Source organism: Coregonus lavaretus, assembly GCF_964263955.1.
Source record: "Coregonus lavaretus genome assembly, chromosome: 32".
In the NCBI taxonomy this organism is placed as follows: Eukaryota; Metazoa; Chordata; class Actinopteri; order Salmoniformes; family Salmonidae; genus Coregonus; species Coregonus lavaretus.
The window spans coordinates 13,621,615-13,859,931 of NC_140019.1; the positions used below are offsets into that span (position 1 = coordinate 13,621,615).

The window sequence follows — 238,317 nt, forward strand, 5'->3', positions numbered from 1 at the left end:
TCTTGCTGCCAACATTCCCTCCAGCATTCCCACCACATCCACAGACCCCTGTCCCCGAATACTGTTCTTTCGGGTCTTCCATATGGCTAATTTTGCTGCCCCTAACACAAAATTAAGCAACACAACTACAGCTTTCTGACTAAACCTGTACTTTGGCCCAAATATATACAGTTGGGAAGAGAAAACCTCTCCCAGAGCTGAGAACCAATTAGTGATCAGGTCAATCATCCCGACCAACCTGGGACACTGTAAAAACAGATGTGCCAGTGTTTCAGACTGAGCACAGAATGGACACCCCTCCCCAACAGTAGGATCCAGGTGTACCAGATACATGTTGGTGGCTATGGCTCCATGTATTATCCTCCATTGGAGGTCAGCTGTCCTCTTATCAATAGGCAGTTTGTATAATGTTCGCCAACAGCCTTTTGGGGAGGCACCTGGACCAAGCACACCCGCCCACCTCGTCGATTTTACCCCTTCCAGGGAAGAGGCATGGGACACCTTTACACATATTCTGTACATGGCCTTCTTTCCCACCTCCTTGAACTCCCCCAGCTCCGGGGTATCGAAGGAAAGCAGCATCCCCACGTCCTCCTCCTCGAATGCCCCCGCCGCAGCACTAACAATCAGTGCAGGGAACACATAATCCAGACCCTCCTTCCACCGATCAGAATTGGAAGTGTCAGTCACATACTGCAGATGAAGTACTGGCAAGGAATCACAGACCTCAGCGACGACCTTCCTCAGTAGGCGAGACGATCGGATCCCCGCTCTTTCTCCCAGCTCCTCCAACGACCTATTCCTGTTCCACATCAGATGACCCAGCTTAGTACACCCCACGCCTAACAGGCATGAACGTAGGCTAGCTGAACCCAGAACACGGGACTGGATGGCAGTGTTGTGAAAAAGAGGCTCTTCAAAAAGCCACATCCCTGGTGGCGTGCAGGCCTTACGGGACTTGACCAGAACTCTCCAAGCCTGCATAACAGACTCATAAAATGGAGTCAGGCCAGGCAACTCACCCCCCTCCAGCTTTAAGAGGAAAAGGTGCTTGTCTAAGCCCAAACAGCCCGCTCTCCTCATCAATGCGTAGGCTGTGTCAACCCAGCTAGAACCGTCACTGTACAACAGTCTCTGGGCTGCTTGAAGCCGGAAAGCCATGATCCTGGAAGAAATGTCCACCAGGCCTTGCCCACCCTCGTGCAGTGGCAGGTACAGGGCTGAAGCTTTAATCCAATGTTGTCCAGACCAGAAGAAATTGACAAGGGTCCTCTGAAGCTCTTGTATCAGACCCTTTGGTGGCTGTAAAATCATTAGTCTGTGCCACAGGGTAGAGGCAGCTAGGTTATTAGCTACCAGTACCCTTCCCCTATAAGACAGCTGGGGCAGCACCCATTTCCATCTTGACAGTCTGGCACACACTTTCTCCACTACACCCTCCCAGTTCTTTTTCTGAAAGACATCGGAGCCTAGAAAAACCCCCAAAGTCTTCATCCCATCTCTGCCCCACTGAAGCCCCCCTGGTAACCGTGGAGCGGACCCCATCTGAAGCTGGCCTGCCCACAGCGCTTCACTCTTTCCCCAATTGACTCTAGCTGAGGAGGCCCCCTCATACACCTTTAAGGCGTCTGAGAGAACCTTAACATCCTCACCCCCTGTAATAAAAACTGTCACGTCATCTGCATACGCAGACAGTGCTATCGTGGGACCCTTCATTACACCTGGCACAGAGAAACCAGTAAGCTTTGCTCTTAAAAAACAAAGCATTGGTTCAATCGCCAGACTGTATAACTGCCCTGAAATTGGGCATCCCTGCCTGATGCCCCTTTGGACAGGGATGGGACAACTCAAACCACCCCCCACCTTCACCATACACGAGGCCCCAGCATACAGTAACTTCATCCAAGACAAAAAAACATCCCCAAACCCAAAGGCTTTCATTGTTTTAAACAAGTACTGGTGGTCCACACGATCAAAAGCCTTCTCCTGATCCAAAGAAAGTAAACCCACATTTACTTCAGACAGTTTACAAATGTCCAAAACATCTCTTATTAGAAACAAGTTGTCAACAATAGAGCGATCAGGTACACAGTAGGACTGGTCCTTGTGGACCAACAATCCCAGATACTCTTTCAACCTGTTTGAGAGACATTTAGAAACAATTTTATATTCTGCACACAGCAAAGCAACAGGTCTCCAATTTTTTATGAGAGCCAAATCCCCCTTTTTTGGCAACAGTGAAAGTACCGCACGTTGACAAGATACAGGAAGAGAGCCCTCATGAAAAGATTCACACACCACTTCATAAAAATCCTCCCCAATAGACCCCCAAAAGTGCTTGTAAAACTCAGATGGTAAACCATCAATGCCAGGGGCTCGGCCTGTTGAGAGCTGCATAACTGCTGTGGACAGCTCTTGCAGTGTAATGTCAGAGTCCAATGCGCCTCTTTGCTCAGGTCCCAATTGAGGAAGACCGTGTAACAACTGTTCAGTACACAGAGAGTCACATTCCTCCGCCTTATAGAGGGCAGAATAGAAATCCACGGCATGTTGACGCATTTCACTGTCATCCGTGGTCACCTTCCCATCAGGGAGACGAAGGCAGACCATCTGTTTACGTTGCAATGTCGACTGTCCTAGGTAAAAAAAAAAAGCACTAGGAGCATCCATATCCTTGAGGGAAGCGAAACGAGACCTAATCAAGGCACCCTTCACTCTTTCATGCAGAAACGACCTCAATTCATGTTTCTTGTCCTGTAAGTTCATGACTAGTCCGGGGTCATTCTGAGTGAGCAACTTCAATTCAATAGATTTAATGTTCTGCTCAAGGGCCCTGATAGTCTCTTTAACTTCAATTCGAGACAGAGCAGTATACTGTTGACAAAATAATCGTATTTGGGCCTTCCCAACCTCCCACCATTGTCTCAAGGACTCAAAATTCCCTTTTGTAACCCTCCATTTTTCCCAAAACAACAAAAACCTTTCACAAAACATGACATCATGTAACAATTTAACATTAAAATACCAATAAGATGATGACCTTCGTGGACAGGACAAGTGAATATCAACAGTGACAATATGGTGATCAGAGAAACCCACAGGAGTAATGTCACACCTTCCAACCCTACTACAGTATTGCTCAGATACATACAACCTGTCTAACCTTGCTGCACTGACATGACCTTCATTAACTTTTAGCCATGTGTACTGCCTAACTTTTGCATTCCTTACTCTCCACACATCAGAAAGCTCAAACTCAGTTAATAGACCAGACAGACAAATTGCTGACCGCAGGTGAGGTTCTTCAGCGGTGCGATCAACAGTAAAATCCACTGTACAGTTCCAGTCCCCCCCTAAAACCATACACCCCTCTTGGTCACACTGTCTTAAGGTTTCCTTTATTTTATCAAAACCAACAATACGCTCTGTACCCTCATTAGGAGCATAAACATTCAAAAAAACAAACAAAAACCCCATAACATCCACCTTGACCAATAAAACCCGACCCTTGACAATCTCTGTTGTAGATACCACAGTCACCCCTAAGCCTGAAGAAAACAAGATTGCCACCCCAGCACTGAAATTAGTACCATGACTGAGTATATGCTGCCCCTCCCACCACATACCCCAGTCAGTCGCATTTTCCTCATCACTATGTGTCTCCTGTAGGAAAACTACATTAAGCCTTTTCTGTTTTATTACTTCTAATACCCAAGCCCTCTTATTCCTGTCCCTTCCTCCATTAATGTTGAGAGAGCCTACCCTTAGTACCTCCATATAGAAAAGAAAAAGGAAAAGCAGAAGATACCACAGAGAAACCAGACAAAGAGAATAGAACACCCTATGAGGCATAATCATCATCATTATTTAAATTTTCTCTTAACCTGACCACGTTTCCCACCACCCTTTGCTGCTGCAACAGCAGTAACAAATTTCCTCAAGCGAAACCGCTTCTTCTCACTCAACTGGTCTAACCCCACCGTCTTCTGTAACATCACAGCTGACCTCACAAACTTATCAACATCAAAATAATCTGCCAATTTGACAGATTTCCCAAAAGTCTGATCCAGAAACCCTTTTACCTCCTCTAGATCGTAAATTGAGTCCTCACCAGCTGATACCGTATCAAGAGAGATATCCATATCCATATCCTTCTCCTGATCCTCCTCAACTGAGGCCATAGACCACTGACTCCCCTCTACCACATCCCTTTCAACACCCCATCACTCGTACCAGGCATCTCCTCCACTACCTGGGAGACTAGCCCCACCTGAACCCCATTACTCGTAGTGGGCATCTCCTCCACTACCTGGGAGACTAGCCCCACCTGAACCCCATTACTCGTAGTGGGCATCTCCCCCACTACCTGGGAGACTAGCCCCACCTGAACCCCATTACTCGTAGTGGGCATCTCCTCCACTACCTGGGAGACTAGCCCCCCCTGTAACCCAGCACTCATAGTGGGCATCTCCTCCACTACCTGGGAGACTAGCCCCCCCTGTACCCCAGCACTCATAGTGGGCATCTTCTCCACTACCTGGGAGATGAGCTCCACATGAACCCTCTCCTGTAACCCATTACTTGTAGTGGGCATCTCCTCCACTACCTGGGAGATTAGCTCCACATGTACCCCCTCCTGTACCACAGCACTCGTACTGGGCACCTCCTCACCAGTCTGAGGAAATGGCCCTTCAGATCCATCCTTACCTTCTACAACAAAAAAATCCCCCTGCATAACATTTCCCTCTGGTACAAGTTGCACCTCTGTGCCCTCAACACGGACAACTTGTTCCTCAGCAACAGATGCGTGCGGCTGCTCTACCACTGTCATCCCACCTCTTCCTACATCAGTGGGCCCAGGCGTTACGAGGACCACCTGCGCCCCTCCCTCTGCCTTCTCCCTTTTCGGGCAAGCATGTCGCTTATGACCAACATCCCCACACTCAAAACACAGTTGACTACCTGTACTAGCATAAGCCATATACAATCTATTGTCATACTTGACTTTAAACGATAACTCCAAAGTCTGTTCCGGTGAGTCCAAAAACATAAACACCTGTCGCCGAAACGACATTACCTGTTTCAACGCCGGGTGTTTGCAACCCAATGGGACAACCTTAATTGAACTTGCAAACTTCCCAAAGCGCAATAACTCGCGCTCCAATAGCTCATTTGGAATGAACGGCGGTACATTTGAAATCGTTACCCTTGTTGACGGAGAAAAAAGCGGCGTAACTTGAATAAACATTCCTTTAAGAAGTATGCCATGCTCAACCATACGATCAACAAGGCGCTCTTCTTTAAGAAATACCACCACCGCTTTATTCATCCGTGACGCATAAGCAACATTCTCATATCCTACCTTCTCTCCTACGGCGACCAAAACCTCTTCCACCGTGACAGTAGCTTCAGTAACACACCTAAAGCCGTGCCGAAGTGACAGGGACGGCGTCCCGATTCGGGCCGCCATCCCCACCAAAATCAGGGTAATTTCGACACGAAAAACAATATACTTAATTCTACCGCAACAAAAAAATAGAAATAATAACCTTAATCATGCATAGAAGAAAAAAAGGATATCACCAAGAAAAGGAAAACCCAGGATATCTAACTCTACACAACACTCGCACTTAGCACTCACTCAAACAATTCCCAGCACGCACCAAACACTCCCAGCATGCAGAGAGAGAGAGAGAGAGAGAGAGAGAGAGAGAGAGAGAGAGAGAGAGAGAGAGAGAGAGAGAGAGAGAGAGAGAGAGAGAGAGAGAGAGAGAGAGAGAGAGAGAGAGAGAGAGAGAGAGCAATATTTCTTGGAAGCTGTACTGCACTAAATTCACAGTACCTCAAATTCTGTGAAAAGTGCAAAGGTGGAAAAATCACAAGAAGTTGTTCATAATTACAGTAATTTCATGCACTGATGTCTTGACTGGCAGGTGGGAAAATGTTTTGTGTAAAACACCCTGGGGAGAGGGAGTCAACCTTGTACTGTAAGGGAAACAGGAAACAACATTTGTAATCATCTGCCTTGGATTGACTATGCCACCTCTTTGCTGAATTAATTGTGGAAAAAACATGAAATATTAAGCCCTATGAAATATTAAGCCCAATTATTAAAAATGGATGAAGGAGCAGGAAATGGGGCAAGATGACGGCATCATACTACTGTACATAACTTGAGCATAATGCAAAACCCACACGTTGCAGAATGAAAACATGATGTTATGTAATTATTATGTATACTGCATATGTATTTTGCAGTGGGAAAAGGAGTCAGCTGATTGCTGGAGAATCATTCTCATCATGACACCTTTTAATTCCACAATATGCGTCCCACTGGGCACAGACGTCAATTCCGCGTTGGTTCAATGTAATTTCGTTGAAATGACATGGAAACAACGTTGATTCAACCAGTGTACCCAGTACATCACTAGGGCCAAGCTCCCTGCTATCCAGGACCTCTATACCAGCCGGTGTCAGAGGAAGGCCCTAAAAATGTTCAAAGACTCCAGCCACCCAAGTCATAGACTATTCTCTCTGCTACCACAGGGCAAGCGGTACCAATGCACCAAGTCTGGAACCAACAGGACCCTGAACAGTTTCTACCCCCAAGCCATAAGACTGCTAAATAGTTAACCAAATAGCTACCCGGACTATCTGCATTGATCCTCTTTTGCACTAACTCTTTTGACTCACCACATACACTGCTGCTACTGTTTATTATTATCTATCCTGTTGCCTAGTCACTTTATCCCTAGCTATATGTACATTACAGGAGGTTGTTGGCAGCTTAATTGGGGAGAACTGGCTCGTGGTAATGACTGGAGCGAAATTAGTGAAACGGTGTCAAATACATCAAACACATTTTTTCCAGGCGTTTGATGCCATTCCATTCGCTCCGTTCCGGCCATTATTATGAGCCGTCCTTCCCTCAGCAGTCTCCTGTGGTGTACATTTCTACCTCAATTACCTCGTACCCCTGCACATCGACTCGGTACTGGTACACCGTGTATATAGCCAAGTTATCGTTACTCATTGTGTATTTATTCCTCGTGTTATTATCTTTCTATTTGTTTTTCTATTTTTCTCTCTGCATTGTTGTAAAGGCCCCGTAAGAATTTTACTGTTAGTCTACACCTGTTGTTAACGAAGGACATGACAAATAACATGTAATTTTATTTGATATGATCAACAAACAAAAAAAATATTCCTTCTTTATTCATAAGGATGATCCTACTGAGATTAAAATCTGTTTTACGAGGGAAATCTGTCCCAAGATGGCAGCAATCAAACGTTAGGTGAATTCCTTCATTCAATTCTACTATTTCCCAGTAATCCTAGCTATGCTTTTATGTATTCATCCTGTGCATTTCCATATGACTTACTACTTGACACCAGTCAACTCCTTGCATGCTCAGTTGGTGACACCCAGGCCAGTGATCGTATACAAGACCTCTTGTAAGTGAGTTGACTACGTTCTGAGATGCTGGAGGGAGGGCGAGGTCAAGGAGAGGTGGGCCTCATTAGTCCTGTCATGTACTGTGTCATCGTCTCACCATCCTCCTGCTCTGTGCGTCGTCTGTCCTGGCAGAGGGTTAGCCTTCAAATTAGCATTAGCGCTGCATTACGTTCCACAGACAGGCATGGATGGAAAGAGTATTGCATAACTGGAGTGTTCCACCAGGCCAGACGTTTCCCCATCCAATGGGAGTGGATCCTTTGTAGGGGCTAATTACATCAAGAGGCGTGTGTGCGTGCTCTGCCTGTAAGGTTCCTCGTTTACAGGGGATTCTGCTGTCTTGTGCTATGAGTTCTGAGTAGACATTGTCCCTTAGGGATCATGGACTACAGGAAAGGGGGGGGGGGCGGGGGGGGCGAGCAGGCCCCCAGCAATATCAACATGGCAGTGGAGCAGGTAAACAGCTTCAAGTACCTCGGTGTCCACTAAAGACTTAAAACACACACGCACAGTCGTGAAGAAGGCGCGACAGTGCCTCTTCTCCCTCAGGAGGTTGAAAAGGTTTGGCATGGCCACTTCTAACCTCAAAAGGTTCTACTGCTGTACCATTGAGAGCATCTTGACTGGCTGCATCACTGCTTGGTATGGCACTGCCCTCGATCGCATGGCGCTACAGAAGGCAGAGCTCCCTGCCGTCCAGGACCTCTATATCAGGCGGTGAAAAAAGGCCCGGAAAATCGTTAAAGACTCCAACCACCCAGGCCATAGACTCTGCTGCCGCAAGGCAAAGGGTACCGGTGCATCAAGTCTGACACCAACAGGCTCTTCAACAGCTTCTATCCCCAAGCAATACAACTGATAAATAACTAACAAAATACCTACAAGGACTATTTGAGTTAACCTTTTATTACAGTTTTTGCACTGTCTCTATGCACACTCACAGGGCCCTACACACACCCACTCACATACAGGCTACTGCTACTCTGTTTATCATATATCCTGTTGCCTAGTCACCTTACCCCTATACATATCTACCTCTATCCCTCCAGTATCCCTGCACATGTAAATATGGTATTGGAACTGACTTTTTAAATATTTCCTGTATATAGTATGCTGACTTACTTATTTTATTGTGTATTTCATATTTCTTATTCTTATTTCTTGTGTGTTTGTTTCTAGTAATACATTGTTATTGATTATTGCATTGTTGGGTTTTGAGTTTGCAAGAAAGGCATTTCACTGTACTCGTGCATGTGACATTAAAACTTGAAACTAATCTAGGATCAGTTTACCCCTCCCATATCCTAACCTTAACCATTTGGGGTCTAAAATGCAAACTGACCCTGGATCCGTGTCTGGGGCTCTATCACACTCTGCACAAGGACAGATATGTAATTATGCTCTAGGGTAAAGATGGGTACGGTTATTTTAATATTTGAACATCCGAACGGACCTTAGAATTCGATTACTTGCGAGAGTTTGAAGAAAAAATAGGCCTATTTTAACAATGAAAAGGCTTTGTCTAAATTGAATAAAATGATCCATGTGACATTGCTACAAACAAGGATATCATGTTGCTTTAATTTAATAAAGCAAGAAGCATTTGAATGTCATTTTAATGACGTGCGCCCCATAAAAAGACATACCGTAGCTTACACATGTTTCATTTACATTAACATTTACGTCATTTAGCAGATGCTCTTATCCAGAGCGACTTACAAATTGGTGCATTCAACTTATGATAGTCAGTGGGACAACCACCTTTTTTTTATGGGGGGTGGGGGAAGAAGGATTACTTTATACTATTCCAGGTATTCCTTAAAGAGGTAGGGTTTCAAGTGTCTCCGGAAGGTGGTCAGTGACTCCGCTGTCCTGGCGTCGTGGGGGAGCTTGTTCCACCATTGGGGTGCCAGAGCAGCGAATAGCTTTGACTGGGCTGAGCGGGAACTGTGCTTCCGTAGAGGTAGGGGAGCTAGCAGGCCAGAGGTGGATGAACGTAGTGCCCTCGTTTGGGTGTAGGGTCTGATCAGAGCCTGAAGGTAAGGAGGTGCCCTTCCCCTCACAGCTCCGTAGGCAAGCACTATGGTCTTGTAGTAGATGCAAGCCTCATCTGGAAGCCAGTGGAGTGTGCGGAGGAGCGGGGTGACATGAGAGAACTTGGGAAGGTTGAACACGTACACGCACACGCGTTCTGGATAAGTTGAAGGGGTTTAATGGCACAGGCAGGGAGCCCAGCCAACAGCGAGTTGCAGTAATCCAGACGGGAGATGACAAGTGCCTGGATTAGGACCTGTGCCGCTTTCTGTGTAAGGTAGGGTCGTACTCTGCGAATGTTGTAGAGCATGAACCTGCAGGATCGGGTCACCGCTTTGATGTTAGCGGAGAATGACAGGGTATTGTCCAGGGTCACGACAAGGTTCTTTGCACTCTGGGAGGAGGACACAATGGAGTTGTCAACCGTGATGGCGAGATCATGGAGCGGGCAGTCCTTCCCCGGGAGGAAGAGCAGCTCCGTCTTGCCGAGGTTCAGCTTGAGGTGGTGATCCGACATCCACACTGATATGTCTGCCAGACATGCAGAGATGTGATTCGCCACCTGGTTATCAGAAGGGGGAAAGGAGAAAATTAATTGTGTGTCGTCTGCGTAGCAATGATAGGAGAGACCATGTGAGGATATGACAGAGCCAAGTGACTTGGTGTATAGAGAGAATAGGAGAGGGCCTAGAACTGAGCCCTATGGGACACCAGTGGTGAGAGCACGTGGTGCGGAGACAGATTCTCGCCACGCCACCTGGTAGGAGCGACCTGTCAGGTAGGACACAATTCAAGAGTGAGCAGCGCCGGAGATGCCCAACTCGGAGAGGGTGGAGAGGAGGATCTGATGGTTCACAGTATCAAAGGCAGCAGATAGGTCTAGAAGGAAAAGAGCAGAGGAGAGAGAGTTAGCTTTAGCAGTGCGGAGAGCCTCCGTGACACAGAGAAGAGCCGTCTCAGTTGAATGACCAGTCTTGAAACCTGACTGGTTTGGATCAAGAAGGTCATTCTGAGAGAGATAGCAGGAGAGTTGGCTAGAGACGGCATGCTCAAGAGTTTTAGAGAGAAAAGAAAGAAGGGATACTGGTCTGTAGTTGTTGACATCGGAGGGATCGAATGTAGGTTTTTTGAGGAGGGGTGCAACTCTCGCTCTCTTGAAGATGGAAGGGACATGGCCAGCGGTCAAGGATGAGTTGATGAGCGAGGTGAGGTAAGGGAGAAGGTCTCCGGAAATGGTCTGGAGAAGAGAGGAGGGGATAGGGTCAAGCAGGCAGGTTGTTGGGCGGCCGGCCGTCACAATTCGCAAGATTTCATATGGAGAGAATGAAGTCAAAGCATAGGGTAGGGCAGTGTGAGCAGGACCAGCGGTGTCATTTGACTTAATAAATGAGGATCGGTTGTCGTCAACCATTTTGAAAAGAAGGTCATCCACAGAGAGGGAGGAGGGAGGGGGAGGAGGAGGGGGATTCAGCAGGGAGGAGAAGGTGGCAAAGAGCTTCCTAGGGTTAGAGGCAGAGGCTTGAAATTTAGAGTGGTAGAAAGTGGCTTTAGCAGCGTAAACAGAGGAAGAGAATGTAGAGAGGAGGGAGTGAAAAGATGACAGGTCTGCAGGGAGTCTAGTTTTCCTCCATTTCCGCTCGGCTGCCCGCAGCCCTCTTCTGTGAGCTCGCAATGAGTCGTCAAGCCACGGAGCAGGAGGGGAGGACCGAGCCGGCCAGGAGGATAGGGGACATAGAGAGTCAAAAGATGCAGAAAGGGAGGAGAGGAGGGTTGAGGAGGCAGAATCAGGAGATCGGAGAGAGAAGGATTTAGCAGAGGGAAGAGATGATAGGATGGAAGAGGAGAGAGTAGCGGGAGAGAGAGAGCGAAGGTTGCGACGGCACATTACCATCGGAGTAGGGGCAGAGTGAGTAGTGTTGGAGGAGAGCGAGAGAGAAAAGGATACAAAGTAGTGGTCGGAGACTTGGAGGGGAGTTGCAGTGAGGTTAGTAGAAGAACAGCATTTAGTAAAGATGAGGTCAAGCGTATTGCCTGCCTTGTGAGTAGGGGGGGACGGTGAGAGGGTGAGGTCAAAAGAGGAGAGGAGTGGAAAGAAGGAGGCAGAGAGAAATGAGTCAAAGGCAGACGTAGGGAGGTTAAAGTCACCCAGAACTGTGAGGGGTGAGCCATCCTCAGGAAAGGAACTTATCAAGGCATCAAGCTCATTGATAAATGACAAGGATGTTAAGCTTGAATGGGCTAGTGACTGTGACAGCATGGAATTCAAATGAGGAGATAGACAGATGGGTCAGGGGAAAAAGAGAGAATGTCCACTTGGGAGAGATGAGGATTCCTGTGCCACTGCCGCGCTGACCAGATGCTCTCGGGGGATGCGAGAACACATGGTCAGACGAGGAAAGAGCAGTAGGAGTAGCAGTGTTTTCTGTGGTAATCCATGTTTCCGTCAGCGCCAAGAAGTCGAGGGACTGGAGGGTAGCATAGGCTGAGATGAACTCTGCCTTGTTGGCCGCAGAATGGCAGTTCCAGAGGCTGCCGGAGACCTGGAACTCCACATGGGTTGTGCGCGCAGGGACCACCAGATTAGAGTGGCAGCAGCCACGTGGTGTGAAGCGTTTGTATGGCCTGTGCAGAGAGGAGAGAACAGGGATAGACAGACACATAGTTGACAGGCTACAGAGAAAGGCTACAATAATGCAAAGGAGATCGGAATGAAATTAACTAAACATCTGGGAAAGCGATAGAGCGGGGCCTCCCTCACTTACATTTCACTGAAACACTCAAATATAACTCTCCCAACATCCACTTTAGAAATGATAATTGTTGTAAACTACAGCGGTTCAATGTTTTCTAGGAATAGACTCTAACTTAGTTTATTCAACTAGTCAGTATGGCTACTTTCTCTCTCTCGCTCACTCTCTCTCTCTCCCTCCAGTGTCACACGAACCAGCCCTAGAGCTCCAGCGGAGATATTGATTCATTACATAGAATGGGCCCTGGGCTGTGGGCTGGTGTGGTGAGGGCTATTCAGTATACTCTGAGTGTACAAAACATTAGAAACACCTGCTCTTTCCATGACATAGACTGACCAGGTGAATCCAGGTGAAAGCTATGATCCCTTATTGATGTCACTTGTTGAATTCACTTCAATCAGTGTAGATGAAGGGGAGGAGACAGGTTAAAGAAGGATTTTTAAACCTTGAGAAAATTGACACATGGATTGTGTATGTGTGCCAGCCAAAATATTTTAGTGCCTTTGAACGGGGTATGGTAGTAGGTGCCAGGCGCACCAGTTTGAATGTGTCAAGAACGGCAACGCTGCTAGGTTTTTCACGCTCAACAGTTTCCCTTGTGTGTCAAGAATGGTCCACCACCCAAAGGACATCCAGCCAACTTGACACAACTGTGGGAAGCATTGGAGTCAACATGGGCCAGCATCCCTGTGGAACGCTTTCGACACCCCAACAAATGCAGGCTGTTCTGAGGGCAAATAGGGATGCAATTAGGAAGGTACTGGAGCCTCGACTCTGCAGGCATTTAAAGCCCAATCCTGGCTGTTTGTGTGTCTCTGGGTGATTCATCTGTGTCCAGAGGCCAAGAAGATAGGAGGAGGATAAGGCCTGGCTTTCTTCTGCTCAGCTCATAAACTCCTCAGTGCCAGCAGGGTTAGGGTACCGTACTCCAGCCCTGCCTAGCTACATATCAGCCATAGCTACCACATTATAATGCCTGGCTGCATCATTATGTACACTGCAGAGTTTTTGTCTTATTTTTCATTGTACCGGTATGCATTGGATCTGTTGTGAGCAGAATGCAGAAAATAGTGTGGAGTACGTTAGCACTAAATGGAAGAAATGCCAGAAAGAAAGGAAAGGAGAAGACACGTTTTAAAAGTATATCTTAATATAAACATTTTATTCAGTGCATTTTGTGTATACAACAAATAATAAACAACTTGGAAGGTAGCAGGCCGAGCGACAGTCGTCTGCCTGTACAGGTTGTTTTTCAGTTTTGTCTTGGTAGTTAGGAACACATGATCCAACATGGGTTAATACACATAGCCTACATCATGCACCATAGCTCTATAGTCCAGAATCCCCTGCTGTCTCCCATGCAATAGATATGTTCACTTCAAAACCCCCAAAAGAAACGAAAGACAAACCAAGCCTCCCAGTAGCATGTTCCATATGAACAAGGTATGTAGCTGAAGGGAAGGGGTACTTAGCCCACAAAAAGGGTCCTTTTTGTACACAACCGTGTGTTTGTACATGCCCTGTGCAAGAAAGGGAAGAGTTTGATGTTTCTTTCTTCTTCATTCTTCACTTTTACAAATAATGACATATCCTATAAAATGTTTAAGCCACCTAAAATTCCACAGTAGTTTTTTTTTATATATATATAGAAAATTGTCAACACGATAAGTTACTCAAACACGAAACAAGTCCTTGGTGGGGGCCATCACCATATCCAAAGGGGAATGGGGCAAGGCATGACACAAGCACTGGATTGGAGAACAGACCACAGGGACAGAAGACAATGTGACACAATAGAAACAGAAGGCGGGGCCACTGAACAGTCAATTCATACCAAACTCAACCAGATAGCTCACCAGTAATAATAGTCTCCTTCCCTTTAGCTTTCTACAACTTTCTACACCACTGAGTCCCCTTCTAACTCTTTTTTTCTCTTTCCCTGTCTTACGCAGTCTCTTTCTTCACTTTCTTTCTTTCTCTCATCAAAAATGTACAATAAGAAAAATAATTAAACAACTTCCAGCTGCACCTCTATACTGGCTTGGTTTGACTGTTTAAAGGGACACTCTTTCACCTCTGTCTTTGGTGTGCTGGAACCCCTTTCACTGTGGAGACAGCTGCAAAAACACAAATACTGAGGAGGGGGAGGAGGAGAGAGAACAACAACAAAAATAACAAAAAAGCTCTCCGCTAATTCCGAAAATTAGCAAAGCAAAGGTGCAGCTATGGCGTTGTCGCTCAAACAGCGAGTGCCACACGCTTTTCCCTTCTTTTCCAGGTCAGCTGAATGTAGGCTTTTTTTATGCTAGAGAGCTCAAGTCTCTTCTGAGCGTGTGCACTATAATGCAGGAGAGCTACCGTTACAGCTTCGCTAGAGCTGCACCCCCGGGGGATTGGCTTCGTATACATAGAAGCATCATGGATGACACACGGAAACAGGGCACTTCTCCATCCACTGCAGCCCCAGCAGACCAGAAACCAGACCCTCATCAGCTGCCCTGACCGCCTACTTGCCTGCCTCTCTACCTGCCTGCCTGCCAGATATTACTGGGTAGGTGTCTATATGATCAGGACCTATAAGTAAAAGTAGTTGTTATCTGCAGGAAGTAAACAAAAAACCTTAAAAGATGAGCTAACTGGTACACAGTTCATACCACCAGAGAGTGACCAACAGAAAATGGCTCACGGTGTAATTTGGTTGGCTGTTGACGGTATGGTGAGAGATATGGAACCTAATCAAGTGTGGTGATTGGTTGGTGGTAATGGTGGTGTTTAGTAGTCGTAATGTTGTCCTGAACCGCCGATGGTTTTGGAGAGAGAAATCTGCTTGGAAGCCACGCTCTTCTGAAGGTGAGGTGTCTTCTTACGTCCGCCCCGGCCCACCGCGCCGCCGCCCGGCTACGTGGACTCATTCTGGCTCACCGCCTTGCCTCCGTTGAGCACGGCCGAGGCACTCCGGGACTTGGTTGGTGTGCCGCTGCCAGAGCGCGAGAACTCTGTCAGGTCGTGGAGGGAGGGTTCCCTGTACATGGCCACTGTGGGACAGACAGACATACAGGACAATGGTCAGACACATGGATAAGGCTGCTATTGTAGATGGAGCGGAGCTGAGCAGTAGAATAGAATAGAATCGAACAGAATAGAATTGCATTGTCCCTCTGAAGATGCATATTTTCCTCTCTGGCCGGACCAAGTTCTATTCTATTCTATTCTATTGCTCAATTCCCTCTGATCATGTCACTTTATATCTTAACATAATGTACAACCCTGAAATATGCAGTAGGGAGTAAAAAATGCCAGGACAAGGCATTTATTTAGGACAGAAATAACTTATAGCCACTGCCTTACATTAGCTATTCAGGAGCTTGTACCCTTCTCCTTGATGTGTACTGCAGCACACCGAGCTAAAGCAACTTTGTTTGCATCTCTTAAACTTTTCAGAAGAAACACCAGTCATCTTAGAGGTTCTGATCTCTTTAGTCTTTAGGAGCCACTCCTCAAACAGCCTCTGGACAGAATGTGCTTTGATGAGTGGTTCTCTGGGGCTTTGGCCCAAGCAGCAAACTAAACTCTCCAAAGATACTTCATTCCCTTAGCCTTGGCTTTCTGGTGACAGCAGCACGCTTCACACAAAGAATCCCTGCGCACACGAGTCAATCAATAGTGGACTTCAGTGGGAAGCTGTGTGGGATCGATACTGGGCTTATTAGCCATGGCATTATGCAACTATAATGCTGGAGGATGACCTGGAGGTCAGTCCATCTCACCGCTGGGGCCGTTCATCCTTAGTTCATTTACGCTTCTCCTCTACCAATCATCCCTCCATTTCTTTCTCTACTGTATCTCTCCCTCTTCGACCTAGCAGCTTAAGCAGCCTCTCTCTCTCTCTCTCTCTCTCTCTCTCTCTCTCTCTCTCTCTCTCTCTCTCTCTCTCTCTCTCTCTCTCTCTCTCTCTCTCTCTCTCTCTCTCTCTCTCTCTCTCTCTCTCTCTCTCTCTCTCTCTCTCTCTCTCTCTCAGTCCTGAGTGCGGGGCGATCATTCTCTGGCTATTGCTCTTAAGTGTGTTTGGGCCCCCTGGTCGTGCTGTTAAATGTAACCCAAAAGCAATTACAGTGAGCAGTGACTTAGATTTTTAATGAGCTACTGGTCGGTCGGTCAGAGGATAAGAGCAGAGCAGGCAAGCCAACCGCAACCCAGTAAGAGAAAGCATCATCATCACAGCTGTCTGTTTGCTGTACCTTTCTGCCCTTGTGAAAAAGGTGTTGAAAGGGATTCAAAGCCCAGTGCGTCACTCTCCAATGCCCTCCTGCCCTCATTTAGGGATTACAACTTCATGGCATCTTTTAACCATGATTTTCAGACTGTACACAAACAGGGTAACAGTGTATTTGTGGCACACACTCTTTATTCTGTGCTCACCTCTGTAAATCATGTAACCACAAAAGAAGCTTGCAACTTGACGGATCCAAATGACGAAACGACTGAACGTCTGATCAGATTTTTCTAAATAAATTGCTACCCGCTTGGTGCTCTCATCGGTTGAGTAATTTGCGTCACTAGCAGTTCCTTTCTTTAATGGGGATTTTTTGTCTAAAAGCTCATCCTTTCATCTCGTGGAAGTGGAGTACAGACGCTCTCAGTTTTTTCTTGTTCTCTCTGTTGACAGGTAAGCCTGTATCTTGTTCTAGATGAAAGAGCTGTGGCCTTTTCAACATCATGAACAGATCCATCTATCCAGCACACAATCATCCCCCCTCCTTCCCCTTCCTCCCATGAGGCACCTGGCCTGGTTGGGTGGAGGTGGGGCGCCATGACATTAGTGTTAAAAAGCCTAGCTGTCTCTATTCAAACAGGCAGAACTTTAGCATTCCCGCAGCTTTTCAGCATGGACACTGCCCCTGCCTTTTCCACTGTCTGGCTCCAATGAAGTATGAATAGCTTTTGGGAAGTTCTCAATAGCCCTGTCCACACACCACTGCCTCAGAGCAGAAAGCCCGATGGCAGGGGGGCTAAGAGCAGCCTATCCCAGGCTGTAGTGAGAGACTACCCGCAGAGAGAGAGAAAAAGTTAATCAAAGAGAAGCTTGGTGTTTTTTCTGTAAAGTCCCCCATTTATACAAATAACCGCTGCCAAAGCTCAGTGCTCCAGGCCATAGTGAATCACCAATAAACTTTCAATTGCAATGTAATGGGCTTGGGAGAATAATGAAGAAACTTTAGAAAAAGTAAAGTTTCCTAAGAAACATTTCCCTTATTATCCTCTATTGTCTCCAATATAGAGCCAAGCACCATATAGGAAGAAAGATGGACAGACTCACCTTTCAAAGGCTTGGGGAGGAAGTGGGCTGCTGGCTTGTTCTTCTTCACGTGGTTTCCCTTCATTATCTCCCCCTCTTTATTCAGACCGAGGTACCAGCCCCTACCAGACTGCTGCTGTCTGTAGATCATGGAGGAGTAGGTCACGTAGTAGTTCTCAAACACTGACTCCTTGAACTTGCACTCCGGGGTGAAGTGTTCCTGAGGAGACAGAAAGAGAGGGAGTTAGGAGGGAGGAGAGGAGAATAAATGGATGAGCTATGGCTGAAAGAGGAGGGTGGACACTGATCAGAGAGGTTTTAAGAGTACTTCTCATTTCTCGCTTTTTAGCAAATGAGAGGCACTGAGATATGAAGCGTCATTACTTAAGAAACAAGAGATGACGGCACAACTCAAACACACACACTTGCTTAAAGTACACACACATACACACACTCAAGGGTTGAAAGATCCTTCCAAACCATCTGATTCAAGACATCCACCTCTCAATGCGTACCACATTACCACAGTATTTTCAAAGGCTCTTATGTTCATTATAGTAAATAATTCATAGCTTTATGCCATAGATACAACGCACCATTAATTAAACATATATACGATTAAACATTCACTCTCATTTTACTCCGCGGTATTAATAATATATGGGACAATTAATAATAACATTTGTTGGAGGACGCGCACTCTATTTATATATAGCTTCTATTTATTAGTCAATCCTTCACCAGAATATCTAGCAGCAGGATCAGATGGTCTGTGTGTGTGTCCATGCGTGCGTGCATCCATCCGCGCAAGTACAGTGGGGAAAAAAAGTATTTAGTCAGCCACCAATTGTGCAAGTTCTCCCACTTAAAAAGATGAGAGAGGCCTGTAATTTTCATCATAGGTACACGTCAACTATGACAGACAAAATGAGAAAATAAAATCCAGAAAATCACATTGTAGGATTTTTAATGAATTTATTTGCAAATTATTATATTTGCAAAAAATATATATTTTATGGACACAGTCAATTTTAAAATAATTCTATTTTGTTTGTTTTTACTCCAGAACTTCCTCTACCCTCAACCTCTCCGATCATTTTCATGATGTCCATCCGGTTTGCTTCTATATGCCATATCTTTCTAACTGTGCTCTTTCACAAAAGCTCTCAACCTATAACCTACAGTGAGGGAAAAAAGTATTTGATCCCCTGCTGATTTTGTACGTTTGCCCAATGACAAATAAATGATCAGTCTATAATTTTAATGGTAGGTTTATTTGAACAGTGAGAGACAGAATAACAACAAAAAAATCCAAAAAAACGCATGTTATAAATTGATTTGCATTTGAATGAGGGAAATAAATATTTGACCCCCTCTCAATCAGAAAGATTTCTGGCTCCCAGGTGTCTTTTATACAGGTAACGAGCTGAGATTAGGAGCACACTCTTAAAGGGAGTGCTCCTAATCTCAGCTTGTTACCTGTATAAAAGACACCTGTCCACAGAAGCAATCAATCAATCAGATTCCAAACTCCCCACCATGGCCAAGACCAAAGAGCTCTCCAAGGATGTCAGGGACAAGATTGTAGACATACACAAGGCTGGAATGGGCTACAAGACCATCACCAAGCAGCTTGGTGAGAAGGTGACAACCATTGGTGCGATTATTCGCAAATGGAAGAAACACAAAAGACCTATCAATCTCCCTCGGCCTGGGGCTCCATGCAAGATCTCACCTCGTGGAGTTGCAATGATCATGAGAATGGTGAGGAATCAGCCCAGAACTACACGGGAGGATCTTGTCAATGATCTCAAGGCAGCTGGGACCATAGTCACCAAGAAAACAATTGGTAACACACTACGCCGTGACAGACTGAAATCCTGCAGCGCCCGCAAGGTCCCCCTGCTCAAGAAAGCACATATACAGGCCTGTCTGAAGTTTGCCAATGAACATCTGAAAGATTCACAGGAGAACTGGGTGAAAGTGTTGTGGTCAGATGAGACCAAAATCGAGCTCTTTGGCATCAACTCAACTCGCCGTGTTTGGAGGAGGAGGAATGCTGCGTATGACCCCAAGAACACCATCCCCACCGTCAAACATGGAGGTGGAAACATTATGCTTTGGGGGTGTTTTTCTGCTAAGGGGACAGGACAACTTCACCGCATCAAAGGGACGATGGACGGGGCCATGTACCGTCAAATCTCGGGTGAGAACCTCCTTCCCTCAGGCAGGGCATTGAAAATGGGTTGTGGATGGGTATTCCAGCATGACAATGACCCAAAACACACGGCCAAGGCAACAAAGGAGTGGCTCAAGAAGAAGCACATTAAGGTCCTGGAGTGGCCTAGCCAGTCTCCAGACCTTAATCCCATAGAAAATCTGTGGAGGGAGCTGAAGGTTCTAGTTGCCAAACGTCAGCCTCGAAACCTTGGAGAAGATCTGCAAAGAGGAGTGGGACAAAATCCCTCCTGAGATGTGTGCAAACCTGGTGGCCAACTACAAGAAACTTCTGACCTCTGTAATTGCCAACAAGGGTTTTGCCACCAAGTACTAAGTCATGTTTTGCAGAGGGGTCAAATTCTTATTTCCCTCATTAAAATGCAAATCAATTTATAACATTTTTGACATGCGTTTTTCTGGATTTTCTTGTTGTTATTCTGTCTCTCACTGTTCAAATAAACCTACCATTAAAATTATAGACTGATCATGTCTTTGTCAGTGGGCAAACATACAAAATCAGCAGGGGATCAAATACTTTTTTCCCTCACTGTATATACTTATTATGGACACAGTATGCTTTACATTAGTTATCTTGTTGTTATTAGTTGTTGTTCGTTGCTATTAGTCCCATCCTTCAACTCCATTCAACACCTCCCATCTATCTCTTAACACCATCCATATTGGATTTCTATTTGCCATATATTTTTCAACTGTACTGTGATGTTTTACAAAAGTTCTGAACCCTTCTATTCTCATTGTTTATACAGATTGTAAATTGAAAAGAAAATGTTTTGCTAAAAGTATTATTATATTATTGATCGATTGACTATGACTTTTCAGATCACCCAGTAGTGCTATCTGCAGGGTTAGCTCCAGGTAAATATTGCAATCCTTTAGCCATTCCTGGACCTGTGTCCAAAAACAAGCTACAAATGGACAGTACCAAAACAAAAATCTAATGATTCTGCCTCTTCGCAGCAAAATCTGCAGAGCTGGGAAGATTGTATCCCCCATATAAATAACATTCTATTGGTAGCAAGAATTTTGTATAATAATCTAAATTGAAAAATTCTAAGTTTTGAATCCGGCGTCGTTTTGCGTATCGGTTCATAAACACTATGCCATGGAATCAGTACGTCAAAAATCTCTTCCCAACAATTTTGCAATCTATATGGGACGGCTGTCAATCCTTTGGTCCTTAAATGAAACTGGTATACTTTTTTATTTATCACAATTTTCTTTAACCAATTATGTTCTTTACTGCAGGGCAGACAGACAAGTTCCTTACTTTTTCCCCCTTCCACTTTCCTCTTCCATTTTTGTGGTAATCCTGCAATTATTTGGTTGTAATTTTGGGTAGAGCAGACATTTCCATATGTTTTTGTTAGCTGCATAACTCCACCAGTCCTACCTATGATATCATTTACGAAGATTATACAGTTTTTAAACATTTCTTCAAAAAATAAAGTTTTTTTATCAGTTAGTATATTTGAGTTTAACCACAATATTTGTTGCATTATTTGTTCTGTCATTTCTGGAGGATTAAATTGAAATTGCAACCAACTTTCTATGGCTTGTTTTAGAAATAGTGATATTTGGGAGATTATTTCCTTTTCAAATAACTGAAAGTGAGAGGTTGTAATCTGAACAAAGGGAAAAAGGCCATTTTGAACATTGGGTGAGACAATCTTTCTAATTTGCTAGAGAACCAGTTTGGATTTAAGTATAACTTTTGTATGACTGAAGCTTTTAGTGATAGGTCTAATGCTTTAATATTTAATCATTTCTGTCCTCCGAATTCATATTCATTATATAAATAGACCCGTTTAATTTTGTCTGGCTTGCCGTTCCAAATAAAATGGAATATTGTTTTCTCATATAATTTTAAAAACTTCGCTAGGCGTAGGCAAGACCATAAGCAAATAGGTAAACTGGGATAATACTAAATAGTTAATCAGGGTGATTTATCCACAAATTGACAGGTATTTACCTTTCCATGGTAGCAAGATCTTATCTATTTTTGCTAACTTTCTATTAAAATGTATTGGAGTGAGATCATTTATTTCATTTGGGATATGTATTCCGATTATATCCACATCACCATCAGACCATTTTATTGGTAAACTACATGGTAAAGTAAAAATTGTATTTTGTAGTGATCCAATACGTAATATAGTACATTTATCATAATTTGGTTGTAATCCAGAGAGGTTAGAAAATGTATCTAGATCCTCTATGAGGCTGTGGAGGGATTCAAGTTGTGGATTTAAAAGAAAACATGAATCATCAGCGTACAATGACATCTTTGTTTTTAAGCCCTGGATTTCTAATCCCTTGATATTATTGTTGGATCTGATTTTAATAGCTAACATTTCGATGGCCATAATAAATAGATATGCCGATAGTGGACAACCTTGTTTCACTCCTCTTGACAGTTTAAAACTTTGAGAGAAATAGCCATTATTTACTATTTTACACCTAGGGTTACTATACATTATTTTAACCCATTTTATAAGAGATTCTCCATCATTGAAATGCTCCAGGCATTTATATATAAACCCCAGTCGTACTTTATCAAATGCCTTTTCAAAGTCTGCTATGAATAGCAGGCCTTGTTTCCCAGATTTGTCATAGTGTTCTATTGTTTCCAGTACTTGCCATATATTTTCTCCAATGTATCGTCCATGTAAAAAACCTGTCTGATTAGAATGAATAATGTCAGACAATACCTTTTTAATTCTATGCGCTATACATTTTGCTAGAATTTTTGCATCACAACACTGAAGTGTAAGGGTCCTCCAATCTTTTAAATGGACTGGATCTTTATATTTTCCACTTGTATCCTGTTTCAGTAATAATGAAATCAGACCTTATTCTTGAGTGTCTGATAATCTACCATTTACATAGGAGTGGTTAGAACATGCTAATAATGGTCCTCTGAGTATATAAAAAAAGGTTTGGTATACCTCGACTGGTATGCCATCCAACCCTGGAGTTTTCCCGGACTTAAAGTCTTTAATTGCATCCAGAAGTTCCTTCTCTGTAATTTCACCTTCACATGAGTCTTTCTGTATGGCTGTTAATTTTACATTATCAATTAGAGGAGAAGGAGGCGACTGAAACGAAAACATATGCTTAAAGTACTTTGCTTCCTCCTTCAAAATATAATTAGGTGAATCATGGATTACTCCGTCATTTGTAACCAGTTTCAGTAAATTCTTTTTGGTAGCATTTCTATGTTGAAGATTAAAAAATAATTTGGTGAATTTTTCCCCATATTCCATCCAGTTTGCTTTATTTTTATAATATATTACACTTGATCTTTCTTGAATAAGTTTCTCAATTTATTTTTGTTTTTCCTCTAATTTATTCCGAGGCTCTATGTTACAGTTTTTATTGCTATCTATCTGTTCTGTTAGACCTTCTATTTCCTTTGTTAGTATGGACTCTTTTGACCTAAATTGCTTTTGTTTTCGAGATGAGTATTGAATTGCATGGCCTCTGAAGGCACATTTAAAAGTGTCCCATACAATAAGGGGATTTGCTGTACCTATGTTATGTCGGAAAAAAACAGTTATAAATTCCTCTGTCCTAGATAAAAACAAGTTATCATCCAATAGGCTTTGATTAAATTTCCAATATCCTCGCCCACGTGGAAATTCAGTAAGAGTAATGTATATGCCAATTATATGATGGTCCGACCGCATTCTGTCCCCTATCAACACTTTTTAAACTTTTGGTGCCAACAAGAATGACATAAGAAAGAAGTCAAGACGACTAGCTTGATTGAGTCTCTGCCATGTATATCTCACTAGATCAGGATATTTAAGCCTCCATATATCTACTAGTTCTAATGTATCCATGACATTCACGATTTCCTTAAGAGCATGAGGGTGATAGTTTGTAGTGTGATTTCCTTTACGGTCCATTGAGCTATTTAAAACAGTATTATAATCTCCCACCATAATAATAGAGTCTTGTATTGCTTGCAGGGTTGATACTTTCTTATATATATTGTCAAAGAAGTGTGGATCATCATTATTTGGTCCGTAAAGGTTAATGAGCCATATCTGTTTATGGTCCAATAACATTTAAAATAATCCATCTACCTTGCGGATCTGTTTGGACAATTTGCACATTCGGATCAAAATTACTGTTAATTAATATCATCACCCATTTTGAGTTTCTTTGCCCATGGGAGAAGTATATTCCCCCCCCCCCATTCCTTTTTCCACTCAACTTCATCTAGAATTGTTGAATGAGTTTCCTGTAAACATTTTTACATTTTAGTCATTTAGCAGATGCTCTTATCCAGAGCGACTTACAGTTATTGCATACATTTTTCATACTGGCCCCCCGTGGGAATCGAACCCACAACCCTGGCGTTGCAAGCGCCATGCTCTACCAACTGAGCTACAGGTGGGCTACTGAGCTACAGGATATTACCGTATATTATATTCCTTCTCTTTGAGCCATGTAAATATTGTTCTTCTTTTGTTATTATCTGCTATCCCATTGCAATTATAACTGGCTATACTTATTTCACCACATACCATAATGAGTTACAAGTTTCAAATCTATTTATCATTATATATGTTTGTAAATTTACCAATAAAATACACCATAGTGATTGAGTGTCCATATAGCTGTACCATGATATTTGCATTGCTACTAAGTAACCCTCCAATTGTTCTCCAATATTCCCCCCGCTAAAGCCCCTCCCCATCCCAAGTTGGGCCGTCATCTCAGTGATCAGCATACCACCCCCGTCCCCCCGGATCCCTAGGCCCCCGAGAGGCCAGGACCCATCCTTTGAAAACAGCACACAGTGCCACCCACAAAACAGAAGCAGGTCAACCGCCAAAAGCATTTCCAATGCTCTCACCTCAATATATATATATAGCTATTTAAAAATATCTATCTATTCAAATATCTTGCATATCTTAATTTCCATCATTATCAATTAATATGTGTAATAATGTCGGCAGTTCATGTGAAGGATTGTTACCTATGACCTGGATTGCCATTGTATTACATTACATTTTTGTCAAGCAATTATTATTTTTGCAAACAATTATTGTGGTTCATCCTAAATTCTCCCTAACATCCTAACCCCCTTGCAACAGATGTGGGATAAACACACACACACACGCACATACTCTAACACACTCAGATGTTCAACAGATCAGAAGCTCAACGGTTGTTACATCCCAGAGCCCAACTCAAGAAAGGACTTGATTTACGAATGCATATACAGTTACAGCTGTTTGAGAAAGCATGCAAGATTGAGCAAAAATTGACAACAATGTGAGATTTCATTAATCTATGTCAAGTCCTAGGTGATGGAGATCAGATCCACCCTCTTCCCCTGTGACACAAACACTCTGGTCCCCCGTTGTAACCATTTTTCCCAAGCATCTCCGTGCAGTCAGACCTTTGATTATTTTGTGCCACCAGGGCCTTTATTGGCATGGGAAACTTATGTTAACATTGCCAAAGCAAGTGAAGTAGATAATAAACAAAAGTGAAATAAACAATACAAATTAACAGTAAACATTACACTCACAAAAGTTCCAAAAGAATAAAGACATTTCAAATGTTATATTATGTGCAAATAGTTAAAGTACAAAAGGGAAAATAAATAAACATAAATATGGGTTGTATTTACAATGGTGTTTGTTCTTCACTGGTTGCCCTTTTCTTGTGGCAACAGGTCACAACTCTTGCTGCTGTGATGGGACACCCAATAGATATGGGAGTATATCAACATTGGGTTTGTTTTGAAATTCTTTGTGGGTCTGTGTAATCTGAGGGAAATATGTGTCTCTAATATGGTCATACATTTGGCAGGAGGTTAGGAAGTACAGCTCAGTTTCAGCCAAGCATTTGTCATATTTATCACATTCCCTTATTATAGTTTATGTACATTAAAACAATCTGAAAGCAATTATGCACAACAACTCTTATTTTCCCCACACATTCTCTCTCTCTCTCTCTCTCTCTCTCTCTCTCTCTCTCTCTCTCTCTCTCTCTCTCTCTCTCTCTCTCTCTCTCTCTCTCTCTCTCTCTCTCTCTCTCTCTCTCTCTCTCTCTCTCTCTCTCTCTCTCTCTCTCTCTCAACCACTTCATTTTGTCACTCTAGTCTACACTGTGCCATATCTCATGCTCTCTTTTTCCCTCACCTTTCCATATTTTGTCATCTCTGATTTAGTAATTACCTACGTTCTAAAACATGAAGCTCTCCCCAGGACACTCTGGTGGTTCGAAGCTATGCAGATTGGGTATGTATTACTCAGAAGGCAGTATTACTCAGAGTTTCATCACAGTGGATGACAGTCACAAGATAGATGACATGTCCCCTAGCATGGACCCAGATCTGTTGTGTGATCATGACAAACTACAGCATGTGTCACTGTCAGTCATCAATAATGCCTTCAGGCTTTCCCACCACAATACAACTCCAAAGAGGGAGCTCTTCACTAGATTGAATGCACATTTGTGTCTTTGTCTAGCTATGCATTCACTCCCACTCTGGGCTGGAGTCTCTACACAAGTACAGTGCACTCCACTTACTGTATCAAAATCACAGACCTCTTATAGTGATCGAAAACTGTTTTTTAAGAAGCAACTGGTGAAATGAAACACTGTCTCTCTCTCTTTTTCTCCCCCTCTCTCTATACAGTTGAAGTCGGACGTTTACATACACCTTAGCAAAATACATTTAAACTCAGTTTTCACAATTCCTGACATTTAATTCTAGTAAAAATGTCCTGTCTTAGGTCAGTTTGGATCACCACTTTATTTTAAGAATGTGAAATGTCAGAATAATAGTAGAGAGAATGATTTATTTCAGCTTTTATTTCTTTCATCACATTCCCAGTGGGTCAGAAGTTTACATACACTCAATTAGTATTTGGTAGCATTGCCTTTAAATTGTTTAACTTAGGTCAAACATTTTGGGTAGCCTTCCACAAGCTTCCCACAATAAGTTGGGTGAATTTTGGCCCATTCTTCCTCCTGACAGAGCTGGTGTAACTGAGTCAGGTTTGTAGGCCTCCTTCCTCGCACATGCATTTTCAGTTCTGCCCACACATTTTCTATAGGATTGAGGTCAGGTCTTTGTGATGGCCACTCCAATACTTTGACTTTGTTGTCCTTAAGCCATTTTGCCACAGCTTTGGAAGTATGCTTGGGGTCATTGTCCATTTGGAAGACTCATTTGCGACCAAGCTTTAACTTCCTGACTGATGTCTTGAGATGTTGCTTCAATATATCCACATAATTGTCCTTCCTCATGATGCCATCTATTTTGTGAAGTGCATCAGTCCCTCCTGCAGCAAAGCACCCCCACAGCATGATGCTGCCACCCCCATGCTTCACGGTTGGGATGGTGTTCTTCGGATTGCAAGCATTCCCCTTTTTCCTCCAAACATAACGATGGTCATTATGTCCAAATAGTTATATTTTTGATTCATCAGACCAGAGGACATTTCTCCAAAAAGTACGATCTTTGTCCCCATGTGCAGTTGCAAACTGTAGTCTGGCTTTTTTATGGCGGTTTTGGAGCAGTGGCTTCTTCCTTGCTGAGCGGCCTTTCAGGTTACGTCAATATAGGACTCGTTTTACTGTGGATATAGATACTTTTGTACCTGTTTCCTCCAGCATCTTCACAAGGACCTTTGCTGTTGTTCTGGGATTAATTTGCACTTTTCGCACCAAAGTACGTTAATCTCTAGGAGACAGAATGCGTCTCCTTCCTGAGCGGTATGACGGCTGTGTGGTCCCATGGTGTTTATACTTGCATACTATTGTTTGTACAGATGAACGTGGTACCTTCAGGCATTTGGAAATTGCTCACAAGGATGAACCAGACTTGTGGAGGTCCCCCCAAAAAATGTGGAGGTCTTGGCTGATTTCTTTTGATTTTCCCATGATGTCAAGCAAAGAGACACTGAGTTTGAAGGTAGGCCTTGAAATACATCCAAAGGTACACCTCCAATTGACTAAAATTATGTCGATTAGCCTATCAGAAGCTTCTAAAGCCATGACATCATTTTCTGGAATTTTCCAAGCTGTTTAAAGGCACAGTCAACTTAGTGTATATAAACTCCTGACCCACTGGAATTGTGATACAGTGAATTATAAGTGAAATAATCTGTCTGTAAACAATTGTTGGAAAAATTACTTATGTCATGCACAAAGTAGATGTCCTAACCGACTTGCCAAAACTATAGTTTGTTAACAAGAAATGTGTGGAGTGGTTGAAAAACGAGTGTTTATGACTCCAACCTAAGTGTATGTAAACTTCCGACTTCAACTGTATATCTCTCTCCTTCTCTCTCTATATATCTCTCTCGCTTTTCCCTTTACTTCTTTCTCTCTCTCTCTCTCAAACTCTCTCTTTCTCCCTTTCTCTCTCTCTCTCTCTCTCTCTCTCTCTCTCTCTCTCTCTCTCTCTCTCTCTCTCTCTCTCTCTCTCAGAGTAGGGCACTGTATAAGGCTCTACTCTGAACCAATGGCCCCAATGCAGTACAAGTGGCCCCTACAGTCCCTAATCTCCCATCCAGCATCACACCAACCCAGACACAGTGAGTCTGTCCCAGGCACGGAGAATCAGCCTTGCTAACTGGCTCTTAGCCAAACTCAGTATAGATAAGTATTCTCATCTCATCTCTCATCCTCCCTCGTCTCTGTCACTCCCAGAGACAGCCCGGGCCCAGACCGTGGTGACAGGAACACTGCTGATGTCACACCGCGCCGGTGACATGGCACCTCCATGGGGACTTCCTGTCAGCTCAGCCCCAGCTCACCGCTAAGCCGCCATGACATCGAAGGGGACCAGTGGGGGCCGCAATCTATTTGTCTAAATGTTAGGAGCACCAGAAGGGCTTAAAGAACAGACTAGGGTCAATGAGGTGAGGAAAGTCTACAGTAGCATCGCTTTCTACGATGTCCGTTAGGGTAGAGGCCACGTCTGCTGCAGTCAGTTCTGCCTTTGACCACTGACTGAGCCATAGCCAGCCTCCAAGGTGTCTGTACTGTCTGTGTCTTTCCAGGTCTGAACTAGAAGACAGGTATATGTGTTTGTCTGTTGTGACTTCTGAGAAGCAGGGTGCACAGTGTAACTGAAACTCTTCCCCTCTGTTAGGAGTACAGTCCTCAACCATCCTCCCAGAAAATTCTGGAGTCTCTTCACAGTTAAAAAATAAATTCAGAAATGTGGTTTTCCAGTTATATAACTGTTCTGCTAGTGCACGACCACAGCTAATGATTCGGTTTGAAGGTCAGATTCATTAAACCAATTGAACCCTCGTACCCAAATGCAAATCTGCTTTCGGAGAGGGGGATCGGATTAAACTCATTTTAGTTCTATCTGGTGAAAGGTAATTAATTATAATTATGTTAATAACATCACCAAAAACAATGCAGGGGAGGTGGCAAATGAGGATGATGTTGAAATTGACAGTTATTTTCCCCAAACACTAAACGGCGTTGAATGTTTGCAGGCAACAAATCTTGAAAACAAGTATCAGCAGCCTAAAGAGCCATTAATGGTAGTGTCTTTCTCCTGCATGCTTTTTTCCCCTGTTCTTTGGCCATGCATCAACCTGCCTCTCTCTGACTGCCAAGCCTGGGCATTTGTCTAGCTGTTTGGAGGCTGAGAGCAGTTAGTTAAAAGGCAGTACGTTTTTCTCTCTCCCTCACTGCTCTTCAACTCTTTCCCTCAAGTCCCCCCACCCCCATTACTCACTTCCCCAATGTATCTTCCCGATATCCTGCTCTCCCTTCCTCGTCTCCCTCTCTCTGTGATCACCATGGCGAGCAAACAGTGTAGCTAGCATGGATAGGCAGTTTTAATCCCTGTGCCGTGCCAGCTTGGTGGGAAAACTATGAGCTGCTCAGCTTTTGAGCCAGGAGTCCTACCCCCATTAATGAGCTTTTGTGGATTTGGCTTGCTGCAGCGCTCTGGAGTGAAGTGAAAGTCTATGGACGACAGACACGTACAGATGGACACATTGAGAGCCAAGATGGAGGGGATCGCAAGCCAGCCTTGACCAATTGTACTGGAGTGGGTCTATAGAGTACAGTGACATTCAGATACAGATAGGCACAGACACTTTTAGAGCCAAGATGGAAGGAATTGCCAGCCAGCCTTGTTCCATTCTAAAGAAGACAGAAGGAACTGACACAAGGAGGAGCCAAGATGGAGGGAAACCCTAGTCCTATGTATTGGAGTGGCTCTATGATTGACAGAGGCAGCCAGATCCACTTGACTGTGCTCCAGCGGCTCCAGCAGTTTTTCCCTCAGTCAATAGTAATGGCTAGTGTTCAGTGAAACCCATGGTGCGGTGAAAAAAGGTCCACACCACTTTAATCCCAACTCCCCAGAGGTAGACGGCGTGAGACACATCTCGGCAAATTGGAGCGAGGGAACATAATTTTAGAGAGAAAGAATAGAACAAGAGAGGAGAGAAAAAGCTATCTGCATGGAAATGATCTCAATCATGTGCTCTCCTCTCCTCCTCCTCCTCATCCTCCTCTCCTCCCCCAAGCCTGGCTGACTATGAGTGGAGTGGTTTGGGTAAATGGACTTTAAATGATCCCATTAAAATACATGCCTTTCCTTGAATCACGGGACAATGTAGAGAGGGACAGCAGTGAGCTGATGAGTCCCCTTGTCGAAATGCTGCACAGCTGGAAGGCTTCACACACATCAAGGGACTGGGAGCTGAGAGATGTGCTTTTAGTGTAGGCAGCAATTATTACAGAGTGTCCTGTACTGTGCCGACAGTAACAACATCATTCTGTAACGGCCTACATTATTAAAGCCCTATCACATGGAAAACCTAATGCGGCTAAATGTGAACATTGAGATTAAAGATAAAAGAGATACAGTTATTTTGTGTAGTGTAATGTAGTGCAGCCACAGTGGAAACAGTGGAGTTTGAGAGAGAAAACACTGCGTACCCCTCTCACGTCCTATCTCGGTAGCTATGTGGGGTTATGTTGTGTACAGCAGTCAGTCAGTCAGTCACGTTTCTGGGAGATTTATGATGCATATCTCGTTTGCTTTTATTGTGACTGCAACATGAGGAATCCCCACAGTCTCTCCCCTCTCCTCTCCGCCCAGTCACCATCCCCATCCCCGCCCCACTGTATCTCTCCACCCCCAAAGGGTATCACCTGTCTCCGAGGTGACTGAGTGGTGTGGGTGTAAATGTGTGAGACGGCGCGAGAGAGTGATTGAGAGAGAAAGAGGAAGGGAGGTGGTGGGGTAATGACGTATGTGTGGGTGTATGTGTGCAAGAGACTGTCGTTTGTGTAATGTTGAGTTATTGTGTGTGTGTGTGTGTGTGTGTGTGTGTGTGTCTGTTTATGTGTGTGAGAGAGATAAATGGGTGGCTAAGGTGTGTTTATGTGGGTGTGTGTCTGAGCAGAGCGAAGTGTGTGTGTGTGTGTGTTTGTGTGATAATTCTGCCCCTTAAGGTCCTGCTCCATCTCTTTTCCATCCCTCTCGGCTCATCTCTTTTTCTCTAAACGTCAAGCCTTGTCACTGTCCATCTTTCTATGAGCCTCTCTCTCTCTTTCTCCATACACTGCCCAACACATATTTCACTCTCTCTTCCCCTATTTTCCTATCTATCCCTCTGTCCCCATCTCTCGCTCTCTCTCTCTACCTCATAATTTGTTCAGGCACTCTGTCAGACTCCTTTAATCGTACCTATCACTCTCTCTCCCCTGCACACTCTGTTTCCCCATCCCTTCATTTTAAAGGGGACTGACATATCTCATTATTTTAAGAGGTGTCTTCTATGCTCACTGAATCAGCGGCTGTCAATATAACCCTCTCTCCACATACATGTATACAGCACACATGCACATTGTTTCACAGTGTCTTTCACCATAAACCCTGACTCTGATTACATCCATACACACATAAACATACATAATCTCCTTTATCAGGCATCCCAGGCATTTCTCTAGAGGCTGGAGGGAGGGGGTCATATTTACAGCAGTGGAGGGATACCCCAGTCCATGTTAGCGATAGCACCTTAGCGCTTTACGACCCAATAGCTTCAGCAAAGGGGGAGACATTTACAGGCTGACGCAAGCACTGAGTGTGACATACTGCAAGAGGTTTCCCCAGCCCATCTGTAATATCACTACACACACAATGAGATAGTCATAAATCACTACAGATGTAGGATCTTAATTTGACACACACAATGACAGGCATTGGAGTCTCATGTTGCCGGAGAAGATGGCTGCCGTTTTACAGCCCTATAACCAATTGTACTATTATGTGTTTTTTTTCACGTTATTTGTAATTTATTATGTAGATAATGTTTCTGCCATCGTCTCTTATAACCAAAAAGAGCTTCTGGATATCAGGACAGTGATTACTCACCTCGTATTGGACTAAGATTGTTTCTTCAACGAGGCGGCCGCAAAGGATATCCTACAGACACCCGACAAGGCCCAAATCCCCGTCATTCGCAGGAGAAAGAGACGGAGATATCGTGGACGTAGGTCGGGGTGCCTCGTAAGGATCCGACGGCGAGCGAGTAAACTGCCTCTTCCATCAATCCTATTAGCCAATCTTCAATCATTGGAAAATAAATTAGATGACCTACGATTACGCTTATCCTACCAACGGGACATTAAAAACTGTAATATCTTATGTTTCATCGAGTCGTGGCTATACGCTACATCAGCAGGATAGAACGGCTGACTCCGGTAAGACAAGGGGTGGCGGTCTGTGTATATTTGTAAACAACAGCTCGTGCACAAAATCAAATACTAAGGAAGTATTGAGGTTTTGCTCGCCTGAGGTAGAGTACCTTATGATAAGCTGTAGACCACACTATTTACCAAGAGAGTTTTCATCTATATTTTTCATCGCTGTCTATTTACCACCACAAACCAATGCTGGCATTAAGATTGCACTCAATGAGCTGTATAAGGCCATAACTAAACAGGAAAACGCTCATCCAGAGGCAGCGCTCCTAGTGGCCGGGGACTTTAATGAAGGGAAACTTAAATCCGTTCTACCTAATTTCTACCAGCATGTTAAATGTGCAACCAGAGGAAAAAAAAACTCTAGACCACCTTTAATCCACACACAGAGACGCATACAAAGCTCTCCCTCGCCCTCAATTTGGCAAATCTGACCATAACTCTATCCTCCTGATTCCTGCTTATAAGCAAAAACTAAAGCAGGAAGCACCAGTGACTTGGTTAATAAAAAAGTGGTCAGATGACACAGATGCTAAACTACAGGACTGTTTTGCTAGCACAGACTGGAACATGTTCCGGGATTCTTCAGATAGCATTGAGGCGTACACCACATCAGTCACTGGCTTCATCAATAAGTGCATCGATGACGTCGTCCCCACAGAGACCGTACGTACATACCCCAACCAGAAGCCATGGATTACAGGCAACATCCGCACTGAGCTAAAGGGTAGAGCTGCCGCTTTCAAGGAGCGGGACTCTAACCCGGACGCTTATAAGAAATCCCGCTATTGCCCTTCGACGAACCATCAAACAGGCAAAGAATCAATACAGGACTAAGATTGAATCGTACTACACCGGCTCTGACGCTCGTCGGATGTGGCAGGGCTTGAAAACTAGTACAGACTACAAAGGGAAGCACAGCCGCGAGCTGCCCAGTGACACAAGCCTACCAGACGAGCTAAACCACTTCTATGCTCGCTTCGAGGCAAGCAACACTGAAGCATGCATAAGAGCACCAGCTGTTCCGGATGTCTATGTGATCACGCTCTCCGTAGCAGATGTGAGTAAGACTTTTATGCAGGTCAACTTTCACAAGGCCGCAGGGCCAGACGGATTACCAGGACGTGTACTCCGAGCTTGTGCTGACCAACTGGCAAGTGTCTTCACCGACATTTTCAACATGTCCCTGACTGAGTCTGTAATACCAACATGTTTCAAGCAGACCACCATAGTCCCCGTGCCCAAGGACACTAAGATAACCTGCCTAAATGACTACCGACCCGTAGCACTGACGTCTGTAGCCATGAAGTGCTTTGAAAGGCTGGTCATGGCTCACATCAACACTACATTATCCCAGAAACCCTAGACCCACTCCAATTTGCATACCGCCCCAACAGATCCACAGATGATGCAATCTCTATTGCACTCCACACTGCCCTTTCCCACCTGGACAAGAGGAACACCTACGTGAGAATGCTATTCATTGACTACAGCTCAGCGTTCAACACCATAGTGCCCTCAAAGCTCATCACTAAGCTAACGATCATGGGACTAAACACTACCCTCTGCAACTGGATCCTGGACTTCCTGACGGGCCGCCCCCAGGTGGTAAGGATAGGTAACAACACATCTGCCACGCTGATCCTCAACACGGGGGCCCCTCAGGGGTGCGTGCTCAGTCCCCTCCTGTACTCCCTGTTCACCCATGACTGCATGGCCAGGCACGACTCCAACACCATCGTTAAGTTTGCCGACGACACAACAGTGGTAGGCCTGATCACCGACAACGATGAGACAGCCTATAGGGAGGAGATCAGAGACCTGGCCGTGTGGTGCCAGGATAACAACCTCTCCCTCAATGTGATCAAGACAAAGGAGATGATTGTGGACTACAGGAAAAAAAAGAGGACTGAGCACGCCCCCATTCTCATCGACGGGGCTGTAGTGGAACAGGTTGAGAGCTTCAAGTTCCTTGGTGTCCACATCACCAACAAACTATCATGGTCCAAACACACCAAGACAGTCGTGAAGAGGGCACGACAAAGCCTATTCCCCCTCAGGAGACTGAAAAGATTTGGCATGGGTCCTCAGATCCTCAAAAAGTTATACAGCTGCACCATCGAGAGCATCCTGACTGGGTACATCACCGCCTGGTATGGCAACTGCTCAGCCTCCAACCGCAAGGCACTACAGAGGGTAGTGTGTACGGCCTAGTACATCACTGGAGCCAAGCTTCCTGCCATCCAGGACCTCTATACCAGGCGGTGTCAGAGGAAGGCCCTCAAAATTGTCAAAGACTCCAGCCACCCTAGTCATAGACTGTTCTCTCTGCTACCGCACGGCAAGCGGTACCGGAGCGCCAAGTCTAGGTCCAAAAGGCTTCTCAACAGCTTCTACCCCCAAGCCGTTAGCCCCATCTGGAGCATGAGCTCACAGCTTTTATCTCCTATTGTGGCCTGTGGCTAAACAGCACTGCGTGACACACGCAAGGAGTCCATTTGATACAAACACTACACAACCATCAAACGCTCGTCCACTATCCGAGGAGGAGGATTTTACGACTGCTCATGCCTGGCCTCCCAGCAGTGCACTGTTCTGTCTTAAGAAGTATGCCTTTTTTCAGGTGGCACAGACTGGTTATGGCATTCCATGGAGAGTGGCCATGTGGAGTGAGTTTACTGAGGATGATTCCACTCGGCATGTGTTGGACAGGAAAGCTGATGCACAGGCAGGCCGTTTAGGAAACCAGACGTCCATTCAGTGTGAAGTGTGTGGGAGAAAGACTGTGCTCCTGAGTGGCGCAGTGGTCTAAGGCACTGCATCGCAGTGCTAACTGTGCCACTAGAGATCCTGGTTCGAATCCAGGCTCTGTCGCAGCTGGCCGCGACCGGGAGACTCATGGGCGGTGCACAAGTCGTCCAGGGTAGGGGAGGGTATGGCCGGCAGGGATGTAGCTCAGTTGATAGAGCATGGCGTTTGCAACGCCAGGGTTGTGGGTTCGATTCCCATGGGGGGCCAGTATAAAAAAATAATAATGTTTTCACTAACTGTAAGTCGCTCTGGATAAGAGCGTCTGCTAAATGACTAAAATGTAATGTAAATGTAAGACTCCTGAACAGCTAATCATGGCTACCCAGACTATTTGCAACCTCACCCCATCTTTTTAGGATGCTGCTACTCTGTTAATTATTTATGCATAGTCACTTTAACTCTACCCACATGTACATATTACCTCAACTACCTCAACTAGCCGGTGCCCCCGCACATTGACTCTGCACCGGTACCCCCCTGTATATAGCCTCCCTACTGTTATTTTATTTGACTTCTGCTCTTTTTTTCTTAACACTTTTTTTGTTGTTGTTGTTTTATTTTACTTTTTTATTAAGAAATAAATGCATTGTTGGTTAAGGGCTGTAAGTATGCATTTCACAGTAATGTCTACACCTGTTGTATTCGGCGCATGTGGCAAATAAAATTTGATTTGATTTGATTTGATAAATCAATACAGATGTAGGATCTTAATTTGACACACACAATGACATAGGCATAAATCAATACAGATGTAGGATCTTAATTTGAGACAGTTTGCTACGGCAGGACAATAATCTTGCAGCAACAGGAAATGTGAATTATTATGTGGATTATAATTCATGGGCATTTTTGTAGGGGTTTATACATTTTTCGAAAGGGAAAATCAAGTCTGAAATGTCAAAGTGGAAATTACAAACTTCATTAAACCTCAAATGCAATATAAGTTTTTAAGTTTCTACATTGCAGGAAAGTTCTCCTGCAACAGGGTGATCAAATTAATATCCTACATCTGTAGCACTAGAACTACAAAATCACAGCCCTATGAGTCTTATAGAGGGTCATGCATATTCAATGCCTTGCTGTATCTGTGCCATGAAAGAAAACACAATCAATGACCATTTACTCTGAAATTGCAATCAAATGAATGTACGGTAGTAATTAAAACCCAATAATGTTGCCCGCCGCAAGCTGGCGGAATGAGAAATACTACCATAAGGGATCTGATCTTTCCCGTAAGAATATTGGCGCCATTCTTCACAACCGAGCACAAATCGATGGTGCCAGTTCTGTATGTGAACCCAGTGCCCATATCCTACTAATTGAAATGACACCAATTATGCCAATAGAATCAAGGCTGAGCCGTGTGCTGGTGTCTTTAGAGCAGTGTCAAACCTGGGAGACTCACAAAGCTAATGGCGCCACCGCCTCTCACTATCCACTCTCCCAAACAAATCCGTCTAAATTCCTTCCCTTTTCAATGGCCCCAGTCTTTTAGTGGCAGTGGATTAAAAAACACCTTTCTCTCTATCCCCAGATAAAAAGAACATTTACAATGTTCATTCGTTCAGAATAGATTTGGAGGATCTAAGCTGGTGGAAAAGACCACTGCAAATACAAAATGCAAACACACACACACACACACACACACACACACACACACACACACACACACACACACACACACACACACACACACACACACACACACACACACACACACACACACACACACACACACACACACACACACCCACTGTGGCTGGTTAATGAGAGGATCCCTGTGATAGGGAAGGCTATTTTGCAGAGGTAGTGTGCTTATGGGTGGAAAAACAGGGGTGGGAGCCAACTGCATATCTCATGGCTGCTTACCACCATGCAAACATTAACATGCTCAAACATACACACGCAGGCATACCCACAGGGACAGAAGAAGAGTATTAACAGTATAACACCTTCATTCTTTCATTTTTGTCAGTATAACCAAATTATTTTCAGAAACTCTCCGTATATTATGTAAGATCTGCAAAATTAAGCTAATTCTGAAACCAAAACTCAAATTCCATTCCTTTCATATGTCTTAGTGTCTCCATATCCCCTAGTTTCCCCGTCTGCTACAAGTAGGGATCTTCCTGCCAACTTCGCTTTGAAGGAGAAAGAACCTCCATGGCCCTTCAGACAAGACTGGAGCCCCAGTCACACACAGGAAAATGAATGACCAAACTTCAAAGGCACCTCTGGAATAACACCACAGAAATTATTTAGACTAGTTAGCTCGTCCTTTTAAAGAGGACAGTGATCTCCAAATGAACACTCCAATGATCACCATGTATCACAGGGACACACTATTAAGGAATCAAGGAAATCTACAGTAATATACTCTGAGTGTACAAAACATTATGAACATTATGCTCTTTCCATGACAATAGACTGACCAGGTGAATCCAGGTGAAAGCTATGATCCCTCATTGATGTCATTTGTTAAATCCACTTCAATCAGTGTAAATGAAGGGGAGGAGACAGGTTAAAGAAGGATTGTTAAGCCTTGAGACAATTGAGACATGGACTGTGTGTGTGTGCCATTCAGAGGGTGAATGGGCAAGACAAAATATTTAAGCGCCTTTGAACAGGGTATAGTAGTAGGTGCCAGGTGCACCGGTTTGAGTGTGTCAAGAACTGCAACGCTGTTGGCCAACTTGACACAACTGTGGGAAGCATTGGAGTCAACATGGGCCAGCATCGTTGTGGAATGCTTTCGACACCTTGTAGAGTCCATGACCTGACGAATTGAGGCTGTTCTGATGGCAAAAGGAGATGCAACTCAAATCAGGAAGGTGATCCTAATGTTTTGTACAATCAGTGTAGCTAATTGTCAATAGCCTACCTGATTATGAAACATACCATACAGAATATCTACAAACAATGCAAAACCATTCACCACATCTTACTGGAGATATTTTCCCTTCGACAACATGAAAAGCATGTTTTATGATATCTGTATTTTTCAGCAAAGGGGAGAAGACAGTTGTGACAAACTGTGAGGAGCTGAATAGTACATAGTAGTACATATGTACATATATCATATGAATAGTACATATGAAGCAGAATGAAAAATAACTAGAAAGGGGCGGGGAGGAGAGCAGAGAGGATGGAAGATAATACATGTTTAATTGATTCCCTCTATTCCCACACTGTGCCTCTGCTGGATGAATACATTTCACTGGTGCATTCTGGCTCACCCACACACTCTTCCTCTCACTCCTTCTTTTCACTCATTCTCTCTCTCACGTGGACAGAACATGGACAAGCACATGACAAAAGCAAACACATATTAGACATATTGAGAGTTTGGGACTATAAGATTTTATCTGCAAAAAGATGATTCTGAGATAATTGGCTTTAAAGTTCCGAACCTTCATTGGTCTCAGCAATTTTTATCTTGTATTCGTTTGAACTTAACATTAATTGGGGTATTTAGAGTACTATATTTAAATGATAATGCCAGAGAAGCTAGTGTTTGGAGGATATATTGGCACGGGTGTTGCCAATATATCCTCCAAACACCGGCTTCGAGGGCATTATAACTTTTATACAACGGGTTACCAACATATTCAAATAACTGACATATTTTCATTAAAAATGTTATTTTTATGAATTTATTCATACTATTTCATCCTTCCACAAGATATAGTCCCAACACAAATCTAGGGTTGCTACCTAAGCCGGTTGGTCGTTCGTTCTATCGGTTCGGTTGCCAGAGACGTGACCCAGTCATTCAGTCTTTTAGTTCTGTATCTATGGACACGATCCAGTCGTTCGTTCTAAATGTTCCATAGCCATACTGGCTGGCAACGTTCTTATCCCTTGCTTGCTAGCTAGCCAACTACGGCTAACTTACAGTCACGTCAGGTAGCTTAGTGGTTAAGAGCGTAGTGCCAGTAACCGCAAGGTTGCTGGTTCTAATCCCCGAGCTGACTAGGTGAAAAATCTGTCGATGTGCCCTTGAGCAAGGCACTTAACCCTAATTGCTCCTGTAAGTCGCTCTGGATAAGAGCGTCTGCTAAATGACGTAAATGTAAAAAGTGCAGCCAGAATAACAGCAAAGTAGCTGCATTTGTTTAAGTTGTTTTCTAGTGACATTTATTTGGATACATCCATAACATTGAGCTAATGAGGCGTGATTTCGCCTGGCATAGAACATTTACTCACTCGTCAGGACACTGTTGTTCATAGGAACTAGCCAACAACACAGCTAACACAATCACTTCAAACTGAAGCTGGAAAGAATGCAAACTGGTTGCACTTTATTTTGTTTGACCTTTTTTCAATTGACATTTCTTTGTATATATCCATAAAAATGATGCCAGTTGATTCATGATTTAGACTGGCTGAGAAACACTGTCTGCCGGCCTGTCTCGTCCCGACACGTTCATTACTATGGCACAGCTGGAGATCTAATTTGAATATTAAAACAATGTTGCAAATGTCGGAGAGGCAGACAGCAAGGTTTATACAAATCTCCGCTGTTGTTAGTCTAAAAGAAATGTGAGATAATTTATAGATGCTTTTTATAGCATCAAGTTTATAAACTGCTTGGCTGGGCTGATGACACATTGGATTGCGCAGTCAGATGGAACAGAGTAAATAGGCATTTTAACGTCATAGATTTAGCCGGTGGTAACTTGTGGAATAGACACGGTTTTAACCAATCAGCATTCAGGGTTAGACCCACCCGCTGTATAAAGGTAGAGAACATTGAACAGAACAAGGTTATGTCAACAACTACATTTTGACAAAAGAGTAGATAGAACCTTGTAGTCCCAATCTTTCGATATATGTAATAAAAAAAATGCATAGAAGGTATTCAAACACACTTTCACACACTCACAACAGCTAGAGCTCTGCTACCTGACCCGAGCCCGATGGGCCCCGACATTATACATTGGGTAAGGGCTGGGTTAGGGCTGGGTTTTCATCAATAACTAGGGTACGGGCATGGCCTGGGTATCACTAAACTGATCACTAACATTTTTAAGCTGACCGATTTGCATGTGCTCTGCTGCGCAGTACAGTCATATCTGACTAAGATCATAACATGGTGTCAGAAGTGCTTCAACCTCGTCAAATATAAGACAGGATAGATTATTTCACAGAACATAATAATGTTCCTTGTCGGAGTTTAGAGTAACGAAAAGTAGCTAACAGGTAACTGCTCTCTCAGCAGCCCAAGCGGAGCCGTTGCTATGATTACTCACAGACTCAGAGCCCCAATGAGCAGCGTGCGTGCAGAGCGAGCTGCACGTAGGGAGCGAGTGACAGACAGAGAGGAGCAGCTAATGGATTTACTAACGGAGGAAGATATTTCTGATTTTGGGTTTCGGGCCGAAGGAATCGGGCCTGGGTAGGGGGGGGGGGGGGGGTGTAGAAGGATTACTGTTAGACTATTCCAGGTATTCCTTAAAGAGGTAGGGTTTCAAGTGTCTCCAGAAGGTGGTCGTGACTCCACAACCACTATCATCCAATTTCCAAGGCTAAAAGCTATGTTGCTGCCAGAGGGTTGCGCATTCTCAGTCCGTAGGTGGCTGTATAAGTGTGTATGCGAAATTCAAGACTATAAGCACCAGCAGTGTGCTAAATAAAGATTACCTAAAATACAGTAGGCTATATTTTGTTATCATGGTAAGTAATCACTGCTTTTGACATTACTACAGGTTGGGATCAAAGATAAACACACATATGAATACAATCTCAACAAACCATCAAAGAAATTAGAGCAAATTAATATAACCTTGAAGTTTGTTTTTAAAAACTATTTTTATGTGGTAATGAATGAGAGGAGCAGAGGAGCAGAGGATCAGAGGAGCAGGGGAGCAGAGGAGCAGGGGAGCAGGGGAGCAGAGGAGCAGGGGAGCAGAGGAGCAGAGGAGTAGAGGAGCAGAGGAGCAGGGGAGCAGAGGAGCAGAGGAGTAGAGGAGCAGGGGAGCAGGGGAGCAGAGGAGTAGGGGAGCAGAGGAGCAGAGGAGCAGAGGAGCAGAGGATCAGAGGAGCAGAGGAGCAGAGGAGTAGAGGAGCAGGGGAGCAGGGGAGCAGGGGAGCAGAGGAGCAGAGGAGTAGAGGAGCAGAGGAGCAGAGGATCAGGGGAGCAGGGGAGCAGAGGAGCAGAGGAGTAGAGGAGCAGGGGAGCAGAGGAGCAGAGGAGCAGGGGAGCAGGGGAGCAGAGGAGTAGAGGAGCAGAGGAGCAGGGGAGCAGAGGAGCAGAGGAGCAGAGGAGTAGAGAAGCAGAGGATAAGAGGAGCAGGGGAGCAGAGGAGCAGAGGAGCAGAGGAGTAGAGGAGCAGAGGAGCAGAGGAGTAGAGGAGCAGAGGAGCAGGGGAGCAGAGGAGCAGAGGAGCAGAGGAGCAGGAGAGCAGGGGAGCAGGGGAGCAGAGGAGCAGAGGAGTAGAGGAGCAGAGGAGCAGGGGAGCAGAGGAGCAGAGGAGTAGAGGAGCAGGGGAGCAGGGGAGCAGAGGAGTAGGGGAGCAGAGGAGCAGAGGATCAGAGGAGCAGAGGAGCAGAGGAGTAGAGGAGCAGGGGAGCAGGGGAGCAGGGGAGCAGAGGAGCAGAGGAGTAGAGGAGCAGAGGATCAGGGGAGCAGGGGAGCAGAGGAGTAGAGGAGCAGGGGAGCAGAGGAGCAGAGGAGCAGGGGAGCAGGGGAGCAGAGGAGTAGAGGAGCAGAGGAGCAGGGGAGCAGAGGAGCAGAGGAGCAGAGGAGTAGAGAAGCAGAGGATAAGAGGAGCAGGGGAGCAGAGGAGCAGAGGAGCAGAGGAGTAGAGGAGTAGAGGAGCAGAGGAGCAGAGGAGTAGAGGAGCAGAGGAGCAGGGGAGCAGAGGAGCAGAGGAGCAGAGGAGCAGGAGAGCAGGGGAGCAGGGGAGCAGGGGAGCAGAGGATCAGAGGAGCAGGGGAGCAGAGGAGCAGGGGAGTAGGGGAGCAGAGGAGTAGAGGATCAGAGGAGCAGAGGAGCAGGGGAGCAGGGGAGCAGAGGAGCAGGGGAGCAGAGGATCAGAGGAGCAGAGGATCAGATGATCAGAGGAGCTGGGGAGCAGGGGAGCAGGGGAGCAGAGGATCAGAGGAGCAGGGGAGCAGAGGAGCAGGGGAGCAGAGGATCAGAGGAGCAGGGGAGCAGAGGATCAGAGGATCAGAGGAGCAGGGGAGCAGAGGATCAGAGGATCAGAGGAGCTGGGGAGCAGAGGAGCAGGGGAGCAGAGGAGCAGAGGATCAGAGGAGCTGGGGAGCAGAGGAGCAGGGGAGCAGAGGAGCAGAGGATCAGAGGAGCAGGGGAGCAGGGGAGCAGGGGAGCAGAGGAGCAGGGGAGCAGGGGAGCAGAGGAACAGGGGAGCAGAGAAGCAGAGGATCAGAGTACAACCACACAACAACACAGACATTCACCTGAGGGGAGCGCTTTAGCTTATTCTATGATTCACCACCACAGGTGAGATAAATATCTCTCACACACACACGCACACACACACACACACACACACACACACACACACACACACACACACACACACACACACACACACACAGCCTGTGGAGTCCAGGCAAGATCCATCTTTATTAAATTAAATTATATTAAAGCAGCAGCTCAGTGCATATGTTTTAATTACAGGGGAAGGAGGGAAGGTGTAGGGGGGAGTTTTATTTGTATTATTTCTCTGTTTTTCGCCTCAGGCCTACTCAGCTTTGTCGATCCCAGTGGATATGTTTCTACTCTGTGATAATATTCATTGGGATGTAATTAGTAATTACACTCAGGCTTTAAGGTTCCTTCTACTGTACTATGGCCCATGACTACAGTCAGATCAGGCTTAGTGAGACAAGGGCCAGGATTCAATCGCATCGTGATTTGTGGACAACGCAGCTTTTAAAGGCAATGTTCCCACGTTCACGAAGACCGCATTCACGGTAAATGCTGCATTTGTAGGCTGAATCGGATATTAACTTTAAATGGTGAATTGGTGTTAATGCGCGATCGGATTGAATCCCTGCCAAGGGCTGTTTATGGCCAAGAAACCCTGGACCATTGAGAATGGATTCTAAAGTTGTAGTTGATCAAATGAAATCTACTATTTGGAGAGTTTTCATGTTTTGAACACTGAGTATTGAGTTGCACCCCTTTCGCCCTCAGAACAGCCTCAATTTGTCTGGGCATGGACTCTACAAGGTTGTTTCAAGTTGGCTGGATGTCCTTTGGGAGTTGGACCTTTCTTGATACACATGGGAAACTGTTGAGTGTGAAAAACCCCAGCAGCGTTGCAGTTCTTGACACAGTCTAACCGGTGCGCCTGGCACCTACTACCATACCCCGTTCAAAGGCACTCAAATATTTTGTCTTGCCGATTCACCCTCTGAATGCCACACACACAATCCATGTCTCAATTATCTCCAGGCTTACAAAATCCTCCTTTAACCTGTCTCCTCCCCTTCATCTACACTGATTGAAGTGGGTTTAACAAGTGACATCAATAAAGGATCATAGCTTTCACCTGCATTCACCTGGTCAGTCTACACTGAGTGCACAAAACATTAAGAACACCTGCTCTTTCCATGACATAGACTCTCTCTCTCTACAGGATGGATGGAGTGTGCCATGGCTTCATGCAGCCCACATACTGCATCTGTTCCTTCCAGCTGTTCATGTCACCATAGTAACCCGGCATTTCAGCTCCATACAGCCGGTCCGGAAGGTCAGCCGAAGGGAGGGGGGTACTCTGGTGACATAAGCACCCCAACGCACACACATAAACAAACACACACACACACACACACACACACACACACACACACACACACACACACACACACACACACACACACACACACACACATAAACATAACAAACACACTCTACTCCTCTTATGCCCTCATCATTACCAGTGCACACACATCATCTGTATGCCTATAAACCTACACAAACACACTCACATAAGTAGGCACACACACATTCATCACCTCCGCCACAAGAAATCATGCTGCCAGCTGGGCCCCCTGCTTGCACACCCACTCTAGCCACCTGGTGAGAGAGGCATGGCTGGGGCACAGATGGTAAACAACTGGGGACACCTGTTTGGAAACATGTCATTACGGTGGGAGCTCAGTATTCTGCATGCACTGTGATGATGTAGCATTGACTATGCACTGCAAATGGGTTTGTGCCAGAAAGTAGCAGGGAGAAATGAAGGAACCAATATTTCTTGGAGGTAGTTCTTAATGATTGTGAGGTTAGGAAAGGGGTTGATACATTTGTTGCAAGCTGACCATATGGAGCCCTGTGTTATACCAGGGAGAGCAGGAGAGGTTAGCACTTCTGTGCTCTGTGTGTGTTTGAGAGACTTACTGATGTGTACAGGAAGCCCTCGCTGTTCATGGCCAGGTAGAGCTTGGTCTGAACTCCCTGGATCGCCACCACTCGAAGCCCCACTGGAATGAGGTTGAATATGGCTGGGGAGGAGAATCAAGCTTTATTTATACAGCACATTTCAGACATGGAATGCTAATATAAAAAAATATATATAAAAAATAAAAATAAAAATAAAAAACAATGAAAAAAATTACTGAAATATTTACTTCACAACAAACACAAAAGGATAAAAAAACGAATGAATAACACTTAAAAAAATGAAAGAATAAAAAAGCATAAGGAAAAGCAAAGCTAAAAATGTGTGTTTTAAGATCTCTTTTTAATATGTCCACAGTTTCGGCCCCCCTCAGGTTCTCTGGCAGGCTATTCCAGAGGCTGGGGGCATAATAACTAAATGCTGCCTCTCCATGCCTCTTGGTCCTAGGCTTTGGGATAGTTAAAAGGCCAGTACCAGAGGACCTGGGGGACCTACTGGGAAAAAGAGAGAGTTACTCACAATCCTGTCAACAAATAGAGGGAAAAAGTCTAATAACTTGTGAAGAATATGGTAGGCACATGCTTTATCCACCAATAAATAGTATTTAGTGAAACCATGTCTCAGTCTCAGTATTCCATCTAAATATATGACTATGTTGTAAACTGCAGCAGGTAGCACAGTGTCGCCATCATAGGAGCGGACCTAATCCAAGTAGAAAACAACATAAAGCTAAGACTCCTGCCCCCACTATTCCTGCCAACCATATCCATTCACTCTACCCCAGTCTACTCAATGGAGTTAGCTACAGTAGTGCTTAGCTTAGCAGGCTAAAGAGAGACCTCCCTCAGCCTGGCTCTGCCCTCTTATGCCAAACCCGCTCACACCTTTGTCCTACTGTCACCGTGCTAGCCAGGAACCTGACAATCTCCCCTGGCCACACTGCATTCGTATGCCAAGGGATAGAGAGGCAGCCCGCCACCACAGAGGACTACACTAGAATTCCGGAAGAGAGAGGAAGTTTTCATAGCGTGAGCAGTGTTGGAGAGAGGCAAAAGATGTAGTCTTAAAAAGGTTACATAATGCTTTAAAAAATATATATAAACTCTCACCCTCGCTGAAAAAAGGCTAACAGGGACGATGGTTGGTTTGTGCTCTTTTTCTCAAAGTGAAGCTGTTATTGTAGCTATTGCTGTTAAGCCATATTGTAACTGTTTTCTCAGACTTACGGCAGGCAACATCAGGGCCAAACAGTAGCTTTGCTGCTGTGTCCTGCCCAGTCCTCTTCTGTCCTGCCTGGCATTAATTGTGCACAGTGCTGCCATGCTGCCACATCCATGCCCTCTAGTAACAGAGCGCAGGGTCGGGCACATCTCTGTGTGAGGGGATTTACACTAGGGATGGGAACGGTTTTTCAAATTTTGGAATATCCGAAAGGACGTTAGTATTCAAATACTTGCGAGAATATTCATTTTTTATTACGTGCGCCTCAGAAAAAGACCGTATAGCCTACACAGGTTTCACACGAGTAGCTTATTATTGTTGGCACTACAGTCAGAAGCTCCATGAGTAGCAACGTGAAGTCGGAGATCTCTAATCAATGCAAAATGGAATTTCAAAAATATGTACTTGAGAAATACTGCACCAAACACCTTAGTTAGATGTAAAATTGCACAACTAAAACATAATCGGCAAAAATTTCCAAATTCATTAAAGATTTATTGAGTTATCTTAGATTCATTCTGGGGATTTTGAGGAAGTGAAATAGGCTTCCTCGACTACAGTGTCACACGGGGGACAAACATCATTAACCAAACGCGGAATCGGTCAGGAAACACACCTCCAAGACTGAAATCACATTTTTCTAATAAGCAACAGAAAAACACACGTGTCAATCGGCGTGTTCAGTGGCTCTTTAAACCCCCCTCTTTTTGTGTTCTAGGTGGCCGCCCACAGGAAGTTATGCAGTATGGTGGATCCTTTTGCAGAGAGCTTGTAGCTGACACGTTTGGTGAGAGCACAATGTTAACGGAGTTGTGCTGTTGTGACTAAGTTCTGAGAAAATAATATGGATGCCTGCCTGCTGGATTGTGTTGCTTCCTATACCCTTTTGTTTTATTTTGTTTGGTTTGCATGTTTGTTCTGTGATTTTAATTAGCATGGTTTTTAAAGTCAAATAATGAAAATAGAAGAACTGAGAAGTGAAAGCAAAGTATGGATAACTTGACAACGAATATGGATTGATGTTATAAACTCATTTGAAATGTTTTATGGAGAAAGTAATGCCTTGTTTGAAAACTGTTCCTATGTCTGCCTCTATTTCACACTGCCTGCTCAACCCAGATCCTAAGAACCTGGTTAGTTTTCCACCGCGTGACATAAACACTGTAGAGGTGGTCCTTTAGGATGATGCCATGAATACACCTTGATCTCTCCTCCTCTATTTCCTCCATATCGCCTCTCCTCCCGTCATCTCTCCTCTCCTCCCTTTATTTCTCCACCTTCCTCTCTTCCCTTCATCCTCCATTAATGCCACATCAAGGCCCTGCCAGCTTCCCTCCCTGCCTTCCGGAGCCCCAGCAGACCTGGGCTAATCCCAGTCCCACCAGAGCCCTCCACCCTGAGCCACATCTTCTGCCTTCTACACAGAGATAACTGATCTGGGATCAGCTAACTATGTTACTTACTGCTATTTTCAGAGGCTCTGTGTGGTGTAACTGGCTTTCAGGTAGGTGGGCCTACACTTACATAAGTGTGGTAGGAAGTACTTTGTGGATTGTGTATGTATGTTAGTTTAGTTGATGTAGCTAAAGTGTTTTTTTTGTTGAAAGTATCAGTAGGGGCATAGACAGGATTCCATTTCCATCATAGTCAATGTTCCCTCTAAGCTGCTCGCGTGCGCAGGTGCGCAGTAGCCCGAGACTGCCGTGCTGCCCCCCTGGGACTGCGGCACAGAGCTCAGAAGAAATATCAGCCCACTGAGAGAAGCACGAGATTGAACTTCACTCAACTTTCTAGAGTTTTCCCTGTTAGTTAGATAACACTATCAATGTTTCCCTTTACTGTGGCAATTGTGATCGAATCAACGCAATATTAGCCCCTTTCAATGCAACATACCAAAACAAAACAAACTATGCAAGAGATTTTGTTGTAGGCAGAACACATCGGAGTAGGATTCTATTGTGCATGACTCAGCCTGTACTCTACACAGACAGGTGCGGCATTACCGATCAGAGCTGCAGTAGGCCTATATGGAAATAGACCATTGCCATATATGGATCTGTGCCATTTACTTTGAACTGGACTGTGTTTACAGCTGTGGTGTTAATAATGGGCTTGTTTTGAGATCGAAGCAAGAGCTGCATGTAGCCATGTGTGCACATTTTGTTCATATCCTTTGCTAGTTAGTGAGTTATTAGCTCAGTTATAGATAATTTGTAGTCAGCAATAGGGGAGTGATTGCTTCCTACAAGAGCACAAAACGTGTACATTTCTAGACATCTTTGAAAAGCAAGTCAGTTAAAGAGCTTTTTTTGTCTTAAAAGGACAGTGTTGTATTTTGAGACAGGCTTGAATAAGCTAAGTAGCCAATAGGCAGATTTGTCTGATTCTCTGTAATAATGGTATGGGAATAATAATGCATTTTATTTTGTAAAGTGGTTTCTTGCATCAAACAACACAACAACATTTTCAGTCACCTTCTTGTCTGAAGGACAATTGGATAAACAGGTTAATGTCAAGTCCCATGGAATGTAGGCCTACATTGAGCACCACACATTTGCTGCCACTGTAGACTGAATGATAGAACAACTATTTCCATGTTAAGATGTTATGGGATGAATTTTCTCCATTGTTTTTGATGGTAGGCCACTCTGGTAGGCCTACATTATGATCAAATAGCCACAGTAGCCTACTTGGCCACTGTTAAAACTGTAACTTAAAGTGGGTGTTCAGCGTTCACAGAAAAAGCGCTCTGGAAGTTGCACAGAATTTTCACAACGTTCAAGTTTGCACTCAGCAGACCTGAAATTTGCTCAGTGCCTAATTGTTTTTGAGGGAACATTGATCATGGTATAGGTGACCCCATTCCCGCTACAGCTCATCTCCCTGTAGCACGAGGGGATCCCTCCACTTAATAATACTCCCTCTCTCCCTCTTCCAGTCCCCATCTCTCTCTCCCCATTTCTCTCCGCCTCTCTCTCTCTCTCTCTATTTATCTCCTTCACTCTTGATCTATTTCTGCTGCTGCTCATCTGACTACATGAATCTATCCACTTAATGTGTGTCTCTCTCTCCTCTCTCTCCTTTTCTCTCTCTTCGCTGCGTGTTGAGACCCGTACCCACGACACAGACACAGCTGCGGTAAACTTCATTTCAGGGGGATTACCAGACAATCGGCCCCTGGGGAAACTCAATTACTTCTACCTCACAAAACACCTGAGGTGCTGGAGGAGAGACCGGGCCAGGGCTGAGGCTCCCGCACCACACACACACACCAGACACACACACATACAAATAAACACGCACGCACACACACACGCACAGACTCACGACTCATTACCTCATCATGACCTCTAGCCTGTTCTCTGTCTCATCGTAACCACTGACGGACATGACCATCACTATGACTCTTTTTGCTCTGTCAATGGTCGGCAGTGGCTGATACAGTGACAAACTTTCAGATTCCCACTGACCTTTAGGTTTACAATAACACACTAACCTGAGCATAAAGTACATGTTTCTAAGTCAGTGGGTTGTGACTACTGTCAACATGAACATAAGAGAAAGAGACATGCTTAGTCCTCATAAGAGACTAACTACTTTCTACACGTGACTACATTTTATTGTATTGTTCTACTTCAAACCCACTGTTTCTGTTTCTGTACTGCATGTCGGAAATCCCGAGTGGCACAGTGGTCTAAGGCACTGCATCGCAGTGCTAGCTGTGCCACTAGAGATCCTGGTTCGAATCCAGGCTCTGTCGTAGCCGGCCGCGACCGGGAGACCCATGGGGCGGCGCACAATTGGCCCAGCGTCGTCCAGGGTAGGGGAGGGAATGGCTGGCAGGGATGTAGAGCATGGCGTTTGCAACGCCAGGGTTGTGGGTTCGATTCCCACAGGGGGCCAGTATGAAAAAAAATAATGTATGCACTCACTAACTGTAAGTCGCTCTGGATAAGAGCGTCTGCTAAATGACTAAAATGTAAATGTAAAATGTCTGAGAACCATTCTCCATAGGAGATGATTAGGAAGGAACAAAGCAGTGCTGCTGCACCCAGGCTTAACGAGCAGAGCTCAGATCATCAGCATTAACATTACTGTTCAGGTCTCAACATACAGAGAAAGGGACAAACAGATTCAAATCTACCCGACGACAAACGCTTCGCCTCCCAACCCCTGGCCATTGATTAGCCAATTAGATCAATGTGTGTGAATCTTGGCTGAAGGGTATAACCCGATTGATTGAGCAGTGTTCTTTGGCTGTTATTATACAACATTAGGGTCTGTCTCTTTAACTCATTGTTGTGACAGTGAGGAGAAAGGGGTGGGTGAATCCCCTTTAAGAATGTCTTTAATCAGTGTTCCTTCTTTGGAAACAAATTAGTATGCATGGACAGTATTTAGCATAATCTTTCAGATCATAAACAACCAAAAACTGTGCTACAATGTATAAAAACATTGTTTTAATGTAGGAAGGATTTGTTGATTCAACACTTGATATTCATTTGCCTCTAATGAGGGCTGCCTGATTAGTAATATTATTTTGATAGGTCAACTAATTTCATGGCTCAAAAACGGCCTGCTCAGCTAGAGCAAAAATTGGACTGCTCTGAATTTGGTAAACATCAACAAACACTGCTGTATATTCATGAGAGTGCTACCGCAGCAATGTTAGAAGGCTTGTGTGTGTGTGTGTGTGTGTGTGTGTGTGTGTGTGTGTGTGTGTGTGTGTCTGTGTGTGTGTGTGTGTGTGCGTGTGTGAGCTTGTATTTGAGTAGGTCCTCCCCACCATCACAAGACACCAGTAGCGCCAACACCACTGTACTGCCATCACCATGGAGACAAGAGCACCCAGCGCCTAACAACTCTATTTTTGGACGGGTGCAAACAGCTTCACATTTCTCCCCTTCTTATTCAACCAGGCTGTATAATGTTTTTCTTCCAAATGGAAATGTTTTGGTTGGGAAAAGCATGCCAATTGTTACATAACTTATCTCAATAGGTAACTGTTAATGCATCTATCTAACCAGCACTACGAGAAAAGGGAGTGGTTATGTGTTGTGCCTTCTGTGAGTATGTTGTGTTCGGACTCTCTTCTCTAAGTACGCTACCTCCCTTCTATTTTATTCATATCTCCTTCATCCCTCCTCCCGCTCTCCTCTAGAGAAGGCAACATAGTAAAACCAGATGATTACCGAGTCATTTATTGCCGCGGCTGACACGCAGGCTGCACAGAAGGGTTGTCAATTTGTGTGATAGAAGTGTCATCTGGTTTAAGTGACTAATTGAATATAGTCGGGGCTAATTTACAGTCTCCCAGAATGCCACAGTAATTTAGCGTCAGGGTGATGGTGATGCAGGCAGCGGCAGGTATGACATTAGTGCCTTGATGACAAACCACATGGCGCCATCTGAGGCACGGGTGCCGAGCGGGCACCTCCGAGTCGCGCCAACGCTGGGAGGGCATGGCGCTCTGGGACAGGTAATAGTCTACTTAACACTCTGCCAAGGCAACTCTGGTAGAGCACTTATCAGGACAGGGTAGGACTGTGTTCATATAACAACAGCAGTCAATAGACAGGTTTCCATTGACCCAGGTTTACTCGACAAATGCAATGTCACCCCAAAAAATCATTGCACCATGTGTAATGGAAACGGCAGATATAGGAGACATTTTCTAAAGATTGACAACATTTTTTATCCATTTGACAGGGATGAATTTTTATTTAGTCAAACTTTCTTTATTGCGCCAAAATAGATGAAAACTGTGTTTTTCGAATAAAAGATGATTGTCGAATAATTTTGAAGATACATGGAGCACGTGATGTCAACACGTAACTATAAAGCTCCACTATTCTAAATCTATTTTTAAACTACAAAAATAATGTTTATTTTCAGGATCCTTGTCCTGACTTTCAAGAATGGCTGAATTATTTCGCCTTGCTTTTCTGGTTGGCTGGATGCAAGTTTCACCATTCAATTATTTCAGGTCTACAGGAGTGCAAGTTTCACCATGGCACAGACCGAGACGATACGTTCAGGCACATGAGAATTATTAGAATATGGAAAATATTAGTAAATTCTTGCATTCTATCCATGCTGGCTTTTGCGAGCTACCTGAGACATTAAACAGATAGGCGGGAGGGCATACAGGCTGTCGCCAATTTATTAATGCGCAATTTGGCTAAATGGGTAATGGAAACACTTCAACCACTATATTTCTATTCGACACTTTAGTTTTTTGCGATTTATATTTTAGGTGTGATGTCATAATGTCCAGCTGTTTTTATCGATACAAGATTGTTAAATGGAAACACACTGTAGCAGGAAATTGTCAAATATATTTTTTTCTATGCAAGTTAATGAAAACATAGCTAGTGATCTTCTTTTTATTGAGAAGTGTCATAATAACCAAGTTTCCATCCAACCTTTCTATGCCAGTAAAGTACATGTCGGATAAAATATGTCACAGCAGGTCTGATGGAAACAGCAAATTTGTCGGTAAACTTTCCAAATGTCGACAACAACAAAAAATACGCAAGACAACGTGGGATCTTTTTGTGTCTGTAAAACGAATTATGCAAGAAATGGCGGTGGAAATTACTTTACGCGCAAATATTAATATAATAACCATCATATCGAAGTAAACTTGGAGTGATGCAATGATATGTTGTGTGGTTAACCGCAAAAGTTATTTTTATGTCCACTACGACATCACACACAGCCATTTATCTGCAACAAGTTAATTTGATGGAAACACATCTCTTGTTTACTGTGCGGATGTATTGTTTTTATGCAGATTTTATTGTTTTTATGCAGATTTCATAGTTTTTATGCAGATTTCATAGTTTTTATGCAGATTTGAGTATATTCACTTGAAAATCTGTCGCCAATTGGATGGAGACCTAGCTAATGACATAAAATTATTTGACATCCAATACAGTTGCCAGCAATAACAGTCCTGGTTTAACAGAGCAGGTAGCAGCTGTCAATAGTCACTGTGTGGCAATCAGGATGAGTGCATCTCTAACAGCCTGCATAGAAAACACTGGGACTTCATGTGCAGAGCCCTCAAACATCCATCAGTCTGTACATCTATCTAATTTATATATATCCACTTGTATTGGATTGTGTTTGGGCCTGTTGAATGTATGCTGTTTTTTAACTATCGATCTCTAATTTAATCTGTCCATAGAAAAACATAGCATCCTGAGAAGTGGGAGTAATGATAGTGAATTATCAATACTGTGTGGATTACAGAAAGCCTGCTGTTACTAAAGGAGGTATGTAAGAGATTAAAAAAGCCAATCAGCCACTGTACTGAGGCCATTATACTATCAGTCTGCCTAAGCACAATCTAATGCTCCAAATCATTGCCATAGACCACTTTCTTTTCTATTGTTCAGTTGAGACACATCTTGAAGGCTTTGGAAAATCTAAGGAAGGGATAATATGGGATACAAATAGACTGAACTAAATAAGTCTATCTGTATGAGCAAGCGAGGAGATACGCAGTAAATATCTGTAGCAGTGGAGAGAGCTCAAATGTGATCCGAGCTAGAAAGAATGTCAGCAACAACTTAGTAGAGTATGCAGAATGTACAGATCAAAGCTGTGCTTCTTCTTTGAAAGTGAATCAGCCAGGAAGTGTCTCCATGGTGTACTGTGTCGTAACACTGTTTACTGTGTGTTGATGCACAGTAACTTCCTGTTGACAGTGTTTATATGTACAGAGAAACAGAATGGTGAGAAGATGGGCTAGGTAGATGGATTAATTTGACACCCAAAAAAAGAAAAAAAAGAAAGGGACTACCTGAACTTGTCCAATAAGAAATGCTTGTTTTCTCAGTTTGTGTTGCAAAGTGTTATGCTAAGGTGTGCCCTAATAAATACACAGAGGAGAGGAGACTTACTGTAGCCATTGTCCTCCTCCTTCGTCCCGTCGATGGTGCCATCTGCTTGCAGCTGTAGGTGGAAGCCCTGTCGACTGTACAGCTTCGTCACGATCCCCTTCAACTGGGGTTCTGAGGCGAGAAGGAGAGAGGGAGGGGAGGGGAGGGAGGGGAGGGAGGGGAGGGGAGGGAGGGAAGGAAAGAGGGAGGGGAGGAGAGAGGGAGTGGAGGATAGGGGCAGTGTGAGATTCTGATTCTGCATCAAGGCTTGTCTCATTCCTGGAGAAAGATGAAGTTGCATCAATATGCTGGTGTAAGTTCTGTTATCAAGATGCTGATGTAAGTTCTGTTATCAAGATGCTGATGTAAGTTCTGTTATCAAGATGCTGATGTAAGTTCTGTTATCAAGATGCAAATGTAAGTTCTGTTATCAAGACGCTGATGTAAGTTCTGTTATCAAGATGCTGATCTATGTTCTGTTATCAAGATGCTGATCTATGTTCTGTGATCAAGATGCTGATGTAAGTTCTGTTATCAAGATGCTGATCTATGTTCTGTTATCAAGATGCTGATCTATGTTCTGTTATCAAGATGCTGATGTAAGTTATGTTATCAAGATGCTGATCTAAGTTCAGTTGTGTGCCCACACAAGAGCCTTATTTACCCATCCACCAGCCATGTATCGTTTAACAAGAGATCCTATCCTATAGAAGCCTGGCACGCTAAGCTATAGACTACAGTAACTAACCAGTCCCCCAGTCCTGCTCCCAATAGACCCAGCATAGCCACATTCTCAGCTCTCCAAAGGCTCAAGAGACCAGTGCAAACACATCCCTGCTGACATCTATAAACTCAAGCCATGGATACTGGTGTATGAGCAAACAGTTCCTGACTAGGGAGACTACAAAGGAAGTCTGGGTTTATTCCAAAGAGGCCTGTGGCTACACCGGAGAGGATTAAAAGGAGAATATGTGCTTAAGAGTAAGAGCAAATATTTATCTAGGATAAGCACTGCCTCGATATTTTAAAATGTCAACTGTCTATATGATGTTTGTGTATTCCCTAGCAAAAATGCCACGTTTTAAGATATGGGGTATACATCTTTCTTTTCTGGTGTAATTGATAATAATTTCTGTCCATCTATGCCATTGAAATAAATGTTCCTGGACAACTTAGAGCACACTCTTAAAAAGTACAAATTCTGCTAGCCAATTGGATTACCTAAGTCATTAGTTAAGAAAACTGGAACTGGCAGTGTCAATGTTTATACAATCTTGACATTTTGTTGTGTCATGTTTCAATAAGAGCTGTCCTTTATCCATGTCCCTGTCCCTAGAGGAGTGTCCTTTACTGCGGTTTACCACACCTTTCATCTTCTCTTTCACCTGCCTTACCTTTCAATCCTGCCACTTCTACCCTCACAAAGGTTACCGCCTGGCCGATACACATGCTTTGGCAATTTTTTTGCACCACTGGCTCCCTATTATCTGAACCTTTCAAGACCAATACAGAAGGAGGATGACGTCCGTTTCAAAAGCAGGGTGTTTCGCCAAAATGTCAGTCCATTTTTCCCAAGTCATCTGAGTGGGATGCTGTGTACTGTAGCCATCTGGGTTCATATAATAAGGCATAAAGAGCATGTTATTCAATGTTTGCATTGAATGGATATATAGGGATTGGAAGAGGAGAATGCTTGGAAGACTTCTTTATTTGAAAACTCCCATGCTACCTCCAAAACACACATTCACAAAGGTACAGTATGTATCGGAGACAGGGAATGGCACCATAAGGTGAAATCAGTAGGCTGCTTTTTCTACCATGAGACATGCTCAGGGATCTTCTCTCTCACCCAAACACATGCACACACACAAACACACTCTGAGCCACAGCAGAAACTTCTCTGCTGCCGCTGAGGCTCCACATGTGTTACGTAAGCCACACACTGCCTGTCCTCGTCCCTTCCCGACTCCCCATCCCACCTCAGGGTGGGGCTGAGGAGTGATGATAGAGGGTATTGGCTAGTATCATGGTGTGTATCCAGTTCTGATCAAATCAATTCAAATCAATTTTTATTTGTCACATACACGTGTTTAGCAGATGTTATAGCGGGTGTAGCGAAATGCTTGTGCTTCTAGCTCTGACAGTGCAGTAATATCTAACAATTTCACAACATATACCCAATACACACAAAACTAGTAAGGAATGGGATTTAAGAATATATACATATATGGACAAGCAATGACAGAGCGGCATGGACTAAGATACAGTAGAATATTATAGAATAGAATGCAGTATATTCATATGAGATGAGTAGTGCAAGATATTAACATTTACATTTGAGTCATTTAGCAGACGCTCTTATCCAGAACGACTTACAGTTAGTGAGTGCATAAATGTTTTCATACTGGCCCCCCATGTGAATCGAACCCACAACCCTGGCGTTGCAAGCCCCATGCTCTACCAACTGAGCTACACGTAATGTAAACATTATTAAAGTGACTAGAGTACCATTTCTTAAAGTGGCCAGTGATTTCAATAGGCAGCAGCAGCCTCTAATGCGCTAGTGATGGCTATTTAACAGTCTGATGACCTTGAGATAGAAGCTGTTTTTCATTCTCTCGGTCCCAGCTTTGATGCACCTGTACTGACCTCGCCTTCTGGATGATAGCGGGGTGAACAGGCAGTGGCTCGGGTGGTTGATGTCCTTGATGATCTTTTTGGCCTTCCTGTGACATCGGGTGTTATATGTGTCTTGGAGGGCAGGTAGTTTACCCCCGGTAATGCGTTCGGCAGACAGCACCACCCTCTGGAGAGCCCTGCAGTTGTGGGCAGTGCAGTTGCCATACCAGGCGGGGATACAGCCTGACAGGATGCTCTCAATTGTGCATCTGAGGGTTTTAGGTGCTATGCCGAATTTCTTCAGCCTCCTGAGGTTGAAGAGGCTCTGTTGCGCCTTCTTCACCACACTGTCTGCGTGGGTGGACCATTTCAGTTTGTCGGTGATGTGTAAGCCAAGGAACTTGAAGCTTTTCACCTTCTCCACTGCTGTCCCGTCGATGTGGATAGGGGGGTGCACCCTCCGCTGTTTCCTGAAGTCCACGATCATCTCCTTTGTTTTGTTGATGTTGAGTGAGAGGTTATTTTCCTGGCACCACATTCCCAGAGCCCTCTCCTCCTCCCTGTAGGCGGTCTCGTCATTGTTGGTAATCAAGCCTACTACTGTTGTGTCGTCTGCAAACTAATGATTGAGTTGGAGGCGTGCTTGGCCACGCAGTCATGGGTGAACAGGGAGTACAGGAGGGGGCTGAGCACGCACCCTTGTGGGGCCCCAGTGTTGAGGATCAGCGAAGTGGAGATGTTGTTTCCTACCTTCACCACCTGGGGGCGGCCCGTCAGGAAGTCCAGGACCCAGTTGCACAGGGCGGGGTTCAGACCCAGGGCCTCGAGCTTAATGATGAGCTTGGAGGGTACTATGGTGTTGAATGCTGAGCTATAGTCAATGAACAGCATTCTTACATAGGTATTCCTCTTGTCCAGATGGGATAGGGCAGTGTGCAGTGTGATGGTGATTGCATCGTCTGTGGATCTATTGGGGCGGTAAGCAAATTGAAGTGGGTCTAGGGTGACAGGTAAGGAAGAGGTGATATGATCCTTGACTAGTCTCTCAAAGCACTTCATGATGACAGAGGTGAGTGCTACAGGGCGATAGTCATTTAGTTCAGTTACCTTTGCTTTCTTGGGTACAGGAACAATGGTGGCCATCTTGAAGCATGTGGGAACAGCAGACTGGGAAAGGGAGAGATTGAATATGTCCATAAACACACCAGCCAGCTGGTCTGCGCATGCTCTGAGGACACGGCTAGGGATGCCGTCTGGGCCGGCAGCCTTGCGGGGGTTAACATGCTTAAATGTCTTAATCACGTCGGCCATGGAGAAGGAGAGGCCACAGTCCTTGGTAGTGGGCCTCGTCAGTGGCACTGTGTTATCCTCAAAGCGGGCGAAGAAGGTGTTTAGCTTGTCTGGAAGCGAGACGTCGGTGTCGGCGACGTGGCTGGTTTTCTTTTTATAGTCCGTGATTGTCTGTAGACCCTGGCACATACGTCTCGTGTCTGAGCCGTTGAATTGCGACTCCACTTTGTCTCTATACTGATGTTCTGCCAGTTTAATTGCCTTGCGGAGTGAGTAGCTACACTGTTTGTATTCTGCCATATTCCCAGTCACCTTGCCATGGTTGAATGCGGTGGTTCGCGCTTTTAGATTTGCGCGAATGCTGCCGTCTATCCACGGTTTCTGGTTTTAATAGTCACAGTGGGCACAACATCACCTATACACTTCCTGATAAACTCAGTCACTGTTTCAGTGTATTCGTCTAAATTCTTTTCGGAAGCTACCCGGAACATATCCCAGTCCGCGTGATCAAAACAATCTTGAAGCGTGGATTCCGATTGGTCAGACCAGTGTTGAATAGTCCTTAGCACGGGTACTTCCTGTTTGAGTTTCTGCCTATAGGAAGGGAGAAGCAAAATGGAGTCGTGATCAGATTTGCTGAAAGGAGGGCCTTATAACCATCCCGGAAGTTTGAATAGCAAAGGTCAAGGATTTTAGCAGCGCGAGTACAACAGTCGATATGTTGATAGTCCTTAAATTTGCTTTGTTAAAATCCCTGGCTACAATAAATGCAGCCTCAGGATATGTGGTTTCCAGTTTGCATAAAGTCCAGTGAAGTTCTTTGAGGGCCGTCGTGGTATCGGCGTGAGGGGAGATATACACGGTCGTGACTATAACCAAAGTAATTCTCTTGGGAGATAATACGGTCGGCATTTGATTGTGAGATATTCTAGGTCGGGTGAACAGAAGGACTCGAGTTCCTGTATGTTACTACAATTACACCATGAGTCGTTAATCATGAAACACACACTTCCGCCCTTCTGCTTCCCGGAGAGATATTTATTCCTGTCTGCGCGATGAACTGAGAACCCATCTGGCTGGACCGATTTCGACAGAATATCCCAAGAGAGCCATGTTTTCGTGAAACAGAGTATGTTACAGGCCTTGATGTCTCTCTGGAAAGAAATCATTGCCCGTAGTTCGTCGACTTTGTTAACCAAAGATTGAACATTAGCGAGTAGGATACTTGGACGTGGTGGGTGGTGTGCGCGCCTCCTAAGTCGAACCAGCAGGCCGCTCCGAGTGCCTCTCCTCCACCGGCGATGTTTTGGGTCGGCCGCTGGAATCAGTTCAGTTGCCCTGGGGAGAGCAAACAAAGGATATGCTTCGGGAAAGTCGTATTCCTGGTCGTAATGCTGGTGAGTTACCGCCGCTCTGATATCCAATAATTTTTCCCGGCTGTATGTAATGATGCAAAACACTTTCTGAGCTAATAATGTAAAAAATAATACATAAAAAACTAAATACTGCAAAGTTTCCTAAGAGCTAGTCGCGAGGCCGCCATCTTCGTCGGCGCCAGGAGTAGATGAATTCCAGGAGTGACTGTGAAGAATGAAACATTGCAGGGTAGCTTAGCCCCAGCTCCGGAGCAACGCACCCTCAATCTCCTCCACTCCCACCTTCATAATGCACTTACAAAACAGCCTGTGAACTTGATGGGAGAGGAATTAACTGGAGCTCATTTAGGTCTGAAAGCGCAGGGCTGAGTCACGCTCAGCAAACGCTCAGCAAACCTCAGCAGTGCTCATTAAACAGGGGCCATGTAAACATCACAGAGAACCAGCCATAAGGTAGTGTTGGGATCTAGCACGGCTAATGTTAGGAGACGTTAGGAGCCCCTGGTCAAAAGCAGACTGAGGTGTTTGTCTGAATATAGCGTGGCTCTCTGGCTGTGGTTAGGTGCTGTCAGCTGCAGTGGGGGCTAAGCCTTCATTACTATATTAATTGGACCTCGGAGAAATAGACTGCATGGGCCACCCAGGGACTCTTAGAGCTCTCTTGGAATTCCTTATCAGTTTTCTGTTAGAGCACTGCTCTGAAGTATGTCCACTATACTGCATTGTCTGTACAGGAAAAGTCCCTGGATTTTTTTGCCACTTGTTTTGAAATCCCAAACTAGAACGTGTAATACACAGGGAAATGTGTTAAACTTGCAAATGCTGGGTGCTTACTGTACACCCTGTGTCCCATTATAGTACTTCAAAGCAATATATCTGCATAGCCTTTTAGAGGCCTTTTGAAGCTTGCTCATTGTGGATTCAGACAATAGACAGAAGCATGGTAATGCTATTTAAAGACAACAAACCCAGTGGCCTTTTGTTATGCAATAAACCTGCTTAGCTGGCTCCATTGTACTGGTCCACCTAGGATTACATGAGCAAACATTGAGGTATGAATCACCAATATAATATATCCCTTAGGTCAGGGATCATCAGCTAGATTCAGCCGCAGGCCGTTATTTTCTTGAGCGGATGGTCAGGAGGCCGGAACATAATTACAAAGAATTTGTAGACAGCAAATTGAGTGCAAGAAGCCCAAACAGATATAATATTTGACTAAAACATAATAATTTCAAACTTTGCTTACATTTGTATATGATCACATATCTCTCTATTATGTGTGGGAATACTTTTGAACAGATTTCCAAAATTAAAATCACTTGGAGCTGATTTGCTGGTGTTTTTACATTATTTTATGTCGAACAATTACAAAATGTAAAATATCAGAAAACCTGGGGGGGCCAAATAAAATCACTGGCAGCAAGCCGCCAGTTCGATAATCCTCCCTTAGGTCGTTAAGTATAGTCTGAAATGTCATAAGTCGAACTAAATGAACTAAAACACATATCCATAGGAGACTTACTCACTGTCTTTGCTGGGCTCTACATTTTTATTTATAGATTATGATTAACATTCTATTATTGATTAAATAGCCTAATATATATATATATATATATATATATATATATATCAGATCGAATAATTGTACTATTTATCCTATATAGCCACTTTGGTAGCCCAGTTCCCCTAATATTTGTTGCACAGAGCAGAGTTGGTGAAAGTGATGATGAAACAAAAGAAATGGCAACAGTAATCAAACATATGGATTTTGATTGTGATGGTCTAACGACAGTATATCCAAACCAGACCTGGTCGCCTCCGTCTCCTCTTCTTGGAGCCAAAGAGTTTGACCCGAGAGAACATAGACAACCGACTTGGTTTGTTCTCGCATTGCTTCGTCTTGTTCGGGCTGCCAACGCAGCGGCAGGCATTAGATTTCTCCCGCTCCCTTGCCTGCCTTTTCTGCCGAATAAGGGAGCTGGCTATCGCTGCAGCCATGGCCAGTTTGACGGTTTTCCTGAGAAAACTTCCAGACTATAAAAAAAATTCGCCTCTACCTCTTCCACCAGAGCGTAGGACTTCTACTTGAAAATCTTACTCAAGGCGCAGCGGTCATCCAAATAGCCCTTAAAAAGCGCAGTCGTTGTTCGTTAATTGTTCCTCCACTCTTCTTCAAAAAGATGCTAATTATATGTTCTGTAAATTGATAATTCTTCTGGTGGTTTTGTTGGAGGTAGCTTGGTAATGGTGCATCTTATCTCCGGAAAGAAGAAGTCGTCCTCAGAAAAATAAAAATATGAGAAATGTTCCACTCTCATGCAGCACAACTAGTTTACCAGAGCGCGATGTATTGATCCTCCAACTGTGTCATTTCCTCAGCATCATAACTAAATACGCGCAGCACTGTTCCCCTAAAAGCCGGGTTGAACCATCCCACAAAAGCATGGACCGTGCACATCAAGAGTGGAGCAGAGGCAGGTGGTCTTGAACGGCGCTTAATGCACACAGGAAAACACCTGTTAGAGAACACTGAGAGAAAAATTCCAATGCTGATGTTTTTCCCCTTCTCTTTTTGGTAGGTTAATCTCCCTCGTCACGGGCAAAGCGCTGCTGGTAAAGCGCATGGACTAAACCTGTTTAATATATAGCGACGGGTGAGGAGAGATATAGACTAGTTATTGTGGAGATTCCCTTAGTTTTTCCTCTCTTGTTCAAGCGTGGCGACATAAGTTAATGAAATAAAGCTCTTCATTCAAATGTAGTATCAGACCCTAGTGCATGGCACAGTCTCAGCTATACTGCTGTGCTCTGAGGGAACATCCCACCTAGGCGCGCGCGCGTGTGTGTGTGTGTGTGAGTATGCCAATTACGCATATTTTTTTCCATTAAATGATATAACGCAGTAGATCACATGGTCTACCCTAATTAATGTGGTTGTGGTCAGTAGCTGTGTGGTTTTGGTCAGTAGTTGTAGTCAGTAGTTGTGTGGTTGTGGTCAGTAGTTGTGTGGTTCAGTAGTTGTGTGGTCAGTAGTTGTGTGCTTGTGGTCAGTAGCTGTGGTCCGTAGTTGTGGTCAGTAGTTGTGTAGTTGTGGTCAGTAGCTGTGGTCCGTAGTTGTGGTCAGTAGTTGTGTAGTTGTGGTCAGTAGCTGTGGTCCGTAGTTGTGGTCAGTAGTTGTGTGGTTGTGGTCAGTAGGTATGTGGTCAGTTGTTGTGGTCAGTAGTTGTGTGATCAGTAGTTTTTTGTTTGTGGTCAGTAGCTGTGGTCCGTAGTTGTGGTCAGTAGTTGTGTAGTTGTGGTCAGTAGCTGTGGTCCGTAGTTGTTGTCAGTAGTTGTGTGGTTGTGGTTAGTAGCTGTGGTCAGTATTTGTGGTCAGTAGTTGTGTGATCAGTAGTTTTTTGTTTGTGGTCAGTAGTTTTGTGGTTGTGGTCTGTAGTTGTGGTCAGTAGCTGTGTGGTTGTGGTTCAGTAGCAAGCGCAAGCTCCACTGCAGTACCTTGGACAGCGACACTGCCCTTAGTGCCTTGAGAATTTGCCTACCACCACCGCTCCACTAGCCAGGCAGGACTGTGTGGAAGAGACCCAAACAAATGTGACCATGGTGCTCAAATGCGAGCCATAGTGACCAATGACTCGGAGTGTGGGCAACGCCCTGACAAAGTCAGAGATGGATTGGGCTATAACTCTGCCTCCTACACACTTGATCAGGTGAAGAAAAACCTGAATGCAGCCACTGGCAGAGAACAACAACAGCCACTGGGCGATGGAATAAATGAGGCTCGAGCAGAGACTGAGCCATCATCAATATGCCACATCCTGCCTGTCTGTCTGTCCCTAGAGCAGGGTGAGGAGATGAGCATGTGGCAACAACAGGAAGCTCGCGCCCACATTTTTCACCAGCGCATTGCCATGGCAGTGTGGCCTTTGCCAGTTTGCCCTGCACTGAGGGGCAGTTCAACTTCTGTTTATCTGGGCACAAATATGTTATTTACAATGAAAAATATGAAGAGGATGACGATGTTGAGGATAAACATGCATGAGAGCAACTGAATACAGCTTACGCCCCTGATTCAATCATCTACATTTTACTTGCATGCGTAAAATCATCAATAGCACGCAACTCTGTGAAACTGATAGGCTACGATTTTGGATGACAAGCAATCAAACAAACTCTCTCGGTACAAGACAGTAGGCTATGACAGGACAGGAGTCATGTCCTGTTATTGCGTCAACTGCAAGATCAAACATCTGTAGGGAGACAGCACCCCCTCACTGACAAGGCTACTGTCAACAACTCCCTGCAGAAGCAGCAGTAGTCTACTTCTCCTCACCCTCCCTCCCTCCCTCTGTTTCCTCTCCGTGCATCACATCGGAATCAAAGCCTCCACATGGGCGCCACCTACAGTCCAGATCTGAAGCTGCCGTACACAAACTTTACATCTGATATGATTCATAGATCAACAGTGTTGTACAGTATGTACAGTAGTAGGCTATATTGCATACACTGCCACACACAGACGCCAAAGACCAGATATAAATAAATATAAATGAGGACGAAACTGTCACTTCATTTACAAAGACATAGACTATTACCCAATCATCTTAATAATGCATCTATGCCAATCACAGAGGCAATAGACAATAATAAAAGCAGGGTTCTGAAAACACTCAAGGCTCCAGAGTATGCCGACAGCCTACATATTTAACAAAACAAGTTAAGTAGGTTATAGGCTACATTTTCAAACTTGAACAACCATTAACATCAACCCGTGTGATCAAAATACATAATCTTTCAACATAGTTAAAAAAAAACATATTACCGATACATTTATTACAATTGATATGCACCAAAAAGTAAAATGTTGAATTCTATGCTTCAATTTCCACAAGTAGGCTATTATACATACTAGGCTACACATCAACTAAATATAATAAGCGTTTGACCTCAGACGAGTTCTATATGGTAGCCTTCTACAGCACTTCTATCACCGAGGTCATTTTCCTTCAGCACCATGGACAGCTCCAGCGCCAGGGTGTGCGCATCTGTCAAAAACATCAATTTTCCGCCACAGATCATGCAGCACAACACAAAGTAAATACAATATTCGTATAATCAAGATATGAGACATATTCCACATCAAGTGCATCAGAAAGTAGGCTATGTCCCTAGAAGTCAAACAAACAGAAGAAAATGTGCAGAAAGACTTGGAAAGGAAAAGCGCAGCCTACCCGATGTAGATTTTCTCAAGGGAAAACTCTTGCTTCTATGCATAACTGAAGCCCCAAAAAAGTGTCCTCAATACGAACAATAGCCGTTGGATTTTGGAATGAAAGTGAGAAGATGCTACAGAAGTTTATTCCATATTATTCAAAGAACTGTCAAAGGCGTAGACAGAGAAAGCGTCTAGGCGGGGCCAGCAGAAGATGTAGAAGAAGATCATTAACGGATAGGCATTAGTGACATGCCATTATGACTGTCTAAAGTACTCATTAAAGATGCATTTGGAGGTCTTGTTGATCTGGAGTGTAGTCACTAAACTGCTGTAGCCTCTCTGAGTCGGAAAGGAAGAAAAGTGATCGAAATTACTCGTAGAGCTTGTACTTCCTGCCTAGAGCAGAGAATAGTTTCCTCTCATATTACAACAACATGGATGTAAAACGATCCTTTAATGTGCCGGGTAAAACGGTTATGCAGGCCCAGTCCACTTTCCACTGAAATGCATCGACGTACATCAATGATGACAATTCGCATTAGCAGAGGGTTTTTCCATGGAAGCTCTGTTGTTCTAGACACTTAAGAGGGGGTTTTAACAAGCTGGTACAGTGATATTAAAATTGCCTTTCCACATCGCACATGGCTGCTTTATCACGTAAACTGCCATAGACAACGGCAAACTTGAAGACATGATTCAAACGTTCTTACATTAAACAACCATCTACCATGTTTAATGAGAAATGACAGATACAGAATGAACATACCTAATGTACATAAAGTATAGAAGAAAATGAGTGCATTGTTGATCAAACTCTACAAGACAAGCACCAATCATTGTAATGGCTAATATATTGAAGGCCTAAACTGTGTTGAATGTGATTCTCTTGTATACTGTAGGGCAGGGGTATTCAACTCTTACCCTACGAGGTCTGGAGCCTGCTGATTTTCTGTTCTACCTGATAAGTAATTGCACTCACCTGGTGTCTAAATCAGTCCCTGATTAGAGAGGAACAATGAAAAATAGCAGTAGAACTGGCTTCAAGGTCCAGAGTTGGGTTTGAGGGCTGTAGGGAGATACTTTGATGCAGATCCTACACAGTGTTGAACACTAGATGGGGCAAGTGACCAGCCTTTCATTGTTGTTGCAGCCTTGCCATTGAAGTTGGCAATAACCTGCGCTTGAAAAAACAGACTTACTGAAAGTCTGTAATAGTATGACCTCTAAATATATTAACTATATATTTAAGACTTGCAACTTAGACATGTATGTACTGAATGTATGTATGTGTATCAATCTGTATCAATCTCCATAAAACCATATGTTTTGTTCCATGCTCTGCCCATCAATAATCCTGCCATATGATAAGTGGCCCCCAACAGGGACAAGAGGCAGACCCCAGGTTCTACTATAACATCTTGTGTCTCAGCTCCACTCTGGATAAGCTGAGACCATCAGTCAAAGAGGCAGGTTAGCTCTAGAGGATGATAGCATGGATACTGAGGAAAGGAGGGGTGCATGAAACAACAGCAATACTAATACAACATCACAAGAGATGCTTGAAAGTGTCTATGTGTATCTTCAAGCATTTAATATTAGACTTTATATACATCACAGAAGACTGAAATATAACAAAACCGTTTGACATAGAAACACTGGGTTTTCTGCGATAAAAAAAGAAGTAATGTTTATTAATTATGAAATTATGAAAAATATTACTAACATTCCACCCATGAGGCCACTAGAGGGCGATTTGGTCATTTGACTGCAGGAAAGGGGTCTACACCTACTATATACATTTTACGGACACGGTACAACCACGGTACAACCAAAGTTAAGTCAACTGGCTGCTGCTGTAATGATATGGAGTGGTAATAACATGATAATGGCATAGGTTTCAACTTGAGAGGCGAGCATCAAGAAAGAGAGGAGAAAGAAAGGCTTGACGCATGTGTGTGTGTGTTAATTACTGTGGTGCCCCAGAATGCCAGTCTACTCTGGCCTCCTGGCAGCTCCACTGGGCCAGGGGCACCTTCACTGTTCTACTAACTACACTCCCAGCCACAGCCTCATGGGAGGGGGAGGAGAGCCTACATGGACAACCTAAAGCCCAGTACACATACAGGCAATAACAGCAGCTATTAGGACAACAGACACAGACAGTATTTGCATCAATACTAGCTAGCAGTGCCATAAAAGGCAAACCAGTACAAAGCCAAGTTGTGAGTACAATCAGCAATATAGATCTATGGAGAGAGACAGTTATGCTGAAGCTAAATGTATTGGACTGCCGGACCATTGGTGTTGTGTATGTTTTGTATATGGGATGGGTGTGAAGTGAGTGCCAGGCTGACAGTGACTCTGCAGGCCAGGGTACTATTGTGCCGCCTGCTGTCATACAAAGGCACACAGATGACGCTCGCTGATCCCAGCGCCGTGTGCTTCTAAAACTGTGAACACGGTTACATCAGACAGCACCTCACAGCCTGCCACCATCACTCTGCCAGTACACAATGACATCACCACAGATTCCTCAGATTCAGGGTGATGATACATATGCTAGCCACTAGGGTGCAGTGCTGCCGAGCACCCAGAGATTGGGAGATGTGGGATGTGCAGCCAAGGTTGAGGACCATATATACATACCCGTCTCTCTGTAGATATGGCCAAACAATTAGTGCTGTCTCCTTTTATTAATCGCCCTAGTCGTATCAAGATTAATCAGTGTTAATGAGTTTGTAATTTGGGAGTGAGAGGAGGCAGGATTTGGGGTACATGCATTGATTGTAGTATAAGGTTTAATCCCCTTTTAAGCATTTTCTGATAGAGGACAAAGCTTAAAACATAAGACTAGTAGCATCCTGAGTGAGTACATCAACATTCTTTAAAAGTCAATTTTGGAACGTTATCTAAATCAGTGTTTCCCAACTCCAGTCCTAGAGTACCCCCAACAGTATACATTTGTATTGTAGCCCGAGACAAGCAGACTGATACAACTTGTCAACTAATCATCAAGCCCTTGAGTTGAATGAGGTGTGTTTGTCCAGGGCTATGGTTGGGAGTACTTGAGGACCGGACTTGGGAACCACTGATCTAAATCATTACATGTTAAAATACTGAGCTCAGCTCAACAGCTTCATTTGTATAGTTCTGTGTTAAAGAAAGGACCTACCATGGATTAAGACCAATAAGCTCTAATTGACATATTGTAACAAATGAGGCAGTTCCACTGTGTTTCTCTGCAGGCCTCTGAGTGCATACAGTAAGTGTGCTGGTGGCGGTGCTGCTGTGGCACACTAGACTAGGCCACCACTGCCATGGCGATAACCAGTGTTGCCATGGAGACTGTCCACGTGAGCATTTGTTTGTGAGAGTGTGATTGTGTGCCGGGGGTGGGAGAAGGGGTATTATAAGATAAGAGAGCCTTCCTCAAGGCTCCATGAGAAGAAGAGCTGGATCCTAGTTATGACTGAAATGCTGGGCCACAGGGCTGGGCTCACAGCCTCAGAGCTCTCTGCTGCACCCGCCAGGGCTTGGAGGACCGACTGCAGCAGCAGATAAAGACAGGGACCAGTGCGACTGGGACTGGGAGAAGGCCCTGGCATTACCTCACCCCCAGAGTATTGACTCCGATCTAGAGAAGCAGCTCTGAGCTACACCGTGGGGAATAGCGACAAAGCAAAAGAGCAACTCTAAACTCCACCGTGGGGACTAACGACAATGCAGAAGCGCAGCTCTGAGCTCCACCGTGGGGACTACGTAACTACTACCCAGAGGATTAGCTCATGGTCCACCCCAGAGCCTTCCATCCAATGAGCTATTTAATTAAAGAACAACAATGCATTCAATTCTAAATACATGTACATCAACTTGGTGCTTGTTTATATTTGTCCACAGTGCCGGTTTGTTATTTCAGAAGTAAAGATAATGAAACATAAAAACAGTAAACATGGAAAGAAAGGGCTGTGAAGTTCATCCGACATGTACTGTATGCCAGTCTCCTTCCTCATTAAACCACTGTACTGTAGCATCTAGGCCTTTACATCTCACTTAAAGCACACAGGAAATAAGAAGATCTAATACTGGCTATTTCCATATGCCCCCTCACCTTTTGGGTAGCACATTTGCAGAAGTCTTAGTCTGGTGATCAACACCGTTGGTGTAGGTTCAGAGTCTGGCAGAGTAATTATGGGGTGTTTTGTCTCACAGGAGAGGGGGAACAAACGTCAACAGTCTTAGACGTCAATGGAGACTAATTATAGGGAACGCATGGTGCTGAAATATCTAAAGACTTTCTGGGACTGTCTGTCTGACTACTAGACTGTGATAACTGTCTGTCGGACTACTAGACTGAGATAACTGTCTGTCTGTCTGATTAATAGACTGCGATAACTGTCTGTCTGACAGACTACTAGACTGAGATAACTGTCTGTCTATCTGACTTCTAAACTGAAATAAAATGGCTACTGATCAGACACTTTTAATTATTTCCAGCCGCTATTAATATTCAGTCATTACATGCCTCAAAGGGGTAAAAACACACAGTATGATGTGACGCTGATGCTACAGAGAGAAAGAGGACATTTTGCTGGACAAGACCAGTGAGCCCCACAGCTTCAGTTTCTCCATCTTCTTAATCAAATTGCACCCTCACTCACACAAACAATCAAGAGAAAATCATTTGAAATAACTGCATTCCGAAATGGCAATCCTTGATTCCACCCATGTCAATCACAATTGCATATACAGTTGAAGTCGGAAGTTTATATACACTTAGGTTGGAGTCATTAAAACTCGTTTTTTAACCACTCCACACATTTCTTGTTAACAAACTATAGTTTTGGCAAGTCAGTTAGGACATATACTTTGTACACGACACAAGTAATTTTTCCAACAATTGTTTACAGACAGATTATTTCACTTATAATTCACTGTATCACAATTCCAGTGGGTCAGAAGTTTACATACACTAAGTTGACTGTGCCTTTAAACAGCTTGGAAAATTCCAGAAAATGATGTCATGGCTTTAGAAGCTTCTGATAGGCTAATTGTCATAATTTGAGTCAATTGGAAGTGTACCTGTGGATGTATTCAAGGCCTACCTTCAAACTCAGTGCCTCTTTGCTTGACATCATGGGAAAATCAAAAGAAATCAGCCAAAACCTTCCAAACGCCTGAAGGTACCACGTTCATCTGTACAAACAATAGTACGCAAGTAAAAACACCATGGGACCACGCAGCCGTCATACCGCTCAGGAAGGAGATGCGTTCTGTCTCCTAGAGATGAACGTACTTTGGTGCGAAAAGTGCAAATTAATCCCAGAACAACAGCAAAGGACCTTGTGAAGATGCTGGAGGAAACAGGTACAAAAGTATCTATATCCACAGTAAGAACGAGTCCTATATCGACGTAACCTGAAAGGCCACTCAGCAAGGAAGAAGCCATTGCACCAAAATCGCCATATAAAAGCCAGACTATGGTTTGCAACTGCACATGGGGACAAAGATCGTACTTTTTGGAGAAATGTCCTCTGGTCTAATGAAACAAAAATAGAACTGGCCATAATGACCATCGTTATGTTTGGAGGAAAAAGGGGGGCGCTTGCAAGCCGAAGAACACCATCCCAACCATGAAGCACGGGGGTGGCAGCATCATGATGTGAGGGTGCTTTGCTGCAGGAGGGACTAGTGCATTTCACAAAATAGATGGCATCATGAGGAAGGAAAATTATGTGGATATATTGAAGCAACATCTCAAGACATCAGTCAGGAAGTTAAAGCTTGGTCGCAAATGGGTCTTCCAAATTGACAATGTCCCCAAGCATAATTCCAAAGTTGTGGCAAAATGGCTTAAGGACAACAAAGTCAAGGTATTGGAGTGGCCATCACAAAGCCCTGACCTCAATCCTATAGAACATTTGTGGGCAGAACTAAAAAAGTGTGTGCAAGCAAGGAGGCCTACAAACCTGACTCAGTTACACCAGCTCTGTCAGGAGGATTGGGCCAAAATTCACCCAATTTACTGTGGGAAGCTTGTGGAAGGCTACCCGACACATTTGACCCAAGTTAAACAATTTAAAGGCAATGCTACCAAATACTAATTGAGTGTATGTAAACTTCTGACCCACTGGGAATGTGATGAAAGAAATAAAAGCTGAAATAAATCATTCTCTCTGCTATTATTCTGACATTTCACATTCTTAAAATAAAGTGGTGATCCTAACTGACCTAAGACAGGGAATTTTTACTATGATTAAATGTCAGGAATTGTGAAAAACTGAGTTTAAATGTATTTGGCTAACGTGTATGTAAACCTCCGACTTCAACTGTACCTGCATTCACGTCAATGCATGTCAAGCTGCCTGAAGCAGTGGCGCATGGCACCGGGTTCCAGTCTCTTAGCAATATACATACACAGTAATGCACACAGTGTTTGAGATGGGTGCCTTGTAATGATGTGGAGAAATCTCAGTCAGTGGGGTCAAACGACATGTGAAATCGCACAGCTCTGAGACAAGTCTGAACTGAATGACTAATAGGAGAAGCGCACACACACATACACACACACACACACAATAAAACCTAATTAACAATGTCTGACATGGCCCCACTGGGCACACTACGTCATTTCAACGTGGATCATTGGGTAATATTTGGTTGAGACGCTGATCAATGAGTTTACAACCTATATTCAACCACTCAAAAAGAGAGCCATAAGTTAATTGAATTTTCAATGTGTTATCACTATGTTTTCAACCATCTAAAAGCAGAACCAAATTCCAATGGAAAAACCATGTCTGATTTTGGTGTAGTTGTCAACCAAATGTCTACCACTGTGCTTTCAACCATTTAAAAGCACAGCAAATTTCAAATGGGAATACAATGTCAGATATTTTGTTTATTTATACAACAGATTAATGTGACCAGACGCAAATGACCTGGATTGCAGTTGAGATTAAAATAAAAGGGTATGATGCAAGTAACCAATGCAGTCTGAGATTCTGCGCAGATTCTTACAGCAATTGTGACGATCTCCACATACCTGTCACGAACATGCACGATTTATATGACTACATAAGAAGACATTTACAGTTACAGTAACCTCAAAATGTGGCCATGAATGTGTTACTTACTTTAATCAAAATTTAAAGGAGATGAATCTACTGCTTGGAAAGTTCCATTTTAAGCCACTGGTTTAATCCCATTCTTTAACTTTTATTTTTGGTTGAGTTGGAGACATGAATCCCAATTATTATTTGTTAACTGTTCGACAAGTTAATAGGCTATTTATTTTATTTCAAAAGTTATATTGAATTATGTTTGGCTGTCAACGCAACCACATATCAACAAGGAGATTTATCTTCAGCTTGGATAGTTCCATCTGTGCCACTGACTTAGTCTAGCTTTAATTCCAGTTTGTCTACAAATTAATAATTTATACAGTGCTTTCGGCAAGTATTCAGACCCCTTCACTTTTTCCACATTATGTTACGTTACAGCCTTATTCTAAAATGGATTCAAGATTATTATTTTTTATCAATATACACACAATACCCCATAATGACAAAGCAATTTTATGTGTGTGATATTTGTGCAAATTTGTTAAAAATAAAAAACTGAAATATCACATTTACATAAGTATTCAGACCCTTTACTCAGTACTTTGTTGAAGCTCCTTTGGCAGCGATTACAGCCTAGAGTCTACAAGCTTGGCACACCTGTATTTGGGGAGTTTCTCCCATTCTTCACTGCAGATCCTCTCAAGCTCTGTCAGGTTGGATGGGGAGCGTCGCTGCACAGCTATTTTCAGGTCTCTCCAGAGATGTTCGATCGGGCTCATGTCCGGGCTCTGGCTGGGCCACTCAAGGACATTCAGAGACTTGTCCCGAAGCCACTCCTGCATTGTCTTGGCTGTGTGCTTAGGGTCGTTGTCCTGTTGGAGGGTGATCCTTCACCCTAGTCTGAGGTCCTGAGTGCTCTGGAGCAGGTTTTCATCAAGGAGCTCTCTGTACTTTGCTCCGTTCATCTTTCCCTCAATCCTGACTAGTCTCCCAGTCCCTGCCGCTGAAAAACATCCCCACAGCATGATGCTGCCACCACCATGCTTCATCGTAGGGATGGTATTGGCCAGGGGATGAGCGGTGCCTGGTTTCCTCCAGACGTGACGCTTGGCATTCAGGCCAAAGAGTTCAATCTTGGTTTCATCAGACCAGAGAATCTTGTTTCTCATGGTCTGAGAGTCCTTTAGGTGCCTTTTGGCAAACTCCACGTGGGCTGTCATGTGCCTTTTACTGAGGAGTAGCTTCCATCTGGCCACTGATTGGTGGAGTGCTGAAGAGATGGTTGTCCTTCTGGAAGGTTCTCCCATCTCCACAGAGGAACACTAGAGCTCGATCAGAGTGACCATTGGGTTCTTGGTCACCTCCCTGACCAAGGCCCTTCTCCCCCGATTGCTCAGTTTGACTGGGCGGCCAGCTCTAGGAAGAGTCTTGGTGGTTCCAAACTTCTTCCATTTAAGAATGACGGAGGCCACTGTGATCTTGGGGACCTTCAATGCTGCAGAAATGTTTTGGTACCCTTCTCCATATCTGTGCCTCGACACAATCCTGTCTCGGAGCTCTACGGACAATTCCTTCGACCTCATGGCTTGGTTTTTGCTATGACATGCACTGTCAACTGTGGGACATTATATAGACAGGTGTGTACCTTTCCAAATCCCGTGGACTCCAATCAAGTTGTAGAAACATCTCAAGGATGATCAATGGAAACAGGATGCACCTGAGCTCAATTTCGAGTCTCATAGCAAATGGTCTGAATAATTATTTAAATAAGGTATTTCTGTATTCGATTTTTTATAAATGTGCAACATTTTCTAAAAAACAGTTTTCGCTTTGTCATTATGAGGTATTGTGTGTAGATTGATGAGGAACTAATTAAATGTAATCCTATTTAGAATAAGGCTGTAACGCAACAAAATGTGGAAGAAGTGAAGGGGTCTGAATACTTTCCGAATGCACTGTATGTTGGATTTTAACCAAAAATCAAAGTTAAAGAATTGGACTAAATCAAATTATTTAAAGTGCTTTTGAAGTTTGATTTCATTTGTTTTAGTCCTATTCTTTAACTTAGATTTTTGGTTGAGATGGAGACGTGAATCCAACATAACAATTATTAATTTGTAGACAAACTGGAATTAAAGCCAGACTAAGTCAGTGGCACAGATGGAACTATCAAAGCAGAATATATATCTCCTTCAAGTGTTGATATTTGGTTGTGTTGACAACCTAACATAATTCAATATCACTCAATTTGAAATCAACCAGAGCTTGAAACCCTAGGCCTATTGTACTGTCTATTTTTAGTTGAATTCTGGGTTGAATTGAAACAATTGCTGTTGATGACTTTGCAAATGCTATAGGTCTAAATAGCATAATTGATGATATATGAGTGATATTTAATTTGATCTGTTAAACCTACTCTTTGGAATGACTTTGATAGCAGCAGTGAATCTATTTACTTTTTAAGTGGAGAGCTCTCAACAATCATTCTCACGATAGCACATTGGTAATAGTCAGTGACAAATATCATAGCTAACCAGGCCTGGGCTTGGTTAAAACCTTTAATGGGAGAACAAAGGGAAGCTGTTGACAGATAAATTCTCCAGTAGGAGGTGCTGCCCAGCCTATTGTTATTTTTCTGATAGTGGATACAACGTTGAAAATCTGACGTTGTTTTAAAGGTACAAATTCAATATATTTTATACAAGGTTTGTCTATGTTGAAATTTCGCTACCATGATGACATAATCCGGTGGTTGAAATTTCACCTCAAAACAACAGTTGATGACTTTTTTCAACTCAAAGATATTTTCCACATACATTCCACATCACAATACATTGACAAATTATGTTGAAACAAAGTTGATTCAACCAGTTTGTGCCCAGTGGGGTCCACCTGTCTCAGTCTCATGTGCCCTGAATGGAAATATGAGGAAAAGAAGAGGACGCGTTTATTTAACGTTCAATATTAGTGATAACACATTCATGAGATGATGTCAATGGACGAGGGATTATCATGTCGATGTACAATGAGTCGTGTCTATTGAAAAATAAACCGGTTTAAGTGACTCAACTCTACGGCCGGCAGACCGGTCCCTGGCTCTATTCCCCAGGGTCTTTTGGGTAAATGGCTAAACCATAATCAAGGTGAGGGATGTGGTGAGCAGGAGGGCGTGTAAAAGCCCAAGTGATTGGCAGCTCAGCGAGGGGTCATTGGGAGCATAAATAGTAGATTAAAAACCAGTTGAGACCTCTGAATCACATGTTAGAATCACCTTCGGCAGTGATTACAGTTGTGAGTCTTTCTGTGTAAGTCTCTAAGAGTTTTGTTTGCACTCCTGGATTGTACAATATTTGCACCACATTTTTTTATTTATTCTTCAAGCTCTGTCAAGTTGGTTGTTGATCATTGCTAGACAGACATTTTTTCAGTCTTGCCATAGATTTTCAAGCCGATTTATGTAAAAACTGTAACTAGACCACTCAGGAACATTCAATGTTGTCTTGGTAAGCAACTCTAGTGTATATTTGGCCTTGTGTTTTAGGTTATTGTCCTGCTGAAAGGTGAATTTGTCTCCCATTGTCTGCTGGAAAGCAGACTGAACCAGGTTTTCCTCTAGGATTTTGCCTGTGCTTAGCTCTATTCCATTTATTTTTATCATAAAGAACTCCCTAGTCCTTGCCAATGACAAGCATACCCATAACATGCAGCCACCACCATGCTTGAAAATATGAAGAGTGGTAGTCAGTGATGTGTTGTGTTGGATTTGCCCCAAACATAACGCTTTGTATTCAAGACATAAAGTTCATTTCTTTGCCACATTTATTGCAGTTTTACTTTAATACCTTACTACAAACAGGATGCATGTTTTGGAATATTTATATTCTGTACAAGCTTCCTTCTTTTCACTCTGTCATTTAACCTCTTAAGGATCGGACCCTTTTTTTCAATTTCCGCCTAAAATGACATACCCAAATCTAACTGCCTGTAGCTCAGGACCTGAAGCAAGGATATGCATATTCTTTGAAGTTTGTGGAAATGTCAAATTAATGTAGGAGAATATAACACATTAGATCTGGTAAAAGATAATACAAACAAAAAATCATGCGTTTTTTTTTTTTTTATCATCTTTGAAATGCAAGAGAAAGGCCACAACTTTGCACTTTAGGCGCAAAGTTTCAGATTGATCCAGTGAAGCATTGCAATATTGGACTATTTTGTCTGCCCAATTGTGCCGAATTGGTCAATTGATACATTTTCAAGTACATAACTATAGAGAACATACAAAAATGATATGGTAATACAAAATGTAAGTTTACACACTCCCAGGAATGTCATACATGATGGATCATTAGCTTATACACTAACTTTCACACATCTAGATGGCTGGGCGGGGTGGGTGTGGAGCCAGAGACAGTTCCTACATTTGAATATAAAAATGGATTTTATCAAACAAAACGATGCTACATTTTATCTCTGGGACCCTTAGGATGACTAATCAGAGCAAGACTACTGAATGTAAGGACATTATTTACCTTCAGAGGTGAATGTATCAAACCAGTTGCCGTGATAAGTTTTTTTGTTGTTGTGCACTCTCCTCAAACAATAGCATGGTATATTTTCACTGTAACAGCTACTGTAAATTGGACAGTGCAGTTAGATTAACAAGAATTTAAGCTTTCTGCCCATATAAGACATGTCTATGTCCTGGAAAGTTTGCTGTTACTTACAACTGTCATGCTAATCACATTAGCGCACGTTAGCTCAAACGTCCCATATACGGGACACCGATCCCGTAGTTAAGTTAGTATTGTGGAGTAACTACAATGTTGTTGATCTATCCTCAGTTTTCTCCTATCACAGCCATGGAACTGTTTTAAAGTCACCGTTGGTCACATGGTGAAATCCCTGAGTGGTTTCCTTCCTCTCCAGCAACTGAGTTAGGAAGGATGCCTGTCTCTTTTATAGTGACTGGGTGTATTGATACATCATCCAAAGTGTAATTAATAACTTCACCATGCTCAAAGTGATATTCAATGTCTGTTTTTTTTTACCCATCTACCAATAGGTGCCCTTCTTTGCGAGGCACTGGAAAACCTCCCTGGTCTTTGTGGTTGACTGAGGGACCTTACAGATAATTGTATGTGTGGGGTACAGAGATGAGGTAGTCATTCAAAAATCCTGCAACCTATTATGTTACTTGTTAAGCAAATTTTTACTCCTGAACTTATTTCATTTTCAAAGGGGTTGAATACTTATTGACTCAAGACATTTCAGCTTTTTATTTGTAAGTAAAGTAAAAAATCAAAGAACATAATTCCACTTTGACATTAGGTGTGTAGGCCAGTGACACAAAATCTCAAGGCTGTAACACAACAAAATGTGGAAAAAGTCAAGAGGTGTGAATACTTTCAGAAGGCACTGTAGTTACTCCTGCAGGATCAAGCCCATAGCTACTCCCAGAGCCCAAAATGAGGCCATACAGACACTACACAATCAGTTGATGTCTGTTTCTGGGTTAGCCACTGCACAGTGTCACATTCTACCCTACTTATATTATTTGACTGAGGAGGAGAGAGGAGAATTGGACCACATAACAGGCAATATACACACGCACGCAGGGACTACATAACACACATGCATGCATAGAGACACACACACACGCACAAATATCTACTCAAACACTCACACACACAGTCACACACGCACAGGGAGGCAGCCAGCCCTGTCAAATCTGATAATGAGGTTCTTACTGACAGTTATCACGACAACAAATGCCTCAATCACAGCCAGCAGAGAAAAAAACAGGCAAAATGGAGAAAATCTAATCCCCGGGCCACTGAACTGCCAAAATGGACGACTGAACAGTCCTGTGTTCTGTGTGCGTCATACGCAGTGAGTCAATGACTGCCCCCCTGGTAATATCTATTATAAAACTGGTTGTTTGGGTCCTGGATGCTGATTGGACGAGCAGCGTTCCAAGCCATGCTGTATTGACTGTCACAGGCACATTATGGGTGTGTTCGTAAATGCACATTGGTAAATTCAGATTGTCAGTTTGTAAATGTGTTTTGCTCTCGGAGTGTTCAGAGCCACACTGGACGCTTTGGCAGAGGAGTAGGGTTGATCCGAGCATTCTGACCTCACAAGGCCGGCAGGTAGCTTAGTGATTAAGAGCGTTGTGCCAGTAACCGAAAGGTCGCTGGTTCTAATCCCCGAGCTGACTAGGTGAAAAATCTGTCGGTGCCCTTGAGCAAGGCACTTAACCCTAATTGCTCATGTAAGTCGCTCTGGATAAGAGCGTCTGCTAAATGCCTAAAATGAAAAAAAATTAATATGAATGAGGAGGACAGAAATTATTAAATATTAAAGCATTGGACCTATCACTAAAAGCTTCAGTCATACAAAAATTATACTTAAATCCGAACTGGTTCTCTAGCAAACTAGTAAGATTGTCTCACCCAATGTTCAAGAAGGGACTTTTTCCATTTATTCAGATTACAACCCCTCACTTTCAAGTATTTGAAAAGGAAATCATCTCCCAAATATCACTATTTCTAAAACAAGCCATAAAAAGTTGGTTGCAATTTCAATTTAATCCTCCAGAAATGACAGAACAAATATTGCAACAAATATTGTGGTTAAACTCAAATATACAAATTGATCAAAAAATAAAAAGTTTACCAGTTTCATTTAAGATTGACAGCCGTCCCATATAGATTGCAAAATAGTTGGGAAGAGATTTTTGACGTACCGATTCCATGGCATAGTGTTTATGAACTGATACGCAAAACGACGCCGGATTCAAAACTTATAATTTTTCAATTTAAATTATTATATAAAATTCTTGCTACCAATAGAATGTTATTTGTATGGGGGATACAATCTTCCCAGCTCTGCAGATTTTGCTGTGAAGAGACAGAATCATTAGATCATTTGTTTTGGTACTGTCCATTTGTAGCTTGTTTCTGGACACAGGTCCAGGAATGGCTGAAGGATTGCAATATTTGCATGGAGCTGACCCTGCAGATAGTACTACTGGGAGATCTGAAAAGTCATAGTCAATCGATCAATAATATAATAATACTTTTAGCAAAAATGTTTATTTTCAATTCACAAACTGTAGAAACAATGAGAATAGAAAGGTTCAGAACTTTTGTAAAACATCACAGTACAGTTGAAAAATATATGGCAAATAGAAATCCAATATGGATGATGTTAAGAGATAGATTGGAGGTGTTGAATGGAACTGAAGGATGGGACTAATAACAACAACTAATAACAACAAGATAACTAGAGAAAGACATGCTGTGTCCATAATAAGTACATAGGTTATATATTGTGAGCTTTTGTGAAAGAGCACAGTTAGAAAGATATGGCATATAGAAGCATTCCAGGTGGACATCATGAAAATGATCGGAGGAAGTTCAGGAGTATAATATAATGATTGACAGTGTCCATAACATGTATATAGTATGTATAAGCATAAAGTAGAGGCCTAAGCATTGTTGTTCACTAGTTTACTCCAAATAGGGAAGGGATGGTGGGGTTGGAAAATAATAAAGGGAAATATATATATTTTTAAAGGATATGTATGTATATATGTATGTATATGCGTATATGTATGTATGTGTATGTATGTATATATATATATATATATATATATATATATATATATATATATATATATATATATATATATATATATAGTGAGGGAAAAAAGTATTTGATCCCCTGCTAATGTTGTACATTTGCCCACTGACAAAGAAATGATCAGTCTATAATTTTAATGGTAGGTTTATTTGAACAGTGAGAGACAGAATAACAACAAAAATATCCAGAAAAACGCATTTCAAAAATTTTATAAATTGATTTGCATTTTAATGAGGGAAATAAGTATTTGACCCCCTCTCAATCAGAAAGATTTCTGGCTCCCAGGTATCTTTTATACAGGTAACGAGCTGAGATTAGGAGCACACTCTTAAAGGGTGTGCTCCTAATCTCACCTTGTTACCTGTATAAAAAACACCTGTCCACAGAAGCAATCAATCAATCAGATTCCAAACTCTCACTCATGGCCAAGACCAAAGAGCTCTCCAAGGATGTCAGGGACAAGATTGTAGACCTACACAAGACTGGAATGGGCTACAAGACCATCGCCAAGCAGCTTGGTGAGAAGGTGACAACAGTTGTTGCGATTATTCGCAAATGGAAGAAACACAAAAGTACTGTCAATCTCCCTCGGCATGGGGCTCCATGCAAAATCTCACCTCGTGGAGTTGCAATGATCATGAGAACGGTGAGGAATCAGCCCAGAACTACACGGGAGGACCATCAAACAGGCAAAGCGTCAATACAGGACTAAGATTGAATCCTACTACATTGGCTCTGATGCTCGTCGGATGTGGCAGGGCTTGAAAACTATTATGGACTACAAAGGGAAACCCAGCCATGAGCTGCCCAGTGACGCGAGCCTACCAGACGAACTAAATGCCTTTTATGCTCGCTTCGAGGCAAGCAACACTGAAGCATGCATGAGAGCACCAGCTGTTCTGGACGACTTTGTGATAACGCTCTCGGTAGCCGATGTGAGCAAGACCTTTAAACAGGTCAACATTCACAAAGCCGCGGGGCCAGACGGATTACCAGGACGTGTATTCATGGCATGCTTGGACCAACTGGCAAGTGTCTTCACTGACATTTTCAATCTCTCCCTGACCGAGTATGTAATACTTACATATTTCAAGCAGACCACCATAGTCCCTGTGCCCAAGGAAGTGAAGGTAACCTGCCTAAATGATTACTGCCCTGTAGCACTCATGTCGGTATCCATGAAGTGCTTTGAAAGGCTGGTCATGGCTCACATCAACAGCATCATCCCGGATACCCTATACAAAGCCGCGGGGCCAGACGGATTACCAGGACGTGTATTCATGGCATGCTTGGACCAACTGGCAAGTGTCTTCACTGACATTTTCAATCTCTCCCTGACCGAGTATGTAATACTTACATATTTCAAGCAGACCACCATAGTCCCTGTGCCCAAGGAAGTGAAGGTAACCTGCCTAAATGATTACTGCCCTGTAGCACTCATGTCGGTATCCATGAAGTGCTTTGAAAGGCTGGTCATGGCTCACATCAACAGCATCATCCCGGATACCCTATACCCCCCCCCCCAAATCTCAATCGCACTCCACACTGCCCTTTCCCACCTGGACAAAAGGAACACCTATGTGAGAATGCTGTTCATTGACTACAGCTCAGCGTTCAACACCATAGTGCCCACAAAGCTCATCACTAAGCTAAGGACCCTGGGACTAAACACCTCCCTCTGCAACTGGATCCTGGACTTCCTGATGGGCCGCCCCCAGGTGGTAAGGGTAGGCAACAACACGTCTGCCACGCTGATCCTCAACACTGGGGCCCCTCAGGGTTGCGTGCTTAGTCCCCTCCTGTATTCCCTGTTCACTTACAACTGCGTGGCCAAACACGACTCCAACACCATCATTAAGTTTGCTGACGACACAACAGTGGTAGGACTGATCACCAACAATGATGAGCAGCCTATAGAGAGGAGGTCAGAGACCTGGCAGTGTGGTGCCAGGACAACAACCTCTCCCTCAATGTGATCAAGACAAAGGAGATGATTGTGGACTACAGGAAAAGTTAGGGCTGAACAGGCCCCCATTAACATTGACGGGGCTGTAGTGGAGCAGGTAAAGAGTTTCAAGTTCCTTGGTGTCCACATCACCAACGAACTATCATGGTCCAAACAACCAAGACAATCGTGAAAAGGGCGAGACTGAAAAGATTTGGCATGGGTCCCCAGATCCTCAAAAAGTTATACAGCTGCACCATTGAGAGCATCCTGACCACTTGCATCACCGCCTGGTATGGCAACTGCTCGGCATCTGACCGTAAGGCGCTACAGAGGGTAGTGCGTACGGTCCAGTATACCAAGCTTCCTGCCATCCAGGACCTATATACTAGGCGGTGTCAGAGGAAAGCTAAAATAATTGTCAAAGACTCCAGTCACCCAAGTCATAGACTGTTCTCTCTGCTACCGCACGGCAAGCGGTACCGGAGCGCCAAGTCTAGGACCAAAAGGCTCACTGTGTTCTTAGGTACCTTCAATGCTGTATAAATGTTTTAGTACCCATCCCCAGATCTGTGCCTCGACACAATCCTGTCTCGGAGCTCTAAGGACAATTCCTTTGACCTCATGGCTTGGTCTTTGCTCTGACATGCACTGTCAACTGTGGGACCTTATAAACAGTGCATTCAGAAGGTATTCAGACCCCTTCCCTTTTTCCATATTTTGTTACATTACAGACTTATTCTAAAATACATTAAATAAAACAAATTTCCCCTTCAAACTACACACAATACCCCATAATGACAAAGCGAAAAAACAGTTTATTAGAATGTTTAGCAAATTTATTAACAATAAAAAATATCTTATTTACATAAGTATTCAGACCCTTTGCTATGAGATTCGAAATTGAGCTCAAGTGCATCCTGTTTCTACAACTTGATTGGAGTCCACCTGTGGTAATTTTAAATTGATTGGACATGATTTGGAAAGGCACACACCTGCTTATATAAGGTCCCACAGTTGACAGTGCATCTAAGAAAAAAAAACAAGCCATGAGGTTCAATAAATTGTCCATAGCGCTCCGAGACAGGATTGTGTCGAGGCACAGATCTGGGGAAGGGTACCAAAAAATGTCTGCAGCATTGAAGATCCCCAAGGCTCTTCCTAGAGCTGGTCGCCTGGCCAAACTGAGCAATCGGGGGAGAAGGGCCTTGGTCAGGGAGGTGACCAAGAACAAGATGGTCACTCTGACAGAGCTCCAGAGTTCCTCTGTGGAGATGGGAGGACCTTCCAGAAGGACAACCATCTCTGCAGCACTCCACCAATCAGGCCTTTATGGTAGAGTGGCCAGACGGAAGCCACTCCTCAGTAAAAGGCACGACAGCCCACTTGGAGTTTGCCAAAAAGGCACCTAAAGCACTCTCAGACCATTAGAAACAAGATTCTCTGGCCTGATGAAATCAAGATTGAACTATTTTAGCTTGAATGCCAAGCGTTACGTCTGGAGGAAACCTGGCACCACCCCTATGGTGAAGCATGGTAGTGGCAGCATCATGCTGTGGGGATGTTTTTCAGCGGCAGGGACTGGGAGACTAGTCAGGATCAAGGGAAAGATGAAACGCAGCAAAGTCCAGAGATCCTTGATGAAAACCTGCTCCAGAGCGCTCAGGACCTGAGATTGGGGCGAAGGTTCACCTTCCAACAGCACAACGACCCTAAGTACACAGCCAAGACAACGCACGAGTGGCTTCGGGACAAGTCTCTGAATGTCCTTGAGTGGCCCAGCCAGAGCCCGGACTTGAACCCGATCAAACATCTCTGGAGAGACCTGAAAATAGCTGTGCAGCGACGCTCCCCATCCAACCTGACAGAGCTTGAGAGGGTCTGCAGAGAAGAATGGGAAAAACTCCCCAAATACATGTGTGCCAAGCTTGTAGCGTCATACCCAAGAAGACTTGAGGCTTTAATCGCTGCCAAAGGTGCTTCAACAAAGTACTGAGTAAAGGGTCTGAATACTTATGTAAATGTGATATTTCAGTTTATTTTATACATTTGCAAAAATTCTAAAAACCTGTTTTCGTTTTGTCATTATGGGGTATTGTGTGTAGATTGATGAGGGAAAACAACAATTTAATCCATTTTAGAATAAGGCTGTAATGTAACAAAATGCTCAGGATGCAGCTGAGCTCAATTTTGAGTCTCATAGCAAAGGGTCTGAATACTTATGTAAATAAGGTATTTCTGTTTTTTATTTTTAATACATTTGCAAAAAATTCTAAAAAACTGTTTTTTTCTCTGTCATTATGGGGTATTGTGTGTAGATTGATGAGGGGAAAAAATAATGTAATCCATTTTAGAGTACGGCTGTAACGTAACAAAATGTGGAAAAAGTGAAGGGGTCTGAATACTTTCCCGAATGCACAGTATGTATTTCCTTGTTATTTGAACATGTTGGTAACCATTTTATAAAAGCAATAAGGCATGAGAGGCAGTGCTGTATCATGAATACAGTCACAGGTAAATGGGTTGACTGGCCCTCCGTTATAGACCCAAACCAATCGGTATTAGATTGAAAGTCCTGATCCTGCCCGCCTGTGGGGAAAACAGGTTACCCCATTGGCTCACAGCAAAAACTTGACCTTTTTCAAATGAAATGTTCTTGTTGTCTGCTTGTTTTAGTCAATTACAAAGCAAAAAAAAAAAAAGTACAACATGTCTAAAGGTTACTTTTCAACATTGCCTGCTCCTGAGCTTTCTCACTACTTAGAAAAATGTAATATTGTAGAGCTTCTCTCATGCCCCTTTTCATGATGATGCTAGCAGCCACAAAGTTGCCTTATTTACAATGGGGGTCAATAGGAAAGAATGTTGTTTTTCCACAATTTGTGGGCATGGTGGAGGATAATTCCTTATTATTACATGAATACCGAATGGGACTATCACGTTGGGTCGAACAACGCCATTTACCTTTGACTGTACAGTGCCTTGGCGTTTTTCCTATTTTGTTGCATTACAACCTGTAATTTCAATGGATTTTTATTTGGATTTCATGTAATGGACATACCCAAAATAGTCCAAATTGGTGAAGTGAAATGAAAAAAATTACTTGTTTCAAAAAATTCTAAAAAATAAATAACGGATAAGTGGTGCGTGCATACTGTATGTATTCACCCCCTTTGCTATAAAGCCCCTAAATAAGATCTGGTGCAACCAATTACCTTCAGAAGTCACATAATTAGTTAAATAAAGTCCACCTGTGTGCAATCTAAGTGTCACATGATCTCAGTATATATACACCTGTTCTGAAAGGCCCCAGAGTCTGCAACACCACTAAGCAAGGGGCACCACCAAGCAAACGGCACCATGAAGACCAAGGAGCTCTCCAAACAGGTCAGGGACAAAGATGTGGAGAAGTACAGATCAGGGTTGGGTTACAAAAAATATCAGAAACTTTGAACATCCCACGGAGCACCATTAAATCCATTATAAAAAAATTGAAAGAATATGGCACCACAACAAACCTGCCAAGAGAGGGCCGCCCACCAAAACTCACGGACCAGGCAAGGAGGGCATTAATCAGAGAGGCAACAAAGAGACCAAAGATAACCCTGAAGGAGCTGCAAAGCTCCACAGCGGAGATTGGAGTATCTGTCCATAGGACCACTTTAAGCCGTACACTCCACAGAGCTGGGCTTTACGGATGAGTGGCCAGAAAAAAACCATTGCTTAAAGAAAAAAATAAGCAAACACGTTTGGTGTTCGCCAAAAGGCATGTGGGAGACTCCCCAAACATATGGAAGAAGGTACTCTGGTCAGATGAGACTAACATAGAGCTTTTTGGCCATCAAGGAAAACACTATGTCTGGCGCAAACCCAACACCTCTCATCACCCTGAGAACACCAGCCCCGCAGTGAAGCATGGTGGTGGCAGCATCATGCTGTGGGGATGTTTTTCATCGGCAGGGACTGGGAAACTGGTCAGAATTGACGGAATGATGATGGCGCTAAATACAGGGAAATCCTTGAGGGAAACCTGTTTCAGTCTTCCAGAGATTTGAGACTGGGATGGAGGTTCACCTTCCAGCAGGACAATGACCCTAAGCATACTGCTAAAGCAACACCTGAGTGGTTTAAGGGGAAACATTTAAATGTCTTGGAATGGCTTAGTCAAAGCCCAGACCTCAATCCAATTGAGAATCTGTGGTATGACTTAAAGATTGCTGTACACCAGCGGAACCCATCCAACTTGAAGAAGCTGGAGCAGTTTTGCCTTGAAGAATGTGCAAAACTCCCAGTGGCTAGATGTGCCAAGCTTAAAGAGACATGCTGCTGTAATTGCTGCAAAAGGTGGCTCTACAAAGTATTGATTTTGGGGGGGGTGAATAGTTATGCACGCCCATGTTTTCTGTATTTTTGTCTTATTTGTTGTTAGTTTGACAATAAAAAATATTTTGCATCTTCAAAGTGGTAGGCATGTTGTGTAAATCAAATGATATAAACCCCCCCAAAATCAACAAAAACCAGGTTGTAAGGCAACAAAATAGGAAAAATGCCAAGGGGGGTGAATACTTTCGCAAGCCACTGTATTCATGATACAGCACTGCCACTTGTGCCTTATTGCTTAACTATAAAGGATAGGTGGCGGTGAAACGGCATTCAGGACATCAGGGACTGTAGCAACCATATAAATAAGAATGAATAGAAAGGGCGTCTCCATTCAAGTCAATGATGTCATAATGGGTGGACTGGCAGCCATTTTGAGTGTACCCATGCCAGGAAGTAAAAGCCGGAAGTGTACCCTTCAATCTGTGCTATGATTTGTTGAGTCAACTCAACTGACATTACAAAAAATACATTCCACTGTATGAACCACATCAGTTAGCATTGTGAGTGTACCCATGGCTTTACCAGTCAATTGCCAGGGTTAGCTTCCAAGCCTGTTCTATTCATTGTTATTTCTATGGTAGCAACACTAGTCATAAAAACTCCATTCTCCACTTGCAAAAACTAGCAGATCTCCCCTGTTATAGTGAGAGGGGGCATCTGATATCAAAGGAAAACACAGACAGATACACAGTGGTGGAAAAAGTACCCATTTGTTATACTTATACTTAATATACCTTAATAGAAAATGACTGAAGTAAAAGCGAAAGTCACCCAGTAAAATACTACTTGAGTAAAAGTCTAAAAGTATTTGGTTTTAAATATACTTAAATTAAACATATAAATCATTTCAAATTGCTTATATTAAGCAAACCAGATGGCACAATTGTCTTGTTTTTTTTTAAATTTACAGATAGCCAGGGGCACACTACAACACGCAGACATCATTTACAAACGAAGCATTTGTGTTTAGTGAGTCCGTCAGATCAGAGGCAGTAGGGATGATCAGGGATGGTCTCATAATAAGTGTGTGAATTGGACCATTTTCCTGTCCTGCTAAGCATTCAAAATGTAACGAGTACTTTTGGGTGTCAGGGAAAAAGTATGGAGTAAAAAGTACATTATTGTCTTTAGGAATGTAGTGAAGTAAAAGTAAAAGTAGTCAAAAATATAAATAGTCAAGTACAGATACCCAAAAACACTACTTAAGTAGTAGTTTAAAGTATTTTTACTTAAATACTTTACACCACTGCAGATACACACACACAAAAGAGTTGAGGGGAAGTAGTTACTGTAAAAATTGCATTCTGCATGCAGAAGGCTCATTTACGAATAACGCATGGCACATTTTACCCCTCCAGTCCTGACAGGGAGGAACCGAGCTGTAGCCGTGAGTGGGTAAAATCAATGCGGAAGCCAAGCCAGGAAGAAAATGGCCATATTACAACCTATGTGTTGTGATAATTACGTTGTTTGCTCTATAACCTGTTAGTTCATATGCCCGGCCACCGTGATACTGTATATAGGCCTAAGGACGAGACAATAAGAAGTCACAGTGGCAGAATAGATTCAACCACACCTGTGTTTCACCACAAAACCCGGAGAGAAACATCTGTCCGGTGAAGTCAACAGTTACATGACCTACATCGTGGTCAAGTAAGTTAATGTTTCCGACATTTTCAGACCAATAAACAACTATTGATTTAGAACCACGGAGAGTTAGGCTACCGCGAGTCGCAAAGAAAACAGTAGCTGCCTCCACTATTCCAGCACCATTTCAACTTTAACATTTCAAAATAATTAAATCCCCTATGGTTAGTCTAATACAGTGACAACTAAAAGATACCAAAAACAATTTAGTCCAATCAACGTAAGCTAAATATAATGTGGCTGTCCATGGTACTGATTTCTGTGTGTGTGTGTGTGTGTGTCAAAATCAAATAACATTTTATTGTTCACATGCCAAATACAGATGTAGACTTTACAGTGAAATGCTTACTTACGAGCCCATTCCCAACAATGCAGAGGTAAAAGGTAAGACAAATATTTGCTAAATAGAAAAGGAAATACAGTAGTAACAGAATAAAAACAATAACGAGGCTATATAGAAGGCGTACCCGTACTGAGTGTGTGTGTGTGCATGCATGCTTGCAAGTAGAAAAAACATGTTGACACCCACTTGTAGAGAAACGCCAATGCCATCCTCCTCTCTTTCATGTTGCCGAAACGGTCTATGACTCTGTCATTCAGTACACACTTTTAGTTTTTGTTGTCCTAGGCTACCTGGCTAAAATGCTTTCTGGCTAGCCTTTCATGGGCAACAATGAGCCAGCTAGTTAACATTAGCCTACTACATCTAGCTCAGGGTTTCCCAAACTCGGTCCTTGAGACCCCAACGGGTGCATGTTTTGGTTTTTGCCCTAACACTACACAGCTGATTCAAATAATCAACAAATCATCAAGTTTGAATCAGCTGTGTAGTGTTAGGGCAAAAAACTAAATGTACACCCCTTGGGGTCCCGAGGACCGAGTTTGGGAAACGCTGATCTAGCTACATATTGCACTTCCATTCTGTCAGACAAGGGGCACAATGTATGAATTTATGGTTGGATCAGAATCACCGTTATAATGATTGGCCAGTACGGAGAATTAAGTAAAACCACAAGTCCAAATTCCTATCTCCATCCATGGCTAATTTAGGAAAGGGACAATTTAGTTAGCTAGCCACCGGAGGACAACAACACAACGAGACGCAACAATTCAAGTTTTTTCTGTCAATGACGTTTGGCTTTTGATGTGATGTTATTGGTGTGAAGACGAATCCATACTGGCTTCCCTTCACACTTTTTTTTGGTGCGCCAGGACCATTCACAGTTGAGCTTGCTCAGTTTAGCTCCACGCTGATTGGTTATTATTTTGTTTTGTTTATTTTTCAAGGTAGGCCAAATGCTCGCTGGCGTCCCTTGCATTCAATGCTATGGGTGACAACAATGTCATACTATTTTTGACCAGACAGCATCAGATAGATGGGCTACACATTCAGAGACAGAGGGGCGCTGTTTCGCTCGCGCGAATGCTTTCTCCAGTGAGATACATTCAGCTTCTATGAAACACAGAGAGACGAAAGCTAAATTATTTGTTATTCTTTTAGGGAAGCCTGGCTTCCCTTGGCATCCATGAATACACACCACTGGAACTGGATTTAGTTCCAGAAAGTTGCATCCTCTCCCTTGCCTTGTTCACACCATTTCACAGATCTTATAGGACTTAATAGATGAAGGCGTCATAGCGGAAGGCACACCTATTCAGTCAACTCGGACTTGCAAAGGGAAGTGAATGAGGCCAGAAGGAAGGGGAATCAAAGTTTCGAATGAAATGCCAACATGATACCATGATGAGAGCTGTGCTCTGTTAGCAGGAAGTCACAGTGACACCCATGTCAGGCCATCTGTCAATCCCCTTGCTACTGATCATACACGCTGCTACATGCTAATCTTAGCCCCCACTGATCCAAAATAACCCCAATCACCTCCAGTTCCTGTCTTTTGAAAATAGCCGTGGAAGTTTTTGTTTGGGGAATAAACACATTTAGTCTGGGCATGTGGTTTGGATTTCAGAATTCCCACGCTCCTAATGTGTTTCCTGAAGGAGGTGTCGGGTATCATTCTGCCTGGCTTGGCAGCATGGCATAGAGTGCTGGCATACCTCTGCCATAACGACTGACTCTAGATCAGAGGAAGGAACTGAGCCTGCTGCTCTCCATGCAGTGTTTGAGGAACTGTGATCACTGGACATACTGTGTGTGTGTGTGTGTGTGTGTGTGTGTGTGTGTGTGTGTGTGTGTGTGTGTGTGTGTGTGTGTGTGTGTGTGTGTGTGTGTGTGTGTGTGTGTGTGTGTGTACAGTATGGGTGTTTCTCAAAATGCATACTACCGTGCTCCGAGCACGCAAATTGGAGCACGGGAGGATCGGAGTATGAGTCCAAATCAAAGTATGCGAAACGGAGAACGGAGGGCACTTCTCGAATACCTACTCCGTTTGTACATATTTTGAAGCATGCATTGATGCAAACTTCAGAGGAAATTATGCAAAGAAATATGATGCAACCACGTAAAAAATTATGCAAAATGTATTGAAATCAATGGCGGACATTATTTTAACTGAAGCAAGAGAAAATACACTCCGACTTCGTAATTAAATGTTGCCTATTCACATCTCATATGTTGTCTGAATACAATATTTTATTTTTATATGTTAATAAATACATGCTGTGTTAATTTGGGCATGTTTACCTGCCTACGTACCGTAGATCGCAAGCCCATAATAAGTCAATAGGACTAACTAGCTAGGTACTAGTACTGTTAGCTAGCCAGATAGCCACGGAGAATTGTTAGCTAGCTACCCACGAAGAATTGACATCTATCTTGCATAATATTAGTTTGAGGTAATATTTGCCTGTTAAACTATCAGGTTAGCTACATTATTACGATTCACATATAGCTAGCTGATAATTATGAAGTAAAACAGTTGCTTTGTCTCTATCTTGTTTCATCACTATTGCCATTGTTGTACTGGCTGGAAGACGGTTCAGTGAATGGGTAAGTCCATAGTAAGTCAATAGGGCTAACTGTTTGTGTGTCCTGTGTTGTTTCATATAGCTATAACGTTAGGCTACTAGCTAGCTGTAAAATATTGAACACAAGCTAATTTGGCAATTGGCATTGTAATAATGGAGGGCTGTTGTTTTGGAGTTAACAGTTGTATTGCTTGGTCTCTTGAAAAACCTGACATGATTTTCAATGACACATTGAGTACATGTGTAGATTTAACAATGTGTAGTGGTGGGGGCCCTAACCGAGATTTGGTAAAACATTTTAGAGATCCCCCTGTGGATTTTTTTGCTAATCTTTATCAAGGGTGCCAATCATTTTGGAAATTCTCAACAGTCCTAGGTAGCTGTGACCTACAGTAAGCAGCACAGACTTCTCTTGAGATCTGGGCTTATGCAAATGTAGTACAAGATGTAGACAAGGGTTGAACTTGTAAAATTAAACCTCAGTCAGTCAGGCTATTAGGTTTTTACCAAGGCCCATAACTGTAGTAGCACTCTCTCCAAAAAGGCAAGCAGACTTCTAACGAGCAGAACGGCTTCTCCTTTACAGCAGACTTCGATTGCTGCTCTGTGCTACTTGTGTAGATCAATTATTCATAGGACCTTTTTTTTTTAATGGCTGTGGGAGGGAAGATCCAAAAGTGAGGGGGACCCTCCCTCCCTCCCTCCTCCTCCTGTTGTGATGTGTACAGACTACAACGTCAACTGTGGAATAGACTAGATATGAGGGACTGGATTGAGGGGATTCGGGGTGGATCTGTCTTAATCTCTGATGTGATTCATCTACGCCTGGGACTCCCAGCCTCCTCCCAGCCCCACCTGAGGCTCAGCAACCTGACGTGCCTTTGCATTTGCTGCAGTGGAGGAATAAATTGATGCCCCTCCCTCATCCTTCTCTCTCTGTCACTACTGTATCATCCTGTCATCCTCTGCCTCTTCTATTTCTTTCTATCTCGTTCAGAGTGCATCAGCTAGGGACAGAGGTGTGTATAATTTAGAGGTGGTCGCGTCTAGAGTAGCAAAGCTACCGGTAATTTACCGAAGTTACCGAATAATTTAACAAATATATTCATATATAGTATTCATTTTTTATATCTGTGTCCATATTGGCCATGCGTTTGTAGTGGAAAGATGATATGGTTCATGAGAAAAAAGTATAATTAATGAAAAACGCATCTAATCAACAATGGCATTATTTTGTATTAACTCTGCAACTCTTCCAACTATTTACTTTGTTCCACAACTGCCACCAGTTTGATGCCAAAACATTGACAACAAATACATATTGACATATTAAAATAAATAAGTGTGCAAAAATCTATAAAGGATGTAAGGGTTGGTGTGAGGTGTGACCCAGGTGACAGCAGGCAGTAGGCAAGGATGGTGAAACAAGGATCTTTACTGGTGGTCCAAAAGCCAGGATACAAAACAACGGACTATACATGAAAACAAATGAGGAGACATAGGTCTCCAAAAAACAGGCTGACAGCAAACAATACAAAATACTAACTCTGACTGGAAAAACACAATGACACAAGGAGAACACTTCTCGAGTACCTGTAACTCCGTCACGTGATCTGATACTGATACGTACTGCTTGACATCAAGGAACTAGCAGAGAAAACTGAGCAAGGGGACACAGGGAAGTGAGGGCATAAATACACAGGTGAATCAGATAGCCACAGGTGACACCAATACGCAGATAATTAGTCCCGACTGTGAGTGAGGAGGTGCTAATGGTTGTCGGAGGATGACACCTAGTGGGTCGCTCCGGAACTGTGACCCACTCCTGTAACAGTTTCATGCTGAAATCCTCATATTAAACACCAATGGTATTCACTAAGCTGATGGTTTATATTTAGGATAATGTTTTAAAGCTTTGTCATTAAATGTTTTATTTGAAAATCTTCTATTTGGATTATTTTATATATTTTACATGTGATAAGGCCACACAGAGGGCCAGAGATAATTAGAAGCCTATGATAATCTGAAGTACCCAAAAAGGCCACTAGTTGTGTTGTGATAAATTCCCTAAAAACCTTGAAAGTTACCAGTAATATACCCTCCCTTTGCAACCCTAGTCACGTCACACTTTAGCCTTGAGATCAGGTCTCAAATTACAGAGCCAACAAACTTTGATTTACAGACGTTATAGAGTTACAGAGTTTCATAAGAGATGGCTGCTGATTATGTAAAGTTTGGTACGCAGTATTCCGTCGGCGCCATCTTTGGTTTCAACTGTTCATCATCTTTCTCCGGGTTCCTTTCATTTGGATGATGTGACGGATGGTTTGGGCGGAGAGGTGGCCCGGCTGCGGCAGACGATCAGGCAGTCAGAGACACTGCCACGGCTCTCTGAATGGGAGGTTCAAGGTTAAACAGCAAATTGAAATTCCTTTCATTCTTCCTTTTCTTTTGCCTCCTCTCTCTCTCTCTCTCTCTCTCTCTTCTCTCTCTCTCTCTCTCTCTCTCTCTCTCGCGCGCTCTCTCGCTCACCCTCTCTCTCACTGTCTTGAAACGTTAAAAATGCAGCAGTCTATTAGCTTCAGGCGGCGTGATTTTCGGATACAATAACATAATAATTGTCTAGTTTCTCTAAGCACCCATAGGCATTAATAAAGTCATGCAGAGATCGAGAAAAACAGAGAGAGTGAGAGAAATCCACACTCTGTAACAGTCAACTCAGTACCGACAGAGCACAGTAGAAACTGAGAAGGATCCCCATAGCCTGAGAGACAGACAGAGGGAGTTAGTGTGTAGATCCACAGAGCCTAGGGGCCTACAGGGCACATTAACATCCAAAGCCCCAGGGGTTAGCAGGACTGTACTCCCCTTTTACAGTTTTTTTCAATTGCTAACATGCATTGGTCAAAACTGAAGTCACATTGTCAAAACTCTTCACACAGTCAGCGAAACAGAAGTGTATGTGGACCAAACTGTGAATCATTTTCATTGCTTTCACACAAAATGCATTCAATGACCACCATTCTCCAAAATCCATCAGCTCTTTTCTCATTCATAGTCCACCACCTGCAACACGATATATTTGCAGCACATGTTTTCAAATGCTAACACACTGTTTCCAAAACACATTCAAAACAGAATGATGGCAAATGTCGTGCATTTCTGCAGTAACCAGATTGAAACACATAGAAAATCTCAGCAGAATATTTAATCATTCCAAACACAGCTGATTGCAATTTCAGCTGAAAGACTACCCAAGTGTCCTGTTTTTAGTCTCATTACCAAACAGACAAAAGAGGACGGCTTCGGAATGATTTAGTTTGGAAACATGGATCAAGGAAGACAAGTTGGTGGGGAAAGAAGAGTGGCAGGTAGAGTGAGAATGCTTGGAGGACAAAGGAGAGGAAGACCAAGAGCGGTGGTCTCTGATGAGATAAAGGCCACAATTATTGACCATGTTGTAAACCATGGTCTCTCTTTGAGAGAGGCCGGTTTAAGGGTACAACCAAATCTGCAGCGTTCAACAGTTGCATCAATAGTACGAATTTTCCGGCAAAACAACAGGTGAGATGTGCATCCTTCAATGATATTTGAACTACATATTACAGTACAATACAGTATGTTCACATGTACTGACATTTTTAAATATATTGATTGTTTTGTGTTTTTCAGTAGGATCCAATGTTTGCCTCCCACAGGAGGGAGAGACAGAATATTATCAGATGCGCAGGAAATTGCCATTGTTGACATGGTAATTGGCAACAATGCAATAAAACTGCGGGAAATTCGGGACAAAGTGCTGGCAGACAATATCACTTTTGGGAATGTGAATACGGTCAGCACAACAACAATTGCCAGAGTCCTAGAGAAACATAAAATAAGGATGTAGCAGTTGTACCCTTTGAGAGAAACGGTGAACGTGTGAAAGAACTCCGGTATCAATATGTCCAGGTAAGATGTCTGTTCAATAACCAAACAGAGTACATACCCAGCTATGCATAATGTAAAGTACTGTAACACTGTGGATTTACTGTATTTTAGTGAGTAATGAAGATGGAAGCCAGGCAAACTGCACATACATTCATCTTTGTGGATGAAGCTGGATTCAACGTGGCAAAAACACTCCGCAGGGGAAGAAATGTGATTGGACAGAACGCAACCGTGGATGTCCCAGGCCAGAGAGGAGCTATCATCACAATGTGTGCAGCACTGTCCAATGATGGTTTGCTGTTACATTGGCCCCTACAATACAGAGAGGCTAATTTCTTTTCTGGATGACCTGCATAATCAACTTATGCCAGCGGAGGAGAGAGGGGCAAGAAACTCCCCTACCTTCGTTGTTGTGTGGGATAATGTGGCATTCCACCACTCTGCTGCAGTCACAGACTGGTTTGCTGCACATCCCAGGATGTCAGTACTATTCCTGCCTCCATACTCCCCCTTCCTAAACCCCATAGAGGAGTTTTTCTCTGAGTGGAGGTGGAAGGTTTATGACCACCATCCACATGACCAGATGTCCTTACTGGATGCCATGAATGCGTGGTGTCGAGACACTTCTCCTGAAGACTGCCAGGGTTGGATTAGACATTCCAGAAGATACTTTTCCAAGATGCATCGCCAGAGAAGATATAAGATGTGATGTTGATGAGAACTTGTGGCCAAATGCAGGAGAGAGAGAGAACTAGAACCCTCACAGTACTGTATTGTATGAGTGATTATACTATACATGGTGTTGATGTGTTTTTATTTTATTATTATTGCAGCCCTGGAATTTCAGGACTTCGTTTTTTGTTTCAACTTTTTATTTTTCACAAGTAAATTACTATATGCAAAGATAAAGGCTATTGAAGCAAATTGCTGAATTTCTGAATCATTCTTGTTACATATACTTTAGTACAGTCAATAAAGTGAAAAGGTGTTATTATTCTATAATGAAATACTGATTTATGTGAAAAATCATTCAAACTTCAAAGAGAAAAGTTCATCATTTATGTAATGCTCCCTGTTAGTGTTTTTTAGGTCAGTGTGTTATGAGGGACAATGTATGCTTTCTGAGTGAGAATTGTTGCCAGTGTTATAGTCGAACAAGCTTATTTTGAGACATGTATGAAGTGTTTTGGTGGTTTGAGTGAGTTTTGGAGGTGAGATTAACTGTTTGGCCAAGATGAATGTTGGTAATGCAGACTGTGTGAAGAGTTTTGAAAAAGTCACTTCAGTATTGACCGATGCTTGTTAGCAATTGAAAAAAACTGTAAGCAACCCTAGAGCCCCCTAGTCAGGGGGTTACACCATAACATGATTGGGAGATTTCTCTGAGCCCACAAGTATGATGAGGGATCAGTTCATGTTATTAGGGACCCCCGTCCACAAGTATTATATTACCACAATGTATATCCTCAACCTCAGGTTGGGATTGGGTATCGTTTTGGATCGGAGGTGGTGCCATTCGATCCCATTTAAAAAGCAGCTGCTATAACAAGCACTAGCTTCGCATGAGGAGTTAGCTTAGCAGTAGGGATAAGGTAAATAACATGAGATCAAATCTAGAATCTAGATAAGACAAAGAATGGGAGAGAAGCCTTGGCTGGATCTCTAGACGTGACCTCTGATTTCTAAACCTGATCCTGGATCAGTGACGTTTACCCTGGCGAGGAGATAACATGCTGGGAGGATATTAGACCAGTGTTCTGGCAGACCTAGAGACAGATTAACCATGGCTGACAACAACCTGGTCTGATTTGTGTGTGATCAGTGATCAGTACTACTGACTGCCTCCCTCCCTGCTTGCCTTGTGGATTGCCTGCTCATTACATCACCCACAACATGCATCTGAAGCAGCCTGTACAGTGACAACCTCATAACAAACACCCACAGAGCAGAGACGAGAACGCATGCCCCTGTTTCCACCACCGCACCACACTCAAAGGCTTTGCTCTGCTACAGTATGTGCTATGCTATCAATTCTACAATGGGTTGGTCAAAACAAGCATTGTGATTGGTTGATACACGTTCTAAGCCATACAGTTTAGCACGGGTATGCCGATGACGCAAAAATGGGAATCTTGTTTTCTGTTCCATCTGAGAAATCTCTGTGCATCCACTGTCCCATCAGCCCAGCCAGCCAATTCATTAACTTGATCTCCACTGTAAAAAGCATCTAGACAGTATTTCCTCTTGCTTCTAGCCTACCATTTGGTTTGCAACAACGGGGGTTTGTACAAACATTGCTGTCTGTCTCTCGATATTTGTAACATAGTTTCAATATTGAAATTCCATCTCTCGTGTCAGGACGAGACGGACATCTTTTCTCAGCCAGTCGAAATCATGAATCTGAATATATACAAAGAAATGTCAAAAATAAAAACAGGTCAAACTAAATGAAATGCAGCTACTTTGCTGTTATTCTAGCTGCACGGTTTGACGTGACTGTGGTAGCCGCAGTTGGCTAGCTAGCAAGCAAGGGATAAGAGCATTGCCAGCCAGCATGGAAACAGAACATTTAGAACGATCGACTTGGTCGTGTCCGTAGATATAGAATAAAAATACTTCACGACTGGGTCGCGTCTCTGGCAACCTAACCGCTAGAATGAACGGACATATTTTCTCAGCCAGTTGAAATGATCATTTTTATAAATAAGTCTGAGGTTGTGCTCCGCCTCGTACCTACAGTATGACAGTAGCACAACTGTGCTAAAAAAGTAGTTTAGTACGCCCTCGTGTACACTTGCTTTAGTTAACACCGGGAGGGAGAAAAGAGAAAGCCATGGAAGTGTTGGAATCTGCCCCTGTGGGTCTAAATCTGTGTCTCTTGTGTCTGATTTGGGTGGGAGGGTGTTGTTGTGTCTGAACTTCTTTTCCTACTTTATCAGGACCCCAATGTCATTTACATTTTAGTCATTTAGCAGACGCTCTTATCCAGAGCAACTTACAGTTAGTGAGTGCATACATTATTTAAAAACAAATGTTATTTTACATACTGGCCCCCCGTGGGAAACGAACCCACAACCCTGGCGTTGCAAACACCATGCTTTACCAACTGAGCTACATCCCTGCCGGCCATTCCCTCCCCTACCCTTGACAAATTGTGCACCGCCCCATGGGTCTCCCAGTCACAGCCAGCTACGACAGAGCCTGGATACGAACCAGGATCTCCAGTGGCACAGCTAGCACTGCGATGCAGTGCCTTAGACCACTGTGCCACTCGGGAGACTATGGCATCTTAACAATTCACCTAAATGTCCTGACAAGGTAGGAAAACAATGAGTTCTGACAAGGTAGGAACTTTTTTTTATGTCCTGAATGTTATTTTAAATTAAAGGATTATGTTTAGGGTTTTGGGGTTACGGTTAGGGTTAAGGTTAGGATTAGGTTTAGAGTTAGGATTTTTGGGGTTAAGATTAGGGTTAAGGTTAGGGTTATGGTTAGGTTAAGGGTTAGGGGTAAGGGGTAAGGTTAGGGGTTTGGGAAAATAGGAGTTTTAATGGTCAAACATCCTTACTCCCCAAAAAGTCCTGAAATGTCATGAAAAGAAATCTGTGTGTGTACTTTATGTGTGTGTGCGTGTGTGTGTACAGTATGTACCCATGGGGCAGCTGCTGGAGTGTAGTGCCAGAGCCTGATGTGATGTGCAATGTCTAATTATGTCCAGCAACTGGATTAGGGGGCTGATGTTAGAATTAGGGGGCTGATGCTAATATTAGGTGGCTGATGCTAATGTTAGGGACTGATGCTAATGTTAGGGGGCTGATGCTAATGTTAGGGGTGATGCTAATATTAGGGGGCTGGTGCTAATGTTAGGGGGCTGGTGCTAATGTTAGGGGGCTGGTGCTAATGTTAGGGACTGATGCTAATGTTAGGGGGCTGATGCTAATGTTAGGGGCTGATGCTAATATTAGGGGGCTGGTGCTAATGTTAGGGGGCTGGTGCTAATGTTAGGGGGCTGGTGCTAATGTTAGGGGGCTGATGCTAAGGTTAGGGGCCTGATGCTAATATTAGGGGGCTGATGCTAATTGCTGCCATAGGGCTCTGGGTCTGAAGGGGTGGGCACAGTACATCATAAACACAAAAAAACACAGTCCCAGACTGCCCAGACTGCACAACAGATACTAACTCTGCCACCAACCCTAACGCACACTGGGTAGAGGACACACTGTATGTGTTGTTTGTTTACAAACTTTATCCCCTAACGTGATGTTGATTGGTGGAGGGGGCTGGGCTGTGGCTAGGGGCCGGGGTATGGGTGACGGGGGCTGGGCTGTGGCTAGGGGCCAGGGTATGGGTGGCGGGGGCTGGGCTGTGGCTAGGGGCCAGGGTATGGGTGGCGGGGGCTGGGCAGGGTTGTGGATGGGGGAGTGTGTAATGTACTGTGCTGCTCTGACATCCCTCTCTGGCTCCTGTCAGCCATGCTACAGTACACTGCAGCTCAGCTCAGTCCCACACGCACGCTGCAACGCATCACACCGCCCCCGCACTACTTATTAATTCCACCACGCCTCGTTGGGCCAGGTTGCCTCGCCGCAAAATTTGATTTGGGTTTCTGACGATGACTTCTGTGCCCTGCATGCTGATGGGGAGTGTGGAGGGAGCCGAGTGTGTGTGTGATGTGTGTGGAGAAACAGAACAGAACAGCGAGCAGTCTGCGGGGGTTATTGAGGAAAACAGGGCATGTCCCCACCGGGCCAATCGAGTTACTTTACTCCATCGCTCATTTGACAAACACCTGCAACGCTTAATGGAGTGGTAAGGCACACCGTGGCGGGACCACAGGGCACGGGGGAAGGGGAGGACGGGGGAGAGTAGATGAAAGGGAGGGGGGTAAGGGACTCCAGTTCTTTCTAGAGGAGGGCTGAGTAGCAGAGCGTTAGCAGGTGAAGGATGGTCTCTTCGTTAACACTGTGCATTATTATCTATTTAGCTCATCTTGTCACGTCTCCTCCCGTTGCTCCCCTCCGGCGCTCTGATTCGCTGTTCTACTGAGCCACAGGTCTGAGCACACCACCTCGTCAACACAGGAATGGAAACCCAATGCACCCTAATCACCTCCAGCGCACCTGCATCTCATCATCTCATCACCACCACTATATAGCCCTGGACTGTGCAGTCATTGTTGTGTGTAATTGTTAGCGTTGTGTCGTTTACTCACTCTTTGTTATTCTCTCTCTCATTGTTAAGTAAACCTTTACCTTGTTGATACCTGCGTCTGCGTCCTGCCTCTTCGTATCCTCAGTACTCGTCACACATCTATAGTGCTGCCGAGGCCCTGCCACTGCTGCTAACCTTCAGCCCCAAAAACATAAGCTAAGGCTCCAAGAGACAGAGAGGAAGTTCAGATGGGGAGCTTGTTTGACAAGAACTATGGTTTCTTATTGATGTCAAACACCCCAAAGAAAACATTGTTTGTGGATTCCTAGGATCGGTTTATAGTTGTTGATAGTATCTCGCCTTGAGCTGGAGAAAGACCTTGAGAGGTCAGTGTTGTTGTTGTAATCCTCCCAGCGAACCCATAAAGAGAGAGTGTTATCATGATCAAATGTACAGAGCAGAGACAGGGAGATGGGAGATGGTGGGCTAACCAAACATGACCATGGAAGGAGACAGGGAGGGAGGGGAACAAGGTCATTTAAGGGCATATGGGAGGGAAGCCAACAACTACAAAAAGTAAAGCTGTATGATGTCTTCAGCATGGTTAAATAGTGGTACAGACTCTTCAGGTCAGCTTCAGGTCAGCCGCGCGCCGATTTGTGTCGGAGTGAATGGTCGAGGGGGCCGGAAAATAATTTGAATAATTTGTATACTGCAAATTCACCACAATTAAACCCAAAAAGTAACAATCATTTCATACCTTGATTACATTGAGACACGATCACATATGTTTATTTTTTAAACTATTTTCTAAACTAAACAATTTTTTTTGCTGAATTCCTGGTGATTTTACAGTATTTTTGTAACCCAAAAAAGTAATAAATTAATAAAGAAATGTGTGTGCCAAAAGAAATCACTTGCCGACCCCTGCTTTAGGTATTCACTAACGCAGGCTTGGGGAAGAGATTTGCTCACTCCAGAGATCACTGAGTCGACAGTAAATGGGCTAAGGCAACGGAGGGGTAGCCTGTCCTTTCTCCAGACATTTAACCACTGTCTACAAGCAAGTAAACAAACAACCCTACTCCACCATGGCTGGCAAACAGAGAGAAAGGAGAGAGCAACTATGGAATGGATGTCTGGCAGAGAAAATAACAGACAAACTGAGGTTGAGGGAAAGGTAGAAGCACATTCCCTAGACATGTATGATGTTGGTGGAAAGAGTTGGCTATGCATAGGATATGAATGTAAACAGAGAGATGATGATCTACAACACCTTTTGAAAGCCAGATAAGAAAACAACAAAACAACAGCTGTGTGGCTGTGTATATTGCTGCCCAGAATTTAGCAATAAGCCTATAGTGGAATCACCGTATTCTCCAAAATTCTAAATTCCCTGAACTTAAACTACTCCCTGTCTTTAATCCCTTCTGCCTGTGATGAAACAGCCCAGACATCTTTGGAGCTGTCAATCGAAATGATGGGCGAAATTGGGTGTCTGTGTGAATCACAGCCAACATTAGCCCCCGGATGGCAGCCCGCCTGGCATGGTGCCGCCTGGTGCCTCCTGGGACGGGACGATGCACGGGACATGGCAAGCAGGGTCACAGAGGGCCTTACGTAACCCACGTCTCACCCAAATGACGCCCATCTCACTCCCACTGTCACTGTGTGTTAACTACCGCCCCAGTCCAGCCCAGCCAAAACCAGCCAGGCTTGCCTCTCTGTTTGTCTCTCTTTGCCAGTGGAGGGGCTAAACTGAGGTCTTGTCTACCCAGCCTACAGAGAGGTCCAGGGGGAAGGGGGTACATGGCCAGAAGAGGAAGGCACATGGTTCATTGCAATCACTCAATCTTCATTTAGAAGACTCAAGATATGAAAATGTGAAAAATGCTCTGGTAAATATTAAAATAAAATACATATAAATGTTGAATGCCTCACAGCCCATTCTTATCAGAACTTCCACACAGCAGCAGATCCAATAAAAGCCGGAAAATGAATCCGGAAAAGCAAGAGATTGCTTTTCTTGTAAGCATTTGACAGGAAATGAGAGCATATTGTTGAATGAACCAGGAATAAAAAAGTGACAGAGGCGAGACAACAGCCCAAATTACTTTTAAATGGATCTGTTGAGAGCCTGGTTATTGATCAGTGCTGGGACAGACAGAGTGAAATGGCTTTTCCACACGTTGAAGTGGGACAGGACTGTCAGATGACTCAAATAGCAGCCTGACACAGTACCGTACTGGAGACCAATGCTCTAATGAAATGACAACAAGTGAAACAGAGCGTGAGCTCATTTTTTTTTTGTCTCTCAGTTTGATACATACACAAAGCTTTTAACTGGCTCTCATGGGGCGTGTACACAGGGGATGGGGCAGCGTATAGTCTCCTAAGATAACACAACAGTGGTACTGTGGATAGTGATTTAGTGGTTTAAAGGGATCTGGATGTTTGTGGTGTAGAGCTGGCAGCAATAATAATATGCCATTTAGCAGACGCTTTTATCCAAAGCGACTTACAGTCATGCGTGCATACATTTTTGTGTATGGGTGGTCCCGGGGATCGAACCCACTACCTTGGCGTTACAAGCGCCGTGCTCTACCAGCTGAGCTACAGAGGACCACAGCAAGCCAACCACTCAGTGGCCTGTCCCTCCCTATCAACAGCTGGTTTGGATCAAGGGGCCAGGGTTCTGGTCTAGAAACATGGTTTCGATTGCTCCTACAGTTTTGCTTCAGTACTGCAGTTTAACTGACGCCCCACCCAAAAATACAATTTCCATAGATGGCCACATGGAGAAGTGAAATTTGAAAATTCCTAATAAGACACTTTAGTAATCACCTTTGAGCACAAAACATCCATTGATTTATTCAAATAATAGTTGCTGAGGACGATTTTGTTTCCATCACTCACAGCCAAAGATATTAACATTATATATTCATCCAACGTCTGCAATGTTTTTGGATGACGTGACGACGTCGTCGCTGCTCGTGCTGCTCCCTGTACTTGTGCGCATGTGATGTTGGTCCGTATAAACTGGATGCAACCCGGATATAGACGGTCCATGAATCGGCGTATGCAAATCTGAGTAGATTACCTTGAAAACAATGGTCGGACATCTTGGGCACAGTCTCCAGTTCTTATAATACCTCAGTGGTTGGGATGCAGTAGGCCAGGTGGACTAATTGTGTCACCATCATGGCCCAGAGATTAAAGATGCAATATGCAAAAATCGCTCCGCCATTTCCTGGTTGCTAAAATTCTAATAGTTCGCCTAATTTCAGTTTATGTGACAGAACAAGCAATGTATAGTGTAGAGAATCATTGTACCATCTAAACCCCTGTGAAATATATTTTCAATAACCAAAAATATTGTATTTTCAGCTGTTTGAAGCTGGTACACAAAACAGTCCATGCCCCTATGAATTGAGAATGTTCTGAGGGCAAAAGGGGGTGCAACTCAATATTAGGAAGGTGACCCTAATGTTTAGTACACTCAGTGTATGCATATGCAACTTCCCATTCATGGGATTTGATGTATTTTATCCATCATGTCTATACTGCATGTGCCTGACATGATACATGTGTCAGTTTACATGGCAAAGAGATGAAACTTGGAGAAAAGTCGTCATTGTCAGTGAGTTGACATCTAGTGTTGACAGCTGAAAAATTACGGGAGCGAGCCCTGACATATTTCATGGGGACCTCTCTTGCCAGTCGTGGTGTGTGTGTTCCTCTGGAAGTGTGTGTACGTGCGTCAGCTGTCAGCAGCCTCTCCACTAGGCCTTTAACGACACGCTGGCTCTGCATTTTGCATCACTGCGCCGCTTATAGAGCTGAAAGCTTGTTTACACTTCGGAGGAAAACTTACACCCTCCTGACTGTCACTCCACTCCACCATAGGGAACAATGGCACCTTTGTAGAGGAACACTTTTACAGGATTGCACTCCCAAGCTCAACAGTGTTCCTACCCAAAGGGAATTGGTAGGCTAGCTGTACCTTGTTAAGGCTGTAATGCGTCTCCTCAGGGTTTAATGGAGGGAGGTTTGGGTACAGATCTGGGTCAGACAGCAGAGAGGATCACAGGAGCTCGTTCTGAATCAGTGTAGGGGCAGCTGAGTTAGGGGGGGCCACAGGGAATTCTGGGATCTGAGCGCAGGAGAACGAGATGTGACCGAGGCTGGTGTGTGGAAGTAAGTAAACCCTCAGTGGTCTCTCTAGGGCAGTGGTCGGCAACTACAACTCCGGTCCTGGAGGGCTGCAGTGTGTGCAGGTTTTTGTTCCAGCCTTTGACACACCCGATTGAAATAAACAAGTGTAAGAACTTGTAAGAAAGGGAACATAAAGGAGGGGGATTGGAGGAGAAACAGAGAGAGCAGAAAAAGGTCCCACAATAAAACCCACTGATCCATGAGCAACAAAAAAGGACATTAAGATACTTTGCCTATCGATCCACAAATACCAACAAACACATCAATCTGTCTACAGAGCAGCTTCAGTCACTGCCAGACATCCTTCTCGCTCCCTCTCTCTATCTCGTTCCCTCCCAATGACAAACTCATTAAGTATGTGGAGCCTCAGTCACTCAAAGGATCTGAAGATCTCTCAGTGAAGAGTTCCAGTCATTTGTTCCTTCACTCATCAGCAGTCTGTCTGGCGGAGGATGGGAGAGGGGGAGAGGAGAGGAGAGGAGGGGAGAGGATGGGCAGAATGGGAGTGAAGTGCTAATTAAATAGCACATGATGGAAGCTAATGGCCCAGGCGACTTGACTCTACTTCACTTCCTCCCGGGGCCCTGCAGTGGTGCTCAGTGGTTGTTGTTGTTGTTGTCATGGTTGTCATACACAATTTCAGGCTTTTTATACTCGTCCTTGGAGATTGCTGCCCAGAGGTGCTTTAAAAATTGTTGCGTCGATGTTATGGAAGTGTGAGATAATCTGTGTGTGTTTCGATGTTCGTGTGTGTTACCGCCATAGAGTAAGCATGCTCTTAGAAGGTAGCAGTCAGGCATACACACTACAGCACACGCATGACTGGTACAGTAGTGCTGGGAATCAGTGTGAAGGGTGCTGATTAGATCACAAAGCTTATAACATGCACACACACACATGCGCACACGCACACACTCTCACACATTATAGCACAGAGGACACATTGTACACACTGTGTGCTCACCCTGACCCTCACACTACTTCCCCATTCTCTTGTAAGTGCACTGAGGAGGTCATGTAATATCCCAGTCACAACACATGTCAGCCCCCTTATTAAGTCAGTGTTGATGTGACATTGAGACAATGTTAGCTGGCTACCTCCACCACAGCACAGCCTGCCTCTCCTGCAGGGCCCAAACACACACTATCATAAACATCATTTATTCATGCTCTGCACACAAAGAGCTGCTTTCGCAGAGAGAGAAAGAATGTTAACATGCGGTGTTGTCGGAATGTGTGCGTTTGCGTGTGTGTGCTCGCGCTTCCAGGGGCATTTTTGTTTGGCTCTTGTCAACATTGTAGCTGGGGAACGAACGGGACACAGGGAAAGGCATGGTGGGATACACAGTTATGACACACACACACACACACACTGTCCTCGTGAAATGCAATTACTGTATGTCGTCAGTCTTGCGAATGGCAGTAATGCATTACACATTTGGATAGCTGGGTGGGGGCTGGTGAAGGAAAAGATGAGTGTGTTAGCGCTTGTTGTGTCTCTGTCTCCATCTCCATGGCTCAGTGCTCCACTGACAGATTAGTTTGTCAATAAGACACTTACAGTAACTGACAGGCCAGAATATGTTTGAATGTAAAGTAGTATGGGATTCTGCCTCCCTAACACATACTGCTCTGTACTCTACAGATACAGATACAATATTCACCTCGTTGGTCACATGAGGAAAAGGGGGGGGGGGGGACAAAGACTGGGAGAGGTGATTAATGGGATTAAGGAGGACGACATGGCAGTGACAAGGGCAATAGAACACAGTGACAGAGTTATGACATGGACTCGTCATGTTTACTGGCTTCTATGAACAGCCTGCTGAGTGCTCCATAAATTCTATAGTATAGCCGATAAATAACAGGAGAAGAGAGGAGCCCGGTTTGGGTCTGTATAGGGCAGGGATCATCAACTAGATTCAGCCGCGGGCCGATTTCTTCTTGAGTAGATGGTCGGAGGGCCAAAACATCATTACAAATCATTTGTAGACTGCAAATTGACCGCAAGAAGCCCAAACAGATCTAATATTTGACTAAAACATAATCATTTCAAACCTATACGATCACGTCTCTCTTTTATGCGTGGGAATACTTGGGAACATTATTACATTTATTTATTTATTTATTGCTCAGAAAACATGGGGGGCCAAATAAAACCACCTGCGGGCTGCCAGTTGGGGATCCCTGGTATAGGGTTTGTATTGACTTTAGCGTGGAGTTGGGGAGGATCAACACAAAGCCACTGAATTATGGATGGGATGTGTACACAGATCAGCCCCCTGGGCAAGACTTTTCATCTAGAGTGGAGAAACAGAAGGAAGGAGAGAAATAGAGGGAGAGATGGAGAGAGGGAAAGAGAATATAGGATGGGGAGAAGGAGAAGGAGATAAGAGATTGACCCAGGATAGAGAGAGAGAGAGAGAGAGAGAGAGAGAGAGAGAGAGAGAGAGAGAGAGAGAGAGAGAGAGAGTGAGAGAGAGAGAGAGAGAGAGGGAGACAGAGAGAGACAGAGAGAGAGAGAGAGAGAGAGAGACAGAGAGACACAGAGAGAGACAGACAGACAGACAGAGAGAGAGAGAGAGAGAGAGAGAGAGAGAGAGACAAGTAGGGGGAAATAATGAAAAGAAAGGAGATAGGAGACAGACAGACGGCTTGACAGACAGACGGCTTGACAAATAGACAGCTTGTGTCGACGAGGGCTTTATGGGCGAGGGGTCTCGGGGACTGGGGCTAGGGGAGAGTGGCTGCCTCCCTGCCTGACCCTGTGGGTACTGTATATCCCTCTGATCTCATGCCCTTGGGGAGTCTGATAGAGTCTGATAGTGCAGCAGATGTGATACAGGCTACTGATGTGTTGTTCTGTGAAGCAAGTCTGTGTAATGCAGCGTTGTGATGGGGATCACAGTGGGATTAGGTGACTAGTAGAGATAGTACTGATGTGAGTGCAGCAGAGATAATACTAATGTGAGTGCAGCAGAGATAGAACTGATGTGAGTGCAGCAGAGATAGTACTGATGTGAATACAGCAGAGATAGTACTGATGTGAGAGCAGCAGAGATAGTACTGATGTGAGAGCAGCAGAGATAGTACTGATGTGAGTGCAGCAGAGATAGTACTGATGTGAGAGCAGCAGAGATAGTACTGATGTGAGAGCAGCAGAGATAGTACTGATGTGAGTGCAGCAGAGATAGTACTGATGTGAGTGTGGCAGAGATTAAAGAACAACCGAGTGTCCCCTATAATTTACTGTAACCTCACATCTACAGTACATTACACATGTCCCCATCCCATGTGTTCTCCATAGTCAGTAAGAGGAGAGTGATTACAAACATCCAAATGTACAACAGGAGCTGGACAAGACAAGCTGGCAAATGTCTGTTCGCTCACTGTTATCATTATATTTTATTGAAGCTTACTTATAAAACAACATGGTCTTTGGCAGCAAACAGTGATCCTACTGTATATTGAGTTTCTCATTTCCCTGAATGACAGACCCTATTCCTGTACCACTGGCAATAATACACACAGAGTTACTACAACAGAGGGTTATTCAAGGGTTTGTTCATAAGGGTGATGGTTCTATGTAGAACCATAATCACTCATAGAACCCTTTATATACTGTAGAACCTTCAGAGCATGGTTCTTTATAGAACCTTTTAAAAGAGGATTCTATATGTCACCAAAAAGGTTCTGCTATCGTTACAAGCCAAATAACCCTTTCTGGTACTATATAGAACCCTTTTTGTTAAATATGTAGTACCACTCCAGCACTGTATGTCCAGACAGTGCTCCTGAGAGAGGCAGCTGTTTGTTATACTTGGAGGGTGATGCCTGGGAGGGTTCTCTGTACTGAACATAGGGCCATAGCACCGCCACAGACCACATCACATCACATCAGTCCATTAAATGTTAATGACACCCCAGCTAATAGGTTACATAAGGCAGCAGTCTATCTCCCCTCCTTCCTTTGTAAATTCAGTCACGTCACAGTGGAGTTACAGCCAAACTGAATAATAGATCTGTAGTTCTTATCTATCTATCTATCTATCTATCTCTCTCTCTCTCTCTCTCTCTCTCTCTCTCTCTCTCTCTCTCTCTCTCTCTCTCTCTCTCTCTCTCTCTCTCTCTCTTTCTCTCTCTCTCTCTCTCTCTCTCTCTCTCTCTCTCTCTCTCTCTCTCTCTCTCTCTCTCTCTCTCTCTCTCTCTCTCTCTCTCTCTCTCTCACACAGAATAACATATAATAACATATATTATAATGCACCAAGTGAATATATGTACAATATGCTCTATGTTCAAGAGCAGCCCACACATCTGATTCAACCGGTGATTATCATGTAGCTGTGAGACCACATGACAAGCCAGCTTACACTGCAAATGTACTATAACCCATAGGGAATCAACTTGCTTACCAAGCTGTCTGGAAGTCTGAAAAGGAAGGCACCTTCATATTTTGCAATCTTAGTACTCTATTGATGAACATGGCACAAGCCTCAGGCAATAGATGGAACAATCAACCCCTAGTAGTAAGCATACATGCACAATGCATCAGCATGCAGGTGCTTAGAGCACACTAACGTTACTGTACAGTGTCTACCCCTCTCCCCAATGAGCATGACTATACACAGGCAAACCAAACCCTCATGTGTCTGCAAGTGCCAGGGAAGGGGATAGAGAGAGAGAGTGGGGGAGGGGAGTGGGGGAGGGGAGAGAGGGGGGAGGAGAAAGGCAGGTAGAGAAAGGGGGAGGGGCAGCGAGCGGGAGGAGAGATGGGAAGAAGGAAAAATAGAGGGGGACTAGGTGAAAGAGATGGACAGGTCTAAAGCCAGCCAGACTAAAAACCAGGGGAACATGAGGAGGGGGGAGACGGACAGTTAATTAATGGGTGGGGCGCATGCCAATAACGTACTAGCATCATCCTAATATGAACCTAATGTGAATGTGCTATACGGACAGAGGGATAGGGCTGTAGCACAAGTTGCAAGCTTGTTATTTTATGAAGCCAAGTGGTTGAAATAGAAACGCTAAAGTATGGTGGACAGCAGCTGCATCATTCTATAACCCTTCAGGGGTTTTTATTATTTGTTTATTTTGGCTGGAGCATGCGCCTCTGGGTGACAATGACCCAAGCCTGATGGTTGGAAGGGGTTTGGGTGGGATGTGCTCCACAGGCAAGCATAAGACACACAGGCACCCACACACGCACACACACAAAACTTAGTTTTGAGTAGGAGGGGAGAACTATCAGTTCAGACAGAATATGAGAGAGAGAGAGAGAGAGAGAGAGAGAGAGAGAGAGAGAGAGAGAGAGAGAGAGAGAGAGAGAGAGAGAGAGAGAGAGAGAGAGAGAGAGAGAGAGAGAGGGGAAAAGGCAAAAAAAAAAAGCATCAGCAAAAAAAACAAGGAGGGGGTGCAGACAAACCTTCAGGCTCTGAGCTCTCTTTGTTGACCACTTGCTTCAGCGGGCAGCAGAAGATTTCGTGACACTTAGCACGAAAGGGGGACCCTTTACTCCTTAAATCCGCTGATGAATGGATGGAATCCTGCCGCAACATAATGTACTCCTGGGTACCTGGAGCAGCGTCATCCTGGACTGCGGTGATGCCACAACAGAATGAACTGAGGTTAGGGGAGCGCTCACCACAACACAGACAGAAGAACAACGCAGGGACGAAACAAAGGCAAAAGAGAAGACGGCAACAACAATACATCAGCAACCACTAAAGAACTACTATAACACAACATAGCCTACTACAAACAGAGGAAGAGAGACCGGGTTAGAAGGAGGGGGAGCAAGAGGAGGGTAGAGAGAGAGACAGAAAGAGAGATAGAACATCAAGATCACTCAACAACTTTCAAAAATACCACTCAAGTAACACCAAGAGAGGGAGGGAGGGAAAGAAAGAGGAAAATCTAAGGGAGGAGGAGTATGGGGCAAACAGATACAGAGACAAATGGAAGCTAAACATTATCATGTAAATGTAGCAGTGTGGTCATTATAAAATCATTCTAGTGTGAGAGGTTGAGTAAAGCAAGGCATGCGCGCAGACTGCAGTCTACAATCTGCAAGGTAATACCAGCAGATCTAAGGTCAGATTGGGGTGCTGCTGACCCCAACCAGATGGTGCCCTTTTTAACGGAAGGCAAGCAAATGAAAAGGCATGCGCAGGTCCCAGACCACCCAAGCAGAGTGTGGTGGTCGAGAATGTTTTCATGGAATCACACATGCAGAGATGATATTATTACAGTGCATATTATGAATTCTATGAAGAAATGATGGCATCAACTGTATTTGTTTTCAGTGTACTGCTATAGGCCTGTCTGATGTTCATGGGGACATGTCTAAAGGGTCAGACACATTGTAAGTGACCTCGCAAGATGACTACATCACATTTCTCTTCTCCTCCACATGAATGCCTTAGTCACCATCCTCCATCCATCTCTTAACTGCATATATCCACTTGGACAGGCAGGAGGGGCCTACTGATCCACTTGTACAGGCAGGAGGGGCCTACTGATCCACTTCCTCTACACGGCCAGCCTCACAAGCTACTTTCCCCCAGAGGAAACGGAGTCTAAATGAAGTCTGGGTTTAGTCATTATAATCTATTGTCAGTCTGTGGTATGATTTTAGGCTGACATCCAGAAGTCCTCTGTGGTATACTGGCTCAGTGATAAAGTCTCATCTTCTCTCCTCTCTCTGCTCAGTTATTAAAAGTAAAACCTGAATGAAGTATATATAGAACTGTCAACATGCTCCTGGTTCTGTTGCCAATGAGCACACTCTCTCCCTCCTTCCAGCAATTAACCCTCCATCTGGAGAGCTCGATACGCATGCATGCCGACACGCGCCTGTGCACACACTCAAGGAACACTTTTCCTATGGGACCAATTCATTGCAGTGAGGAATAGGGGGGCACTCACACTTTTCTATTATTTTAGAAGAACAGAAATACAATTAGGAGGTAGTGCACATAGCTCACACAAAGAGCTCTGCCATACAGAAATAGTGAGCAATTAGTCTTTACTCCAGCATTTTGCTTGACTCTGAACAAGGGCACACAGACTAAACTGAAGACAACATAAAGGTTGACTTTAGTTAATAGCTGCAGCTAATGAGTGTCTCTCTTTTTGAGCATTTGTCAAACCCCAGTAAGATCGGGATCCTAATAAATTAAATGAAATCATATCCCTTATAACTGTAATAACATAAGTGTTTATACTGTATACTACATTTATACAGATTCACAATTAGACAGAAAGAGAGTAGTTTAGGCAGAGTAGTTGACTCAACAGACACCCCATTCCCATCACACACACACAGTACAGTGACTCGGGGGTCCATTAGCAGACCAATTTATCACCACTACCCTATTTTTCTCCAGAAACTAGGCCTACATGCCTTTGTCTTAGTGGAGACCACTGCCAACTACTTACACCTAAATCCTCAACCCAAGATGCTGGTTTCATGACTAGGCAGCACTAAAACTGCAGAAGAGAAAACAGAAGAAAGCAACAGAGTTGAAACTTTCATGGTGTTTTGGGTAGACAAAAGACACTGAGGAGTTCTAAGGCACCCATTCTGAAACTTGACCTCTTTTGGGGGAAAAACGTCCATCTTGCTCAGATCATTCTGTCCAATCATTCACGTTTATAGATGTAGACTTTGCTTTTGGAATTCAAATAAAAAATGTGGTTTATTGTATCTTGAAGATCTTATTGCTCTTTTGAGGCCCTGATAAGGGATCTCTCAGTGCACAGTGGACTCCCCTCCCCCTGTCTATCTGTGAGGAGTGACAGTGTTGTGAAGTGGCCCTCTAGAAGAACACTCATCCTCTTCACAGACAGCTAGCAGCCACTGCTGGGTGCCGGTCACGTCATGCTGCAGACCAGGGTCAAACTTCACACTGCTCACTAGCACATGTACTAATGCACTCTGCTTTATCTCTCCCTCTCTCATCTTATCTGCGCTGGGTTGAGCTCCACTGGCCCATGTACGATGGGAGAGAGAGAAAGAAAGAAAGAAAGAAAGAAAGAAAGAAAGAAAGAAAGAAAGAAAGAAAGAAAGAAAGAAAGAAAGAAAGAAAGAAAGAAAGAAAGAAAGAAAGAAAGAAAGAAAGAAAGAAAGAAAGAAAGAAAGAAAGAAAGAAAGAAAGAAAGAAAGAAAGAAAGAAAGAAAGAAAGGAGAGAATGAGCTTGTCTCATCTCGCTTTGAGAGAGAGCCAAGAATCTTCCAGAAAAGTTTCAGGATGCCAAATTCCTTCCCCGTGGTTATTAATGACCCTGCTAACTGCCATCTCATCAGCAGCAATACAATTGAGAGATGACGGGGGCCAGGGGAAGACCTGGGGAGTGGGCATGAGCAATTTACAAGTGGTAGCTCGCAATTTGGACAATTTACTCAAGTCAAGAGTTCTTATCCATCAAACAGGAAGGGAGTCAAGCATTTTCCATAGTCTGGCAAGAAATCGTTACTCTCTAAAATTAGAATCAGAATTAAGCAAAGAGATAGGTCTGTAGCCGCAGGTACCTGTTACTAAAATAGCCTGTCCTCATTGTGTAAATACAAGTGGTTGAATGCCATTGTCTGTTGGGATGCAATATTTTTAGTTTGGCTCCGTCTCATGATTTCTGCATAGTTGTATTTTGGTTGTGTCGGGTCACCTTGGCGACAGTGAGCTGAGGTGAACTTGAGGTTTTCTTTGAAGCAGAGAGAGAATGAGCTTGCATATTTTATTCTGGGTCTTTCATCCTCTCTTTCTCCCTCTCTCTCTCCACAACTCTATCCAATAGGAGTAAAGTAGCTCCCTGGAGTCACATGATCGCCCTGTACCAATCCTCCCTAACTCTAGTCAGCAGATTCATTACATTTTACATTTACATTTTAGTCATTTAGCTGACGCTCTTATCCAGAGCGACTTACAGTTAGAGTCCACACATTTTTCATATAGGCTATCCTAGCGCCTTAAGGGTATGCACTCTTTCATGTCTTATGCATGTAGACTACCATCATGGGAACAATCTATGATGTAAAATTATTTGTAGGTGTTCAAAACAAGCCGAATCTGTCACTTGTAGAAAAATAACAGTGAAGAATATGACTATTGTGAAAAGTATCTCTCCAAAGGCTGCAGCGATGCAACTCAGGCCATGCAGGGATGCTGCAACAACTCATCTATCTGGCAAACACATTTCAAACAGTAATTTATCCTGCCAAAGGATTAGAGTTGTATTTAGCGGGTTTTAGTTGTAAATTATACAGGCCAATAAACCAATGTTCCCAAAGTAATAGTCCATGCGTCTTCGTTAGGTTATAGTAGGCCTATATTTTCCGTTAAGCCGTTTTGTGATTAGTTTGGATGCAGAGGTGCACATCGAATGTAGATTTAATTAGTCAACTATTATTTCTCAAGACTGTATTGTCCTCTAACTTTCAAAGTCCAGTTTCAACATTGTTGTTCTGACGTCGCACTCAAGGGACTAGGCCCAGACAATGGGAGCGTGAGGCCCACTTGACATAAAGTGCCGTGACATAGACAAACACCTTTGGTCAAACTCTGTAATTACTGTAACGCATGCTCATGTTGGTCGGCCTTTAACCTGGCGCATTTCCGAACAAAAATGCTGGAAAACTTCACGTTTTAGTCACTAGCATAGTAATTTGTAGCCTATACAAGAGTCTACACCGGGGTATCGAGGTTTTAGGGGATGTCTTCGTTTCCAAATAAATTGTAAAAACAAAAAGTAGATCAACAAACCAGACAAAAACGGGATTATGATCAATTACGCCCCATTGCCATCTGTCTCTGCATCAACTTTCGTTGAGGCCCACTATCTCTCAGATCCTCTGTCTATTTATTGAATATTGGCATTGCATATCGATTCATCACCGGATAAGTGTAGAAATGACTTAAAGTAACCCTCAAAAGCGATTAAAATACATCCTCTTCCTCCATCGAGTTGTCAATGATGTCAGTATTCATCTCAGTGAATTAGGAGCACAAGCTAACTATGAGCCCCTTTGGGACAGAATACATATTTTTATGGATATTCACAGCTCAGTCACTTTAATGTGAATATCAATCACTGTTTGAATATCAATGAATATCAAGTCAGAGCAAAGTAATAGTAATTATTGTACACAACTGCTATCTCTAATATAAACACAAGAAAATTAACAAATGTCTTTAAAAAAAAGAATGCTTGCTCGTGCTTTCCTATGGCTAGGGAAATTTTGTGCTGAAACTTTCTCAGTCTCATTCCATTACCACAGAGGTCATATGATGTAGTGGACAGAATTAAACCATTCCCACTAACGCTTTTCCACAGGAAAGTAATTAATTTAAGTCAATCTACACTGTATAAAGGGGCTATGAATCTACAGGGACTCTTTCAGTCAGAGGGGTTCAGCCATCTTGTTATATTTACTCATCGAGAGAGTAAATAGAGGATGATGTGCTTTGATTACACCATGGCCCCCACCACGGCCCACACCCCCAACCTCCCACTCTGCTGTGTTAAGTTTGAAGGATAGAAGCAACTACAGGTGTCAGAGCTAACTGTACTCATTTAATTATAGCGTCAACTGAACAATACAGAACGTGGGGCGTAACATAACCCCAGGGTCAACCACTGTAACAATAACATATTGCATGACTATCCTACTGTACAGCCATAACATGCTCCCACTCTGCTGCTGGCCCTGAAACCATGAACACCACACAAACCCCAGGCTGAACCTGTAGGACGCCCCTTACCCTTTCTCATAAGGACACACACACACACACTCATAACCACTCACACTCCTGCGTGCACCCACACACAATTACACTCCACCCCTCACACCTCTGTGAGTCACAGCCCATCAAAGAAGGCCCTGGGTGGTGTTTCTGTTTACAACCCCGCCTGCTCCTCCGAGTGAGCACGCTTCCTGGAACGGCCGTCGTCAAACACACACACATGCATGCCCACACACACACACACACACACACACACTCACACACAAGAACCCACAAAGAAAGAGCGTGCGTGGCATTGTGTACAGCTGTGTGGGCTGGCATTAGAGAGGGCTGTGAGAGAGCAATGAAAGGGCAGCACAGAGAATGACTGAACTGCAGAGCTAAGCTGCTAGCCACTGTAAACTGACTGTCAGATCGAAGGTTTTTGTGAATATCTGAAGAAACAAGTAAAAACAACTAGCTCTGACTAAGCTTTATCGAGATGAGAGATACTGCCTTTCCATGTCCCAGAGCAACCTCACAGTAAAAACATGACATAAAGACTAGCTGAATTGGATTGTGGTTTAATCTCAGTTTCCAGGAAGACATACAGTGGGGAAAAAAAGTATTTAGTCAGCCACCAATTCTGCAAGTTCTCCCACTTAAAAAGATGAGAGAGGCATGTAATTTTCATCATAGGTACACGTCAACTATGACAGACAAAATGAGGAAAAAAAATCCAGAAAATCACATTGTAGGATTTTTTATGAATTTATTTGCAAATTATGGTGGAAAATAAGTATTTGGTCAATAACAAAAGTTTCTCAATACTTTGTTATATACCCTTTGTTGGCAATGACACAGGTCAAACGTTTTCTGTAAGTCTTCACAAAGTTTTCACACACTGTTGCTGGTATTATGGCCCATTCCTCCATGCAGATCTCCTCTAGAGCAGTGATGTTTTGGGGCTGTCGCTGGGCAACACGGACTTTCAACTCCCTCCAATGATTTTCTATGGGGTTGAGATCTGGAGACTGGCTAGGCCACTCCAGGACCTTGAAATGCTTCTTACGAAGCCACTCCTTCGTTGCCCGGGCGGTGTGTTTGGGATCATTGTCATGCTGAAAGACCCAGCCACATTTCATCTTCAATGCCCTTGCTGATGGAAGGAGGTTTTCACTCAAAATCTCACGATACATGGCCCCATTCATTCTTTCCTTTACACGGATCAGTCGTCCTGGTCCCTTTGCAGAAAAACAGTCCCAAAGCATGATGTTTCCACCCCCATGCTTCACAGTAGGTATGGTGTTCTTTGGATGCAACTCAGCATTCTTTGCCCTCCAAACACGACGAGTTGGGTTTTTACCAAAAAGTTATATTTTGGTTTCATCTGACCATATGACATTCTCCCAATCCTCTTTTGGATCATCCAAATGCACTCTAGCAAACTTCAGACGGGCCTGAACATGTACTGGCTTAAGCAGGGGAACACGTCTGGCACTGCATGATTTGAGTCCCTGGCGGCGTAGTGTGTTACTGATGGTAGGCTTTGTTACTTTGGTCCCAGCTCTCTGCAGGTCATTCACTAGGTCCCCCCGTGTGGTTCTGGGATTTTTGCTCACCGTTCTTGTGATCATTTTGACCCCACGGGGTGAGATCTTGCGTGGAGCCCCAGATCGAGGGAGATTATCAGTGGTCTTGTATGTCTTCCATTTCCTAATAATTGCTCCCACAGTTGATTTCTTCAAACCAAGCTGCTTACCTATTGCAGATTCAGTCTTCCCAGCCTGGTGCAGGTCTACAATTTAGTTTCTGGTGTCCTTTGACAGCTCTTTCGTCTTGGCCATAGTGGAGTTTGGAGTGTGACTGTTTGAGGTTGTGGACAGGTGTCTTTTATACTGATAACAAGTTCAAACAGGTGCCATTAATACAGGTAACGATTGGAGGACAGAGGAGCCTCTTAAAAAAGAAGTTACAGGTCTGTGAGAGCCAGAAATCTTGCTTGTTTGTAGGTGACCAAATACTTATTTTCCACCATCATTTGCAAATAAATTCATTAAAAATCCTACAATGTGATTTTCTGGATTTTTTCCCCTCAATTTGTCTGTCATAGTTGACATGTACCTATGATGAAAATTACAGGCCTCTCTCATCTTTTTAAGTGGGAGAACTTGCACAATTGGTGGCTGACTAAATACTTTTTTTCCCCACTGTAGGAGGGTTGGTGTCCTGGGAGCCACTCTGGGAGTCATTCTGGTTCCTCTGTTCCTCTGCTCCTGATGAGAGACCTCTGACACCACGCAACAATAGGATTGTGTTTATATTACACAAAGGGACAGTTTCCTGGTGCCAGATTAAGCCGAATAATGGACTAGGAAAGCGTGCTCAATATAAAATCTTAATAGCTTTTAAGGCCAGGACCAGGCTAAATCAGTGTCCGAGAAACCAGCCCATTGTCAGTCAATAAAGTCAGTCAATAAAGTGTAATCTATATATTTGGATATCATATGCCCCAATCATATGCTGCTGACATTAAGAAATGGAGGCACAATGGAGTTGCCAACTTGGTTTTAGTGGATGACTAAAAGGAGTTTAGGTGACATCAGGTCTCTAAAATATGCTGTCTGGTTGTCAGATACTAACAAATACTCTAACAAATAGTTTACATTTCCAAAACAGTCCTGTATTTCACCCCAGAAACACCCTATTTTTTCTTCATATCGTTTTCTAATGGAAGTCGAAATCCATGTAAGGCAGAGGCTGGAAGCCATCTTGAAAATATGCCATGGAAAAAAGAGAGAGAGAAAATCAATGTAGAAAGTCTATTTGGGGCCAAACAAATGTGTTGATGAATCCACCTCTCAGTAGCTCATGAGGATGGATGTGTTGCTATGCCTGTCCTGAGGTCTGGACTGGGCCGGGAGAGGAGAACACACTAATGACTATCATCTGGTGTCTCTCGTCATCGGCTGTGTCTCTTATTGCCTGGCTGTCCCCCCCCCCCTCCCCCTGTCCACTCGTTCACTGTGCCCCTACCTCTTCACAGCGATTGGAGGCCGAGTGCGGGGAGAGTGTATGGTACTGTATATCAGTGCTGAGTGCAACCCGATACACACACACACGTACACACACAGCCATTCAGAAAAATACTGTATATAACTCTGTTCACACTGCACAATACACACAGAAACCTAATCAAAGGAATCAAACAAAATGTATACATTAAATACCAATAAAAGACAGAATCTAACCACAGGCTCACTACTATGCCACACTACTAGAATACAAAAGAGGTGCTGCTGTAACACATGATGATACACAAGTATCAAAGCGTTGTATGGGTGGTGTGGGAGGAGAGGTACTTAAACAGTAAATATCAAAAGGTTGTCGTCTCCTCCTTCACGTTTAAAATACCTCTCTCACTGAGGAGTGTCAGGACCTCTGAATAAATACTATATCAACAAATCTGACTAACCTACTGAAGTGGGAGTGAACAGATAGAAATCTGTGGTTAGCTCTAGCTGGCACTAAGGAGGGTCGACATCACCCTATAGCCTTTGGGACATCCAGTACAGTAGTATGGATGGGGAGAATTGATTTACTCAGTCACACACTGCATAACCTCTCCAGCTCAATACAACTTCTATGGGCCAGATCAACGAGGTGTGAATGACTGGGAATAGTGTGTTTAGTCATAGTCTCTCTATGGCTGGGCTAATGGTCTGATGTGCACTGAGCTGGTTTACGGTGTGATTCAATGGCACCTGCTGACCACATGTCTCCAACATGGCTCTTCATGCCTAGGGAAAAGTGGGATTGTTGATATTTTACATGACATACAGGTAGGTGGGCTGCTACACTATAAATCAGAGTTCAAAGGTAAAACTGAATTGGTTCTAAACTGGTGCAGTGCAGCGTAGGTGAAAACAGAGCGGGGCGCCAAACACGAATATTCACACATGAACACACACACAATCACACATAACACATATTATTCACACATGAACACACAGATAAAGGCATGGTACAGGCATTAGCACTAGCTAGCACTCACTCACAGCCCATTGCGTAGGTTCAAAAGCGCTGTGGCTAGTAGGATCCAGAGCAGACCGTGAACAAACACACACCACCGTTAAAATTTAATAATGCTAAAGATCACATTCAGCACAATTAACAGCTGACAGCCAGCAGTAAACATGATTTGAGAGCATACAGTATTACTCCAATAGGGCGTTAGCTGCTTAACTAATCATTAGGTCTGTAACACAGAGACTGGGTGAGACAGTGGAGGATGATGAAATATAATGTGATCTATATTGAATAGGCCAGCTAAGTGATAGAGAAGCCTACTGTATATTGAATCCCTACGGGACTGTGATTGACAATAATGTGTGATATAGGGCTTAGGGCTCGGATTTCATCTTATATCTGTCATTGTGTACAAGAGGTATTGATATGTGAAGGAATGAAACCGACTGTATTTACATTCATTTCCCACTTATTTTTTCACAGCCCTCTCTCTCTCTCTCTCTCTCTCTCTCTCTCTCTCTCTCGCTCTCTCTCTGTCTCTCACTTTCTCTCTGTCTCTCTGTCTGTCTGTGTGTCTCTGTCTGTGTGTGTCTCTCTCTCTGTGTCTCTGTGTCTCTCTCTGTCTGTCTCTCGCTCTCTGTCTCTCTCTCTGTCTCTCTGTCTGTGTGTCTCTCTGTCTCTGTTTCTCTCTCTGTCTGTGTCTCTCTCTCTGTCTCTCTCTCTCTGTCTCTCTGTCTCTCTCTCTGTGTGTCTGTCTGTGTGTCTCTCTCTGTATGTGTGTCTCCCTCTGTCTGTGTCTCTGTCTCTCTCTCTCGTGCTCTGTCTCTCTCTCTCGCTCTCTCTCTCTGTCTCTGTCTCTCTCTCTCAATTCAATTCAATTCCAATTCAATTTAAGGGCTTTATTGGCATGGGAAACGTATGTTAACATTGCCAAAGCAAGCAGATGGTAAACAAAAGTGAAAAAAAAAACAATAAATATGAACAGTAAACATTACATTCAGAAGTTCCAAAAGAATAAAGACATTTCAAATGTCATATTATGTCTATATACAGTGTTGTAACAATGTGCAAATAGTTAAAGTACAAATGACAAAATAAATAAACATAAATATGGGTTTAATTTACAATGGTGTTTGTTCTTCACTGGTTGCCCTTTTCTTGTGGCAACAGGTCACAAATCTTGCTGCTCTCTCTCTCTCTCTCTCTCTCTCTCTCTCTCTCTCTCTCTCTCTCTCTCTCTCTCTCTCTCTCTCTCTCTCACACCTCCATCTCAGAGGGGCTTCCTCTCTTCTCAGCTCAGCTCTCTGAGGCCCAGGAGGAATTACACACACGCTGTGATTACATACCACACTTGCCCACCTACCTACCTCAGTGCTGCACCAGAGGCACGACACAAACACACACCATTTATGCACACGCATACTCACACGCACACATCCACTCCTCTCTTTCTCCCACTCTCTCTCTTTCTCTGACAAACACACACACATACATACACGCATGAACACTCTTCCTCTCTGACACATTCACACTAGGGAATGTGTATTCCCTTATAGTGAGAGCCAGGTGGAAGGTAAGTGTGTGATTCCTAACTGTAGCAGTTCTGTAATCAAGTGTTTCTATTACCCAGAGAATGAGCTGTCTGTCTGAGTGAACCCATCACTATTACTGCTTTGTTACTGAACTGGAAGACTCAATCAGTCAGTTATAGATGGATGACCCAGTCCTGGAGGAGAAATAACACAATGTAGTTGACACACAACCAAACACACACACATGCACGCACGCACACACACAATTTCAAGTATGTACAGTGCATTCAGAAAGCATTCCGACCCCTTGACTTATGCTACATTTTGTTGTTACAGCCTGAATTTCTCACTCACACCCATCTACACACAATACTACATAATGACAAAGTGAAAACATGTTTTAAGAAATTGTAGCATATTTATTGAAAATGAAATACAGAAATATCTCAGTCACTATCTACAATACCAGTCAAAAGTTTGGACACACCTACTCATTCAAGGGTTTTTCTTTATTTTTACGATTATCTAGAATGTAGGATCATAGTGAAGACATCAAAACTATGAAATAACACATATGGAATCATGTAGTAACCAAAAAAATTGTAAAAATATTTAAGATTCTTCAAATAGCCACCCTTTGCCTTGATGACAGCTTTGCACACTCTTGGCATTCTCTCAACCAGCTTCACCTGAAATACTTTTCCAACAGTCTTGAAAGAGTTCCCACATATGCTGAGCACTTGTTGGCTGCTTTTCCTTCACTCTGCCGTCCGACTCATCCCAAACCATCTCAATTAGGTTGAGGTCAGGGGATTGTGGAGGCCAGGTCATCTGATGCAGTACTCCATCACTCTCCTTCTTGGTAAAATAGCCCTTACACAGCCTGGAGGTGTGTTGGGTCATTGTCCTGTTGAAAAACAAATGATAGTCCCACTAAGCCCAAACCAGATGGGATGGCGTATCGCTGCAGAATGCTGTGGTAGCCATGCTGGTTAAGTATGCCTTGAATTCTAAATAAATCACAGCCAGTGTCACCAGCAAAGCACCCCCACACCATCACACCTCCTCCTCTATGCTTTACGGTGGGAACCACACATGCGGAGATCATCCGTTCACCCACGCCGCGTCTTACAAAGACACAGCGGTTGGAACCAAAAATCTCCAATTTGGACTCCAGACCAAAGGACAGATTTCCACTGGTCTAATGTCCATTGCTTGTGTTTCTTGGCCCAAGCAGGTCTCTTCTTATTATTTGTGTCCTTTAGTAGTGGTTTCTTTGCAGCAAATCGACCATGAAGACCTGATTCACACAGTCCCCTCTGAACAGTTGATGCTGAGATGTGTCTGTTACTTGAACTCTGTGAAGCATTTATTTGGGCTGCAATTTCTGAGGCTGGTAACTCTAATGAATTTATCCTCTGCAGCAGAGGTAACTCTGGGTCTTCCATTCCTGTGGCGGTCCTCATGAGAGCCAGTTTCATCATAGCGCTTTATGATTTTTGCAACTGCACTTGAAGAAACTTTCAAAATTCTCAGTATTTTCAGTATTGACTGACCTTCATGTCTTAAAGTAATGATGGACTGTCGTTTCTCTTTGCTTATTTGAGCTGATCTTGCCATAATATGGACTTGGTCTTTTACCAAATAGGGCTATCTTCTGTATACCCCCCCTGTATTGTCACAACACAACTGTTTGGCTCAAATCCATTAAAAAGGAAAGAAATTCCACAGATTAACTTTTAAGAAGGCACACCTGTTAATTGACATGCATTCCGGGTGACTACCTCATGAAGCTGTTTGAGAGAATGCCAATAGTGTACAAAGCTGTCATCAAGGCAAAGAGTGGCTATTTGAAGAATTTGTTTAACACTTTTTTGGTTACTACATGATTCCATATGTGTTATTTCATAGTTTTGATGTTTTCACTATTATTCTTCAATGTAATTTAAAAATAAAATAAAGACAAACCCTTGAATGAGTAGGTGTGTCCAACATTTTGACTGGTAGAGTATGTCAGTTTGGTCGGATGGCCAGCTCTAGGCAGACTCTGGGTAGTTCCATATGTTTTCAATTTCCCAATGATGGATACCACTGTACACTTGGAAACTTTCAACACTCTAGAAAGTGTTTTATACCCTACCTCAGATACACACTGACAGTACAAAACATTAATATTAAGGACGCTCTTTCCATGACATAGACTGACCAGGTGAATCCAGGTGAAAGCTATGATTCCTTATTGATGTCACTTGTAGAAATCCACCTCAATCAGTGTAGATGAAGGAAAGGAGACAGGTTAAAGAAGGATTTTTAAGCCTTGAGACAATTGAGACATGGATTGTGTATGTGTGCCATTCAGAGGGTGAATGGGCAAGACAAAATATTGAACTCAAGGTGTTTCTAATGTTTGGTATACTCAGTGTATGCCTCATCTCAGAGATCCTTAGACTTCATGGTATCGTTTCTGCTCTGACATGCACTGTCAACTGTGGGACCTTACATAGACAGGTGTGTCTCTTTCTAAATCATGTCCAAACAATTGAATTGGCCAAAGGTGGACTCCAATCAAGTTGTAGTGACATCTCAAGGATGATCAAAGGAGATTGGATGCACCTGAGCTCAATTTGGAGTGTCATAGTAAAAGAGTGTGAATACTTATGTCAATTAGATATTTCTGCATTTCTTTTTCAATAAATTTGCTAACATTTCTTTAAAAATGCTTTCACTTTGTCATTATGGGGTATTGTGTGTAGATTGGTGAGAAAGTACATCTATTTAATCCATTTTTAATTCAGGTTATAACACATCGTCTGTCATCTGGGAGTAGAGGCTCAGATTACAAAGAGAGAAAGCTGTGTCATTAAGGCTAACAATCTGGCTCAGCTAACAGCTAGCGCTAACAGCTACCGCTAATAACCTCTGCTAACAGCTAGAGCTAACAGCTAGCAGGCAGATGGAGTATTAATGAAACCAATTAACTGAGGTACAGAACACTTAACATGCTCCAAATGCAGAGCAAACATGACACCACAGAAAAAAAACAATCAATCATTGGTGATTGCCTGGTGTATAAATCAAATATTGGATCCACATACTACACGGCTCTATTACTGCTTCATAAATTAATGTGTAACAGCAAATGTAGAGGAGAGGCCAGAGCCGCCTCTTCCTATACACAGACTATGTGCTGCACGTAAGGAGCTCAGTCGGGGTCTCAACTTACTGTTGAGAGTTAGAAAAGTAGAACGCACAAGGTGCAGTTTCAAAATATGGTAGTGCATCAGCAGTTTTTCACTTGTTATGTCAGGCACTCAATTAATATATGTCAGATAACATTTTTAGGTAAGGTATTGCTAGGTAAGGTAGTCTAGCCAGCTATCTAACCCTTGTAGTAGGCCTAATCATCCGACCGGACATGCAGGGCATGTGCTCAGGGGCCCTGACCTCCATCTCTCTTGAGGTGCACCATATCGTTTTCAAAAGTGTCCAAATTAAGAAAAACTAAACAAACAAGAAGATTTAAATGGAAACTGCTGTAATAATAATAATAATAATAATAATAATAATAAATGAAATCATAATAATAATTATATTATTTTTTTAAGTACATTAAGAGCATAAAAAAGTTGTTCAACTACTAATAGGCCTACAACTAATAAAAACTACTGCTACAACTACTGCTACAACTAATAAAAACTACTGCTACAACTACTAATACAACTAATAAGAACTACTGCTACAACTACTAATACAACTAATAAAACAAAGTACTTATAATATATTCATACGTATTTACATGGTGTTTTTATTGCTGCTGTTGTTGAAAGTAGTAGTGTGAGTCTTGTAAAGTTAGATGTTCCTTAACCTCTTAATTTTCGCCCAAAATGACATACCCAAATCTAACTGCCTGTAGTTCAGGACCTGAAGCAAGGATATGCATATTCTTGATACCATTTGAAAGGAAACACTTAGACGTTTGTGGAATGTCAAATTAATGTAGGAGAATATAACACATTAGATCTGGTAAAAGAAAATACAAACCAAAAAAACATGCTTTTTTTAATCATCTTTTAAATGCAAGAGAAAGGCCACAATATAATATTGCAGTTTTAGCAGTGTGTGTGCAAAGTTTCAGATTGACCCTGTGAAGCGTTGCAATACTGGACTATTTTGTATCAAGTCTGCCCAAATGTGCCGAATTGGTCAATTGATACATTTTCAAGTACATAACTGTAGATAACATACAAAAACATACAGAATGTAAGTTTACACACTCCCAGGAATGTCATACATGATGGATCATTAGCTTATACACTAACTTTCACACATCTAGATGGCCGGGCGGGGTGGGTGTGGAGCCAGAGACAGCAGGGGTTCAAACTGTAGATCCCAGTTCCTACATTTGGATTTTATCAAACAAAACTATGCTACATTTTATCTCTGGGACCCTCAGGATGACAAATCAGAGCAAGATTACTGAATGTAAGTACATTATTTACCTTCAGAGGTGAATGTATCAAACCAGTTGCCGTGATACGTTTTTTGTTGTTGTGCACTCTCCTCAAACAATAGCATGGTATTTTTTCACTGTAATAGCTACTGTAAATTGGACAGTGCAGTTAGATTAACAAGAATTTAAGCTTTCTGCCCATATAAGACATGTCTATGTCCTGGAAAGTTTGCTGTTACTTACAACAGTCATGCAAATCACATTAGCGCACGTTAGCTCAACCGTCCCGTATACGGGACACCGATCCGTAGAGGTTAATATATACAGGGAAATGTAAGTTGATACATTTAAAAATAAATTGGTACCAATGCAGTTGTCTTCTGTTTGGGAGTGACAGACAATTGAGTGATTCTTAATGGCTTCCATAATGGCATCCAAGAATGACTCCACAAAGATTGTTATAAATGTACATCTAAATTACATCTAAGGTCTTGGTTGTATTTTGATAGATGATGTCACCATAGTCTAGGATAGGAAGCAGCAGTTTGGTTACTAAGGTATTTTTAATGGATACAGTAAAACAATTATTAGACCTGTATAGTAACTCAAGCTTATAGTTAATTGTTTTTCTAATATAATCAAAATGTTTTCCAAAAGATCATTCAGAATCTATCCTCAAACCCGGATATTTCCAACAATCAACACTTTCAGGCATTGTTCCATCACTTGCATGAATTTTGAAATTGCTAGCTGTGGAGTTTATTCTTTGTCGTGTACCAAAGAGCATGATATAGGACTTTGTTTGATTTAAAACCAAATTATTTGCAAGAATTTTTTCTGTAAAGTGTTAAAATCATCTTGGAGTGTTGCTTGTATCTGCAAAATATTTGAGCCTGATGTATAGAGCACTGTATCATCAGTGTATAAGTGAACGTGTGTATTCTGACAAATTAGAGGCAATTCATTTATGAATACAGAGAAAAGAAGGGGGTCCAATACTGAGCCTTGAGGTACACCTCTACTGAGTCCAAGAAGTTGTGATTTGCTAAAATAGGGATGAAACCAGTTTAGTGATCTGTTAGTGAAACCAATGTTTTGAAGTTTTCCTAGTAAGAAGGATCAACTAAATCAAATGCTTTTGATAAATCAATAAAGATGGCACCAGTTAGTTGGCCTTGGCAGATGAAGAATTTATATCATTAGTAAGTTTCACTAATGCTGTAGTAGTAGAATGGTTGAGTCTAAAGCCAGATTGAAACATGGCATAAGTCATATGAACATGGCATAAGTCATATGAACATGGCATAAGTCATGGCAAAATGTGAAGAATTGCAGACAATTTGATTTAAAACTGCAACACTTTCTCTACACCCCATAGCAAAATATGTAAAATTGCTGGAAAATTAACTTTAACACTGCAAACAAATGTATCCAGAGACTAATAACATCTATTTATCTAAAATGGTGCTCCTCAATGTGCTGTTTGCAGCTGTGGCTGGCCTTCACCCTGTCCCATCCTCTCCTGACCTGTCACCAGGCTCAGTGGACTTACTGATCTCTGGCCCACAGAATAGCTAGGTGCACAGGCCCATTTCACCACCATCCATCTCTATAAGTTAATGTGACGATGTCAGGAAACATGGAATTGTATTCCTTTCAGAGAAAGGGAGGGATATACAGTATAGCCAATGATCTCCTTTGATTACGGTTACTACCACATACTGCCATATCAGTGCTAATTGGGCAATTCTCTCTTCAATCACTGGCCATTTCCTCCTGCTCCTCCCTGTCTGCACTAACCCACTCATCAGAGGGTTTTTGGCAGGAACTCTATACAGACTAATGTCCAGTCCACCTCAACCTTGAGCCAACCAGACCACATCCCCAGATGGGACATCAAAGCAAGACACTCTTGATTCTTTAATCAAGTTAGTTTACTGCCCTGATATCTTATAAAGAACAGAGAGAAGAAAGCCCGCTACGAACTCTGAAGACACATCAAACATGCAAAAGGACAATATAGGAGAAAGGTGGATGACACAGATGACACAATCTCAATTGCACTTCACACTGCCCTATCCCACCTGGACAAGAGGGGAAATAACTATGTGAGAATGCCATTCGTAGACTACAGCTCAGCGTTTAACACCATAGTCCCCTTCAAGTTCATCACCAAGTTAGGGACCCTGGGACTGAACCCCTCCTTCTGCAACTGGATCCTGGACTTTGAAATAGCCAGCTGTGGAAATTACCCCCAGGTGATGAGGGTAGGCAACAACACCTCCGCCACACTGACCTTCAACACGGGGGCCCCTCAGGTGTGTGTGCTAAGTCCCCTCCTGTACTTCCTGTTCACCAACGACTGCCTGGCCACTCACGACTCCAACACCATCATCACGTTTGCTGACGACACGACAGTGGTAGGTCTGATCACAGACGGCGGTGATTCAGCGTACATGGAGGAGGTCAGAGACTTAGCAGTGTGGCCAGGACAACAACCTCTCCCTCAACGACAGTAAGACCAAGGCACTGATCGTGGACTATAGGAGAAAGAGGGGCGAGCACTCCCCCATCCACATCAATGGGGTTGTTGTGGAGAGGGTCGAGAGCTTTAAGTTCCTTGGAGTCCACGTCACTAAGGACTTAACATGGTCCATACACACCCGCACAGTCATGAAGAGGTCACAGCAGCGCCTCTTCCCCATCAGGAGGCTGATAAGATTTGGCATGGGCCCTCGGATCTTCAAAAAGATATACAGCTGCACCATAGAGAGCCTCTTGACTGGCTGCATCACCGCTAGGTATGACCGCAAAGCGCTACAGAGGTTGGTGCGGACAGCCCAGTACATCACTGGGGCCGAGCTCCCTGCCATCCAGGACCTCTATATCAGGCGGTCTCCGAGGAAGGCCCAGGAAAATTGCCAAAGACTCCAGCCACCCAAGCCATAGACTGTTCACTCTGCTACCGTCCTGCAAACGGAGCATCGTCTCTAGGAACAACAGGCTCTGAGACAGCGTCTACCTCCAAGCCGTAAGACTGCTAAATAGCCAGATGGCTAAATAGTCAGTTAATGGTACCTGAACTATCTGCACTGACGGACGCTAGAGAGCCATCTGGCCATGGCTCACATCAACAGCATAATCCCAGAAACCCTAGACCCACTCCAATTTGCATACCGCCCCAACAGATCCACAGATGATGCAATCTCTATCGCACTCCACACTGCCCTTTCCCACCTGGACAAGAGGAACACCTACGTGAGAATGCTATTCATTGACTACAGCTCAGCATTCAACACCATAGTGCCCTCTAAGCTCATCACTAAGCTAAGGATCCTGGGACTAAACACCTCCCTCTGCAACTGGATCCTGGACTTCCTGACGGGCCGCCCCCAGGTGGTAAGGGTAGGTAACAACACATCTGCCACACTGATCCTCAACACGGGGGCCCCTCAGGGGTGCGTGCTCAGTCCCCTCCTGTACTCTCTGTTCACCCATGACTGCATGGCCAGGCACGACTCCAACACCATCATTAAGTTTGCCGACGACACAACAGTGGTAGGCCTGATCACCGACAACGATGAGACAGCCTATAGGGAGGAGGTCAGAGATCTGGCCGTGTGGTGCCAGGACAACAACCTCTCCCTCAACGTGACCAAGACAAAGGAGATGATTGTGGACTACAGGAAAAAAAAGAGGACTGAGCACGCCCCCATTCTCATCGACGGGGCTGTAGTGGAACAGGTTGAGAGCTTCAAGTTCCTTGGTGTCCACATCACCAACGAACTATCATGGTCCAAACACACCAAGACAGTCGTGAAGAGGGCACGACAAAGCCTATTCCCCCTCAGGAGACTAAAAAGATTTGGCATGGGTCCTCAGATCCTCAAAAAATTCTACAGCTGCACCATCGAGAGCATCCTGACTGGTTGCATCACCGCCTGGTATGGCAACTGCTTGGCCTCTGACCGCAAGGCACTACAGAGGGTAGTGCGTACGGCCCAGTACATCACTGGGGCAAAGCTCCCTGCCATCCAGGACCTCTATACCAGGCGGTGTCAGAGGAAGGCCCTCAAAATTGTCAAAGACTCCAGCCACCCTAGTCATAGACTGTTCTCTCTGCTACCGCACGGCAAGCGGTACCGGAGTGCCAAGTCTAGGTTCAAAAGACTTCTCAACAGCTTCTACCCCCAAGCCATAAGACTCCTGAACAGCTAATCATGGCTACCCGGACTATTTGCACTGCCCCCCCACCCCATCCTTTTTACGCTGCTGCTACTCTGTTAAGTATTTATGCATAGTCACTTTAACTCTACCCACATGTACATATTACCTCAACTACCTCAACTAGCCGGTGCCCCCGCACATTGACTATGCAACGGTACCCCCCTGTATATATAGCCTCCCTACTGTCACTTTATTTTACTGTATATATAGCCTCCCTACTGTCACTTTATTTTACTTCTGCTCTTTTTTTCTCAACACTTTTTTGTTGTTGTTTTATTCTTACTTTTTTGTTTAAAATAAATGCACTGTTGGTTAAGGGCTGTAAGTAAGCATTTCACTGTAATGTCTGCACCTGTTGTATTCGGCGCATGTGACCAATAAAATTTGATTTGATTTGATTTGATTTGATTATCTTGCACTGACCGTACACACTCACTAGACTATATATACAGTACACACCATATACACACTCACTCACACACACTACATTGACACTTCCACACAAAACCCACACACATTCACATACACTAGATACGCACACACACATACCGACACAACACAAACACACATATATATACACATTACACACACGCACACTCACACACTTTTACACATTATTTGCTGCTGCTACTCTGTTCTTTATTTTACTCTTATTATTATCTATCCTGATGCCTAGTCACTTTACCCTGCCTTCATGTACATACTGTATCTACCTCAAATACCTCGTACCTCTGCACATTGATCTGGTACTCCCTGTATATAGCTCCATTCTTGTGTATTTAATTTAATTCCTTGTGTTACTATTTTAATTTTATTATTAAACTCTGCATCATTGGGAAGGGCTCGTAAGCAAGCATTTCACTGTAAAGTCTGCACCAGTTGTATTCGGCTCATGTGACAAATACAATTTGATTTGATTTGAGGTAGGAGAGTCGAAAGAGGAGGAGGAGTGACGACGTCATTAAGAGGAGTCAGATAGGTAGTGAGACTTAGCAGATGGAGAGTGACCTTAAAACTCCATCAGCACTTGGCCCGCGGCACCTCAGCGGTGTCTATATCTGCCATTTAATAACACTGGAGCCATCTAACACTGCTACTGGGTCCAACAATCTGCGCAGCATATTAACAGATGAATATTTTACAAATAATTAAAGACCAGGAAGGAGAAATGAATGACCGTGAGTAAAGGTTAAATACTGTATGTACGAGGTGGAAGTGAATACTAACAGACGAGAGCTACACCGACAACTTTCAACAGTGAAAGCAAGAGAGAGCGTGGGGGAGAGCGAGGGACAGAGAGCAGGACTCAAATAATGCCCTTTCCCACAAAAGCTTGTATTAAGCCAAGTGACAAACACGTGCGTTCCCTTTAGTGGTAGTGCATTTGGGGTGAGGTTTCGCCGACCAATCAAAATGCACATAATGGTGTTGTTTATTGTGTCAACATGGGGCACATCATGTCCAACACCATTCAAAAGGGAGAAGCACTCTGGAAAAGTTCCGTAGTGCTAACATCATAGCATGGGCATACATTAGCCATGACAGGAATAATCTCTCCTAGTTACAGAGAGGAGTGACCTAAGGTCAGAGGGCAGTGAGAGAGGTCACATGTACTGTACAGTATTATACACCGTCTGTCTGGCCCTCACACTAACCAGTCTAATACATTGTCAATGCTCCCTAAACAGACAGCACCCTCCTAGGCAGCTGCTCCCCAATCTCTCCTATTAGACTCCCCGGCCCCCCAGCTGTTCAACTGTCTCTCCCATGTGTTCACCAACTAGAGTGTAAGAAACATACTCACATAAAACACACACACACAAACCTATCCAACCCCACCTCACACCCACACTCCAACCCAAACCTCTGATGAGTACATGGGAACGCTACACTGGTGGCAGTGGGCCAGAGAACATCATTAGGACTGATCAGTCAGTCAGGGACGTTTTCCTCTGATTACCCAGCAGGCAAGTCTGTGGGGGATACCGTACTAAGTATTAATCCAGGCACAGTAGAGAGGAGTGGATGAGTAGAGTGTAGTATGCGTGGCACGCCAGCCATCGTGTCGCTACTCTGCTCACTCCCACCTATTGGCTCTCCAGCCCCAGGGCCCTGTGGACAATGTGGAACCAGGGCTGGCAGCAAAGGACTGCTGGTGGGTGATTGTGTTTAAGGGGAGGTGGGATGGGATGGAGGCTGGGGTTGGCTCTCAAAGTGGGCCCTCAAGGCTGGACTGGAACAGTCCAGGTCCTAATCAATGCCCTAGTGCTCTGCAATGCTGTGGAGGGCAGGCATGTTACCAACAGATAGTAGTGAGAAAGAAAAGGTCACCCAGTCCCAGACCTTGATGGGCACCCAGTATCGACCTTGATGTCTCTGTGTAGGCTATGTGTTTTTAGAAGATTTCCATCAAAGTTCCCCCTATGCTTGTGTCCTCTTCCCACACTGGAAAGAAATGAGAGCCTCAATGGTATGTGTTTCCTGGCCTCAAGGGATAAGAAAAGGGTCCCTTGCAGCCTGGCATAGGCTAGAAGTGGGACACTCTCCTTCAGAGAGCAAGCATAGTGCTCCAGGTAGAAGTTGCCCTTAGGCACAGATCTAGGATCAGCTTACCCTCCCACAATCCTAACCCTCATCATTAGCAGGAAAGCACAAAACTGACCTTAGATCATCCTACCAGGAGGCGCTCATGAGAGTGAGAGGTGACAACATTACCTCACCACTCCATCCTCATCAGTGTAATATTCACCCACACACACACACTAGTGGTGCGAGGGTCAGCTGTTTGTTCACCTGCACCCGCCCGCAATTGCTAATAACCCATCCGCATCCTCCCGACTATACATGATAAAGTGAAAATCTGAAGCCCACACCCAATCCTAACCCGCGAATATAGAAAATGCGCTATAGGCTACTGTCAATGACTGCAGAACGATTTTTTGACATGGGGTAGAGGATTTTTTTTTGCCTGATTTAGATATGTTTTTGCTTATAATTTACAACATTTTGGTAGGCTATTTGTTAATCAACTTGTCTATAATTAGATACATGAGCTTCTCTTTTGTCATTACATGTTGCCCTAGAAGACTAAATTGTGAAAACGACCCAACGTGTTTCTGATAAGATTTCAGTTCAGCTTCGATGCATATTTTATGTGGTTCAAATACTATCAGCTATGATGCTCTACATATGGTATCTTACTGAGCATTGCATTCTCTCAAGATGCAGAAATAAATAAATCATATTTCTCCAAATTTTGCCTAAATTTGGTATTTCATTTTACTGCAAGAAATGCTTAATTCTGCAGGAGTTATTATCAAGACTATAGCCCTATTCGCTCGGGACTAGTACTACTAGAGAACGTTGGTTATGCATTTATTACCCCAGAATGTCCGTTATTCCAGAGGACGATTCGGACGGGATTCGTTTTTTCCAAACTGCCACCTGTAATTATTTCTATAACTGGAGGTTTTTTTCTAGGCTTGAAGATATTTCAACAAGTCCAGGTGATAAGCTACACTGATAAAACTCAAGCTTGGTTCCCAAGTTTGTAAACAATACCAAACAGTCTTTAGTATAGTGTCGCCATAATATTTGAATTGAGGAAGTGTGATCATAATCGTTAGGATAGTTTAACAATCTGCAGTAGAAGATGTCCTAAATGCCAACCAGCCTTCAGATAGGAGCTAACCAGCTAACTTGCAATTGATATGCGTTTTCAGGCTATGGATGAGAAAGTGAACCTGTTCCAAACGTTTGGCTCAGTTGTATGCTACTTTGAGATCTATTAACAAGGGTTGTATTAAATAGGCGCAAATGTTTTTTATGATGCATTTGCCGATGTTCAATTTATTTGCACAAAACATATAAACAAAAGGATGCATTGTGAAAGTTGATACACGTAGACTCTTCATATACAGTGCATTCGGAAAGTATTCAGACCTCTTCCCTTTTTCCACATTTTGTTACGTCACAGCCTTATTCTAAAATTGATAAACATTTTCCCTCATCAATCTACACACAATACCCCATAATGACATAGCGAAAACAGGTTTTTAGACATTTTTGAAAATACCTGATTTACATAAGTACTCAGACCCTTTGCTATGAGACTCGAAATTGAGCTCAGGTGCATCCTGTTTCCATTGATCATCCTTAAGATGTTTCTACAACTTGATTGGAGTCCACCTGTGGTAAATTCAATTGATTGGACATGATTTGGAAAAGCACAAACCTGTCTATATAATGTCCTACATTTGACAGTGCATGTCAGAGCAAAAACCAAGCCATGAGGTCGAAGGAATTGTCCTTAGAGCTCCGAGATAGGATTGTGTCGGGGCACAGATCTGGATCATTGAAAGTCCCCAAGAACACAGTGGCCTTCATCATTCTTAAATGGAAGAAGTTTGGAAACACCAAGACTCTTCCTAGAGCTGGCCGCCCGGCCAAACTGAGAAATCGGGGTAGAAGGGCCTTGGTCAGGGAGGTGACCAAGAACCCAATGGTCACTCTGACAGAGCTCAAGAGTTCCTCTGTGGAGATGGGAGAACCTTCCAGAAGGACAACCATCTCTGCAGCACTCCACCAATCAACAAAGTATTTAGTAAAGGGTCTGAATACTTATGTAAATGTAATATCCGTTTTTTATTTTTAACACATTTGCAAACATTTCTAACAAACCTATTTTAGCTTTGTCATTATGGAGTATTGTGTGTAAATTGATGAGGGGGAAAAAAACAATTTAACCCATTTTAGAATAAGGCTGTAACGTAACAAAATGTGGAAAAGGTCAAGGGGTCTGAATACTTTCCGAATGCACTGTATAGGCTATGCGCAGCACTTCGTTCAATTTATCCAATCAGTTATTGTTTTCTTGCTTAAACCATGAGTAACACCTGTCAAACTCAGACATTTCTCTCAAAACACAGGGATGTCGATTCGCACGGGACTAAGTATTATCAGAGGACTTTGGAGTTTGCCAAAACACAGTAGGTTATTCTGGTTAGTCATTGTCCAGATTTCAGTTTCGATTTAACCCATCTAAACAGTAGGCTACAGTTCCCTTAACATGCCATAGGCCTATTTGAAATCCCATCTTGTGACTGTCGAATTTGTTTAGCGCCTCACAATTATCACACATAACATAGCCGGCACTGCCCTCATCCTCTTATACCACTTCACCAAATAGTTTCCAAACATTACTTTTCTGGCCCTCCCTTCTCTTTATTTTCAAATCTCCTTTCGCAGATTTTGTCTTATTGAATTAAACTTCCACAATGTCCTTTTTGCCTCCGTGGATTGACGTTAACGTTTTCTGCCCATTCCCAAAAGTATTATTTGGCGATTGGCTGTGTAGGCTATTTGGATATAACCGAGGGGACTGTGGGGTTATGAGTCAACCCGCGCATCACTAACACACACACACACACCTTGAGCCATATGAGAGAAAAGACTGAAAGTGAGGAGAAAGAGCAGGTATCACATCTCAGAGATATCAAAACCCGTTCCTGAATAAACACAGCCAAGCATGACGCACCACAGAAAGAGCATCCTCGAAACAGCAACAACCCTCCTCTCTCTATCCTTTCTCTACAGCGACGCCATTCTCTCTCTCTCTCTCTCTCCCTTTCTTGTCTTTCACGGCCACGTTTCCAGGGGCGACTCTCATCACACACACACGTGCTGTGCGTTTAATGTGCTTACATACCAGAGGACAGTGCACCGCGAGGCTGCAGCGTGAGCAGATGACCTAGAAGGACTGGGGAGCCCATCTGGGGCCTCAAGCATCTGGAGGCGTGTGTGTGTGTCCATACCTGAGAGTTTGTTTTTATGACTGCCAGTGTGTGTCTCTCACAACATAGTCCCTCCTACCTGGTTAGCTCTCCATACCAGCGCTCAGGGAGTCTCTAATGTGTCCTTTGTGTAGGGGCTTTGGGAAGAGAAAGGCCCTGTGGAGAGACCATGGCTCAGTGTGTGAGCTGTAAACTGGCCTGAGGAGGAGAGAGGAGAGCTGGGGCTCATATCTCTCTATTCAAGACTGCTCCTTTTCAGACACCATGGTACACCGATACACTGTGGCACATAGAGCAAACACACCACAACACAGCTAATGCTATTGCCACTGCTGTTGTCATCCTTCAAAGAGGAGGAGAGTAGAGGGATTCTTGTTTGATTCGCACTGAACTGTAATCCCAGCTCTGTGACCCTTGTATCTTAACTCTTTACCTGCAGTGAGGAGAAAGGGACTAGTTACCACAGTGATACACAGAGCTGGAGCTAGAGGGCAGACAGTTCTGGAGAGGGCACAAAGTCCTTTCCTTTCCAATGACTTTGGCTGCCTGAGTGTGATCTTAGTAAGCAAACAGGCCAGCTTGATGGTGTTCAACTTGGGTTGGGGGGGAGGCAGACAGACAGACAGACAGACAGACCGCTCTGATCTCATCCAGAGTGGAACTTTGTCCTACCTCAACACTGATGCACAGCAGCACCCTGTGTTCAAATGGGCCCCAAACCTTTAAACCACCATCAGGGAACATTGGAGTTTTTCTTTCCCATTCCTGTGTTTGAGTAATGGACTTCCAGGCAGCTATTGATTTGCTGTCTGAGTGGCATTAATCTGGAACAGCAGGCAAATAAATGAAACATTAAGAACCGTGTTGTGCAAGACCCTGGAACAAAACAATGTCACATAAAGAGAGAGAAGAGTTGTGACTTTGGGAGATATTACTATAAAGACAGTATTGTTCAGTATAGATTTATGACAGAAATGTTCATTAAAACTATAGCTAGTATCGTGTCGAAATGTAGTTTTGGGACAGGAATTTTTCTTGACCATTGCAAACTCTAGGCTCAAGAAATAGACTATAGCTAAGGCCTGAAGGAAAAACCCATGGTAAATACAGCAGACAATATTTGGAAGCAGTCAACACAAAACAAGAAAGCCACCTAGTAATAATTGACCTAGTCAGTATTCTTCAAAACAACCTCATTCTGTCAGGGAATGGACAAGTGTTAATAGGAGCTGAGCAGTGGGCTCTGTCGTAGCCGGCTGCGACCGGGAGACCCATGGGACGGCGCACAATTGGCCTAGCGTCGTCCAGGGTAGGGGAGGCAATGGCCGGCAGGGATGTAGCTCAGTTGGTAGAGCATGGTGTTTGCAACGCGAGGGTTGTGGGTTTGATTCCCACGGGGGGCGAGTATAAAAAATAATGTATGCACTCACTAACTGTAAGTCGCTCTGGATAAGAGCGTCTGCTAAATGACTAAAATGTAAATGTTTAGTTCTCAACTGGAGCATGTACATTTACTTAGTCTGTGAGAAATCCGTCAGCAGCCTCACAGCTCAGGGCTGCCTAGAAACAAACAAAGAGTAGCAATTAGGAAGGGCTTTCATTTTAGCACACCAAACTGAGCCATTAAAGGATTCTTGGCAGGAAAGAAATGTCAAGGCTGTATTACAAAATATTGCTTTTCTGGAATGTTGTTCTTGTTACTACCTACTGAGAGACCCTTTTGGAATCAAGGTAGAGGTGTTCATGGATCCACCTTTACTCGAATACCCGAGAGGGACCGGATTCAGAATTCTAAATAATGCCATGGGTCTGGGTCAGATCTGATATGATTGCAACGGGTCTCGGGTATGTGTAATTTTAACGGACTTGTCCGGAAGGACCCGTACAGATCCGAACGACACTGCTGCAGTAGAGAAAGAGAGAAATTGTATTGTTTATGCTGCTGCTCTTGCTTTTCACCAGAGTGGAGCAGATAGGTTGTTGTTGTTGGCAAATCATAAGTCATCAAAGCGGCAGTAGGCTACAGTGATAGAGCCTCCGTCTGTGGCAAAAGTTAGGAGATATCTAATCAATGGAAAATGGGATTTAAATGATGGAAATAAAAGCTAAAGGAGAAGGATAAACTACAATGACCAACAGCCAACAGGTAGGCTGCTACTTAATATTCTGAATGGAGTTGTTGTTATTTGTGTAGGACGAGAAAGTGCATGAAGCCTCAATTAGCCTAGCTAGCTAGCTACGCAGCTAGTTTAACTAGCTTCTCCCGGTTTGATGAAGTCAAGACAGGTACTGCGTAATCATATTTGATGATAAATAACCTAGCTATGGCAGCTATTAGTCTACTATAGTGTGAGTCGGCTTGGTTGGTTGCTGTCTCATCACTCCCTCTCTCCTACCTGCTATCTGTGTCACTCGCTCACACTTGCAGTAGCCTACACACACAGTACGGCCCCTGCTAGAGCGTAATCTCTCTCTACCTCCTCTCCCTTGTGCTTTATCAGCTCCGGTTAATAAAGCAGATAAAAAATAAAAAATTATGCTGCTTCCCTCAATCGGCTCAGACCGGGTCCGGATCCGACTAGGTCTATACAGAACATGTCTAGTTAATTTGTGGAATTTATTTCGTTCTAAATGTGTTTGAGCCAATCAGTAGGGGTGGTATACAGAAGTTGGCCCTATTTGGTAAAAGACCAAGTCCATATTATGGCAAGAACAGCTCAAATAAGCAAAGAGAAACGACAGTCCATCATTACTTTAAGACATGAAGGTCAGTCAATACGGAACATTTCAAGAACTTTTAAAGTTCCTTAAAGTGCAGTCGCAAAAACCATCGAGCGCTATGATGAAACTGGCTCTCATGAGGATCGCCACAGGAAAGGAAGACCCAGAGTTACCTCTGCAGCAGAGGATATGTTCATTAGAGTTACCAGCCTCAGATTGCAGCCCAAATAAATGCTTCACAGTGTTCAAGTAACAGACACATCTCAACATCAACTCTTAAGAGGAGACCGCGTGAATCAGGCCTTCATGGTCGAATTGCTGCAAAGAAACCACTACTAAAGGACCAACAAGAAGAAGAGCAATGGACATTAGACCGGTGAAAATCTGTCCTTTGGTCTGATGAGTCCAAATTTGAGATTTAGGGTAGGTGAACGAATGATCTTTGCATGTGTGGTTCCCACCATGAAGCATGGAGGAGGAGGTGTGATGGTGTGGGGGTGCTTTGCTGGTGACACTGTCTGTGATTTATTTAGAATTCAAGGCATACTTAACCAGCATGGCTACCACAGCATTCTGCAGCCATACGCCATCCCATCTGGTTTGGGCTTAGTGGGACTATCATTTGTTTTTCAACAGGACAATGACCCAACACACCTCCAGGCTGTGTAAAGGCTATTTTACCAAGAAGAAGAGTGATGGAGTGCTGCATCAGATGACCTGGCCTCCACAATCCCCCGACCTCAACCCAATTTAGATGGTTTGGGATGAGTCGGACGGCAGAGTGAAGAAAAAGCAGCCAACAAGTGCTCAGCATATGTGGGAACTCCTTCAAGACTATTGGAAAAGCATTCCAGGTGAAGCTGGTTGAGAGAATGCCAAGAGTGTGCAAAGCTGTCATCAAGGCAAAGGGTGGCTATTTGAAGTTTTGATTTGTTTAACACTTTTTTGGTTACTACATGATTCCATATGTGTTATTTCATAGTTTTGATGTCTTCACTATTATTCTACATTGTAGAAAATAGTCAAAATAAAGAAAAACCCTTGAATGAGTAGGTGTGTCCAAACCTTTGACTGGTACTGTGTATATTCATATCGGGTCTGGGTGTGAAAGTTCCAGGTCCATTTCGGAAGGGTTCCAACTTTTTATCAACAATGAAGGAAGTGGAGGACAAAGGCCTGATGAATAAAGCATGGTTACAAAGAAGAACGTTTAGGAATAAAGTGCAGCCAAGTCCCTCTCTGTGGATATCTCTTTGTGTGTGTGTGTGTGTGTGTGTGTGTGTGGTGTGTGTGTGTGTGTGTGTGTCAGTGCGTGCATCAGTGCGTGCGTCAGTGCGTGCGTCAGTGCATGCGTGCGTGTGCGTGTGGTTGCGGGACATTAGATGCCACCGTTACGGAACGTGTAGCTTTTATAGCTACTTGGAACCCATTACACAGCCTGAGATGGTAGCACACCCAGAGATAGAGAGAGAGAGAGAGAGAGAGAGAGAGAGAGAGAGAGAGAGAGAGAGAGAGAGAGAGAGAGAGAGGAGTAGGAGAGGGAGATAGTGAATGAGAGAGGGGAACAGTGAATGAGAGATGGGAAGAGCGAGAACAGGCTAGGATTTAGCTCTACTCCTAAACATGAATAATTCAACCAGGCCATCCAGACTTAGCTGTGTATCATTTATGAATACTTTACACAGCACGGTGAGCTACGCTAACAGTTCCTCTCCCACCACTCACTGACAGAGAACAAGAGGAGAGAGAGAGGAAAGGAGGCTGAGAGGGAGGGAGGGAATCTCAACAGAGTTAACACACGAACACACTTGATAAAAACTGACATCTGAGCACAACAAGGGAAGGGAAAATCTTTCATTCCCACTTCTCTGATTGGCTTTGAGTAATAATAGTGGTGAGTCTTCCTGGATATACAGTAACTATTGCAGTCTATCTGGCTGCATCCGAAATGGCACCCTAGTCCCTACAGGGTGCACTACTTTCACAAGAGCCCTATTGACCCTCATCAAAGGTAGTGCACTATATAGGGAATAGGGTGACATTTCCGACGCTGCCTCTCTATCGTATCCCTGGTACAGTACAGGTCTTATAGGGGATTGCTGTGGGCAATGAGTCAAGACAGGGTGGAGGCAACCATCTGTTTAAATGTGGGTTAGATAAATGGCCCCCACTCTGAGTTCCCAGGACAGGACCCCAGTGACCAGTCCAAAACACTGAGGCTAAAATGAACACGCCTCATCTCATCTCTCAAGGGTTCTACCCTGTGATTTAAGAGAGGTGCTTCTAAAGGACAACCCACGCATGAGAGTACAACAGAGGTGGGAGGGGAGGGGGGGGTATGTGTGTGTCTGTGTGTGTGTGTGTGTTGCCACTAAATGTCCAACACACCAACCAGACCTCACGGTTTGACCAATTTGACTTTAGATTCTGACGTTTCTCCAAACGTAAAATTTGGAGATGTTTTGGAAATGCTGGGTTGCTGCTGAGGCTCCTCCTGCATTAATTCTGAATGGTTAAGTTAAGCGTTAAGGTTTGGGATAGGGTTAAAACAAAAACAACCCCACGGTTAAGTTTGGGCATTAATTCTGAATGGTTAAATTAAGGGTTAAAGTTTGGGTTAGGGTTAAAACAAAAAACTAGTGTCTAGTACTGGGATTAAACACGCAACCCTCGGAACCGGTCCTCACGGTTTACAACCATCCGCCATCCCCATCCACAACACCCTAGCAAAACCCAACGTCCTCGTGACATGGAAAGAAGAATTTCGAAGTGAATCTTGAGCAACCTGGCTGAACACACACACACAGAGCACCCCACCAGGCTAGGTTTACTATCTGGTGTTTACAGAAAGCCTGATCTAAGGGATTACAATTACAGAGGAACTGCTTAAGACAGCTGCTTCACTTCATGCTATTGCCGCACCCTCACCAAACCTGGTACACAACAACAAGTGTGAAAAGGACCCACCAACAACAGGAAGCCAATCCATGTCCTCCCTTTAAGCACACCTACCACCTGACACTATGGGTGCGTTCACTCAGGCTATCTACTCCGATTTCAGAGCACTCTCGTCTGAGTGTTCCAGAGTGCAGAATAACTGATGAATTTACGAACGCGCAACACCCGTTGAAAGGGACAGGGGGAACCTAGTCAGTTGCACAACTGAATACATTCAACTGAAATGTGTCTTCCGCATTTAACCCAACCCCTCTGAATATGACCGGTGTCAGTAAACGTAGGCAAAAAATAATAATGTATTTGTTGCCAGCAGCAGTCACTAACACTCTACATAACATGAAAACAGCCAAACCAGCTCTGCTAGGGGGAGTAAAATGGTCAGAGTGAGGTGTTCTCTCATTTGTGTCTGGAAGTAGCTAGCAAGCTAGCCAACTTTAGCCAGTTGTGCTTGACTGCCATTGTGAGGTCAGAACACTTGGATCAACCCTACTCCTCGGCCAGAGCGTCCAGTGTGCGCGTTGAACGCTCCGAGAGCAAAGCACTCTGAATTTACGAACACCCAATCTGACAACGCTCTGAATTTACGAACGACCCAGAGCGCACTATAACACACTGGAGGCAATTTACGAACACACCCTATATCATAACAGCAGTGTAGTAGGACGAACGTAGTAGGACAGGGATGTAGCTCAGTTGGTAGAGCATGGCGTTTGTAACGCCAGGGTTGTGGGTTCGATTCCCACGGGGGGCCAGTATAAAAATAAAATAATGTATGCACTCACTAACTGTAAGTCGCTCTGGATAAGAGTGTCTGCTAAATGACTAAAATGTAAATGTAAACCGCCATTGTTGACGACCACCATGTTACCTAATCTTTAGGAAACAACAATATAATATATTCTCCTTTACAACATAGCCTCGAAATAGTGAGAAACCTATTACCGTGGCAACTGTCAGTCAGTGTAATTTCATTGGCAGATGCAGGATGACATTTGCTTCACCCTGATTCCTGTAACTGACAATCTGAGGAGCCAATCCAGTGACGTCAAAGGGCTGAATCTCACTGAGGACCTAGCCAGAACGTGTCTCCATTAGAGAGGTTTGATGCACTGCTGACAGATACAGGTCCCATGTTGACAGCGAGTTCAGCAACTTGACGTATTCTCTTACACCTGAAAACAGAAATGAGTTGCCGAAAGATTCACAGCATTTGTTCTGTGGAGACAGACATATTAGAAATAGGGCCAGCTGGTGTAGAGATATGAAGAGAAAGAGAGAGAGAAGGAGTGGGAAGAAGAGAGAAGTCAGAGGCTAACGAGTGTGGCAGACAGCCCTCACTGGCAGTGGTGGACAGTGCTGACAGAAGAAGGTTCTCGGGGGTTAGCGATCTCTGTGTGAAAGTGGTAACTGAAAACCACACCTGTGTACCTGCCGGCCTCTCAGGGGTGTTCCAAAACAGGGAAGGAGAGGGTCAGGAGAGGGTGTAGGTGCTGAAGAGGCAGGAGGGTAACAACAATTGCAGGGACATACTATAGGTACAACTTTCCACTCTCTCTAAGTCTGGGGCAAGATGAACTACAGACTTCTTTCACCTGTTTCACCTATAAAGCAAATATGTAATGTGCTAACATCGCATGATCACTGTCTTTTCTCTAGGGAGTCTCTTGTTGGGACTAATATATGCCCCTACCAATAACCAGTCCTTTTTCAGTCCTTTTCATGTTCTCAGCACCAGTGTTTTCACAGCCGCTGTGTGACTGTGTGTACGTTTGAACAGGGCTGGCACGAGGAGGAGCCTGAACCAACGTCACAAAGCAGCTGCAAGTTGTTGCAGATAATCACCATGACAACAGCCACAGGGCTAAGGGGTGAGGGGCGAGGATCGCTGGTGCGTGGATCATGATGAAACGTGATGTTGTCACGGTATTGAGTAACCCAATAGTGGTTCCTGTGGGGTCTTTGGCTGTCTGCGAAGGTCGATACCTATTTAATGGGGAACCATCGTATTAAATAAGAATTCATTCCTACATCACAGTTATCTGCCCGAGTACCTCTTTGTTGATAGGTATAGCGGACTGAGCCTGCATTTCAATTACCCATGATTACTGACAGGGTGATCGTTAAAGCCAAGGCCCGTCCCGCTCTCTTCAAATGACTGGTTGTTCAGGAGGGCTCATTACTTAAAACATGCATTAGCAGATAACTACCACGGCTATGGCCATGTCTACATGGAGCACTGTCTAGTACAATACGTCATGTCAGATACAGCGACAAATCTTTGTTTAACGCAGGCCTGCTTTAGATGCAAAATACATCTAAGATGCTCCGGGTCTCTTGACGAAACCACTTTGTTTTCATAATGCTCTCTGAATATCCTCTGAAGTCTTAGATTTGTTTATGTTGAATATTTGATGTTCATGAATATGCATATTTGCAGTAATGCGTCCAGACAAAGATAGGGACTAACTCAATCACTGTAGTACATTGCCGTGTCCATTTGTCACAAAGAACAACGAAAGACAGAATCTCCTTTTTTATTAATTTTTTATTTAACCTTTATTTAACCAGGTAAGCCAGTTGAGAACAAGTTCTCATTTACAACTGCGACCTGGCCAAGATAAAGCAAAGCAGTGCGATTAAAAACAAACAACCACACAGAGTTACATATGGAATAAACAAAACGTACAGTCAATAACACAATAGAAAATCTATATACAGTGTGTGCAAATGTAGTAAGTTATGGAGGTAAGGCAATAAATAGGCCATAGTGCAAAATAATTACAATTTAGTATTAACACTGGAGTGATAGATGTGCAGAAGATGATGTGCAAATAGAGATACTGGGGTGCAAATGAGCAAAATAAATAACAATGTAAATAACAATATGGGGATGAGGTAGTTGGGTGGGCTAATTACAGATGGGCTGTGTACAGGTGCAGTGATCGGTAAGCTGCTCTGACAACTGATGCTTAAAGTTAGTGAGGGAGATAAGAGTCTCCAGCTTCAGAGATTTTTGCAGTTTGTTCCAAGATGATGTGCAAATAGAGATACTGGGGTGCAAATGAGCAAAATGGGGATGAGGTAGTTGTGTGGGCTAATTTCAGATAGGCATTGTACAGGTGCAGTGATGCTTAAAGTTAGTGAGGGAGATAAGAGTCTCCAGCTTCAGAGATTTTTGCAGTTCGTTCCAGTCATTGGCAGCAGAGAACTGGAAGGAATGGCGGCCTAAGGAGGTGTTGGCTTTGGGGATGACCAGTGAGATATACCTGCTGGAACGCATACTATGGGTGGGTGTTGCTATGGTGACCAATGAGCTAAGATAATGTCGGGGATTTGCCTAGAAGTGATTTATAGATGACCTGGAGCCAGTGGGTTTGGCAACGGATCGGTAGGATAGTCAGTTTTACGAGGGCATGTTTACCAGCATGAGTGAAGGAGGCTTTGTTGCGAAATAGGAAGCCGATTCTAGATTTAACTTTGGATTGGAGATGCTTAATGTGAGTCTGGAAGGAGAGTTTACGGTCCAACCAGACACCTAGGTATTTGTAGTTGTCCACATATTCTAAGTCAGACCCGCCGAGAGTAGTGATTCTAGTCGGGCGGGCGGGTGCAAGCAGCGTTCGATTGAAGAGCATGCATTTAGTCCTGAGGCCTTAAGTTCATCAGTTGTCTGGAGAGCTGCTGAGAGCGGTTGTTACTGTGGTTGTGATTGGTTCTTTGTACAGCACTATGTTTTTCTCTTTCCCTCATCCAGCCTGTTGTCTGGACCTATGGCAGTCTCTATGGGGGTGCCACAGGGTTCAATTCTTGGGCCGACTCTTTTCTCTGTGTATATCAATGATGTCGCTCTTGCTGCTGGTGACTCTCAGATCCACCTCTACGCAGACGACACCATTTTGTATACATCTGGCCCTTCATTGGACACTGTGTTAACAAACCTCCAAACGAGCTTCAATGCCATACAACACTCCTTCAGTAGCCTCCAACTGCTCTTAAACACTAGTAAAACTAAATGCATGCTCTTCAATCGAACGCTGCTGGCACCCGCCCACCCGACTAGAATCACCACTCTCGACGGGTCTGACCTAGAGTATGTGGACAACTACAAATACCTAGGTGTCTGGTTAGACTGTAAACTCTCCTTCCAGACTCACATTAAGAATCTCCAATCCAAAGTTAAATCTAGAATCGGCTTCCTATTTCGCAACAAAGCCTCCTTCACTCATGCTGCCAAACATGCCCACGTAAAACTGACTATCCTACCGATCCTTGACTTCGGCGATGTCATTTACAAAATAGCCTCCAACACTCTACTCAGCAAATTGGATGTAGTCTATCACAGTGCCATCCGTTTTGTCTCCAAAGCCCCATACACTACCCACCACTGAGACCTGTACGCTCTTGTTGGCTGGTCCTCACTACATGTTCGTCGTCAAACACACTGGCTCCAGGCCATCTATAAATAACTGCTAGGCAAATCCCCGCCTTATCTTAGCTCATTGGTCACCATAGCAGCACCCACCCGTAGTCTGCGCTCCAGCAGGTATATCTCACTGGTCATTCCCAAAGCCAACACCTCCTTTGGCCGCCATTCCTTCCAGTTCTCTGCTGCCAATGACTGGAACAAATTGCAAAAATCTCTGAAGCTGGAGACTCTTATCTCCCTCACTAACTTTAAGCATCAGTTGTCAGAGCACCTTACCGATCACTGCACATGTACACAGCCCATCTGAAATTAGCCCACCCAACTACCTCATCCCTATATTGTTATTTATTTTGCTCTTTTGCACCCCAGTATCTCTATTTGCACATAATCTCTTGCACATCTAGCATTCCAGTGTTAATACTAATTGTAATTATTTTGCACTATAGCCTATTTATTGCCTTACCTCCATAACTTGCTACATTTGCACACACTGTATATATATTTTCTGTTGTATTTTATGACCTTATGTTTTTTTTTACCCCATATGTAACTCTGTGTTGTTGTTTTTATCGCACTGCTTTGCTTTATCTTGGCCAGGTCGCAGTTGTAAATGAGAACTTGTTCTCAACTGGCTTACCTGGTTAAATAAAGGTGAAATAAAATAAAAAAAATCCCCCTTTCAGAAAAAGACTTAAAGCCTAGAAAGCACTAGAAAGTGACAGGATCCATTATGCTGGTGCAATACTGTATGTCTCTATCTCAGCCTCACTACAGAGTTCATTCGGTTCATACGGTATCTAGGAAACAAGGACATTCATTATATAAATGACAACATAAATTACAAAAAAGGAAGGAAGCTTGATAACTTGAGAGCAGACTGATCTCCAAGCACTCAACCTTCCCAGAAACATCATATCACCATTCTGTATCTGGGCTCGGCGGCCATTTTGTGCAGCTAATGAGCTAGCCAGTTTCCTCACTCAGTTCTGCTACAACATCCCCGCTGCAGTTTTGTATTTACACACAATCAGGGAGCACATTGGCCACGCTGCTGCTGTGCCACTTTGATGCAAATGTCACAGAGGGAGAGATAAAGCATCTTGACAGAGCATCGTCCATTTTCTCATGCTGTTATGTTTCTAGTGCCACAGGAGCAGATGTCCTCTTCAATCAAGATAAAGCCCCATACTAAGAATAACCCCAAATATCGTCACCGGTTATTCGGTTAATACATGACAAAAAAATGCCACTTGGATCTTTGCACACAGACTTGGAGCTTTACTGAGAGACTTTTACGACGGAAGATGTTTGATGGCTCACAGTTAATTGCTTGGTTATTGGCCTGTGGGGAGATAGAGATCATAAAACAATGGGATGAGATGAGGAGCAGTGCAGCAGAGCCCTCTTAACCACACAGTCCAGTCATATCTCTGCTTAATGTGCTATCGTCTGGACTGGAGAGACTTCTAAAAAGAGCAAAAGCGAGCAGCCCACTTTCATTTCAAGCTGCATGCCGGCTCTCAGGGGTCACGGAGGTATTCAATTGTTTTGGGTGGATGTTCTTGTTTTTCCTTTCTTCTCAATTGATTCATCCCTATGTCAAGGCTTTACATCACAGGCCCTTAAAGCAAGGTCCGTTCTACTAGCAGGCCCCAGCTAGCCTGTAAACATGGTGACATGGGGTTGATATAGATTAGTCTTTACATTTTACACACCTCGTTCGCACACATGAAAACATAGCAACATCGGTCATTTCTATGGGCAGGGGTAGCAGTTAGACTGGAGCAAGACAGTGTTCTTGTCCTTCATATGACCTAACCAGGAACACAACACGCACACACATACCATTTGGCTCCCTGCCATAAACCCTAGGGCCATATTTTAGAGTGTAAAGCACATTTGAGTTGATTCCCTGAGCTGAACTTAGTAGCAGTAGCTTCTACTGTACTACTGTAGCACTGATTACCAACCTACATTACATCAAAAACCCATTACGGTCAAGTCAAGTAAAACATTTGATGAGCTTTTCTGTGCCATCTGTCCAGTTGCCATGTCCATCTACATAAATATCATAGAAATCCAAAAAGGGGCCAAGAGAGAAAAAGGTACAATGATCCGTGCTGCTGATCCAGTTTCTGCTGTTCTCCTTGTGGCTATGGAACCCTGACCTGTTCACCAGACGTGCTACCTTGTCCCAGACCTGCTGTTTTCAACCCTCTCTCTCCTTCTCCCTCTCTCCCTCTCCACCGCACCTACTGTCTCGACCTCTGAATGCTCGGCTATGAAAAGCCAACTGACATTTACTCCTGAAGTGCTGACCTCTTGCACCCTCTACAACCACTGTGATTATTATTTGACCCTGCTGGTCTTCTATGAACATCTTGAAGAACGATCTGGCCTTAATGGCCAAGTACTCTTATAATCTCAACCCGGCACAGCCAGAAGAGGACTGGCCAACCCTCAGAGCCTGGTTCCTCTCTAGGTTTCTTCCTAGGTTCCAGCCTTTCTATGGAGTTTTTCCTAGCCACAGTGCTTCTACATATGTATTGCTTGCTGTTTGGGATTTTAGGCTGGGTTTCTGTATAAGCATTTTGTGACATCTGCTGATGTAAAAAGGGCTTTATAAATACATTTCATTAGAATTGATAAACTATTCTATTGTGTATTGAATATAAGGCAGTGTAGCCTTCCATAGCAGGTAGTACAAATGTACAGATTAGGAAAGTAAACAACTCGATGATGACGAGCAGTGGTTTTCCATGACCTTTGTTGCCTGCTAGCCTGTGGCGACATTATCCGCAGTGGATTGTGGGTAAAGCAGCAAGAGATCAGAAATGGGAGGATGAAGAGGAGAGGAGCTGTCATTCAGGTAATATATTCATTTTGAAGAGCAAGGAAAGAGGGACAGGAGAGAGGGAGTAAGAGAGGGAGGAAGGGACTACCGCAGTCTAAAGGGGTATACAGAAGATAGCCCTATTTGGTAAAAGACCAGGTCCATATTATGGCAAGAACAGCTCAAATAATCAAAGAGAACAGACAGTCCATCATTACTTTAAGACATGGTCAGTCATTCCAGAAAATGTGAAGAACTTTGAAAGTTTCTTCAAGTGCAGTCGCAAAAACCATCAAGCGCTATGATGAAACTGGTTCTCATGAGGACCGCCACAGGAAAGGAAGACCCAGAGTTACCTCTGCTGCAGAGGATAAATTCATTAGAGTTACCAGCCTCAGAAATTGCAGCCCAAATAAGTGCTTCACAGAGTTCAAGTAACAGACACATCTCAACATCAACTGTTCAGATGAGACCGCGTGAATCAGGCCTTCATGGTCGAATTGCTGCAAAGAAACCACTACTAAAGGGCACTAATAAGAAGAGACTTGCCTGTGCCAAGAAACACGAGCAATGGACATTAGACCGGTGGAAATCTGTCCTTTGGTCTGAGTCCAAATTTGAGATTTTTGGTTCCAACCTCTGTGTCTTTTTGAGACGCAGTGTAGCTGAATGGATGATCTCCGCATGTGTAGTTCCCACCGTGGAGCATGGATGCGGAGGTGTGATGGTGTGTGGGTGCTTTGCTGGTCACACTGTTGGTGATTTATTTAGAATTCAAGGCACACTTAACCAGCATGGCTACCACAGCATTCTGCAGCGATACACCATCCCATCTGGTTTGGGCTTAGTGGTACTATCATTTGTTTTTCAACAGGACAATGACCCAACACACCTCCAGGCTGTGTAAGGGCTATTTGACCAAGAAGGAGAGTGATGGAGTGCTGCATCAGATGACCTGGCCTCCACAATCCCCCGACCTCAACCCAATTGAGATGGTTTGGGATGAGTTGGACCGCAGAGTGAAGGAAAAGCAGCCAACAAGTGCTCAGCATATGTGGGAACTCCCTCAAGACTCTTGGAAAAGCATTTCAGGTGAAGCTGGTTGAGAGAATGCCAAGAGTGTGCAAAGCTGTCATCAAGGCAAAGGGTGGCTACTTTGAAGAATCTCAAACATAAAGTATTTTTTGATTTTATTAACACTTTTTTGGTTACTACATGATTCCATATGTGTTATTTCATATAATAGTAAAAATGAAGAAAAACCCTTGAATGAGTAGGTGTGTCCAAACTTTTGACTGGTAGTGTATTTTCTGAGAGAAGAAATTATAGGTTATTTTAAGGTAATTCAATAATGTACTGAGAACATGTTTCAGTAAGACTTTTAATAACACTGCTAGCTTAGTTTGGATTAACTGTTTTGAACTCCAAGCACAGATAGGACACCTGGAAATTAATTTGCTTAGGCATTAATCATGCAAACACATTTCTTTTTTTATTGGGGCATGGCGTCAGTGAGATTCGAACCTATAGTGTTCTGTTCCCTTTCCATAGAATTAGTCCACTGTGCCACCAGGATGGAGCTAGCGTGCCATGTTTAAAAAAAAAGTGAACTCATCCTGCGCCATCATTCCTCAACATGTCAGCCACCAACACCTCGGGGGCTGCCAGGTCCTCAAAATCACACACCAATCACCAAGAAACCATCAAAGAGTATCTACAGTACACAGGGAAAATGAGTATCCCTTTAACATGTCACTCCCCTGGACCCCACTGCCCCACAGATGCCTTCCATGCTCCTTCACCTTGACCTCTGACCTAGATCCATAAAGGAGGTATGACAACATGTGGACCCTCATGCATTGGAGTAAGTCTTTTTGGGGGACATGACACTCCAAGGCTGGGGTCATGATGACAGTTTAGTGACCAATCTTTGACAGCAATGACTGACTTAAAAAGAAAAGTTCAACTAACAACAAAGTGACCACCCAAACTCTGACCTTGATGCTGACAACCAAAATGGCCGCCAGCTATGAGTAGAAGAGACACAGAAGGCTTCAAATGAGACAGGAGGGGGTCTCAGAAAATACAGCCCTGAACCCAAGGCCAGGTTAGTTTGACAACAGGCCGGAGACCATGAGAGAAGGATAAAATCTGAACTTCGACCTTGAAGAGAATGGTAATGGTAAAGCGTGATTGTAGCCGGGGCCCAGAATAGTAAAAAATAGGCTCAGTCATGCAGATTAGGTGCCTGACTCAGAGTGCAATCACAGCAGATGACACTCCGCCATAACAGTTGTCAGCCCGGATCAGTCCTCAGCCAGCCTCACTCTTTGCTTTAGGCCTGGGAAGGAATTCTGCATGAATAACTTCGCCTAAGCACCCAACACAACCGGAACCTTCACTACCGCTGCGGAACACCATGGGAGAGAGAGGGATGGAGGGAGGGAGGGGGAGAGAGGCAAGAAGAGATGGAGGAAGAGAGAAGGGAAGAAAAAGAGGGCGAGACAGACCGAAAGAAAGAGATAGGTTCAGACTTCCAATCCGCGTGTGTTTCAGTGATCACATACACCGCACGCATAAATGACTGCCTGTCGCAGGGCTGAGAGGAAAGCAAGGTGTACGACTCAGATCAGAGCGCTGAGGGTGGGCTTTCATCCAAAATACCCCAGCTTTATCAGAAGGAACACTGTTCAATATCAATGAACAACCCTCAACTTTAAAATAATTTAGTCTCTTCAGAGTGAATTAAAGTCAGAGCTGAGGACTACATCTGTCCAATTCCTGTCCCCCGAAACCAAAACCACTATTTGAGGACATAGGCGGACATCATACATATAGTCACCTTATGATGCCCCGCCCACTTGACCCAGTTCCTGATCGAATGTCATTGTTTTCCTCCTTCCAGCCCATTCACAAACAACCAAAATGTTGTTAAATATGAATTAACTTAGTCTATTATAAACTATTAAATAAGATCTGTTCATTCTATATTGAGGAAAATTATTGAAAACATTTAAATGTTTGTTTTCACATAGTGTAAGCACTCGGAAGCGATGTTCGTTAGCATTAACAATCTCATAGAGAATGACTGGCGGTATTAGCATATTAGACTATATCTAATGTTCATTATCCATACAGGCTGTATCCCTTTTCAATCAAAGACCAATGCTTGAAATGTCAAAGTTGTTAGACACTGACAAATTACAAAAGACAGAAACAAAGCCGAAAAGTGTTTTTGTAGATAACATTAGGATATTTACAATATATTGTGCCACAAAGCTAAATAGCTAACACCGGCAGTCATTCTCTATGAGAATGTTTATTTTTTATTTATTTATTTTTTAATAATAATAATATGCCATTTAGCAGACGCTTTTATCCAAAGCGACTTACAGTCATGTGTGCATACATTTTTACATATGGGTGGTCCCGGGGATCAAACCCACTACCCTTGCGTTACAAGCGCCATGCTCTACCAATTGAGCTACAGAGGACCACAGGGGGTAGATCAGCTTTAATATTTCTGATAGATTGTAACTTCCATCAATGTAATTGTCTGCATCACTTGTTTTTTTTCTCTCGCAAATATATATATATGTATATGTATATATATATATATGTATATATATATATATATATATATATATACATACATACATATATATATGTATATATATATATATATATATATATACACATACATACATATATATATACATACATACACATATACACACATATATATACATACACATCTACAAATACATACACACACATATCCTTTTTAAAATTATATTTCCCTTCATTACTTTCCAACCCCACCACCCCTTCCTCAATTGGAGTAAACTATTGAACAACAACGCTTAGGCCTCTACTTCCAGCCCATACATACTATATACATTTTATGGACACAGTCAAATTCTACAATAATTATATTTTGTTTGTTTTTACTCCTGAACTTCCTCTGATCATTATCATGATGTCCATCTGGTTTGCTTCTATATGCCATATCTTTCTAACTGTGCTCTTTCACAAAAGCTCTCAACCTATAACCTATATACTTATTATATACTAGTTATCTTGTTGTTATTAGTTGTTGTTATTAGTCCCATCCTTCAGCTCCATTCAACACCTCCCATCTATCTCTTAACACCATCCATATTGGATTTCTATTTGCCATATATTTTTCAACTGTACTGTGATGTTTTACAAAAGTTCTGAACCTTTCTATTCTCATTGTTTCTACAGATCATAAATTGAAAATAAACATTTTTGCTAAAAGTATTATTATATTATTGATTGATTGACTATGACTTTTCAGATCACCCAGTAGTGCTATCTGCAGGGTTAGCTCCAGATAAATAATGCAATCCTTTAGCCATTCCAGGACCTGTGTCCAAAAACAAGCTACAAATGGACAGTACCAAAACAAATGATCTAATGATTCTGTCTCTTCGCAGCAAAATCTGCAGAGCTGGGAAGATTGTATCCCCCATATAAATAACATTCTATTGGTAGCAAGAATTTTATATAATAATTTCTATTGAAAAATTCTAAGTTTTGAATCCGGCGTCGTTTTGCGTATCAATTCATAAACACTATGCCATGGAATCGTTACGTCAAAAATCTCTTCCCAACTATTTTGCAATCTATATGGGACGGCTGTCAATCCTTTGGTCCTTAAATGAAACTGGTATAGTTTTTTATTTATCACAATTTTCTTTAACCAATTATATTATTTAATGCAAGGCCGACAGACAAGTTCCTTACTTTTTCCCCCTTCCACTTTCCTTTTCCATTTTTGCGGTAATGCTGCAATTATTTGGTTGTAATTTTGGGTAGAGCAGACATTTCCATAGGTTTTTGTTAGCTGCATGTGCGACATAACTCCACCAGTCCTACCGATAATATCATTTACGAAGATTATACATTTTTTAAATATTTTGTAAAAAAAAAAGTTTTTTTATCAATTAGTATATTTGAGTTTAACCACAATATTTGTTGCATTATTTGTTCTGTCGTTTCTGGAGGATTAAATTGAAATTGCAACCAACTTTCTATGGCTTGTTTTAGAAATAGTGATATTTGGGAGATTATTTCCTTTTCAAATAACTTAAAGTGAGAGGTTCTAATCTGAATAAAGGGAAAAAGGCCATTCTTGAACATTGGGTGAGACAATCTTACTAATTTGCTAGAGAACCAGTTCAGATTTAAGTACAATTTTTGTATGACTGAAGCTCTTAGTAATAGGCCTAATGCTTTAATATTTAATAATTTCTCTCCTCCGAATTCATATTCATTATATAAATAGGCCCGTTTAATTTTGTCTGGCTTGCCGTTCCAAATAAAATTGAATATTTTTTTCTCATATAATTTAAAAAACTGTTCGCTAGGCGTAGGCAAAACCATAGGCAAATAGGTAAACCAGGATAATACTAAAGAGTTAATCAGGGTGATTTTTCCACAAATTGACAGGTATTAACTTTTCCATTGTAGCAAGATCTTATCTATTTTTGCTAACTTTCTATTAAAATGTATTGGAGTGAGATCATTTATTTAATTTGGGATATGTATTCCGAGTATATCCACATCACCATCAGACCATTTTATTGGTAAACTACATGGTAATGTCACGATCGTCGTAAGAACCGGAACAAGGCGCAGCGTGATAGGCGTACATCTTTTAATGAGTACTTTATATAAACAACAAAACAACAAAACGATACGTGAAGTCAAAAGGTTCACCAACACAAACCTATACAGAACAAGATCCCACAATAAACTAGTGCCAACCGGCTGCCTAAGTATGGTACCCAATCAGAGACAACGAGAATCAGCTGCCTCTGATTGGGAACCACCCTGGCCAACATAGATCCACACGATCTAGAACATAAACCTAGAAAACTAAACCTAGAAACTAACACCCTGGCTCAACATTAAAGAGTCCCCAGAGCCAGGGCGTGACAGGTAATGTGAAAATTGTATTCTGTAGTGATCCAATACGTAATATAGTACATTTATCATAATTTGGTTGTAATCCAGAGAGGTTTGAAAATGTATCTAGATCCTCTATGAGGCTATGGAGGGATTCAAGTTGTGGATTTAAAAGAAAACATGAATCATCAGCGTACAATGACACCTTTGTTTTTAAGCCCTGGATTTCTAATCCCTTGATATTATTGTTGGATCTGATTTTAATAGCTAACATCTCGATGGCAATAATAAATAGATATGCTGATAGTGGACAACCTTGTTTCACTCCTCTTGACAGTTTAAAACTTTCTGAGAAATAGCCATTATTTACTATTTTACACCTAGGGTTACTATACAATTTATAAGAGATTGTCCAAAATTGAAATGCTCCAGGCATTTATATATAAACCCCAGTCGTACTTTATCAAATGCCTTTTCGAAGTCTGCTATGAATACCAGGCCTGGTTTCCCAGATTTTTCATAGTGTTCTATTGTTTCCAGTACTTCCATTATCGTCCATGTAAAAAACCTGTCTGATTAGAATGAATAATGTCCGACAATACCTTTTTAATTCTATGCGCTATACATTTTGCTAGAATTTTTGCCTCACAACACTGAAGTGTAAGGGGCCTCCAATTTTTTTTATGGACTGGATCTTTATATTTTCCACTTGTATCCTGTTTCAGTAATAATGAAATCAGACCTTCTTCTTGAGTGTCTGATAATCTACCATTTACATAGGAGTGGTTAAAACATGCTAATAACAGTATGAGAATGTTAATGCTAGCGAACGTTGCTACCGAGTGCTTACACTACGTGAAAACAAATATTTACATTTTTTCAATAATTTCCCACAACATAGAATGAACATATCTTTCAAATTCTATGCAAAATATTTAATGGTTTTGACAACTTATATTTAATGACGTTTTGCTTTTTTGTGAATGGGCCGGAAGGAAGAAAACAATCACAACAAATTGGATGCACCCTTGTTGCCAGGCATCATAAGGTGAATAGGCTGTTCAGCTTTGATGTTGGCAACAACACTATTCTAATGAGAGTTTCTAGAAATAGTCTATTTTGTCAGCTCTCTCCAACTTAGATCTAACACATGAATAATGCAGTGGGAAATTACAGGTGGGATTTAACATGAGCTCATCCGTATCGCCATCCTAGTACTGCCTCAAGGGCGACAGATCTGTCAGATATACACACACACACGCTAGCACACACACACATACAGTACACACACCTGCATGTGCACAAGCACATTACCCATATACATATACAAACACGCACCACACACACGCAGAGTATACAGTAGCCTATATTGAGTGTGTTTACATGCACACTAATAACTCAATATTAAACTAGTTAGGGCAGTATGCAGAGTATAGAAATAGTCATGTAAACACCTTACTCCGTTTTTTTGTTGTTGCAATCTTTCAAATTATTATAGGACATGTAAACAGCTTAATCGGCGTTCCAGCGGAGTATTTCATCTGCACATGTGCCAGCACCAGTAACGTAAGGCCTCCTTTTATGCGCGAGTCAAGTGAAATCGTTTTCACATACAAACGTTATATGTCCGAAGCTTTCACCAAAATAACATGGTCACTGCGGTAGAACGTTTTATTTTGATTGCCGATTTTCTGCATTTATCAAAAGTCTCATCAGGTAGCCTGATTTCAGATCTGACTATCCACAATAATCATATTAATGTGTGCATTTAACCGTGCTCACTGTGACCTACATGGTAGAAATGGGTCTGAGTTTGTTTGTGTGTGCAGGCGTGTGTATGTGTGTGTGTATGTGCAGGCGTGTGTATGTGTGTGTGTATGTGCAGGTGTGTGTGTGTGTGTTGAAGGAGTTTTAAACACTTCTCTCTGTCTGCTGTCTCTGTGGATACGTCAGGCACTCCTTCTCCGACACACTTAACCAAGCTCACTTAACGAGGCCCATTCACAGAGGCAGTGTGTGACAGCATTAATCCGGCCTCCCCAGCCGCCCGCCCACCTTACCCTGCTACCCAGTCAGCCACACAGGGCTCAGCCATCACACTCATTACGTTAATTTGCCTGACACACAAGGCTGCGCTGATTTGGCAAAGCACTGTGGATGATGTGGCCTAATGGGCGATTCCCACTCACAGGCAGGTCTCGGAGGTTGGATTTAAGCTGGAGCTGAGCTGGATTTAAGATGGGTTGGTCTAGGGCTGAGGTTAGACTTTAGGTGGGCTTTACTGGACTGTACTGGGCAACATTGAGCTAGACTGGGCTGTACTGGTCTTTAATGTGCTGGTATTTAGTGTAGTGTTCTAAACTGGGTTGAGTCATCATGCCCCAGCTTGGTGCAGCCAGCTGTACCCACAGGGGGACTGTTATTTTGGGAGCACACTGATGAGAGAGAAGGGACGCCACGAAAACATCAGTACTGCTTATTAGCTGCTTACATTTCCTCAAGCGCTCACAATGCACCATGGGACACCCCCTCCTCTCTTCTCCTCCTGAATTACCCATGACCACACGCCTCTGGTGTGATGCTACAGTGTCACAGTGTACCATGTGACCACCTGGCGAATGTGTGGCGGCCAAATAGGGTGGAACGACAGGAGGAGAAGCCACTGAGGCTTGAAGATGAGAGGACCCTGAGGAGAGGAGAGAGGGAGATAGTGGGGAGAGATGAGGAAGGGAGGAGGATGACAGGTAATAGACAATTGGGTCTCAGATGAGGGAGAGCCAACTCTGCAGCGCATCGAGAGAGGCACGTAGTGGCGGAGATGGGAGGGGGGAGGAGTGCACGTGTGTATGTGCATGCGTGTTCAATATGTGTTTAGGAGTTAAAGACATGCTCCGGAACTTTGGCGACTACTAAGTATTTCTTAAACCTCCCGCTTTGGGCTGGATGTGTCAATGTTTAGTTCATACATGCATAATCTATGAGCAGATTTACTGTCTTACCTCAATTAGCCACAACATCCCTAGTTTGAAAGCGACTGTTTTTCCTACATTTTTCCCCATGTAGGCCAGCCCCCTAGCAATTAGAGTTCCAGCCAATGAGCTTCAGTCCCTCGCCATTTGAGTGACAGTTAGCAAGATACACACACAGCAGAGCAAGAGAGAGAGAGAGAGAGAGAGAGAGTAATTACATGGTGCACATATCTGCACATATGTGACTTAGTACACCATTTTTTGGGGGCCACTTTTTGAGCGCCACATTCAGAACTACTGGCTAAAAAGTATACAAAAGTACCGGAGAATCTCTTTAAGAGTAGTGTTCCTGTTAGAGAGTAGAGGAGGCTGGTGGAAGGAGCTACAGTATAGGAAGACGGGCTCATTGTAATGGCAGGAATGGAATAAATGGAACTGAGTCAAACGTGGTTTCCATATGTTTGATAACATTCCATATATCCAATTCCAGCCATTACAATGAACCCCCTCCTTCTATAGCTCTGCCCACGAGCCTACTCTGGAGTAAAGAGTGTTGTAGAAGAAAACGTATCCAGTCTCTCTCTTACTTATCCTACTTCTCTTTCTTCTCTCTCTTTCACAATCTAAAGACACATTTAGGTAAAGGTGCAGTAGTGCTAAGAGGTAAGCCTCCTGAAGGCAACAGGAAGAGGGGGGTGACGAGGGAGGGGCTATCTGACCACTGCACTATGCTGCGCCATAAAGTGACCTGATACTTTGACAGCAGACCTTTTAATGTCCCCCTGCCATTCGCTGTCCTCTCTGCTTATTACTACTCCCCATCGAGCCCCATTGCTATACCAGAGACAGGGAGCCATAAACCTCCTGGCCTGAGATAGCACAGCCTCGTTGGGTATAGGAGGTATCTGGGCCCCTCAGTGGTCTCAGCATAGAACAAAAGAGCAAGAGAGAGAGAAAATAGAGAGAAATGGGGTGGAGAAAAAGGAAGAGAGATGAACAGAGCGATGCATTTGGTCTGAGAGACAACGGGCCCTTCATTCGTGAGAAGAGAGTAAAGAGAGAATGAGTGAGGAGAGAGTGAGAGGCCAGAGGAGGAGGGTGCAGACAGTGAATCCAGTCACAGGTTATCTGTGTAGACACTCGTCAGCACACAGGCTGCTGCTGGCTCAGACAGCGCTTCATTCCAGGCATGCTCAATCTTTAGAGAGGGAGAGAGAGAGAAAGACCTTGCAGCCAGAGAAATCACACACCAACACCCCAAGCCAGACAGAAACACATGGGTCCATCCCACACAGACAAACACCCTTAGTGCTGGATTCAATCCGTATCGCAGAAGATTAGCGTAAAAAGGTAATTTCTGATTGAGCCGACATATGCAGGTAATGCAGGGTTTACCGTGAATGCAGTCTCCGCGAACACAGGAACATTGCCTGTAGCCCTTTCCTGCAGTCAAATTACCAAATCGCCCTCTAGTGGCCTCATGGGTGGAATGTTATACTTATTTTTCATAATTAATACATATTATTTAAAAGAACTGCCGAAAATCAGTTTTATTATATTTCAGTCTTCTGTGATGTATATAAAGTGTAATATTAGGATGCAAACTCAAAATTGAATACATTTCAGCTCTATATCTGACATGGTACAGCTGTCTTCTTTTTTTAAGCCCATAACTATGTGTGTGAGGTGTATACTTTTGTTTTAAAGTAGATTTGTTTAAGACTACCAAGAAACATTCTGTGGGACCCTGATGTAGCCCACTGCAGTAAAAGGTTAAATTAGAATCAAGCTATAACGCGGCCCTTTCGTGGATTTTCCGCGATACTTTGGCGGTACGGATTGAATCCAGCCCTAAATCAGTGAAACATGCATGGCCAGACACACATGCCATGATCATAAAGTACATGGTCAAGTGTGGAAGGAAGAAAGTTAACTGTCCCACACACAAAGTACACAAATCGGTATCCCCCTGGAAACAGTCATTATCTTATATTAGGTGGATTTGTTGGGCCTTGGCCATAGGTCAAAAGGTGGGTATAGTCAATCGGTGTAAAAGGGAGGTATAGTGGCGATCTGCCAGTACAGTTTTCTCTCTCCCTCAGTGCCAGGGCCCAGTGGAGCGCTAGATCTCTTAATGCTGTGTTCGCTCTGTATTACAGACTCTCTTTTAATCTTCCCATTGTGAACAACAGCATTATTCATTTGGAGTGATCTGGGAAGAGCACTTTCTCATGGAATTCTATGTTTCCAGCAACTCGAAGATGGGGATTGTGTGACTCAAAGAGTTGACTTTAGGTGACATGTTGTGGCTCTCTGTCATGCACCACACACACACACACACACACACACACACACACACACACACACACTTAAAAATGTACACCCCACCACACAGACCTGAAATTGGACTCACCAACACATATACCATTACACATCTCTGATCTCTCACGCCGGAACTGTGTCCAAACCTGAGCTAAAAATACCTGGTTACTCTAAGCGTACCCCCACAGTGGGTATTATGTGACCGGCAGGAGCACCAAACAGCCAACCAATACAGTATGACACACCAGATGTCCATGGTATCACAAAGACCTGTTTAGTTGTAACAATGTTAAGGCTCTTATTATCATACTTGACTGTGAGAGGAGTGGAGGTGGGGCAGATCTCTTCTCATCCTCAAAAAACAGAAATCTGACGTGGCTTTAACACGGCTATAACATGAATATAACATTACTAGAATATTAATATAACATTAATATAACATGAATATAACATTACTAGAACATTGTCCATCTCATAGGCACTTATAGCCATCACATCTCTTTCTGTATATTGTAAAGATTGGTGCACAAATAAATTCCCCTTTCAACCCAGCAGTATAATGTATTGCAAATTATCCTCCTCTGTCCACTGTCCCTGTATCACCCCTCATTATTGCACCATGCCCTCTGTCCCTATCTCTCTCGTCTCCAACAGTTTCACACCTTCAGAATGAGCCTCGGAACTCTGACCCAATGAACTCACACCACACAGTGCCTGTTAATAAGTCTGTGGGGGATGTCCTACCCACTGCCTGTCGGAAAAGTGACCGTCCGTAGGCCTGTGCCCAATTATGTTTGTGCTGCTATCATGTTGTGCTGCTGCCAGGTTGTGTTGTTACCATGTTCTTTTCATGTTGGGTTGCTAACTTGCTGTGTTGTCATGTGTTGCTGCCATGCTATGTAGTCTCTTTATGTAGTGTTGTCTCTCTTGTTGTGATGTGTGTTTGGTCCTATATTTATATATATATATATTTTAATCCCAGCCCCCATCCCCGCAGGAGGCCTTTTGCCTTTTGGTAGGCCATCATTGTAAATAAGAATTTGTTCTTAACTGACTTGCCTAGTTAAATAAAGGTTAAATAAAAAATAAAAACATTGGCGCTTCATCTCCATCGTGATCAGGGGCAGGTGGAGCTCTGTGAAGACGTAACAACTGTCACGGCCGTCTACGGAAGGAGTGGACCAAAGCGCAGCGTTTGTAGCGAACATGACTTTATTAAAGTTAAAGTGCACGAACGAGAAAACAATAAACAATGACGGATAGTGAAGTCCTCAGTACACCGACTGAAACATGGAACAAAAACCCACAACCCTAAGGTGAACACTGATAGTTTAAATATGGCTCCCAATCAGAGATAACGAGCCGACAGCTGCCACTCGTTACCTCCGATTGGGAGTCACATGACGAGACAAGACACTACAACCAAAACCAAACACAACCAAATGAACACACCCTATACCCAACACAACCAAATGAATACACCCTGGCTCAAACTACACAGTCCCGGAGCCAGAGCGTGACAGTACCCCCCCCTAAAGGCGCGGACTGCGACCGCGCCTCAATACGGGCTAAACAAGGGAGGGCTGGGCGGGCTTACCTCCTCGGCGGTGGCTCTGGCTCCGGCCTTGATCCCCACCTCCTCTCCAACCCCCCAAAGTACCCCTGGTCCTGTCTAGCCCCGCTGGTCGGAGCCGGACTGACGACACGCGCCCCTGGCTTGGTGCGTGGAGGACGAACGGGCCTTACCAGGCTGACGACGCGCACCACTGCCTTGGCGCGGGGAGCAGGAATGGGCCGGACCGGGCTGACGAAGCGCACCCTTGACTTGGTGCGGAGAGCGGGACCGGGCCGGACAGGGCTGACGAAACGCACCACAGACCTGGTGCGGGGAGCAGGAACGGGCCGGACAGGGCCGACGAAACGCACCCTAGGCTTGATGCGTGGAGCCGGAACGGGCCTCCCCAGGCTGACGACTCGCATCCCTGGCTTGGTGCGAGTAGCAGGAGTGGGCTGGATCAGGCTGACGGCTCGCACCCTTGGCTTGGTGCGAGTAGCAGGAACGGGCTGGACCAGGCCGACGACTCGTACCCCTGGCTTGGTGCGAGTAGCAGGAACGGGCTGGACCAGGCTGACGACTCGCACCCTTGGCTTGGTGCGAGTGGCAGGAACAGGCCGGACCGGGCTGGCGACGCGCACCGTAGGTTTGGTGCGAGTGGCAGGAACAGGCCGGGTCGGGCTGGCGACGCGCACCGTAGACTTGGTGCGGGTGGCAGGAACAGGCCGGACCGGGCTGGCGACGCGCACCGTAGGTTTGGTGCGAGTGGCAGGAACAGGCCGGGTCGGGCTGGCGACGCACACCGTACACTTGGTGCGGGTGGCAGGAACAGGCCGGACCGGGCTGGCGACGCGCACCGTAGGTTTGGTGCGAGTGGCAGGAACAGGCCGGGTCGGGCTGGCGACGCGCACCGTAGACTTGGTGCGGGTGGCAGGAACAGGCCGGGCTGGGCTGGCGACGCACACCGTAGGTTTAGTGCGTGGAGCAGGAACAGGCCGGGCTGGGCTGGCGACGCACACCGTAGGTTTAGTGCGTGGAGCAGGAACAGGCCGGGCTGGGCTGGCGACGCACACCGTAGGTTTGGTACGTGGAGCAGGAACAGGCCGGACAGGGCTGTCGACGCACACCGTAGGTTTAGTGCGTGGAGCAGGAACAGGCCGGGCTGGGCTGGCGACGCACACCGTGGACTTGGTGCGTGGAGTAGGAACAGGCCGGTCCATACTGGGAACACACACCACTGGCCTTAACCGGGGATCAGGAACGGGCCGGACCGGACTGGTAACACACCTCAGTCTCTCACGCCGTGCCTCCACTACTTCCCTCCCTCTATTCGCCAATGGCTCCCGTAATCCGGTAGCCTTCTCTCCACGTCTCCCTGTGGCAGCCTCCTGCTGCCCAGCCGCCCAAGCCATGTGCCCCCCCCAAAAAACTTTTTGGGGTTGCCTCTCGTCCTTCCGACGATGGCCCTGCTGACGCCGTTGCTCCTCTCTTGCCAGGGCCTTGATCCTCCCCCAAGGTCCCTTGCCCCCGAGCATGTCCTCCCAGGACCACGATTTGCCCACCTGGGCCATCGCCAGCCTCTCGATCTCCTTACCCGGCGCTTCCTCCCATGTCCAGTCTCCTTGCTCCTGGACACGCTGCTTGGTCCTTTTTTGGTGGGTTTTTCTGTCACGGCCGTCTACGGAAGGAGTGGACCAAAGCGCAGCGTTTGTAGCGAACATGACTTTATTAAAGTTAAAGTGCACGAACGAGAAAACAATAAACAATGACGGATAGTGAAGTCCTCAGTACACCGACTGAAACATGGAACAAAAACCCACAACCCTAAGGTGAACACTGATAGTTTAAATATGGCTCCCAATCAGAGATAACGAGCCGACAGCTGCCACTCGTTACCTCCGATTGGGAGTCACATGACGAGACAAGACACTACAACCAAAACCAAACACAACCAAATGAACACACCCTATACCCAACACAACCAAATGAATACACCCTGGCTCAAACTACACAGTCCCGGAGCCAGAGCGTGACAACAACTCATTAGCTGGACGCGGCGGGCGGAGAGACGCTTTGCAAAGACAAACAAGTTAATTAGCTCCAGCGTGGCTTTAATAAATTAAGCTAAACATAGTTTAGGAAAGCAGCGAGCAACATAACATCACATCAGCAATTCTGTAATTGTGTCTCAGATTTGGGCTCTTTCTGTTTTATGGAGAGGACGTAATTATCAAGCTGGCTTAGGTTGTCTAGGGACGGAGATAGAAGGAATACAGGAACACACTCCACTTCCTCTTTGACTCTGACTGTAAGGAATACAACAAGTGATTGATAGTACTGTCTGGGGTTGTTATGGTGTAATTGAGAATTTGCAATTCCTGTTATGTGCAGTCCTGTTATAAAAGTAGCACAATGTATTTTCCAAAATATACTGAACAAAAATATAAACGCAACATGCAACAATTTAAACGATTTTACTGAGTTACAGTTCATATCAGGAAGTCAGTCAACTTAAATGAATTAATTAGACCCTAATCTATGGATTTCACATGACTGGGAATACAGATATGCATCTGTTGGTCACAGATACCTTTAAAAAAAAGTAGGGGCGTGGATCAGAAAACCAGTCAGCATCTGGTGTGAACACCATTTGCCTCATGCAGTGCGACACATCCCCTTCGCACAGAGTTGATCAGGCTGTTGATTGTGGCCTGTGGAATGTTGTCTTACTCCTCTTCAATAACTATGCGAAGTTACTAGATATTGGCGGGAACTTGAACACGCTGTCGTACACGTCAATCCAGAGCATACCAAACATGCTCAATGGGTGATATGTCTGGTTAGTATGCAGGCAATGGAAGAGCTGGGACACTTCTAGGAATTGTGTACAGATCCTTGTGACATGAGGCCGTGCATTATCATGCTGAAACATGAGGTGAAGGCGACGGATGAATGGCATGACAGTGGACCTCAGGATCTCATTACAGTATCTCTGTGCATTCAAATTGCCATCGATAAAATGCAATCGTGTTCATAGTCCGTAGCTTATGCCTGCCCATTCCATAACCTCACCACCACCATGGGGCACTCTGTTCACAACATTGACATCAGCAAACCGCTCGCTCACACGACACCATACACGTGGTCTGCGGTTGTGAGGCCGGTTGGACGTACTGCCAAATTCTCTAAAACGACGTTGGAGGCGGCTTATGGTAGAGAAATGAACATTACATTCTCTGGCAACAGCTCTGGTGGACATTCCTGCAGTCAGCATGGCAATTGCACACTCCTGTGTAATGATCATGCTGTTTAATCAGCTTCTTGATGTTCCACACCTGTCAGGTGGATGCATTATCTTGCCAAAGGATAAATGCTCACTAACAGGGATGTAAACAGATTTGTGCACAAAATGTGAGAGAAATAAGCTTTTTGTGCATCTGGAACATTTATGTGATCTTTTATTTCAGCTCATGAAACACTTTACATGTTGCATTTATATTTTTGTTGAGTGTATGTCTTTTGAGTACAAGACAATTGCACCTCTAACAATCAGAGGAACCTCTATCTCAGAATCACACTGTGATGCCCAATAAGGGTGATGGGGTTTATTTGGATCTTCAGAGGACCGGTCACTAGCAGTCAGGCACTAAGGCAGCTGTATGGTCCTGTTCCTGTGTGTGTTAAAAGCCCATTCACACACAGCCAGGAAGGCAGTTAAAACAGGATCAAATAGAGCAAAGCTCCCTGCTCTCTAAACCTGCTCTCACACTCCCAGTGTTTGATCTGCCTCCAAGTCTGCTACAAAAGACAGCAGACACAGAGAGAGATAGAGAAAGAGAGCGAGAGAGAGAGAGAACCGAGAGCGAGAGAGAGAGAGAGAGAGAGAGAGAGGGAAGAACGAGAGAGAGAAAGAGAGAGAGAGAGAGTGATAGAGGTAGAAAGAGAGAGAGAGAGAGAGAGAGAGAGAGAGAGAGAGAGAGAGAGAGAGAGAGAGAGAGAGAGAGAGAGAGAGAGAGAGAGCGAGAGAGAGGTAGAAAGAGAGAAAGAGAGAGAGAGCTAGAAAGAGAAAGAGACAAAAGGATGAGGGCCGCATGCCACCATAGTATCCCCTCTTTCTATCACACTCTGACACACACGCACTCACACGCACAGACGCATGGCAGGGCCCGGGGTTTAATTCAGTGCGGTGTGCATGGAGCTAGGGCAGCAGTCATCAATTCCAGCGCAGGTTGGGAATATAACCTTTTCTCCTTATTCCACTCTCTGAATAAATCATAAGGCTCCAGTCTTCGCATAAGTGATTCCTTATTGGCTATAGATCTACATGTCACACACACATGCGGCCCGCTGTTCGAGCCGCAGTCAGCACACACAGATGAATGTTCACACTGCAGTCAGCTGACACACACACACATGAGAAAGAGAGGAGCATGACTTTTACATAGAGTATAAACTGCTGGAGGAAAGAGCATGGGGACGGGGGGAGTAAAGTTTTACACAGAAACTGCTGGGCCTGGGACCTGTCGTAGTGATTAGCCTTTTGGTCAGGATTCTACAGTGGGTCAGGTCTTTTGGAGTTGCAGGGTTAGCAGTAATCGCAGAGTAGGCAGCCCGCTCACCCACAGGGTACAATGAGCCCAAATAAACAGAAATGCCTCATATACAGTGCATTTGGAAAGTATTCAAACCCCTTGACTTTTTCCACATTTTGTTAGGTTACAGCCTTATTCTAAAATGAATTAAATTGTGTTTTTTTCCTCATCAATCTACTCACACTACCCCATAATGACAAAGCAAAACCCGGTTTTTAGACATTTTAGCAAATATATTAAAAATAAAATGAAATATCACATTTACAGAAGTATTGACCTTTTACTCAGTACTTTGTGGAAGCACCTTTAGCAGCGATTATAGCCTCGAGCCTTCTTGGGTATGACGCTACAAGGTTGGCACACCTGTATTTGGGGAGCTTCTCCCATTCTTCTCTGCAGATCATCTCAAGCTCTGTCAGGTTGGATGCACAGCTATTTTCAGGTCTCTCCAGAGATGTTCAATCGGGTTCAAGTCTGGGTTTTGGCTGGGCCACTCGAGGACATTCAGAGACTTGTCCCGAAGCCACTCCTGCATTGTCTTGGCTGTGTGTTTAGGGTCGTTGTCCTGTTGGAAGGTGAACCTTCTCCCCTGTCTGAGGTCCTGAGTGCTCTGGAGCAAGTTTTCATCAAGGATCTCTCTGTACTTTGCTCCGTTCATCTTTCCCTCGATCCTGACTAGTCTCCCAGTCCCTGCCGCTGAAAAACATCCCCACAGCATGATGCTTTCACCACCATGCTTCCCCGTAGGGATGGTGCCAGGTTTCCTCCAGACGTGACGCTTAGCATTCAGGCCAAAGAGTTCAATCTTGGTTTCATCACACCAGAGAATCTTGTTTCTCATGGTCTGAGAGTCCTTTAGGTGCCTTTTGGCAAACTCCAAGCAGGCTGTCATGTGCCTTTTACTGAGGAGTGGCTTCCATCTGGCCACTTTACCATAAAGGCCTGATTGGTGGAGTGCTGCAGAGATGGTTGTCCTCCTGGAAGGTTCTCCCATCTCCACAGAGGAACTCTAGAGCTCTGTCAGAGTGACCATCGGGTTCTTGGTCACCTCCCTGACCAAGGCCCTTCTCCCCCGATTGCTCAGTTTGGCCGGGCTTCTTCCATTTAAGAATGATGGAGGCCACTGTGTTCTTGGGTACCTTCAATGCTGCAGAAATGTTTTGGTACACTTCCCCAGATCTGTGACTCAACACAATCAAATGTCGGAGCGCTACGGACAATTCCTTCGACCTCATGGCTTTTTGCTTTGACATGAACTGTCAACTGTGGGACCTTACATAGACAGGTGTGTGCCTTTGCAAATCCTGTCCAATCAATTGAATTGACCACAGGTGGACTCCAATCAAGTTTTAGAAACATCTCAAGGATGATCAATGGAAACAGGATGCACCTGAGCTCAATTTTGAGTCTCATAACAAAGAGTCTGAATACTTGTGTAAATAAGGTAGTTCTGTTATCATTTTTTATTAATTTGACAATAATTCTATAAACCGGTTTCTGCTTTGTAATTATCGAGTATTGTGTGTAGATTGACAAGGAATTTATTTTATTTAATCCATTTTAGAATAAGACTGTAAAGTAACAAAATGTGGAAAAAGTCAAGGGGTCTGAATACTTTCCGAATGCACTGTACTTTGTATCCTTCATTTACTCAAGTGTTTCCTTTATTTTGGCGGTGTAATAAATAAATGGGAGTCCAAAGGCAGTGTCTGTGTGTGTTTGTGTGTGTGTGTGTGCATACGTGATCCCTCAGCCAAGGCAGGATGGAGCCAAGGACTGAGGGAACACAGGAGCAGAACAGCCATCTGTCCCTCAGTGCTCTGCTGCATGCATGCAGCATACACTCACATGCACACACACACACAAACACATGGCGTATCAACATACTTGGCTCTGGCTCACATACTCGTCTAATACATATGGACACACACATGCCTGCACCTATACACAAGCAAGGATATGGTATACATTTATACTTAGATCCAGTGGCGCAACTTTGGTTTTAGAAGTGGGGGGGACATAACTTAATTAAAAATATATAATATTATCCAGTCAGATAAACATTCCAAACAGCCTAGCCGACCACTCAGAGGCGTCCGCATAGTCCTAAAGCACACCATTGCCTAGTTTTGTTTCACATTCCAATGATAAAACTGGGGGGGGCCAGCCAAAAATGCAAATGCAATTTCAGAATGTGGGGGGGACATGTCCCCAGTGAAAGTTGCACCCCTGCTTCAATCAAAAACACTCCCTTACACCCTCAGCTTGCACACATTTACAAACACTCACACACCCAGCTTTTATACATCACTCACATCAATCACATGGCACATATTCACAGTACATACACACACGTACACACCAACAACACACATAAAATAATCAAATTTCACACCCAAAATGTACACACTTTGCTTCGCTCCAAGAAGACACACACTAAGCTTTAGACCCACTGTTCCTCTTCCTTCCTACATCTGGCTGGAAGCCCACCATTGAAGTCACCCAGTTCACTCACAGATGCCTCAAAATGGCCGCTGCGTAGCAGCCATCAATGTTACTTACAAGTTGACTTTGCACTTCAACCAAAATGAACCCTGTCCAAATTGTTACATAATATGCCATTTAGCAGTCGCTTTTATCCAAAGCGACTTACAGTCATGTGTGCATACATTTTTATGTATGGGTGGTCCCGGGGATCAAACCCACTACCCTGGCGTTACAAGCACCATGCTCTACCAATTGAGCTACAGAGGACCACATGCAGAATACAGGACAACATGCAGGATGTGTACTCTATCCATGGAGGTGTGCATTTATTTATCTAAGGTGACAATGAGATTATAATTTTTTGTGAGCCAGGGCGAAGGCAGCACACATTTAGTTACAAACATGGAATTACAATATGCATCAGTAACAAGTATATCAATGCATCACACCTTATACAAAGCAACAGTTGAATGTAAACTATTTATACAAAAGTATGTGGACACCCCTTGAAATGAGTGGATTCGGCTATTTCAGCCACACCCATTGCTGACAGGTGTATAAAATCGAGCAGAAAGCCATGCGATCTCCATAGACAAACATTGGCAGTAGAATGGCCTTACTGAAGAGGTCAGTGACCGTCATAGGATGCCACCTTTCCAACAAGTCAGCGCGTCAAATTGCTGCCCTGCTAGAGCTGCCCCGGTCAACTTTAAGTGCTGTTATTGTGAAGTGGAAATGTCTAGGAGCAACAACGACTCAGCCGCATAGTGGTAGGCCACACAAGCTCACAGAACGGGACTGCCGAGTGCTGAAGCGCATAGTGCGTAAAAAATAGTCTGTCCTCAGTTGCAACACTCACTACCGAGTTCCAAACTGCCTCTGTAAGCATCGTCAGCACAACAACTGCTCATCAGGAGCTTCATGAAATGGCCGAGCAGCCGCACACAAGCCTAAGATCACCATGCGCTATGCCAAGCGTCGGCTGGAGTGGTGAAAGCTCGTCGCCATTGGACTCTGGAGCAGTGTAAACGCGTTCTCTGGAGTGATGAATCACGCTTCACCATCTGGCAGTCCAACGACGAATCTGGGTTTGGCCGATGCCAGGAAAACACTACCAGCCCCAATGCATAGCGCCAACTGTGTAGCTCAGTTGGTAGAGCATGGCATTTGCAACGCCAGGGTTGTGGGTTCGATTCCCACGGGGGGCCAGTATGAAAAAAAGAAGAAAAAATATGTATGCACTCACTAACTGTAAGTTGCTCTGGTTAAGAGCGTCTGCTAAATGACTAAAATGTAAAAATGAGGAGGAAAAATGGTCTGGGGCGGTTTTTCATGGTTTGGTCTACGCCCCTTAGTTCCAGTGAAGGGAAATCTTAACGCTAAGGCATACAATAACATTCTAGATGATTCAGTGCTTCCACCTTTGTGCCAACATCTCTCTCCTGTTTCAGCATGACAATGCCCCTGTGTACAAAGCGAGGTCCATACAGAAATGGTTTGGCGAGATCGGTGTGGAAGAACTTGACTGGCCTGCAAAGAGCCCTGACCTCAACCCCATCGAACACCTTTGGGATGAATTGGAACGCCGACTGCGAGCCAGGTCTAATCGCCCAACGTAAGTGCCTGACCTCACTAATGCTCTTGTGGCTGAATGGAAGTAAGTCCCCGCAGCAATGTTCAAACATCTAGTGGAAAGCCTTCCCAGAAGAGTGGAGGGTGTTATAGCAGCAAAGGGGGGATCAACTCCATATTAATGGCCATGATTTTGGAATGAACAGGTGTCCACATACTTTTGGTCATGTAGTGTAGATGGCCGATAGTAGCCCCTAGATGACAGGGGCGGGGAAGGGTGTCGGGTGGGTGGGGGTACAGACGGGTCTCACATAGGTTGATCCGGAGGTGGGCACCACAGGTAGGCTTGGTCGTCACCCACGCTATGGGGGATGCCAATGGTCATTACCCAGTCCCCATCCTTCCCCAGCCACCCAGCCCTATTAGCAGGCCAGATAAAAGCAGAGCTTCCAACTAGCGCTTCTCATTTACTCTTTCTCGCGCTTCATTCTGACGGTCTTTTTCTTCCCCTGCGCTGGGATGAAAAGATAAAGGCCTTTGAAAGAGAAGTTCAAAGCCTCGTTAGGCTAGAAAACAGAACAGTTTGTTTCTCAGTGTTCTCTCCCCAACACCAACGTCTGGCACTGGCATCACCCTGTGAGTTGTTAGTGAGATATTTGCCTATATTGAGATGGTATGAAGAATAGTTTTATGTTCCTGAATATGCCCCTGTAAGGTGCATTGTGCTCCTCCATAATGAGCACAATGCTAGTCGCAGGCTAAAAGAGACTTTAAGACCCAAAACGCAGCAGTGATGCTGATCTGGTGCAACCGTATGAAGATAAATAAAGCAAAAATATGTGTATACAAACTGATGATTCAGCACAGTACCACTCATAGAAAAATATAATGCAATTGATATATTGTCAAAGCTGAGCAAGCTATATTGAATATTCCCTATAATAAAGTGAAAGTAGCTTGACTAACAACACCTAACAGAGTAGTGTGTACAGTATATGTAGCCTGTATGCCCTCTACCAACACCCTGAATTATTTAAGACTACACCTCCCACCAATGTGTCACATAGGGACTGTGACAACGCTTTCATACAGTCAGACAGTCAGTCTCTGATTAATTAATATGTACAGACACATTCTGTATCATAATGGCAAGACCTTCAGACTATAGCATCCTACCACTCTAACTATTAATATATGCCATTTAGCAAACGCTTTTATCCACATTTTATGTACGGGTGGTCCCAGGAATCGAACCTACTATCCTAGCTTTGCAAGCGCCATGCTCTACCAACTGAGCTACAGAGGACCTCTCTGTCCCCTTTGGTTGTAAGTATGTTCAGAGCAGCTAGGAGACAGACGTAGAGAGGAAAGAGGAGGGAGCGGGAGAGAGAGGGAGAGATGCAGCACACAGCAAACACTCAATTATGTGGACGCCCTCAGGGGCAACACATAGCCTTGTGAGGACTAGCTGCCTCACGACACACACACACACACACATACATGCACACGCACACACACACACACACACACACTCACATTAACGTAAACAGACACACACCCACACGCAGGGACAGTACATGCTAAACACACTCATAAACCCCTAATCCTATCTGCTTGTGTACAGCCAAACTTGGGGGTTTAAACAACCAGCAGATGCCTTCCATTCTGGTTAAGGAACAAAAAGAGAATAGTGAGACTCAGGCTTTACAGACCTGGAACAACATGGCAGAGAGAGAGACACACCACACAGGCTACGGTGTGAAAATGAGAATCATCTCTAAGGCGGTTTTGGGTAGAGGTCACAGCACACACACTCAGGACTTCCTTGAGTGCACACAGAACAGCGCAGCACAGAGTTCCGATTGCTGAGATAGGTGTTTTGTCTCTGAATAATACAACACAGAAACCACACACACACAGATGTGGTGTGGCTGCAGTGTGTTAATGGCCTGTGTTAGGGGTCGAGACTGAACACCAAGCACAAAGACACAGCTCCAGGGTTAGAGAGTGGAGAGGACGTGACGGTTTTGTGTATCCCTGCCTGGCTATTAAAACACAGCACTTAATTCTAACCAAATGGAAACAAATAGCTGGCCCTCTCTGTTAAAGGGAATCATCCAAGATGGAGGCCAAAATCTCAGGAGTGGAAAGGCGGTCTCAACAAGGAGGCCAATTCTGAGACAGCCTACAGTAGGTTACTTACAGAACCAGGATGTGTTGGAGTTGTGAGAAATGGGAGCACAGTGTCCTCATTTCCCAGTGTACTCTTTAAGCAAGGCTAAAGTGTTTTGTGCTTATGCATGTAACCTTTTCAGTCTCCCCTCAGCACTGTTCATCCCATTTATGACAGAGAGTCAGTTCTGCTGTTAGGGACTATTATTAGTTATTTATCTTTGGACCATTTCAACACATACATAAAACATTAGAACATTCTTATTTATTTCAAACACCCCCACCCCTTTTGGAGGACAAAAGCAACCTTGTTTTGCACTATACATTTCACATACATTTTCCACACGGTATTACATGACAAAAATAAAGTTCAATATACACTGAGTGTACAAAACATTAAGGACACCTGCTCTTTCCATGACATAGACTGACCAGGTGAATCCAGGTGAAAGCTATGATCCCTTATTGATGTCACTTGTTAAATCCACTTCAATCAGTGTAGATGAAGGGGAGGAGACAGGCTAAAGAAGGACTTTTAAGCCTTAAGACAATTGAGACATGGATTGTGTATGTGTGCCATTCAGAGGATGAATGGGCAAGACTAAAAATGTAAGTGCCTTTGAACGGGGTATCGTAGCTAGTGCCAGGCGCACCATTTTGTGTCAAGAACTGCAATGCTGCTGGGTTTTTCACGCTCAACAGTTTCCCGTGTGTATCAAGAATGGTCCACCACTCAAAGGACATCCAGCCAACTTGACACAACTGTGGGAAGCATTGGAGTCAACATGGGCCAGCATCCCTGTGGAACGCTTTCGACACCTTGTAAAGTCCATGCCCCGAAGAATTTAAGCTGTTCAGGGGGCGAAAGGGGGGTATTATTATGTTGTGTCCACTCAGTGTATTTTTCAACTGTGCTGTGATGTTTTACATGAATTCTGAACCTTTCTAATCTCATACTATCCACATTTGTAATATATATATATTTAGCAAGAGTATTATTATATTGTTAATTGATTGACCATGGCTTTCCAACTCGCCCAACAGTGCTATTTGTAGGGCTAGTTTTAAATGAATGTTGTGATTTCTCTACCATTCCTGAACCTGTGACCAGAAACAAGTTACATGGGGGCAATACCAGAACAAATGTTCTAACAATTCTGTCTCTTTGCAGCAAAATCTGAAGGGCTGAGATGGTTGTATGCCCCATATATATAGTTGAAGTCGGAAGTTTACATACACTTAGGTTGGAGTCATTAAAACTCATTTTTCAACCACTCCACAAATTTCTTGTCAACAAACTATAGTTTTGGCAAGTCGGTTAGGACATCTACTTTGTGCATGACACAAGTAATTTTTCCAACAATTGTTTACAGACAGATTATTTCACTTATCATTCACTGTATCACAATTCTAGTGGGTCAGAAGTTTATATACACTAAGTTGACTGTGCCTTTAAACAGCTTGGAAAATTCCAGAAAATGATGCCATGGCTTTAGAAGCTTCTGATAGGCTAATTGACATCATTTGAGTCAGTTGGAGGTGTACCTGTGGATGTATTTCAAGTACTACCTTCAAACTCAGTGCCTCTTTGCTCGACATCATGGGAAAATCAAAAGAAATCAGCCAAGACCTCAGAAAAAAAATTGTAGACCTCCAAAGTCTGGTTCATCCTTGGGAGCAATTTCCAAATGCCTGAAGGTACCACGTTCATCTGTACAAACAATAGTACGCAAGTATAAACACCATGGGACCACGCAGCCGTCATACCGCTCAGGAAGGAGACACGTTCTGTCTCCTAGAGATGAACGTACTTTGGTGCGAAAAGTGCAAAACAGCAAAGGACCTTGTGAAGATGCTGGAGGAAACAGGTACAAAAGTATCTATATCCACAGTAAAACGAGTCTTATATCAACATAACCTGAAAGGCCGCTCAGCAAGGAAGAAGCCACTGCTCCAAAACCGCCATAAAAAAGACAGACTACAGTTTGCAACAGCACATGGGGACAAAGCTCGTACTTTTTGGAGAAATGTCCTCTGGTCTGATGAATCAAAAATAGAACTGTTTGGCCATTATGACCACCGTTATGTTTGGAGGAAAAAGGGGGCTGCTTGCAAGCCGAAGAACACCATCCCAACCGTGAAGCACGGGGGTGGCAGCATCATGCTGTGGGGGTGCTTTGCTGCAGGAGGGACTGATGCACTTCACAAAATAGATGGCATCATTAAGAAGGAAAATTATGTGGATATATTGAAGCAACATCTCAAGACATTAGTCAGGAAGTTAAAGCTTGGTCGTAAATGGGTCTTCCAAATGGACAATGACCCCATGCATACTTCCAAAGTTGTGGCAAAATGGCTTAAGGACAACAAAGTCAAGGTATTGGAGTGGCCATCACAAAGCCCTGACCTCAATCCTATAGAACATTTGTGGGCAGAACTGAAAAAGCATGTGCGAGCAAGGAGGCCTACAAACCTGACTCAGTTACACCAACTCTGTCAGGAGGAATGGGCCAAAATTCACCCAATTTATTGTGGGAAGCTTGTGGAATGCTACCCGAAACGTTTGACCCAAGTTAAACAATTTAAAGGCAATGCTACCAAATACTAATTGAGTGTATGTAAACTTCTGACCCACTGGGAATGTGATGAAATAAATAAAAGCTGAAATAAATCATTCTCTCTACTATTATTCTGACATTTCACATTCTTAAAATAAAGTGGTGATCCTAACTGACCTAAGACAGGGCATTTGTACTAGGATTAAATGTCAGGAATTGTGAAAACTGAGTTTAAATGTATTTGTGTCACGAATTCCGCCGAGACTGCTCCTCCTCCTTGTTCGGGCAGGCTTCGGCGTTCGTCGTCCCCGGAGTACTAGCTGCTACCATTTGATGTTCTCTATTTTTGTTTGGTTTTGTCTGTTTGGTGCACCTGTGTCTTATCACTTATTGATTATGTCACCTATAAGTTTCCTTTGGTTTTGTTTGTAGTTGTGTGTTGTTGTCCGCCTGTCCGTTGGGGTTTTGGATTTTGCGCTGGTGTATTTAAGTGTATTGACGCACTGTTTGCGCATCGCTTATATTTCGTGTTTTACGCACTGTTTGCGTATCGCTCGCCTCCGTTGTTTGAGGCCCGTTCTTTTTGTATTGTCATATTTCTGACTAGTAAAGTCTGTTGGACTAAGCTTCTGTGTCCTGCGCCTGACTCCAACACCACATCCACTTCAAACACTGACAATTTGGCTAAGGTGTATGTAAACTTCCGACTTCTACTGTATAACATTCTGTTGGTGGCCAGAATTTTGTATAATAATTTACATTGAAAAACTCAATGTTTTTAATGGAGCGATGTTTTGTGTGTCAGTTCAAAAACCATGTGCCATGGAATCGGAACAACCTGTATGGTGCAACTGTCAGAATTTTGGTCCTCAAATTGAAAGTGTTATATTTTTTTATTTTTGCCTATTTTTTGCTCAATAGTTTTAAAAACAAGTTATCTGAAGTAGGAAGCGTAATAAGTAGATAAATAAACTGTGATATGACTAAAGAGTTAATCAGTGTGATTTTTCCCTAAATAGACAGGTATTTAACTCTCCACTGTCTATTTTTGATAACTTTCTATTGAAATGTGTTGTAGTGAGTTCATTTATTTATTTAGGGATATGAATACCAAGTATGTTTACTTAACCATCAGACAAATGTATTGGTCAACTACAGGGTAATGTATAAGTTGTGTAGTTTAACGTTCCAATACATAATATTATAATTAGGTTTTAGTCCAGAGAGGCCAGATAAATTATCTAGATCGTCAATGAGACCATGCAGGGATCCAGATTGCAGACTTAAGAGAAAACTACAGTCATTGGCATACATTGACATTTTTGTTTTTAAGCAGGGGATTTCTAACTCCTTGATATTCATGTTGGATCTTATTTTAATAGCTAACATTTCGTGATGGCCATAACAAATAGATATGGAGAGAGTGGACAACCTTGCTTAACTATTATTGACAGTTCATTACTTTCTGATAAATAACCATTATTGACTATTTTACATCTGGGGTTGCTATACGTAACTTTAACCCATTGTATAAGAGATACACAAAAATGTAAATAGTCCAGGCATTTATATATACACATTCTAGTCATACTTTATCAAAGGCCTTTTCAAAATCTGCTATGAAGACCAGGCCTGGTTTCTTCTATGTTTCATAGTGTTCTATTGTTTCATGTAATTGTCGTATATTATCTCCATGTAAAAAACCTGTCTGATCATGATTAATAATGTCCGGTAAAACCTATTTAATTCTATGTGCTATGCATTATGCCAGGAGTTTTGCATCACAACATTGAAGTGTAAGTGGCCTCCAGTTTGTTAAGTGGACTGGATCTATAAACGTACCACCTGGGTCCTGTTTCAGTAATAGTGAAATCAGACCTTCTTGCTGAGTATTTGATAGTCTACAATTTTTTATTGGAGTAGTTAAAACATGCTAATAGTGGATATTTTAGTACATCAAAAAAGGTTTGGTATAACTCTACTGGTATTCCATCAAGCCCTGGAGTTTTTCCCGGACTGAAAAAGATTTAACAGCATCAAAACGTTTGTCCTCTGTAATTTGGCCTTCACACACATCTATTTGTGCAGTTGTTCATTTTACACTATTATTAGGAAAAAAGTTAATATCATTATGTGCAGATGGATGAAACTGAAAAGAGAACATATGGTTAAAATATTTTACTTCTTCTTTCAAGGTATCAATTTGTGAATAATGGATGACGGCGTCATTTGCAACGTGTTTCTGTAAATTATTTTTGGTAGCATTTCTATGTTGGAGATTCTAAAAGTTTTTTGTGTATTTTTGTAATATATTACACTTGATCATTCTTTAATAAGTTTCTCCAGTTCTTTTAGTTTTTCCTCTAACTTATTTTGTGCCTCTATGGTACAGTTTTTATTGCCATCCACCTGTAATGTTAGTTCCTCTATTTCCTTTTTTTATAATATTTTAGTAGTCTTTTTTTTTTTTTTCACCAAATACAAATATACAACAATTTACAGATGAACAACAACTACATTTCCTCTGCCCAGACCTGCATGCTCACACCTCCATCCCTAGTGCCTGCGTTATTGTTTGCCACATGGCCTTAAATTGTACCGATTTGTTTTTCTCGGTCACCCATGCTATTTCAATATCTAAATAATAAATCATTTGATTTTTCAGTTTAATTGATTTCCAAGTTTGTAATATACGTTTCTTCAAGATGAGTGATGAGAAAATAATTGTCCAGCCCATTCGGTTTCTCACTACACCCCCATATGCCCTGTCTTGAAATATGCAGGCAGACGGACTAAAAATAAGTTTACATTTGAATACTTCTGACATCCAACTTTCTAGCTCTGCCCACAAATTCCGGACATTATAGCATTCCCAGAAAGCATGGATTATTGAATCATTATTGGTTTTACACTTCAGACATGATTCTGCTTCCCGAGTGGCGCTGCATCACAGTGCTAGAGGCATCACTACAGACCCGGGTTCGATCCCAGGCTGTGTCACAGCCGGCCGCGACCGGGAGACCCATGAGGCGGTGCACATTTGGCCCAGCGTCGTCCGGGTAGGTGGAGGGTTTGGCCAGCCTGGATGTCCTTGTCCCATCGTACTCTAGCGACTCCTTGAGGCGGGCTGGGCGCATGCACGCTGACTTTGGTCACCAGTTGTACGGTGTTTCCTCCGACACATTGGTGCGGCTGGCTTCCGGGTTAAGTGAGCAGTGCGTCTTGGCAGGGTTGTGTTTCGGAGGACGCGTGGCTCTTGACCTTCGCCTCTCCCAAGTCCGTACGGAAGTTGCAGTGATGGAACAAGACTGTAACTACCAATTGGATATCACAAAAAAGGGGTAAAGAAAAAACATTTTGTCTCTTGTATAATAAATTCTACACAATCATTTATACGGTTATACTGTTATTTAGGTTCCAACATTCGCTATATATTGTGCCAATATCAGCTCTTTCTAAATCTTGGGTCCAATAGTTTATATATTTTTCTAAGAGATTCAGTCAGATTCAGTCAGTTGTATAGGCTCTCTGCAAGGTTCTGTATAACTTACCTATCATATGAATATCATTTTCTGACTCCTTCAAGATTGCTCTGATGTCCAAAAGATTTCAAATCTAAATTCTGTGATAAAACTTTTAAGTTGGAGGTATTTGAAAATATCTACATTGGTCAACCCAAAATTGCTTGTCCATATATGTATATATTCTTAAATCCCATTCCTTACTAGTTTTATGTATTGGGTATATGTTGTGAAATTGTTAGATATTACTTGTTAGATATTACTGCACTGTCGGAGCTAGAAGCACAAGCATTTCACTACACCCGCTAAACACGTGTATGTGACAAATAACATTTGATTTGATTTGAATTGCTTTTTAAAGTTGTCATGGAAATAAATGTATTTCCTATTACCAAGTTGTTGTTCTCTCTCTCTCTCTCTCTCTCTCTCTCTCTCTCTCTCTCTCTCTCTCTCTCTCTCTCTCTCTCTCTCTCTCTCTCTCTCTCTCTCTCTCTCTCTCTCTCTCTCTCTCTCTCTCTCTCTCTCTCTCTCTCTCTCTCTCTCTCTCTCTCTCTCTCTCTCTCTCTCTCTCTCTCTCTCTCTCTCTCTCTCTCTCTCTCTCTCTCTGAGCTAGAGGACTGCTCATTTGGTCTCCCCTGACTCCATCTGTTCCAATCAAGCCCCTGCCTTTATAGGGCCCTTCTCTCTGGGGCCCCTGATGAGTGTGTCTGTTCCTGCTGTGGCCCTAGAGCAGTAGAGAGTGTGTCAGGGAGGAACCTCAGAGGCTCCTGCTGACTGATCCCATGCTTATTTGGGCTTTGTTGCCGTGGCAGCGTCTCATTATGTAAATGATCTCTCCCTCCTGAGACAGGTGGATAGAGGTAGGGAGGGAGAGAAAGAGAGATGGAGAGAGGCAGGAGTTGTAGCTGTGATGTTCACCAATCCAGACTGTGTAAAATCGGCTTCAGGGACCAGCGAAGGATCGCTGCTATATTTAGAAATCATCCTCACAATGTATTTTTTTGCCTCCCCAGTTAACACTCTGCAATGCGCATTGGGTTCACACCAAACACACCACATTACATGTTTTCGAATGAGCAGTTGATCATCATTTATGAGATGAATTCATCCTTATTCTCTTCCCCATTCTGTCCTTTCTGTGTCCATTCCCCTCCGTAATGTGCTTCACTCTGAATGCAATCCTCGTCCTCTCTCATCTCATCTGAGAAAAATTAAATGTTTGTCTCTGAAGAATAGGCCCTAATGGAAATCTATATTATGCTTCTAGCTCCAGGGAAGTCAATACTTAGCAGAGAGATCTTTAAACAATTAATATTTCTATTGAATCACCCACCCAAGGTGTCCAATCATAATCTGATCCTATTAAATGACTGATCCCTCTCCCTGGTCCCAATAGTGGTATGTATTGCACCATTGATCATCTATTGGTGGTGCATTGTATAGGCTAGAATCCATCTGTTCCATAGAATTACACACCTTCACTCTGACATCCAATCACAGGCCACTGTGTGTGTGTGTGTGGGGGGGGGGGGGGGGGAGAGAGTCTTCTGATGTCACCTGCTCCCCTTCTCATTTCCACTCCTGTCATTGGACATGGCAGTTCTAATTAGTGACTTAAACCAAAGCCCTTTGATTACTCTGCAGTGGTCTGTGACAGTGATCTGCTGCTGCCTGTCACACACCTGTGTCAGCCAGGACACACACACAATCTAAGAGCAGTTTAGAGCAGATGGAGAGCCAATCAGCTGATGCAGAGCCTCCACCTCCTCCCAAACCGGAGCTCTGCTAGCCTGGCCTGCTCCGCGCTGACAGAGGATGAGCAGTTAAAACACACACATGCACTTATCCCACAGACTGTGCTGTCTAGTTGTTAACACTGTTTTTCTCCTCCAATCAGAGAGCAGTTTGCCGTCTGAAGGTATGCCCACTCTCTCTACCGGCCGGCCTATAGCAGCCCACAGAGGAACCAAACAGCTCTGACACAACCAAACAAGGTACCCCAACACACACACACACACACACACACACATGGATCTCTTGTGGGAGTGTGCATGTCTGAATCCTAATGAAACTGCCATTTTGAGTTCAGTGACCCGCAGATCAATGTAGTCAATAGCATTAACCACCATATAACAAACAAAGCAGGCTGGGCAGGGCAGGGAGGAGTCACGCCTTTAATTAATGACATGCAGAGCTCAAACTGCTTCTCCACTTGTATGTCATCACCACATGCAGAGGACCAATTAATGCTATTGTATGCTGCCTGTGCTCTCAACGCTCCACTTTCTCTCAACCCTCAGCCAGCCGACGATGCTACACATTCAACACCACAGAGGAGCCTAATTCACCTTGTCTTGAAAATGTGTTTGAGGCCATGCCAAGTGCTAATGGTATAAATTTAGGTCGTGTTGTCTTCGGCCCGGGTACTTGTCGCTTGGCGAGGGCTGTGGGCTGCTGGAAGCTGATGCGAGGAGGCCCAGCGCTGGTTTTAATGCACTGGTTAAATGAGCTGCTGGACAAGGGAAGCGGGAAGAAAACAATCCCGTTATAACGTCTCCAGCCCAGGCGGCAGGCTAGTGGCAAGGAAATGGCAGCCTGTCACTCGGGTTAGCGCACACCAGGCTAATCAGAACCAAAGAGCCTTTGGCCAGCTCAGGCTTTATAGCCACGGCTACGCTTATGCTTATGTAAACACTAACGCTAACTATGCTAATGCTAATCTCAGCCACATCAAAGCCAGAGGCGACCACACTCAACTACAGTAAAGCACGATGGCCCACACTACACTGCTTTGCTCTCCCCTCAAGCCCTGCTCATGCTTTGTTCTTCTCCAGCCTACAGCCCACTGTTCTGTTTATTACCACTGGCCCCAGCCTTATCACCTCCCATTCTTACCTCGCCTTAATCCAACTTTAATGAGTTTGTGTCCGGACTAACTATTAATCCTCCGGCTTCCTGGTTTAAAATGGAGCATCCATCCACCGGGGCCGGAAAAGCCTTTTACACTACATGACTTCTAGACCTTGATGTCACGTGGAATGGAGTCAGGACACCGGCACCAGCACTGAGGACGATGTTCCGAGACTGAAGAGGTCACTGAAATGAGACAACTCTGCATCTACTACATACTGTACATTGAAACTGATTACATTTCTTTGACATTGTGAGGATGATTACATTTATTTGCCTTTTCCATCCAAAGCTTTACTCCACTCATAATTCAACTGTGCCTCTCATACTGTCCCCTTGGTCCTTCTTCGATAACGGTGACAACATCAGCAGCCAACCACCTGCTCCCTGTGGACCCTGTTTGTCGCCATGTGTGTCACGTTGTCACTGGGTCCGCTCATAACACTTAGACCAACAGCTGTGGTTCCCTGTGCTCCGTCTCATTTAAAGGGGTTAAACTGATGGCTGTGACTCGGTGTCGTTTAAAGGGTTACAGCTAAATGTGTCAGCTCTGACACACATCTACTCTGTCTGTCGGACAGCTGAGCTCCTAACTCCGTCCTCATTCTGGCTCTGATTGGCTGATCCCCTCTGTTCCCATCACATTGCCTTCTCTACCAACATTGAGATTATGAGGATTGTCACACACCTTGCAGAGGTATTACTCAGGTAATATTTCACCCACATGGATCTCATAGTGTGATGTGCTATGGTTAATCTCTGGCTGGTGGAAAGCAGAGAAACCTTACAAGGCTCTCTTTTGTCAAGATAGCTCCTGTCGGACAATAATAAATGAAGCTAGCCATGAGGGGCCATTTTCTTGCTGACGTGGTCAGTGTGCTAGATTTAGTCATAATAGGCCAGTCAGGAAAACAATCTGCTTTTTCTAGTGGGGGACATGATCATGTCTTGCCTGCCCGCATCACAATCCCACTATGGAGTAGCCTTTGTGGAATAGGGAGTTTCATGACAAGGGGCAGTAGCCTATGTAGCCTACCGTATATGTTTCTTATATGTCAGTATGGCCGCTATGAAAACACAATCAAAATGTGCATGTACTCTGAAATATTATAATATCCTGGCTCTGTATAAAAGAGGTCATTGTCATCAGCACAGTTTGACACACATAACCACAATTATGGAGGATTATCTTTAGATAGGAAAAAATACATCAGAGTTGGGTAGTGCATTTCTGGATCTAAAACAATCCAATCCAATGTAATCCAAACATTCTGAATCGATACATAATCCCACACCTACATGAAAGAGGTCCTGTGATCCTTTCAGCCATTACTTTGATAAGAGAACAGGGGTTTATAAATAATAAATAAATCGTTAAAATCAGTCATGGCATGAACAAACGTCTTCCAGCCAAAGCCATCTTTACGGATAATCACTTAAGTACCCTTTCAAGCCTGTCTTGGTACAATCACCCTACAGTTCATCAATATTTCTAATTTGAGTCAAATCCACACCTACATACTCTCAAATCCTGCCCATTGGCACTGTGAGCATTTCAATATCTGGGAATGAATTATAAAGATGAGCAGCGAAGCGGTGTTTTCACTCCTGACCCTTTCTTGAATGAGGATTAAAGCATACCAATGAATGCAGAGGCAGCCAAATGATGTGGCCGATTTAGACGTGTACCAAGGGAGCAATGGTAGACCATGATGTCAGGGGTCAGGGGTCAGGGCTACGGATGAATAGAGAAGAGAGAGAAGGAGAATGAGAGGGGCTTTATACAAACCCATTCACCTCATAAAACACACAGCTTTCAGGATTAGCACGGACCTGACTGGTTGACGCATCATAGAGGCCAGGTATTTAGGGGATTTTAAAGGCAGGTCACTGAGAGAGGAGCTAGATCTACTGTAGCTAGTACCTTTTTGGCGTCATTGTTTTGGGGATGACACGCACTGCGTGGTAAGGCTTTGCACCCATGGATGGTTACTGGAATGAATTGACTGAAACCAACCAGGTCAGTCACAGCAGCTTTACTGTATGAAGAGAAACTCCAGGAAATGGTCATGTTGACAAATCACGTCACCAAAGGACCATGCCACTTTATTAATCACATGAGCCAACACACACAACAGTCTATATGCCTTGTGGATACTGAAGCCTACATTTGGGTGCTGAACGGTGTTCCAGTCCTCTAAGGGCAGAGGACAAAGCAGGACAGAGACAGGGCCAACAGGAAAGCACCACTTACAGTGCCTCGCCAGCCAGCGAGGCTCTCCATCAGTGCCCACATTGCCCGGGCATGGTGGGCAGAGCGAGCAGCTGGAGAGACAGGAACCCTAACATTCCCAAACATCTCAGGGCGGCGCGGCGCGATGCAGAGTGGCAGGTCTCTGATGCGCGGCTGCGAGCCAGCCTCCTCGGGGCAGCATAGCCGGATCTGCGTCAGCACCGTGAAAATTGTCTGACAGGGCACACCGGCCCTGGCGCTGCCGACACGACATCTAGTCTATACTCTGGGAAATTGACTTAGAAAATGTCCTGTTCTCAGTGTTTACACACGAGCATAATTAAAACATGAACAAGTATAAATATACTAACTACATGTACAGCTGAGTGCAAGTAAGTTTAAGTTTCACTTTATTTCATTGGGTTACATACACTATGTCAGACGTACTGTGCATGACCACATCGTTGTGAAGTGAAGACATGATGAGACGTGGTATGGAGATCCTGCCTGGTTCATTCAGGGGCGTACAGTCAAACTATACTCCATTGCCCACTTGCAATACCATTCAAAATCCAACACATCCCGTAGAGACTTACAAACTTTCCACTTACATTTTTGAGGTTTTCCACTTTGCGGTGAGTTTCCACTGCAGCTGTCTGTCAAATCATATAGAAAAGCACCTTCCCCTCATCACCTCTGCTAACAGATCTACAGAGCTGCAGTTTCACACTCTTTACTTTTCTTTAACAATTGCAGGGTAAAGAAATACTTTAGAAGTGAGTGACATAAAATCAAGTCTAAGTATTTTAGCTTGACGGAATGGTATAGCCTACTGTACGAAAGGATCACTTGCCACTTCTCGAGCGACTAGTTAGCAGGGTTGGGGAGTAACGGATTGCTTGTAATCTGTTACATGTGATGGATTACATAAAAACTAAATGTAATCCATTACGTTACCAGCAAAAATATTGTAATCAGATTACCGATACTTTTGAAAAAGTAGATAATTACTTATAGGATTACTTTCCAATTTAGAAGGGATGTTTGCAGAATTTTTTTTCCATGAAACAATTGCCTGTTTTCTTAATTACCTTCCATATTAATAATATAATATGCCATTTAGCAGACGCTTTTATCCAAAGCGACTTACAGTCATGCGTGCATACATTTTTACGTATGGGTGGTCCCGGGGATCTAACCCACTACCCTGGCGTTACAAGTACCATGCTCTACCAGCTGAGCTACAGAGGACCACGATTAAGTCAGTCATTAACCAAAAAAGTGCTACTTTGATCTTCCCGCCTGAGCAACATACATGGTCACAAAGGAAAAAGGTATGGAACTCCAACACAGTGCATTTTTTGGATGGCAATTCAAATAACATTTTGTGTTCAAAGAAGAAAAGGGCAGGAATGTAACAGTTCAATGCAAACTATGTTTGCCCACGGTAATGCTGCTGTCGACATCCAGAGACTCGACTTCGAACCTGAAGAAACACTTGGAGGTAAGGATGACGATTGGCAGGTGTGGCGCGTTAGCTTGCTTAGCTAGCTAGTCTCTAGAGACAGACAGGTTGTCTTCACATTGTTCCCAATGTGTGGCTCAAACATCCTGCAATAAATGTTGTTAAATTGGTAATAATATTATTTTTCTTTTTATGTGTTTTACCGTGAAGTAATCAAAAAGTAACTAAAAGTAATCAGATCACGTTACTGAGTATAGGTAATCCAAAAGTTACCTTACTGATTACAATTTTAGAAAGGTGACTAGTAACTGTAATGGATTACATTTCAAAAGTAACCTACCCAACCCTGCTAGTTAGTGATTTAGCTCCATGACATCACCCAACAGCAGTGTTAAGCTAACAGCATAAGCCCAGCATGGTGATTTGGTGTAAAAGACAACAAAACACTTTAGCACTATTCTAATCTCCTCCATTGTCTTTGCTGAAAATGACCCCATCCTATTTAAAGTGGGCTTCCGAGAGAGCCAGCCAGTTACTAGATCAAAAGATGGTAATGATACTGTAGACAGCGTGTTGTTTAGCCAATGAGATTAGAGCAGGTGTCACAGCAGAGCAGGGAAGAGCTGGCTCCTTTGTGATACATGAAGCAGTGATTCCAAACTCCTACTCCTCGGGATATCTATTGATTGGCCAACGTGGCTGCCCTGGGCTGAATTAATATGCCGGCAAATATGCAAGACTTATGCCTTCTGCTTGGCTTAGGCCGTTAAAGTGGCACTGACAGACACAACAAAAGAGGTCTGAGAGGGTAGAAGAAAGCAGGCCACAAAAAAGCCTGGGAGAGAGAGAGTACTATGTTAAAGGTGATGCCACGTTTGATAAGTGCATTATGTAAAAGAGTACAAACGAATTGACCATTATGAAATGGAACTTAGGCTTTTTGCTGTGTTACGTTATTCCCAAACCCACAACACATACAATAACAAGAGGCTTTATTGTCAAAGACCAGAAAAGAGAGACGAGAAATGTCAACATGATGACTTTATGTAAACAAGCTTTGATCCCGTTGATTTCCCAGGCTCTGGGATGCTGGGGTTGAGGCCGGGATAGCGGGTATGCTTCGATACACCACTCTGTCCGGACATCTCAGGCTCACCAGGGTGCGGAGAAGCTCACAAACTGATTTGCCTGCCTTGATATTGGAGGGAGGCTTCATCCCTGCCTCCCTGCCTAAGACATGGTTTTCTCTCGCTGCCGTTCTGTAATCACATGTACTAGCACAGGATGTTCTCCTATCTTATGAAGCAGTGAAGCATGACCTTTCACTGAGTGAGCCAACGCACAGAGAATAGATAGCATTTCTTCTTATCCCTCTATTCTTTTACTGTCCTGCTACTAACACACATACTCCCTTTTTAATCGGAACAGAGAGCTTTGGGGCTCGATTTAATCCGTAGCACTAAAGATCTGCGTTATAGCGTGATTTAAATGTAAATACAATGTTCCCGCGTTCACGGAGACGACATTAACGGTAAACCCTGCATATGTGGGCTCATTCGGAAATTACCATTACATTTCAATCGCGCTATAACGCGGATCTTCAGCGCTACGGATTGAATCGAGTCCTTAAAAAAACATCAACAGTCAAAGAGTTTGGTGAGATGTGCTAACATTTTGTCCAACTGTTACGCAAGCGTAGGGCTTAATCTAGGCCTGGAACTTAATTCCATTATTTCCAGGGTTTAAATCCCTTCCCTCAATCCCATATTGTTCTTAAAAAGAGTACTGGAATTGATCCAAAGCTTAACTCCAAAGACAGTTAATAAAAAGTGATGGTCATATGGACAACTATTGACATCTCTAATACATAGTGCTATATGCATGGTGTATCATTCACTATTCCTCTGTAAGTGTTGGTTAGTGTCTGAGGCTCAAATAAAATAAAGTTGAATAAAACCTGAGTTGATCTAACCACCTCTGATGTATAATGCTGTGTTATGACAAGGATACTGTGTGGGGGGGATTCAACCCAGACCTAGGGGTCTGGAAAGTGCAATGGTAACTTGAGGTGAGAACATCTCAATAAGTGAAAGCATGCACAAGTCAACTGCATTAGCCTGCATGTCCAGTTTACCAGGCAAGTAATAAAGCAATGCTCAGAATAAAAAAAGTACAAAGAAAAAGGTCCACACTCTTATTGTTGGAGCTGGAGAAATGTCACAGAATAACATGTTTGGAATATAGTCTATTAGACATGCATTAAACCAACAATATATGTGAGGTCAACAGATTGAGACGTATTTATCTGTTTAGGGCAAATAGCCCAGTATTTACTAAATAAAGCAGGAAACATGACAACCAGGGAAGCTAGTGGTTATAATTCAAATAGAATATTGGTTTGAATCATAATCAATTTTCAATAAACACATAACCAAAACAAACATTCCTTTCAATGGAATCATAGGCTATTAATAAATTCAACATAGCCTACTAATATAAAGCAGATGAACCTGAATAAATTATTTTGTAATTGGATATGACTCCACATTGGCTGCCTCTTTGTCATTTTCCAGTATGCTGTTGGATACATTCTGTTTTGATGGGTTGCCTCGCCATTGATTGCCTCAATTGACAAAATACGCAATCATCAAAACAAAGGGACAAAAGCCCATGCATGCCAGCCCGCAAACTGTCGTGGACCACCTCAGTGTAGAGCGCGCACATCGATTAATCTCGCCGAGGTTTCTCTGGCAACCTTGCCTCCCCTTTGTCTCCATGGCAATGCCTCGCCAGTTTACATCCCAACACAAAGCGAGGCTTTTCTAGAGACTTGCAGAGGCTAATTTTTACGCAATGAGTCATTAGTGCACGAGCTACCAAAACAAATGGTGTGCCCACATCATATTAGCGTATAACTCCCCTGTGTATGATTAGAATATGATGTTGAGAGCTGGGCAAATGCAAACCCACGTAAAAAAGGTGCAAGCAAGAACAACAGGGGGACATTTCAAACGGATGCCAGTGACATTGTTGTTCACTGCCTTCATATTAAAGCGACAGCACGACCATTATTCATGTAGGTTTACCCATGCTCATTAAAATGCACTACATTGTTTGATTTTCATTATGGTTCTTGGTTTCGTATTAATGTATTATTATTTGCAGATATTTGTTTAAATAATGAAACCAATAAATATGATACCTACTTGGGTAATAATTAGGTTATAACATGTGCTAATTCTAGATGACTACTGGTTGAGTCTGAAATGACACCAGCTAGCCACATATGCCGCGCCATTCAGTAGCTGGCCTACTATTGTTTTCAGAAATCTCAAAGGGCGAGCAAAGGATGTGTGGGAGATGAATGAGCGCACGGTCGCTTTAAACCAGTGATTTAGGGGCAGCAATCTGTGCGTTGCAAGGCTCGCCTCTTACCCTTGGAAGCATCCTTATCTTCTTTTGGCTTCGCCACTTTTCCGCTCATAGATCCCAGTTTGGATGTGTAATTCCCGATTTAGACAAGAATGGAAATCCTTTTAATAGCTTGCAGACAATTTCTTCAATGAAATCCTTTCCAAAGCTACCAGGTGCTGAGATAAGGGTTCTGTTAGACAATTAGAAAACAGTGCAATTAGTCTTTAAGGTTTTATTTTGATGAAGCAAGTTGTATCAGGAGAGGACCACAAACAAAGCAAACCAGTGGGGCTATTATGATTCCAAGTATGGCGCCGGCTATCAATGGATATATCCAGTTATTGATATATTCTACTCACATAGCCAACACAATTGAGCTCACAAAGCGCATCTGAAAAATTGGTAAAGGAACGCCATGGTATCCATGGACCATTACCATCATAAAACCGTTTGAATCGAACTTGTCTTACCTTATCTCCTCCACGTTTTCTGCTACATCAATGCACATTGATAAAGAAAAACGCTTCCAACATGAATCTCGCTATGTTGCATGCAAAAATCACGACCTTTTCGGTTGTGTCAAAGGAACTGAGAAAATAAACTAAGAAAATAAAAGCAGGGCTTCCAAGCGCGTGTCAGTCGACGTCAAAGAAAAACGGAAAGCGCATCAAATTAAGATTACCTCAAAGGAGCAAACGTCTCCACATGGGGTATCCGCAAATGCCATCAACTACAACCGACGCAACCAGGTTTTCTTGAAGCCTAGAGGGACTATTCTATTCAACACGAGCTCTTCCAAGGCATCTCACACGCTGGAAAATATAGCACACAGATCAACAGGATCCAAAGTGAGCGCTGTATTCCATCCCTAACACACATGCACAGTTGATGATGTTACGTTTAGCTCTATACGTTTAATAAAATAAATGCATTTAGGGCATGAAAATCAATTGTTTATAAATCTGCTTTGATACACCGTTGCACTAAACGCGCGCGTGGGATTGGGAGCGTGAGGAGCGCTGTGACCTAAGCGTCAAGTAGCCTATTATAGAATCAAGAAGAGTGGCTGGGCAGCAGATTACCGCAGCATTGACAAGCACCATCTATTCAATTGTTTGCTTGTTGTTGGCTAGTGTTTGCTTATAAAACAGTCTGAAGGAAACCAATAGCCAAAATAAGCGTGTGTTTTTTTTTTTTGCCTAACCAACTTTCACGGTGTAATTACATTATATGATATTATGGTTAGCGGTATGCTATTCGAGTCATCTGTAAATTTAGAAACAATTCAGTGACTACCAAAGTAAATAACCTTTACGCACAAGTGCCAATTACCGAAACAACAGTCCTAAAAGACGCACTTTATACCAAATATCGTTGACTTACAAAATGTTACAGACCAGCTAAATCTGACAATTTACAGTATTATATGTCTTGTCAAAAGTATTCCAAGTAGTCCAAGCAAGCATATAGCCCGTAAATCGCAGTCCACGGAAACTGGAGCAAGTCCCAAGCCACTAAACGAAATAACTCACCTGGATGCACGAGATGGCGAGGCAAAAACTGTTGAATTGACAACGAATGTCAGCGCACTTGCCTACTAAATAGGTCTGAAGTAGATACGTAAACATTCAGATGTTCCAGATGTTAACGGATCAATATGAAAGGCTGCTTGTATATGCTTCAATATGTTATTCCTTTTCAAAATGGGTATTTTAAACACCTTTCTAAAGTTTTGCTGCGCTGCCAGATGCGCAGTGGAATGCAAACATTAACCAATAGGCCTAGTGTACAAGTCGATATCTGGGGGAAATACTGCGAAGGAGAGATGGCAGTGCATGCGTAATTCTAATTGGCTGCAGCGTTATTCTCAGTAGCCTACCATGCTTGAGTCCTGTGAAGTTATAATTACCTTTAGTTGTGTAGTTGGTCGTTGATTAATTTAATCAATCATTTAGAAAGATGCAACGAAAAAAATGACATTCATAATCAGTTATAATAGTGGACAATTACACGAAACGTTAATTTATTCGTTTATTTGTCACGGACCATGTACAACATACCATTCCACCAGATTTAGCTAGGTCGTTTTTTAATCTGTAGTCCCTTTAAGCACCTATTTTACGCAACAAAAATGTGAATTGTTACTCATTGGTACAAAGACCGCAGGCAACGAAACGCTCAGCTCTGAAGCCCTCATTACTAGTTTATAAATCCACAATATATCTTCTTATGACAGAAGATTAACTAACAGGATTATGGTAACACATGTTTGTTATTGCTGGTGTATGTACACAGTCGTTAACCCTTACATTCCACTCTGGGCAAATAACGCCGCGCAAAAACTTCAGTAGGCTATCACAATGCAAAAAGCCATGGTAATGTGACTGTGTACAATTTGAAATGTTGATTTCATAACATAGATTACATGCTTTGATAGCCTACTGTTGAGGCTACATGTTGCTTGTTTTTAATGCTTAAAATTTGTAAACAACTCAACTGCATCTGACTTTATTATTATCTCATTGGAGTTTAGTAAAATTGCGCAAACAGGTAGCCCATAGCTGTAGTCGATGTAGGCTGCGTGCCAAATGAATGACCATGTAATTACGTAATTGTAGTGACTTTTTTTGTAAAGTGGGAGTGTTTTGTCTTGCCACTAAGTTAGATAAGAACATTTTTTAGAAACTGCGTCCTTACCTTGTGCTGTGAGTGAATTATAGCCTTGGCGGTGGAAGATGAGAAAATCTAAATAGAAACAGTACAAGTCAGCGTCCACCCGAGATTTAACACCTGTAAAATATGCATTCAGTTCTCCTAGACAGGATCAATGTGTGATATACAAGTCGACAGCTCCAGACGCAAAATCTCGAACTGTTTGATAAACTTACTGCGCAACATGTCTTGTAACACAAAACTTGCCCCTTCTAACTTGTCACGAAGTAGAACTACAAACTGCGGTCCTAGGTCGACCTCTGCACGCGTTGTGTCAGTCACATCATCACCTGGCAGGTTCTGTGCCTCAGCTGCAGAAAAATAGGCTGTGGTTGAGGGTCACAGGATCTATACAGTTTCTATTTTTAGTGGAAACTGGACTCCTTTCAAACTTTCTTCGCTTATTCTCAAGTCTGTCAAGACATTTAAAGTAGGCTTCTACCGGCTGTAGCTGCCGAAATGCACTTCCCTTTCTGCCTCTAAGAGGGAGTAAGAACACTAAATGGCCGTTACAGACCCTGCCAATTATTTTAAACAATGCAATATAGTAAGATGTGCTTTCTGAAAGCAAACTACAACTTCAGAAACTATTCATACTTATCATTATTATGCTGGAACCAACAACCATAAAAGCTACCATCACCAGAACAACTGTAAAACGTGCTGACTAGAACTGGTCAGGTTGCTTGATAAAAACATTTTTCTTCTAATTTTCACACTACAACCAAAGGCCATAGACTTGAATGGTAAAACTTCTCATCATAACTACTCTTCAACCATTAAGCTAGAAATGCCATTCAACCTTTAAAACGTGCAGACCGGTCTGGAATAGTGTGCTTGTTTGCATATTTTTGAAACCATTTATATCTTTTCAACTACTGCTCACCACTGCTCTTGATCTTTTTCAACTATAAAATAAATAGACCCCCCCCCCCCAATATTGACATGTGCAGACTGGCTCAACTTTGATGGCATCAACACAGCTCTTTGCTACCATTCCTACTTCATAAACTATATTCCCAGTCGGTATTAGGTAGACAGTTGCCCCCCTGTGGGGAAAACAACTTGTGGTTACCTAAGTTACCCCATTGGTTCACAGCAAAACATTCAAATGCAATTTCCTTGTTTTTTTAACATTGCCTGCTCCCGAGCTTTCTCACTACTTAGAACAAAACATAATATTGTAGGGCTTCCCTCATGCCCCTTTTCATGACGGTGCTAGCAGCCATGTGAGTAAGTGCTACCGACCGGCTACAGACCGGCTACCTACCGCAACATTAAGCTAACCAAGACTAACAACACAAACAAACAGACTATAGAGCTATAAGTAGTGAGTGGAGTTACAAATGGACTATACTAAACAAGTTACAGTGGGGAAAAAAAGTATTTAGTCAGCCACCAATTGTGCAAGTTCTCCCACTTAAAAAGATGAGAGAGGCCTGTAATTTTCATCATAGGTACACGTCAACTATGACAGACAAATTCACATTGTAGGATTTTTAATGAATTTATTTGCAAATTATGGTGGAAAATAAGAATTTGGTCACCTACAAACAAGCAAGATTTCTGGCTCTCGCAGACCTGTAACTTCTTCTTTAAGAGGCTCCTCTGTCCTCCACTCGTTACCTGTATTAATGGCACCTGTTTGAACTTGTTATCAGTATAAAAGACACCTGTCCACAACCTCAAACAGTCACACTCCAAACTCCACTATGGCCAAGACCAAAGAGCTGTCAAAGGACACCAGAAACAAAATTGTAGACCTGCACCAGGCTGGAAAGACTGAATCTGCAATAGGTAAGCAGCTTGGTTTGAAGAAATCAACTGTGGGAGCAATTATTAGGAAATGGAAGACATACAAGACCACTGATAATCTCCCTCGATCTGGGGCTCCACGCAAGATCTCACCCCTTGGGGTCAAAATGATCACAAGAACGGTGAGCAAAAATCCCAGAACCACACGGGGGGACCTAGTGAATGACCTGCAGAGAGCTGGAACCAAAGTAACAAAGCCTACCATCAGTAACACACTACGCCGCCAGGGACTCAAATCCTGCAGTGCAAGACGTGTACCCCTGCTTAAGCCAGTACATGTCCAGGCCCGTCTGAAGTTTGATAGAGTGCATTTGGATGATCCAGAAGAGGATTGGGAGAATGTCATATGGTCAGATGAAACCAAAATAGAACTTTTTGGTAAAAACTTAACTCGTCGTGTTTGGAGGACAAAGAATGCTGAGTTGCATCCAAAGAACACCATACCTACTGTGAAGCATGGGGGTGGAAACATCATGCTTTGGGGCTGTTTTTCTGCAAAGGGACCAGGACGACTGATCTGTGTAAAGGAAAGAATGAATGGGGCCATGTATCGTGAGATTTTGAGTGAAAACCTCCTTCCATCAGCAAGGGCATTGACGATGAAACGTGGCTGGGTCTTTCAGCATGACAATGATCCCAAACACACCGCCCGGGCAATGAAGGAGTGGCTTCGTAAGAAGCATTTCAAGGTCCTGGAGTGGCCTAGCCAGTCTCCAGATCTCAACCCCATAGAAAATCTTTGGAGGGAGTTGAAAGTCCGTGTTGCCCAGCGACAGCCCCAAAACATCACTGCTCTAGAGGAGATCTGCATGGAGGAATGGGCCAAAATACCAGCAACAGTGTGTGAAAACCTTGTGAAGACTTACAGAAAACGTTTGACCTGTGTCATTGCCAACAAAGGGTATATAACAAAGTATTGAGAAACTTTTGTTATTGACCAAATACTTATTTTCCACCATAATTTGCAAATAAATTCATTAAAAATCCTACAATGTGATTTTCTGGATTTTTTTTCTCATTTTGTCTGTCATAGTTGACGTGTACCTATGATGAAAATTACAGGCCTCTCTCATCTTTTTAAGTGGGAGAACTTGCACAATTGGTGGCTGACTAAATACTTTTTTCCCCCCCACTGTAAATGTCTTACCTGTGATTAAATGTTTTCCACACACATAGCTATGTGTAGCCTACTTTGACACTGGATCCCCACATTTCCCACGCCGAATAGCCTGAAGCCACAGGGCTCTTCTAGCAGGGTCTATTTCCCTATGTGGGAGCATTGCAAACTGTAGGTCGGGATTTTTTTACCTACATTGAACAACACAGCAGCTTTTCTGCATGTTTTTTTATTTCTGTATAACAAAAATGTCAGACGAAGTTACCTCATTAACACAATGGGAAATAATGTTTGTTTCCCCCAATTTGTGGGTGTGGATGAGGCAAATTCATTATTATTAAGTGAATATCGACTGGGACTATAAAGCTTGTTATACAATGGGTGGGTCTAATCCTGAATGCTGATTGCTTAAAACCGCATTCCAGCCGGTGTCTATTCCACAAGTTACCACCGGCTAAAGCTATGACGTTGAAATGCCTATTTGCTCTGTTCCATCTCACTGCGCAATCCAATGTCAGCCCAGCCAGACAATTTATAAACTTGATCTTTTAGACTAGCATTTGGTTTTCAACAGTGGAGATTTGTATAAACCTTGCTGTCTGTCTCTCCGACATTTGCAACATTGTTTCAATATTGAAAGTTGATCTCCAGCTGTCCCATAGTAATGAACGTGTCGGGAGTCGGGACGAGACAGGCAGGTAGCTTTTCTCAGCCAGTCGAAATCATGAATCAGCTTGCATCATTTCTATGGATATACAGTGGGGAGAACAAGTATTTGATACACCGCCGATTTTGCAGGTTTTCCTACTTACAAAGCATGTAGAGGTCTGTAATTTTTATCATAGGTACACTTCAACTGTGAGAGACATAATCTAAAACGAAAATCCAGAAAATCACATTGTATGATTTTTAAGTAATTAATTTGCATTTTATTGCATGACATAAGTATTTGATCACCTACCAACCATTAAGAATTCCGGCTCTCACAGACCTGTTAGTTTTTCTTTAAGAAGCCCTCCTGCTCTCCACTCATTACCTGTATTAACTGCACCTGTTTTAACTTGTTACCTGTATAAAAGACACCTGTCCACACACTCAATCAAACAGACTCCAACCTCTCCACAATGGCCAAGACCAGAGAGCTGTGTAAGGACATCAGGGATAAAATTGTAGACCTGCACAAGGCTGGGATGGGCTACAGGACAATAGGCAAGCAGCTTGGTGAGAAGGCAACAACTGTTGGCGCAATTATTAGAAAATGGAAGAAGTTCAAGATGACGGTCAATCACCCTCGGTCTGGGGCTCCATGCATGATCTCACCTCGTGGGGCATCAATGATCATGAGGAAGGTAAGGGATCAGCCCAGAACTACACGGCAGGACCTGGTCAATGACCTGAAGAGAGCTGGGACCACAGTCTCAAAGAAAACCATTAGTAACACACTACGCCGTCATGGATTAAAATCCTGCAGCGCACGCAATGTCCCCCTGCTCAAGCCAGCGAATGTCCAGGCCCGTCTGAAGTTTGCCAATGACCATCTGGATGATCCAGAGGAGGAATGGGAGAAGGTCATGTGGTCTGATGAGACAAAAATAGAGCTTTTTGGTCTAAACTCCACTCGCCGTGTTTGGAGGAAGAAGAAGGATGAGTACAACCCCAAGAACACCATCCCAACCATGAAGCATGGAGGTGGAAACATCATTCTTTGGGGATGCTTTTCTGCAAAGGGGATAGGACGACTGCACCGTATTGAGGGGAGGATGGATGGGGCCATTTATCGCGCGATCTTGGCCAACAACCTCCTTCCCTCAGTAAGAGCATTGAAAATGGGTCATGGCTGGATCTTCCAGCATGACAACGACCCAAAACACACAGCCAGGGCAACTAAGGAGTGGCTCCGTAAGAAGCATCTCAAGGTCCTGGAGTGGCCTAGCCAGTCTCCAGACCTGAACCCAATAGAAAATCTTTGGAGGGAGCTGAAAGTCCATATTGCCCAGTGACAGCACCGAAACCTGAAGGATCTGGAGAAGGTCTGTATGGAGGAGTGGGCCAAAATTCCTGCTGCAGTGTGTGCAAACCTGGTCAAGACCTACAGGAAACGTATGATCTCTGTAATTGCAAACAAAGGTTTCTGTACCAAATATTAAGTTCTGCTTTTCTGATGTATCAAATACTTATGTCATGCAATAAAATGCAAATTAATTACTTAAAAATCATACAATGTGATTTTCTGGATTTTTGTTTTAGATTCAGTCTCTCACAGTTGAAGTGTACCTATGATAAAAATTACAGACCTCTACATGCTTTGTAAGTAGGAAAACAGTCAAAATCGGCAGTGTATCAAATACTTGTTCTCCCCACTGTATACAAAGAAATGTCAATTGAATAAAGGTCAAACGAAACGAAGTGCAGCTAGTTTACAGTCTTTCCAGCTTCAGTTTGAAGTGATTGTGTTAGCTGTGTTGTTGGCTAGCTCCTCTGAACAACAGTTTTCTGACCAGAGCACATTTTATATGCCAGGCAAAATCGCGAAACATTAGCTTATTGTTATGGATGTATCCAAATAAATGTAACTAGAAAACAGCTTAAACAAATGCAAATGCAGCTACTTTGCTGTTATTCTGGCTGCACTGTTGACTAAGTCAGCCGTAGTTGGCTACCTAGCAAGCAAGGGATAAGAACGTTGCCAGACATTATGGCAATGGAACATTTAGAACGAACGACTGGGTTGCGTCCATAGATACAGAACAAAAATACTTAACGACTGGGTCGAATCTCCGGTAACCAAACCGATAGAACGAAAGACCAGCCGGCTTGGGTAGCAACCTTAGATTTGTGTCAGGACTATATCTCGTGGAAGGATGAAATCGTATGAATAAATTAATAAAAATAACTTTTTTAATAAAAATATGTCAATCATTATTTGAATATGTTGATATCCCGTTGTATAAAAGAGAGAATGCCTTCGAAGCCGGTGTTTGGAGGATATATTAACAACATCCGTGACAATATATCCAAACACCTGCTTCTCTGGCATTATCACTTAATTGTATCCCCATTCATTTCAAATGGCAGAATGCAGGCTTCAACATTCTAAACTGAAATCACTGCCACAAAACATTCAGAATGTTCAAACGAAAACCTTTTGAAAAGCTTAAAAACACATTATATGGCTTATGATGATATAGTACTCACCCTAGCCTACTATACTAGCCCACCATAACCCACTATAATAACTCCACACCTACAAACCACCCCAAAACGTCACTATAACTAACACATAGCCTATGAAAACCCTATTACTACCAACACTACTGCTACCATTACTACTACTACAATTTCACCATAAATAATTTGACTAGCAAGCACACCACATTTACTTCAGTTAATGTACTTTTCTAGTTTATATATGTTTTTTCCACACATCATTCTTTCATCATTAATTAGTTTTTGTTGACGTCTACAATTATACAAAAAACATTGAACACTAAAAATAAACCTTGAAAGTACCACCAGTAAAGACCAGTCTGGACAAAAGGAAAATGAGCTCAGAAAATAGTGTGAAAAGACCTTTAAAAACATACATATTGCCAAATGTTGTCCTATATCATGGTTGTTTTCTGAAGTGAATTCATTGGCAGATGACATGGCCCTTGACCTTTGCATAGTATTAAAGAAACCTTTTGTTGTTGTTTATAGGCATAACCTTCTGGTTGATGAGGGTTTGTTATAGGGTTTGGGCCATTTCTCTATAATTTTCCTATTTGCTCAATGCCTGCCAAGATATTACTTCCTGCCATAAATATAACGCTTTTTTGAGCTCACAGGCCTCTTGCCATCAGAAAGAGGCTGAAAAGCACTAGCTCAGTCCCCTTACGCACAGCAAAGGCTGTGACGAGGTGTCCACTGTGTAACTGCTCTCTGCTCCCTGACTCAAAGTCCATGAGAAGTCATATACTGTATCACACCTGTCAGATGGAGTAATACTAATAGTTTTGCTAGGGAGGAAGTGAAGTGTACACTTGTTTAGCTCTGTCTTGATACCCAATATTGATGTTTGTTTGTGATACATAATATGTAATATATGCCATTTAGCAGATGCTTTTATCCAAAGCGACTTACAGTCATGCTTGCATACGTATGGGTGGCCCCGGGAATCGAATCCACAACCCTGGTGGAGGACATTCTTCAGGGGAGACCAGGGAAAAGCTTAACATCCCAGGCCAACAGTGTGGACCAGATGATCATTGTGGGAGTGTTAACCTAGTACTTGAATGTAGCAATGGTGATGAGATTCCTGTTGTCATGCCCATCAGAAAAGCTATGGTCCCTCTGAGGTTCAATCAATCAATTTTATTTTATATAGCCCTTCTTACATCAGCTAATATCTCGAAGTGCTGTACAGAAACCCAGCCTAAAACCCCAAACAGCTAGTAATGCAGGTGTAGAAGCACGGTGGCTAGGAAAAACTCCCTAGAAAGGCGAAAACCTAGGAAGGTTAAATAGCCCTGGTTCCTTAATAGTATTCATTGAAACAGAGAGAGTCCTATCTAGGGGGATTATTCTGCCATCCTCACTATCTGAGCAGAGATACAGAGATGTGAAGAATGGGGATGAATAGGATCTGACCACACTCCGTAAGCCAGGGGCCAGAGCGGTTACTGTGGGCCTGAATAATGCCACGAGGTCAATGACTGTATGTGTACATAGGAGACACCACTATTACTCAGTTAATAAACAGCATAGGAGCCTAGACAACAGCACGTCACTATAGAACAACAGGACCATTGGTTACCTAGAATACAACACCCCTAACTAGTTGAAATGATACACTTTGAACCTGTCATCTTTGTCAACAGTCACATGCATCTCCAACGTTTTCCTTTCACAGTTTGTTCAGTGATACAAAATGGTGACGCAGTTGAAGAAAGAGAACATTTTGTCATTTGTCTGCAGGTTAGTGAAATCCCTCAAGTGCGTCTTCGACTCCGCAGGTATGTACTCTATTATCACTTCCTCTTATACATCAAGTCCAAACAGAGGCTTTCACACCATCCCTACCCACAGGACTAGCAGACAGCTGCTCCCATTTAACCAATGACGACACTCAGGTCCCGGAACCCAGGCGCATGAGAATACCGTGTTGCTAAGATTCTGATGATATATCCTAGCGCAGTGGGAGAGAGAGAATGTGGATGATGCTCTGCTGTGTGTTATGCAGACAGGCACTAACGCGTATGTCTACAATGTTGGCCTATTTTTCATTGGACTCTGGCCAGCCACCACCAATGAGGGTATTTATAACAAACCAAATACGATTGGTGAGCTGAGGGGGGAGGGGATGAAAGTAGAACGATCTGATGTCAGTGGCAAATGTATTAAATTCTATTATACATAATAACAGACTCAAATCAAATCAAATTTTATTTGTCACATGCTTCGTAGACAACAGGTGTAGACAAACAGTGAAATGCTTACAGGTCCTTTTCCAACAATGCAGAGATAAAGATAACATACAAAAATAAAACATTAATATACAGTGAGGGGAAAAAAGTATTTGATCCCCTGCTGATTTTGTACGTTTGCCCACTGACAAAGAAATGATCAGTCTATAATTTTAATGGTAGGTTTATTTGAACCGTGAGAGACAAAAAAATCCAGAAAAACACATGTCAAAAATGTTATAAATTGATTTGCATTTTAATGAGAGAAATAAGTATTTGACCCCTTCTCAATCAGAAAGATTTCTGGCTCCCAGGTGTCTTTTATACAGGTAACGAGCTGAGATTAGGAGCACACTCTTAAAGGGAGTGCTCCTAATGTCAGCTTGTTACCTGTATAAAAGACACCTGTCCACAGAAGCAATCAATCAATCAGATTCCAAACTCTCCACCATGGCCAAGGCCAAAGAGCTCTCCAAGGATGTTAGGGACAAGATTGTAGACCTACACAAGGCTGGAATGGGCTACAAGACCATCGCCAAGCAGCTTGGGGAGAAGGTGACAACAGTTGGTGCGATTATTCGCAAATGGAAGAAACACAAAATAACTGTCAATCTCCCTCGGCCTGGGGCTCCATGCAAGATCTCACCTCGTTGAGTTGCAATGATCATGAGAACGGTGAGGAATCAGCCCAGAACTACACGGGAGGATCTTGTCAATGATCTCAAGGCAGCTGGGACCATAGTCACCAAGAAAACAATTGGTAACACACTACGCCGTGAAGGACTGAAATCCTGCAGCGCCCGCAAGGTCCCCCTGCTCAAGAAAGCACATATACATGCCCGTCTGAAGTTTGCCAATGAACATCTGAATGATTCAGAGGAGAACTGGGTGAAAGTGTTGTGGTCAGATGAGACCAAAATCGAGCTCTTCTGCATCAACTCAACTCGCCGTGTTTGGAGGAGGAGGAATGCTGCCTATGACCCCAAGAACACCATCCCCACCGTCAAACATGGAGGTGGAAACATTATGCTTTGGGGGTGTTTTTCTGCTAAGGGGACAGGACAACTTCACTGCATCAAAGGAACGATGGCCGGGGCCATGTACCGTCAAATCTTGGGTGAGAGCCTCCTTCCCTCAGCCAGGGCATTGAAAATGGGTCGTGGATGGGTATTCCAGCATGACAATGACCCAAAATGCACGGCCAAGGCAACAAAGGAGTGGCTCAAGAAGAAGCACATTAAGGTCCTGGAGTGGCCTAGCCAGCCTCCAGACCTTAATCCCATAGAAAATCTGTGGAGGGAGCTGAAGGTTCGAGTTGCCAAACGTCAGCCTCGAAACCTTAATGACTTGGAGAAGATCTGCAAAGAGGAGTGGGACAAAATCCCTCCTGAGATGTGTGCAAACCTGGTGGCCAACTACAAGAAACGTCTGACCTCTGTGATTGCCAACAAGGGTTTTGCCACCAAGTACTAAGTCATGTTTTGCAGAGGGGTCAAATACTTATTTCCCTCATTAAAATGCAAATCAATTTATAACATTTTTGACATGCGTTTTTCTGGATTTTTTTGTTGTTATTCTGTCTATCACTGTTCAAAGAAACCTACCATTAAAATTATAGACTGATAATTTCTTTGTCAGTGGGCAAGCGTACAAAATCAGCAGGGGATCAAATACTTTTTCCCCCTCACTGTAAATAGTGACAATGAATAAATACACAGTGAATAATGAATCCAAATAATTAGGTAATTGAGGTATCTATGTACTGTACATATCCACTGAGTGCACAAAATATTAAGAACACCTGCTCTTTCCATGACATAGACTGACCAGGTGAATACAGGTGAAAGCTATGATCCCTTAATGATATCACTTGTTAAATCCACTTCAATCACTCTAGGTGAACGGGAGGAGAGTGGTTAAAGAAGGATTTTTAAGCCTTGAGACATTGATTGTGTATTTGTGCCATTCAGAGGGTGAATGTGCAAGACAAAATATTTAAGTGCCTTTGAACGGGGTATGGTAGTAGGTGTCAGGCGCATCAGTTTGTGTCAAGATCTGCAACCCTGCTTGGTTTTTCACGCTCAACCGTTTCCCATGTGCATCAAGAATGGTCCACCAACCAAAGGACATCCAGCCAACTTGACACAACTGTGGGAAGCATTGAAGTCAACATGGGCCAGCATCCATATCGAACACTTTCAACACCTTGTAGAATCCATGCCCCAATGAATTGAGGCTGTTCTGAGGGCAAAAAGGAGGGTGAAACTCAATATTAGGAAGGTGTTCTTAATGTTTTATGCACTCAGTGTAGGTAGGGGTAAAGTGACTAGGCAACAGGATAGATAATATACAGTATCAGCAGCGTACTGTATGTGATGAGTGTGAAAGTGTGTGTGGCATCAGTATGCATGTGTGTGCATGTTATGTGTGTTGGCGTATTTAGTGTGTGTGTGTATATGTGTGTAAGGTTGGTGTGAGGTGTGACCCAGATGCGGTGCAGGTTAGACAGTAGGCAGTAGGCAGAGATGGTGAAACAAGGAACTTTACTGATGGTCCCGAAGCCAGGATACAAAATAACGGACATTACACAAAAAAAGAAGGGCGGAGCAAATAAGACTCCAAAAAACAGGCAGACAACCCAAAATATGAAATACTAACTACGACTGAAATAATAAATAAACAGGGAGAACACTTCTCACGTACCTGTCCATACGTCCCGCGATCAGACACTGATTAGTACTGCTTGGCATAGTGAAACTAGCAGAGAAAACTGAGCAAGGGAACACAGGGAAGTGAGGGCATAAATACACAGCTGGATCAGATAGACACAGGTGACACCAATAGGAAGATGATTAGTCCCGACTGTGAGTGAGGAGGTGCCTCAGGTTGTTGGAGGATGACACCTAATGGGTCGCTCCAGAACTGCGACCCCCTCCTGTAACAGTGCCCCCCTCCCCCGACGAACGGCCCCAGCCATTCACCTCGGAGCCTCTGTGTGGAGGCGACGGAAAGTTATCAGCCCTGGGTCCAGAATGTCCCTCCTGGGCACCCAGGACCGCTCCTCCGGCCCATAACCCTCCCAATCCACCAGAAATTGGAGACCCCTCCCCACCCGCCAGCAGTCCAGGATCCGGTCCACAGTTAAAGCCGGCTGCCCTCCGACGAGGTGTAGCGGGGGAACAGGACGAGGAGGGGGAGCCAGGGGACAGGTGGCGACGGGCTTGAGGAGGGACACGTGGAATGTGGGATGCACCCGCATAGTGGGGGGAAGTTGCAGGCGGCAGGCCACTGGGTTGACTCGCCGGACCACTCTGAATGGCCCGATGAACTGGGGGGACAGCTTCCTGGACTCCACGTGGAGGGGAAGACTGGAGATGGAAGCCGGAAGACAAGTTTACGGAGGCGCAGAGGCAGGTGGTGAACGCCTTCCAGAACCTGGAGGTGAACTGAGGGCCCCGATCCGACACCGCATCTTGGGGAAGGCCATGGACCCAGAAAACATGCTGCACCACCAACTTAGCCGTCTCCCGGGCCGACGGGAGTTTGGGAAGGGGAATGATGTGTGCAGCCTTTGAGAACCAGTCCACAACAACCAGGATGACTTTGTATCCATCAGAGGGCAGTAGGGCGGAAATGAAATCCAGCGAGATGTGGGACCAGGGGCGCTTGGGGATAGGCAGGGGTCGGAGCAGCCCTGCCACAGGTTGACGTGAGCTCTTCGTGCACGCGCAAATGGGCAAGCAGCCACGAAGGCGCGCGTATCCCCCTAAGCAGATGGCCACCAGAACCTCCTACGCAGGAACTCCAACATCCTGGCACCTCCCGGATGGCTGGTGAGGTCAGACACGTGCGCCCACTGAAGCAGTCGCGAGCGCGCAGCCTTGGGAACGTACATCCTCTCCGATGAACCTCCACCCGGATTGGGCTCCCGCCGTAGCGCTGCTCTGACCAGCCTATCGATTCCCCCACGAAACTGGGGCAGCAATCAGGGCGTTGGGGACAATGGGGTTGTCCCTCTCCACCAGGTTCCCCAGGTCGAACTGCCGGGAGAGTGCGTCGTTCTTGGTGTTCTTCGACCCCGGACGGTATGAGATGGTGAACCGGAACCTGGTGAAGAACAACGCCCACCTGGCCTGGCGCGAGTTGAGCCTCTTGGCCCCCTGAATGTAGGCTGTTCTTGTGGTTAGTCCATACGACAAATAGCCAATGTCTCCACTCCCCCAGGGAAAGCTTGCCCACTAGCAGCTCACGGTTCCCCACGTCGTAATTCCGCTCTGCCGGGGACAGCCAACGGGAGAAAAACGTGCAGGGTTGAGTCTTACCGTCCGTGAGGAAGCGCTGGGACAGGATTGCTCCCACCGCAACGTCTGAAGCATCCACCTCCACAATGAATGGCAGGGACGGATCAGCACCGCTTCAGCGCATCAAATGCGTTCCCCGCTTCCGGGGTCCAGGCGAAGGAGCGTACGCTCGTCTGGGTGAGGGCTGTCAGGGGAGCGGCTAGGGAGCAAAAATGTTGAATGAATCGCCTACAAAAATTAGCGAACCCTAAAAACCCTTGTAGTTGCTTGAGGGATGAGGGCTGGGGCCAATCCAGTACCACGCTGACCTTTGCTGGGTCCATTCGCTCAGTTTTCTGTAAGGGTTGGTGTGAGGTGTGACCCAGGTGCAATGCAGGTTAGACAGTAGACAGAGATGGTGAAACAAGGAACTTTACTGATGGTCCCGAAGCCAGGATACAAAATAACAGACTTTACACAAAAAAAGAAGGGCGGAGCAAATAAGACTCCAAAAAACAGGCAGACAGCCCAAAATATGAAATTCTAACTATGACTGAAATAATAAATAAACAGGGAGAACACTTCTCACGTACCTGTCCATACGTCCCGTGATCAGACACTGATTAGTACTGCTTGGCATAGTGAAACTAGCAGAGAAAACTGAGCAAGGGAACACAGGGAAGTGAGGGCATAAATACACAGGTGAATCATAGACACAAGTGACATCAATAGGAAGATGATTAGTCCCGACTGTGAGTGAGGAGGTGCCTCAGTTTATTTTTTATTTTTTTACCTTTATTTAACCAGGTAAGCCAGTTGAGAACAAGTTCTCATTTACAACTGCGACCTGGCCAAGATAAAGCAAAGCAGTGCGATAAAAACAACAACACAGAGTTACATATGGGGTAAAAAAACATAAAGTCAAAAAAATACAACAGAAAATATATATACAGTGTGTGCAAATGTAGCAAGTTATGGAGGTATGGCAATAAATAGGCTATAGTGCAAAATTATTACAATTAGTATTAACACTGGAATGCTAGATGTGCAAGAGATTATGTGAAAATAGAGATACTGGGGTGCAAAAGAGCAAAATAAATAACAATATAGGGATGAGGTAGTTGGGTTGGCTAATTTCAGATGGGCTGTGTACAGGTGCAGTGATCGTTAAGGTGGTCTGACAACTGATGCTTAAAGTTAGTGAGGGAGATAAGAGTCTCCAGCTTCAGAAATTTTTGCAATTCGCTCCAGTCATTGGCAGCAGAGAACTGGAAGGAATGGCGGCCAAAGGAGGTGTTGGCTTTGGGAATGACCAGTGAGATATACCTGCTGGAGCGCAGACTACGGGTGGGTGCTGCTATGGTGACCAATGAGCTAAGATAAGGCGGGGATTTGCCTAGCAGTGATTTATAGATGGCCTTGAGCCAGTGGGTTTGACGACGAACATGTAGTGAGGACAAGCCAACAAGAGCGTACAGGTCACAGTGGTGGGTAGTGTATGGGGCTTTGGAGACAAAACGGATGGCACTGTGAAAGACTACATCCAATTGTCGGAGGATGTCGCCTAGGTTGTCGGAGGTAGGTCGCCTAGGTTGTCGGAGGATGACACCTAGTGGGTCGCTTCGGAACTGCGTTGGGGTGTCAGTAAGTATGAGTGTGTGGGTAGAGTCCAGTGTGGGTGCATAGAGTCAGTGCAAGAGAGTTAGCGCAAAAAGGGTAAATGAAGGGAGTCCGGGTAGCCATTTGATTAGCTATTTAGCCGTCATGCTTAAAAGTCTAATGGCTTGGGGTTAGAAGTGTCCGGGTTAGTGTCCCGCTCCTTGACAGCGGCGGCTCTAGCCTTTAGCTCATTGCGGATGTTGCCTGTAATGGCTTCTGATTGGGATATGTACGTAGGGTCACTGTGGGGACTACATAGTCGATGTACTTATTAATGGAGCCGGTGACTGATGTGGTAAACTCCACAATGCCATCGGATGAATCCCGGAACATACACCCCTCAAATTATTGGATTTGGCTATTTCAGCCACACCCGTTGCTGACATGTGTATACAATTGACCACACAGCCTTGCAATCTCCAAAGACAAACATTGGCAGTAGAATGGCCTTACTGAAGAGCTCAGTGACTTTCAACGTGGCACCGTCATAGGATGCCACCTTTCCAACAAGTCAGTTCATCAAATTTCTGCCCTGCTAGAGCTGCCCCGGTCAACTGTAAGTGCTGTTATTGTGAGGTGGAAACATCTAGGAGCAACAACGGCTCAGCCGCGAAGTGGTAGGCCACACAAGCTCACAGAACGCGTGAAAATTGTCAGTCCTCGGTTGCAACACCCACTTCCGAGTTCCAAACTGCCTCTGGAAGCAACATCAGCACAAGAACTGTTCATCGGGAGCTTCATGAAATGGGTCACCATGCGCAATGCCAAGCGTCGGCTGGAGTGGTGTAAAGTTCACCACCATCGGACTCTGGAGCAGTGGAAACGCGTTCTCTGGAGTGATGAATCACGCTTCACCATCTGGCAGTCCGACGGACGAATCTGGGTTTGGCTGATGCCAGGAGAACGCTACAGTGCATGTCCCAATGCAAAGTGTCAACTGTAAAGTTTGGTGGAGGATGAATAATGGTCTGGGCTGTTTTTTATGGTTTGGGCTAGGCCCCTTCGTTCCAGTGAAGATAAATCTTGAGAGCAGGTTGAGAGCTTCAAGTTCCTTGGTGTCCACATCACCAACGAACTATCATGGTCCAAACACACCAAGACAGTCGTGAAGAGGGCACGACAAAGCCTATTCCCCCTCAGGAGACTAAAAAGATTTGGCATGGGTCCTCAGATCCTCAAAAAATTCTACAGCTGCACCATCGAGAGCATCCTGACTGGTTGCATCACCGCCTGGTATGGCAACTGCTTGGCCTCTGACCGCAAGGCACTACAGAGGGTAGTGCGTACGGCCCAGTACATCACTGGGGCAAAGCTCCCTGCCATCCAGGACCTCTATACCAGGCGGTGTCAGAGGAAGGCCCTCAAAATTGTCAAAGACTCCAGTCACCCTAGTCATAGACTGTTCTCTCTGCTACCGCACGGCAAGCGGTACCGGAGTGCCAAGTCTAGGTCCAAAAGACTTCTCAACAGCTTCTACCCCCAAGCCATAAGACTCCTGAACAGCTAATCATGGCTACCCGGACTATTTGCACTGCCCCCCCACCCCATCCTTTTTACGCTGCTGCTACTCTGTTAAGTATTTATGCATAGTCACTTTAACTCTACCCACATGTACATATTACCTCAACTACCTCAACTAGCCGGTGCCCCCGCACATTGACTATGCAACGGTATCCCCCTGTATATATAGCCTCCCTACTGTCACTTTATTCTATTGTATATATAGCCTCCCTACTGTCACTTTATTTTTTACTTCTGCTCTTTTTTTCTCAACACTTTTTTGTTGTTGTTTTATTCTTACTTTTTTGTTTAAAATAAATGCACTGTTGGTTAAGGGCTGTAAGTAAGCATTTCACTGTAATGTCTGCACCTGTTGTATTCGGCGCATGTGACCAATAAAATTTGATTTGATTTGATTTGATTTAATGCTACAGCAAACAATGACATTCTAGACGATTCTGTACTTCCAAATTTGTGGCAACAGTTTGGGGAAGGCCCTTTCCTGTTTCAGCATGACAATGCCTCCGTGCACAAAGGGAGGTCCATACAGAAATGGTTTGTCGAGATCGGTGTGGAAGAACTTGACTGGCCTGCACAGAGCCCTGACCTCAATCCCATCGAACACCTTTGGGATGAATTGGAACGCCGACTGCGAGCCAGGCGTAATCGCCCAACATCAGTGCTCGACCTCACTAATGCTCTTGTGGCTGAATGGAAGCAAGTTGTAAGGGATCGGGGGTTGGCTGGGTCTAGACAGAGTCTGACACTTCCCCGATCTACTGAGAGGGGGAGTCATCAGACTCGATCTGGTTCACCTGAGTTCTGAGCACACCTGTCAGTAATTAGGGTAGGATTTAAGGTGTGCTCAGAGGCTCAGTCGGTGCGAGGTATTGTTCCTTTGTGACTTGCTAAGCGTTTTGTTCCGAGAGAGAGAGAGAGAGTTTGTTGTTTTTGATTACCCGTGTATCCGACCTGTGCCTTGTTGTTTGACTCCCCGAATTGCTTAATCCTCTGCTTGTCTACCCCAGTGATTACCGTCCTCTGATCCTGTGTCTGTGACCTCGACTACGACTAAGCCCGCTCCCTTGGTACCTCTGCCTGTCTCTGCCTGGCCCGGTTTTGACCACAGCCCGCCCGACCACGATTAAGCTATTCCCTTGTCTGTACTCTAATAAAGCATCGCTATTCTGCGATTGGATCTTACCACTCTGTCCGAGTATTCATTACACAAGTCCCCGCAGCAATATTCCAACATCTAGTGGAAAGCCTTCCCAGAAGAGTGGAGGCTCTTATAGCAGCAAAAGGGGGACCAACTCCATATTAATGCTCATGATTTTGGAATGAGATGGTCGAAGAGCAGGTGTCCACATACTTTCGGTGATGTAGTGTATTCCAGTCTGTGCTAGCAAAACAGTCCTGTAGCTTAGCATCCGCTTCATCGGACCACTTCCGAATTGAGAATGTCACTGGTTTTTGCTTGTATGCAAGCATCAGGAAGATAGCCTTATGGTCAGATTTGCCAAATGGAGGGCGAAGGAGAGCTTTGTATGTCTCTTTGTGTGGAGTAAAGGTGATCTAGAGTTTTGTTCACTCTAGTTGCCAGTGGCGATTTTAGGATGTAAATCTTTTTTTAGATGCATGCCAGCAAAGCAACTACAGAACACAACACAACACTAAACAATACATTAATTGCACTATAACGGTGACAAACAGTGCCCACAAACTGTTAGGGCCTACATAAAGCTGTCCCAACAGCGGAGCTTTCTTTTCAGCAGCATGGAGTGAATCCTTAACAACCGCTACACCTGGCTATCAGCGGAGCCTTGTCTGGCGGCTAAACAGTTCATTCAGCCTCATTTACTGCCTTTTTAAAAAACATAGCTGATATGGCTGACTTGCTTAAACAAATGTGTTTTCTACTGACCATTGAGATGTAAATGATAAACTATGGCATAAGGAAACGATGACCGGATAAGAGGCAATCCGTAATTTAGATTAAGACATTAATGAGCTAGCTAAAACGGACATAGTCAATACACCTATTTGTTCAGCACTTTTGAAATGTACAGCGACAGAATTCAGAACATGGGCCGTTCTTACAGTATTCTCCCTGTACACCAAGTCAGAACCATAGGATCAATAAAAGGGGCATATAAGCAGACAATGAAAGCTCTTACGATATTCGATGATGACATTTCTCTAAAACAGTCTATAGGCTACATGCGCACCACCAAGTCAGAACATTAGGCTAAGTTATGAGGGGGAAGGGACCACATTTTTTGGGTGAGGCACATGGGCTACTAACAGCTTACTACACAACATACACTTATTACTGTCTTAGCTACAGTATGCATATCTCCCCAGCAGCAGACAATACATTTTTGGACTCACCGTTGTGCTGTGCTCGCTTGAACAGGAAGGTGGCGCGGAGGTCCTTCTTGTGGGCAAAGTTTGTCATCAAAGTCTGGAATTCTCTGGATTTATGGTGCTTTCAAGACAACTGGGAACTTGGAAAAAAACAAGGTTGAATCATGACGTCAGTGATCTTCAGGTCGGAGCTCTAAAAAGAGGCCTGAGTTCCCTACTTGGAATTTCGAGTTGGATGACCGTTCAAAACGTATTTTCCCAGTCAGGGCTCTTTTTTTGGGGGGAGTTCCCAGTTGTCTTGAACTCACTGAAGCCTGAGATTTCCCAGTTCCGAGTTTCCAGCGTTTTGAACGTGGCAGAAGTCATGCTGAATTGACAGCATGGCCAATGTATTCAATATTTTCTGGCCCATGGTGTTGCGTGTGAATGTTTATCCTTTTAAGCTTGGAAAAGAGACCCTTAAACCCAGACTTCGACCACACACCCTCTCCACCTAATAGCAGGAGAAGCAAAATAGTGATTGCTTTGCAACGCTTGCAGTTAGCCACTGATAGAACAGAGGGGAGAGGCCGTTTATTTACTCATCACCATATTTTCATCAGGGTGCCTCCACGTCGGCGTCTATATCGCCGTATTTTACTCTTCGAGGGTTGGGGATTAGGGCCTAGTCATTGAAGTAGAATTCTTCAACCATATCAAGGTAAGTGATCGCTATTCTGATGTCCAAGAAGATATTTACGGTCATAGGAAACTATGGTGGAGACTTGATGTCGAAAATAAGTTACGACCAGAGTAAAAAAAGCACGCAAAATAGCATAATTGGTCAGGAGCCCGTAAAAAGGCTGCTATACATCCCAGCGCCATTCTCTACAGGTCTATTCCAGCTACGCTGCTACCATATCACATCCACATAACCAGTTAATGACCCTGGAGAAACTGTAGTGAGCCCTATAGTAAAGTGAATAAGAAGGATATGACGTGGCATGCTTATTGAGCAGCCTACAGCCTGTGTTAGCTGTCACCCTAAATGTCACTGGGTGGCGTTCCTGCTGTGTCCACGGTCTGTGCTGCCTGACGGCTCGCCATCTGACCTTCAGCTAAACAACGCCTCTCTCTTTCCCCTCTCTCTATCCCTGTGTAGAGAAGAGGCTCAATCAGAATCACACACACACAACACCATTAAACTGTACATTTTATTCACTCACTCATATCACTGGCACTTGTCCCATCCAGCAAGCCACAGTGTTATCCCCCAAAGCCTTTGTTTACCCATACTCAAGGTTTTTTGTTCCATTGTGTCAGCTTTGCGGAAAGTGCACTGTCAATCTTGACCCAAAACATCCACCCCTGCACACACACCCTGTCATCTGTCACTAACCAGTCCTACATGGGAACTTTCTGGTTAGAACACATTTAGAGTGGATTAAAGATAACTCTTAGATTGGTCAGTTTATTTCAGTATGTCCACGAGCGCCTGTCCTTGTTAACGGGATGGACAGATGGTATTCCAGTTAGCGACAATTATCCAAGTGTTGATAGAAAGTAGCCTCCGCCTGACACAGGATGACATTCCCTGACACTATTCCCTGACATCCACCCACTGACGATCATAGTGTTCCATGACACGCCATTCAGGAAATCGTTGAGTTAACATGAAAGGGAAACAGCCATAATCATATTAAAGTGTCATGGTCTTATCTGGTTTCCATAAAGGCATTCCAATTCCGTGTGTGTGTGTGCTTACGTACGTGTGTGTGAGTGAGTGCTTACATGCATACTGTACGTGCATGCGTGAGTTCCTATTGCCTTTGGCGCACCACCCCATAGTGTTTATTCACCACGCAATCAATTCAAAATCAGCGCACTGAAAATCACCTGTGGTGATGTTGGAGGAGACAGTATTAGAGCTGTGAGGGATCAGTCTTAAAATACATTTCTGGAACAGTCAGGGAGGGGAGAGGAGGAGAGAGAGACGATGGTGGGAGATTTATGCCCGGCGTTGCACTACACTGGGGTTTTTAGTCAGATGCCGTTGTCTGCTGCTGTTGGCTTGAGCCGTGCTCTGGGGAAGGCTGATAAGAGAATCACAACACTGCTTCCACTACGTTGATACTGATGATGTCAACACATTACGGGGGACTGTGTGCAATCTGTGCATATACTTTGGGTGGGCTTTTGTTGCAGAGAAAACTGTGTCCGGTATATTGTGTTTTGTTGTACTGTACAGTAGGATATAGCTAAGCTATGCCACACGCAATTGTTTTTGCAGCCATTGCAATAAAGTTGCAGTAATTCCTTGTGGCCAGGTGACGTAGGCTATATCAGGTTTACTGAGCTCTAGGGATGGAGCTCAGATAGGATCCAGGAAAGTATGTAATTATATAATATATATAAATCCTTCTCTCACCAGTGTACTCACTGTACTTTTCAGAACTCCCCATACATGTAACACTATTCAACCTGCTAGTATACACTGTGTACAAAACATTAAGGGGGTGAATGGGCAAGACTAAGGTTTAAGTGTCTTTGAACGGGGTATGGTAGTAGGTGCCAGGTGCATCAGTTTGTGTCAAGAACTGCAACACGGCTGGGTTTTTCACGGTCAACAGTTTCCTGTGTGTATCAAGAATGGTCCACCACCCAAAGGAAATCCAGCCAACTTGACACAACTGTGGGAAGCATTGGAGTCAACATGGGCCAGCATCCCTGTGGAACGCTTTCGACACCTTGTAGAGGCCATGACCCAAAGAATTGAGACTGTTCTGAGGGCAAAAGGGGGGGTGCAACTCAATATTAGTAAGGTGTCCTTAAAGTTTTGAACAGTCAGTGTATATCTGACCCCATCCAATGCATTACATGAGCAGGGTAACTGACCCCACTCCTATAGGTGGGTCAGCCAGTTGTTTCTGTAATTAGAGGTCGGGGTCAAAGCGCGTGAAATGACGCTGTATTTCTGCCACATCATCCCATATGGCCTCACCACAAATGACTCCACAGCTGCTCCAGATTACATTTGCATACCTCCTGTGTCAGGGAACTACAGTTGAAGTCGGAGGTTTACATACACCTTAGCCAAATACATTTAAACTCAGTTTTCAGGGGAGGGAATGGCCGGCAGTTTGTGGAGCATGGCGTTTGCAATGCCAGGGTTGTGGGTTCGATTCCCACAGATGGTATAAAAAAATTATAGAAAGTGTGCACTCACTAACTGTAAGTCACTCTGGAAAAGAGTGTCTGCTAAATGACTAAAATAAAAATAAGGTACACCTCCAAATGATGTCAATTAGCCCATCAGAAGCTTCTAAAGCCATGACCTAATTTTCTGGAATTTTCTAAGCTGTTTAAAGGCACAGTCAACTTAGTGTATGTCAACTTCTGACCCCACTGGAATTGTGATACAGTGAATTATAAGTGAAATAACCTGTCTGTAAACAATTGTTGGAAAAATTACTTGTGTCATGCACAAAGTAGATGTCCCAACCGACTTGTCAAAACTAAAGTTTGTTAACAAGAAATGTGTGGAGTGGTTGAAAAACGAGTTTTAATGATTCCAACCTAAGTGAATGTAAACTTCCGACTTCAACTGTAGCCATATATTCTGGCCCAGGGAATGTCATCAATGGGCATTTGGTGTACAGAAATCACAGAGGAAAACAGGCTCCCATTTACAGTGGGGAGAACAAGTATTTGATACACTGCCGATTTTGCAGGTTTTCCTACTTACAAAGCATGTAGAGGTCTGTAATTTTTATCATAGGTACACTTCAACTATGAGAGACAGAATCTCAAACAAAAATCCAGAAAATCACATTGTATGATTTTTAAGTAATTCATTTGCATTTAATTGCATGACATAAGTATTTGATACATCAGAAAAGCAGAACTTAATATTTGGTACAGAAACCTTTGTTTGCAATTACAGAGATCGTACGTTTCCTGTAAGTCTTGACCAGGTTTGCACACACTGCAGCAGGGATTTTGGCCCACTCCTCCATACCTTCAGGTTTCGGGGCTGTCACTGGGCAATACGGACTTTCAGCTCCCTCCAAAGATTTTCTATTGGGTTCATGTCTGGAGACTGGCTAGGCCACTCCAGGACCTTGAGATGCTTCTTACAGAGCCACTCCTTAGTTGCCCTGGCTGTGTGTTTCGGGTCGTTGTCATGCTGGAAGACCCAGCCACGACCCATCTTCAATGCTCTTACTGAGGGAAGGAGGTTGTTGGCCAAGATCTCGCGATACATGGCCCCATCCATCCTCCCCTCAATATGGTGCAGTCGTCCTGTCCCCTTTGCAGAAAAGCATCCCCAAAGAATGATGTTTCTACTTCCATGCTTCACGGTTGGGATGGTGTTCTTGGGGTTGTACTCATCCTTCTTCTTCCTCCAAACACGGCGAGTGGAGTTTAGACCAAAAAGCTCTCTTTTTGTCTCATCAGACCACATGACCTTCTCCCATTTCTCCCCTGGATCATCCAGATGGTCATTGGCAAACTTCAGACGGGCCTGGACATGCGCTGGCTTGAGCAGGGGGACCTTGCGTGCGCTGCAGGATTTTAATCCATGACGGTGTAGTGTGTTACTAATGGTTTTCTTTGAGACTGTGGTCCCAGCTCTCTTCAGATCATTGACCAGGTCCTGCCGTGTAGTTCTGAGCTGATCCCTAACCTTCCTCATGATCATTGATGCCCCACGAGGTGAGATCTTGCATGGAGCCCCAGACCGAGGGTGATTGACCGTCATCTTGAACTTCTTCCATTTTCTAATAATTGCGCCAACAGTTGTTGCCTTCTCACCAAGCTGCTTGCCTATTGTCCTGTAGCCCATCCCAGCCTTGTGCAGGTCTACAATTGTATCCCTGATGTCCTTACATAGCTCTCTGGTCTTGGCCATTGTGGAGAGGTTGGAGTCTGTTTGATTGAGTGTGTGGACAGGTTTCTTTTATACAGGTAACGAGTTCAAACAGGTGCAGTTAATACAGGTAATGAGTGGAGAACAGGAGGGCTTCTTAAAGAAAAACTAACAGATCTGTGAGAGCCAGAATTCTTACTGGTTGGTAGGTGATCAAATACTTATGTCATGCAATAAAATGCAAATTAATTACATAAAATCATACAATGTGATTTTCTGGATTTTTGTTTTAGATTCCGTCTCTCACAGTTGAAGTGTACCTATGATAAAAATTACAGACCTCTACATGCTTTGTAAGTAAGAAAACCTGCAAAATCGTCAGTGTATCAAATACTCTCCCCACTGTACCTCTGGTGATGAAGTCCTCGTTAGGCCTGGCTGACTAAACTTTTCAAAGATGAAATTGTCTTGAATCAAAACCTGGGATCCTAAAATGTTGTCTCTAGGGAAAGAAGTCACTCAGTGACACATATGAAGAATATCTCCATGTGCGCGCTCTCTCATTCTCTTTTGCGCTCTCTGTTGCCCTCTCTCTCTCTCTGTGTGGCGCTCATTCTCTCTCTCTCTCTTTTGCACTCTCTCTCTTTCTCTCTGTTGCTCTCTCTCGCTCTGTTGCTCTCTCTCTCTGTGTTGCTATCTCTCTCTGTGTGTTGCTCTCTCTCTATGTGTGTTGCTCTCTCTCTTTGTGTTGCTCTCTCTGTTGCTTTCTCTCTCTCTCTGTTGCGCTCTCTCTCTGTTGTGACATTTTCTCTCTCTGTTGCGCTCTCTCGCGCTCTGGTGCTCTCTCACGCTCTGGTGCGCTCTCTCTGGTGCGCGCTCTCTCTCTCTCTGGTGCGCTCGCTCTCTCTCTCTGGTGCGCTCGCTCTCTCTCTGGTGCGCTCGCTCTCTCTCTCTGGTGCGCTCGCTCTCTCTCTCTGGTGTGCTCGCTCTCTCTCTGGTGCGCGCTCTCTCTCTCTGGTGCGCTCGCTCTCTCTCTCTGGTGTGCTCGCTCTCTCTCTGGTGCGCTCTCTCTCTCTGGTGCGCTCTCTCTCTCTGGTGCGCTCTCTCTCTCTCTGTTGCTCTCGCTCTCCCTCTGTCGCTCTCTCTCTGTCGCTCTCTCTATGTCTCTCTCTCTCTCTCTCGCTCTGTCTGTCTGTCTCTCTCTCTCGCTCTCTGTCTGTCTCTACATCACTAAGGATCTATCATGGTCCACAGACACCAACACAGTCGTGAAGAGGGCACGACAACGCCCTCAACTGCTAGGCATCCAACAGCAAGGGACTACAGAGGGTAGTGCGTACAGCCCAGTAAATGACTGGGGCCGAGCTCCCTCCTATCCAGGACCTCTATACCAGGCAGTGTCAGAGGAAGTCCCTAAAAATGGTCAAAGACTCCAGCCAACCAAGTCATAGACTGTTTCCCTAGAATAACTACTTTTCAGAGAATACACAACAATCCTCTCTATCCTCTCAGAGTGTATCTGAGTTCTATATTGCAGTTGTATCAAGTATTTATACCATTGGCAGAATTTGTATACCATTCAAAACCAAAAATAAATGGTTTTGTACACAGTCATACGATACTTGGTATAGAAAAGTACAATCTTAGGCGAGCACATGGGGTGCTATATCTCATCTGGTAGTTTAGCTCGTCTGGTAGGCTCGCGGCTGGGTTTCTCTTTGTAATCCGTGATAGTTTGCAAGCCCTGACACATCCAACGAGGGTCAGAGCCGGTATAATAGGATTCAATTTTAGTCCTGTATTGATGCTTTGCCTGTTTGATGATTCGTCAGAGGGCGTATCTGTATTTTTTTATAATCGTCCGGATTAGTGTCCCGCTCCTTGAAGGCACTCCACGTTACAGTATGGATGTTGCCTGTAATCCATGGCTTCTGGTTGGGATATGTTCGTACGGTCACTGTGGGGACGACGTCGTTGATGCACTTATTAATGAAGCCGGTGACTGTTGTGGTAAACTCCTCAAATCCATCAGGTGAATCTTGGAACATATTCCAGTCTGTGCTAGTGAAACAGTCCTGTAGCTTAGCATCCGCTTCATCGGGCAACTGGCACTTCCTGTTTGAGTTTTTGCTTGTAAGCAGGAATCAGGAGGATAGAGTTATGGTCAGTGTGTGGAGTAAAGGTGGTTTTTGTGCCTCTAGTTGCACACGTGACATGCTGGTAGAAATTAGGTAAAACTGATTTCAGTTTTCCTACATCACCGGCCACTAGTCTAGGAGCACCACCTCTGGATGAGCATTTTCTTGTTTGCTTAAGGCCCTATACAGCTTGTTGAGAGTGGTCTTAGTGCCAGCATCAGTTTGTGGTAGTAAATAGACAGCTACGAAAAATATGGATGAAAACTCTATTGGTAAATAGTATGGTCTACAGCAGGGTAGCCCAAACCTTGTTCCTGGAGAGCTACCCTCCTGAAGGTTTTCACTCCAACCCCAGGTGTTACTAACCTGATTCATCTTATCAACCTGCTAATTTTTAGAATCAGGTGTGCTAGATTAGGGTTGGAGCAAAAACCTACAGGACGGTAGCTCTCCAGGAACAGGGTTGGGCAGTCCTGGTCTACAGCTTATCATGTGGTATTCTAACTCAAGCAGAACTTAGAGACTTAATATAAGCGATTGCCACCTGCTTAGGACTCCCGAGTGGCGCAGTGGTATAAGGCACTGCATCGCAGTGCTCGCTGTGCCACTAGAGATCCTGGTTCGAATCCAGGCTCTGTCGTAGCCGGCTGCGACCGGGAGACCCATGGGGCAGTGCACAATTGGCCCAGTGTCATCCAGGGTAGGGGAGGGAATGGCTGGCAGGGTTGTAGCTCAGTTGGTAGAGCATGGTGTTTGCAACGCCAGGGTTGTGGGTTTGATTCCCACGGGGGGCAAGTATGTAAAATAAAAATAATGTATGCACTCACTAACTGTAAGTCGCTCTGGATAAGAGTGTCTGCTAAATGACGTAAATGTAAATGCTGTTGTTAACAAAAGAGACACACATCCCCTCCCTTGAGCTTATACGACGCTGCTGTTCTTTCCTGCCAATGCATAGAAAAACCAGCTAGATGTATATTATCCATGTCGTTGTTCAGCCACGACTCTGTGAAACATAGGATATTACAGTTCTTCAGGTGGGTGCCGTTGATAGGATAGACTCGAACGGAGCTCGTCCGGTTTGTTCTCAGTGATTGTATGTTTGCCAATAGAATGAAGGGTAGAGGTAGTTTATGTACCTGCCGACACAGTTTCATCAGGGTTCCTGCACGTTGGCGCCTCTTTTTATTTTCCGTGTCTCAGGGATAAGGGCCTGGTCTGTGGTGAGCAGTATGTTCTGCGCCTCCGACTCGTTGAAGTAGGAATCTTCATCCAAATCGAGGTGATGTCCAGAAGCCCTTTTGGGTCATAGGAAACGATGGCGGAAGCATTATGTTCAAAAATTAAGATCAGTGCAAAAAAACACAAAATAGTAGAATTGGTCAGGAGCCCGTAAAAGGCTGCTATGCAGCGCCATCCTTCAACTCTTCAAAACAGTTAATAAATGTTTGTCGGTAACCACGTTTTCATCCACAGTTATGCAAGTAAAGTCAAACCGTATATAAAAAAAAATCACCACAGCTGTGATGGAAACAGGTAGTTTCGGTATAATTTTATAAATGCAGACAGATAATTTGTTTGTTCTACATGGTTGGATCTTTTTGTGTCTGTAAAATGTATTATGTGAGAAACGGTGGTGGAAATGCCTTTATGCAGAAATATTGATACAATAATCATCATATCAAAGTAAACTTGGAGTCAAGCGATGATATGGCGTGTGGTTGTCACGGTTGTTGAGAGACGGGTCAGACCAAGGTGCAGCGTGGTATGCGTACATGTTTATTAGAACAAATAAACACTCGACAAAAACAACAAAAGCAACGTACCGTGAAGCTGACTATGGCTACACACAAACAAGCCAAACCAGAGTCAAGATCCCACAACATAGGTAGGCAAAATGGCTGCCTAAGTATGATACTGGACTGGGCACCGGTGGAGCGGACTGCTCTGGCACTGGAGTGGAGCCGCTGACCGGAGCTGAACTGGACCCCGGTGGAGCGGACTGCTCTGGCTCTGGACTGGGCACCACTGGTTTGGTGCAGGGAGCAGGTACGGGCCGTGACGGACTGGAGACACGCACCACTGGTTTGGTGCGAGGAGCAGGCACGGGCCGTGCTGGACTGGATACACGCACCACTGGTTTGGTGCGGGGATTAGGTACGGGGCGTACTGGGCTGGCGACACGCACCACTGGTTTGGTGCGAGGAGCAGGTACGGGCCGTACCGGACTGGATACACGCACCCCTATTTTGGTGCGGGGAGCAGGTACGGGGCGTACCGGGCTGGAGACACGCACCACTGGTTTGGTGCGGGGAGCAGGTACGGGGCGTACCGGGCTGGCGACACGCACCACTGGTTTGGTGCGGGGAGCAGGTACGGGCCGTACCGGACTGGATACACGCACCACTGGTTTGGTGCGGGGACAGGTATGGGCCGTACCGGACTGGATACACGCACCACTGGTTTGGTGCGGGGAGCAGGTATGGGGCATACCGGGCTGGCGACACGCACCACTGGTTTGGTGCGGGGAGCAGGTACGGGGCGTACCGGACTGGATACACGCACCACTGGTTTGGTGCGGGGACCAGGTACGGGGCGTACCGGACTGGATACACGCACCACTGGTTTGGTGCAAGGAGCAGGTATGGGGCGTACCGGGCTGGCGACACGCACCACTGGTTTGGTGCGGGGAGCAGGTACGGGACTGTGGAGGCGTACTGGAGGTCTGGAGTGTAAAGCTGGCACAACCCGTCCTGGCTGGATGCCCACTTTCGCACGGCACGTGCGGGGCGCTGGCACAGGACGCACTGGGCTGTGAACACTCACTGGCGACACAGTGCGTAGGACTGGCGCAGGATATACTGGACCGTGGAGGCGCACTGGAGACCAGGAGCATTGAGCCGGCACAACTCATCCTGGCTGGATGCCCACTTTCGCACGGCACGTGCGGGGCGCTGGCACAGGACGCACTGGGCTGTGAAGGCGCACTGGTGACACAGTGCGTATCTCCGCATACCTTGGTTCCTCAATGAACACACGCACCCTCTGTTGCCTGGCCAGCTCCTCTCTTCGTGCATCCACTAAATCCTTCTCCCTACGGGCCTCCTGCAGCGCCTCCTCTTGAAGGGAGCTCTCCTGCTCTATCCTCGCAATCAGCCCCCGTAATGTGGTGGCCTCCTCTCTCAAACTGCTGATCCGCAGGTCTTGGAGGACCTCTAAAATAGCGGCCTCCTCCTCTACAGTCAGCCCTTTCACGGCCTCCTGCTGCTTCATCAACCACCCCGTGTGCCCCAACAACATTTTCTTGGGGTTGCCTCTCGGGTCTCCTTCGTCGTCTCGCATTTTGGAGTCGCCGTATTTTCTCCCTCGCTGCCTCTGTTTGCTCCCAAGGAAGGCGATCCATACCATCCTGGATCTCTTCCCATGTCCATGATCGTTTTCCTTCAAGTATCTCCTCCCATGTCCAGGTTTCTTGCTTTTCCTGGACACGCTGCTTGGTCCGTTGGTGGAGGGATCTTCTGTCACGTTCGTTGAGAGACGGGTCAGACCAAGGTGCAGCATGGTATGCGTACATGTTTATTAGAACAAATAAACACTCTACAAAAACAACAAAAGCAACGTACCGTGAAGCTCACTATGGCTACACACAAACAAGCCAAACCAGAGTCAAGATCCCACAACATAGGTAGGCAAAATGGCTGCCTAAGTATGATCCCCAATCAGAGACAACGATCGACAGCTGCCTCTGATTGGGAACCACACATAGATCATACACATAGATATACACATAGAAATTCACACCCTGACCAAACCAACGAGAAACAACAGGCATTTAAAGGTCAGGGTGTGACAGTGGTCCTCCCAATATGACTTGGGAAACCATGTGAATGTGCAAGGTGATGCGGTAATGCACAAAACATTTATTTGGATCTACATAATTCAATTTTGGACAGTAGTTACACCTAATGGAAAAATGTTATTTTTACTTAAAATGATTATTACAGATTTACTTAATTTACTTGTGTTATTCAAACTATTGAATTGAGAAATCAAAATTAGAAATTATTGTCAGATTGACAAAATGTATTTAAGAATTCATGTTTCTAACACAACAGGGTCAAATACCTCCAAAATGAACCAATTCATCCTTTCCAATAAACATTGAGGGTCTTATTCTGGTGACATTATGATTCTTGGCTGCTGTTTAACAAATACAAATAATTTTGCTCTTTTGTCCATAATAATCTCATCATGTAGTAGGCTACCCGCACTGTATCTGCAAGCTGTTGGCTAGAGTGCACATGCCAAGACCAGAGTGGGCACAATTGCTATATAACACAATTTTTTGTGTGACAAAACCATCAGTAGAGTTGAAAATGCGATGGAAACCCATTTAACTTGTTGTTGTATTTTGTTGGTACATGGGAATTTAACCACTAAAGTTATTTTTATGTGCACTACGTCATCACGCACAGCCTTTTATCTGCAACAAGTCCATTTGCTGGAAACATATTGAGGGAAACTTGCCATATTGTTTTTATGCGGATTTTAGAATATTTGCATGAAAAATCGGTCGCCAATTGGATGGAAACCTAGCTACTGAAGCATTTCTGAAGTGTTGATTAGATGTTGAGCTCAAACATGCTGCAAACCATTCTGCCTCGGGCTGACCCCTTTGTAAAATAATACTGTCCTCTTTGCTCTTCTCTGGTGTGCTATCCATCCCAGCCCTTCCACACAATGCATGAATAATGTAAAGTTGGCTACATAACAGTGAAGAACTACACTGAGTATACCAAACATTGCACTGGGCCTTTTTGAAGCTGCTTAAGCACCTACCACTCACATTGTTTCACTAACAGTGATACTAATGCTGGCTGTGGTGTAAGTAAATAAACAAAACTAAGCTATATTTTTGGTCAATGTCTCTCAGGATCAGTTTTTGAAGTGATTTGAATAACTTTTTGTTAAGAAAGTTAAGTATATTTAATATGTTGATGTACTGCCCCTTTAAATGGCAGTCATTTTTACCACATCAATATGAAATAATACATATTTTCTTCAACATTCTGAAAACTAAACGATACTATATTCAAATGATGGTAAGTGAGCTTTTTAGTACTAATGTGGATTGTACTTTGAAAAAAAGCTGGACAATAAATGTAAAATGTATATTTTCGTTTGACAGAATATGCAAACTAACTGCACTTTGGCAAAAATAACAGTCTGTTTTGGTCATTATTTATTTCAGATAACATAACTAATGATGTTTTGATAAGAAATGAGTTGATATTTTGCTGTGATTGTTGCTTTTTCCAATAGTTTCTTCTGGGGTTAAAAATGACCTCAGTTGTTAATTGATGTATATAAAATATATTGGTAACTTGAGGGTAATAGTAAGCTATAATTGTTTCAATAGTGAACACTATTATAACAATAGGCCATTTCTAAAATACATCTTGATTTACAATACAATTCACCCTCCGCTATTAAGAATAGATGTGGTTTTCTCTTTCAGGCCAAACTAATAGCTGTCTTAATGGAGGATCTCAGCATTAATGAAGACTGTAACCCATCGCATACAGAGAGCCTTTGTGCTGGCGGAACTTCCTCTGAAAACACTCCAACAGAGTCTATTCAAGTCAAATGGATCGTGATCACTGTTGTGTGCCAGTAAAAGCAAGTGTTCCCTTTTTTTTTTGTCTTAAAATAACAAGCAGCTTGTTTAAATGTCATAGTGTTGGGTTTGGCAGAGAAGGGGGTAGGGGCTGGAGAGAGGGGGTGTGGGTGTGAAACATTACCCTTTCAGACTCAAGAATGACTGTGGCTAATTAACAGAGCTATACTTTCTCAAATATCACATTAATGTCAATGACCATTTCCAGCGGGCTGGGGAGGAGGGAGGGGGCTGAGCTTTGAAGGCTGAAGTCCCTAGTTTGAGATCAGAAGAGATGTATCCCTGTGGATATTACAAGACACTAGTTGTAAGGTTATGTAGTGTGTCCTTGCAATAGAAGATTGCTTATTCATAGGCATATACTGGCCTATACCTTACAGTACGTTCCAAACCTGTGTCGTCTGATTCCACCACAGCCCTGGTGACACAGTCATGTATGGTAGCAAGTGAGCAGTATCACACTGTTACACCCTTGAATAGCTTTGGGGTGACAGAACACACTATGGCCTCACAGAAAAGCACCTTGTAGTTTTAGGGAGGGAAAAAACTACTTTGTGGAAGATCGATTACTTTTCACTCCTAAGACCTGAGAAACAAAATAATCAAAAAGTTCCTTCAAGGTGGTTCTCACACTATTTGCTATTCTCACTGAGTGATGTAGACTTCTATTTTTTGACACTCCTCTCTTTACTTTGTCTCCCAAAATATTCACTTTCAAACATGAGTGAACATAATTATAGCATCTCCCTCCACACCCGCTTGTCTCTAATCTTCATTTCATCCAGCTCTGTGAGAGGACTGCATTCTTCCGATGACTGACCTCGCAGTGTGTTCCTGCATCTCTCTCGATTAATTTGCCTCTACCTGAAGAGTGGGAGTGTGTCCGACTGTCGTCTCACTCCAAACCCCCAAACACAGCTCCCGTGATGAATGCACTGCAGTAGCTACTTCCAGAGGGAAGTTCTGGTGGTCAGGTCTGTACAACGCTGGTCAGACCAATTAGAATACATGCTCCAAGATTGTTTTGATCACGTGGATCCCGAGTGGCGCAGTGGTCTGTGCCACTAGAGATCCTGGTTCGAATCCAGGCTCTGTCATAGCTGGCCGTGACCGGGAGACTCATGGGGCGGCGCACAATTCATCCAGGGTAGGGGAGGGAATGGCCGGCAGGGATGTAGCTCAGTTGGTAGAGCATGGCGTTTGCAACGCCAGGGTTGTGGGTTCGATTCCCACGGGGGGCCAGTATGAAAAAAGAATAATATATAGTATATATGACTAAAATGTAAATATGTTCTGGGGATAACATCAATGAATACACCAACTCACAGTCACCGGATTACAAAAATGCATAGACGATGTGATACCTATGGTGTCTTTTAAAACATACCCAAATCAAAAACCGCAGATTGATGGAAACTGAAGGAGAGAGATGCTGCTTATAAACACGGCAAGGAGACTGGGGACAGTTGTATGGTAAACAGTGTTTTGCCAACTCCTATCGTGGCAATGACCATAGGAGTTTGCAAGAGAGCAGAAACAGATCTGGTACCAAGCTAGAAAATATCTTTACAGATCTGAGACTAGGCTAGCAAATAACTTCAGTATAGACTGTTTTATGTAGCCTTGATCTGTCTGTCTCTCATCTCTATATAGACAGCATCTGGCTGCTGATCATTGTAAATGACCTGGTTAAATAAAGGTGAAATAAAAAATAAAAAAATTGTGTTGCTCGCTTTGCCTATAGACAGTGTCCGGCTGAAGGGCTGCCCTTCGCAGACAGTGGACCTGGTCACGGCCATGACTGCCTTCCACTGGTTTGACCAGCAGCGGTTCTTCCAGGAAGCCCGTAGGATCCTGCAACCTAAAGGCTGTCTCGCTCCACTCAACTATACCATGGACATTGAGATCCATTATGGAGACTGCTACCACACACGCAACACAGTCTGCAAGGAGGTCTGGACAACTCTAGAGAATGTTTGTAGAAATATTTGACTCAAAAGTAGTCAACTCAAAAATATCTCTCAAGAGACTGGAGCTTGTGAATCCAGAAATTAGACTTTATTATTGCGTAACAAAGCCGAGCCACTCCATGGAACGGCTGTCTCTCTTTGGCTTAGAGATCTCTTATATACACACACAAATGCACAGTCATGTTTACTTAGCATACAAAGCTACTCCCCTTAAGATAAATGATTAACATCTTTTAGTGCCACTCTACCCTTATCTTTCAACGTCCAGATGTCACATGTGGCTTACTCCAAAAGGCCATGGGCGCTTTTCCATATGGCCTCTTCCTCTTATCTCATTATATTGGTGGCAGACCCTTTCTCAAAAATAATACACATACATACATTAAGGCATGGTTACACACTGTATTGGCTATATTCCTTATTTAAACATACATCTGAATTATAGAATGTCAATCATGTTTACTATATTTTATCTTTGACATTTCCCAACATTTTCCTTAATGATACATAAAATATTACCATAAGAATAGAAGAAAAGTATATTATCCATAAACAGTGGAAATGTACCATTCTATTCACTGTAGAAAACATGCAAACAAAATACAATGCACATCTTTGATAAATTGACGATGTACAAATTCAAAATGCATGAATTTGTTGTGTTTTTTCAACAGCATTTGTCTTTTTTTATCTCATCAGTTTTATGCTGCCCTCCTACCCTATCATAACCTCTGCCTGGGCCCCAGCTCTGTGGTTCTCTACAATCAGTCCTACGACTCCATCCCCTACACAGAGAAAGAGTGGTGAGGCCTGAGTACCGTTGCATCCACTGTTACATCTGCCCTTGTTGCTACTGTACAATAAGTGTTGAATTCAGTGCTATCCTCGATTTCCAGGCTTCTGATGGGGAATATATGATCTATTATGCGCATTCGCTTACATTATTAAAAACTATGGAGGCCTTGACAGCAGAAAGTTCTCAGCAACCTGCAACCATAATTACCACATTGTCTGACACCTCACCCCCTGATACTGAGTTTGTGGGAAGACAGGATTAGGAGGAGTACTTTGTTGTTGCTAGGGCAAGTTCAGGGTCAGGGGAAAACATCACGCTATGGGAAGGGAGTGCTAGTATAAAAAGCAGAGATTGTTCTCGACATTTTGCAGAACTTATGAAGAGCCATCCAAATCCTGTTGACTCTGTATTAACTTCTGCCTGCTTCTAAAGTTTAAAGTTTGTTTAAGAATAAGAGAATATCAGCAATGAACCCTCTACACTTCCTCCAGTAGCTGAGTGATTAACAACAATTAGAAGGATGGCATTGCGAGACAAACTCATTGCTAATTCTGTGTTGAACAGTTGTGTCTAGGCAGGAGTGTATATGGGTGAACAGCCTGGTCTCATAGACTAGATGGAACATAGTAAAAGTAAACACTGGACACTCAAATTAGTCTGATATGTTATGTTTGGTATGGTTACACAGGATAGACGGTTACTTAAGTCAACCCAAAGGTTGCGAGTTTGAATCTCATCATGGACAACTTTAGCAGCTAATTAGCAACTTTTGAACTACTTACTACTTTTTAGCTACTTTGCAACTACTTAGCCCTTCCCCTAATCCTAACCTTAACCCTTTTAACTAACCCTTCCCCTAACCTTAATCATTTTAGCTAACCCTTCCCCTAACCCAAACCTTAACCCTTTAACCTAACCTTAACCCTAACTCCTAACCCCTAGCCTAGCTAACGTTAACCAGCTAGCTAACGTTAGCAACCTAGCCACCTTGCTAGAATTCGTAACATATCATAGGTTTAGCAAATTCGTAACATATTGTACATTTTGAAAATGCGTAACATTTTGTACATTTTGCTAATTCGTAACATATAATACAAATCATAATTCGTAATATAATCATACAAAATGGGTGATGGACATCAACAAATTAATACATACCATATACGAAACGTAACATATCATACTAAATGGATTGTCACTAATTTACGTAGAGAATAATATGAAATGCTCTGAGACCAGGTTGGGGTGAAGAGGCCCATGACTCTGTCCAGCTACATGGGCATGATAGAGTCCTTCTCCAGCTACCAGGCTCTACTAAAGAAAGACCCTGAGGCAGCTAGGAGAATGTCCACAGACATCACCCACAGGTTGGTCCCTCACACCATAACCTTCCTAGGCCTTGTTGATGCTGGTCCTGCTGTTAATATTATTATTACAATATACAAGTTAAAACTTGTATACTTAGTAAGTGTGTAAAAATGTAAAGGTAACATTTAACATTACGTCTAACATCTCTCTCTGTCCTCTCCAGACTGTTGGCTGTGATGGAGGTGACCTCGCCAGAGACTGAGGTTGTGGTCAGGGACGGAGTCAGGTATTTCTACCTTCTAGCCAGAGGACTAGCTACAGATGACAAACTATGATGTGTTTCCTGTGGAACAATTATGTAAATTGTTATTATTGTATACATTTATATTATTAAAACTTGCAAATGAGGGGTATCTTACCTAAAAAGCATAATAATAATAATACAAAACTGTACAAATACGACCTGCGCAGTTCGATCAAGATGACGAGACACAAGTATAAGGACAAAGTGGAGGAGCAATTCAGCGGGTCGGACACGAGGTGTATGTGGCAGGAGCTTCTAACGATCACAGATTACAAAAAGAAAGCCAGTCACGTCACCCTACCGGACGAGCTAAACACCTTTTTCTCACACTTCGAGCATAACAACTCTGAGCTGCTGAGGAGAGCCCCTGAGGACAATGAGGGCTACGTGATTGCGGTCTCCAAGAAGGACGTATGCAAGTCATCCAAGCGCGTTAACGCAAGGCTGCCGGCCCAGACGGTATCCCTAGCCATGCCCTCAGAGCATGTGCAGACCAGCTAGCTGTTGTGTTTTCTGACATTTTCAATCTCTCTCTAGCTCAGGCCGTTATCCCCACCTTCTTCAAGATGTCCACTATCATCCCCATGCCCAATATAGGGAAAGTAACTGAACTGAATGACTATCGACACGTAGCACTCACTTCCATCATCATGAAGTGAGAAGCTAGTCAAAGACCACATCACCTCCTCCCTCCTTGACACACTCAACCCTCTCCAATTCGCCTACCGCCCTGACAGATCCTGTTCATTGACTACAGCTCTGCCTTCAATACCATAGTGCACTCTAAGCTCACCACAAAGGCCCTGGGACTGAACTCCCTATGCAACTGGGTCCTGGACTTCCTGACAGGCCGTCCCCAGGTGGTGAAGGTAGGCAACATCACAGATCCTCAACATGTGGGCCCCACAAGGGTGTGTCCTCAGTCCCCTCCTGTACTCCCTGTATACCCATGACTGCGTGGCCTCACACAGTTCCAACTCCATCATCACGTTCACTTATGACACAACAGTATTAGGCCTGATTACCAACAACGACGAGACGGCCCACAGAGAGGAGGTATGCACTCTGACGGCGTGGTGCCAGGTGGACAACCTCTCCCTCAACATCAGCAAAACAAAGGGGCGGATTGTGGATTTGAGGAGGAATTAGGCTGGGCACGCCCCCATCCTCATCAATGGGGCCGCCATGGAGGCGGTCAAAAAGTTCAGAAAATCCCGCTCATTGCTCACGGAGCGGTGCTCAAGCTCACGGAGAGGTGCTTGCACACCGCTCCAGCGCTCTACTTCCTTTCCAACCGCTTCGCTAAAAACCTCTCCTAAAAAACCACTCCTTGCTCACCAAAAAAAAAAACTGCCACTCCAATCTATTTTTGTGACTACCTGGACCTACCATTTGGTTTTGAAGTATTGAAACCAAACCATATGATTTGAATCAAAAGTATTTTAATGAACAACATGAAAAGGTTACTGTAAGAAGTGCTTATGATTTGAAATAGGCTACATATTTCTAGGCCTATTATTTCAAGGCTATAGCCTACAAAGAAGTCAATTGTGAAGCATTTGCGAGTGTGACACTAGGCTGGCAGGGACATTAAGCGCTCAGCATGTAAACAACATTTTGTTGTATTAAATCATTACAGTATATTCTATAAATTGCACATATAGGCTGTGACTCACTTATAATTCAATAAAAATTAAATGAGAAATGCCTTACTAGTGCCTTTGAATTCACTTTTAGAAACACGAATTTGGCCAGAGTCTGTGGCTTCAGGCTCATGTGATGGAGAGCAGGCCAGCAGTGGAGAATACCCTCTCCACGCTTGCAGAGCAATGAGTTGATTTACATTTCTCTATAGGTAGGCCTAAAGGTTTTTAGGCTAAATAACCGTATCAAAATGGCAAGCTCCTTGAAAGAGGTCATATGTCTGGCCTGTTGGGCCAAAATCAATGATAGCGCATTGTATAGATAATAGAACAAAAATGGATGAAACCTTTAACAGATCTGATTTTTAGTTTATAAATACTTTGCTACAATGACACAGCTAGCTACCCACCTCATTCCTTTCTGTCTGCATGTGCACGTACTAAGAACACCATCATGCTTTCGGGATACTTTTCGTATTCCACAAAGATTATTTAGTTGTGGACACTACATAACTGCACTCCCTCTCTTGCTCTTGGTCCGATTCATTGTAAGTCACCTTGATTTAGCACCTGTGTGTTTTATTAGTTTCTTTGTGAAAATAATTAGCGACCTCCATGACAGTAGCTAAAGCAAGGGGCTATAGCAGCGCACAAGTAGCCTACAAATGCATTCTGGGCCGGGCATGCCCTGAGCTCGTGAAACTCGCTCCGTTCTCCAGTCAAAATTAGGCATGCTCTGCTCCTCGCTCCTTTCCAGCTCCGCTCACATACTCTGGCGTACACATCTCAGAGGAGCTGAAATGGTCAAACCACACAGGCACCGTGGTGAAGAAGGCACAACAGCGACTCTTCAACCTCAGAAGGCTGAAGAAATGTGGCCCTCAAAGTGTTCTACAGGACGACCATCGAGAGCATACTGTCGGGCTGCATCACAGCCTGGCATGGCAACTCCAACGCCGCTGACCGCACCTCCAGGCTGTGTAAGGGCTATTTGAGTGATGGAGTGCTGCATCAGATGACCTGGCCTCCACAATCACCCAACCTCAACCCAATTGAGATGGTTTGGGATGAGTTGGACCGCAGAGTGAAGGAAAAGCAGCCAACAAGTGCTCAGCATACGTTGGAACTCCTTCAAGACTGTTGGAAAAGCATTCCAGGTGAAGCTGGTTGAGAGAATGCCAAGAGTGTGCAAAGCTGTCATCAAGGCAAAGGGTGGCTACTTCTAACAATTTTTTTGTTACTACATGATTCCATATTTGTTATTTCATAGTTGTGATGTCTTCACTATTATTCTCCAATGTAGAAAATTGTAAAAAAATTAAGAAAAACCCTGGAATGTGTAGGTGTGAATAACAACAACAAAATCCAGAAAAGCGCATGTCAAAAATGTTATAAATTGATTTGCATTTTAATGAGGGAAATAAGTATTTGACCCCCTCAAAATCAGAAAGATTTCTGGCTCCCAAGTGTCTTTCATACAGGTAACGAGCTGAGATTAGGAGCACACTCTTAAAGGGAGTGCTCCTAATCTCAGTTTGTTACCTGTATAAAAGACACCTGTCCACAGAAGCAATCAATCAATCAGATTCCAAACTCTCCACCATGGCCAAGACCAAAGAGCTCTCCAAGGATGTCAGGGACAAGATTGTAGACCTACACAAGGATGGAATGGGCTACAAGACCATCGTCAAGCAGCTTGGTGAGAAGGTGACAACAGTTGGTGCGATTATTCGCAAATGGAAGAAACACAAAAGAACTGTCAATCTCCCTCGGCCTGGGGCTCCATGCAAGATCTCACCTCGTGGAGTTGCAATGATCATGAGAACTGTGAGGAATCAGCCCAGAACTACACAGGAGGATCTTGTCAATGATCTCAAGGCAGCTGGGACCATAGTCACCAAGAAAACAATTGGTAACACACTATGCCGTGAAGGACTGAAATCCTGCTGCGCCCGCAAGGTCCCCCTGCTCAAGAAAGCACATATACAGGCCCGTCTGAAGTTTGCCAATGAACATCTGAATGATTCAGAGGAGAACTGGGTGAAAGTGTCGTGGTCAGATGAGACCAAAATCGAGCTCTTTGGCATCAACTCAACTCGCCGTGTTTGGAGGAGGAGGAATGCTGCCTATGACCCCAAGAACACCATCCCCACCGTCAAACATGGAGGTGGAAACATTATGCTTTGGGGGTGTTTTTCTGCTAAGGGGACAGGACAATTTCACCACATCAAAGAGACGATGGACGGCGCCATGTACCGTCAAATCTTGGGTGAGAACCTCCTTCCCTCAGCCAGGGCATTGAAAATGGGTCGTGGATGGGTATTCCAGCATGACAATGACCCAAAACACACGGCCAAGGGAACAAAGGAGTGGCTAAAAAATAAGCACATTAAGGTCCTGGAGTGGCCTAGCCAGTCTCCAGACCTTAATCTCATAGAAAATCTGTGGAGGGAGCTGAAGGTTCGAGTTGCCAAAAGTCAGCCTCGAAACCTTAATGACTTGGAGAAGATCTGCAAAGAGGAGTGGGACAAAATCCCTCCTGAGATGTGTGCAAACCTGGTGGCCAACTACAAGAAACGTCTGACCTCTGTGATTGCCAACAAGGGTTTTGCCACCAAGTACTAAGTCATGTTTTGCAGAGGGGTCAAATACTTATTTCCCTCATTAAAATGGAAATCAATTTATAACATTTTTGCATGCGTTTTTCTGGATTTTTTTGTTTTTATTCTGTCTCTCACTGTTCAAATAAACCTACCATTAAAATTATAGACTGATCATGTCTTTGTCAGTGGGCAAACGTACAAAATCAGCAGGGGATCAAATACTTTTTTCCCTCACTGTATATATATTATTTTCATTCACTTCTCTTTTTCAGCTGCACTGTTTGAGCTCGGAGCTTAATAAATTCACTGTACCCTGCAATTACATGTGTGACCCTGTGCACGTGACCAATAAACTCATCTGATCTAATCACTAAGCAGCACAGCACAGCACTCTCCCCACTCAGACATTTGCTTTAATACACACTGACAGGCATAACCTTGTGATCTTGACTGTCCTCCTGGGCTGCTTATGTAAGGCCTGTCTGTCTTGCTGAGGAGGATCAGTAGTGGAAACTAACCTAAATAGGCTGTATGCTTGCGAATTACTATATTTTAAGAGCCCCAGGCAGAGCAATGTCAGGTATTATGAATCAGAGATGTCCCTAAAGTTAGTCCTGGCTATTTCCCTCCTGGGAATCTCTGTCCTATTCAATGTCACAATGGCAACCAGAAAGCCATTAAATGCCACCCTTGTCCAATGTCAACACATTCCTCAACTCTTTGAAATCAAAATGTTTCCTCTTGCCCTTAAGCCCATGACTTTGGCACCAACACAAAGCTCTGATTCCTCCTACACCAGTCAGATGAGGACAGATAAGTAATGTGTAGAAATCATACATAAGTCTATGGTATGAATAGGATTGTAGATGGAAGAAGTACCTCGGATACAGAGCCTGCTCAGATTAATACTTTAACACAAAGAGAGGAGGGAGCTGTGAGGACTCGGGGAGAGGATTTACAGAGAGGAGAAGTTACACCCAGACAGACAAAGTGAGAGATTTGGCAGAGCTTTGCTGCTAAGACCTTTCCACTGAACAGAGAGTCTGGAGAGGAGCCTTGAGAAGCGTAATTCAGTTTCAGCAGTCTCTGCTCTAATCGACACAGAGCAAACAGGGCAACCATATTGGATCGTACAGGACAGCCGAGGCTCCAACATTTTACATTGAAATTGGAATCATTTAGCAGTTGCTCGGGGTGAGAAGGGGGTGCGAGTGGGGGTGCTGTATATTATTTAAGAAACTCATTGAAGAGGTAGGGTTTCAGACTTTTTCGGAAGATGGGCATTGACTCTGCTGTCCTAGCTTCAGGGGGAAGCTGGTTCCACCATTGGGGTGCCAGGACAGAGAAGAACTTGGACTGGGCTGAGCGGGAGGGCCAAGAGACCACAGGTGGCAGAACAGAGTGCTCGGGTTGGGGTGTAGGGTTTGAGCATAGCCTGAAGGTAGGGAGGGGCAGTTCCTCTTGCTGCTCCGTAGGCAAGTACCATGGACTCCAACCCATGACTCCTGGCTTCCCCAAGTTGGCGCCCCTCTCCTGGGTGATATGGCTCGATAGGAGGGTAGACACTACCAGGGAAGATCTCAATGGCACTCTTCTCTCTCCTCAACGCCTTCTCAAAACCCATTGGATGAGAAAGCCAGAGGTCCCTCACCTCGGACCTTCTCCTCCAATGGGTTTTGAGAAGGAGGCGAGGAAAGAGGAGTATGCAATTGAGATATCCCCTAGACAGACTGCTTCCTCTGACAGGAACGGTCATTACTACTCCCCCCTGGTGGTGGTACTCAGTTCCTGATCAGATACTGCCTCATCAGCATTGAACTAATGAAATGCAATTAAACACAATTAATACTCATTGATGTTACTTGTAATTTAGTCCCTTGGCTTTGGTCACTCTATAACTATTTTAGAGATGCACTGTACAGATATAAGAACAAGATGGTGGAAGAACAAGATGGCACGGATGATGGTCGCCCTGTTGCTAGCTCCCAGCCAACTTTGCAGTCTTTTGTTTATTGTAGTGTTATTTTCAACTTTATTTGCTCCGAAGGTTTATAGTATTATTTCCTATGACAGACAAACACTTCTGGACATCAGATCAGAGATTACTCACTACAAATTTGATTTTCAGGAGCTGGATTCTTTGTCTGGATTACTTGAAGTAGTTCCATTCATCATGGGAGCTCATTTTCCAAAAAGAAGCCGCCGGAGAACGGGAATGCAAGCTGGCGTTCTAGTCTGAACAAGGAAAGGGGCAAACCACCCTCCGCTTCCTAGTATATTACTTGCTAATGTACAGTCTCTGGACAATAACATTTGCGAGATCAGAGTACGGATTTCCTACCAGAAGGATACGAGAGACTGTAACGTAATCTGCCTTACAGAGACTCTGGCTGACGAGGGAGGTGCTTGACCAGGCTATACAGCCTGGGGGTTTTCAATACAGTGCGCATACAGGCAAAAATTACTTTACGGGAAAAACAAAGGCGGAGGATTATGTTTCATGATGAACAATTGATGGTGTGATTGTAGGACTGTATAAACCCTTAAGAATTTCTGTTCCCTGACCTGGAATACCTCACGCTCAAATGCTGACCCCATTATCTCCCGATAGAATTCACAGCTGTTTGTGTCACGGCTGTGTACAGCCCCCCACAAGCCAACAACACGCTGGCACTCAAGGAATTAGACGGGACTTTGATCAAATTGGGAACAGTATAGAGGCCACATTCGTTGACATTAACAAAGGAAATTTAAGGAAAATTCTCCTGAACTTCCACCAACAAATCTCTTCCACACTCGCAGGAAAAATACATTAGACCATTTTTATTCTCCATTCCCAGAGACGGATAAAAAGCCCTACTTGGCCCCCCTTTCGGCAAATCAGACCACGCATCCATTCTGCTCCTCCCCACCTACAGGCAGAAATTAAAACAGGAAGCACCCATGGTAAGGTCTGTTCATCGCTGGTCTGAGCAATCGGAATCCATGCTACAGGAATGTTTTGATCACACGGACTGGGATATGTTCCGGGCCGCCTTTGGAAGTAACATCAATGAATACACTGACTGTCTCTGGGTTCATCAGGACGTGCATAGAGGATGTTGTTCCTACAGTGACGATTAGAACATACCCAAACAAAAAAACATGGATAGATGGCAGCATTTGCGCAAAACTGAAAGCGCAAACCACCACATTTAACCACGGAAAGGTGACTGGAAACATGGATGAGTACAAACAGAACACCTATGACCTAAGCAAGACAATTGAAGAGGCAAAAAGACAATACAGGGACAAAGGAGTTGCAATTCAACAGCTCAGACACGAGACGCACATGGAAGGGACTTCAGACAATCACAGATTATAAAGGGAAAACCAGCCACGTTGCAGAACTTAGATGCCTACCTCCCAGACAAGTTAAACACCTTTTTTTGTCCGCTTCGAGGAAAACAACACAGGGCCGCATTCTGCAGATTTCCCTGTTGCTCACGAGGACTGCAGGCTCAAGATCTCTGTAGCCGACGTGAGTAGGACCTTCAAGCGTGTTAACCCCCGCAAGGCTGCCAGCCTGGACAAATCAAATCAAATTTTATTTGTCACATACACGTGTTTAGCAGATGTTATAGCAGGTGTAGCGAAATGCTTGTGCTTCTAGCTCCGACAGTGCAGTAATTTCTAACAATTTCACAACATATACCCAATACACACAAAAAAGTCAGGAATGGGACTTAAGAACATATACATATATGGACAAGCAATGACAGAGCGGCATGGACTAAGATACAGAAGAATATTATAGAATAGAATGCAGTATATGCATATGAGATGAGTAGTGCAAGATATGTAAACATTATTAAAGTGACTAATGTTCCATTTCTTAAAGTGGCCAGTGATTTCAAAAGGCATCAGCATCCTCTAATATGCTAGTGATGGCTTTTTAACAGTCTGATGGCCTTGAGATAGAAGCTGTTTTTCATTCTCTCTGTCCCAGCTTTGATGAACCTGTACTGACCTCGCCTTCTGGATGATAGCGAGGTGAACAGGCAGTGGCTCGGGTGTTGATGTCCTTGATGATCTTTTTGGCCTTCCTGTGAAGGGTGCTGTATGTGTCTTGGAGGGCGGGTAGTTTGCCCCCGGTAATGCGTTCGGCAGACCGCACCACCCTCTGGAGAGCCCTGTGGTTGTGGGCGGTGCAGTTGCCGTACCAGGCGGTGATACAGCCCGACAGGATGCTCGCAATTGTGCATCTGTAAAACTTTGTGAGGTGATAAGCCACATTTCTTCAGCCTCCTGAGGTTGAAGAGGCTCTGTTGCGCCTTCTTCACCACACTGTCTGCGTGGGTGGACCATTTCAGTTTGTCGGTGATGTGTACGCCAAGCTTTCCACCTTCTCCACTGCGGTCCCATCGATGTGGATAGGGGGGTGCACCCTCTGCTGTTTCCTGAAGTCCACGATCATCTCCTTTGTTTTGTTGATGTTGAGTGAGAGGGTATTTTCCTGGCACCACACTCCCAGAGCCCTCACCTCCTCCCTGTAGGTGGTCTCATCATTGTTGGTAATCAAGCCTACTACTGTTGTGTTGTCTGCAAACTTGATGACACAAGGACAGCATCCCAAGCCATGTTCTCAGAGCATGCGCAGGCCGGCCTGAGTGTTTACGGACATTTTCAACCTCTCCCTATCCCAATCCATCGTCCCCACTCGCTTCAAGGTGTCCACCATTGTTCCTTTACCCAAGCAAACTAACGTAACTGAACTAAATGACTAATCGCTCCGTAGCACTCACTTCTGTCATCAAGAAGTGCTTTGATAGGCTAGTCAACAAGGACCATATCACCTCTATCATACCCGACACCCTTGACCCACTACAATTTGCAGACCACCCCAACAGATCCACGGACAATGCAATCGCCGATGCACTGCACACCGCCCTATCCCACCTGGATAAGAGGAATACCTATGTGAGAATGCAGCTCATCGAATACAGCTCAGCTTTCAACACCATAGTACCCTCCAAGCTCATCACTAAGATCAGGGCCTTTGGTCTGAACTACTCCCTGTGCAACTGGGTCCTACATTTCCTGATGGGCCGACCCCAGTTGGTGAGGGTAGGCAACAACACCTCCGCTACACTGATCCTGTACACGTGGGCCCCCCAGGGGTGTGTGCTCAGCACCCTCTTTTATTTCCTGTTCACCTATGACTACGTGGCCACGCACAACTCCACCTCAATCATCAAGTTTGATGACGACACGACAGTGGTAAGCCTGATTACCAACAATGATGAGACAGCCTACAGGCAGGAGGTTAGAGCCCTGGCGGAGTGGTGCCAGGAAAATAATCTCTCCCTCAATGTCAACAAAACAAAGGAGCTGATCATGGACTACAGAAGACAGAAGAGGGAGCATGTCCATATCAATAACGGAGCTTCAGTGGAGAGGGTCAAAAGCTTAAAGTTCCTCAGTATGCACATCACTGAGGGCCTGAAATGGTCTCACCACACCGAGGTGAAGAAAGCACAACAGCGCCTCTACAACCTCAGGTGGCTGAATAAATTAATCATGGCCCCTAAGACCCTCACGAACTTCTGCAGATGCACCATTGAAAGCATTCTGTGGGACTGCATCACCGCCTGGTACGGCAACTGCACCTCCCTTAACCGCATGGCTCTCCAGAGGATCAGCACAACGCATCACTGGGGGCATGCTGCCTGCCCTCCAGGACATTTACAGCACTCGGTGTCAAAGGAAGGCCAAGAAGATCATTAAGTACCTCAGTCACCCGAGCCGTTGACTGTTTACACTGCTATCGTCTAGCAGACAGAGACAGTACAGGTGCATCAAAGAATTCATATTATGCATTTGATTGAAATGCTGTTGTTGGCGGGAAATGCCTGTTTTCTCACGGGGCTGAAGTTATTACATGGAGAAATGCAGGAGTGCAACCCCCAATGCATGTTGCATTTCAATAAGGTTGTGAAAAGAATGCAAACAACTCAAGAAGGTGTCGCTGCAGCAACAGCAGCTGTGTTGAGTTGTGCTGGCTGTCAAAACAAACTACAGTAACCCTAACCTGTCTCATCAAGTCCTAAACACTGAATTTTGATTTTATGACATGAGATTAATCGACTGTGTATCGAAAGGCCCAGTGTTAATTACTTATGAATTATTTAGCATTTTAACGACTCAATGAAATAGAAATGGTCTGGGACAATACAGCGCTCCATCAGAGCAGCCCGGGGACTCCCATGGAGAGGGAGATCGGGCCAGGGAAGGGCTCGTATTCTCCAGACCAGACCACATGATGACACTGGAGTTGGACCACAGACACAGACCCTTAGCAATATGCTGCATCAGCAGTAAGGTTGCAAAATTTCAATAAATTCCCTGGTTCTCCCGAAATCAGGAAGGAATAAGCAGGAAATCTGGAATCCTTCAACCAGGATTTATTGAAAACTAGGGAATTTATTGAACACTCATGGATTTTTACAACCCTAATCCGCACTATCCTCACAGAACCCAGGAGAGCTGCATAATAATTAATAATTGGTCATTTAGCAGACGCTCTTATCCAGAGCGACTTACAGGAGCAATTAGGGTTAAGTGCCTTGCTCAAGGGCACATCGACAGATTTTTCACCTAGTCGGCTCGGGGATTAGAACCAGCGACCTTTCGGTTACTGGCACAACGCTCTTCACCACTAAGCTACCTGCCGCCCTATGCATTACCCAGGCCATTGACTGGTGTGAGTCTATGGTTAACCTTAGGACCAGGAGTTGTACTGGCCATGTGAACTGATCAGGGAAAACTCTGGGCCTTAGCCATGTCATCGCTGTGTGTGTGTGCATGTGTGAATTATGTGATGTTCTATCAAAGCATTGGTAGACAGTTTTATAGACGTGTCCGCCATCTAGTGGTATATTAGCTAAAATGCATGTTGTGGTTTTTTGTAGACGGTGCAAAAATTCATGTTTCTGATTCCATTCCAAAACTAGAGGAAGACATCACTGAGATTCAAAAATAACAGTCCTCAAAGAAAAATCTTTAAAAAATCAGTTAGATTTACACACATGGGAAGTTCCACCAGAGTACCTCAAAGTTATGCCTTTAAACTAACAAAGCATACCCACTATGTATCTCTGTCGTTCAAGAGTAAACAGACTGCTGTACTTTGGAATGTGTGTGTGTGTCCATGATAGGAGTGTGTTATTTTTTTCTCCATTGGGATATAGTGATACCAGAGAATCAGATCAGACAGGGATGGCAACAGTTTACCCATTTCTTCTATGGTGTGTGATCCTGCTGGACTGCCGGCTGTGCTGGGGGGGTAAGTCCTTCTCTCACTGCCGATGGTTTTAGTAGGTTTCTCACTAGTAACAAGTATACCACTCTCACAGTTGTACACCAGCAGTAACTGCTGCAGCCTTACCATCTCTCTCTGGCCTTCCAGCCCCAGTGTTCCTGTCGGGCCGGGCAGCAGACAGTGTGCTGAGGAGACAGCGGAGCCACAACACTGGGGTGTTCGAGGATATGTTATGGGGGAACCTGGAGAGAGAGTGTCTGGAGGAAAGGTGTGACCTGGAGGAGGCCAGGGAGGCCTTCGAGAACGATGAGAAAACAGTGAGTGTGTGTGGACGTGTGTGTGGGGGGAGGGCTATGGGTGTTAGAGTCCTTGCAGAATGTATCATGTTATGAATGAGTTAACTTATGATATTCTGAAGATTCTGTATGAATTTTTCAGATGGAGTTTTGGGTCGGTTATGAGGGTAAGGCTTTGCTTAATGATTAACTGTTGTGTTGGCACACACAGAGAGGACTAAGATGTGACTCAGAGCTGTGTGTGTCTGGTGTGTGCTTTGTGAGTATCAAACTAATGTTTATCAGTGTGAATCTTGGTATAACATGTAAATTGTGTAATATGTCAATAATGATGAGTGTTATGTCTCATATGGGGACCAGTGTAAGTCGTCCCCCTGTCTGAACCAGGCGTCCTGTAATGACCAGATGGGCTCCTACACCTGCACCTGTCTACCAGGCTACAAAGGAATGAATTCCAAATCAAATCCAATTTTATTTGCCACATGCACCGAATACAACAGGTGTAGACATTACAGTGAAATGCTTACTTACAAGCCCTTAACCAACAATGCAAAGTTTAACAAATAAAAAAAAGTGTTAAGCAAAGAAAATAAAAATAAATAACTAAAGAGCAGCAGTAAAATAAAATAATAGTAGGGAGGCTATATACAGCGGGGTACTGGTGCAGAGTCAATGTGCGGGGGCACCGGCTAGTCGAGGTAATTGAGGTAATATGTACATGTGGGTAGAGTTAAAGTCACTAGGCATAGATAATAAACAGAGTAGCAGCAGAGTAAAAAAGGGGGACGGGGTGGGGGTGGGGGGGGCAGTGCAAATTGTCCGGGTAGCCATGAATAGCTGTTCAGGAGTCTTATGGCTTGGGGGTAGAAGTTGTTGAGAAGCCTTTTGGACCTAGACTTGGCGCTCCGGTACCGCTTGCCGTGCGGTAGCAGAGAGAACAGTCTATGACTAGGGTGGCTGGAGTCTTTGACAATTTTGAGGGCCTTCCTCTGACACCGCCTGGTGTAGAGGTCCTGGATGGCAGGAAGCTTGCCCCCAGTGATGTACTGGTCCGTATGCACTACCCTCTGTAGTGCCTTGCGGTCGGAGGCCGAGTAATTGCCATACCAGGCGGTGATGCAACCAGTCAGGATGCTCTTGATGGTGCAGCTGTATAACCTTTTGAGGATCTGAGGACCCATGCCAAATGTTTTCAGTCTCCTGAGGGGGAATAGGCTTTGTCGTGCCCTCTTCACGACTGTCTTGGTGTGTTTGGACCATGATAGTTTGTTGGTGATGTGGACACCAAGGAACTTGAAGCTCTCAACCTGTTCCACTACAGCCCCGTCGATGTGAATGGGGGCGTGCTCAGTCCACTTTTTTTTTCTTCCTGTAGTCCACAATCATCTCCTTTGTCTTGATCACGTTGAGGGAGAGGTTGTTATCCTGGCACCACACGGCCAGGACTCTGACATCCTCCTTATTGGCTGTCTCATCATTGTCTGTGATCAGGCCTACCACTGTTGTGTCGTCGGCAAACTTAATGATGGTGTTGGATTCGTGCCTAACCATGCAGTCATGGGTGAACAGGGAGTACAGGAGGGAACTGAGCACGCACCCCTGAGGGGCCCCCGTGTTGTGGATCAGCGTGGCAGATGTGTTGTTACCTACCCTTACCACCTGGGGGCGGCCTGTCAGGAAGTCCAGGATCCAGTTGCAGAGGGAGGTGTTTAGTCCAAGGATCCTTAGCTTAGTGATGAGCTTTGACGGCACTATGGTGTTGAACGCTGAGCTGTAGTCAATGAATAGCATTCTCACGTAGGTGTTCCTCTTGTCCAGGTGGGAAAGGGCAGTGTGGAGTGCAATAGAGATTGCATCATCTGTGGATCTATTGGGGCGGTATGCAAATTGGAGTGGGTCTAGGGTTTCTGGGATAATGGTGTTGATGTGAGCCATGACCAGCCTTTCAAAGCA

The 238,317-nt window shown here is 44.0% G+C and overlaps 1 protein-coding gene and 1 pseudogene across 4 annotated transcripts; one reads left to right on the forward strand and one right to left on the reverse strand.

Annotated features, from left to right (window-relative positions):
* Positions 1–13,433: 13,433 nt before the first annotated feature.
* LOC311107359 (fibroblast growth factor 13-like) lies at positions 13,434–188,287 on the reverse strand (the record flags this gene model as incomplete). Of its 3 annotated transcripts, XM_084149843.1 has the most annotated exons (6): positions 13,434–15,275; positions 17,558–17,756; positions 44,679–44,782; positions 53,811–53,921; positions 186,608–186,776; positions 188,119–188,287. In XM_084149843.1, 5 exons carry the CDS (start codon positions 186,654–186,656, stop codon positions 15,139–15,141), a joined length of 600 nt encoding a protein of 199 aa, XP_084005969.1. In that variant the 3' UTR covers positions 13,434–15,138. The 3 variants fall into 3 exon arrangements, with proteins under 3 accessions (XP_084005969.1, XP_084005968.1, XP_084005970.1); XM_084149842.1 differs by lacking the exons at positions 186,608–186,776; positions 188,119–188,287 and adding an exon at positions 108,619–108,751; XM_084149844.1 differs by lacking the exons at positions 186,608–186,776; positions 188,119–188,287 and adding an exon at positions 60,886–61,081.
* A 13,389-nt stretch (positions 188,288–201,676) lies between these two features.
* LOC311107714 (putative methyltransferase) lies at positions 201,677–224,553 on the forward strand (annotated as a pseudogene). The gene is made up of 6 exons: positions 201,677–201,759; positions 221,889–222,097; positions 222,814–222,917; positions 223,485–223,500; positions 224,156–224,277; positions 224,442–224,553. The product of its transcript is annotated as a putative methyltransferase (transcript).
* The last annotated feature ends 13,764 nt before the right edge of the window (positions 224,554–238,317 follow it).